General features: G+C 43.7%; 1 protein-coding gene across 2 annotated transcripts; it reads left to right on the top strand.

The window, feature by feature from the left end:
* The first annotated feature begins 10,865 nt into the window (after window positions 1–10,865).
* Window positions 10,866–148,429, top strand: TXNRD2 (thioredoxin reductase 2). 2 transcript variants are annotated; one of them, XM_044275570.1, is made up of 18 exons: window positions 10,866–11,112; window positions 14,449–14,517; window positions 28,920–28,976; window positions 29,311–29,455; window positions 33,328–33,402; window positions 35,000–35,078; window positions 40,137–40,199; window positions 43,113–43,183; window positions 59,200–59,219; window positions 75,027–75,118; window positions 75,225–75,399; window positions 101,495–101,631; window positions 106,535–106,630; window positions 114,238–114,330; window positions 120,149–120,220; window positions 120,520–120,617; window positions 142,994–143,404; window positions 148,018–148,429. In XM_044275570.1, exons 1-17 carry the CDS (start codon window positions 11,040–11,042, stop codon window positions 143,115–143,117), a joined length of 1,539 nt encoding a protein of 512 aa, XP_044131505.1. In that variant the 5' UTR covers window positions 10,866–11,039; the 3' UTR covers window positions 143,118–143,404; window positions 148,018–148,429. The 2 variants fall into 2 exon arrangements, with proteins under 2 accessions (XP_044131505.1, XP_044131506.1); XM_044275571.1 differs by lacking the exon at window positions 10,866–11,112 and adding an exon at window positions 12,576–12,636.
* Window positions 148,430–243,793: the final 95,364 nt, after the last annotated feature.

The raw sequence follows: 243,793 nt of genomic DNA, 5'->3' as shown, positions 1-243,793 counted from the left end.
ACTCGCTCAGGGTATACCAAATGGTTCCACTCGTGCCACACCAGTTCACCCAGAGGGGTTAGCATCGGAATCCACAAAAATGTGCCTTTCTCCGAACCTTCTACAGTAGCTGACCCGGAGGGTCGATTTCTATTTCTCTCTGGTAAAATAGGCACTGTAGCGGTCACCATTTGCAATTTATACCCCCCTAATAAACGTACGGTATCTTGGCTTAAGAAAATAAGTGATATAGCTGTAGTTCAATCTGGCTTTTTGTTGGTTGGTGGTGATCTTAACCTAACTCTTAACCCTATTTTAGATGCCTCATCGGGGAAATCTGCTATTTCTTTTGGCGCACTGGGGAGACTGCAGGGCTATCTGCGAAATCTCAACCTGTGTGATGTCTGGAGGTCCTTGCATGCCGACTCTAGGGATTTCACATTCTACTCCAATCCTCACAGATCTTACCAGAGGTTAGACTATCTCTTTTTACAGGATAGGTATCTGCAGCAGGTGCCAAGGGTTGATATCCACAATATCACGGTCTCAGACCATGCCCCGCTTTTCTTAACCGTGTCTCTAGCTGGGGTTAACTCTAGGGAATGGTCTTGGCGATTTAACCCCACCCTCTTGAGCAGTCCCTCTCAAACTAGTGCTTTCTCAAAACTTATATCTGAATATTTTGACACCAATTCCTCATCTGAGGCTTCTCCGGCTTCAATCTGGGAGGCGCACAAGACTGTAATCCGGGGGGAACTTATCTCACTGGGCTCATTTGTTAAAAAGAAGCAAGCGGCTGACATTAACGCCCTTCTGTCCAAAATAGCGACCTTGGAATGCACTCATAAGAAATCCCTGGCCCTTAGAGATCATGACCAACTGGTGTCTCTTAGGAACGATCTGAAATCACTCCTTAATGCAAAAGCCGCTAACGCCTTCGTTAGACTGAGACACAAGCAATATGCTCATGGCGATAAAGGCAACAAAATAATGTCCGCCATGATCAAGAAAAGATTTGAGCAAGCCCATATTAAGTTTATGCACTCGACGGGCGGTACTGAGGTGTCTGCCACTGAGGATATCGCTAGAGTTTTCACCACATACTACCACTCCCTTTATAATATTCGGCAAGGTGAATCTTCAGCAGATTTGGCTGTTCGTATGGGTCAGATTTCGGACTTTTTGTCTTCCCTCAAGCTACCGACCCTGACTGATGATGATAGGGCTTTACTCACTTCGCCTATTACTCTAGAGGAGGTGAAAAAGGTCCTATCCTCTATTCCCACGGGTAAGAGCCCTGGCCCAGATGGGTTCCCGATTACATATTTCAAAAAGTTTTTCCCAGTCTTAGGCCCACAACTGGTCCTATATTTTAATGCCCTTCTCTCTGGTTCCCCTATGGCTACTCAGTCCTTGGAGGCTCATATTGTGGTGCTCCCTAAAGAGGGGAAGGACCCTTCCCTTCCTTCCAGCTATCGCCCCATCTCGCTGCTTAATGCAGACACTAAATTATGGGCTAAGATTCTGGCTCATAGAATTAACCCTCTCCTTCACAGATTAATTCACCCAGACCAAGCGGGTTTTGTAGGAGGGCGGGAGTGCAGGGACGGCACCGGCACCGTGAGGGTATTGCATGCCATCGAATACGCCCTTGCTAACAACACACAACTCACCCTTCTCAGCACTGATGCTGAGAAGGCGTTTGATCGAGTGGATTGGAAGTTTATGGAGTCTTCCTTGCTTAAATTTGGCTTTCCCGCCTCCTTTGTCCGTGCGGTGCTGTCCCTCTACTCCTCGCCTCGGGCGCGGGTCAGGATTAATGGAACCCTATCCTCCTCTTTCTCCATTTCTAATGGTACTAGACAGGGGTGCCCCCTCTCCCCATCTTTATTTATTTTGTGTTTGGAGACGTTGCTTCAGGCGATTAGGCAAAAGGGTGATATTGTGGGTTTAAAAGTGGGGACGTTGACCCATAAAGTTGCGGCATTCGCCGATGACATGCTACTTCTTCTGCCTAACCCGACTGAAGCGTTCCCTATAGTACTTAGCCTATTTGAGTCATTTGGACAAATCTCCAACTTCAAAATAAATCTTTCAAAATGCACGGCTCTGGGAATTGGTGTCCCCGACTCTATTATTTCGTTTCTGGCCCGTGTTTTTCCTTTCCAGTGGGCAACCTCACACATCTCTTATTTAGGAGTGAACATATCTGCCCGTATTGACCAGGCCTATTCTTTGAACTACTCCCCCTTACTCAATAACATTAAGGTCCAATTGAAGAATTTAGACATCCCCTTTGTTTCTTGGATGGGGCGTAAGAACATTGTTAAGACGTATATCTTACCCAAAGTATTATTCCTGCTCCAAACTCTGCCCATTTACCTCCCGGATTCCTTTTTTGTGTCCCTTCGTATGATTATATCCGGATTTGTTTGGAGGCAGGCTCGCCCGAGGCTATCACATGCCCAGCTGATTCTCCCTAAGCATAAAGGAGGTCTCGGCCTACCTGATGTAAAACTTTACTACCAAGCAATCCAACTACGCTCATTAATAGAATTGAAAAACCCCAACGTATCGAAACTGGCTTGCCAGATAGCCCGTCTCTCTCTCAAGCCACCCGAGTTGGCTAGGTTATGGTCCGGGGGGTCAAATGGGGCATCGGACTTGGAGTTGCCCACGTTATTTAAAGGTCAACTCTTCTCTCGGCGCATACTTACCTTTAAATTTAATTTCGCTACTGGCCCCTCCCCTATCATGCCTTTGCGCCTGCTGCCGTACTGTCTTGACCCGAGGTACTGTGATGATTTGGGTATATGGGATATCTTTGGAAATACTCCCTTGGGGGATATACTCACAGGGAATCGGATCCCCGCCTTGCCCGACTTGCAGACTTCTACGCAGTTCTTGAGATGGACCTTCTTGCATTACGCTCACTTCTCTTCCATATGTAAGAATTATTTGGGATCTGCCAATAAACACTTTACCCCCTCGTGGTACGATATACTTGTGGTCTCCCCCAGTCCGACGAAGAAATTAGTCTCCTTGCTCTACAATAAGTTATTACTGGAGGGCATTTCATCTAGAACCGCCCTTATTGAGCATTGGGAGAAAGAACTGGGGATTTCCCTATCGGATGAGGAGGTGTCCTTGGCCTTGAGGAATTCTCATGGATTCTCTAGGTGTATTCGAATCCAGGAGAATTCCTTCAAATTGTTAACTAAATGGTATCGCTCTCCTGACGTGATGCATAGAATAGATAGGAGTATTCCCCAGATCTGTTGGAGATGTCACAAGGCAATTGGCACACTATCCCACATTTGGTGGTCGTGTGAAGGCATTTCTCCTTTCTGGTCTGAGCTTGGTGGGCTTCTCCAACGGATCATTCCTTCGGTTGGCAGCCTATCTCCTTCTCTGGTTCTCCTCAATGTTCCTTCAACAGGTTCTTCCCTTCACAAGCGCTCTTTATTAGCCCATTTACTGGCTGCAGCCAAATTATTAGTCCCCTTGCATTGGCTATCCGACAGAGCCCCTTCCACTGCTGACTGGATACTTAAAGCTAACGAGATCTGTAGGTTCGAGGAATTATCCAGTTGGGAGACTCTCTCACATGATAAATTTTTGGAGACGTGGGGCCCCTGGATGGACTGGTGTGGGTCGAGACCCGGTTGAGGCCTCATTGGAGTTATCGCCTTCTATCGCCTTATATAAGCGGCTTCCTGTTTCTATGCTTATCTCCTATTTAAGAGCTAACATATCTTACCGGTATCTGCGCCTCCTGGTTAGTCAACAATGAACTTGCTTTTTCCATAGATTGTACTTAGTGCCTGCTGGCTTCCTGAGCCTTAACTAGTTGGTGTTGGTTGCCTCTCCTGGCACACGGCTTTTCAGTAGGCTTGTTATTCTGTACACTGATTAACTGACTCATTCCCATGAATGCGTTGTAATCTGTATGCTTCCTCGACTTTTGGGCTTGTTGCCCTTATGTTATTGTTATAGTAAAATAAAGATATGATAAAAAAAGAATGTGGCCTGGCATTATCTTGTTGAAAAATGCAGGGTCTTCCCTGAAAGAGATGACGTCTGGATGGGAGCATATGTTGTTCTAGAACCTGAATATATTTTTCTGCATTGATGGTGCCTTTCCAGACATGCCACACGCACTCATGCAACCCCATACCATCAGAAATGCAGGCTTCTGAACTGAGCGTTGAGCAGTTCAGGATCCAGGGGTCACATTGTGCCGCCCTATAGAAATGAATGGGTGCGCAATTCCGTTCCGCATAAATGCGGAACGGAATTGCGGATGTGTGAATGGAGCCTTAGGCCTCTTTCACACGGACGTCACGTTTTGGCTCAGGGTGTGTCCCGGGTGGATTGCGGCAAATCCGCGAGAGTAGGTTACGCAATTTCAGTCAGTTTTGACTGCGATTGCATTCCGTTGTTCAGTTTTTATCACGCGGGTGCAATGCGTTTTGCACACGCGTGATAAAAAACTGAATTTGGTACCCAGACCCGAACTTCTTCATTGAAGTTCAGATTTGGGTTATGAATCATGTGATGGACCATGTGATGAGCGCAGTCACCACAGGTCCTTTTCCTCACAGATAAAGACAGAAGAGAAGCCGGGCTGTGCGAACAAGTGGATTAAGGTGAGTTAAATTTTTTATTTTATTTTTTAACCCCTCCATCCCTATTTTACTAAGCATTCTGTATTAAGAATGCTATTATTTTCCCTTATAACTATGTTATAAGGGAAAATAATATAATGATCGGGTCCCCATCCCGATCATCTCCTAGCAACCATACGTGAAAATCGCACCGCATCCGCACTTGCTTGCGGATACTTGCGATTTTCACGCAGCCCCATTCACTTCTATGGGGCCTGCGTTGTGTGAAAAACGCACAAAATAGAGCATGCTGCGATTTTCACGCAACGCACAAGTGATGCGTGAAAATCACTGCTCATGATCACCGCTCAGCCCTAGAAATGAATGGGTCCGGATTCAGTGCGGGTGCAATGTGTTCACCTCACGCATTGCACCCGCGCGGAAATCTCACTCGTGTGAAAGAGGCCTTAATGTGCTTTGATACAGCACTTTGGGAACATCCAACTTCTTTTGCAATTACCCTTTGAGGCTTTCCCTCCTTATAGAGGGTGTCAATGATGGTTTTCTGCACAACTGTCAGGTCAGCAGTGTTTCCCAGTGATTGTGATTCCTACTGAACCTGGCAGACAATTTATGGACTAATTTGTGGAATGAAAGTACGGAACAGAACCCCATGGAAGCACTCCGTAGTGCTTCCGTAGCGTTCCATGCTTCCGTTCCGCATATCTGGATTTTCAGACCCATTGAAGTGAATGGGTCCGCATCCGTGATGCGAAATGCACACGGAACGGTGTCCATGTATTGCGGATCCGCATATGCGGTTCGCAATACGGAAACGGAACACATACATTCGTGTAAACACGCCTTAAGTTGCATTACTGAAATAAATAAACTTTTGCACAATATTCAAATGTTTCGAGTTTCACCTGTACATGTGCAGGGTCAGCACACAGGACACTTCCATGGGATATTACACAGGAGTAATGGTGGAAACCGCTGTGTCTATTACAACAACTTCACTGTATGTGTGTTTACATGGCTGCCTGTTTCCAGGTTATTTTTAAAATGTCTGCCTGTCTCTGATGGTGTTAATAAAGTTAACTGTAAAAAAAATATAAATAAATAATTACAACAAATACAGGGGAAACTGAGAAAAATGTTAGGACCAGTTCACACAGAGTTTTTTTGGCACTGATTTTAGAGTGTTTTTTACTTAAAATCAGCTCCAAAAAATGCCTCAAAACAGGCGCCCATTCATTTCAATGGAAAGCAGAGCTTGCTTTTCTTTCCATGTGGAAAAAAGAAGCAGCGTGCCCTATCTTGGGGAAAGATCTACTCTGAATCTCCCATTGAAATGAATAGAGAGAATAAAAAAAAACAGCTCCATGTTAGTCCATACGTTTTTTGTGTGATTTTTTTTTTTTTGTGTGCAGATCCACGCCAAAAACCTCAAGTTGAAAAAGCGGCTTTGTATTGAAGTCAACACCCATTGGGTAAAAAAACGACACTTTAAAAAAATGCATCAAAAGACATAAAAAAGGTGCATGGATTCCACACTGATTTTTAAGTGTGCTTTTCAAAATGAGGGTTTGTAGTGGCCCGTGGATGTGCTTCTACACCGACCCCGGCAGCAGGGTTACCAACTATCCAGAAATTTCTGGACAGTCCTTGAAAATAGGTGACTTATTTCCTATGTCCATGAAAAGAAATAAGATTATTTTGGTGGTAATTAGAGATAAGCAAATTTCCGGTTATGAAATTAGTTCGCGATTCGTTTACTGGTAAAAGGTGAAATGCGTTATGGATTCCATTACCACGGACGATAACGCAATTCCATGACAGAATGCATAATGGAATGCCACCATTAATTATGGCATAAAATGTAGTGGGAAGCGTTAAAAAAATTCCAAATAGGGTGGAATTGGAAAAAAAAACCCACAATTCCTCCACCGTTTTACGGTTTTGTTCCCACAGCGTTTTCTTTGCAGCAAATCTGACCGATGCCCTTCATCTGGGTCAGTACGATTACAACGATACCCAATATGTATAGGTTATTTATGTCTAAACAGTGTAAAAATACATTTAAACTTTGATTAAAAAAAATGTTTTTCTTTTTACATCACCATATTCTGAACCATAACTTTTTTGATACTTATGTCTACTAAGCTGTTTAGGGGCTCATTTTTTGTGGGACAATCCGTAGTTTTTTATGATACCATTTTGGAGTGTGCGTGACTTTTTGATCACATTTCATTACTTTTTTGGGGTAACAGAAGCAATGAAAAATGGCAAATCAGCAATTATGACCCTTTTTTCCGTTACACCATTCACCGTATTGGAAAGTTTTTTTTATATTTTAATAGTATGGGAGTTTTTGGTCGCGGTGATACCCATGATGTTTATAATTATTGTTAGTTCGGTATTTATTTTTTAATTATATGGAAAGGGGGGTGATTTAAACTATTTTTAAAGTTTTTTTTAATTTTTCGTGATGTTTTTGAAGCTCAAATATAAGCCTATAAATTATGTTTTATAATTTTTCATTTTGTTCTATCAGGAATTTTAAAAATGGGATTAAGGCTACATGCACACGACCGTTATGTGTTTTGCAGTCTGCAAATTGCGGATCCGCAAAACACGGATGGCGTCCGTGTGTGTTCCGCAATTTGTGGAACGGCATGGACAGCCATTAATATAACTGCCTATTCTTGTCTGCAAAACGGACAAGAATAGGACAGGTTATATTTTTTTTGCGGACCACGGAACTGAGCCATGGATGCGGACAGCACACGGAGTGCTGTCCGCATCTTTTGCGGCCCCATTGAAGTGAATAGGTCCGCATCCAAGCCTTAAAAACTGCGGCTTGGATGCGGACCAAAACAACGGTCGTGTGCATGAGGCACATATGGAACTATTCATTTCAATGGATCAGTAAAGAAAATGGGAGTCTGTATGCCTTCCGTTTCCGTATTTCCGTTTTTCTGTTCCGTTGAAAGATAGAACATGTCCTATTATTATCCACATAATGGACGAGGATAGTACTGTTCTATCAGGGGTCAGCTGTTCCGTTCCGCAAAAAACGAAATGCACACGGACGTCATCCGTATTTTTTGCAGATCCGTTTTTTGCGGACTGCAAAACACTAAAAAAGCCATAGGGTCGTGTGCAGGAGGCCTTACACTGAAAATTGCTTATTTCTTATCTTGCCCTGCCATCTGGTGGCCAAAATAATAATTGCATCATGAACACTAAGGCCCTTTCACACGGGCGTCATATTTTTGGCCCGGATAAGAGGCGGGTGCGTTGCGGGAACACCCCCGATTTTTCTGCGGGAGTGCAAAACATTGTATTGCGTTTTGCACTCGCGTGAAAAAAATCGCGCATGTTTGGTACCCAAACCCGAACTTCTTATCTTGCCCTGCCATCTGGTGGCCAAAATAATAATTGCATCATGAACACTAAGGCCCCTTTCACACGGGTGTCATATTTTTGGCCCAGATAAGAGGCGGGTGCGTTGCGGGATCACCTGTGATTTTTCTGCGGGAGTGCAAAACATTGTATTGCGTTTTGCACTCGCGTGAAAAAAATTGCGCATGTTTGGTACCCAAACCCGAACTTCTTCACAGAAGTTCGGGTTTGGGATCAGTGTTCTGTAGATTGTATTATTTTCCCTTATAACATGGTTATAAGGGAAAATAATAGCATTCTGAATACAGAATGTATAGTAAAATAGCGCTGGAGGGGTTAAAAAAAAATAAAAAATTAATTTAACTCACCTTAGTCCACTTGATGGCGAAGCCCGGCATCTCCTTGTGTCTCCTTTGTTGAATAGGACCTGTGGTGAGCATTAAATACAGGTAAAGGACCTTTGATGACATCACTCCGGTCATCACATGGTATGTCACATGATCACCATGGTAAAAGATCATGTGACGTACCATGTGATGACCGGAGTGACGTCATCAAAGGTCCTGTTTCTGTAATTAATGATCACCACAGGTCCTATTCAACAAAGGAGACACAAGGAGATGCCGGGCTTTGCGATTAAGTGGACTAAGGTGAGTTAAATTATTTATTTATTTTAACCCCTCCAGCGCTGTTTTACTATGCATTCTGTATTCAGAATGCTATTATTTTCCCTTATAACCATGTTATAAGGGAAAATAATAATGATCGGGTCTCCTTCCCGATCGTCTCCTAGCAACCGTGCGTGAAAATCGCACCGCATCCGCACTTGCTTGCGGATGCTATGCGATTTTCACGCACCCCATTCACTTCTATGGGGCCTGCGTTGCGTGAAAATCGCACAATATAGAGCATGCTGCGATTTTCACTCAACGCACGAGTGATGCGTGAAAATCACCGCTCATGTGCACAGCCCCATAGAAATGAATGGGTCCGGATTCAGTGCGGGTGCAATGCGTTCAACTCACACATCGCATCCGCACGGAATACTCGCCCGTGTGAAAGGGGCCTAACAGAGCAACTACCAATGCCCCCGATGGCCGAATAGGGCATCAGTAGGAAGCCTTGAAGTGCGCGAGCTTCTGGGTCTTTGCGCATTTAGATGCCGTGATCTCACTTGGCCTAGGCAAAGCTGCGAGATGGCCATGAAGCTATTGCAAGCGCTGGTGCCTTCTCAAACTGATCGGCGGGGGTCCTAGGTGTCAGACCACCACCTATCAGATACTTATGTTCTAACCAGAGGATAAGGTTATCAGTATATGTGTCGCAGAAAACCCCTTTAAAATAATATTTACTGAAATCAGTAAAAAAATGTCCATCTGCCTACTTTGATGCCAGTTCTTGTGCACAGAACCTGACATCAGTAGCAAAAAGTCATTTAACCCTTAAAGCACTCTTTTATGGCAACTTTGATGCCCATTTGTGCCGGTCATTTTTGTTGTCAATTAATTTTACTTCAGGACAGCTGCATACAACATATTTTATTATCAGGAAAAGTCATAATTTACGAACTAAAGCCTCATTCACACGTCCGTGCTCAAATCCGTGAGCAGGTGGTCAGTGATGCATCCGCGAAGCTGTCCGTGAAGGATCCGTGTTTGGTCCATGTGTCCGTTTTTTGCTGTCTGTGTTGCATCCGTGTTTCATTGACACTGAACAGCTGAAAAAGAATTTTCAAAGAATCTATTCTTAGGGTCCATTCACACATCCGTAAGTGTTTTTGCGGATCCACAAATTGCAGATCGGCAAAACACGGACACCGGCAATGTGCATTCCGCAATTTGCAGACCGCACATCACCGGCACTATAATAGAAAATGCCTAATCTTGTCTGCAATTGTGGGCAAAAATAGGACATGTTCTATTTTTTTGCGGAAATGGAAGCACGGATGTGGAAGTGCGGATCCGCAAGTGCGGACAGCACATTCCAGGCCCATTGAAAATGAATGGGTCTGCACCCGTTCCGCAAAATTGCGGAACGGATGCGGACCCATTTTGCGGACGTGTGAATGGACCCTTAATGATCTGTGAAACACGGATGCAACGCGGATGGCGTCCATGTTGCATCCTTGGTTTTCACGGACCCATAGACCAAAATGGGCGTGATGGATCCGTGAATACGGACAAAATAAGGCATGCATCCGTGCTAAAAAAACAGACCCACGGACCGTGGTATACACACATTAAGGGCTCGTTCACACTAACGTTTTTTACTTTCCGTATATGGGCAGTTTTTTGCGTTCCGTATACTGAACTATTCATTTCAGATGGTCCGTAAAAAAAAGGGAATGTACTCCGTATGCATTCTGTTTCCGTATTTTCGTTCCGCAACATTTTGAGTCAGGTCCTATTATTGTCCACAAATCATGTTCAGTGGCTCAATTCAAGTCAATGGGTACGTATAAAAAAACGGAATGCATATGGAACACATGTCCGTATAGCCTCATGCCATCCGTTTTTTGCAGATCCATGCTGTAGAAATGCTATGCCCAGCCCATTTTGCACATGTTTGCAATGATTACAAAGTTCCTGTTTTTTTTGCGGAAAAACTGAATGGAAACGCAACGGATCCAAAAAACGGATCAGTGAAAAACGGCCTGCAAAAACATACGGTCGTGTAAACAAGCCCTAAAATTAATAGGGAGGTGTGCTGTCCGTGAAGAACACGTACAGCACACATCCGTGAAACACTGACATGTAAATGAGGCTTAAAACACAGAAATTATGGTAAAAAGAATCCAACCAGTTTATTGCACCTATAATATCAAAAGTGGGAGACCTGCGGCGGACGGTCACATGACCTGCGGGGCGTGGCTAGACGTATGACTTGGCACATGACACCTGTCGTTACCGGCGCTGCAGAGCAGTAGTAACCCACTAACCCGTCCTAGTACTGTCACTACGTCCGGGCGGAAACACACGAGCATCAGCACATTTTATTTCTTTCTGAGCAGGCGCGCAAAGGGCAGACCTCGGGGTCCTCGCACGCATGGCGGCCCTGTGGAGGTGCTCGGCTAGGAGAAGTGGCCTGGTATCCCTCACGTGTAGTCGGGGCTTAGCAGGTATCTGGGGAACCGGAGTATTGAGGTGTTGTGCCAGCAGAAGTGTGAGCATGACGTCTGTAGTCACGTGACACATGACGTGACAGCCTGGCCGCTCAGTGTTCTGACATGGTGCAGCACATGGCTGGCGCCCCTGTATAAGACCCCTATAAATACCTATAACTGCCATGTAGCCCACTGTGGTGTCAGTGTAGCCGTACTGTGCGTTCACATGCCGGACCTGACTATGGCAAACCTGACACGTATTTAATATGAAGTGCTGCGGATCCGCGCTAGGCTATATCCCATTACATGTGGCTAATCGGCTTGCTTTTCTGTGCGGATTCCACGAGAATAAGGCTACTTCAACACTAGCGGCACGGTCCTCCGGCAGGCTGTGCCGACGGGTGAACAGCCTGTCAGATCCGTCCTGCCGCTAGTGACCATGTGCCCCCGGAATGCCGTTCCGTCCCCACTGACTATAATGGGGGCGTGGGCGGAGTTCTGGCACCGCGAGAGGCTGCCGGAATAAATGTCGGACATGTCGAAGTTTTATTCCGGCAGCCTCTCGCCGTGCGCTGCCATGCTTCGCCGGAACTCTGCCCCCATTATAGTCAGTGGGGATGGAGCGGCAGTCCGGGGGCACACGGTCACTAGCGGCAGGACGGATCCGGCAAGCTGTTTACCCAGGGGTGGGATTCAAATTTTTAACAACAGGTTCCCTACTCAGCGGTGGATACGCAGCGCGTCACGAGTCATGACACATATTTACATACACCATATATATGCAACACAGTCACGACATATTTACATACACCATATATACACTACACACAAATACACTATATATACACTACACACATACCACTCAACTTTTAAAAAGCCTTAGGCCCCCTCTTTGTTATTACTGTAATGGCCCCCTCTTTATTATTATTATAATGGCCCACTCTTTATTTTTAATGTAATGGCCCCCACTTTATTATTAATATAATGGCCCCCTCTTTATTGATAATATAATGGCCCCCACTTTAATAACAAAGAGGGGGCCATTACATTAATAACAAAGAGGGAGCCATTACATTAATAATAAAGAGGGGGCCATTATATTAATAATAAAGAGGGGGCCATTACATTAATAACAAAGAGGGGGCCATTACATTAATAACAAAGAGGGGGCCATTACATTAATAATAAAGAGGGGGCCATTATATTAATAATAAAGAGGGGGCCATTACATAGTGGAGTACCGCTTAAAAAAGCTGCTCTTACTCTGTGGGCAAAATAGATGTGTTTCCCTGTGTGTGGCCACCTTAAATATTGTCATCAACCCCATCCATAACTCTTGTTTGGCTAAAAGAATCTAAACATTGGGTCAGGATGAGGGGAAGGTGGAGTAGGCACCTGCTTAGGAGAAATAATTAATACTTACCTCTCTCTCCTTCACAGCTTGTGGCATCCTGGTACAGGCGGTCACCAATGCCTCGCTCACTGTGCCTTCCCGCGCCGCGTCATCTCGCGAGATCCGCCGCAGGAGGTCACAGTGAGGTACGTGACTAAGTCCTGCGTCGCACCTCAACTGAAGCCGCTCCCCCGGCCCCTCCTCACTTCGCCTGCCCAGCTGCCCTGCACAGTGCGTGTCACACAGGGCCTCTCCTCTCGGCTTCCGCTCCGCCCCCACCCCTATAGCTACGCCACTGGTGCAGGCGCAGCTGCAGGACCGGGTCGGGATCCCTGCTTCTCACCGGTCCTGCGAACCGCCTGTAATTTTAACAAACGGTTCGGCAGAACCGGAGAGAACCGGCTGGATCCCATGCCTGTGTTTACCCGACGGAACAGCATGCTGGAGGTCCGTGCAACTCATTGAGATGGCCGCATGAACGGGTCCGCACCCGTTCCGCAATTTCAATGGGGCCACAATGGATACGGACAGCACACTGTGTGCCGTCCGCATCCCTACTTCCGTTCTGCGGCCCCACAAAAAAAAAAGCATGTCCTAAGAATAGGCATTTCTATCACAGTGCCAGCCATGTGCGGAACATACACGGACTAGTATCCATGTTTTGCAGACTGCAAAACACTACGGTCTTGTGAATGCACCCTAAGTGGTGGATTTTTTCCCCCCTGGTGCAGACAAAATTGGAGGATGTATCAAATCCACAGTGTGTGCATGGTCTCTTAAGCCTCATGCACACGTCCGTGGAACATCGTCCTGGATTTCTTCTGAGTGCAGGAGCGCATGATATCACACGGTCCGTGTTTCCCATCCCAGAATGCCAGCCCCTTAGCGGGCATCTATCAGTAGATTTGTGCCTATGACACTGGCTGACCTGTTCCATGTGCACTTGGCAGCTGAAGACATCCGAGTTGGTCCCATGTTCATATGTGCCCACGTTGCTGAGAAAAATGCTGTTTTATTATATTCTAATGAGCCTCTAGGAGCAATGGGGCATTGCTGTTACACCTAGAGGCTCTGCTCTCTCTGCAACTACCACACCCTCTCCACTTTTAATTGACAGGTCCAGGCAGTGAAAATATTATCACCCCTGGCCCAGTCAATTAGAGGGCACTGCAGTTGCAGAAAGAGCAGAGCCTCTATGTGTAATGGAAACTCCCCCGTTGCTCCTAGAGGCTCATGTGCATATATTAAAACCTCATTTTTCTCAGCAATGCGGGCACATATGAACATGGGACCAACAAAGATGCCTTCAGCTGCCAAGTGCACATGTAACAGGTCAGCCAGTGTCATAGGTACAAATCTGCTGACAGATGCCCTCTAAGTTCTGTTCACACTGACAGACTTAGGACCCTTTCATACGAGCGAGATTTCCGCGCTGGTGCAATGCGTGAAGTGAACGCATTGCGCCCCCACACTGAATCTGGACCCATTCATTTCAATGGGTCTGTGTACATGAGCGTTGTTTTTTATGCATCAGTTCTGTGTTGTGTGAAAATCGCAGCATGTTCTATATTCTGCGTTTTTCAAGCAGCCCTGGCCCCATAGAAGTAAATAAAGCTGTGAAAAATGCATTGCATCCGCAATTTGGCGGAACGCACACGGTCAGCCCTGTGACAGAAATGCCTATTCTTGTCACAATTGCGGACAAGAATAGGACATGTTCTATCTTTTTTGCAGAGCTATGGAACGGAGGTGCGGATACGGGCAGTACATGGTGTGCAGTCCACATCTCTTGCGGCCCCATTGGAATGAATGGGTCTGCCTCCGTTATGGACAATTGCGGAACAGATGCTGACTCAATTATTCGGTCGTGTGGCCCTTATCATGTCTTCTAGCAAATAAATACGTAAATAATGATTCCAGTTTATGTGTAATTGACCATTTTTTTATTTTATTTGCAGCGATTCATTTTGATTATGACTTGATTGTGATTGGCGGAGGCTCTGGCGGTCTGGCATGTGCCAAAGAAGGTAGGAATTTATTAGGATAGACTGTAGGTATATTTGGAGAGTTAAAGCTCATGCACACAACCGTTGTTGTTTTGTGGTCCGCAAATTGTACATCCACAAAACACGGATACTTGCCCTGGAAGGGCCGTCCCCTAAAAGAACAGTACTATCCTTGTCCTTAATGCGGACAATAAAAGGACATGTTCTATTTTTTTGTGGAATGGCCATGCAGGCATACGGACACATACCGTATTTTTCGCCCCATAAGACGCACCTTTTCTCCCCCCAAAATGGGGGGAAAATGTCCCTGCGTCTTATGGGGCGAATGCTGCCAGTTTTACATCGCAAGCTGCGATGTACGAGCGAGCGGGGACTCTGGGAGGGACTGGCAGGAGGAGCTGGGGGCCGGCAATAGTGGCGGGGCGGTGCAGTCACTGAACTATAGCCCCGCCCAGGCGCTCCGGTATACTAATATAAAATGTCTTATTCAATTAATAGTTATTAAATATGCCCCTTCATTCCTAATAGTACCTTAAATCTTAACCGCTTCAGTACAATGCTAGCCGGGCAGGCGGCAGCGTAACTCCCTGATGTCACGTGCCTGCGCCGCCTACTTTATGAATGAAGCAGGCGGCGCAGGCAAGTGACGTCAGTGCATAGTTATTAATTATTCAATTAATAACTATTAATTGAATAAGACATCTTATATTTGCATACTGGAGCGGCGGGGGGGGGGGAATCTGTGGATGACATTTTTATGGGGGACATCTGTGGATGGCACAGTTATGGGCTGGGGGGATCTGTGGATGGCACTGTTATGGGCTGGGGGGTCTGTGGCACATATATAGCAGTGCCATCCACAGATCCCCCCCTCTAACAGTGCCATCCACAGATCCCCCCCCCCCCCTGTAACAGTGCAAGCCACAGATCTTCCCATAACAGTGTCCATCACAGATCCCCCCCATAACAGTGTCCGTCATCCACAGATCCCCCATAACAGTGTCAGTCATCCACAGATCCCCCATAACAGTGTCAGTCATCCACAGATCCCCCCATAACAGTGTCCGTCATCCACAGATCCCCCATAACAGTGTCAGTCATCCACAGATCCCCCATAACAGTGTCAGTCATCCACAGATCCCCCCATAACAGTGTCAGTCATCCACAGATCCCCCCATAAGTGTCAGTCATCCACAGATCCCCCCATAACAATTTTTTTTCTTATTTTCCTCCCCAAAAATCTAGGTGCCGGTGCGTCTTAAAGGGCGAAAAATACGGTAATGCACACAGGGTCATTTCCGTTTTTTTGCGGTTCCATTAAAGTTAATACTTCAGCATATGGGCTGCAAAAAGAACTGAACGGATACGGAAAAAAAATATGTTTGTGTGCATGAACCCTTAAAGGCATATCCTCAGGATAGGTCATCATTATCACATCAGCGGGAGGCCAATTTCCGACACCCCTGTTTCACTACGGAGTGCTTCCATGGTGTTTCTGTCAGTGCCTCCGCACCGCAAAAAATTGAACTTGTTCTATTTTTTTTGCGGTGCGAACGGATCACAGACCCATTTAAGTTGAATGGGTATTGATCCGTCCTAGCCGCACGGACGTTGCCCATGCAAATTGTGCTCCCCAATGCACAGAACGAACCCACAACGGCCATGTGCAAGAGCCCTTATGAAGTGGACAACCCCTTAAAAAATAAAAGGAACAGTACTCACCCTACTATTTCACTGACACTTTCGTTTCCAGTTCTGTTGTCAGCATCTGCTTCTTGGTCACTCATGACACACACATGACCACTTAACCAATAGTTCAGCCAAACTCCTCTCCTGACATGTCCTTTTTAGTGACTACTTGCTTTCCCTAGATCTGTGATGGCTAACCTCCGGCACTCCAGCTGTGATAAATCTACAACTCCCAAGATGTACACTTGCTTGGCTGTTCTCAGAACTCCATAGAAATGAATGGAGCATGCTCGGAGTTGTAGTTTCACCACAGCTGGAGTGCCGGAGGTTAGCCATCACTGCCCTATATTCTGAAGCATGTTTATATATAACTCTGTTGTGCTGATACTCTGTTATTTCTTCTAGAAGTTATGAATTACTAGTAGTTTATAATGAAGATTCAGATGGGTGTTACCAGTTGGGGTGTGTCCCTGCACAGTCTTAGGGTTTATGCACACGACCGTGCCGATTTTTGCGGTCAGCAAAATGCGGATCAGCAAAAAACGGATGCCGTCCGGGTGCCTTTCGCAATTTGCTGAACAGAACAGGAGGCCCATTATAGAAATGCCTATTCTTGTCCTCAAATGGACAAGAATAGGACATGCCTTTATAATTTTTGCGGGGCCACGGAACGGAGCAACGGATGCGAACAGCACACAGAGTGCTGTCCGCATCTTTTGAAATGAATGGTTCCGTATACGGAACGCAAAAAACGTTTGTGTGTATGAGCCCTTACACTGTGCAGGGACACCCCTTAACTAGTAACATGCAGTTGGACATTAATTGCAGACTGCTGCTAATGGCACATCATAGTGGTATATGAAAAAATGCTCCAGAAGTGTTATCACACGGGAAATGCATTTAGTGACTAAAATCAGGTCACATTACATTTTTTTCAGCAGAGTAAAAAATACTCTTATTTTTGAAGGGTATTTTTAGTCAAAGAAGAATATAAAATAAGATTCTGTGTGTTTTTTTGTTTTTTTGTCAGTGTAGTAATTTTGTCAAATTGTAATTTTTAATAACACTATTTTTGGTTACCCATAACTTACTGATTAACTTTGATTGGTCTAGTAATTGAAAAATAGCAGTTCTGACTTTTTTTTTTTTTTTTCTATTTTAATGGGCTTCTGTCACCGGTTTTCGTAGCATTAGAATAGGCTGACTTTAGACTTGTTTTCTGGTCAGCAGAATTGATCTAGGTCTCAGGCCTCCAGCACACAAACCTTTTTTATTCCGTTCCGTTTTATGCATTCCTTATACGGACCGTATACAGAACCATTCATTTCAATGAATTCGCAAAAAAAACGGAAGGTACTCCGTATGCCTTCCGGTTCCGTATTTCCGTTCCATTCAAACATAGAACATATCCTATTCTTGTCCACATTACGGACAAGGAAAGTACTGTTCTATTAGGGGCCAGCTGTTCCGTTCCGCAAAATACGGAATGCACACGGATGTCGTCTATATTTTTTGCGGATCCGTTTTTTACGGACCGCAAAACCCTACAGTCGTGTGGAGGAGGCCTTAGTCCCATTCCGAGATGTGGCCACATTTGGGTAGAAAATACGTTTTAACATTCACTACTCACAAAAAGTTAGGGATATTTGGCTTGTGGGTGAAATTTTAGGCTAAACCTAAAACACACTCTAAGGGTCCATTCACACGTCAGTATTTTTCTATATCCCGAATTTTGGTCCGTTTTTTGCGGATCCTTTGTTACTGAAAATGTTTCCGTATGTCATCTGCATGTCATCCATTTTTTACGGATCCATTGACTTTGTATTGTACCAGGAACCGTTTTTTGCGGATAATAATAGGACAAGTTTTATATTTTATCGGACATGGGGAACGGACAGCACACATTGGGCTGTCCGAATTTTTTCAGGACCCATTGAAAATGAATGGGTACGCAACTGGTCCGCATCCGTTCTGCAAAAAACGGAACGGATCCGGAAAGAGACAACGGACGTGTGAATAGACCCTAACCTTTACAGGTGAACTTAATGTGACCTTCTCTAAACTTTTGAATGCACATGTCCAACTGTTCAATGTTTCAGTACTTTTTGCACAACTTGCTGTTATTTAACAAGGAGCTTAACAGCAGAATTCACAGCAGGTGTTTGATCCATGAATCGCCCAATATATTTCCTGGTTGAATTAGAATTGGTATTTAAACAGTCCTGCTCATCATGCTGTTCACATTTTGACATCATGAGACCAAGACAACACCTAACAATTGATCAACAGTATCTCGCCATTGCGAGGCTCCAAGCAGGATGTTCTCAGACAGAAGTGGCCACTGAGTTTAGAGTGTCACTGTCACGGGTGAGGTATGGGAGGGAATACCACACCGACAACAGAAGGGAAGGGAAAAGCCACTAGGCCTCAACGCTAGGGAAAAGGGGAAGGGTCACCTCCTAAATAACCCTACTCCTTTCCCTGTCTCCTATCCGTATGGGCACACCCCGAAGGTAGGAATGCCCATACATCGGAACCTGAGACCCTAAGGATCCCTATAGATAAAGGCTGGGAATGAGGCCACCCACTCCTTCCCGGTTAAAGGAACCAACGTCTCCCTGAGGCCTAGTAGCAACAGACAAGGGGAGGGACAGCAAAACACAAGGAAGCAAGAGATGGACGAACACGGACTCCAGAGAAGACAACACACCAGCTCTTCCAAAACCCAAATCAAGCTATCAACCGCACAGCCAGAACAGTGAGGTCAGACTACATAGGGGAGGTGTGATGACTACTAAGCCACACCTGAAACAAGGGGTGTGGTCAAGAGCAACAACAACTGAAGCAAGTAACCAAAGAGGCTGTTAGATTCCTGCACGTGTAGCCAGTCTCTTTGATCTCCTGACATCTGTCACAGGAGGGACGTGACAGTCACAAAGTGTCATCAGTAGGTTGCAACAGAGATACAGAAAGACTGGAAGAGTCATAGAAAGGCATAGAAGTGGACATCCTTTGACCACATCCCACACTGATGACCACTTCATTGTAACCAGCACCCTGCGGAACCGGATGATGAATGCCACACAACTCCAGGCACATTTAACTAGGTCTAAGGTCAGTCTGTTTTAATTTAAGGGAGGTGAGAGGCACCCAAGTGTCACGTCAGACAATTCAAAACCGTTTACATCAGCGTGGTCTAATATCTAAATGACCTGAAAGGGTACCTGACCACACCACCAGGCACAGGCGTCATTATCTTGCATGGACCAGGGAGCATCTACGCTGGACAAGGGACCAGTCGGCCTCAGTGCAGTGACTTTTTTTTTTTTTACGTGTCTGCACTAAAAAACATGTGGAAAATTGAGATTCAGTGCTGATTCTGCCCCAAGACAGGACATGCTGCTTCTTTTTTTCCACGTGAAAAAATAAAAAAAAGCAAGTGCTGCTTCCCATTGAAATAAATGGGAGGCTGTTTTGGGGCGATTTTTGGAACTGATTTTGAGGCAGAAACACTCCAAAATCAGCGCCCTTACTGAACCACACAGAGACCCAGCAGACGTGAGACTTTATGAGAAGTTAGGGCCAGCCATAATGATGTTCAGGGGGCAGTGGGCATGGCAGCAACACAGAGAATGGAGCCTATAGGTGTAATGGCAACGCTCCCGTTGCTCTTTTCATCCACCAAAATTTGGCCACATATCGGGATGGGACCAAGGCCTAGGCTAGATCAATTCTGCTGACCAGCATACTGGTCTAAGTTTAGCCTGTTCTATTGCTATGAAACTGGTGACAGAAGCGCAGGGCCGGACTGGGGATAAAAACCAGCCCTGGAAAAAGTTGCATACCAGCCCCACAGCATTGCGTCCTTATTTACTTGTTTATAATAGGAGAAAGCATTCATTTTAAAACGCGTGTGTAAACGCGAATATGAACTTTGCCCCATGATAGCTCTTTTGTAGAACCCCCATTGTTCATATTATCACAGTGTTTTCCCAACCCGGATGCCTCTCAGCATGCTCAGACAGTGTTTGTTGGCCACCTATTTAATGATTGTTGCATGCAACATTTTACTTGACCAACTATTTTAGATATTCTACGGTAGTCCTGTTACAATCCCCCCCAATGAGCCTTTTGACCAAATAATACAAATATTTATAAAATCTCACCCATATGCTGCAAAAAAATAAAATAAATCTGCAATGTAAAATCTATAATAAAGATCAACTACAAATATAAACATATTTCACATGAAAACTTACAATTACTTGGCCCTTGGGGATCTCGCACACCACTTCATCACTTTGGCCGGGGGGCTCGGCGGAGCTGATGTTGTATTTTATGCTAATGAGAAAGATTTCATAATAAGGATTTGGAGAAGGGGCAGAGGAATAGCAGAGCAGGGAGAGGCTGGTGCTGCTACTAGGGGGTCATACCATGGGGGAGTAATAAAGCCCACCATAATGCCCCCCCAGTAGTAATAATTCTCCTTATAATGTGCAAAACATACCCCTTTGTAATGCCCCCAGTTGAACTAATGTTCCCATAATATGCCAATATAAAATACCCCTTCTCAGTGCCCCGTAGATGACCCCATAGTGCTCCTGCCTCCTTCCCCCCACCATAATATGTCCCAGTATAAAATGCCCCTATACAGAGCCCCCCATATAAAATACCCCTTCTTTTTAGCCTCAGTAGATGCCCCTATAGTGCCCCCAATCATGTGCCAGTAAGATGTGCCCCAATAGATGCCCGCCAATCATGTGCCAGTAAGATGTGCCCCCATAGATTCCCCCAATCATGTGCCAGTAAGATGTGCCCCCATAGATGCACCCCAATCATGTGCCAGTAATAAGAGCCCCCCACCATCATGTGCCAGCAGCCAGTAGCCCCCCCTTATGTGCCAATAATCCCCCTTATCATGTGCCAGTAGCCGCCCCTTATGTGCCAATAATCCCCCTTATCATGTGCCAGTAGCCGCCCCTTATCACGTGCCAGTAGCCGCCCCTTATCACGTGCCAGTAGCCGCCCCTTATCACGTGCCAGTAGCCGCCCCTTATCACGTGCCAGTAGCCGCCCCTTATCACGTGCCAGTAGCCGCCCCTTATCACGTGCCAGTAGCCGCCCCTTATCACGTGCCAGTAGCCGCCCCTTATCACGTGCCAGTAGCCGCCCCTTATCACGTGCCAGTAGCCGCCCCTACCACGTGCGATGACGCCATTGCACCGCCTGCATCGGCCTCTGATAGGCTACCGGCCTAGTCCTGGCAGCCTAACAGAAGAACTGGAGGAGACACACCTCTCCCTCCACTGCCGCAGCATATTAGACATTTGTATCGCTGTCCTGAGGACGGCGATACAGATGACTATGGAGATGAGCGGAAGCGCTCATCTGCTGCTGTGCCCTGCCGCTGGCCGCCCCCACTTGCCACCAGGGCCTCGGCCTTGCGGCACTCAGGCCTGCCGGCCCTGCAGAAATTTCCCGGTATACCGGCAGGCCAGTCCGGCCCTGCAGAAGCCCTTTAAATGACATAACTAGCTTTGCATTTTTAATATAGTACTGGAATAAAAGTTTGCAATCCATTAGTGACAAGCCAAATTCATGTAGTCTTTTTTTAAAAGTTTTACCGTTTTTGCATCAACGCATCCCAAGATCTTTTTCTTTCTTCAGAGCTATCATTTTAGGGTACATAACACTTTTTAATCGCTTTTTATTCCGTTTATCTGTAGCAAATAATTAAAAAAGTAGCACTTCTGACTTTTTACTTTGATGGCTTTCACTGAGCGTGATAAATTACATGATACTTGTATAGTGCAGGTCGTTATGGACGCGGTGATACCAAATATGTGGAGATTTTATTTTTGCTATTTTTTTTTTCCCATTAAAAAGGAGATTTTTGTGAAACTCACCTGTAAAATCTTTTTCTCGTCTTTTCCATTGGGGGACACAGACCATGGGTATAGCTTAGAGGTATTAGTAGGAGGGACACTATGCAAATGAAAGAGCTCCTCCTCCTCGGGCTATACCCCCAGACTCCACCAGGAGGAACTCAGGCGTTGCACAAGCAGTAGGAGAAGGAGCAAGAAAAAATCATGGAAACCATCGGACCAAGCCATAAGGTCCAACCAGAAACAGAAAAACTGAACTAAAGACCCCTCCTGCAACAGGAATAATGGGTGGGAGCTGTGTCCCCCAATGGAAAAGACGAGAAAAAGATTTTACAGGTGAGTTTCACAAAAATCTCCTTTTCTCGTGCTTTTTTCCATTGGGGGACACAGACCATGGGACGTCCAAAAGCAGTCCATGGGGTGGGAAAAAATATCAGCACCGCCAGGAGGAACGCCCCAACGGTCAAACAGGAACCACAGCCTGCAAAACCCTGCGGCCAAAGCCGCATCAGCCGAAGCCAGTGAATGCAACTGACAAAAATTTGCAAAGGTATGCAAGGACGACCAGGTGGCCGCCGTACACAGCTGAGACGCAGAGGCACGACTGCGTCTTGCCCAGGAAGCCCCCTCCGCCCCAATGGAGTGAGCGGCAATTCTAGCCGGGGGAACTCCACCACAAGCGTGACAAGCCGCGGAAATAGCCAAGCAGATCCAGAGCGCCAAGAACGGCGGACGGAAGCAGTAGCCGCGAGACACACCTTCAGGACCCGTACAACATCCAGGGAATGCAGAGTGCGTTCCCTGGGGTTAGCCGGAGAAGGACAAAAGGAAGGCAGGACAAGATCCTCATCAAGGCGGAAGGGAGAGACCACCCTGGGCAAAAAGAAGGGGACTGGACGGAGCACAACTTAATCCTGGAGGAAAACCATTAAGGCTCCTGACAGGAAAGAGCGGCCAGCTTCGACACCAGTCTGACCTAAAAGCTCGTGATGGGACGTGAACTCACAGCCACTGCATAATAGCCCAGAACTTTAATCACTACGCTATGTAGCTGTATCAGAAGCTATGGTCACAAGGAAGTCCAGATGAGAACAGTCAGAGAGACCCTCCTCAAAGGCTCGAAGGGAGCCGACTGCAGAGCGCGCAGAACCAAATTGAGATCCCAAGGAGACAAAGGGGGAACATACGGGGAACCGAATGCGCCACCCCCGAAGAAAGGTCACCACCGGACCCTTAAGAGCAAGGGACCTCTGACGGCCCGCGCCGAAACCTGACCTTACAGGGAACTAAGCGACAGTCCCTGCACAAGCCCCGACTGAAGAAAAGACAGTACCATCAAGATGGAAAACCGAAGGGGAGGGAACCCCGAACCCTCAAAAAAGGATAGGAAGGCCATCCAGGTACGATAGTAAATCCGGGAGGAAGAAGACTTCCCCGGACTGATCATGGTCCTAACCACTGAATCCGAGAACCCCATCTTTATCAGGATGGCGGTTTCAACAGTCACGCCGGTAAACGAAGAGACCGCAAATTCCGGTGGAAGAACGGGCCCTGAGACAGTAAGTCCTGTCCGTCGGGAAGAGGCCATGGGGCGTCCGCCAGCAACCGAGCCACGTCCGAAAAACCACGCGCGGCGAGGCCACTCTGGGGTGATGAGAACGGTCGGAGTCCCTTCCGCCTCGAACTGGCGTAGACCCTTTGGCAGGAGAGGAAAACAGAGGAGGCTGAAGTCCTGCCACGGAGACACCTGCGCATCCATCCGTACGCCTCCGGATCTCGGGCGCGAGCCAGGACCACTGGGATCTTGTTGTTGAACCCGGACGCCATTAAGTCCACATCCGGACGGTCCCATCTGTGGCAGATTTCTTCGAACCCTTCTGGATGCAGAGACCACTCGCTTGGATCCACCGTGTTGTGGCTTAGAAAGTCCGCTGTCCAGTTGTCCATTCCTGGAATGCAAACTGCTGACAACACCGGAACGTGAGTCTCCGCCCACGTCAGAATTCACTTCACCTCCTGCATCACCATCCGGCTGCGGGTCCCGTCCTGATGGTCGATATAGGCCACGGCCGCGGCATTGCCCGTTTGAACCCGCACTGGGAGGCCCGCAAGGAGAGAGGTCCAATAGGAGAGAGAGAGCGGAAAAAAATCGCCCTCAATTCCAGAAAGTTGATTGGAAGGCGAGACTCTGCCGCCGGCCAAATTCCTTGAACCGTGCGAGACTGGAAAACGCCCCCCCAACCCAGGATGCTGGCATCGGTGGCGGCGATCGTCCAGGAGAATGCGAGAAAGGAACTCCCCGACCTCAGGTTCTTTGGGAACAGCCACCAAGGGAGAACTGCCCGAACCCGCTGAAAGGTAAAGGATCTCCTGTTGCGCCAGGCGAGTGTGAAACTGGGCATATGGAAAGGCCTCGAAAGAGGCTACCATAAGACCCAGGACCTGCAAGTATTCCCGAATGGAGAGGCACGGGGAGCGCAGCAGATGCGACACTGCCCCCTGGACCTGGGAGGACCTGAAGGCTGGTAGAATACTTTGGCAGCCGAGGTGTCCAAAATCACCCTCCGGAAGGAGAGCCTCTGGGACGGGAAGAGGCAGGAGTTTGGGAAAGTTACCAGGCAGCCGAACCGTTCCAGGGTCTGAACAGTGATCCGGACGCTGTCCGTGGTCTGCGGTAGAGAGGGGGGCCTCTATCCGGATATCGTCCCGACAGGGCAGCAAAGGAATGCCCCTGGTACGAAGAAGCGCCATGAGCGGTCCAGGACCGTGGCAAGGACCCGCGGGGTGGTCGCCAACCCGAAGGAAGGGCGACAAACTGACAGTGTCGACCCATAATGGCGAAGCGCAGGAATCGATGGTGAGATTCCGCAATCGGGACATGTGATAGGCCTAGGAGCAGCAGGGCGGGCTGACTGGGCCCTCTAGTGCCGGGAAGGCTGGTGCAAAGGAAGGCCTCTTTGCGGGCGACCTGAGACCCCCGGCGGAGGAAGCAGGCGACGGCCTACCAGATGAGAAACGGCAAAAGGCATGCAGAGACGAACTCGTCCAGCTGATCCCCACAAGGCCTGGAAACCCCAAAGGGGAGATTAGCAAGGGAACGCTTGGTGGAGGCGTCAGCGTCCCACACCTTCAATCAGATCTCTTCGCGCTGAGTGACAGAGATGGCCAACCTGCGGGCAAAGAGGGAAACAATGTCCCTAGAAGCTTCGCAAAGAATGTTAGAAGCCTGAGACATCTGGAGAACCAACTCCAGTGTGTTAGTAGCCGCATCTCGTACCGCCAGTTCCTGGTGGTGGTGTTGTAACCACACCGAGAGAGCACTGGCTACCCCTGCTGAGTGAAAGGTAGGTCACAGGGACGCGCTGCCAGCGAAAAAAGGACCTGGAAGAGAGTCTATGCGTCTGTCTACAGCATCCTGGAAAGAGGAACTGACTAAGACAGGAAGGGCCACATAATTGGCTAATCCGGCCACCGGAGGATCCACCTTAGGGGGAGGAGACACCTCTCCTCGCCGTCAGCAGGGAAAGGAAAGTATATTCATGCGCTGGGTGGTCGAGAACCTTATTAAGACCACCCCAGGCCCTGGACATGACCGCGGAAAAATCCCTCATGGACCGGGAACATGGTAGTCTCCGACTGCCTGGACGGAAAAAGGGGGAACTCCTGACCAGTGGAAGGAGGAGAATCCCCTTGGAGAATAAAGGTGTCTCGGACAGTCACCACTAAGTCAGCCACCCTGGTGGAGAGCTTAGGCGAGGGGTCCCGCTCCATGACCTAATCAGAGCCGGAAATTCTCCTTCAGACTTGCGCTCCCTAAGGGAGGGGAGAGTCGCCCGAACGCGCCTCTAGACGAGGGGGGGGGGGGGGGGAGAGCCAGAGCCATCCGAGGAGGGATGCTGCTGCTCACGCTCCCTGTTAGTATTCGGGCGTCTTCTGTGGAAAACCACTTAGAGAGGTGGTTGGCGTCACAGGATTTGAAAATGCCCTATAGTCCAAAAAGGACGTGGCTCGTCCGAGCCGGATAATTCTCCTTCGGAGTACTCTCCCTAGGGAGGGGGAAGAGCAGTCCGCAAGCGCCACCGGCGAGGTGAGGGGGGTGGAGAGACAGAGACATCCGAGGTGGGATGCTGCCGCTCACGCTGCCTCTTCGTAGTCAGTCACCCACTGTGGGGACCACTGAGAGAGATGGAGTCGTTAGCGCCACAGGATTAAAGGACATGGTTGCCTTGGTGACTAAGACCAATTTAGCGGCCGCGCTGGACATGGCAGATGCCCAAGCGGGGACCGCAGGCCCTCAGGGACGTGGAGGAGGGGTGGAGGAGGGGGGTAAGGCAGGGATGCAGGTAATACTTATCTGCTCCTGCAGAACTTCTCCCTCGACTCCAGGACCAGCAGGGATGCACCTCATCAGGCTTCTGACTCCTTGTCCAGGAGTGCAGTGTTCTGGTGGAGGGTGGCAGCGGGAGACCCAGTAGCTGGTGGGATACCGGAGCTGCAGGTCGAGCCCGGATCCACTTGTCTTCTTTGGGGGGCAATGGAGGCAGCCAGGCAGCGTCCAAGGACGGCAGCGGGCATTCCACGGGGGACCAGGAAGGCGCCATGCCGACCTGTGTCCCCATCTAGAATAATATAAACAATTTTTGAAGGCTGAAAGGGGCTTTGAACTCAGAAAGCCTGGACATGGGGCAACAGCAGCAGTACCACTGAGCTACCAGCTTGCCTGGCACAAAACGGAGTAGAGTGATGAGGAGCTGCACGGCCATGAGCAAACAGAGTCTCCGGTGTAAGGAGAGTCAGAGCGACATGCCGAGGCTCCGCCTCCCCTAACGCGTCATTATGGCGCGAAAAAAGCGCGCGAAAATAAGCGCGCGCACGAAAAATAAGCGCGCGCGCGAAAATATGCGCGAAAATAAGCGCACCACGTGGAGGAGCGGCCTGCCGGCGGGCGCTGAGGGAGCGCAGCAGCCAAGGCCCGACGAGAGAAGCGCTGAAGCCCACAGTTTAAGGGGAAGAGATGCCAGTACTCCAGTGCCAAAATGAAGAAAGTGCCCCATCAGGATCCTTCTTCAAGCTCACCCAGGCAGCCACAGACAAATAGACACAGAGGGAGGGGGAGGGATTGTGCAACACTTATCTGCTCAGCATGCTCCCTCGATGTCCAGACCAGCAGGGATGCGCCTCTTCAGACTTCTGACTCCAATCCAGGAGAACAGTGCTCTGGAGGAGGGTAGGCAGCAGGCGTCCCAGCAGCTGGTGGGATGCCGGAGCTAACAGGTCGAGCCCGGATCCACTTATCTTCTTGGGGGGAAATGGAGGCAGCCAGGCAACGTCCCAAAGACGGCGGCGGGCACTCCACGGGAGACCAGGAAGGCGCCATGCCGACCTGTGTCCCCATCTAGAATAAAAATAACAAAAAGGAGTAGAATCAGAGAGTGTCAACCTCCTTCACCAGACACTAAGCAAAGACTGAGTTCCTCCTGGTGGAGTCTGGGGGTATAGCCCGAGGAGGAGGAGCTCTTTCATTTGCATAGTGTCCCTCCTACTAATACCTCTAAGCTATACCCATGGTCTGTGTCCCCCAATGGAAAAAAGCACGAGAAAGGCCTTTTTTTAACTTTTTTTTTAACTTTATTAACCATTTACTTGTCCACCAGCTCTCCTGTGAGAGCTGAGCCCCCATTCTCCACTGCATGAGAGACCTGTGCAGTGCTAGGCCATTGACTTTTTACTAGCCTAAGGCCCATTAGTTACTGCTGTAAAAAGGCATTTGGGTGGTCACTTATGGGATAACGGCAGGATGCCCTTTTTAGATTTTGGCCTGTGCCGGTTGAACAGCGGAAGGCAGTATTTACATGGTCAGGAAATATGTGGCTGAAGCTGCTATGGATTTGCAATGGATACTGTTTATGCAGATTTGTATTATCTGTAGCCTTAGGCCTCATGCACACCACTGTGGTTTGGGTCCACATCCGAGCCGCAATTTTTGCGGGACAGGGGGCAGACCCATTCACTTCAATGGGGCCACAAAAGATATGGACAGCACTCTGTGCTGTCTGTATCCGCATATCCATTCTGTAGTAGGGTTGCACTGGGTATCGAACTTTTGATACCCAATCAATAGTTTTACACCTGGATCGATCCGATACCGGGATTTGCTATTTTCCGATACTAGGCTGCGCTACTGCGCCACCTAGTATCTGTTAGAGAACATGGTGTGCGCCGTAGATTCTGCTTGTAAATCTGCAATATCCAGTATAGAAATGAAAGGCTTTGTCATAATATAAAGTTATGCAACCTTTAAAGGGAACCTGACTGAGGGCAGCATAAAATAGTGACAGAAATGCTGATTTCAGCGGTGTGTATTTTATGAGCTTAAAGTAAGTGGTTGCCGAGAACCAGCATCATAATCATTGCAGCCCAGGCCTTGAAGAGTCAAATCTACCTGAGAAGAGTCCTGGTTATTCATAATCTCCTGCTCTCCCCGACCCATCTGCTGATGATTGGCAGTTCTCTCCTAGAGAGAAAGGGAGAAAACTAGGTAGAAGACTGTCAGTCATCAGCAGGTGGGCAGGAGAGCAGGAATTCATGAATAACCAGGACTCTTCTCAGGTGGCCATGACTCTTTTCCAGGCCCAGTCTGCAATGATTGTGATGTTGGTTCTCGGCAACCACTTACATTTACCTTTTAATTGACAGAACGCTTAAATCTACTCGCCTGTCTCTACTTTGTTCTGCCGTTAGTATGGACAGGTTCCCTTTAATGTGTGCGTTTTTTTGTCAGTGAATAGAAACATTCAGAAGATTGCTTGTATTTTTGTTGCTCTGACGATCCATTATTTTTATTCTCAGCTGCCCAATGTGGAAGGAGAGTTGCAGTATTTGATTACGTAGACCCATCACCCCAAGGTATGGTCAGCTGGTAAATTGTCTTGTGGGAGTTGTAGTTTTACAACAGCTGGAGGGCTGCAGTTTGAGGATGCCTGCTCTAACGTGACATATTTTATTGTGGAATCCTTAACAAACTAGAACTATGACAGCCTGCGAGTAAAAATTGGGAAATCTGATGTTTTTTTTTTTTTTTTTTTACAGTGTTTTTGTACAGTTTTCATTGTATATTTCCTTGTGAGGTTTTTAGCAATATTTTCACATTCCTTTAATTGGGGAGGTTTATTTATGTTGATGGGATGTATGCTGATAAGATATTGATATGTAATTATTTTTTATTTTACCCTACCTCAAGGAACCAAATGGGGTATTGGAGGGACATGTGTGAATGTTGGCTGCATTCCGAAAAAGCTGATGCATCATGCAGCACTGTTAGGAGGTGCCTTGAAAGATGCCCCCCATTACGGCTGGCATATGCCGCATCCAGCACAACATGACTGGTAATATTTGTTTTATCTTAACACTGTAATGATCATCTTCAAACCTTATCATTTGCAATATGATTTAAAAGAAATAGTAAGTGTAACAGCTGCATAGTTCAAAAGCAGTGCAAATAATGGACTTTTACACCTGCTTTGCTGTTAAATAAACACATGTTCTGAATGTGCCCTTTTCAAAAGTGACCTCATTTCACCTTCCAGTTTGGAGCTTTGCCAGAATCTCTCATTGGTAAGAAACGTGGAAGCGTGAGGCACGCCTTGCAAACTCATTATAGGGATACCCCAATCTCACTGTCCAATTTCCCAATGATTGGAGTTATTCGTTTACAGGGACCGCGGGGTTTCATTTCAACATTGTATACCCACTTGTTAGATGTTAAGCTGAAGGGCACCCCAATACAAGCACTCAGTAAATGGAAGGATAGAATTCCAGATTTAACTAGCGAAGAGGAGGCAGACATTCTAGAATCCCCCACATTAGTGTCACCTGCCGGGAATAATAAGTTTATTCAAGTTAGCATAATACACCAGAGCTACTTGACCCCGCTGAGGCTAAACAGAATGGGCAGACTTACCCACTCTGAGTGTCATAGGTGCGCGGCTACAGATGCTGACTTTTGGCACCTTATATGGGAATGCTCTTATGTGCAAACGTTCTGGGAAAGGGCAGTTCAACTACTCAAGGATTTATTGGGATATGTAGTACTATTGCACCCGAAGATCTGTCTCTTTGGGATAATGGATGAGAATATATACTCACATCATACTAGGATATTCCTCAGGGAAGTATTGTTCTTGGCGCGGAAGGCGATCGCCATGAGGTGGATGGGTGATAGACCGCCCACCTTAACACAATGGAAACAGCTTGTCAACGCCATTATACCATATGAAAATATTGTATTCAAGAATAGAGGGTGTATATCTAAATTTCAAAAGGTATGGGGGACTTGGTGCACTTCCCCGAGTACTGCTTACTCCGCACATAGATTGTCTGAGGCCTTAAGGACAGAACAAGGCGAACAGCAGTGATTTTGTGGTGTAGAGGGGAACAGAATGTACTGAAATAAATAAGTTGGGATAAATATGCAATGGTCATATGTTTCTATTTGTTCTGGGGTGGAAGAACCTTTGGCTAAGTGTAAAGAGGCAAAGTAGCGATACAGCACAGAAGTTTATTGTCAACTGTTATTTTATTATTTAGTCTATTTTATTTAGTATTATAATGCACAAGTCATATGTACACCTCTACAAGATAACAATATTGTACAATTAATGCTGGATTTTGTACTGAGACTGTCATTATTGTTTGCTTTGTGTATTCTATAAAACGAATATAAAAAAAAAGAAACGTGGAAGTGAGATTAGAACATTGCTGTAGATGTGTGACATGAAATCCTGTGTAACAGCGCCCTCTTGTGGTATGAACTGTACAGGACACTATTGCTGCATGAAATTTAGACTTTGTAATTGTACGATATAGTATTGGGGAGATTTTTTATATGCCAGTCTTAAACCATGATATGGAGGTGTGGGGGGGGGGGGAGGGGGGGTTATCAAGCCATTTATTAGCAAATTTTGACGTGCTCCATATTTGTGTTAACATTTTCAAGCTTTTCACCAGTTTTCCGAAGTAGAAAGAATTGTGGGTCAGTGTTTATAGAACTTGGGTGGGATTGAGTGGGAAGGACAGGGACTGACAGATAGTAGGTGTAGATTTCAATTTGTGGAACAAGGATGGTACAAGATTTGCCAGATTTATTAAGGGGTATATGTCTCTTAATACAGTGCATTCGGAAAGTGTTCAGAACCTTTCACTTTTTCTACATTTTGTTATGTTGAAGCATAAAAACCAAAAATTTAGTTTTCCCTCATAAATCTGCACTGAATACTCCATAATAAGAAAGTGAAAACAGAATTTTAGAAATAGTTGTAAATTTATTAAAAAGGAAAAACTAAATTCGGTCTAGACAAGTATTCAGACTCTTCGCTATACACTTAAGGTTTGGCGTTGGGGACATCCCATTTCTCTTGATGATCTTTATTATTTCTACAGCTTGATTGGAGTACACCTGTGGTAAATTCAGTTGATTGGACATGATTAGGAACATGAAAGACACGCCCGTCTATATAAGGTCTCACAGCTGACAGTGCATATAAGAGCAAAAACCAAGCCATGAGGAGAAAAGAGCTGCCTGTAGAGCTCAGAGATAGGATTGTGTGGAGGCACAGATCTGGAGAAGGTTCCTAAAAAATATTTCTGCTGCGCTCAAACTTCCCAGTAGCACAGTGGCCTCCATGATTTTTAAATGGAAGAAGTTTGGAACAACCAGGACTCTTCCTAGAGCTGTCCATCCCTCTGAACTAAATAATCAGGAGTGACCAAGAACCCAATGGTCTCTCTGGCTTAGCTCCAAGGATCCTGTGTGCAGATGGAGAAACTTCCAGAAGGTCAACCCTCACTGCAGCACTCCACCAATCTGAGCTTTGTGGCAGAGTGGCCAGAAAGAAACTTCTCCTCAGTAAAAGACACATTAAAGTTTGCAAAAAAGCTGCTGGGACAGGGAGGCTGATCAGAGTTGAGGGAAAGCTGAATGGAGCAAAGTACAGACATATTCTTAATGAAAACCTGATGCACAGTGCTCTGGACCTCAGACTGAGCCAAAGGTTTACTTTCCAACAAGACAGTGACCCTAGGCACATGTCCAAGACAACACAGAAGTTGCTTAGGGACAGCTCTGTTATTGTTCTTGAGTGGCCCAGCCAGAGCCCTGACTTGAACCCAATTGAACATCTCTGCAGAGACCTGAAAATGGATGTTCACCGATGGTCCACATCCAAACTGACTTGAAATGTTCTGTAGAGAAGAATGGCATAATATCCCCAAATCCAGGTGTGCAAACCTTATGGCATCACCCTCAAGAAGACTGGAGGCTGTAATCGCTGCCACAGGTACTTCAACCAAATAGTGCAGACTGATGAGGAAAAAACGTGTTTATTAATCAGAAATACGCCTAAATTAGGCGTATTTCAGGTGCAGATGGCTGCGCAATTGCTAGCTGCGCTGCTATCTCCGACTTCTCCCTGATCACGCCAGATATAAAATTGTAGGCGTGGAAGGGCCGGAAGGCCCGCCTCATTCATCATTTTCTACGCCTTTTTTAGGTGTAGAAAATGGTCTAAATGTAAGACAGCTAGGAAGCTGTCATACATTTAGACTGGCGTTGGATGCGCCGAAGTTATGGAGAAGCCTGCACCAGCCAGCTATGGCCCTTTATTAAGATCGGCGTCTAAAACGCTAGTCTTAATAAATGTGCCCCTTGAACAAGGCTGCAACATAAAATTTGAAAAAAGTGGAGAGTATGAAGCTTTTCCAAATGCACTGTAAATTTCTTGCATTGCATGCTAGTATCCGTGAAATGCAAGTCTTAGGGCTCATGCCTATGAACGTAAGGGCTCTGTATCGGTATTGCGGTCCACAAATTGCAGGTCCGCATTTTACAGGCACTGGCCATGTGCACTCCGTGTTGTTGGTGCAGAGTCCACGATCCGTAAAAATAGGACATGCATAATCTTTTGTGGTGTAGAGGCATGGAGCCACAAAGCGCTTCTGTGGGCTTTCAGGTCCATACCTCCACACTGCAATAGATGTCCTATCTTTTGCTGTATCTTGTGGATTATGGACCTGTTCAAGTAAATGGCTCCGCATCCACAGCACGGAGTGCATACGGCTATTTGTGGTCCGCAGCACGGGAGCATGGAGTTTTAGTGCTATTATGGTGTGCACCAAACTTTGTGACTTTTTACCCCAGAACTAATAAATATCACTCTATATGTGCTAGTTTGAATAAGGTTTTTCTTTTATTTGAATCTAGGAGTAAAATGGCACAGTCTGTTCAAAATTATGTGAAATCACTGAATTGGGGCCACCGAGTACAGTTGCAGGACAAGTAAGTGACCCCTTCCTTTCTACAAATCTCTTTGAGGGATTTATTTATTTTTATTTTTGCAGTTCTGGAGTGAGTTGAGGACATCATCTGTATAATACCCTCATATGTGTTTCCCAACAATCATGAGTTATACTTTAGTAGCACATGTTAGTTACTTAAAGAAATATAAATGTACACAGTTTACCTTTACCATGTAGTAACTGGGATCCAAATGCCCTATTCAGCGTCTGAGCTGGTGCCACACTCACAAAGCCCTGCTGCAGCTGCTTCTTCTACAGCTAGCACAGCTTTTCTTATGTTTCCATGTTTTTTCCCCTCAGACGTCAAAATAGTCTGTTTGAAAGGAACCGTATGTATTCTATTTGTAGGGCTTTTAAAAATATATATATATTTTTTTCCAATATGGGCAGAATGGTGTTAAAATAACATTGCCCTAGTCCCGTCATCCTGTTAGGGTGCTATTCACATTTGTTGCCAAGCCACAGGTACCGCAGCCAGATTACTAATCGACAGGCTGTACCTGTAGTTGCAACTTGAAACTATGACAAGTACAGGTGCAGCCTGGCAGTTAGCGGTAAATCATGGCTCGGCCGCATATTTAATAGCACTCTTAGTTATTGTGTGTGTGTGTGTGTGTATATAAATATATATTAATAATAATAATAATAATATATAATAATTTTTCTTTATTTTTTGAAAAGGAAACCTTTTCACAAAACTCTGCTTCTGGTATATATTTTACAGCTTCAGCCCCAGTAACCCCTACTGAGCAGTGCCACCCCTGTTTTATTATAGCTGCTCTCCTCTCATTACTGCACTTTGGTCCCAGCATAGTCTCTGATGGAGGGGCATGTAACCATTGAATAAGGCTACATGCACACGAATGTATTTTGTTTCCCTGTTCGTTCCTTTTTTTTGCAGATTGGATGAGGACCATTCATTTCAATGGGTCTGCCAAAAATGCGGACAACATACCGTGTGCTATCCGCATCCGTATGTCCGTTCCTTAGCCCTGCAAGGAAATATAGAGCATTGTCCTATTCTTGTCAATTTTGCGGACAAGGATAGGCATTGTTACAATGGATCCACAAAAAAATGGATGCAATACGGTTGCCAAAAGGACGTCATCCGTATTTTTTGCGGATCAGTGTTTTGTGGACCGCAAAACAAATACAGTCGTATGAATGTAGCCCAACACTGCAGACTGCATTGGAGACTACCACATTTATAGGGCTGTCTTTCCTTACATTTAACTCTTGCAAAAATGTTTCCGAGTTAGGGAAACAGCATAGCTTGCTGTTCTATGCTGTTTCGTAGCTCCAATGCACCGCCATGTGAACTACCGATACAATGTGCGCTACGTTGTTTCCCAGCCGGCTGTTGGTCAGGCCGTTTCATCTTGCCTTAATAACATTGAGATTAGACAACCCCTTTAAATTGCTGAAAGCTGTGTGTCTGCCCTGATGTTATTGTTTCATCTTTGTTAGATTCTCTGTAAGTGGCTTTGTGCTTTGACTGGTAGGTAGTACTATGTTCTAGTTCTTTGTAGTATGTCACTTAAAATTTTTCATCTATTTGTACGCTTTTTTCTTAACAGGAAAGTGAACTACTTTAACTTGAGGGCCAGTCTTGTTGATGAGCACACTGTGCATGCAGTAGAAAACAATGGAAAGGAGGTTTGTTTCACTAAAAACAATTAACTTTACTCAGATTAATACTTAATACTAGTCTGCATAAAGCTCTGTATAGACCAGGGGTTCAAAATGCCTGTGATGCCATTTTGTGTGGCCCCTAAGCATCGGGCTGAAACTAGGAGGGAGTTCCGTTTTAAGCAACTTAAAGGTGTTGTGTGGGCAGCAGATATTGATTACCTATCTTCAGGATAGGTTATCAGATCGGTGGGGGGGCCCATCAGTTGTTTGAAGGGGATGCACTTCAATGTTTACTTGCATGGGAAAAGAAGCAGTAATTACTCTGCACAGCTTCTACAAGGGAGGCCGTGTGATGGTAAACATTCAAGAGGGCGCAGCACTCGCATGAGCTCAATGGCCTTATCACACAGCTGATGATCAGATCTGGATATTGATGACCTACCCTGAGGATAGGTAATCAATATCTTCAGCCAGAAGAAATCCCTTAAAATGTAAATGTATTTTTTATGTACAGGGAAAGTCATTAGAAGTATTTTTGTAATATACTTTGTTAGGTTATTGTGTTAACTTTTATTAACCCCTTCGTGACCTCTTTAAAGATTGCACCCGCCGTGCAGCAAATGTGTGTTATCAGCTTTATAAGCGGGAGCATTCCCCGGCTGAGATCGGGTAAGCTGTAGTACTCCGGTGATGGCTTGGAGCCTCAAGCAGGCTCCGATACCCATCACTGGAATATTCCAATACAGGCCAGTAGGTAGCAGCACTGTATTGGAATACAGTGAATGGTGTGTTAGGTGATGCATATATATCCATCACAGAATACAATTGGCAATCAGTGACTTAAAAAAAAAGTAAAAAAAAATATAAAAGTTTAAATCACTCACCTTGCACCAAAATAAAAATACATCACCAATAAAAAAAGAAACATCATGGACATCGCTGCGTGTGAAAATGCCCATACTATTACTGGAAACGGAAAAACTGTCAAAATGGCGGATTCGTCATTTTTAGTCACTTTACCTTCCCACAAAAATTTTATAAAAAGTGATCAAAAAGTCGCACACTTCAAAATGGTATCACTGAAAAGTACAGATCACCCCGTAAAAAAGGAGTCCTCATACAGCACAGATACAGTAACTACAAAAAAAGTTATAGGGGTCAGAATATGGCAATGAAAAGAAACCTTTTTTTTTTTTTTTTTCAGTTTAAAAACTCAAGAATAACTGTATGGTATTGTAATCGTAATAATGGTAACAGGTCAATTTTGGCGCATATAGAATGCCGTAAAATAGAAACCTTATGGGGCTGAATTGCGTATATTTTCCAATTCCACACCATTTAGAATTTTTTTCAAGCTCCCCATTACATCATATGCAATATTAAATCGTGCCCTGGGAAAGTACAACTTGTTCTGCAAAAAACAACCCTCGTAAGGGTAATGTATATATGGACCACTAGGGATGAGCGAATCGACTTTGGATGTTTCATTTGGAACCGAACCTGAGGTTAGGAAATGTTTTTTTGCAGTACAAATTAATTTATGAAGTTATTTTGTGAAGTCTAGTGAGACTTTGCGAAGCAATAACTTCGGCTCATCGGAGCCAATACATTCTAATACTGTACGGAGCTCTTGTTCCATCCGAAGTCGATTCGCTCATCCCTATGTACCACCTAATCAAGGTCGCCTGTGGGATTGACGCAGGTAGACAAGCAGAGATGCGTTTTGATCAAAATATATTGGTTGAGAGTCTCAGATTTTAGCATGTATATAATGTTTGCATCTCTTGTGTGCATTATTTTCTGTGATTTTGACACAGGACCCTCAAGCTAGAAACAATTATGCTCCCCTGTTATAGACAGTGCATGCAATTTCTTACCTTGTTGTGCTCTATATCACGCAAGGAGAGTTTTGAAAACTAGAAGACTGATCAAAAGAGCAGGAAGGGCTGAGAGTGGTGTGTCACTGGCCAGGTGTTGGTGAGTCATACAGTTGAAGTCATAATGTGCCATACACTTTAGCCGCATTCATTAAAACTATTTTTTTCACAATTCCTGACATTTAATCCTAGCACACATTCCCTCTCTTAGGTCAGTTAGGATCACTTCTATATTTCAAGAATGTCAAATTTCAGAATAATGCTGGAGACGATAAATTTATTATTTTACTCACTGACATATTCTGCAGCGCTTTACAGGCATTATCATCACTCATGTCTTGTCATGTCTTTGGAGTTATTAAAATTATTTAAGCTTTTATTTCTTTCATCACGTTCCCTGGGGCTCAGAAGTTTATATGCACCAAGTTGACTTTGCCCTATTGCTGCAGTAGCCTGGAACCTTACTAAGGCGCCAGGCTACTACAAGGAAGCAGTGGCTCCCCTGATCGTCGCAATTGACCATGGCATCTGAGGGGGTAAAAATCTGCAATCAGCATCATCGCCGATCGCTAACATTAGCCCAGGGTGTCTGCTGTGTGAAACAGCAGAACCTCGTCAGCTATTGACTGCACCTCTGTGGAGCGGGCACCATCTTTAACCTTTTCCTGACGCAGCGATTTTCCGCTTTTTTCGCTCCCTGCCTTTCCAGAGCCATAACTTTTTTATTTTTCCATTTGCATAGCCGTATGAGGACTGTGTATGTGTATATATATATATATATATATGTATGTATGTATGTATATATATATATATATATATATTTTTTTTTTTTTGTAGAGCAAATTGTACTTTCTAATGTAACCATTTAATATTGCATATGAAGCTGGTAAAAAAAAAAAATCAAAATGGGGTGGAATTGGAAAAAAAACCTCTAGGAGCAATGGTTTTTTTCCCCCTACTCCTAGAGGCTCAGTTCTCCCTCCTCTGGCCACGCCCTCATCATGTTAATGGACAGGGTCAGACACTGTTCACGTTGTCATGGCTGGTCCTGTCAATCAACATGATGAGGGTGCAGCCAGAGGAGGGAGAACTGAGCCTGTAGGAGTAGGGGCAATACCCCCATTGCTCCTAGAGGCTCATTTGCATAAAATAAAAATTCATTTTTAACAAAAATGGAGGCACATAGAAAGAAAGTACGAAGACTGGTAGCTTCAGTTGACATTAGCACAAGTCAGCATAGTAACATAGTACATAAGGCCGAAAAAAGACATTTGTCCATCCAGTTCGGCCTGTCATCCTGCAAGTTGATCCAGAGGAAGGCAAAAAAACCCTGTGAGGTAGAAGCCAATTTTCCTCACTTTAGGGGAATAAAAATTCCTTCCCAACTCCAATCAGGCAATCAGAATAACTCCCTGGATCAACGATCTCTCTCTAGTAGCTACGATCTCTCTAGTAGCCAGTTTAATAATGATGTTCCTGATTACAGAAGTCCTTTAAAAAGTGGGTTTGGAAATCTTCTTTAAAAATGTCAAAATTGCTTCTAAAATTCAAAGCCTTCTAATGTACTAAAAAATAAATAGACATTTAGAAAATGATGCCAACATAAAGTATACATATGAGGAATGTTAAAGAGGACCTTTCATCACAATAAAACATCTAAACTAAGTATGCTGACATGGAGAGCGGCGCCCAGGGATCTCCCTGCACTTACTATTATCCTTGGGCGCTGCTCCGTTCTCCCGGTATAGGCTCCGGTATCTTCAGATTTTCGGCTCAACTGGGAGGAGCCTGCTTTTGTTCTACTGGGCGTCTTCTTCTCCCAGACTGGAGTGCTGGCCAATCGCAGTGCTCAGCTCATAACCTGAGTTTTTTTTTTCTACAAGAGCAGGCTCTTCCCAGTTGAGCCGAAAATCTGAAGATACCGGAGCCTATACCGGGATAATAGTAAGTGCAGGGAGATCCCAGGGTGCCGCTCTCCATGTCTGTATACTTAGTTTAGATTTGTTATTGTAGTGAAAGGTCCTCTTTAATAACTATTTTATGAGGTATCACTATCCGTCTTAGAAGCAGATAAATTCAAATTTAGAAATTATTTTTTTTATTTTTTTTTAAATCTGTAAATTTGCGTTTGTTTTTATAAATAAAGGTAAAAAATATTGACTCAAATGTACACCTAACATGAAGTACAATATGTCACAAGAAGACAAGTTATTACCATATAAATTGAAATATATCAGATTAGCAAAATGTGGCTTGGTCCTTATGGTGAAAACTGGCTTGGTCTTGAAGGGGTTAAAGACCAGACATCTACTGTACATGTACAGCAGATGTCGGGTAAGGGGTTAAAGTGCGGACATCCTCTGTACATGTATGGCGGGTATCCTGAAGGGGTTAAAGACAGTGATACTGAATACTAACTGAGCCACTTCCAACGTGATGAAAGAAATAAAAGCTGAAATAATTCTGACGTTTCACATTCTTGAAATATAGTAGTGATCCTAACAGAGGGAATGTGTTCTAGGATTAAATGTCAGGAATTGTGAAGAACAGTATTTTTAGGAATGTATCCTAGGTGTATGGTAACTTATGACTGCAGCTGTCTAGTACACCTCCAGTGATTCTTCCACCTAGTCTATCAGCTATGGCGTAGCATGAGGAGGGTGCAGAGTTGATGGACTGACCAGTGAAGGGAAAATGTCCTGTAAACACAGTTGTAACCCAGCACAAGAAACAAGGTTAAATCACTACTTGCCGTAATTGGCTCCATATAGATACATACACATACATAAAGCAAAGCAGCACTGCGATGGAGATGGAGTGGTCAAGGTCTTGCTCCTGGAACATAATGAAATAATTAAAAGAATTTGCAGCATCCCCAGATGTATTAGGAAAATGCGGTTAATTTATCACCCATTCATGTAACCAGTGCAATGTTTCAGCTCACATACTGGGGGTTTGCCTGAGGAATATTGCACTGGTTACATGTATGGGTTAATATAGTAACCATTTTTTGAATGGCTGTGACTTCCTAAGAATATATGTCATCATTTATTTTTATTTTTTTATTTATGAAGCAGTAGCTATGTATCTTTGATGTTTCAGATTTTATAGCTTTACAATTTCTGGAATAGACACATTTGAATGTTAGGTGCCATGTACTGAACTATTTCTTTATGCTGTAGACCTTTGTCTTTTTATCTGACAGACAGTAGTGACTGCGAACAACATAGTCCTGGCAACAGGAGGAAGACCGAAATATCCTACACAGGTGAGAAAGCTTGCTGTGTTTCAAAGATATCTGAATGTGCATTGCAGTATTTCTATTTAGGTGCATGACTGTCTAATGTTCCCATTTTGTTGGCATATAGTAAGCTGTCTGGAAAACTGAGCCAGCAAATTAGTATGGAGTCATTACTTACTCCCGCTTCGCAATATTGATGATACTCATAGGCCTTAATATCAGATTGGTGGGAGACAGATTCCCGGCTCTCCTGCTAATCAGCTAGATGAAGGGGCTGCAGCGCTTCAGTGTTTACCTGCACTTTGTCTAGACTGCAGTGGTGGTGCAGGGTAGTGATGTCTTCATCTCCTTTAAGTGAATGGGACAGAGCTGCCATTTCCCTGCACTACCGCTACTAAGTAAAGTGCGATCAGGTAAACTGACTGCAGCATTCACACGAGCCCCTCTAAAGAGCTGAATATTGGGGTTCTGGGAGTCTTAACTCTTGTCTTATATTGATTGCCTATCCTGATGATAGGCCATCAGTATTCCGAAACTGAAATACCTCTTTATTGATATTGCCTTGAGAAAGACCCACTGGTTGAAACGTTGCTTATTTGGCGATTAAAGCTGTTATTCTTTAAACTGCAATTGAAGCTGGTTTCTTTCTAATCCTCTTTATTGATATACGTTGTGAGTATATTAGTATAAAGGTTCCAACCTCCACTTAGATTACTAAAATGTACAACAATCCTAAGAGTTAGAGATTTTTTTTAGCTGGTATTGTGGGAGCACCTATTGGGTGACAGTAATCCTCTTTCTGCCAAACCATTTTGGTGTCCTATTTGCTATCAACTGTGGCATCATAAAGGGTTACATTAACTAGGATAGAAGTTATTGAATATTTAATAGAATTTTATTAAACTTTCTTTTTAGTCCCACTAGAGGACTTTTACTATGTGATCACATGTGTAATACTGTAATACTTAGGTAGTACTAGTGCAGTGTATAATGCCTATTATTGTTATCTTGTTTTCTCCCGACAGGATGTAATAGAAAAACTCATGGGTGGATTGGCCATAGCCCTTATAGGGAAATTTACAGGTGGGCCGATGCCTAGGGGGCCACCCAAACCCTTCTCTCTGCCGCTGGCCAGGTACATAATGCTTTCTCAGAAGTAATTAAAGTTGTGAGAATCGGGTACTCGTGTACCTGGCCAGCGACCAACATGCCCTCCTGAGTTCAACTGCTATGGTCGTATCTCACCTACTAAGCCCCCTGCTCCATATCCTAGTCAAAGACAACTGGAGGAGGACAGAAAATGACATCCTGTTGATGGCCACCACACAGGGACAGCTTTTGGGGCAATATATTGGGCTGCACTGTGGTATATGGTTCTAGGAGGACAGTATTTTGTGCTATGGTATTGTTGACCCCACCTGCTTGTGCTTTGCGGCCTTCGGTCAATTTGCACCCGCCTACAACATGGGGCGACTTTTTTTGTTTTTTCTAGGGCCACTTTAAGTTCCAAGTCTGCCCCTGGGAATACTAAAAAGGCAGACCATGGGGCCTTCTCCCTCTGTCTAACTGCTAAGATGCTTTGGTAATTATTAGAAAAGAGCATTTATCCAGAAACAGCACCACACATGTCCATAGACTGTGTCTGGTAATGCAGCTGCTCCTTAGGGCTCATGTACACAAACTTATATTTTTTTCCATTTCCATGTCCTTTTTTTTTTTTCCCCCGCATAAAAAAAAAGGAATTCGCTCTTTATGCATTCTGTATAATCTGTATACCTTATGTCAGCAAGGCCATTCTGCAAAAAGAATAGAACATGTCCTATTGTTTGTATTACATGTTCTTTTATGGGCTGGATGTTCTATTCAGTTGTTTGCCATTGCCTGGCCCTGTCTTTTAATGTGAAATGAGCAGAGCTTGGCTGCAACAAGATCAATGGTGACGCCCTCATTGCACCAAAGCCCTAATTTGTATATTAACTCAGGAATGGAGCTTCAGATCAACAAAAGAATAGCATTTTTAAACAGGTGACCCACAGCTATGTGTCTATGCAAACAGCTATATAGGGAAGTCGCTGGTGCCAGATTCCCTTGAATACTATTTAGAAGCTCCAGATTGATTTTCATTTGCTTGTATATGTAGTAATCATAAACGTCCAGCTGAATTGATGAATAAATTATAATAGGATCATCAAATATGAAAAAATTCCAGGTGACTATCTGGAGGAACGGCACGACACCAGAGCGCAAGGAAGGCTTTGGACAGTGCATTGGTCCTTATCCTAATGGGCTTCTGATAATGACGACCGTGTCTGAGGCTAAGTGGGATGTGTCTGATTGGTCCGTTTGAACCCTTGCACCTATCAGTATTTGCGCTATCTGGTTCCGTATCCTCCATTTGTATCATGTTATAATATAAATGTATCACAATATATCATAAATATTTTTTACTAAGACGGTTCACCCATGACTGTTTAATCACCCCCTGATGAACCTGAAAATAGGGGAAATGGGTCTAATTAACCTGTGACACTAGCTGTATCCGTCTTATATACAGGTTGCCGGATTCTTTTTGGGTCATTGAGAGGAAGGTGTGCGTAGGGCAGTCAGTCCAGGTTCCAGGACAGGGAGTCTCCACCATCAGGGGACGTCCCTGGGCTGAGGTTCTATAGAGGGTGAACGCAGGGATAGGATAGACGCTCTAATACTCCCCATGCTGCCTTATGTACACCAACCTCTATAACCATATCAGTGGTAGGTAACTCTGTATAGGTATTTATCACTATATATATTTTGTTTCACAGATATTCACTGGTGAACCACATTTGTGGCATTATTTTATAATTAGAACCAAGTAAAAGTTATGTTTTAAGAGGGTCAATTTTGCTGGAATTTTTTTTATATGTAGTAATCATATAAACTGCCATATTGTTTATATAACAGATTCCTGGTGCATTGGAATATGGCATTACAAGTGATGATCTCTTTTGGCTGAAGAAATCACCTGGGAAAACGTATGTTAATACTTTTTCTTCTTATTATGGGAGATTTTTGTAATATGTTTGATCTGACTGACGGTATGTAAATGAAATGTATTGCCCAGGAGTTTAAGAATTGAACCCTTCTGTAGAAATGGTTATAAAATAAATAACCATTACTATTAAATCCTCCTTCACTCCAGCGCTCATGGTCCCCACCAGACTTTCCTGGAGCGATGATGCACTGTGTATTCATGTGACTGCTGCAGGCCTCAGTGTTCAGTGGCCATTTTGCATAAGTTACCCTTATTGTTAATCATAACGTCAAAAACATTCATGGTTGTCAGGAAATTATCGCAGGTGACTTGTTCAATATGCCTCACCTCGCTTGACATTTATTTTTCGAAAGGAAACTCGACAACTCTCAGGATCCACCTGCAATAAAAAACTGGTAAGTACGTACCTGACAGATCTTGAACCACCACTCCAGTTCTCCTGGCTGGGCTCAGTTTACCCAGCTCCTGCGCAACGTGATCCCTGCAATCAGTCACTGGCCTCAGCGGTGCACCTGACAAGGCCTATGATTGACTGCAGTGGTCACATGTTGTTGACGGGACATCAGAGTAGCGGCTCAGGATCTCTCAGGTAACTACTTGCCGTTTTTTTGTTGCAGGTGGTTTCTGAGGGTTGTCCGGTTTCCTCCTGAAACTGGACAACCTCTTTAAGGAAGGTTCGGTGATATCTTAACTTGTCACTATTCAGAATATTTATGTGTCTATGCAGTTAGTGATTATTAGGTTAGGTACAGGCAAGTATGATCAGATATTTTGGTACGTTATGTATATATGTTTGGTTATACACATATATAATTTATGTTTTTAAAAATATAGGTTAGATGATATCACATTTATCTATAGTCCATTTAACCTGCTAGTATGTGATGTGAAAGCTGACATGCAATATACTTTCCTGCCAATTAAATGTTCTGTCTAGGCTTGAACGAATCAACCTTTGGATCTTAGATCTGAAGTCAATTTGTTCAAATATTTTGATTTTAATGCTGTTTCCGTACAGCATGTAATTAAAATGTATTGGCTCCGTGGAGCCAAAGTTCATACCGGCCAAAGTTGCGTAAGACTTCGATAAATTACTGCAGTATTTATATCTGCGTATTTAAAACCAATTTAAAATAGCAATCCGAAGCTTTGGTACTGGCTGGTACCTCGGTACCAAAGCCCACTTCGGATTCCTATTTTAAATTGTTTTTAAATACGCAGATATAACTATAGTAGTAATTCACCAAAGTCTCACGCAACTTCTGGCGATACAAACTGTATGGAAACGGCATTCAAATTGAAGTATTTGAACAAATCGAATTCGGATCTATGAGCTGAAGGCCGATTCGCTGAAGCCTAGTTCTGTCCTCGGTGGGAGGCTGAGTTCACACTTCAGTTATTTGGTCAGTTATTTCCATCAGTGGTTGTGAGCCAAAACCAGTAGTGAAGCCTCCACACACGGTATAAAGGAAAAATGTGCTCCTGTTCTGTGTTTTTGACTGGTTGTGGATGACAATAACTAATGAAAATAACTGATCACATAACTGAAGTGTAAACGGCCTAACAGAGATCTCTGATCTCCCCTCTTTGCAGTGCATTGTCACATGCTAGCTTCATTACTAAGACTGGCTTTCAAGTATCACTTATATATTTGCATATGTTAATGTTTTATTTAGTTTAACACCTTATTTGCATACAGTTCTGCTAATTCCAGAGCATCCCTACCTCTTTTTCCTAATTACCAATGCAATAATATCCCTTTTTTGTTGAAGAGCAGTTTTCTATTAATTTTTAGTGTAACATGATGAGAAAATTTACAAAGTTGCGACCCCTTAGGACCCCTGGGAGTCAGATTGACGGGGTCTGACTCCCAGCACCACTGCCAATCAGCTGTTCTGCAGTAGCACCAGCGCCAGAACTTAATGGGGTTATTCAACCCCTATAATGTCCCTCCTGAAACTGGACGACCTCTTTAAGGAAGTTACGGTGATATCTTAACTTGTCACTATTCAGAATATTTGTCTCTATGCAGTTAGTGATTATTAGGTTAGGTACAGGCAAGTATGATCAGATGTTTTGGTACCACTGCTAAAAATGCCCAGGCACCACATACAGGTTATACTTGCTCCTGATCCCCGCACGGCTGCCGCTATATCTCCCCGTTACATGGATCAAACTAGCGGGTGACACTAGCCTCCCTAATGTCAGCCGCGATGCTTGGGTGATGCAGCGGCGACTGTGCTGGCATCATGAGTGACACGGGTGCCAGGGAGCAGGGCAAGTATGACCTGTATGTGGTGCCCTGGCATTTTGGGGGGCATTATAGGGGTTGGATAGTGGATAGAGCTGGCTACTGCAGCGCTTCTATGAAATCCTATTTATAAAATCCTGGAGAAGCTCTTTAAAGGGATTCTGTCACCTCGTTTTAGCTTATAGAGATGCAGACATGCACGGCTAGATTGCCGCTAGCATGTCCGCAATTTACTGGTCCTATAGGGCTGTGTTCTTTTATTGTGTTTAAAAAATGATTTGATAGATATGTAAATGAGCTTTGTAAGGAGCCCAAGGGGCTGTACTCACCTTCTTGGTGCACAGCCACGCCCCCTGTGAAGGAGCCCAGCACCGCCTGCGTCCTCTGAATCTCCTCCTAGCTCACAGTTAGATTGCTGTAATCTCGCGATGCGAGAGCTCGCGCATGCGCAGTGACGGTATAGTGTTCCTTCCCTGTGCTGGCATCAGCCTCAGGGTAGGAACTGCGCACGTGCTAGCTCGCGCATCGCGAGATTACCGCGATCTAACTGAACAAGGAGGAGATTCGGAGGACGCAAGCGGGGCTGCGCTCCTTCACAGGGGGCGTGGCTGGGCACCAAGAAGGTTCGTACAGCCCCTTGGGAACCTTACCAGGGTCATTTACATATCTACATATTTACATATCTATAAAATCATTTTTTGAACACAATAAAAGCACACTGTCCTATAGGACAGATATATTGCGGACATGCTAGCTGTGCATGTCCGCATCTCTATAACCTAAAACGAGGTGACAGAATCCCTTTAACACTAGAGACCTCATGAAATGGTGAACATTTTAAAAATACCGGTATATGTTGTTTCTCAATTAGTTTTTACACAGCAGCAATACCTGTCCCCTCCATACATAAATCAACCCTATAATTTATTTTCCTCCACAAGGGGGCAGCATGTGTCTATGTTAAGTTGCTATCCATTCACTGCCCAACCATGGTAATAAAATGATCTTGATGCTGGTTTATCATTGCCAGTTATGTATATGGTTGCACAGTACTTCTGGTGAGTTTGTTGGTGCTATCACATGCAATTAGGTTTTACGTAAAGCCAGCTTTCATATTGGCATAACTGTAGAAAAGTTCTTTAAAGGCATTTTATAGAGTTGAATAAATCTTACGTGGTGAAATCTCTTATAAATTGTTGTAAAATGTTTCTACCCATGTGTCTGTGGTGATAAGACAAATTATAGTAGTTGTTACAGAATATATTCTGCCTCTAAACATTTTTTTCCAATGTGATTAGTCTATCTAGATTTTTGGGAGTATCCGATACAGTCAGTACTGTGGAATTGCATGTGTCTCTCCATTACCTGTAGTCCTAAAGTCTGGTGTCAGAAGGAAAATTGACAAATGGTTTAAAGTACAATATGATTTAAGACATATAAAAAAAAAAATAGAATTATAGACATAAGTACTTAATAGGTCGGAAAGTTGCCCAATGTTGCAGAGCACTATTGATTGTATCTTTTATAATAATTTTAGGCAAAAAGGAAGTATTTTTTATTTTTTTAAAAGGCCTATTGGAGTTTTCGCTATATTTTTCGTATGTGTGTCAAGTGGAGTAGTTACGTTTATGCAGTACTTGATGCATAATGTGAATAGTTTGCAGGTATTTTATGGATGTGTGATTTATAGTTTTAGTTTTTTTGTTAGCTTTTCATAGCTCTGCCCTCATTACCAAGTTTCCATGTAATCAATCTATTCTGTACCTGTTGCATCTCAGTGGTAAATTGTTTACCATAGGACAGAAGCCTCTGGCTGTTCCCCTAGCTTTAAAATGCGACATTTGTCCTACAACCTCCACTTAGGTTTTCTATGTGTTTACAATGTGTCAACGTCCTCAGAAATTCTCCTGGCATGATTAATGTGAGGAAGCTGCTTAAAAAAACTATATCCTTCTAATACATATCTGTGAAAATGCTGCTTTTGTCCAGATACTGTTAATGCAAGTCGTAACAGTGTAATATAGGAGCCTAATGTTTACATGTTGCATTCCAGAGCCTTAGTCAAAATAAGCCTTGAGGGGCTACTGTAGCATTTCTGTACATTATCAGCCCCTATTTCAACAACTGGGAGCGAGGGCTGCTTGCATGGAGTTGGAAACTTGACTCATTGATCTGGGAAATAGATACGCGTGTGTGTTCCTGACCAATAGCTCTAATATTGCACTTCTCTGCATTCAGATTTCTCAAGAAATAAAACCAAATCCATTTATTTGAAACAGTAATAAATACATTCTGCATCCTGAAATGTAGAATATACAGTCTAAGTCATACTTCTGTGACAATGGAATCAGCAGTGGTCCTGATTAATTTTTGTACGAACTCCCTTTAGCCCACCTCTAGTTTTGCAGATAGTCAGCTAAACACACAAAGGCAGATTTCATGCATTTTTGTTTTTGAGACGTATGGTCCACACTATTGGTTCCAGAGCCCGGTTGCAGAAGGTCCCATGTGTCATTGAGTACAGAAATGTATCCTTCATAGACTGTGAGTCAGAGTGATTTACATGGGTTTATTGAAATATATTTATTCAGTAATATAACTGAAGATTCGGTTTTCATGACTTACTGTGGTCCAGGGGTAGACTTCAGGAGCCAGTTACACCTTGCCTAGGAACCAGCCTCATTTCTGTTCTAGCCAGTCACAAATTTCCTTTCTCGTGAATTGAACATTTCCCTAAAGACCGCTTCACCCACATGCATAAGTCTATGGTAATTAGGATTTTAAAGGACCAGAACAACATGTATATTAACGTGGTTCATAGGCACTAGGACCATGTGCAGCAAGTGTTCTCCACCGTTAATCAGCCATTGTTTTAAAACCATTGACAGTGGTGAGAATGAATAACTCTTATAATCTGGTGACAATGACACCTGTCAATAAATAGTATATGTTAGGCACCAGTCAGTTCTTAAAGGGAATGTAGTGTCAGAAAATCACCTATTGTTAATCACATTTTTATGTTTAACATTTTTAAATAATTTTTGATATTATTTTTTATTTTCCATGTCTATATCTAGACAACCATAAAACCCTGCAGTTTTCGCATTGGCCACTAAGCATAATATCAGCCGCCATTTCTTGGTCTGTACAGAACACTTTACTACAGTTACCTGCTTATGTCATTCTAATCCTGCCAGTAATTATATCACCTCTGTGTATAGATAAGACAGGATCCTCCATTCGCAGTAGGTGATGGTCAAATCTTATCTATTCTTTCCTTGTACAATGACCTCTGTACAGGTCACAGAGCATGCCTATAAGACTCTACCATAGAAGTCATTGTGGCCCCCTCCTATCCATTGTGTCTATGGAGCGTCGGGCTGAAGTAAGGCAATATTTTTTAGCTGCTGTTAAGAACAGCTCAGGCAAGATGGCCACCCCCATAATTATGTTCAGGAAATATAATTAAAAAAATCTGCAATCACAAATTTTTTATTTTTTTTTAAAGAATATGTGATACTATCTGGTTTTAACTGGCAGAAAAGATTTTTGGTGACACATTTCCTTTAAAGTTGATGTTTTGCAAGCAGGAAAACGGCCAAGCAATTTAAGTGATATTTACAAGAGCCAAATTGTGATGGCTTGACAACATTTTTGGTACATGGTACAAACAAATCCTTGATGCTGAAAATTAGCATAGAGGATTTTTTTGTGTCGAGTTACTCGATTGCCTCCCGTAATCGTTTCAGCCCTAGAATAGACAGGCTAGCCTACACTCCCCAGAGGAGCTATACAATTTACTGCTGGCTATGATAAAAGGTGTCAGAATGCACAACAGGAGAAGGTGACTCTTGTCTGAGGAATCACATTTTCTGTTCAGCTGGGTGCATGATCATTGAGATGGCATTAGGGGAACACTGCAAACCAGCAGAGGTGGTGTGATGCTTTAGGCAGTGTTCTGCTGGGATGTGGATGCTGCTTTGACATTCTTTAATGTTTCCACTCTGTAAAGATTCTTCAGGAGTGAATTGAGAAGCATGACAAATGTTCAAGGTGTTGGACCTCACCACCAAATTCTTCAGATTTCAGTCTGATCAAGCATCTGTGGGCTATACCGGAAAGACAAGTCTGATCTGTGGGGCCCACCTTGTAACTTAAAGGTCTTAATCGATCTGCTGCTCATGTCTTGGAATTAAATACTACAAGACACTTTTAGAGTTTAGGCCTCAATGGGTCAGAGCTGTTTTTGCAGCACGAGGAAAGAGGGAGGCTACACAGTAAACTAAAGAATTAAACATAATATAGTAAAATCTTCCACTATAGCAAGATTTTAATAAAACTAGACAATATAAAGTACTAAAGAAATGCATCTGTAGTTCTAAAGATTGTAAGCAGTTCAGCAGTTCTGTGCCTGCACAGCTCTTCCTCTTCTAGATATGTAAATCCAGGTCTGATCCATTGAGCCCTTCTGGGATACTAGATAAACCTAGCTATACAATAGCTGGGCAGTGGTAAGCTTTAGCTGTCTGAGTAAGCTTCACGTGTTGCACTCAGACAATTACCCCAGGCACATTCCTGTCACCTGTACCTCACAGGATCCGTAAGCCAAACGCTGGCCCCAACGGCTTCTCCATCCTCATTTACAGAGATATAATGCTTGTTTTCTTAAAAGGGAATTATATTATTAGCACTAACAAGGATTACATGTGACGTTGGACTCAAGCATTTGAACATTATTCTGATGCCTTCATAAGGTTGACTTTTCTCCTGTGGCGAGGCCACCCACATCTTGTGTCCCTGGTGGCTGATGCCTAACTAAACACTCCAGCATTTTTTTTTACAGATAATATGAAGGACGTTTTAAAGAGTGAAAGCTTTTCACAATATTCAAGCAAAAACTTTAACAGCTTGGGAGTGGTTGGTCTATGTTGTGCAAACATGTTGCTTAGAGTGATGCAGATATTTTGAGATTTTTGTAAATGGGCATTACTGTGAGAGTAGTCATTAAACTGATCGGTGGTGAACACGCTGCATAGCTCAGAATAAAAATGTAAACAATTTTTTTGTTAGAAACCTAGAAGAACATAGATTTTTTTTTTTTTTATGCATATTGCCTGAGATATATAATAGAATAAGCTTGTGTGGGAATCCATATTTTAATACTTTGTGTATTTGCATTGCTTTAACAGCTGCTAAAGTACTAGAAAACATTTAGAATAGTGGCTTAAGGCGGCCACACACATTAAGTAGCTGTCATCTGAACAGTCATTCAGCCGACAGCTATCTCTCCCGACTCCCTCATGATTCCCCAATACACATGTAATCTTGGATTGACCATGCGTGTAATGACCATGAGAGAGAGGAGAAAGACCGTTACTAGACATTTCTGCCTATGCCTTTTCTCAAAACAAATCACATAGGGTAGGTAACCGACATTAAAACTTAACATTTAATGTATAGATTGCTAATAATATGAGCCCAGGATTGAAAGTATCAATAGATTACAAAAGATTCAGCCTTCCCACACAAGATGTAACCTACAGTCAACCAGGTATACATGGGAAAATGCCGACTGTGACAAAAATATCGCAATATACGATATGCCACAAGAATGCAACTAGAGCGCAACGGGGTATATTAGAATAGAAAAGAGGTATTAGAGAGACAAGGTACTGGGTCTATGACCCTATATCTCCCTCCATAAATAACCTCAAACCCCTCTCACTCAATGTCCCTATCTTTCCCTGCTCCAGACAGGACAGTGATTGCCCAGCTTCATCAAGGTATATCCGGAAAGGGAAAGGAGGAAAATATAAACAGCTGTAACAAAGATGTCCAGATGCGTTTCCTTGGCTTGCGCCAAATCATCAGGGACCAATATACCAAGTGATGTTACAAGGTTGAAATCAATGATGCTATGATCAATATAAAGCGGTTATCAATCGCTTAGCAAGACTACTTAGCTGTCCAATGAGTTCCAAAGTGTAGGTCAGCCGTAGAACCTCAGTACAGGTCCTGCGTATGGCAGTCCATGAAATGGCCATCCTCGTGTAATATCACTTGGAATATTGGTCCCCTGATAATTTGGCGCAAGCCAAGGAAACGCATTGGGACATCTTTGTGAATTTGTTCTGTTAAGTTTGGTCGCCGATGAAATCATAGGGCTTAGACAGTTGTGTGATACTATACTGTTGCTTTTCTCCTCGGAAAACAAAAGGATTGGGCAAAATTTTTTTTTAAAAAAAATCAGTTTTCTCATTTCTTCTCTCCCCCAACATCATCTGATGTGGGAGAGTTGGGAGGTCCCAATATAGAGTTGTGTTCAAAATAATAGCAGTCAGACATCACTGACCTGATCAATCACCGTTTTTGGTAGAAATTATATTTCTACATGGCAAATAATTTACTAGCAGGTGTTGTAGAGTAATAGAATCCAACAGACCCAACAGTCATGACATGCATGCTGCTGATTCTGTGTAATTAAATCACTGATTGAAAGGGGCATGTTCAAAATAAGCAGTGTGGAGTTCAATTAGTGAGGTCATTCATTCTTTGAAAAACAGGTGGCAATTATTGCCCTTATTTAAGGAAGGAAGGCAGCAAATGTTGTACATGCTGGTTACAGTGCATTTCTCTCTAAAATTCTGAGGAAATTGGATTGTTCCAGACATTGTTCAGAAGAACAGCATACCTTGATTAAAAAGTTGATTGGAGAGAGGAAAACATATCAAGAAGTGCAGAAAATGATAGGCTGCTCAGCTAAAATGATTGCAAATGCTTTAAAATAGCAGCCAAAACCTGAAAGACGTGGAAGAAAGCGAAAAACTACCATTCGAATGGATAGAAGAATAGCCAAAATGGCAAGGAATCCGCAAACAATCAGCTCCAGGAAGATCAAAGAAGGTCTAAAGTTACCTGTGAGTACTGTTACAATTAGAAGACACCTACTGTATTTTTCGCCCTATAAGACGCACCGGCCCATAAGACGCACCTAGGTTTTTGAAGAGGAAAATAAGAAAAAAAAATATTTTGAACCAATAGGTGTGCTTTTGGTGGGTTTTGAACTAATTGTGGTCTGTGGATGGCGCACTGTTATGGGGGATCTGTGGGTGACGCACTGTTATGGGGATCTGTGGGTGACGCACTGTTATGGGGGATCTGTGGGTGACGCACTGTTATGGGGGATCTGTGGGTGACGCACTGTTATGGGGGATCTGTGGGTGACGTACTGTTATGGGGGATCTGTGGGTGACGCACTGTTATGGGGGATCTGTGGGTGACGCACTGTTATGGGGCATCTGTGGGTGACGCACTGTTATGGGGGATCTGTGGGTGACGCACTGTTATGGGGGATCTGTGGGTGACGCACTGTTATGGGGGATCTGTGGGTGACGCACTGTTATGGGGGATCTGTGGGTGGCTCTTATTGGGGTCTCTGGATAGCACTGTTATGGGGATCTGTGTATGACACATATATAGCATCTTATGCTATGTGTCATCCACAGATGCCCTCCATAACAGTGTCCCTGTAGTGAATGACCCTCAATACAAGGGGTGGGGGACGGCATCTGCTTTTATAATGACAGCGGGGCCCATGCAGTGACTATTCTACTACACGGGCCCCGCTCACTGTATAATCGTATCTGTATTCTGTAATAGTTAATTATGTATATACCAGTAATCGCATAATCAGCGCTACTTACAACTACAAGCGCTCGGTAGGTAGCAGAGAGGAGGCAGCGGCGTGAGTCACTACGTCATGCGCCCACGCCGCCTGCTTCATTCATAAAGTGGGCGGCGCAGGCGCGTGACCTAGTGAGTGACGCGCCGCCCGCCCGTCCTCCCGGCCTGCCTCCTCCCTCCTCTCTGCTACCTACCGAGCGCTTGTAGTTGTAAGTAGCGCTGATTATGCGATTACCGGTATAAACACAATTAACTATTACAGAATACAGTACAATTATACAGTTGGCGGGGCCCATGTAGTAGAATACAGTCACTGCACGGGCCCCGTTGTCATTATAAATGCAGATGCCGGCCCCCAGCCCCTCCTCCCTCACAGCTGATACACCCGCCGCGCGGCATCACGGCGGGTGTATCATTGAAAATATGGCAAAATTAGCAGCATTCGCCCTATAAGACGCACTGCTATTTTCCCCCCACAAAATATGGTATGTGAAGCCAAGCTATCTGCAAGAAGCCCCCGCAAAGTCCCACTGTTGAAAAAAAAACATGTGCTGAAGAGTTTACAATTTGCCAAAGAGCACATTGACTGGCCTAAAAAGAAATGGCGCAACATTTTGTGGACTGATGAAAGTAAGATTGTTCTTTTTGGGTCTAGTGGCCGGAGACAGTTTGTCAGATGACCCCCAAACACTGAATTCAAGCCACAGTACACTGTGAGGACAGTGAAGCATGGTGGTGCAAGCATCGTGATATGGGGATGTTTCTCATACTATGGGCCTATTTATTGCGTACCAGGGATCATGGATCAGTTTAAATACATCAGAATACTTTGAAGAGGTCATGCTGCCTTATGCTGAAGAGGAAATGCCCTTGAAATGGGTGTTCCAACAAGACAACGACCCCAAACACACCAGTAAACGTGCAAAACATCATGGTTCCAGACCAACAATATTGACGTTAGAGTGGTCAGCCCAATCCCCGTATCTTAATCCAATAGAAAACTTGTAGGGTGACATCAAAAATGCAGTTTCTGAGACAAAACCAAGAAATAGAGAAGAACTGTGGAATGTAGCCCAATCATCCTGGGCTGGAATACCTGTTCACAGGTGCCAGAAGTTGGTTGACTCCATGCAACACAGATGTACAGCAGTTCTCAGAAACACTGGTTATACAACTAAATATTATTTAAGTGATTCAAAGGAAAGCAAAATCTTCAAACATTTTTCATATAAATACAAAAAAACACTACCATTTACTCTTAAAATACCCACGAGTTATATATCAGATGCATATTACACCTCCTTTGTTTCCATCTACCACTTTACACTATCTCACATTTCGTTCATCAAAAGGACTATTCATAAAAAATCTTATCCTACAATGTTCTGCCAGGGGAACATAACGTGGTTCTTACTGACCTATCCTGTATGAATAGGTGGACCCAACTTTACAACTCACTCCAATAGTGGTGTGTGAATTGTCACAAAGTGAGTCAACCCAATCCACCAAGCACGGTTTCAAATCAAATTCTACATTCAGACCCTGAGGTTGAATCGTGACTAACTGCTATATCCACCTCGCTTCCCGCCGGTCTATCTTCGCTACAGTGTCTCCCCCTGCCAGTTTCCCTTCACCAATTCTATTCCCATAAAGGTCATTCCTCTTGTTTTTTTTGATGGCCATTTTTGAAATGTAACGAGACCCTTTTTTATATTTCTTATATGCTCTTGCACCCGGGTTTTCAACTTTCTCGTTGTGCGACCTATATACTGGAGGCCACACGGGCCCTCCAGAATGTAGACCACCCCTGAGCTCTCACATGTCATTTCCCCTACAACTTTAAAATCCTTATCTTTTTTTATTTGAATGTACTATGGACAACACCTGTCTCTCTCTTTTGTCATTTCTCCTATTCTTACATCGAAGGCAAAATCCACACCATGAGAATGTTTTCTGTCCTTTCTTCCCACTATCCACAGGAATGGCACTGGGTACTAGGTGATTGCGGAGGTTAGGGGCTTTTCTAAAAATCACATCAGGGCAATCTGGGATTTCATTGCCCAAGACCAGATCATTCCTAAGCACCGCCCAGCTTTTTGTATCTATGTACCCGTTCACATCTGTATCCTTAAAATATGTTTTCGTTTTAAAGCGTCCTCCCTCTACATATATAACTAAATCTAAAAAATTCACCGCCTCATTACTAATACTACTTGTGAATTTTAAGTTCCAGTCATTTTCCCAATCAGTTCCTCCAGACCTTCTTTTTCCCCTTCCCAGACCAGCAGACAGTCATCGATGTATCTTCGTAATTCATCAATTTGCCAGACTGTGTGACCTTAGACAACGAGAAAGCTGAAAACTCGGGTGCAAGTGCATATAAGAAATATAAAAAAGGGTCTCGAAACACATGGGGTCTCGTTACATTTCAAAAATGCCCATCAAAAAACCCCAAGAGGAACGACCTTTATGGGAATAGAATTGGTGAAGGGAAACTGGCAGGGGGGGAGACACTGTAGTGAAGATAGACCGACAGGAAGCGAGGTGGATATAGGAGTTAGTCACGATTCAACCGCAGGGTCTGAATGTAGAATTTGATTTGAAACCGTGCTTGGTGGATTAGGTTGACTCACTTTGCGACAATTCATACTCAACTATTAGAGTGAGTTGTAAAGTTTGGTACACCTATTCGTACAGGATAGGTCCGTAAGGACCACGTTATGTTCCCCTGGCAGTACATTGTAGGATAAGATTTTTATGAATGGACCTTTTCATGAATGAAATGTGAGATAGTGTAAAGTGGTAGATGTAAAGAAAGGAGGTGCAATATGCATCTGATATATAACACGTGGGTGTTTTAAGAGTACGGGTCCATTCACACGTCCGCAATTTTGTTCCGCATTTTGCAGAACGGAATTGCGGACCCATTCATTTCTATGGGGCCGCACGATGTGCAGCCTGGATCCGGAATTGCGGAATTTCCGTTCCCGAAAAAAAATAGAAAATGTCCTGTTCTTGTCCGCAATTGCGGACAAGATTAGGCATTTTCTATTAAGTGCTGGCGATGTGCGGTCTGCAAAATGCGGAACGCACATTGTCTGTGTCCGTGTTTTGTGGATCTGCAAAAAACACACACGGACGTATTGAATGGACCCTTAATGGTTAAGTCTAATTGTTACTCAGACGGATCCGTCCTGACTTTGCATTGAAAGTCAATGGGGGACGGATCCGTTTGAAATTGCACAATGTTGTGTCAACGTCAAACGGATCCGTCCCCATTGACTTACATTGTAAGTCTGGACGGATCCGTTTGGCTCCGCACGGTTAGGCGGACACCAAAACGCTGCAAACGGTGTTTGGGTGTCCGCCTCCTGAGCGGAATGGAGGCGGAACGGAGCCAAACTGATGCATTCTGAGCGGATCCTTATCCACTCAGAATGCATTGGGGCTGTACGGATCCGTTCGGGGCCGCTTGTGAGAACCTTCAAACGGAACTCACAAGCGGAACCCCGAACGCAAGTGTGAAAGTAGCCTAAGCTGTGATTTTTTAATTATTGTGTGAAGTTTTACTTGCACATGTGAGTATAATAAAAGTGAATGACGGTTCTTCACTATTGGACCGACTTTAAAACCTCCTAGGTACTACAGGAGAAGAGAGGAGGAATTTAAGATCTACAGACTGGTTTGATGTGCCTGCATTCCACCTGCGCTTGTGAGTAGATCAGCTTAAAGTGCGGGTGAATGGTATTCACAGTGCTTCACTATTGGTGCGCTCACAGGAGCTGTTGTGGAACGAGTAAATCTGGTGAATCTTGTGCTTTGCCTGTATACATTCAAACATTTTTCAGTTTTTATATAGTGAATGTTTGAGTTTGTAAAGAAGAATACAAACACTGCTATTTTTTTTTGAACAGTCTAATATTCACTTTTCTTTATTTTTTTTTGAGGAACAACACAAATTTTATATCTTTTTCTTCATGTTTTGATTTGGAATAGAATGTGTAGTGTTCCCAATACATTTGTGTGTATGGAAAGCTATTACAAGGATTTTGAGCTTTATTCACTTTTTTAAACATACTGCCGTTATTTTGAACACAACTGTACATTCGATTGTCAGATGAACCCACCGCTCTCATAATCACTAGTGCTGAACTTAGAGAATATACTGTTGTCATGGGACTACAATAAAGGCTGTATTACACTGGCCGATGGTCGGCAAGATAATTGCTAACCAGCATTCATAGGAGCGCTCATTAGCGATGATCTCGAAGTGTAATACTGCCACCGCTATTGGAATTTTTAAGCAGGTTTTAAAATCATTGTTTTCCAGCGGCAGGTCGTGTGTGCAATCACAGTCTGCTGCCGGCAAACAAGGATTGATTATGGGGGCGAGTGATGGCATTAGCTACTGCTCCTCACCATACCGTGGGGGAGATCGCTGCATGTACTACCAATGGTCTTCTCCACTAATGAGAAGGGGATTGCCGGGAAGCAACGCTTACTTCCCGACAATCGCCTGCAAAATATTTTACTGTAATACAGCCCTTAGAGCTGCCTTTAGAGTTGTGACCATTGTGTGCTTTACATGGCAAATTTGCTTCAGAATACGTTGTGATTGAGGCTTTTAATTCAGCTCCCAAGATACAGTCGTTCCACCTTAGAAATCATCCCATACATTAAGCCAATTAGAGTAATATGCCTTACAAAGGAAATGCACCAAACAGGTCAACGAACATCACTGTAGCCACCCTGGATATAAAGTTTGGGCCTACCCAATTAACGATGCAGCATACTTGTATGTCTTGTGGTACTGATGCTGTTTTGCTATTATCTGTAAAGAAAATGGGGATTCCGGAGTGGGGGACCCCTCTCTTGTTGACATCCATATGCCATAACAGGTCGCATGAACAGTGTGTGTTGTCCGAACAAAATTCACTTAAAGTGGTTGTGCCACCTTTAAATGTTATTTTAATATAATTTGTCATGAAAAACGAGTTACTTTTGTAATTTACTTTCTTTTAAAAAAAGTGATCAATTTTTGAGCTATTCTCTATACTTCATTATATTTGTGCCCCCTGGTGTTTAATCTGTATAGTATTGTGCACATCCACCTGCTGAGGTGGTCGCACGTGCTCCGTTCAATCCTTCAACTGCCACCAGCCATATCTACTGTTAGAGAGCTGCAATAGAAAAGACATGTTCCCTTAGAAAGGATATGTCCACTTAGAAATGACATACCCCCAGAGGTGCCAGCCTGAAGAGAATGTAGGAGACCAATTGGAGCAATGAATGGGTGAGTGGAGAAATTAGAAGTTGTATTAAATGCTTTTTTAGCATCAGCTAAGTGATATAATGGCCTTTATTTGATAAGTAAAAGACAAAAAAAGATGAAGGCTAAGCTCTCCTGACCCTTTCATACACATGCATTCTTCGCTTGGTTGAGCATGCAGGTATCCTGAACAGGGAGAGGGAAGAAAGCGTTTACCAGACTCCTCTGGCAGCAGGTTTTCCTGAAAACAAAAGGGTGGGGCAATTAAAATCCAACAGTCTGATCTACATCTCCTCTGACATCAATGGTCAGGGGTGATTTGGGAGGCGTCCATATATTTTAGATGATGGGCCCATCCTGCTGATACGTCTAATATGCATGGCCAGTTTTAGGCTGCAACATCTTTTCTTCAAAGAGTAACATGGAAAAATGTTTGTGATATTTTGACTACTCGGTGAAGAAATTATATATGAAATATTTTAAATGCCTGAACATAAAATTCATGAGTAAAATATTTTGTGTACACTTCCGTGCAGTCATCTATGGGAAATGCTGATTGTCAGGTATTTACTACTTTTATTGCAGCATTAAGTGAGAGCTGATTCCTGCAGGTAAGGCTTCTCTATTCAGTATCATGCATTCAGATTTTATGAGCTTGGAAGGCGTTCTGTTTACTGTTTTCTGTAATAGACAGGCAGATTATGCCTCTAATCTTGTAATCGTACATTAATTAGGATGTTATTGAGGTGTGGCATACAATAAAAAAAACATTTTCTGTTTACTTTCTTTACAGATTGGTGGTTGGAGCCAGCTGTATCCTTTACCATGTGGGAGGCTTATTCCTGCTTATGACATATTTTATGGATGATAAAACAATCGTGGTGGGTGGTTTGCAGATAATACTGAAATTATATAAATATTTGCATCCCCAAATTGAAACTGCAGCAGCCGTATATATGAAAACTGTCTTGATATGGTAATTGGTGCAAAGCAGTCTTGAAATTGGTTCACCTACTCAGATATCACAGACCAGGACAGACATTGTAGCTCTCTAACTAGGACTTGAGTAAGGCTTATTTGTTGGGGAAATATTTTATTGTATGAGTGATACTGTTAGGAAGTTCAGCTGGGGTTTATGAACACTGGCAAAAATCAAGGAACATAGCTGTGACGAATACCACACCTCGTGCCCTCTTGACGTCACCTACATCGAGCTCGCGAGACCCAGCATGGTCACTTGTTACCAAAGTGTGACGTTACGCCCTCCAGAGGAGCAGGTAAGGTCAGCTTGGTACAGTTTACACAGACGGCTCCTGTCCACGCGGGCACAGAGAGGCAACAAGCTGAGAGAGCCTTTTCACTGCTGCCGTGAAACAGTGCCTTCTCAGCCCGAGAAATCTGCCACCAGCTTCTTGTTTGATATAAGCCTGGTTTGCTAACGGTATTATATACAGTGAGAAACCAACCCGAGGTAGCTTATAACTAGGCCAAAACACGGACGTGGGGATTTGTGATCGAGATACAAGACAGCATAAGATTAATTTATATATTTAATCGCCTAAAGGGCACACTAGATGACACAATATACACAAAGAATATATACAGTGGTCTGAGGTTACAGATACAGGTGATATAGGTACAACAGGGTTAAGCAGAGCAAAAGTCAGTTACCGGGTAGATTAAAGTTTCTTTGGGTTATGAGGTGGAATAGCCCTTGGCTGCAGTCACGGGGGGGGGGGGGGGGTGGCAGTGATGTCAGCTAGTTCCTGGTCTCTCCAAACACATTGGCACATTGTGACCCGCTTCAGAAAAGACACCGCCCGCTGTCTTGCATGGGCTTATGATCTGTAGCTGGCTGCTCCCCTCCCTGCCTCTGGGAAGGGTCCACCCCTCCTTCTTTGGTGCTGGGAGCAAATGACCCATAAAACCCCTTAGGGCTCATAGCCCCCGACCAGAATGTCGCAGGAAGATGGTTCCAGGCCAAATTGATCCGCCTGGCTTCCGGCTACAACTAGAGTCCAAGCATGGTACCGTTATTTGGTTTCTGTTGGGAGTTATGTACAGTACAGACCAAAAGTTTGGACACGCCTTCTCATTCAAAGAGTTTTCTTTATTTTCATGACTATGAAAATTGTAGATTCACACTGAAGGCATCAAAACTATGAATTAACACATGTGGAATTATATACATAACAAGAATTGTGAAACAACGGAAAATATGTCATATTCTAGGTTCTTCAAAGTCGCCACCTTTTGCTTTGATTACTGCTTTGCACACTCTTGGCATTCTCTTGATGAGCTTCAAGAGGTAGTCACCTGAAATGGTTTTCACTTCACAGGTGTGCCCTGTCAGGTTTAATAAGTGGGATTTCTTGCCTTATAAATAGGGTTGGGACCATCAGTTGCGTTGTGGAGAAGTCAGCTGCATACACAGCTGATAGTCCTACTGAATAGACTGTTAGAATTTGTATTATGGCAAGAAAAAAGCAGATAAGTAAAGAAAAAACTGTGGCCATCATTACTTTAAGAAATGAAGGTCAGTCAGTCCGAAAAATTGGGAAAACTTTGAAAGTGTCCCCAAGTGCAGTCACAAAAACCATCAAGCGCTACAAAGAAACTGGCTCACATGCGGACTGCCCCAGGAAAGGAAGACCAAGAGTCACCTCTGCTGCGGAAGATAAGTTTATCCGAGTCACCAGCCTCAGAAATCGCAGGTTAACAGCAGCTCAGATTAGAGACCAGGTCAATGCCACACAGAGTTCTAGCAGCAGACACATCTCTAGAACAACTGTTAAGAGGAGACTGTGTGAATTAGGTCTTCATGGTAGAATATCTGCTAGGAAACCACTGATAAGGACAGGCAACAAGCAGAAGAGACTTGTTTGGGCTAAAGAACACAAGGAATGGACATTAGCCCAGTGGAAATCTGTGCTTTGGTCTGATGAGTCCAAATTTGAGATCTTTGGTTCCAACCACCGTGCCTTTGTGCGACGCAGAAAAGGTGAACGGATGCACTCTACATGCCTGGTTCCCACCGTGAAGCATGGAGGAGGAGGTGTGATGGTGTGGGGGTGCTTTGCTGGTGACACTGTTGGGGATTTATTCAAAATTGAAGGCATACTAAACCAGCATGGCTACCACAGCATCTTGCAGCGGCATGCTATTCCATCTGGTTTGCGTTTAGTTGGACCATCATTTATTTTTCAACAGGACAATGACCCCAAACACCTCCAGGCTGTGTAAGGGCTATTTGACCATGAAGGAGAGTGATGGGGTGCTGCGCCAGATGACCTGGCCTCCACAGTCACCGGACCTGAAGGCAAAAGGGCCAACAAGTGCTAAGCATCTCTGGGAACTCCTTCAAGACTGTTGGAAGACCATTTCAGGTGACTACCTCTTGAAGCAAGAGAATGCCAAGAGTGTGCAAAGCAGTAATCAAAGCAAAAGGTGGCTACTTTAAAGAACCTAGAATATAACATATTTTCAGTTGTTTCACACTTTTTTGTTATGTATATAATTCCACATGTGTTAATTCATAGTTTTGAGGCCTTCAGTGTGAATCTACAATTTTCATAGTCATGAAAATAAAGAAAACTCTTTGAATGAGAAGGTGTGTCCAAACTTTTGGTCTGTACTGTATACCTCCCCTCCCGGGCATCCTAGCATCAAGCCTGGACCACAGTGGATGTTCGCCTTTGCCCCAGGATCGCAAAAAGATAACCGAATTATTCCTGGGACGGACGATTCATAATTCCTTATGGAATGTAGGTGCCAACATGTCTGGGAGGTATCCTTGATCCTGGGCAAGGGCTGAGACCTCCTGCTGTAGGGTTTTCCTGCAGGATTAGCTTGCCTCCAACCTGGCTGGTTGAGGTGCGACTTTATCTACCTGGGGTCTCCTTGAACCCTGGACCCCTGGGGCTTCTTACCTTGCTAGCTGACATCAGATGGTTGGGGGGTGAGAACATATTTTGCATGCACACTGACTGTACATGCCAAAAGGTGAATTGAAATGACAATCAGGGCTGCCAATAAATGATCATCCATATTCCTCACAATGGCATTCGAACAAGTGCACCTGCAGTAAATAATGTTTGAAATGCATGGAAATAAGTTATTTTGAACTAGTTTACTCAGCCTCCCGAAATATGTTGGCGCTATGTAAGAAAGAGAAATAAAGTTTTACACTAGCATTTTTTTGTCAGACTGAATCCCAGCCAGGTAGCAGCCGGATCTCTGCTGGACCCCTTTATAGCAGGGCTGTGTAGTCAGAGTCAGGGCTAGTTTTGGGTTGAGTCATAATCTGTAGAAATGTACTCCGACTCCAGTTTAGAAAAAAACTTTTATTAAGGGGAACCTGTCACCGGGATTTTGTGTATAGAGCTGAGGACATGGGTTGCTAGATGGCCACTAGCACATCTGAAATACCCAGTCCCCAAAGCTCTGTGTGCTTTTTTTGTGTAAAAAAAACGATTTGATACAAATGCAAATTAACATAAAAAAGAGTAATATCTTACTTGTGTGACCAGAGAAGTCATATTTTCAAGCTCTTACTCATCTCAGGTTAATTTGCATATGTATCAAATCGTTTTTTATACACAATAAAAGCAAACAGAGCTATAGGGGCTGGGTATTGCGGATGTGCTAGCGGCCATCTAGCAACCCATGTCCTCAGCTCTATACCCAAAATCCAGGTGACAGGTTCCCTTTAAAGGGATTCTGTCACCTCGTTTTAGGCTATAGAGATGAGAACATGCACGGCTAGATCGCCGCTAGCATGTCCGCAATATACCTGTCCCATAGTGCTGTGTCCTTTTATTGTGTTTAAAAAATGATTTTATAGATATGTAAATGACCCTGGTAAGGATCCCAGGGGGCTGTACTAACCTTCTTGGAGTCCAGCCACGCTCCCCTGTGAAGGAGCCCAGCACCGCCAGTGTCCTCCGAATCTCCTCCTTGTTCACAGTTAGATAGCCGTAATCTAACTGTGAGCAAGGAGGAGATTCGGAGGACGCAGTCGGTGCTGGCCTCCTTTACAGGGGGGTGTGGCTGGGCTCCAAGAAGGTTAGTACAGCCCCTTGGGCTCCTTACCAGAGTAGTTTACATATCTATAAAATCATTTTTTAAACACAATAAAAGGACACCGCTTCATGGGACAGGTATATTGCGGACATGCTAGCGGCGATCTAGTCGTGCATGTCCGCAGCTCTATAAGCTAATACGAGGTGACAGAATCCCTTTAATATTGTATAATTAATTTAACTTTATAGGATGCTTAGAAATGTTAATCATAAGTATATATTTTATGTTCTATCAATATAAAGTCCTTTTTTTTAATAAAAATCTGTGATAAGCAGCAAGGGAGTTCTAGTGGTGATAGATAATCAGCAGTGATGGCCAGGTCGCAGTTTTCGCCGACGAACACATGCGATCTGCCATCTTCACTCCCAAGTCCGGCTATGCAGAGGTAAGTCCTCGGAACTGCCTGCTCCCGATGACTGCATGTGTTTCAGAGCGGCGCAGGCACAGGTAAGGACTTACCTCTGTATCGCCGGACTTGGGAGTGAAGATGGCAGATCGCATGTGTTCGTCGGCGAACTGGCCATCACTGATAATCAGTTCTCACCTCTCCTGTCTTCTCCCCTGTCCCTTATCTGTCCCTTATACTAAGTATCTTCATGCTGCTCCAATGCCCTTAGCTATGCCTAAAACTGTGTTGTGCATTCTCAGTAGTAAGTTCCTCCTCTATTATTAAGTGCATAACAAAGTTTTCCAGTTTTGCATAGTTATTTACAGGAATTTTAAGTTATTTGTTCAGAAATTGTATTTCAATTAATCTGTTTTATTTTCTATCTAAGTAGCCTGATTACTTATATAATGGTGAGAAAAAGTCTGATGTTACCATTAGAGTTGCGCGAAGCGAGCTTCGGATGCTTAACCCCATAGGGACCCATGACGTATCGGTACGGCATGGATCCCGAGTCCTTAAGGACCCATGACGTACCGGTACGTCATGTATAGTTCCAACGGGCGATGATCGGAACACGGTGCCTGCTCAAATCATTGAAGTGCAAGAGCAAGCAATCAAAAATGCGTTTGCCCATCAAAATAGTACCAATCTAACCGTCACCTCATCCTGCAAAAATTGAGCCTGAGACAATCGCCCAAAAAATAAAAAAACTATGGCTCAGAATATGGAGACACTAAAACATCATTTTTTTTTTGTTTTAAAAAAGCTGTTATTGTATAAAACTTGCATTAATAAAAAAAAAAAAAGTATACATATTTGGTATCGCCGCGTCCGTATCGACCGGCTCTATAACAATATCACATGACCTAACCCCTCAGATAAACACTGTAAAAAATGTAAAATAAAAACTGTGCTAAATAAACCATTTTTTGTCACCTTACATCACAAAAAGTGTAATAGCAAGCGATCAAAAAGTCACACGCACCCCAAAATAGTGCCAATAAAACATCTTCGTCATCTCATCCCGCAAAAATTTACCCAAGTTAATCGCCCAAAAACTGAAAAAATTATGGCTCTCAGACTATGGAAACACTAAAACATGATTTTTTTTTGCTTCAAAGAAGAAATCATTGTGTACAACTTACATAAATAAATAAAAGTATACATATTAGGTATCGCCGCATCCGTGACAACCTGGTCTATAAAAATATCACATGATCTAACCTGTCAGATGAATGTTGTAAATAACAAAAATAAAAACTGTGCCAAAACACTTATTTCTTGTTATCTTGCCTCACAAAAAGTGTAATATAGAGCAACCAAAAATCATATGTACCCTAAACTAGTACCAACAATACTGCCACCCTATCCCGTAGTTTCTAAAATGGGGCCATTTTTTGGGAGTTTCTACTCATGGGGTGCGTCAGGGGGGCTTCAAATGGGGCATGGTGTAAAAAAAACAGTCCAGCAAAATCTGCCTTCCAAAAACCGTATGGCATTCCTTTCCCTCTACGCCCTACTGTGTGCCCGTACAGCTGTTTACGACCACCTATGGGGTGTTTCTGTAAACTACAGAATCAGGTCCATAAATATTGAGTTTTGTTTCTGTTAACCCTTGCTTTGTTACTGGGGAAAATGGATTAAAATGGAAAATTTTCCCAAAATTTATAACTCTTGTGGAACATCTAAAGGTTTAACGACGTTTGTAAAATCTGTTTTGAATACCTTGAGGGGTGTAGTTTCTTAGATGGGGTCACTTTTATGGAGTTTCTACTCTTGGGGTGCATCATGGGGGCTTCAAATGGGACATGGTGTAAAAAAAAAAACAGTCCAGCAAAATCTGCCTTCCAAAGACTGTATGGCATTCCCTTCCTTCTGCGCCCTATCGTGTGCCCGTACAGCAATTTACGACCACGTATGGGGTGTTTCTGTTAACCCTTGCTTTGTAACTGGAAAAAAATTATCAAAATGGAAAATCTGCCAAAAAAGTGAAATTTTTAAATTGTATCTCTATATTCCATTAATTCTTGTGGAACACCTAAAGGGTAACAAAGTTTTTAAAATCAGTTTTGAATACCTTGAGGGGTGTAGTTTCTAGAATGGGGTCATTTTTGGGTGGTTTTTATTATTTAAGCCTCGCAAAGTGACTTCAGACCTGAACTGGTCCCTAAAAATTGGGTGTTTGAAAATTTCAAGATTTGCTTCTAAACTTCTAAGCCTTGTAACATCCCCAAAAAATAAAATATAATTCCCAAAATGATCCAAACATGAAGTAGACATATGGGGAATGTAAAGTAATAACTATTTTTGCAGGTATTACTATGTATTATAGAAGTAGAGAAATTGAAACGTGGAAATTTGCAATTTTTTACACATTTTTGGTAAAGCGTTTTAAAGTTATCAGCACTTAAAGTGACAGTGGTCAGATTTGCAAAACATGGCCTGGTCCTTAAGGTGAAATAGGGCTAAGTCCTAAGGGGTTAAAGGGGTTGTCCGAGTTATTTTTTTGTCCTTTGTATGTTTCTAATGTAAGGGGTTTTCAATGCACTTCAACTACAGTGGCTGCTTTCTCAGATCTCACTGAGGATCACATGACCTGTGATGTCAGCTCTTTGCCTGCTCTGATGATGATTCATGCACAAGGAGCAGATCTGTGTCTATACATCACTGTGCTGGCCCCCCTGCATTGGCTGAGCTGCTGCTCTATGCCCTGTGTCTTCCTACCACTGGATTCTTCAGGAAAGATTAACCCCTTAAGCAGCACACACTCATGGCTAGAGGCTTTCATGAGTAGCTGTAGGCAGTGAAGAGACACAGAATCCTCATCCTGCAGACACAGAGCTGACAGACTGGAGGAGTTCTGCATAGCATTGCACAAGTACAGGTAGGGTGGAGATCCTGTGTGTATCAGCAGTGTCATTGTACAGCTGGAACTTCTAGTCCTACACATACAACATGCTTGTGGTCCTGGTCAAGACAATCTCCTGAACTCCAAACTGAATGCCAGAATGGGAAGAAAGGTGATTTAAGCAATTTTGAGCGTGGCATGGTTGTTGGTGCCAGACGGGCCGGTCTGAGTATTTCACAATCTGCTCAGTTACTGGAATTTTCACGCACAACCATTTCTAGGGTTTACAAAGAATGGTGTGAAAAGGGAAAAACATCCAGTATGCGGCAGTCCTGTGGGCGAAAATGCCTTGTTGATGCTAGAGGTCAGAGGAGAATGGGCCGACTGGTTCAAGCTGATAGAAGAGCAACGTTGACTGAAATAACCACTCGTTACAACCGAGGTATGCAGCAAAGCATTTGTGAAGCCACAACACGCACAACCTTGAGGCGGATGGGCTACAACAGCAGAAGACCCCACCGGGTACCACTCATCTCCACTACAAATAGGAAAAAGGGGCTACAATTTGCACGAGCTCACCAAAATTGGACTGTTGAAGACTGGAAAAATGTTGCCTGGTCTGATGAGTCTCGATTTTCTGTTGAGACATTCAAATGGTAGAGTCCGAATTTGGCGTAAACAGAATGAGAACATGTATCCATGATGCCTTATTACCACTGTGCAGGCTGGTTGCAGTGGTGTAATGGTGTGGGGGATGTTTTCTGGGCACACTTTGGGCCCCTTAGTGCCAATTGGCCATCGTTTAAATGCCACGGGCTACCTGAGCATTGTTTCTGACCATGTCTATCCCTTCATGACCACCATGTACCCATCCTCTGATGGCTACTTCCAGCAGGATAATGCACCATGTCACAAAGCTCGAGTCATTTCAAATTGGTTTCTTGAACATGACAATGAGTTAACTGTACTAAAATGGCCACCATGGTCACCAGATCTCAACCCAATAGAGCATCTTTGGGATGTGGTGGAATGGGAGCTTCGTGCCCTGGATGTGCATCCCTCAAATCTCCATCAACTGCAAGATACTATCCTATCAATATGGGCCAACCCTTCTAAAGAATGCTATCAGCACCTTGTTGAATCAATGCCACGTAGAATTAAGGCAGTTCTGAAGGCAAAAGGGGGTCCAACACCGTATCAGCATGGTGTTCCTAATAATTCTTTAGGTGAGTGTATTGCTGACCATCAGATTTACAGTGCTATATTTTTTTTTATAACTCGGACAACCCCTTTAATCCGAAGTCACTTTGTTCAAAACTTCTGAATAATATTGTATGGAGATTTCTCTGTACAGTATTAGAATGTATGGGCTCCGATGAGCCGAAGTAAGTTATTCACGAAGTTGCGAGACTTCGTTAAATAACTTCGGTGGTTGACTAGTACTTCGGAACCAAAGCTGAGGTCAGTTTCAAGTTTTAAAGTGGTTTTCCACTTTAAAAATCAACTACGAAGTTATTCAACAAAGTCACACAAGACTTTGTGAATAACTTCGGCTCATCGAAGCCCATACATTCTAATACAGTATGGAGACGCATCTCTGTACAGTATTATTCCGAAGTTTTGAATGAAGCGCCTTCAGCTTAAGTATCCGAAGCTCGCTTCTCTCAACTCTAGTTACCATTTTACGATGAGATTTCTTTTTTTTTTTTTTTTTTTTTTACTAATAATTGGCCACTTATGAAGGAGTCGGAAATAGAGGAAAAAATAGAGGAGTCGGAACTTTGGCTTACCAATTCCACAGCCCTGCTTTATAGTCAATGGGAAGGTGGCATTGTGTTAACATCCTGCAATGCTGGATCTAGAGAGCTCCGGCAGGCTTCTTCTTCTCTGTCGGAACAGCCTGCCGGAGAGCTGGCAGCGAGTGTGAAAGAAGCCTAAGGGTAATTTCACACTAGCGTTTTTGCTGGATCTGGCAGGGCCCAGCAAAAATGCTTCCGTTACTGATAATACAACCGTCTGCATCCATTATGAACGGATCTGGTTGTATTATAAGACGGATCCATCATTAACTCTATTGAAAGTCAATGGGGGACGGATTCGTTTTCTATTGTGGCAGAGAAAATCCGTCATGATCAGTTTCCCGGGAAGAAAAGCAAAATACAACATGTTGCGGTTTGCTCTCCGGTATGGGAACGCAACTAAACTGAACGGAATGCATTTTGGAGCACTCCGTTCTGTTCAGTTTTGTCCTCATTGACAATGAATAGGGACAAAACGGAAGCGTTTTTTTTTCCGATATTGAGCCCCTATACAGAAAACTTAAATGCTAGTGTGAAAGTAGCCTAACAGAGGTTTTATCTCTCATTTTAATCTTGCCTGTGATGACAATGAGATGAATCTCAAAGGCACTATCTCCCTGGAACCATATACAGGTGAAACTCGAAAAATTTGAATATCGGGCAGAGTTAATTTATTTCAGTAATGCAACTTAAAAGGTGACACTAACATATGAATTGTATGGTAGCCGTCATGACACATAACAGAATTTAGTGTTAGGACCCGTCTTACAGAGATCGCCTTGACGTGCGCAGACGGGCTCAAATAATTTTGTACAAAATGATTTGCCAAGCATCTCTAATTTATAAGTATAGCACTAGCAATTATTATGCATTTTTGTACTTTATTTGGTTTGCAGAGAGCTGTTGCATTGCATGTTTTGTTTTACAGTGTTGTTCTCAGCCATACCAACGTGCCCCTGCGCATTGGGATGTGCTGACTGACCCCCTTTTTCATTGCAGTAACATATGAGATAGACTCATTACATGCAAAGCGAGATATTTCAAGCCTTTATTTGTTATAATTTGGATGATTATGGCTTACAGCTTATGAAACCCCAAAGTCACAATCTCAGGTACCCTTTGCTTAGGGGGTATGAATTAAATAGCTGACTAGAGTGTGACACTTTGAGCCTAGGATAGTGAACCTTTTCACAAAATTCTAATTTTAAGCTGCATTAAAGCAATTCCTTTTCATTTGCATTACTGAAATAAATGGACTTTTGCACAATATTCAAATTTTTCGAGTTTCACCTGTATATACGTAAAATGTTGGAAAACAGTGGGTCATTTTCTGGCACTAGATTCGCACTAGGTTTCCTCATTTATTTTTAGGGTTTGACCATACGCAAACAAATCCAGAAAATCCACAACAAGTCCAAGCCAAAATCTGCATGTCAAACGTGAATTTGTTTTGCTGCAGATTTAATCCACTGCATTGCAAAGGATGAGATCTGTCGAAATTCACAGCATAAATGGACAAATCTTATTTGTTTTGCTGCTACTGTAAACTCTGTGGATAGCGGTGGTACCCTTAATCCACCATGACCTACCTGTACGTAATTCAGGTTAAGCGGTGGTACCCTTAATCTACCATGACCTACCTGTACGTCATTCAGGTTAAGCGGTGGTACCCTTAATCCACCATGACCTACCTGTACGTCATTCAGGTTAAGCGGTGCTATGGAGCGTGCTCATGCACTGAGCCAACTCCATACACAGCAGGTGGCTACTGTATAATACAGATTACTCAAATCCCAGTCACTTAACCCCTTAGATGATACAGTCAATAGTGACCACAGCATCTGTGGGGTTAGACAGAGGTAGCTCCTCTGCCTTCCGATCGGAACTCTGCAATGACATACAATGACAGCCTAGGGCCTAGTGAAGGCTCCCAGCGCTGTCATACTGAGCTGCCTGCAAAGCAGCCCGTCAGAATCCCGTAGACTGCAATAGAATACCGGCAAGCAGTCAGAAGATCTCAATTTCAAGTTTCCTAAGGGGACTAAAAATGACAGTTAAAAAAATGTAAAAAAACTAATATTAAAAATGAAATAAAAATATATATATAGCACTGAAAATCTGATGGGCAGCAATATATAACTAAGCTAAGCAGGTTTTATGCACAAAAAAAAAATATATATATATATATATATTTCCTCATTTCCCTCGTTCTTTTCTGGCCCTTTGTTTACATGCAATAAAAACTATCTCTGCCCCTCCCCCTGTTCTGTTAAGGGAGTGGATACAAGTGCTGCCCTCCCTGAGTGACATGTCTGGCTGCTGGGATAATTAGCAGCATGTTGTATGTGTAGGACTAAAAGTCCCAGCTGTATAATGACATTGCTAAGGGAGTGGATACAAGAGCTGCCCTGCGTGCTGGGAGAATCAACAGCAACTTGTAAGTGTAGAACTACAAGTCCCACCTGTATAATTACACTGCTAATACACACAGGATCTTCCCCCTACCTTCTTGTGAAATGCTCTCTCTAGTCTGTGAGCTCCTGTGCCCAGAATTGTCACTGCCTGCAGCCACCCAGTCTGTGCAGCTGAAGGGGTTAAGAATCCTAGGAGAGAGCAGACAGCCCGGCAGTGAAGGGGGCGTGGCCAGCACAGTGACGTCTCCTTTACAGGCTTGTAAACAAACTTTATCAGAGCAGGGAGGGAAGCTGACCTCACAGGTCATGTGACACTCTGTAAAATCTCATAAACCAGGCACTGCAGATAAAGTGAGTTAATTGTAAAGTTGTTATATTTGCCTAGTTAGGAACATAGAACAAAAAAAAAAATCCGGACAACCCCTTTAACAAATTTAGATATACAAATAAAATAAACTATGAAAAATAACATAAGAGGCATCACCACCTTAAAGATGTAACGGGGGGGATCTATTTGCTGGTTTTTGGTCACATTGCTCACAAAAAATGTTGTAAGTGATCAAAAATTCATGTGTACCACAAAATGGTACCAATGAAGACTACAGCTAACTTAGCAAAAAATTTGACGTAATACAGCTTTGTAGATGCTAAAATAATAAAGTTATGGCTGTCAGAATATAGCAATGCAAAGAAAAACTATAGATTTTGTCTCACCCTAATCGTACTGACCCGCAAAACAAGGCTTTAAAGTTATTTGTAAGCGCACTGTGAACTCCATAAACACAAAACCTAAAAAAAAAAAATGTTGGAATGAAGTTTTTTTTATTTTCTGTCTCACCCCACAAAGAATTTTTTCCCCCTTTTCCAATTCAAGCTATGGCAAAAAAAATAAAAATTGTCCCACAAAAAGTGAGATCTCACATGGCAATATTCTCCTGGAATGTGGGGAGGAAAAAATGAAATTTTGAAATACCCATGTCCTTAAGGGGGTAAAACTAGACACCCTTTCACACAGAAACATTTGTAAAAAAGGGAAGAAGAAAGTTTCATACATGAAAAGAGTGTTATGGACACATGGATTTCCCAGATTTCTTGGTTTGACTACATTTTTTAACTTTTGCAATAATTTTAACTATAATGTTTTCACTGCCTGGCCCTATCAAAATGGAGAATGGGGCAGTTGCAGAGAGAGCAGAGCCTCTAGGTGTAACTGCCACGCCCCCATTGCTCCTAGAGGCTTGTTTGCATATATTAAAACGTAATTTTTCTCAGTGCACATGTAACAGGTCAGCCAGTTTCATAGGTACAAATCTGCTGACAGGATGCCCTTTAATCCCTCCCTCCCAGCGCCGTAATAGTACAGCACTGGCCGTGTCTTTAAAGATGGTGCCCACTCCTGAGTGCTGTGGGCGCCATAGCTGTGGGTGGCTGCCTGTTTCTTAAAGCAGACACCTGCGGCTCATGTCCTCTACCGGCAGTAATGCCGATCGTGGACATTTAACCCCTCAGTTGCCGTGGTTAATCCTGACCATGGCATCTGAGCGTGCTTTCGGTGATGCTCCAGCTCCCCCGTGTGGCGATCGGAGGAGCCGGAGCTTGTGTGCAGCAGCCCCTGTCTTTGTTAATTACAGGAGGCTGCTGCATAGTATTTTCTATGGAGCCCTTTCCTCCATAGGAAAGTAGTAAAATCATAATAGACTCCAATGCAAGTGCATTGGAGTCTATGATAATAGCAATCAGATGATTGATTGTTATAGTTCCCTATGGGAACTATAAAAAAGTGCAAAAAAATAAAAACGTTAAAATTCAAATCACCCCCCTTTTCCCCAAATAAAAATAAAAACTAAAAAAAAAAAAAAAATACACATCATCGGTGTCGCAAGGTGCAAAAGTGCCCATAGTATAAAAATATATTCCCCATACGGCAAACTGCAAAATGGTCGCTTCATTTTCTACAAAAAATTAAATAAAAAGTGATCAAAAAGTCATACACGCCCCAGAATGGTAGCAATGAACAGTTCAGATCGCCCCGCAAAAGTTGAGCCTTCATACAGCTCTGTACACATAATTACAAAAAAGTTATAGGGGTCAAAATACGGCAACAAAAAAATAAAACAGATTTTTTTCCCACTTTTTAATTTTTTTATCACTCTCAAAACGCAGGAAAAACTAAACATATAAGGTATCGCCAGATTCGTACTGACCTGTAGAATAAAAGTAACTGGTCAGTTATATCGCACATCAAATGTCGTCAATTTTAATTTTTTTTTTCTAGTTTCACCCCATTTGAAATTTTTTTCCCGCTTCCCACTACATCATATGCAATATTAACTGGTGGCGTTGGAAAGTACAACTTGTCCCGCAAAAACAAGCCCTCATATGGCTATGTGAGCAGACAAAAAAGTTATGGCTCTGGGAAGGCAGGGAGCGCAAAACAAAAACGAAAAAAAAACAACAAAAATGTCCAGGGTGAAAGGGTTAAAAAGATTTTCTGGTTTTATGTGGTGCTACCTTTTAACTATTGTGACACAGTGAGAGGTTGTGTCTGGGAAAACAGGTATTTACCTCCCAGCATGTGCTGCTGGACTGATTTACAGCCAGGCAAATACCGGTCAGGCTGTCCTTAAAGCGAACCTTTCACCAGGATTTCACATAATAAACTATTACCAGTACCTTATAGATATCTTCATTGTGTTTCAATGCATTCTTGTGCCGCTTTCTTGGGATGGATATTCATGAAAAAAATGAGTTATAAAGTCCTCGTCTCCAGCTCCTGAAGTCACGCTCCTGAAGTCAAGGGGGTAGCCCTTCCCTCACTCCGGGCTGTACCTCCCCTGCCCTAACCCCGCCTCTAAGTAGTGTAACTGACACCCGGCTCAGTCGCCGGGACTGCTCTTGTACAGGCGGCGCATGCGCCGTCAGACTCGTGCGCGATCCTGTAACTGAATCACACATGCACCGTCCCCGATGCCTGCCTGTCTTCTCTTCCTCACGCGCGATTCAGTTACAGGATCGCATTCGAGTCCGACGGCGCATGCGCCGCCTGTACAAGAGCAGTCCCGGCGACTGAGCCGGGTGTCAGTTACACTACTTAGAGGCGGGGTTAGGGCAGGGGAGGTACAGCCCGGAGTGAGGGAAGGGCTACCCCCTTGACTTCAGGAGCGTGACTTCAGGAGCTGGAGACGAGGACTTTATAACTCATTTTTTTCATGAATATCCATCCCAAGAAAGCGGCACAAGAATGCATTGAAACACAATGAAGATATCTATAAGGTACTGGTAATAGTTTATTATGTGAAATCCTGGTGAAAGGTTAGCTTTAAATAGGCAACTGGGCTCAGAAGCCGTGTCTCTGTGTTGGGATCTGGGAGTCTTGCATCTGGATGAAGGCTTGCTACCTGTTTGGCGTGAAAACAGGTTGGTGCTGCAATGCTCAAGGACTCTGAGGCAGAATGGCCGCCTGGTGTGAATTACCACCAACACCGCAAGGTGGCACTTTGGAGAGATAGTGGGGGTTGGTGAGCAGCCTTTTTTCAGTTGTATTGGTGTCTAGTAAAGGTATTAAAGGGGTTCGCCACTGTTGATCAATGTTTTTATAAAGTAACTATTTGTCGCTAATATAGGGGTTGTTGATATTCTGATAGAGGGTCATGTGACCAGGTGAACCACCCCCATTCAAATACCCTACACCTTCTGCAGTTGCAGAGTTGGGAGTTTAGCGTAGGTGCCGTGTGTTTAAATGGAGGAGGCTGAGTAATGTCTGGTCATGTGACCCTCCATCAGCGGCCATCTTATGGACAGGAACTCTGTGAACAACACAGTAGATTTGCACAACAAGGGGACTTACGTGAAATGGCACAGAATATCAAAACAGGCTGAATTAATATGTGCCATATAGTCATCTTACATATACATTGATCAGCAGTAGCCAACAAGTGACCAACCCGTTTAATGCAAGGGTGGGTATTATATGCAGCCAGTAAATTAATGTGATAATGGGTAAGACGTGCAATATATGGTTTGTAGTTTAGAAGTATATAGCGTGACTGTCATTAAAAATATATTCTTTATCCATAACCTATCTGTCAGATGTTTCATTGGAGTGTGCAGGGTTCTTGACGGGCATTGGACTGGAGACCAGTGCAATGGTGAGAAGCATTCCCCTGAGAGGGTTTGATCAGGTATGAACCTGCTCTAATATGTTATATTCTACCAATTAATCTTTTTGTGTAAATAGTCAGTCTTGGAAATCTATAATATCTGGATTCAAACATTTATGTTCTACAGCAAATGGCTACTCTAGTGACAGATTATATGGAATCATATGGGACAAGGTTCTTGAGGAAATGTGTTCCATCTAGAGTTACAAAGCTGGAGAATGGGAAGCTTCAGGTAACTTGGAAAAACACTGATTCTGGTCAAGAAGAATTGGACACATTTGACACTGTTCTGTGGGCTGTAGGTAAGATGCTGTGCAGGTGACTGTTTTGAGCAGGTTTTCTTTCAGTTTTAGGCCTCTTGTACACCACTGTATGATTTTTTCAGTATTTTGCAGTCCACAAAAAATGGATCCGCAAAAAATATGGGTGATGTCCGTGTGCATTCTGTTTTTTGCACAACAGCTGGCCCCTGATAGAACAGTACTATCCTTGTTTGTTATGCGGACAATAGTAGGACATGTTCTATCTTTGAACGGAAATATGGAAACAGAAGACATACGAAGTACTGTCAGTTTTATTTTTTTGCGGATCCATTGAAATGAATGGTTCTGTATATGGTCCGTATACGGAACGCAGAAACGGAACGTAAACGGGAAAAAAAAGGCCTTATAATGAGCCACAGGCAAAGAATGACCCGTCCACTGCCCTAGATGGACTGCAGCAAGTATACACCCTTCCCTACACTAATAGTGATCAGCCCTTGCCAGCGGCCACTTTTTATGCCCTCACCTTTAAGAATTTATACGGAAGTCTTCTTTTAAAATACCTAGTATTATAAACCTATTTGAAACAAGAAAAATATGTCATTTGGGTCAATAGATGACTGGTTTACAAGGCGGCCTTGGCAACAAATATTTCACCTAAACAGCATCCAGATCATAAAACATAACTTTTACTCTACTTGTTAAAAATATCAAAAGTCATACAGATTGTGCTATATGGCCAATTATGCAAGGCATACAGTATAGAGCCCACATTAAAATAAAGTGCATAGTGAATTGCCATCTATCCATATATACACCCAAATTCAGTAAGGGCTTATGCACACAGCCATAGTTTTGGTCCACATCTGATACGATCTTTTTGGGACCGCAAAAGATGTGGACACCGTGTTCTGTCCACATCCATAAGTGGGTTCCGTGGCCCCTCAAAAAATAGAACATGTCCTATTCTTGTCCGTTTTGTGTACAAGGATAGGACATGTCTGCAGGAGTAAACAAAAAAAAAATGGCGGCATGCACTCGGCGGGTATCTGTGTTTTGCAGATCCATGGTTTGCTCACTGCAAAACACAGCAGTGTGCATGAGCCCTCAGTGTAAGGCTAGGACTACACGACGACATTTGTTGCGCGACTGTCACAGTAAAGTCTATGGTGTCGCACTGCGACTGCAACAAGATGGATTTCTGTGCAGGATGGCACCATAGACTAGCATTATAAAATATGTTGCTAAACATAAATGTCGCTCGACACATGTTGCAGTGTAGACAGCATCACGTAATGTTACAGTAATGACTTACCCCCCATCCCCTCAGGACACTTAACAGGACATCAGTTTCACATTGTGCACTGAGAAATAATTGCCATACTGCTGACTGACTTACTGGCCAAAGAGTTATGGAGATAGCAGCCCCTTGGTGCTGCATTGTCGAAAAATGTAGTAACCAGAAATAAAAGGGAGTAGAAAGCCTGAGCAATGTTTGAAATGGGGATGAGCAAACTTTGTGTTTCAAGTTCGGTGTACAAGGTTCGGATTCAGGTTATCGAAGAATTCCATTATGGATTCCGCTACCACGGACCATATAACTTGAAACTTGAAAACACAAAGTTCGCTCAACACTAGTTGGGAAGACATATACTGTAAATATCAAGTGATGGCTGTTTTTTTTCATTTTTTTAGTCTATTCGAATTGACAGTCTTCAGATAGAGTCTCAACAACTGTTACAGAAAAACATTTATTAGGTTTGCGTTTGTGCTCCAAGTTGTGTCACTGCCTGGAAAGAAACACAAAAAAATAGGCCCAATTGTTTATTAAATCAACATTAAAACTAGGCAATAGAAGCCCTGTGATACCACAATCAGACTAAGGCTGAATGCACACTGCTGTGAGCGGTCCGTGGAACCACAGGCTGGATCCCTGCTGCTGCTGCAATACAGTAATACACTGGTATAGATCATACCAGTGTATTACTGTATTGCGGCGGCAGCAGGGAGCGCACGGCGTCATAGCAACCAATGACGGCGTGCGCTCCTGCTCTCAGCAGGGATCCAGCCCGTGTTACCACAGACTGCTCAAGGCCGTGTGCATTCGGCCTAAGAATGAAATCCTGACATTGCAAGGGGTCACTTCATGGATGTTCAGTGATATCCTGCTTAAATATCACCCATATTATGTAATTCAGACCCACAAAAAAATATACATGGCAAATGCTATGTATCCCCTCCAAAAAAATGACCCTTGTGTGTTTGACTGCATGCTCCTGTTCTTATATTGACATGTGCAGCTGGTACCCAGGTGCCACTAGGATCCAAGACGAGGAAGATGGGGGGTACCTGATAAAAAATAAATAAATCCCTAATTAGTAACCCTCGGGTAGTCTGCGAGGGGCTACAGTCCTGCTGCCTCCTGCCAACCCTATGGCAACATATTCCGCATCTGCCACTGTTGATATTTTGGGACAGTCTTAGATACGCCCTCGCTGAAGGGTCTGGGGTGTCAGCTCAACCATTTAAGGAGACAATTTGCAGATGTGTGTTTTCTGAAGATAGTAGTCTCTAATACATCATCTGCCCTTTTTAAAATTTGCACATCCAAAAAGGTTTTTGTTTTTTCTTCACCTTTCTACATAAAGTTCTTAAAAGCCTCTCTGATCCCATTCGAGACCAGAAAGACATTGCCTAATGTATATACCTTGTCCAGAATGGATTATCCAACTATAGACTATACAACTGTAAAAAAAGGCCATACACATTAGTCTAAAGTTGATCAAAACAGATGATTTCAACCAAAATGAATGTTTGCGAGATGAAATTTACCAATGAATGATCGCTTTAGCTGACTGATGACAGCCCATCCTCTGAACAGTAGTTCCCTGAAAGATCTTTCACCCATCACCAGGTTTCATTGAACATGTATGGTGGTTTGAACAACTGTGGCAACCAGTTTAGACTAAAATGTATATTACCATGTCTACGAAATTATCATTCACCAGATGATTGTTCAGCTGGTGTTCAGACATGAACCAACTTCTATCTAAGGGCTCATTCAGATGACTTTATGTGTTTGCGGTCTGCAAAACACAGATACTGGCCGTGTGTGTTCTGCATTTTGCAGAACGCACATGTCCAGCCCTTTGATAGAAATGCCTATTCTTGTCCGCAATTGCAGACAAGAATAGGACATGCTCTATCTTTTTTACGTGTGCATCTTTTGCGGCCCAATTAAAATGAATGGGTCCACATCTGTTACTCAAAATTGCGGAACGGATGCAGACACCCCCCCCCCCCCCCCCCTAAACTCTGCCCTTTTAAGATTAGATGCACAGTGTTAAATCTGATAAATTTTGGTATTAGGTCTGATTCATTGTGTCTTTCTTCCAAGCACACCCAAGCCAGGTGTCTGCAATAAAGCCTTGAAATCTTTAGCAGTACTAGGATTTCCTTGCCGGAGATGTGTCTCTTAATGGCCTACTTAAAAAAAAAAAAAAAAAAAAAAAAAAAGAGGAAATTAATGCAGTTTTCTGAGATTTTTTTTTTTTTTTTTTACTGATGACCTATCCTCTGGATAGGTCATCCGTATCTGATCAGCTGTTTTGAGAAGGCTGCCTTCTCACAGCTAAGGGCTCTTTCACACTTGCGTTCTTTTCTTCCGGCATAGAGTTCCGTCGTCGGTGCTCTATGCCGGAAGAATCCTGATCAGGATTATCCTAATGCATTCTGAATGGAGAGAAATCCGTTCAGGATGCATCAGGATGTCTTCAGTTCAGGACCGGAAAGTTTTTTGGCCGGAGAAAATACCGCAGCATGCTGCGCTTTTTGCTCCGGCCAAAAATCCTGAAAACTTGCCGCAAGGCTGGATCCGGAATTAATGCCCATTGAAAGGCATTAATCCGGATCCGGCCTTAAGCTAAACGTCGTTTCGGCGCATTACCGGATCCGACGTTTAGCTTTTTCTGAATGGTTACCATGGCTGCCGGGACGCTAAAGTCCTGGCAGCCATGGTAAAGTGTAGTGGGGAGCAGTATACTTACCATCCGTGCGGCTCCCGGGGCGCTTCAGAGTGACGTCAGGGCGCCCCAAGCGCATGGATCACGTGATCGCATGGCACGTCATCCATGCACATGGGGCGCTCTGACGTCATTCTGGAGCGCCCCGGGAGCCGCATGGACGGTAAGTATACTGCTCCCCCGCTCCCCACTACTACTATGGCAACCAGGACTTTAATAGCGTCCTGGCTGCCATAGTAACACTGAACGCATTTTGAAGACGGATCAGGTCTTCAAATGCTTTCAGTTCACTTGCGTTTTTCCGGATCCGGCGTGTAATTCCGGCAAGTGGAGTACACGACGGATCCGGACAACGCAAGTGTGAAAGAGCCCTTACCAAGCCGTACATTGTATAGCCGCGGTGCTTAGTATTGCAGTGTCTTCACTTGAATGGGGCTGAGCGCTGAGCTGCTCCTAGGCCACGTGATCGATGAATGTGTTGTCACTCAGCCTAGGAAAAGCAGACAAAAGGCTGCAGTGCTCTCTCAAACAGCTGACCCCCTGGGATCCCCGCCAATCAGATACTGATAAGTCATCAGTAAAAAATATATATCGGAAAACCTCTTTAAAAAGACCTGTTGCCACAAAATGCAGTGTACTCTGCAGGCAGCATGTTATAGAGCAGGAGGAGCTGAGCAGTTTGATACAGTTTTGAGGAAAAATGTAGGCAAAGCTTGTAATTTATATATTTGAATGAGTTGTCTGTGTTAAATAAAAACTCAGCCCTTTTAAATGGTCTAAAACAGGGGTACTCAAGTACTTTTTGTAAAGGTCCACATACCTGAGTCTGCTGTAGAATGAAAGTCCGAGCTGCAAAACAAAAAATATATAAGGAGGGACAACACCATTGGCGTGTTGCACTGCATACATTTTTTTATTTTTATTTTTTACAATAAGCCACACCTCAATAATGATGCCCCTTTAATGCCCCTCAGACAGTATGATATCCCTTCAGTGCTCCACAGAGTATGATGCCCCTAAGTGCAACCTTACAGCAGGGTGATCTCTTGGTGCCCTAACACATTATGATGCTCCTTCGTGCCCCTGACACATTGTGATGCCTCCTTTGTTCCTCCACACAGAGTATGAATACCCTAAGTGCCCCCTCACAGTAGGATGATCCCTTAGCTGCCCCTCACACAGAATGAACACAGAATATAAAAATATTTTTCCTGTATGTGCACCATCATGGAAAAAAATAACATGATTTGCCATTTTCTGGTCACCTTGTCCTCCCCAAAATATAGAGTAAGGCCTCATGCACACTACTGTATGTATTTTGCGGTCCGCAAAAAATATGGATGAAGTCTGTGTGCATTCCGTATTTTTACAGAACAGCAGGCCCCTGCTAGAACAGTACTATCCTTGTCCATAATACGGACAATAATAGGACATGTTCTATTTTTTTTACAGAACGGAAAGACTGACATACTGAAACGGAATGCACACAGAGTATTTTTTATTTTTTTGCGGACCAATTGAAATGAATGGTTCTGTATACGGTCCGCAAAATAAACGGACACGGAAAGAATATACGTTTGTGTGCATAATGCCGAACAGTGATTAAAAAGCCTCACATACTCCAAAAATTGTGTCAATAAAAACAACAGTTTGTCGCACAAAAACAAGCTCTCTGTAGGCAGAAATCTCAAAAAGTTATTGCTCTCCGAAAATGGTGATGCAAAGACATTTTTAAAAAAAATTTTTTTTTTTTTTTTTTACAGTAGTAAAACAAAAAAAATATGCAAATTTGGTATCGTATTTACTTGTATTGGTTCCATTGAAAAATACAACCTATAGCGCAAAAAAGAAGTCCTTGTGTGGATATGTACGGAAGAGTTAAAAAGTTCTGGCTATTGGAATGTGGGGAGCAAAAAAATGAAAATGGGCCCGGTCCTTAAGGGCTTAAGAAAGCTGCAGTTCCCAACAATTATACTGAATGTCCAGATTTGTTTGTGGTTTTCTCCATGAAAATGTATCTTGAATATATAGAATGATATTTATTCTGATTGATTGCCTTGTTCATGTCCAATGTCATATAACTGTATAAACTATTACACATTAATACACATTATTACATTAAACTTTAAAATGCACAAACAGCTTGTAATATACATACATGGAGAAAAAACAAACAAATCCACTTTGAATTATGTCTGCGGAAAGACATTTCAATACATTGGCGAGGTTAGAGCTGCTGGCCCAGAAGTTCTGACTGTCTGGCTGCCTCAGTCCCCTGACCGTGTCACACAGAGGAAAAAAAAGTAAAGCTAGTTAAAATATCTCATTTTGACATGCACACCAAAATACCTTTGTCTAGTTTTTACATCAGAATAAATGGAAGACTTTGACTTGATTTTGTATTGAAAGTTGCTTTTGACTTGTAGAAGGTAGGACATACTTAAGGCCCATTTACACTGCTGGATTGCGCACACGATTGTTGGGAAGGAACCGTTCCTTCCTGGGAAGTGCTTTCTGGTCAATGATGGAGACCACCGCATTTAAATGCAGAAATCTCCTCCACAGTATGGATAGTAGTGATTGCTAATGCCATCGCCCCATACAGTATAATTGTTTGCTGTTTGCTGGCAGCAGATTGTGCCTTCTAAACCATGATATAGGTGACAGCGCAAGCGATCATATTACCCAATGAACAGGCGTTTAGAAATACATTTATACCATGCAGAACCACCCTGCGATTGATTCCTGTGCGTTCTATTATCTTAATTTGTAGACAAGGCCCTCAGTGAGACAACCAGTTTGTAGAATGAAGGAGTTACAGGACAAGGCCACAGGTATAAGGTGCCACAGTGTCAGGTACTGCAGTGGAGGAACAATGTTGAGTCATTGAAGGTCCTTTTATTAGGATAAGCTATATCCTGGACTGTAAAATCCAGGAAAACTCCTCTAATAAGGTTTTTATCATATATGCTCATGTATTTGTGTACCTCATGAACATCTTCCCTAGGCTAGTTTTTTAATTTTGAAATTGGATTCTCCTGTCCCATTTCATCATGTAACAAACCACTCTGGTTCATTGCATCCTGTATGTTCCTGTTGCTATATCCCACCAAACACATGATGCACTTTCTCTATCACTGTACCACCCTTAATGCCCAGCTAGTTACTTAAGCACTCCCCTATCACTGCCCTCGTTGCTGCTTTGACATGCCCATGGACAGGAAATACGAAAGAGCTGAATGGACATGGTCATGTGACTACAGCCGAGAATGCTAGTAAGGAGCAATAAAGGTAAAAATAAATACATTTCAAAATTACAGCTACTTTTTAAATTATTTTAAAATATTTTAAAGCCAACCGGAAACTAAGGCTGTTTATAGAGATACTGTATTTTTTGCCCATAAGACGCCCCTAGTTTTTAGAGGACAACAAGAAAAAAATATTTTTCATTAGACCTTAGGTCAGACCAGTAATCAGACCTCAGATCACAGCTCCAATTAGATCCCCAATGTTAACAAGACCTCAGATCAGACCTCAGCTCACACCCAAAAGTGAATGACCCCCAATCAGACCTCAGATATGAGCCCCAATATAAATAAGACCCCATTCAGACCTCAGATCAGATCCCTAGTCTCAAATCAGCCCCCCATGCCTCATTTGATCAGCCCCCAGTCTCATATTAGCCCCATGCCTCTTTTAGCTATCCCCACTGCCTCTTTATCAGCCCCCATTGCCTTTTTATAAGCCCCCATTGCCTCTTTATAAGCCCCCATTGCCTCTTTATCAGCCCCATATTGCCTCAGATGAAAAACGTTTAAAAAAAATCACTTACCTCTCCTGCTACTAGATGCCGCTGCTCCTCAGTGCCCGCGCACTGGCTCCCTCCTGCTGTCAGCTGTGCTGTGAACTGGCGCGCACAGCGTGAGGTCACAGAGGGCCCTTACGCTGTGCGCAGCCTTCACAGTCGACAGCCGAAGTCCAGGAAGCGGTGAGTACAGAGCCTTTACCGCTTCCATAATGGAAGCGTTTATTAGTATTCGCCCCATAAGACACAGGGGCATTTTCCTCCCACTTTGGGGGTAAAAAAAATGCGTCTTAGGCTACATGCACATGTTTTTTGCAGTCTGCAAATAGCGTATCTGTGTTCCTGTTTTTTTTTACATCCGTTCCGTTTGTCCGCACATTTTGTAGGTTGTGTTTCCGTGTGTCTTCATTTTTTTTTTTTGTGTGTTCCGCTGTAATTCTTGAAATTTTATATATACAGGTTTCCCAGCAACCATCCGCAAAAAAAAAACGGATGCGGATGACATACGGATGGCTTTCGTTGGTCATCCGCATTTTTTGCGGACTCATTGACTTTTATGGGTCTGCAAACCGTTTTTTTGCGGACAAGAATAGGACATGCCATAGTTTTTGTTGCAGACGTGAAACACGGACAGCGGACGCGGACAAGAAATGGATGAGTCAACCACAGAGGTTTTTTTTGTTTTTGCGTTTTCATTTTTCTTCCCCATCTTCCTTGAGCCATAACTTTTTTTATTTATCTGTTCACATAGCTGTATGAGGACGTATTTCTTGCAGGACAAGTTGTACTTTCTAGTGCCACTATTTAATATGGCATACAATGTAGTGGGAAGCAGGAAAAAAAATTCCAAATGGGGTAGAATTGGGAAAAAAATTCAATTACTCCACTATTTTATGGGTTTTCCTCCCACAGCATTCCGTTTGCGGCAAAACTGACCTGTGGGCTTCATTCTCTGGGTCAGTGTGATTACAACAATAACACATATGTATTGGTTTTTTATGTCTAAATAGTGTAAAAAATAAGTTTAAACTTTAAAAACAATTATTATTATATATTATTTTTTTTTACATCACCATATTCTGACCACCAAAACTTTTTTTATAGGTACATCTACTGAGCTGTGTGTGACAATCTGTAGTTTTTATTGGTACCATTTTGGAGTGTCTGTGACTTTTTATCACATTTTATTACATTTTTATGGGTAAGAGAAGCAATGAAAAAAGTTTGACCCTTTTTTCCATTATGCCGTATTGGTAAAATATTTTTATATTTTAATAGTACGGGCGTTTTCGGTCACAGTGATGCCCATGATGTTTATATTTGTATTTTTTTTTATTCTATGGAAAGGGGGGTGATTTCAACTTGTTTATATATTTTTAACAGTTTTTTAAACTTTTTTAATGATTTTTAAGCTTGTATTTGAGTCTACAAAATCTAATTTTTTTTTTATTCTCAACAATCATGGGTCTTTTAGACCCATAATTTGAGCAGAATTGCTAATTTCTTATGTAAGAATTGCAGCTTCAATACCCTGGGTCTCCTCAGAGAGACCCAACGCATTAAAATGAATTACCTCTGTGGCCAGTGAGGCTACCAGTAAGATGCTCACGTTTCTGGGTTTTTCACAATTTTAGATGCCATGATCACGGCATCTAAAGGCTTTAACCACTTCCAACCCCCCTAGCTGAAACACCCTTAATCACCAGGCCACTTTTTACACTTCTGCACTACACTGCTTTCACCGTTTATTGCTCGGTCATGCAACTTACCACCCAAATGAATTTTACCTCCTTTTCTTCTCACTAATAGAGCTTTCATTTGGTGGTATTTCATTGCTGCTGACATTTTTACTTTTTTTGTTATTAATCGAAATTTAATGATTTTTTTGCAAAAAAAATGACATTTTTCACTTTCAGTTGTAAAATTTTGCAAAAAAAACGACATCCATGTATAAATTTTTCACTAAATTTATTGTTCTACATGTCTTTGATAAAAAAAAAAAATGTTTGGGTAAAAAAAAACAAAAAAAAAAAACGGTTTGGATAAAAGTTATAGCGTTTACAAACTATGGTACAAAAATGTGAATTTCCGCTTTTTGAAGCAGCTCTGACTTTCTGAGCACCTGTTATGTTTCCTGAGGTTCTACAATGCCCAGACAGTGCAAACACCCCACAAATGACCCCATTTCGGAAAGTCGACACCCTAAGGTATTCACTGATTGGCATAGTGAGTTCATAGAACTTTTTATTTTTTGTCACAAGTTAGCGGAAAATTATGATTTTTTTTTTTCTTACAAAGTCTTATATTCCACTAACTTGTGACAAAAAATAAAAACTTCCATGAACTCACTATGCCCATCAAAAAATACCTTGGGGTGTCTTCTTTCCAAAATGGGGTCACTTGTGTGGTAGTTATACTGCCCTGGCACTTTAGGGGCCCAGATGCGTGAGAAGTAGTTTGAAATCAAAATCTGTAAAAAATGACCGGTGAAATCCGAAAGGTGCTCTTTGGAATGTGTGCCCCTTTGCCCACCTAGGCTGCAAAAAAGTGTCACACATGTGGTATCGACGTACTCAGGAGAAGTTGGGGAATGGGTTTTGGGGTGTCATTTTACATATACCCATGCTGGGTGAGAGAAATATCTTGGCAAAAGACAACTTTTCCAATTTTTTTATACAAAGTTGTCATTTGACCAAGATATTTATCTCACCCAGCATGGGTATATGTAAAATGACACCCCAAAACACATTGCCCAACTTCTCCTGAGTACGGCAATACCAGATGTGTGACACTTTTTTGCAGCCTAGGTGGGCAAAGGGGCCCACATTCCAAAGAGCACCTTTAGGATTTCACCGGCCATTTTTTACAGATTTTGATTTCAAACTACTTCGCACACATTAGGGCCCCTAAATTGCCAGGGCAGTATAACTACCCCACAAGTGACACCATTTTGGAAAGAAGACACCCCAAGGTATTCCATGAGGGGCATGGCGAGTTCCTAGTATTTTTTATTTTTTGTCACAAGTTAGTTGAATATGAGACTTTGTAAGAAAAAAAAAAAATCATCATTTTCCGCTAACTTGTGACAAAAAATAAAAAATTCTAGGAACTCGCCATGCGCCTCACGGAATACCTTGGGGTGTCTTCTTGCCAAAATGGGGTCACTTGTGGGGTAAGCAGTCCAGCAATAATACCCTGTTAAATTATAAGATAAGTAAATTTAATGGGAAACATAGACATAAACAAAACTCTACATAGTCAATTCAGGGGGAGGGGCCAGGATACAGTCAGATATACTGGGCAAGTGGTGGGGAAATTTATCCCTACCACTACTACCCTGATCTGGTCCTCTGCCCAGGGACGTCTCCTGGTGGTGGGGACTCCCTGTCCTCGTTCCTAGTCTCAACCTCCTGTCTGTCCCTGGTGAGGTGACGGGTGGAGAGAGGCAAGTGTCAGAGTGGCACCCCAATGGATGACTAGCACATAAATCAAAAAAGGACTTAAAGGTGTCCACTGTATATATCCCTCGTGACAGTTCGCCAGGAGGTACAGGGTCCACCTAGAGGATAAAATACACAGACAGACACACGCACATATAAACACAAAAAAGCAATAATTAGATAATAACCTACACAGTGGGATCATCAGGGGGTGATGCGGGGTAGGTATAGTATAGACGGGATGCCCGTAACGATAAATAGAGCAAGCCCTGTCCAATAAATGATGTGACAATAATTGCGTTTAAGAATTTTATAAAACGTCAACAGGCCCAAAGTTAATAAATCAATGCCTAATAGCAGAGTACCTACGGTCACTGGGCGGCGTAATTGATGATGAAGTCAGCCGAACAGATGCAAAAATTGCAATTTTCTACAGAGAATAAGGGCAAAGATAAGAACATATACCCAAAAAGAAATACACACATGGCGCTAAGTAAATAAGTGAGTGAGTAATAAGTACCTGAGATTAAAGGGAGCACTGAGTCACAAAAAGATAAATCTGTGAGAGTGCACATGAGGGGACATCATGGGTAATACCCCGAGCATACATAGATATAACTGTAATAGACACAAAGGGTAAACATATCGCTCCTAATGTTCATGCCCCTTACCCATAACAAGTGAAAGCAGGAATTGAATATAAATACCTGACATATACTCCAAGCACAGGACGATACCGTAGCGTGTAGCTCCTAAGATATATAGCTACCTGCCAGATGGTGCCTGGAATGTACACAGGGCTAAGATTTAAACTGAGCCATAACAGAATATATTATAAAGGAAAGGAGGAAGGGTACTCACATAGTGCCGCCATCAGTGTGAACAAATGGGTCTGAGGCAATCCTAATAAATCCCCCCACCCTATAAATACCCTACAGCCCTAGTCCAAACAAGGGGGGGACCAATCACCAGTGAAGATAGTCCAGGGAGCGGCTATAAGGTAAATGCTGTTATGTGTGCGCTCCACAGTGGAACGCACGCCAGCATGCATAACACAGGCCGGAAGCCGGGCGGATATCCGGTATGTGAAGCGCCGCCAGCCAGTTACTATGTGGCTGGCATAAGGCGTGCGTTCCAGGGTGGAACGCAAGCCGAAGGAACGCCTCTAAGCTGAAACCGGACTTGGTGTCAGGTACATGGGGCGCTTCAGCCACATCCCTTTTATGGCAAGAATAATATTGACCCCACATATATGGCCCTAAACAAGTCAGAAGATGGTCTATAATATTTAATTCATGATAGAGCTAACCTGAGCCAGAATATGAAATAACGGACATGGCAATGATGATGGACTATGGTAAATCAGGAGGGGGAAGATAAAGTGCAAATGATGCTAAACATAAAGTAATGAAAAAAAAATATATATATATATATATATATATATATCCTCAGATATAAAACTAGGCCACCCTTGATGATAACAAGGATGCCCATATTAAGATGTGCGAAGATGGAGGGCCACATCATGTATATATTACCTTCGGGTCCTTCACGCACCCTGGCTAGATAACAAGGAATCTATAATATTTATACTGAGGGCCACAAGTGCAAAAGGGACAGCTCCAGGGCAGGGAGGAAAAGAACCCCACAACGGGGCCAGGACAACAATAATACAGGAAGGATCCTCGCTGAAAACAGTGAAAAATAGAGTAGAAAAATAGGAGGTCCGTATTCATAGAAAACATGAAAAAGTAAGGCGTTTATTGAGTCCACGAGGTGATTGGGAGCGGAACCTGTCTATCCACTCACTCTCCTTCTGTAGAATACGCCTGTCCAGGTCGCCACCTCTTGGGGAGGGGGACACGAGTTCAAGTACAGTGAACCGGAGAACAGAAGGATCCCCCCCATGGCAATCATTGACATGAGTAGCCAAAGGTGTCGGCTCCTTCTTGATGACATCATTGATATGTTCAAGGATTCTTCTCCTGAACTCCTGTATGGTCTTTCCCACGTAATCCACTTGTGGGGTAGTTATACTGCCCTGGCATTCTAGGGGCCCTAATGTGTGGTAAGTAGTTTGAAATCAAAATGTGTAAAAAATGACCTGTGAAATCCTAAAGGTGCTCTTTGGAATGTGTGCCCCTTTGCCCACCTAGGCGGCAAAAAAGCTTCACACATGTGGTATCGCCGTACTCAGGAGAAGTTGGGGAATGTGTTTTGGGGTGTTATTTTACATATACCCATGCTGGGTGAGAGAAATATCTTGGCAAAAGACAACTTTTAGGAGGGCATTTTTAGACATTTGTATCCCAGACTTCTTCTCACGCTTTCGGGCCCCTAAAATGCCAGGGCAGTATAAATACCCCACATGTGACCCCATTTTGGAAAGAAGACACCCCAAGGTATTCAATGAGGGGCATGGCGAGTTCATCGAATTATTTTTTTTTTGGCATAAGTTAGCGGAAATTGATTTTTTTTTTTGTATTTTCTCACAAAGTCTCCCTTTCCGCTAACTTGGGACAAAAATTTCAATCTTTCATGGACTCAATATGCCCCTCACTGAATACCTTGGGGTGTCTTCTTTTTGAAATGGGGTCACATGTGGGGTATTTATACTGCCCTGGCATTTTAGGGGCCCTAAAGCGTGAGAAGAAGTCTGGAATATAAATGTCTAAAAAATTTGTATTTGGATTCCGTGAGGGGTATGGTGAGTTCATGTGAGATTTAATTTTTGAACACAAATTAGTGGAATATGAGACTTTGTAAGAAAAATAAAATAAAAATAAAATATCTATTTCCGCTAACTTGTGCCAAAAAAAATGTCTAAATGAAGCCTTAGAGGGGGGTGATCAATGACAGGGGGGTGATCAATGACAGGGGGTGATCAGGGAGTCTATATGGGTGATCACCCCCCTGTCATTGATCACCCCCCTGTAAGGCTCCATTCAGACGTCCGTATGTGTTTTGCGGATCCGATCCATGTATCCGTGGATCCGTGAAAATCATACGGACGTCTGAATGGAGCCTTACAGGGGGGTGATCAGGGAATCTATATGGGTGATCACCTCCCTGTCATTGATCACCCCCCCTGTAAGGCTCCATTCAGACGTCCGTATGTGTTTTGCGGATCCTATCCGTGGATCCGTAAAAATCATACGGACGTCTGAATGGAGCCTTACAGGGGGGTGATCAATGACAGGGGGGTGATCAGGGAATCTATATGGGTGATCACCTGCCTGTCATTGATCACCCCACTGTAAGGCTCCATTCAGACGTCCGTATGTGTTTTGCGGATCCGATCCATGTATCCGTGGATCAGTAAAAATCATACGGACGTCTGAATGGAGCCTTACAGGGGGGTGATCAATGACAGGGGTGATCAATGACAGGGGGGTGATCAGGGAGTCTATATAGGGTGATCAGGGGTTCATAAGGGGTTAATAAGTGACAGGGGGGAGGTGTAGTGTAGTGTAGTGGTGTTTTGAGGTACTTTACTGAGCTACCTGTGTCCTCTGGTGGTCGATCCAAGCAAAAGGGACCACCAGAGGACCAGGTAGCAGGTATATTAGACGCTGTTATCAATACAGTGTCTAATATACCTGTTAGGGGTTAAAAAAATCGCATCTCCAGCCTGCCAGCGAACAATCGCAGCTGGCAGGCTGGAGATCCTGTCTCTTACATTCCGATCGTTCACAGGAAATCACGGCTCTCGCGAGATGACGCGTATATGCGTCACTCTGCGCAGCGCTGCCGCCTCCGGACCGCGGATCTGCGTTAGGTGGTCCGGAGGCGGTTAATGACCGCCATTGTCAATTTTGCCGATGGCGGTCATTAGCTGCGGGTCTCCGCTGTTTGAAACAGCGGAGACCCGCTGACCATGACGCCCGATGCATGCGTGCGCCATGTTTGCACTTCTTTTCTGGTACTTGAAAATTACTTTTAACCCCTTCGCTACCAGCGCCCTACATGTACAGCGCTTATAGCAAAGGGATTAAAAGTAATTTTCAAGTAACAGAAAATATGCACACAAATAATTGTTAAAGAGAATCTGTCACCACAAAACGCAATGCAATCTGCAGGCAGCATGTTATAGAGCTGGAGAAGCTGAGAAGATTTATATATATTTTTTGGGGGGGAAAAGATTCAGTAAAACCTGTTTTATACATTTTTATGTTTGCTTTTTCCACTTCCTGTGAAGAGCTATCGGTACAGGAGGAGGAGTTATCAGTGACTGACAGCTATCTCTGTATGGACACTTATACACACAATGCTATCAAGCACTGATAACACCAACTCTCAGAACCGATAGCTGTTCACAGTAGGCTCGTGTTCAAACATATGCCAAAGTAAAAAAGTATAAATAATTCTAAACGTTAGTTTTTTCCACCTGATATTAAATGGCATCTTTCAGCAGATTTGTACCTGTAAGACCTGTTACATGTGCGCTTGGCAGCTGAAGGCATCTGTGTTGGTCCCATGTTCATAAGTGCCCACATTGCTGAGAAAAGTGATGTTTTAATATATGCAATAGGGGCATTGCCGTTGCAGAGAGAGCTGAGCCCATCGCTCCTAGAGGCTCATTAGCATATATTAAAACATAATTTTTCTCGACAATGCGGGCACATATGAACATGCGACCAACACAGATGCCTTTAGCTGCCATGTGCACATGTAACAGATCAGCCAGTGTTATAGGTACAAATCTGCTGACAGATGCCCTTTAAGAGGTCAGTATGCACTGGGTCAAGTGAAGTTTAGAACTGGGGAAGTATCCTACAGATTTGCTTAAAAGGGGTTAGCCCACAAATGTAAAACTTTTGAAATTATTTTACTCTGAGGACTTTCCTTTCTGTGGGTGGGCAACAGCTCATTAAGCACCTCCCAGTATGCATTGCAATTGGCTATTATTAACAACTTCCTCCACTTCATAGAAAATAGTCCCTTATGTATAGTCCCAGAAATGCATAGGTTATGTAATGCCTTCCATAATTTACACCTCCACTTTCTAGAGAGGTTAGCTATACATTTCTAGGGTGAATTAGAAGGATAAACAGCAGGGGGTCCTACCAGAGGGAAAAAAGTATATGTAAAAAACAGTATTTTGATTGCAATAATACTTAATTTGAAATGCCCCATTCTTGCATATTAATACCTTTGGTGAGATCAAGCCTTTAAGTTGGCTTTACCAGTGGTGGTATTTATAGCATATTGATAGGATGTGCCCTAAATGTCTGATGTGGGGGTTCAACTTCTGGGAACCTGAGAGAGCTAACTTTGCCAATTCAGTATCTTCCTTACACTACAATAAAGAATGACTGGACCTCCCACCGGTTGAACCCTAGTCATATGCTGGATGTTATTTAACCCTTTAAGGCCCAGCGGTTGTTTTTTTGCGTTTTTGTTTTGCGCTCCCTGCCTTCCCAGAGCCATAACTTTATTTGTCTGTTCACATAGCCATTTTTTTTTTTTGCGGGACAAGTTGTACTTTCCAACGCCATCATTTAATATTGCATATGATGTAGTGGAAAGTGGGAAAAAAATTCCAAATGAGGTGAAATTGCAAAAACAAAAAGCAATTCCACCACAGTTTTACAGTTTTTTTTATTTACAACATTCGATGTATGATAAAACTGACCGGTTAGTTTTATTCTACACGTCAGTATGAATCCGGAGATACCTTATATGTATAGTTTTTCTTGCGTTTTAATAGTGATAAAAAATACAAAAGTGGGAAAAAATCTGTTTTATTTTTTTGTCGCCATATTTTGACCCCTATAACTTTTTTGTAAATATGTGTACGGAGCTGTGTGGTGATGGATCATGTGATGAGCACAGTGATGTCACCACAGGTCCTTTGACAGGTCCTGAAGAAAGAACAGGATACCGGCAGCTACGCGATCAATTGGAGGAGGTGGGTACATTTTATTTTATTTTTTTAACCCTCAATTGACCTTCTACTAAGCATTCTGTATTAACCTTCTCCCGACCGACTAACGCAGGGATGCGTCCTGCGGGCGGTCGGGTTGTTCCTCATTGACTCGCCGGCGCGTCATCCCGCGAGAGCCAGATTGCAAGTTAATCTACAGCCTGCCACAGCGATCATTCACTGGCAGGCTGTAGATGCGATTCTGTTAACAGCGTCTAATATACCTGCTACCTGGTCCTCTGGTGGTCCCTTTTGCTTGGATCGACCACCAGAGGACACAGGTAGCTCTGTACGTTGCACCAATCCCCACAATACACTACACCCCCCCCCCCCCCCCGTCACTTATTAACCCCATATAGACTCCCTGATCACCCCCCTGTCATTGATCACCCCCCTGTAAGGCTCCAGTCAGACGTCCGTATGTGTTTTGCGGATCCGCAAAACACTGACACCGGCAATGTGCTTTCCGCATTTTGCCAGAACTATATAGAAATTGCCTTTTCCTGTCCGCAATTGCGGACAAGAATAGGACATGTTCTATAGGCTCTACAAAAAAACGCAGTGTTCGCCCGATCAGGCCTGATCTTGTGCGCACGTTTGCGTTCAGTCCACCCCACCGCAGTGACAGACTTTTTTTTTTCTGATCACTGTAAAAACACCGTAAAATTGCTGCGGCGCTATAAAGATCACTTTTGAGGGGCATGGCGAGTTCATAGAAGATTTATATATTTTTTTTGCACAAGTTAGCTGGCTGTAAAAAGTGTCACACGTGTGGTATCGCCGTACTCAGGAGAAGTAGGGCAATGTGTTTTGGGGTGTATTTTTACATATACCCATGCTGGGTGAGAGAAATATCTCTGTAAAATGACAACTTTGTATAAAAAAATGGGAAAAGTTGTCTTTTACAGAGATATTTATCTCACCCATATTTATGCAATAAACCGTATAAGTAGTGTAGTGCAGAATTGTAAAAAGTGGTCTGGCCATTAAGGGGGTTTAAGCTAGGGGAGCTGAGGTGGTTAAAGAATGCTATTATTTTCCCTTATAACCATGTTATAAGGGAAAATAATACAGTGAATAGACTTTCACTTTCATCCTAGCAACCATGCGTGAAAATCGCACCGCATCCACACTTGCTTGCAGATGCTTGCGATTTTCACGCAGCCCCATTCACTTCTATGGGGCCTGCGTTGCGTGAAAAATGCACAATATAGAGCATGCTGCGATTTTCACTCAATGCACAAGTGATGCGTGAAAATCACCGCTCATGTGCACAGCCCCATAGAAATGAATGGGTCCGGATTCAGTGCGGGTGCAATGCGTTCACCTCACGCATTGCACCCGTGCGGAAATCTCGCCCATGTGAAAGGGGCCTAAGGGTGAATAGGACAAGGGTTCCAGCCCCTAAGGGGGCTAATAGTAAGTAAAAAAAGACAAAAAACACTAAGGCTACTTTCACACTTGCGGCAGTGTGATCAGGCAAGGAGTTCCGTTGTCAGAACTGCCTGCTGGATCCACCGATCTGGATGTGACTGAAAGCATTTGTGAGACGCATCCGGATGCGGATCCATCTCACAAATGCATTGCAAGAACGAATCCGTCTCTCCGCTTGTCACGCGGAAGGACGGATCTGGCATTCCAGTATTTTAAATGATGGATCCGGCACCAATACATTCCTATGGGGAAAAATGCCGTATCCGGCATTCCGGCAAGTCTTCAGTTTTTTTCACCGGAGATAAAACCGTAGCATGGTACGGTTTTATCTTTTGCCTGATCAGTCAAAATGACTGAACTGAAGACATCCTGATGCATCCTGAACGGATTAAACGCCATTCAGAATGCATGGGGATATGCCTGATCAGTTATTTTCCGGTATAGAGCCCCTGTGACGGAACTCTATGCCGGAAAAGAAAAACGCTAGTGTGAAAGTACCCTAAAATATTAAGTTTAAATCCCCCCTTTCCCAATTTTACATATAAAATATCTAAACAATAAATAAATAAACATATTACATAGCGCTGCATCTGAAAAGTCCAAACTATTAAATTATTTAAAAATATCTCCTATGCGGTGAGCGCCGTAACAGAAATAAATAAATAAAAACCATGCGATTCGCCATTTTCTAGTAACCTTGTCACCCCCAAAAATAGGATAGGACTGTTCTATTATGGGCCGAACGTTTCATAAAATGCGAAATGCACGCAGCTTTTTTGGGTGTTTTTTCTTTCTTCGTGGTATTAAGTATCGCAATACTTTTTTATGGTGACGAAAGCGAATCAAAATTTTGGTATCGAAACAACCGTTCGATCGGCGTAGCGTTGTCACACTAAAAAATTTTTGATTCGGTTTCGATTTGGCGACTAGAAATTTTATTTGGCTCCTAAATTTTTCAGTTCAAGAGCCAATGGCTACTAGGTATTTTTTTTTAGTCTTGAGCACTGCCCAGAGGATTGATGACTGGCCTGATTTTGTACAGGCGGTCATAGGCAGGATCACCTTGGGGGGGACATGCTGCATTATCTGGATAATGCAGGCATTTCCGAATGGCCTCAAAACGGGAGCGTGTCATGGCCGTACTGTAAAGTGGGGTCTGGTAGAGGACGTCCCTACTCCAGTACAGCCTGACACAGTTTTTTTTTTTTGGACTAGGCCCATGTGCAGCACGAGGCCCCAAAACGTCCTCATCTCGGCTGCACTTACCGGAGTCCAGCCACTGGCCCTAGCCAAAAAGGTGCCCAGGTGTTGAGCAATGAACTGTTGGGCGTACAAGTTCGTTTGCTCCACCATCAGATTCACAAAGTTGTCACTGGAAAAAAAGACTAAAATAGTCATATTCAGTGAAGCCCACTGTGGGACTCTGGATTCCTGGTTGGCCAACAAAATAAGGAATCGCAGGCTCAAAATCCTCTGGGGTACACCATGCAAGTTCACCGGTAGGGGGCTCAGGTGGACTTATCTGGTGGGCCGGAAAACTAGTACGAGCACCAGAGCTGCTCGTACTAGTGTGGGCCACAGGGTCCCTGGCATGGCGGTCCTCTTGCTCCGCCTGGCAGCGCCTCAGCCGCCTTGAGGGGCTCATCATCATCGCTAGATGATTAGGAGGACGTGGATAACGAGAGGAAAGTGGGGTCATCCTCGTCCTCACTGGGGCTCTAGGAGTCGAAGCAAGCTGGGTGTATGCCTCCTCAGCCGAGAACATCCAGCGGGCCATAGGGGAGTGTGTGTGTGTGCGTGCCTGTGTGGAAAACTTTATTTAGTGTGTGTGGGGGCACGGGTGTTCATGGACTTTGTCCTAAACCTAACAGAAAAAAAAAAAAGGCAAAAAAACTGCTGATCAGCGGTGGGGTGAGCGATGTGCTAACAGTGGCCGGACGCTAAGAGTGCCGGCCAAATTTAGCGTACGTAAAAAAGGGGGGCAAGCTGCAGCACCCCTGGGGGTCTAGGGTCACACAGCTGTGCCGTGGACCCCAGACACCCGATCAGGGTGATGCAACAGTGAAACATTTTTTTTCCGACGCTCCTCGCTCCCGAACACAGAATGGAGGAGGAGAGGAGAGCTGGGGGGAGTTAATGTCACCATCACCTCTCAGGATCGCAGGATGGTGATTGGTGGTGTATTATCACACCACCGATCACCATCCTATTCCGGATTATCGGGTCACCCGAATAACCCGGAAACGCAGCAAACCGCAGGTTAATTGACCTGCGGTTTGCTGCAATCGCTGATACGGGGGGGGGGGGGAGTTCACAGGACCTCCCCTTCGGCATTGTGACAGAGTTCCTGCTGAATGATTTTAGCAGGCACTCCGTTCCGCTTGCCGCGCGGCGGTATATACACATGACGTACCGGTACGTCATGTGTCCCCAACAGGTTAAACACGTTCATGTACAGAACTGGGCATGAAAGGGTTATGGAAAAGTAGTCTGTTGTATGCATCTTTATAAAATTCCAGTGGAAAACACGTATACTGGCATTGTTACATACACATTCAGGACACTGAACATTACATATGCATGGTTTTCCGTCCTGACCCAGACGGTGCTGAAGAAGCCATTTATTTATATTTATTCAGGATTTGGCTGTTTATGGCAGCTCTAACGTTATAAATGGTTTACTAATTTAAAGCATCTGTGTGGATTTATTTTCATGTGATATTGCTGAGATTTGAATATTAGTTCCATATTTCTATCTCCGGATGGTGATTTTGTGAAATGAGTAGACCCCTTCCACACCCTGCAGCACTGAAGGGGTTTGGGGGGGGGGGGGGGGGGGGGGAGCTATATATTAAACTTGTCTGAAACAGCCAAGTGGTTTTCTGACATCATCTCCATGAATTTACAGAGACCGGACCTCTAGATCTTGGGGAAAAATTGATTTACAGGAGGTGAAAAAACCTCCAGACTCGAGTCGGGAGTCAGGGGATTAAGGTTGCATGTGAAAATGTTTGAGCATTTTAAAACCTTAACATCTTGACTAACGGCTTTGGGGTCTCATTTACCAAATGTTAACAAATCTGATACAAAATCTGATTGCCAAATGTAATCCTAGTTGAGGAACATGAGCCAGAATGGCTGGTTGCCAGTTAAAGTCTAGCAGTGGTGTAATGTTTTAATTGCACTTTGATATGTCCAGGAGAATGGGCTAAGAAGGCAAGAGAACAATTTAAGAATACGTTTCATGTGGCTTTTTTGTGATTAATGCAGACTGATCACAGGTGGAGACAGTAAATCGGAAAACTCAAAGTGCTGTGGCATAGATAACCTCAGCTGTTGTTTTTGTCAGAGCAAACTGGGCTTGGTGGTTTTTGCACTGATTGGAGTTCATCGCTGCCTTTGCGTGCTAAGCCAACTTTTGGCTTCATGCAAGCAGGAAGAGAGGAAAGCAGGGAGACCCCATTAACTATCCATTTGCAGAACATCCAGACCTAAACTCTCAATACACAAAGAGCTACAACGGTAGGAAGTTGTTTCACATCCGAGCCAAGATAAGGTCCTGGAGGTTTATTATTTTTGCTGCTTGATAGCATCAGCCTGGCGAACAACGGCCAGAGAGGGAACAGCAGATCTCCATCCCTAGGGGATGACAGGAGGAAAGACAGACAGATAACCAAGTGCCGACAACTTGAGTCAGAGCTCCCAGAGGAAGTGTTGGTTTCAGCAGTTGAAATGTATATGCAGAAGTCCAAATCTAGGCATGCCGAGGTGGCATTGTTATGTTCAGTGAGAAGGAGGAAGGTGTGAGGGTCCCTGCGTTCCTAACAGATGTAGGAAATTATGGAATCATTTTTGTTATTGATGTATTTTGGTCAGCTTTGACAAGCCATGTTTTTCCACTTGTTTGCTCCAAATTCGTCTGGCCTGCACATCAAAAGATATGTATTTCTGCCAAGTAAATATTCCTTTTTTTTATGCCTTGTGTTTGAGTGAAGATCCGGCATATATAAGCATTCAGGTGAAGATTTGTCTACTTCTCATTTTGGTGGGAAGACGAAAGCTCAAGTGAAAAAACTGAAACGATTATGCTTTTTAATGATTTTGCCAACAAGATTACCTTGTTTTTGTTCATTTCTTATCCTCTGGGCATATCCGTGGGGTTTCCAACCCTGCATTTTTGGCAGGACACCACACACTTCATTGTAGTTCACAAATAAACAGGCTCTTTCTTGATAATTGAATTAATCCACTTTAAATACCTTACCTCCTTGATTACACATCACAGAAGCTCAATGCTTTCACCATTGTTGTTAACAAGAATCATCCATACAATGGTGTACATGCTTGGACAATATTGCATGCCAATATGGCAGTATCATTATTATCTTTTGTATCTATGGATGTGAAACATTTAGAAATTCCAGGTTCAGGGTCTTATAGCGCTTTCACCCTTCTGCTCTATTAGCTCAATTTATGTAAGAGTAAAAGAAAGCAGGCACCACAATATCAATTAAAGAAAAGGGTGCTGTCCATGTGTAAAAACACCACAACCAAGTATAATAATAAAGGGCACATGGAAAAATGGCGCACACCAAAAGGTCAAATGTATTGATATTCAAAACATGATCACAAACAAAGAAAAAACCTTTAAAAACAATTACACAGGAAGTATGCAGAATGAATAATTGGTAAGCCCGTACCTCCCACCTTCAATACAATGGACCCCTAATAAGCTAATATATTATAGTGAGACCCAATATCTAGTACCTGAATCAGGCAAAATCTATTTATGAAAAATTACTAGTGACCAGTGCATTTAAAGTGCTGATGATTCCTAGAAGTGCAACAACAATGTCAAATATTGTAAACCTGAAAACAGATGCAAAAGTTAGTGCTATATGAAATAATATACAAATTCCGACTTGGTCATTCCAATAGATACTGGTCTGACCAATTGGTTAAAGTGAAAGGAACAGAGCGCTGCCTGCGGCTTCATCAGGGGTGAAATTTCAGTTTAGACGTTTTCTTGAAAATTTGAAAACTTACTTTTATACAATTCTAAGCCTTCTAACATCCCAAAAAAATAAAATGACATTTAGAAAATGATGCCAACATAGAGTAGACACATAATTAATAACTATAGTGTGAGGTATTACTATCATTCTTAAAACAGAGAAATTCTAATTTAGAAAATTGATAATTTTACAACATTTTCAGTAAATTTTGAATATTTATTTTTTATAAATAAAGGTAAAGCATACCAAGCCAAATTTACAGCTAACATGAGATACAATGGGAGAGCTCTATAAAGACAGGCTTACCCACAAGCGCCTCTTAATATATTAGGCACATCTCTGCCCTGCCGTGCACCAGATGCTGAAGTGTAAGCCAGCTACAGGCTGGCCTAGACTTCAGCTATACCTTCCACCACCGAAACACATCGGGAAAAGTGGAGAGAGGCTTAAAAAGTCGCAAATTATGGCATAAAGAAAGAGCATAGTTAATGTCCCTCAATGTATCTCAGAATCGTTTAGATAAGTAAAAGAATTCCAAAGTTATTAGCACTTTATGTAAAGTAGCGTGTCAGATTTTTAAAAACAGGCCTGGTCAGGAAGGTGAAAACTGGCTTGGGGTTAATATTATGAAGCCCTGTAATAAATAAATAGAAAAACTGCTGGCTTTGTTTTTTTTAGGTTTTTTTTTTTTTTTTTTAGCAACAAATGCATTTTTGGTATGTAGATTTGTCCGTTTTTGGTGTGGACTTTCACCTAAAATCCACACAAAAACATGTGCAATCCACCTCCAATTGATTTCATTGGGAAAACTGCATGTAAATTTACACAGCGTGATTAAAGGGAACCTGTCATCAACTTTATGCTGAACGTACTGAGGACAGTATAAAGTAGTGACAGAAATGCTGATTTCAGCGGTGTCTCACACATCAGCTAAAAGTAAGTGGTTGCCGAGAATCGGCATCATAATCATTGCAGCCCAGGCCTTGAAAAGAGTCAAATCTCGCGAGATAGAGTGTGAACTCCCGCGATCTTTTGAAGTTACTCCCGCAAGATTTAAACTTGCTTGGCTCGAGGAGAGCAACGAGCACGCCGGCAAATACTCGGAGCTCCGTAGCAAGCGATCGGGAGATTTCTGGACTATACGGTAAGCTGAATACCGATAAAGATCTTATACGTATTGGCAAAAAGGACATTTAAAGAGTGACTTTAGATACAGTGTTACCCGAATTCATCGGATAATATACGATTATATTGCGATTCTATGATAAGTGCGCTGTGAACACCTGAAGTGACATTTCACTTTTCTACCCTTGGACAGAGTTATAGAAGAAACTTGTATATGTAGAAGCGGTGGCATGTCAAGTGTGGGTTGTTCAAGTTTAACCATTTTAAACTTTCATATACTATATGCCATTGTATGCTATCCTGATTGTTTTATTGTTTTAGATATTTCATGGGGATATGTATAGGGATTGTATAATACATTTTTCTGCATACTTCAATCTGAAACCAAGTGCCTGAGTGCTCGCTCATTCTTTCTACTTCATTAAGAGTCAAATCTACCTGAGAAGAGTCCTGGTTATTCATAATCTCCTGCACTCTCACCCATCTGCTGATGATTGGCAGTTCTCTCCTAGATTGAAAGGGAGAAAACTAGGTAGAAGACAGTCATCAGCAGGTGGGCAGGGAGAGCAGGAATTCATGAATAACGATGACTCTTTTCAAGGCCTGGGTTGCAATGATTATGATGCTGGTTCTCGGCAACCACTTACTTTTAGCTGATGTGTGACACACCGCTGAAATCAGCATTTCTGTCACTACTTTATACTGCCCTCAGTACGGTTGACATAAAATTTATGACAGGTTCCCTTTAAAGCACTGTTTTCCTTTGTTTATCCGAGGCTCCAATCCTGAGTTATACTTTTTCCTTATATGCAAATTAGGCCTTTGGTGCAATGAGGGCACCACCTTTGCTTTTATTGCACCCACACTCCACTCCTTTCTGTGGCCAGCCTCTTCCTTGCAGCTTGGCCACTGCCTGGCCCTGTCAATCAAAGCAGTTTGGGAGGGGCTGGCTAAAGAAAGGAGCGGAGCTTGGGTGCACCAAGAGCAAGGATGACACCCTTGTTACACCAAATGCCTAATTTGCATATAAGTATCATAACTTGTAAATGAAACCTCAGTTCAACAAAAGAAAAAGAGCTTTTTAATCAGGTGAACCACAGTTATGTGTTTGGATGGGGAAGGTTGCGGGTGACAGACTTCTTTTAAACACCACAATGCGGGGGGGAAAAAAATTAGATGTTCATTCTTGATGTGGAGTCTACGCCAAATCAATATCCAAAGTTTCTGTTGAAATGTGTTGGGTCAAAAAACTGTCAAATTTGAAAGCAGATTCCACTCCATTTGTTTTTCACCACAGAAATAATCTCTGTGACCTTACTCCTTACGTTTTTGGAAAAATTCTAGCAACTTCTATTTCTGTTCTTTAGGTCGTGCCCCTGATACTAAGTCTCTGAATTTAGACAAGGTTGGTGTCATTGTTGAACCAGAGACTGGGAAAATCATTGTGAATGATTCAGAAGCCACATCAGTCCCCAACATATTTGCTATTGGTGACATCACTGAGGTATTGTATAATTTATTGATTAAAATAATAGTTTGTCTCTTTTGGTGATGTTGTTCTTTAGGATACTTGAGAGATATAACTTTAAAGGGGTTTCTCAAGTCAATTGGAGCAGTTCTGCAGTAACCAGGCACTTTCACTGCAGAGTATTTTCGTTACTGTGCTGAAGCCAGTAAAAAACGCTATATGCTTATATGCATTGGATCACTATTAGTACCTCCAAGACATTTTATTGTCATGTTTTATATACAATGCATTCGGAAAATCTTCAGACCTTTTTACATTTTTATCGAAAAAGAAAAACTCAAGTATTGTGTTGACATATAAATACTTGGTTGAAGCACCTTTGGCAGTGCTTACAGCCTCCAGTGTTTTTCGGAATGATGCCACCAGGTTTGCAAACCCGGATTTGGGGATTTTCTACCATTCTTCTCTGGCAATCCTCTCTTCTGTTGGTGGACAGCCATTTTCAGGTCTCTCCAGAGATGTTCTGTTGAGTTTAAGTCAGGTCCTGGTTGGGCTACTCAGGGACATTTACAGAGTAAGCCATTCCCATGCTGTCTTGGCTGTGTGCTTAGGGTCATTGTCTTGTTGGAGGGTAAACCTTTGGCCCAGACTAGGGTCCAGAGCACTCTGGATCAGGTTTTTATTAAGAATATCTTAGTACTTTACTCTAGGGCTGCAGCTAACGATTATTTGAATAATCGATTAGTTGCCGATTAATTTCTACGATTAATCGGGAAAAACGACAAAATTACAAAACAGAGAGGTTTATATGATCTTACTTGAAAAATTATGTTCAAAGGCCATATTAAAACAAATTGTGGACGACACTATTATGGGGGCTCTGTGGACGACGCTGTTATGGAGAGGGGGATCTGTGGGTGGCGCTGTTATGGACAGGGGGATCTGTGGGTGGCGCTGTTATGAAGAGGGGGATCTGTGGGTGGCGCTGTTATGGAGAGGGGGATCTGTGGATGACGCTGTTATGGAGAGGGGGATCTGTGGATGACGCTGTTATGGAGAGGGGGATCTGTGGGTGGCGCTGTTATGGAGAGGGGGATCTGTGGACAACGCTGTTATAGAGAGGGGGATCTGTGGACAACGCTGTTATGGAGAGGGGGATCTGTGGGTGGCGCAGTTATGGAGAGGGGGATCTGTGGGTGGCGCAGTTATGGAGAGGGGGAGCTGTGGGTGGCGCAGTTATGGAGAGGGGGATCTGTGGGTGGCGCAGTTATGGAGAGGGGGATCTGTGGGTGGCGCAGTTATGGAGAGGGGGATCTGTGGGTGGCGCAGTTATGGAGAGGGGGAGCTGTGGGTGGCGCAGTTATGGAGAGGGGGATCTGTGGGTGGCGCAGTTATGGAGAGGGGGATCTGTGGGTGGCGCTGTTATGGAGGGGGGGGATATGTGCACTGTTATGGGCATAACAGTGCACAGATCCCTTTCCCCATAACAGTGCACAGACCCCCCCCTCCCCATAGCAGTGCCATACACAGACCCCCCCCCCTCCCCATAGCAGTGCCATACACAGACCCCCCTCCCCATAGCAGAGCCATACACAGACCCCCCTTCCCATAGCAGTACCATACACAGACCCACCTCCCCATAGCAGTGCCATAGACAGATCCTCCCCCCTCCCCATAACAGCCCCGGCCCCGATGCTTAGTCGGACTAATCACTGCATGTTTATTTTACCTTTTACAATGACGCTCCAGTAGCAGACAGAGCGGAGAGGCGGCGTAACGTCACTCACTCACGTGACGCACCTGCTCCGCCCACTTTATGAATGAAGGAGGCGGAGCAGGCGTGTCACATGAGTAAGTGACGTTACGCCGCCGTCCGCTCTGCTTGGCTGTTACAGGAGCGTCATTGTAAAAGGTAAAATAAAGATGCAGTGACCGCCCGCCCGCATAGCAACGAATCGGCGATTATTCGATAACTGGATTCGTCGACAACGAATCCAGTTATCGATTATAATCGATTACATCGATTAATCGTTGCAGCCCTACTTTACTCCATTCAGCTTTCCCTCAAACCTTACCATCTCCCTGACCCAGCCGCTGAAAAATACCCCAACAGCATGATGCCACCACCATCCTTCACTGTAGGGATGGTATTGGGCAGGTGATGAGCAGTGCCTGGTTTCCTACCAACATGATGCTTAGAATTGAGGACAAAAAGTTCATCTTCTCGGTCTGAGAGTCCTTTAGGTGCTTTTTTCCAAACTCTATGCAGGCTTCCATGTGTTTTTTTTTTTTTTTTTTTTTTTTTTTTTTACTGAGTAGAGGCTTCATTGTGACCACTCTGCCATGAAGCCCAGATTGGTGAGCTGCTGCAGTGATGGTTGACTTTGTGGAATTTTTTCCCATCTGCACACAGGATCTTTGATGCTTAGCCAGAGTGACTATTGAATTATTGGCCACTTCTCTTACCAAAGCAATTCTCCCCCAAGTACTTAGTTTGGTGGGAAGGCCAGCTCTAGGAAGAGTCATGGTTCTTCCAAATTAATTCTTAAATTGAATTGTTGAGGCCACTGTGCTCATGAGAATTTTTTTCTACCCTTCTCCTCATCTGTGCCCCCGCACAGTGCTGTCTCTGAGCTCTACAGGTAGTTCTTTCCTCCTCATAGTTTGGTTTTTGCTCTCTCTGATATTCATTGTCAGCGTTGACTCTTTATGTAGACGGGGGTATTTCCAAAACTTGTCCAATCAACTGAATTTACCACAAGTGGACTTAATCAAGCTGTACAAACATATCAAATATGATCAAGAGAAATCGGAAGCCCCTAGAGCTTAATTTCAAGTGTCATAGCAAAGGACCTGAATACTTATGTCCATGCTGTTTTCACTTTCTTATAATGGATTATCATTATGGAGTGAAGATTGACGGAGGAATCTTAGCACAGGTCCGCAATATAACATAATGTGAAAAAAATTGAAAGGGTCTGAAGACTTTTCAAATGCATGCTAACCATAGATAGAAGATAGACATTTCCATTGAGTTTGAGTAAAGGCCCCTTTATACTACTCAATGGAATAGACGTTTGTCAGGAATGAAGCGTGCTATTTTTTGCTGATGGCAAACAATTATTTAGGTGTCCGCACCAACGATTTTATTACTCAGTAAACAAGCATTTCGGTTGTTCATCAAGTAATTGGTGCGACCTTTACACCGGTAGATTATCTCTAACGAGCATTCGTATTCGGGCAGTGTATTCGGGGCCTTTACATAGATATTCTGGAGAATTTATTATCAGAATTGCTTCCTATAGCTACAGGAGTGATCTGATAATATGCAAGGCTGCTGAGGGAATTCATATTCCCTACAGCCCTAGAACAATGCCAGGTCTTACCTGGTGGTGTTAACTATTACCTGTCTTTACCTGGCCCCTTTACACTGCCCGAGCATCGGGCAAATCATCGCTAACAAGCGTTCATAGAACCGCTCGTAAGCAATGATCTGCCGGTGTAAAGGTGCCGCTGAATACCCGATGTATGTACGAATTGCCGGGTAATAGGATCGTTTGTGCGGTCACCTAAATCATTGTTTGTGGGCAGCAGATTGTGCTATCTAAACTGTACCCTGTTGCCGACAAACATTGATTCTGTTTGGGGACGAGCGATGGCATTGGTGTCTAAGCACTAAGACCCCCGTTGTTCACTAGAACCAGGAGAGGGAATCCCACGCATATCATACTCCTTCTCCTCACTGCAGAAGATGGGCTCAATAGAAGTCTGTGAGTCCGTCTGGATTCCATCCTCTGCAGCGAGGAGAGAGTGTGATATGGTGTGCTTCTCTCTTCTCATTCTAGTGATCGGTGGAGGTATCAGCACTCAAACCCCACCAATCATAACTTTTGTCTCGATGACCAAGTTTTACCAGAACTCAGTGACCCTTTAAATCTTTGATTAATATGATTTTAGGAGTCCATTGGGTGGACCTACTCAATAAATGACATACTGGCCTTAGGAGTGTCCATTGTACTCCAAGATGCCCTCTTACACATTAGTGTATTGTCAGCCAGACAGTTTAATGTGTGTGGGGAGCTCCCGACACTCCCCCCACAGCTGATGTTGGAGGAGAGATGAATCGGATGAAGTGAATATTTTCGCCCAATTCTCTTGTTCTCCCAGAAGATAAGCCCCCAACCAGAAGTGTCTGCCAGTGGTGTTCTCCTCTCTCCCCATTGGCAGTAGATATACACTTGGCTGAGCTGAACATGTCTACATATGGGGTCGGGAGAGAAGGCTGTCGTATAGCTGACAGCTATTAAAGTATATATATCATTCTCCTCAAGTGTTCTATGCCATGTCGCATGTAGATTATACAGCATTTTCCTAGTGACAGGTTCCTTATAAATAAGTGATACTTTGACTTCCTCAGGATATAATATATATTCCCTCAGGATGTGTTCTAGTCAATAGTGAAGAAAATCAATGCCAATCAGCACAATAGCCCCTCATTCATATTGTCAGGGGGAGCCCATTGATACAGATTGAGATGCCATTGTTTTGTACTGGAGTGCAGTATCTGCAAGGATGTTTGCATAACTATTAGCCCTGGACTAACGCATTCATCTTGTATCTGCCTTTTTACTCTCTACAATGCTTGAATGCCAGGGTACAACTTATGTTTCCTGCTGTAGTGATGGCTGCCAGCCGTGTCCTATCCAAGTGGCGGCGAGGAGTTGTAGTAGTCACAGCAGAATAACTGAACCCTATGCAGTGTACATCTTACTAGTATAGATGTATAAATGTATTTAATTTATATTATGTGTTTTTTCTTCATCTTTCGGCACTTTTTGGGTGCACCTTAGAGGGCAGTCAACTATATTATCTAGCATGGTAATCAGATCTGACATAATTACTGTACATGGTGCTAGAACATGGATTTTCTATTTTGCAGGGTCGCCCGGAGCTGACGCCAACAGCCATTGCTGCTGGAAAGCTTTTGGCGCGTCGCTTGTTCAGGCATTCCAGTGAACTAATGGATTATGACAGTGTAAGTAGATTCATGATTTTGTATCAGTTTTTATTCCTTTTTTGTACCTCCAGCTCACCTTAAGCCCTACACAGGGAGTGCAGAATTATTAGGCAAGTTGTATTTTTGAGGATTAATTTTATTATTGAACAACAACCATGTTCTCAATGAACCCAAAAAACTCATTAATATCAAAGCTGAATATTTTTGGAAGTAGGTTTTAGTTTGTTTTTAGTTTTAGCTATTTTAGGGGGATATCTGTGTGTGCAGGTGACTATTACTGTACATAATTATTAGGCAACTTAACAAAAAACAAATATATACCCATTTCAATTATTTATTTTTACCAGTGAAACCAATATAACATCTCAACATTCACAAATATACATTTCTGACATTCAAAAACAAAACAAAAACAAATCAGTGACCAATATAGCCACCTTTCTTTGCAAGGACACTCAAAAGCCTGCCATCCATGGATTCTGTCAGTGTTTTGATCTGTTCACCATCAACATTGCGTGCAGCAGCAACCACAGCCTCCCAGACACTGTTCAGAGAGGTGTACTGTTTTCCCTCCTTGTAAATCTCACATTTGATGATGGACCACAGTTTCTCAATGGGGTTCAGATCAGGTGAACAAGGAGGCCATGTCATTAGATTTTCTTCTTTTATACCCTTTCTTGCCAGCCACGTTGTGGAGTACTTGGACGCGTGTGATGGAGCATTGTCCTGCATGAAAATCATGTTTTTCTTACCTTGCAGACTTCTTCCTGTACCACTGCTTGAAGAAGGTGTCTTCCAGAAACTGGCAGTAGGACTGGGAGTTGAGCTTGACTCCATCCTCAATCCAAAAAGGCCCCACAAGCTCATCTTTGATGATACCAGCCCAAACCAGTACTCCACCTCCACCTTGCTGGCGTCTGAGTCGGACTGGAGCTCTCTGCCCTTTACCAATCCATCCATCTGGCCCATCAAGACTCACTCTCATTTCATCAGTCCATAAAACCTTAGAAAAATCAGTCTTGAGATATTTCTTGGCCCAGTCTTGACGTTTCAGCTTGTGTGTCTTGTTCAGTGGTGGTCGTCTTTCAGCCTTTCTTACCTTGGCCATGTCTCTGAGTATTGCACACCTTGTGCTTTTGGGCACTCCAGTGATGTTGCAGCTCTGAAATATGGCCAAACTGGTGGCAAGTGGCATCTTGGCAGCTGCACGCTTGACTTTTCTCAGTTCATGGGCAGTTATTTTGCGCCTTGGTTTTTCCACACGCTTCTTGCGACCCTGTTGACTATTTTGAATGAAACGCTTGATTGTTCGATGATCACGCTTCAGAAGCTTTGCAATTTCAAGAGTGCTGCATCCCTCTGCAAGATATCTCACTATTTTTGACTTTTCTGAGCCTGTCAAGTCCTTCTTTTTTTTTTAAATCAGATCATTTTTTATTGAACATTTTACAGTGTAACTACACGTTTCATCACAGTACGTACAAGGATGACATAGAGACATATTGTCCACATGGCTAATAACAAACAGGACACCAGACTATGTGTAGTAATCAAGTTTCAATCCAACCCCCCCCCCCACCCCTCCCATCCCACCCCACCCTAACCTGCAAAATACAAAAGGCACATTGTTAAACAGTTCTATTCAGACGCCGAAACGACAGCCATGGCTCCCACAATTTTTCAAATTTCGCTGGGCATCCACGCTTCTGGTATACCATCCGTTCAAAACTCAGCATCACGTCAACCGCACTTAAAAATTTGCCTAGAATTGGCGGTGCTGTCTGTATCCAATGTAGGGCAATTAATTTTCTAGCAACATACAACACTCTACCTATAGCTACTTTATGCACCTGACCGGTGGCCAATTCAGAGACATACCCCAACACACACACCTTCGGGTCAGAGGGTATTCGAACTTTGTAAACGTCCTGTGTTGTCTGACGTACCATCTCCCGGTACCTCCCCAACCTCTCGCACGTCCACATCATATGCATCAAATCTGCAGACACTACAGAGCATCTTGGACACTCATCCGTGGGTCTAAACCCTATACGGAACAAAAAAACCGGTGTTTTGTAGACTCTATGGACAATAAACAGCTGCGAGAGTTTACGCCCTTCACTCAAGGAAGAGAGAGGTATCGCCTCTAGTATGTCAGACCACTGGTCGTCAGTTAATCCGCCAACATCTTTCTCCCATTTACTTTTAGCCGCAAGCGGGTGTGACAATAGAAACTTATCAAGCAGCATCTTGTATATACAGGAAATCATACCTCTCCTCGCCCCCCTGGACAGAATCTGGTGCAATGCAGCATCTCTCCCCGCCACCACAGTTGCACCTTTAAATGTGGAGTTGTATGCATGTCTCACCTGAAGGTACTTATAAAAGTGAGTTCTAGGCAGTTCATACTTCTCCTGAAATCTGGCAAATGACATGAACTTCTTTTCCTCTAAAAGATGTCCCAGCCTCAGAATACCCTTCCTTTTCCATGCCCCAAACTCAGACAGGGAGAGGAATTCCGGCAGCACGGGATTATCCCACAGTGGAGTGTATTCCGTATTGCCGAAAACCCCCCTCAGGAGCTTGACCTTACTCCACACGGACTGCATCAAGTGTCCCAAATCACCCAACGGACCATTCCTCCCAGCCCCCCCAGTCTCAAGGAGTAGCAGTAAGTCACTAGAGGACAAGCAATGCTGAAACAACTGACACGACATCTCACTCAACTCCAATTCCATCCACCCCTTAAAATGTTGGCACTGTGCCGCCAGGAAGTACACCCAGGGGTTTGGCACTGCAAGGCCCCCTTCCGTTTTAGGATATTGCAACGTTTCCAGCTTAATTCTCGGTTGCCCCTTCCGCCATATGAGCTCCCTGAAAATAGCATTGATTGGGACAAATTTGGACTTTGAAAGCCAGACCGGGGAGTTATGTAGAACATAGAGTAGCTGGGGCATCAACACCATTTTAATGAGATTAGCTCTTCCCGCCACTGACAGAAATAATTTACACCATGCCTTAGTTTTGTTACAAAATTTAATAACCAGCGGGTCAAAATTAAGGCGCCCAAAATCTCGGATTCTCGGGGATATATGGATACCCAAGTACTTAAAGGTCGCTACACATGGAATACTTCTGTCTCGCACTGTCTGTGATTGCACCTGCCCGTCAAGCAGCATAATCGCCGACTTACTCCAGTTGATAGACAGACCCGACAGGTCCCTGAAGCAATCAATGATTTTCATAGCCGCTTCCAACGATGGACCAGTATCCCCCAGAAAGAGCAAAGTGTCGTCTGCATACATCGCCACTTTATTATTAACTGTCCCATATTTGAACCCCCGAATGTCCGTTGATTTCCGAATCGCTGCGGCTAATGGCTCAATCGCAACTGCAAATAGCAGAGGCGACAACGGGCACCCCTGTCTAGTACCCCGGCCCAGGCAGAACTTGGGGGACACCCCTCCATTCGCCCTGACACACGCTTTGGGTTTAGAGTATAGCACCCGGACCCAGGAAATATACTCATCTCCAAATCCCATATACGCCATAACTCTCCACAGGAATCGCCACTCAATGCTGTCAAAGGCCTTGGCCGCATCTAAAGAAAGGATGGCTCTATCTCCAACATTATCAGCTGGAAGTTGAATACTGGCAAACACTCTTCTAATATTAATTGACGTTGACTTCTGAGGCATAAAGCCAGTCTGGTCAGAATGTATGATAGACAAAATCACTTTAGACAGACGCATGGCCAAGACCTTTGCAAGCAACTTAACATCAGCGGAGAGCAACGATATCGGTCTATATGAGTCAGGGAGAGAGTGATCCTTGTCCGGCTTAGGAATGACTACTATTACCGCCTCCTGCATGGTCTGAGGCAACTCCCCCCTCTCCTTGGAATAATTGAATACCTTCAGAAGTTCCGGGAGCAGCACTTCCGCAAAGGACTTATATACTTCCGCCGGAAGCCCATCCAAACCCGGAGCCTTGTCATTAGCCATAGCAGCTAATGCCGCCCTCAATTCTTCCAACTCAATCGGCTCCTCTAATCGCATCCTGTCTTCCCTGGAAAGCTTAGGGAGACTTAATGTAGCTAAAAAGGCGTCAATATCCTCATCCGAGCATGTCACCCTAGAAGTATACAGAGAGGAATAAAAATCGTTCAGTATATTCAAAATGGTATCCGTATCACGCCTGAGGACGCCACCAGCATCCAACAGGCCAGATATACATTGTGACCCTTGCTGCGCTTTTGCGATAACCGAGAGCATATGGCCTACACTCTCACCTTCAGTAAAAAATTGCTGCTTGTAAAACAGCCGTTTCCTCTCTGCTACCTCCAAAAGGTGACACCTCAACTCCTCCTGCCTAGCCTTCAAGGCATTGCTTGTCATGATAGAAGGATCTAACACAAAAGCTTCCTCCGCTATCTTCACATTATCCTGTTTCTGCCGATCAAGCTCTCTAGATTTAGATTTAATCCGACTGATTGATTTAATAAAGGATCCTCTGAGGAAAGCCTTCATGGCATCCCAGACGACTGACGGAGACGCAGTCCCTTCATTTATACCAAAATATTCCCTAAGGGATTGAAGCATAGCAGACGGCTCACCCATCAGTTTTAACCAAAAGGCATTCAATCGCCAGCATCTAACCCCCGGCCTGGCTGTCACAGAGATGTCAAGCTCGATGCTAAATAAGGAGTGGTCAGATAGGGCCCTAGAAAGATACTCTGAGTTCTGTACATACGGGAACATATGAGCATTTACCAGACCCAGATCTATACGCGACAGGGAGCCATAAGTCGAGGAGCAACACGAGTATTTCCTGTCCAGGGGGTGGGTCTCTCTCCATACATCCATCAGACCTAGTTCCCTCAGTATTCTTGCCAACAAGGTTTCACCCGTATTTCTATCACTAGGTGTGATCTGGCATCTATCAAGCGAGCTATCAAGTACACTATTAAAATCTCCCACTATCAACATTGGCAGTTCAGAAAATTCTGCCACAAACTCCATAAGTTTCCTTAAAGGCACCGAGGAAAACGGTGGGGGTATATAGATTGTCGCTAACACCATTCTTATCCCTTGGACCACACAATGCATTCCTATAAACCTTCCCTCTTCATCCACACATTCCCTGAGACATTCAAATATGATATTCTTATGAACTAGGATACTAACCCCCCTGGAATGCGAGGAGAAGACGGAATGCACAGAATAACCCAGCCACGGCTTTTGCATGACATGCATAGATTGTTTGGTCACATGCGTTTCTTGCAAGCATATTATTGCCGGCTGATATCTAGATAGGTACCGGAACAGACCGTGTCTCTTTGTAGCATCCGCCATTCCCCTCACATTCCAGCTAAGTATTCTCGTAACAGGTCCCATAAGAATGTATACAGATATAAAAGTACATTTGAGAGCTACACCTTTCCAACCTCCAACAGCTGCAGGAAAAAACATCGTTAATCATCAGATTACAGACTCCCATCTCTTCCCTATTTTCCCCCCTGACAGAACATACAAGGACTGTACGTTTCAGCATTCTAGAATTGCCAACAATAGCACCTTTGACAGTATTAACCCCCGCTAATCCCTTCCCCCCTCCCTCCCCCCACCCAACCATCCCTCCCCAGACAATAAACATATGCAGCATAAGTAGATTCAGTAATGAACTCGGGGCCAACATTGTGAACCTGGCCCAACAGCGCCTGAAGCAGCACAGCATCCAGCACGATACCGTACACAGGCACATTAGGAAGGTGGGGAGCAACCTCGGGCGTATGCTCTACCCACAAGATGTCTCCAGCAACCGGCTAAAGACAAACGAAAATGACCACAACGGTGGGTGGACAGTCCCAGGGACTTCAAAACTTCAACCAGGAGCAGGAATGTCCAACAGTCTCAGGTGTCTGTTGAAGGGATCCGAAGGCGACGCTCATTTTGATCCAGCCACTTGACCGCAGCATCCGAGTCCTCAAAGAACACCGCGGATCCAAACGCCACCACCCTGAGCCTGGCCGGGAACATCATGGAGTACTGTACTTGCAAATCTCTCAGCCTCCGTTTAATCTCCACAAAGCGAGCTCTCTTTTTCTGTACATCCGATGAATAGTCAGGGAACAGAGACACCTGAACTCCATTGATTTTTAAATCAGGATGAGACCTTGCAGCCCTCAGTATAGTGTCTCTGTCTCGATAGTGCAGGATCTTAGCCAGTATTGGGCGCGGCGGACGTCCTGGCGGTAAAGGCCTGGTGGGGACCCTATGCGCTCGTTCAACAGCGTAAAGTGCAGAGAGTCCTCTATCACTGAATTTTTCCGCGAACCATTTCTCAATAAATTCAGTGGCCTCTGGGCCCTCAGACTTCTCAGGGATGCCCACCAGCCTTATATTATTGCGGCGAGAGCGGTTTTCGAGGTCGTCGGTTTTAGCGTAGAGCGCCGCTATATCCTTTGACGCAGCCCGGCTCTCCCTTTGTAGGGTAACAGCCCCATCTTCCAGATCCGAGACCCTCCTCTCCACTTCTGAGGTGCGTTCAGCCACCTTATGCAGGTCATGACGGATAATGGACATGTCCGCTTTTAGACTTCCAATATTAATATTCATATTCTGGAGGGTGGCGTTGCAGCTAGCAATAGCTGCCATCACATCTTTCAAAGTAGGCTCAGGAGCATTGATTACTGGCAGACACTTTTCAGTGCTGCACAGGCTAGCACTCGCCCCCTCCCCATGCTGCACTGGGGATTGCTGACCATCTTTACAGGGGCCATCCTGCTCCCCTGAGCCTTCCTCCACTTGTGACAGGGTGCCCTCTCCTTCTCCCCACACATGGCTGGGGAACTGGTGTGACTTGTGAGCGAAGCGCTCCAGCCGCGCTGCCGCTCCCTGACTCACCGCCGCCCCCAGGTCAGGCCACTCTTCCTCCTCGGCGCCATCTTGGGATCGTGCCTCTCTGTCCTGTCGGCTCGGCGTTTTGCCTCTCTTTGCAGGCATGATGGAATCTCTCCACACCGGACCGCTTCCTGGGTATGTCCTCCGCTCCTCTGGATGTTTGACAGGTATTTCGCCACCGTTATAGCAATTGTAGACAGGATGCTTGCCGGAGCTAGTGCGGCGTGCGTCCTACTCCATGCGCCGCTAGGCTCCGCCCCCCTCAAGTCCTTCTTTTAACCCATTTTGCCAAAGGAAAGGAAGTTGCCTAATAATTATGCACACCTGATATAGGGTGTTGATGTCATTAGACCACACCCCTTCTCATTACAGAGATGCACATCACCTAATATGCTTAATTGGTAGTAGGCTTTCGAGCCTATACAGCTTGGAGTAAGACAACATGCATAAAGAGGATGATGTGGTCAAAATACTAATTTGCCTAATAATTCTGCACGTAGTGTATACTGCACATATTATTATTGAATAATTGTATACCTCTAGCCCCCTATGTGCAATTACATAGAAATGTATTTAGATATACATGACTTTTCATCCATGCATTTTGCTTACCATTTACAAATGTAGGAGTGATTTTTATTGGACTGTGGGTCTTCATATTCACTAGAGTTTATGTATTGCATCTGAGTAACATTAAATATTTTCTTCAAATTCTTAATTCAGGTTCCCACCACTGTGTTCACACCTCTGGAATATGGGTGCGTAGGTCTGTCTGAAGAAAAAGCCATAGAAATACATGGAGAGGATGCTATTGAGGTTAATATTTGTGTTTTCTGTGTACTGTATTTGATAAGTTCTAGTGTACTGTATTTGATAAGTTCCTCCCATGAACATTTCACTGGTTGTTTTACATGGGTTGTTGAGATATTATGTGTTTGGCTCAAGTCAGAGGCGGACTGGCCATAGACCCTACAGGGAAATTTTCAGTTGGGCCGATGCCCAGGGGGGCCACCCAAGCCTTCCTCATGGCTGCCAGTATGCCAGCCAGGTACATTCTCTCAGCATTAATTAATGTAGGAAGATCATACACTTATGCAACTGGCCAGCGGCCGGCAGTGCCCTCCTGCATTCAACTGTATTGCTGTCCTCCGGACAATGATACATTTTCATACTGTGGTGTGGGCGGCAGTAATTCATATATATTTTTTCCATTCTCTTTATTGGAAATTTCAATAACAAAAAGCGCATAATTCCAATTCTTGTAACATTGACAGTTTCCATATATCGTGAATTCTATAGGCTGTAATGTAGTGCACTATATAAAAATATATCTAAATATCTCCTCTCAACATAGACCTAGTATATTACTATGCACCTAGCTTCGGTCAAACTAAATACATTACATAGATATCTATCCTATCTCCCATTCCATTATTTTTTTGTTTTATAGATGTAATAAGATGAAATATCAGGCCAGTCAATTATATACCCTTCAGATTTTTCAGACATCTGTACATTATCACTGGGTATGCTGTTAACCTTCCTGAAATTTGCAGCAGATGCAGGGGCGGACTCGCCATAGGCCTTACAAGGAAATTTACCAGTGGGCTGATGCTCAGGAGGTCGACCGTGCTCTCCACACAGTCACCGGCTGGGTACATAATGATCTGATGCTTTCAGCCTCTCTGCATTAAATTTGTTGAAATTCTGCACCCTTTTCCATATTTCATAAGGTATTCTCCTTTTTTTTTACAAAATCCTTTGTGTTGTCCACATGGAGGGTCATGTGACCAGGCAAACCACCTCTATTTGATGCCTCCTCCATTCAAATACACTGCACCTGCCATCTGCACTTATTCTTTTGGTAGTTTAGTGCAGGTGAAGTGTATGAATGGAGGAGACATCACATGGAGGTGATTTGTCTGGTCACAAGACTCTCCATCAGCGGCCATACCTTATGAAATATAGAATTTGTTGCAGAAGTACTATATAGTCATCTCACAAACACCAGAAAGTGGCCAACCCATTTAATTAATGCTAAGAGCATCAGGTTCTCATGCACTTGGCCGGCGCACACAGGTACCCTCCTGCAATCAAATGTATTGCCATCCTCAGGGCGGTGATACAGTTGTATACTGAGGCAGGCGTTGCAGTATTTTGTTCTGCACTGTGTAATTTGGTGCGGCTGGGGGTATTTTGTGCTGCACTATGGTATTGCTGGCCCTGTCTACTTCTGTTGGTCCTGCCTTTTGTCAGTTTTTACCTGCCTACAACATGGGGCCACTTTTCGTTTTTAGTTTTTTTTTCAGGGCCGCTTTAAGTTCCCAGTCTGCCACTGAGCAGATGTGAATAACGTTGCATAATGCTGAAGTCTAAGTTTGCAGTGATATATATGCTGCCAGTGTGGCCATTATCATTTTCCGACATATGTTATGAACCATCCATTAATCCATATGCAAGGTTACATATGACAAAAATGTCATCTATCCTGCCCCTTCTCCAGCTCCATTTGTATGATTGACACCTGGATACAGTCTGTGACAGAGCTACAGCTGCAGGGCCTGTGTGACATTTTTTTCAACAACCATAATGAGACTATCCAGAACTGCACTGAACCTCAGGCAAAATGCAGAGGGCAGAGCAGAAAATGGTGAGTCAAAGGTTGGTGCAGAATTATGCTGCCTGTGGCTGCAGTGCACTCTCAGCTTCCCACAGGTTCATTCTTGAAGATTCTTATATTTTCAATGAACCAGAAATTGCCTGATCACTTTGGAGTTGCCTTCAAAGTACAAAGAACATCTAATGTGGTTTTCATGTTCAAAATATCAGGTTAAGTGAGTGATGAAATACTTTCTTACCTGCTCCATGTAGACAGTGCATCTCTCAAATAGTGATTATCAGTTATAATTTTAGGAATGCATTCGTTAAACATCAATCTGTGGAAAGGCTAAGAACCTTATAAAAAAACACATTATTTTACTGCCTTCAGTCACTTTATTCCACTTCTACCCATGAGGATGTACACATACAATGCATTCGGAAAGTCTTCAGACCCTTTCACTTTTTTTAACATTTTATATTGTGGCCTTGTGCTAAAATAAAAAAAAAACTGAATGTTCGAAAACTTTGCTAATTTATTGGGAAAAAACCAAGACTGAAATCTTGCTTTGACATAAGTATTCAGACCCTTTAGTTAGTTCTTAGTTGAAGCACCTTTGTCAGTGATTACAGCTAGAGATGAGCAAATCGACTTTGGATGAAACATCGATTCACATAAAACTTGTACTGTAAAAAACCATTTCCCGAACTCTGGTTCGCTTCCATGGTTTTTTAAAGTAAAAATGAATTTCAGAAGTTATTGCGCGAAGTCTCGCAGGACTTCGCAAAGCAATAACTTCCTCTCATCGAAGCCAATACATTCTAAAACTGTACAGTATTAGAACAAAGTTGTATGCAAATCGACTTTGGATGTTTCATCCAAATTCGTTTTGCTCATCACTAATTACAGCCTCCAGTCTTCTTGGGTATGATGCCACAGGGTGTGAACACCTGGTTTGGGGGATTTTCTGCCATTATTCTCTGCAAATTATTATTATTATTCATTTGAAAGCATCATTGATGCCATGGCGAAGTACAGATGTAGCAGGGTTAACAAACAAACTCTTAACATTTCTTAACTCACCGCGTTATCTTGAAACAAAAGCCATTGAAAAGCAATTGAAGGTGTTTGCTTAACACATTTAGTTTAGATAACACGTCTCATAAAGCATGTGTGTTAACTCTACTACATCTGTACATGTGAGTGGGGGTGGTATACACACATAATATAAAACACCACAAGTACAATGTGCATTATTAACAGACTGGTGCAGAGGGGTAGAGGACCCTGTCTGCGAGAGTTTACAATCTACAAGGGGAAACACCCAGTAAGTATTGAAGGTGTCCTGTTTATAAGAGGTGAGTGCAGACTTGAAGTTGAGAACGACTTGTTTGTGTGTGATGAAGTGTTCCTTGGAGTGATTTTTCTTCCAGTGTCGTTCTGCAACTCTGGAAGCTTGTCTCAGTTTTTTGTCTGGTGATTGTGCCAGGGTTGCTGATTGATTTGATGAGTTCTGGTGTGTGGGAAGATGGCAACTGAGTTGAGAGCCAAAGTAATTTTGTAACTGTGTTATTATGGTGGATTTACATGGGCCAAACAGCAGCCGATTATTGCAATCTCTCGTCCTCATGCAGCTGCATTTTCTTGCCTACAGGAATGACAGATTCACCTGATGAACAAGCGTTTTGGGTTAATTGCGTGTTCGCCTGCATCTTTAGATGGGCAGATTGTCGGGAATGAACGTCCACAGAAAACCCACCATTATCATCATTAAAGGGGTTCTCCGGGAAATCGGAAAATTAAAATACTTAAATATTATTTTATTATAAATATGTTCCCAAATACCTTTCATTAGTTATAACGGCTCATTTTGTCTAGGGAGCAATCATTAGAAGAAATAAAATGGCCGCTTTCCTATTAGTACACACAAAACTTGTCCTAATCACACAGCAGGACACGTTACTTCACAACACTGAGCTAAAGAGCTGCCTCATCCTCCTCTCTGCTCTGCTTGTCAGGGATTATAATCCTGAATGCAACTGAATCTATGTAGGAATGGAGTTCATGAGAAGACATGAAATGCAGAGATGACAGATAGGACATACTCTGGTAATGGAGACTGCATACAAGAGCTGCTGCTCATTACTACAGCCCCACCTCCTCTCTGTACTTCATGTCTTCTCATTAGCTCCATTCCCCAGAGACTGATCAGAAGATCATAACCTCTGATAAGCAGAGCAGAGAGGAGGAGGAGGCAGCTCTTATAAAAAAGTAATATGTAACTACTTTTATCTTCTTAATTCCCGTAGAACCCCTTTAAGGGAAGATAATGCAGACAGTGGTGAGAGAGTGTGCTGTGGAGTGTGCGAATAGAGATGTTTGAGGTTCCTACAAGAGTGTGCTAGTTTTTGGACTGGAGGTGAAGTTGAAGAAAGAATGGTTGAGAACGCAAGAAGATTGTGGTCAGAGGAGAGGAGAGTCTGAGATATTATATAGGGAGCAGAGGCAGGTGAAAACGAGGTCTAGTGTGTGCATCTCTGTGGGTGACTGTGGAGGACCATTGAGTGAGGCCGAAGGAGGAAGTAAGGAGTTTGGGTCAGTTGAGCTGCATGTGTCAGAAGGGATGCTGAAATTCCCCATGATGATGGTGGGGAAGTTTTGAGAGGAATTGTTGAAGCAAGGTATTATTGGTTAAGAAAGGCGGTAGCAGGACCTGATGGACAGTAGAGGATGGCAACTTGGAGGTTGGAGGGAAAGTAGATCATCTCAAGCTCTTTCAGGTTGGAAGGGGACCATCAGTGGACATCCATTTTCAGGTCTCTCCAGAGATGTTTCATTGGGTTCGAGTCAAGGCTCTGGCTGGGCCACTCAAGGATAACCACAGAGATGTCCCTAAGCCATTACTGTGTTGTCTTGGCTGTGTGCTTAGGGTCATTGTCTTGTTGCAAGTTGAACCTTTCGCACAGTCTGAGGTCCAGAACACTCTGGATCCGGGTTTCATTAAGAATATCTCTGCACTTTGCTCAATTTAGCTTCCACTGAACCCTGACCAGTCTCCCTATTCCAGATGCTGAAAAACACTCCCACACCATGGTGCTGCTACCACCATGCTTCACTGTAAAGATGGTATTGGATAAGTGATCCATGAGCAGTGCCTGGTTTCCTCTAGACATGACGCTTAGAACTGAAACAAAAAAGTTCAGTCTAGTTTTCATCAGACCAGAGAATCTTATTTCTCACTGTTCTTTAGGTGTTTTTTTTTGAAAACTCCAGATGGGCTTTCATGTGTCTTTTTTACTGAGGAAAGGTTTCTTTCTGGCCACTCTGCCATGGTACCCAGATTGGTGAAGTGCTGCAGTGATGGTTGACCTTCTGGAGATTTTCCATCTGCATACAGGATCCTTGGAGCTTAGCCAGAGTGACTATTGGGTTCTTGGTAATCTCTCTTACCCAGGCACTTCTTCCCCAGTTTAGTGTGGTGGGGCGGCCAGTTCTAGGAAGATTCCTGATTGTTCTAAATTTCATCCATTTAAGAATTATGGAGGCCACAGTGCTCTTGAGAACTTTCACAATCCTATCTCTGAGCTCTACAGGGAGTTCCTTCTTGCTTATGGCTTGGTTTTTGTTCTGATATGCATTATCAACAGACCATCGGATGCGAAATGAATGGGTCCTGCTTCCGCATATGGCGTCCCTTCGTGTGCATGAGCCCTTAGCCAGTAAATTGCCTCCATGTATTATTGCATGACCTGATAATGTTTCTAACTTGCCCCTGTATTCTAAAAATGGTCTAGCCAAATTGCAGGAATCATTGTATCATATATTGTGCCCGATATGTAAATTACCATAAAGAAGTCATCTGGGTGGCATCCAGATCGGGAACAGCCATTGTTTCAACCTCCTCATCTACATTCCTGGCTTGATACATATCTCCCCACCTTGATATTTGCACATTTTTCTGGAAGGTTATTCTTCATAAGGCCACAAGTTTGATAGAACAAAATTTTGAGTTGCTGCCATATATTTGTATTTTAGGTCTTCCATGCATTTTACAAACCTTTGGAGTTTACACTTCCTGGAAGAGATGCATCTCAATGTTATATTAAGGTAAGAACATCCTAAGTTCTAATCAAGTTGTAAGATATGTCTAATGGTTTTATCCTCAAGGGAGGCCATTATTTACAAGTCACATGGATTTGGAAATCTGTGACAGAAAAACAGCTTAATACTTATATAAACACGTTATGAAATTTATTGGCAAACAGTGATGCTCTACAAAGACCAAAATACCTTTGGTGTTAAAGGTTAATGGCAAGAAATGTGAATACCAGTGAGTTTATTTTTTAAAACTATAGCTATTGTTTGAAAATGTGATTGATGACATCTGTTTTATCCATTTATTGTAGATGATTTGTCTTAAGGGGTCACAGCAAAGAATTGTGGGTCTTCACTTCATTGGGCCAAATGCTGGAGAAGTCATCCAAGGATTTGCCCTCGGAATAAAGTATGTATGTTTGATAAATGGAAAGCTTCAATGAGTTGTGGTATGTTGAGAGTGAGTGGTCATAATTCACAAAAATGAATATGAAACACGCAAAGCAAGAAAAATTCTCCTGAAGAAAGGCTCATTTTAAATTAAATAAAGAAAAGGTATTGGGGGAAATTTAACTAATGCCAGCCTTGATACATTTTGCTGTGGCATGAGATGCACAAAATTTAATAAAAGCCTCCCGTTAAAGGGGTTTTCCAGGCTTTTAATATTGATTATCTATTCTCAGGATAGGTCATCAATATCAGTTTGGCGAAGGTCTGACTCCCAGCTCCCCCACTGATCAGCTGTATGAAGAGAAGGCTGTCTCCTGTCACTCTTCCTGCCTGCCATAGACATAGCAGCAAACAGAAGAGAGACAGGAGATAGCATGGCGTGTGCCTTTTCTTCATACAGCTGAGCAGCAGGGGTGCCGGGTGTCGGCACCCTGATCTGATATTGATGACCTATCCTGAGGATAGGTCATTAATATTAAAAGCATGGAAAACCCCTTTAATTTTGGTGCATCTCAGCACATCTGTGCACCAAAATCTGAAATGTACACCACCTAATAACTTGTAGCTTGCGCCAGAAAACCGTTGTAAGCTCTATCTTGTATCCGTTGTAAGATCTTAAATCTAGTGGGCCTTGCAGGCCATGACCCTCCTATTCTGCCAACTTTTTATCAAAAACAGAAACTTTCTCAAAAACATTTTTACATCAGAAAACTGGCATAGAGCATTTCATATATCACCCCTTTGTATCAAACTACATAAATCAATTGTTTTTAGTTTGCTTCTACATAGTTTTTGATAATTATGAAAACATACCACAGCCTTGTCCTACATTATCTCTAGGTTGAAGTGCTGAAGATTGATTACTTCAAGTATGTCTTTCTTCTTGTGAAGCTTCACAAATTCACTCAAAGCTTGTTCATATGTGTCATTTTAGAAACATGTTTACCATTCCCTGCAAAAAAAAAAAAAAAAAAAGAAATAGCTTTTTAGAAGTTTTGTTTTAAATGATCTTGATTCATTATAACAGCCATGGCTTTTAGTAACGAGTTTTTAACCCATAAGAGTATGGCCACATGTAGCAGAAAATCTGCATCATATCTGTCCATAATAGGCAGTGGCAAAATCCACACACAAAAAAACAACTAATTGTGCAGATATAGGTGAGGAAATGCTGCGGATTTGCCACCGATTTCACCCTCTGCATTGCAAAGGGAGAAATCTGAGGAATATATCTGTAACATAAATCACCTTCCTGTGGAATTAAAATCCAAACCACGTGTCAGGTTATATGTGGTTTCTGGTGTGGATACTCTCTGCAGTATGTGCATCGGAAATCGGGGACAGACACAAATAAATACTTGGCTATAGAACTTTCTTAATTTTTTCTATTGTACAGCTAACAGCTACAGTTTATAAAAACTCTTTGGTGTGAACATTATCAAAAGTACTAATCCATAAGTCCTTTTTATTTGTCATGGTATAGTTGGAATCAGGGATTTTATAGTTTTGTACATTTGTGTTATAATTAGCGAAGAGCGAATCGACTTCCGATTGCTTTGCGAATTCACGCGAGACTTCGGGTAATAACGTCCTAAATTAATTTGTACTGTAAAAAAAACATTTCCTGAACTCTGGTTCGGTTCCAAGGTACCACTTAGAACCAAACCTGAGTTCGGGAGATGTTTTTTTACGGTACAAATTAATTTATGAAGTTATTACTCGAAGTTTTGGGAGAATTCGCAAAGCAATAACTTCGGCTCATCGGAGCCAATACATTTTAATACTGTACGGAGCTCCTGCTCCTGCTCCGTACAGTATTGGAACAAAGTTTTATGGGAATTGACTTCAGATGTTTCATCCGAAGTCGATCCCTAGTTATGTGTACTTGCTGTATGTTCACAAATGTTTGTTTTAATTAGATCAAATTATTCAGACATCATGGCAGACTCTGTTCACGCTAGTGTCATGGCTTCTGTTCATAATGGAGCCAAGATAGCTATAATAGATCGATTTTTCAATGGATTCTAAAAAATCCTGACTAATCCCTTTAAAGGGGTTGTCCAGGTTCAGAGCTGAACCCGGACATACCCTTATTTTCACCCCGGCAGCCCTCCTGAGCCTGGCATCGGAGCATCTCATGCTCCGATGCGCTCCCGTGCCCTGCGCTAGATTGCGCAGGGCACAGGCTCTTGTGTTTACAATAACACACTGCCGGGCGGTAACTTCCGCCCAGCAGTGTGTTCGGTGACGTCACCGGCTCTGAGGGGCGGGCTTTAGCTCTGCCCTAGCCGTTTTACTGGCTAGGGCAGAGCCAAATCCCGCCCATCAGTGCCGGTGACGTCACCGGGGTTCCTGTCAGCCCCATAGAGAGCCCCGGTACGTCACCGGAAACTCAGAAAAATGCCTTTGCCCTGCGCGATTTAGCGCAGGGCAAAGGAGAGCATCGGAGCATGAACTGCTCCGATGCTCATGTCAGGGGGGCTGCCGGGGTGAAAATGGAGGGATGTCCAGGTTCAGCTCTGAACCTGGACAACCCCTTTAAGTTATAATCGACCCGTCAGGTTGCCATCGAGGTTGTTTTTTTATTTTTTATTTATGGCAAGAATAGCACTGCAGACTTTTTGGCGTCAAAGAGCAACCGAACCCTGACAGAATAGGAGAATGCCAATGTAAACAGAGCCTTAGTATAAGTGTAACTTGCAAACTAGTTCATTTGCAGATCTAATATCTATCGGAATACCAGGAGCATTAAAAAAGAGAAGGTGAACACATATTCTGTAGATATGTTTTTAATGTGGCTTTCAATAACTTGATTTAAAGAGACATGCATAAAAAGCTCTATACTTGTATATAATGTAAAACATTACTATCTTGCCTTCCTTAAAGGGGTGGTTCGCTTTATTTATATTGATGACCTATTCTCAGTATAGGTCATCAATATCAGATTAGTGGGGGTCCGACTCTTGGCACCCCTGCCGAACAGCTGTTTGAAGAGAAGGCAACACTGGTACAAGGACTGTCTTCTCTTCATAGTTTACCTGCTTGCCTTTGCAACCGCAGAGGTGAGTAGGTTTAATTACATCTCAGCCGTCCCCATTCACATCAATGGGACGACTCCTTCTTATTCAAGTGAACAGGAAGGAGCCGTCCCATAGAAATGAATAGGATGACTAAAATTTAATTACACCTGCTCTAGCTGCGGTTGTGATGGCGAGCAGGTAAACAATGCAGAGAAGGCAGCACTCGTACCAGCTTTTCCTGCTGATCTGATATTGATTACCTATCCTGAGCATCACACGAGAACCCATTCACTTCTGTGGGTTCACAAAAAACACAGACAGCACACAGATATCATCCGCGTGCTGTCCACATCCGTGTGGCTGTATGGTTTTGTGGACAAGTATAGAAATTTTGTAGTGAAGGCAGTGAGAAAGATGCGACATGCACATGTCCGGTATCCACATTTTGCTGGTTTGTGAACCACATAAAACACGAGGTCTTAAAAATGTGATCATGGTTAAAACCTGTTTTAAATAATACAGTATGTCATTTTATGGTGGTACCTTTCCTAAAGAAACTATTCTAGAGTATTGCTGCTCACTGCTTGTAATGCGAAGCATATGTGCAAAAATCAACTTATAAACAAAACTGTAAACCAGAGATTTTCCACTTTATAGTAAAGTTTCTAACATTCAAAAAGGCATCATTCACATCTTTAGTAAATTCAGCAGACTACCAGGGTTACTGCATCTAGCATAGCTGGGCACCAGAGAATCCCCTTTTGCTATAATGGGATCCGGTGGGGATCTTACATAAATGCCAGCTTTGATGGAGAAATACTGCTGCATGCAGCAGTATTTCTTGCTCGTATACTTGGGGGGCACAGGACTGTGGGTATAGCTGCTGCTGCCACTAGGAGGCGACACTAGGCTGAAAAGTGATAACTCCTCCCCTGCCGGCTATACCCCCTCCAGCCTGGAGAAAGCATATCAGGTTTTTAGCTTAGTGTCGTAGGAGGCAACCTCTCTGTCTTCCCGGGGAGCAAGACTGGTGTCTGTTTCCCTCACCGCTTGACCTCCCCACAGAAGAAAAGGTGGACCAGGACAGCCTCTTTCCCCTGCTTCCCGCCAGCCAAAGGGTCACCTGGTTCTGTGAAGATCCTCCTGCCATACCAGTCTCCTGCCACTTCAGGTGCCAGCTTCTGAAGAGGTGACCCTGCTGGTCCGTTAAGGGAGGGTGAAGAGAAGAGGATGAAGATGGGGTGAGTAATTGGGAATAGGTGAGTATTTTACCTCCCCCCCTCCCTCCTTCTCTCGTCGGGTCTCACTGTTTTCAGGGTCCATGGGGGTGTCTCCCCACCTCTTCTTATTCTAGTTCCAGCACAGATGTCCCCTAAGTGGGTGGGCCGAACATCTGGTGCTCTGTCCTCAGAGCACCACGGGGAGCTCTTACAGAGGATCCCACGCTCCTCCGGGGCCACCGCTGTGCTGGCCGGCCACCGCACCACTTTAGGCCCAGTCTTCTCTCGGGCCTACCTGCGTTTCGGGTCGCGCCCTCTCTGGGCTCACTATCGGGTTCCCCCGTATCCACAGCCGTTTTCAACAAGCGGGCGGCTGCCTGCTCCGCTCCGGGTCCCTTTTCCCCCCCAGCCGACCGAAAGTGTATCACGGTTGGACGCGGGTAGCTAATTTAGGCCACAGCTTCCCAGGAAACGTAGGCCGCAAGTCGCCGCCTACCGCTATGATGAGGGGGCGGGGCTGTGCTTCCTACCAAGGCTCTGTGGGAGGACCCTTTGCTTCCCCGCGCTGTTCAGGCTGCATCAAGCTCTACTGGGATCACTAGACCTGCATTCACCTGCAAACTGGTAGGACGGTTACCCCCCTCTCCAGCTTTGAGACCACTATTGGTTTGGGTTAGCAGCCATGTCAGAACCCACCAGCGACCCTCGCATACCACCAGCCACCACTTATTATGCATGCACTAAATGCAAAATTAAGTTCCCTCGCGGTAAGTCAGATTCATCCTCCCTCCCATAGAAAGTTCTGTCCGATGGGGAGATTGGGGAATCTGACTCTGATATGGATCTAGAACAGTCTTCTAAGATTGCTTCCCTGGTGGACAGCCTAGTTACTGCTGTCCGTGACACCTTCCAGGTGCAGGATGACTCCCCGTCCATAAGCCATCAAGGGGTGTCCTTTCTCCACTCAAAACAATCCCCTAAAGCCTTTCCCTTACATGACGAATTTTCGGTGGTCATTGCAAAGGCGTGGGACCGCCCAGATTGTCTATTTACCACATCCAAGCGACTTGATCTACTGTATCCCTTTCCGGTGGATAGTGTCTCTTAAGTGGTCCTCTCCGCCTCCGGTCGCATGTCTCACCAAACTCACTGCCATTCCCGTGGCTGACCGCTCATCCCTCTAGGATCCGGTAGATCGCCGTATGGAATCTTTTGGTAAGTTGGCGTTTGCAGCAAGTGGCTCAGCACTTCGACCTATTTTTGCTTCCGCCTGGGTGGCTTAGGCAGTCTCAGAATGGGCACTCCGGTTAAATCAAGACTTGGCAGCAGACTTCCCTCTGGCGGAGCTCCAGGCGGGGAAATATCTCTGTGAGGCATCCTTGGACGCGTGTGCACTTCTTGCCCGCTCATCAGCTCTCGCGGTAGTCTTACGGCGCAAACTGTAGCTTAAGGTCTGGGCAGCGGTTTCGTCCTCAAAGCGTTCCCTGCCAGGCCTCCCTTTTTCCGGCTCCCGTTTATTCGGGTCCCGTTTGGATGAAATTATCTCCGAGGCCACAGGTGGTAAAAGTACCCACCACCCACAGGGCAGATCTAAGCTCACGTTTCGCGCTAAGTCCTCAAATGCCCGGATTCACTCCTTTCCCCGCTTCTCGGGTACTCGTTCGGCGGCAGGAGCCCCTCCCAAGTCCTCCAAGCAAGACCAGCGAAAAAAGCCATTCTTTCGGCCTCACCCAGCCTAGCGCCGATGAGCCCAGCCCACTCATCCCTTGGCCAATTAACAGCTTTCTGCATGAAGGGGCGCCCCCACCCATGAGGTGGGGGGGGTGTCTCCTCCCTTTTCGGGACATTTGGCGGGACCATATTTCAGACGCGTGGAAGCTCGAAATTTTAACCTCCGGTTACAAGATCGAGTTTCCTTCTCCTCCCCTAGACTGTTTCTTTCTGTCCCAGCCCCCCAGAGATCTGGATCGTGCTTTGGCTTTTTTTTTCATGCAATTCCGTCTTTCCTCGATCGCGGCGTGATCTCCCCGGTTCTCCGGGAGGAACACTTCTTTCAGAATGGAGTCCCTTTGCTCCGTCGTTGCTTCACTGGAGCGGGGAGAATTCCTCTCCTCAATAGACATCCAGGACGCGTACCTAACAGTCCCGATTGCTCCGGTACATCGCGGTAGGTCCCCACCATTACCAGTTCGTCGTCCTTCCCTTTGACTTGGCAACCGTGGCCCCGAATCTTCACAAAAGTGCTCGCTGTCCTACTTCGTGACAGGGGTATCACCCTGATTCTATATCTGGACGACATCCTGGTCAAGGCACCGACCTTCAGTCAGAACGAGGTCAGTCTACGTATCACTCTAAACACCCTGACTCGCTTTGGCTGGTTGGTAAACTTCCAGAAGTCTTCCCTACGCCCAACCAGGCGGATCACCTTTCTTGGGATGATCCTCGACGCGGACGCAGCGTTACCTCTGGACAAGCCGCTAGCCCTTCCTCCGGCGCAGTTTCCCATCGATCCGATTTTGCATGCGGGTCTTGGGTGCAATGGTCGCTTCCTTCGAGGCAGTCCCGTTTGCACAGTTTCACACTCGTCGCCTATAACGAGCAATTTTATCGTCTTAGGACAAGTCACCGGAGTCCTTGGACCGTCACATCGTCCTTTCCCCAAGGGTGCGTTCGGCTCTCAGTCTCAACCTTGGAGGTGGGGAAGTCCTTTCTTCCGATCTCATGGACTGTCATTACCACCAATGCCAGTCTTCAGGGTTGGGGCGGAGTCTTCCCGCCCCAGACAGTCCAAAGCGTATGGTCTCAGTCAGAGTCCAAACTGCCCATCAACATCCTGGAGCCATTCATCTTTCGCTTCTCCATTGGACCCCTCTCCTGAGGGGCCAGCCGATTTGGATCCAGTCGGACAATGCCTCGGCAGTGGCGTACATCAACCACCAAGGAGGAACCCGCAGTCAAGAGGTGATGGAGGAGTCGGCCAAAATCCTGCAGTGGGCGGAGACTCATTTACCAGCGTTATCGGTGGTCTACATTCCAGGGGTGGAGAATTGGATGGTGGATTTCCTCAGTCGGACAACTGTGGACCTGGGAGAGTGGTCGGTGCACCCGGAAGTGTTCAACTCCATTTGTCTCCATTGGGGCCGACCAGAGGTGGACTTGATGACGTCCAGACTCAACAACAAACTTCCCGCCATCTTCTCTCGAACAAGAGATCCTCGAGCGTGCGCCGTAGACACACTGGTGGTACCATGGGACGGGTTCTCTCTACTGTACGTATTCCCTCCTGCCCAGAGTCCTGCGCAGAATCAGATTGGAGGGCATCCAGATGATTCTCATTGCTCCGGATTGGCCCCGTCGCGCGTGGTACACCGATATCATGCTCCTTCGAGGAGACACGCCGTGGCCTCATCCACTCAGAGTCAATCTTCTCTCTCAGGGTCCTGTCTTCCACCAGGGTTTAGAGTTGCTATGTTTGACGGAGTGGCTATTAAAACCGCCATTCTGAGGCAGCGAGGTTTCCCTGACCGGGTCATCCACACCATGATTAAGGCCAGGAAACCAGCGTCTGGAACTGGGTCTTGTGCTTAGTTCTTTAAAGGGCCAAGTGTCGGCGCTGTCAGTTTTTTTCCAGTGTTCTTTAGCCGGCCAGGCCCTGGTTAAGACCTTTCTACAAGAGGTGGCTCACACTGTCCTGACGTATCGGGCCCCCCCCCCCCCCCTTTACCCTTTTGGGATTTGAACCTGGTCCTAGGTTCCCTCCAGTCTGTTCCTTTTGAGCCTCTAGACGCTATTTCCCTTCTTTCCTGAAAGGTTGCCTTCCTGGTAGCAATCACCTCCATTAGGCGCGTGTCGAAATTGGCAGCGCCCTCTTGTAAGGAGCCCTTTCTTGTTCTCCACCAAGATAAGGCGGTGCTCCGCCCGGTACCTTCCTTTCAGCCGAAGGTGGTCTCTGCCTTCCATATCAACTAATACATTGTTCTCCCTTCGTTCTGCCCCTCTCCCTTACATCCTCGGGAGCGAGCTCTCCATCAGCTGGACGTGGTTCGGGCTCTGAGGATTTACCTGTCCATTTCTAGTTCGTTCCACCGTACAGACTTTCTATTTGTTGTTCCTGAAGGTCCCCCAAAGGCTTGCCGGCCTCTAAGGTGACAATTACCAAGTGGATTCGTTTGGCGATTGCTGAAGCATACCGCTCCCGGGGCAAGGTACCGCCCCTCGGTGCCACGGCCCACTCGATCAGGGAGATGGGCGCTTCTTGGGCTCGGTTCCACCATGCTTCCGCTTCACAGTTGTGTAAGGCAGCGACTTCCTTGCACATGTTCACCAAGTTTTAACAGGTGCATACAGGTGAAACTCGAAAAATTAGAATATAGTGCAAAGTTCACTTATTTCAGAAATGCGACTTAGGGTCCATTCACACATCCGCAAAAGGGTCCGCACCCGTTACACTGCCCCGAATTTCTGGTCCGCAGCTCCGCAAAAAATAGAACATGTCCTATTCTTGTCCGCAGCTGCGGACAAGAATAGGCATTTCTATAGCGGGTGCCAGCCAGGTGTGTTGCGGATCCGCAATATGTGGGTCCGCAACACACCACGGACGTGTGAATGGACCCTTTAAATGTGAAACTAATATATGAGATAGACTCATTACATGCACACCCCAAAGTCACAATTTTGAGGTACCCTTTGTTTAGGGGATATGGATTAATTAGCTGACTAGAGTGTGAGACTTTAAGCCTAGGATATTGAACCTTTTCACAAAATTCTAATTTTAAACTGCATTAATGCAATTCCTTTTAATTTGCATTACTGAAATAAATTGACTTTTGCACGATATTCAGATTTACCAAACAGAGAAATGAACTTAGCCTGAACTGCATTGTTCGGTCACATGTAAAATCTAAATTATCCTTTACCCACAGATGTTTACTTGTTTACCTTGTTGCCAATGGATAGCATATGAAAATCATCTATAGAATACAAGATGGAGTTTATCACATGATTTGCCCATTTTTTTCCTTGGTTTGTTCTTGCTGTGTTCACTTCTGCATAGTAACTGAATGTGGCCAGTGCATATACAGGAAATTCTGCTAAATTGTATCTGCTTAGGGTTGAGTGAATTTGGCAAAAAAATAAGCCTATTGACTATTTTCCATTTGATTCTCAATTTTCTTATTTTTGTTAACTAAATTGAAAGAAATACAAAGACAAAATATAATAAATTATTTTCTTTATAGAAATAACTTTTAAACATATACCGTATTACTCAGTAATTGCATGTAACTTTGCAGCTTTTAACCTCTGCAAATATATTTTTTTTTAGCAGAAATACGATTGGAAAAATGTCTATCAAACAAAACAATGTCTCTTATAAGGGAACCTGTCACATTCAACATGGTTTTCAATCTGCAGGCAGCATGTTATAGAGCAGCAGAAGCATAATTTTGTGGGTGATTATTTTAAATAACTTGCATTTTATTTCAATTCCTGCTTATCCAGGACTTAGGAGTCTTAATGATTGACAGCTATCTCTATATGCACCCTCATGGGGAGACTTTCAATCACTGAGTAAGAATGCCCTCTGGGCTCCTAAGCTCTGGATGTGCAGGGATTTAAATAAAATGCAAGTTAGGGCTCATGCACACGAGCTTGTGTGCCTGTGCTGCCGACTGGTATTTGCTGGACGCATTTATTTGAATGGGTCCGCAATCCACAAGAGACAGTTCGCACTGCAGTAAAATAGGACATGTTCTAATTTTTTTGCAGTGCGGAGGCACAGACATAAATCCCATGGAAATGTTCATAGCTTTTCCGTGGGCTTCTGATCCAAGCCTTCGCTTGGATCCAATGTATTGTGGACCAATGTGTGTTTATGGTCCACAATACGGGTATGGGGCACACACGAGCACTTATGCAGAATTATTACTCTCAAATGTACTTCTGCTCTAACATGCTGCCTGTAGATTGAACACCATGTTCAATGTCAATTAAATAATAGGAAATTGTACCTACCTAGTAGCACAAAATACCATATATGGCAGGAGTAAGGTTAGTTTTAAATCTCTGTCTGCCCTCTCCGAGAATGCCGGGAATCGGACGGACATAAACAGTTTGCCACTTGGACTGATCCTGAATTACATCTAGTACTATACTCCAGAGCTGTACTCTTTATTCTGCTGGTGGAGTTACTGTGTAAATACATTACACCACTTATCTCGTACTGATATTTAATTACATCCTGTATTATACTCCAGAGCTGTTAGTGCTCCAGATAGATGCAGAGCAATGTTCTGAGGGATCAGTGGTGTAATAATCTGCAGCATATGTCCTTATGTATCTGTCAGGAGGTAGGGAGGACTGAGTGATGTTCTGCAGATCTCTGTATAGGGCACACCAGTGCATTATGGACACTACAATCCTCAGCAGTAGTTTACACCCTGCACCTGATGTAGAGGATAATACTAGCCGCTCCCGATACATAATGATATAATCCACAGCCGGTGGTGAGTGCTGCGTGTAGCGCCATCCTCAGTTCGCTGTCACTAGAATAGAACATCTTTGTGCAGCAGAAATTAGATGTACTTGGGGGTGGGGGCGGGAGCACTACAGAGAGTGACAAATGCTAGAGGGCGCTGTGCCTGCCCTGGGGAAGTCATCAGATAACACGGGGCAGGACTCAGTGTGGCGAGTAACACTCCAGCCGCTGCGGACTGACTCCAGCAGACCTGTGCGCAGAAAATCAGCAGAATTTGCAGCAACAATGTATGAGGTTGTACCAGAGCCACACTCTGCACCCCCAGGAGAGGTGGCATCTAGGCAAAAGACGGTGTGGTGGGCCAGGCAAGTGACGTGGCGGGGTGGGCCAGGAGGCAGTGCGACAGTGCCATTCTTAAAATCGATTTTTCAGTAAAAAAAAAACACTAAAATAGTCAGAGGCCTCAAAGATGATGTAATCAAATTAAGTTGATTAATCATGCAGCCCTATATCTGCTCATGTTTTTGACATGTTTAGCTACTGTTCAGCCCCTGCTCAGAAGCCCATGCAACATTGAGAAGTGGTCAAGTGACCACCCCTCATCCAGCCTCCTGTGGAGCCAGAGATCACTGCTGTCCATTGTTTATATGTCCCTTCCATGGGGAGCAGAGGACCTTTACGTGAATAGCTGAGGTAGGGGATAAGCAAACTTTTATGTGAACAAAGCATAGTGGTTTATGGAATATTAGGATATTTGAAAACCAAAATTGAATGATTTAAGATCAAAAATCATAAATGTCCTTATACATATATCTACGTATATTATTCCAGTAAGTGACTGGCACTCCTGTGGCTAATCCCTTCCCGATGTGTATATTTGATCTTGTGCTGGATTTTATCAAAGGGAACTCTCCTCAGTGGTGCTCTATGCAGTATAGATATATCATTATATAAATAAATAATAGATACATAATTCCATGTGTAAAAGACAAAGTACATACCAGTACAAAACGGCCGTCACCTACTGTCCACGTCTCTCTGTACCTGCTTTATGAAATAACAGAAAGATTTTAACTCTCAGGTGAGTGCCCTACGAACGTTGTCTTTTACACATGGAGCCATCTACGTATATAGCCAGCATATACTGCGAACTGCAAAGTTATGATACTAATAAAATTACCCACAAAGCTCCTCTGGATTAAAAAGAAGTAAATTATAGGATGTTCTGTAAAGGATCATCCTTACCAGTGGTCCCCAACCTGTAGTTCCCTAGCTCTTACAACACTTCAATTCCCAACATGCTCTGATAATCTGCAGCTGCCACGGAATGCTGGAAGTTGCAGTTTGGCAACAGCCAGAGAGCCATAGGTTTGAGAAATCTGGCTTCTCGAGAGCCAAACCGAAGAAGAAAAGATTAGGTATAAGACAGTGTTTTTTTTTATACTTATACTCTCTCCAAATACAACACCAATTCCAAAAAAGTCAGGACGCTGTGCAAAATGTAAGTAAAATCAGAATGCAATAATTTGCAAAGACAAGTGAGACATTTTGATGACATTTTTTCATGAAAAGAAATAACTCATTTAAAACTTTAGCAATACATCTCAAAGTTGGGACAGAGGCAACAAAAGGCTGGAAAATAAGTGATACTAATAAAAAAACTGCTGGAGGAGCAATTTGCAACTGAGTGACCTAACTGGGCATAAAAAGAGCATGTTAGACAGGCGGTGTCTTAGAACCAAAAATAGGCAAAGGTAGATTAAAAAAAATATTCCTCAGTGTAAAATAACAAGGGTTTTGATTAGCCCATCCTCTGTAGTACATATTATCATCAAAAGATCCAGAGAATCTGGAGAACTCCATGTGCACAAGGGACAAGGCTAACTTGCAATATTGAAAGCTTGTGATCTATGGCAGCATTGCATTAAAAACAGCCATGATTCTCTAGTGGAAATCACAGCATGGGCTGAGGAACATTTCCAGAAGTCATTGTCTGTCAAAACGATCGAGAAACGCGGCCATGTTCTCTGGGCCAAATAGTTATGCCATACAATTGGCTATTTAATTTGGTATTTATAATCTCAGGGTGATTTAAAACAAAAAAGTAAAATATTTTTGTAGGAGGATAACGTTCCTTATTTGTATATGTTACAAGGGGTGTACATACACCACAATATGGACACAAGTATTGGGACACACCTCTTAATCGCTGATTTCAGGGGTATATTCACTTCCATTGCCACAGGTGTATAAAATCCAACACCTAGCCATGCAGTCTGCCTATATGGACATTTGTGAAAGAATGGGTCATTCTAAAAAGCTCACCTGTAGCAAGTCAGTATGCAAAATTTCTTCTCTACTAGATTTACCACCATCAACTGTGAGTGGTATTATTGGAAAGTGGAAGTGTTTAGGAACCACAGAAACTCATCCTTGAAGTGGCAGACCAAATAAAGTTACAGAGTCACTGAGTGCTGAGGCACATAGTGCATAATCACCAATACTCTGAAGAACTCCAAACCTCCTCTAGTATTAACATCAGCCCAAAACCTGTGTGCCAGGAGCTTTATGACATGAGTTTCCATGGCTGAGCAGCTGTAGGCAAGCCTTACATCACCAAGCAGAATGCCATGTGTCAGATGGAGTGGTGTAAAACACATTGCCACTGGATTCTGGAGCAGTAGAAATATGTTCTGTGGGGTGATGAATCACATTTCTGTATCTGGCAGTCTGATGGCCGAGTCTGGGTTTGTAGAAGGCCAGGAAAATGTTACCTGCCGACTGCATTATGCCAACTGTAGAGTAGGGATAACGCTATGAGGTTGTTTTTCGGGAGTTGGCCTAGGCCAGTAATGACTAACCTTCGGCACTCCAGCTGTGGTGAAACTACAACTCCCAGCATGCTCCATTCAATTCTATAGAGCTCTGAGAACAGCCAAGCAAGTATGCATCTTGGGAGTTGTACTTTTACCACAGCTGGAGTGCCGGAGGTTAGCCATCACTGGCCTAGGCCCTTTAGTTCCAGTGAAAGGAAATCTTCATGCTTCAGCATAAAAATACTTTTTGGACAGTTGCTTCCAACTTTGTGGGAACAGTTTGGGGAAAACCCTTTTCTGTTCCATCATGATTGTGCCCCAGTGCACAAAGCAATGTCCATAATCATGTTAGGTGAGTTTTGTGTGAAAGAATTTGATTGGCACACACAGAGCCCTGACCACAACCCCATCAAACACCTTTGGGTTGAAGTAGAACAGAGATTGAGAGCAAGACCTTCTAGTCGAACATCAGTGTCTGACCTAAAAAATAATCTACTGGACGAATGGCCAAAAGTTCCCACAGACATACTCCACAATCTAGTAGAAAGCCTTCCAGAACGAGTGGTAGCTATTTCAGTTGCAAATGAAGGAACAACTCCATGTTAATGCCTATGGATTTGGAATGGGATGTCACAAAAGCTTTTGTCCATATAGTGTATTATCTATACTGCATATGCATTTAACCACTTGCGGACATCCCATAGACTATATAGGCCTGAGCTTTTGACATTTTGACATTCCTAAACGTTGTTGCAGTTAGAAGCTGCGCAAAGATACTACAGCTGCAGGAGTAAGGAGCCTGTTTTTTGTTGTTTTTTTTTTTTTATAGAAGTATGTGCTCTGCTGTTCCCTGTTATTCCTCCTTGAAATGTATGAATAAATTGACAACTTGGTATTACAAGTTGAGGAAGGGTATGTCAGTGCACTCTTAGGCCTCTTGCACACGACTGAATGCTCTCCGAGATATACGGTCCGTGAGCGGGCCATATGTCCCTGAGCGGCATTGATCGTGCGCACGGGAGCGCACAGCATCATATATTACAATGATGATGTGCACGTTAGGCTGTCCGCGGTGCTATTGTCCCGCACCGATATGATCTTATGAGTGCGGGACAATAGCCCTGCAGTTGGCCCGAAGTCCACAGCATCATTGTAATCTATGATCCTGTGTGCTCCCGTGCGCACAAACAATGCCGATCCGGAACATATACGGTCCGTGAGCGGGCCATATCTCGGAGGGCATACAGTCGTGTGCAAGCGGCATACAGCTGCACGGTGCGGCCATGCTGTAGTTGGGACATGGCCAAATACTGCACGGCCATACAAGCCGCACAGGATCCAATTAACTAATTGTTTATTCAGTGTTCATTAGTAATGGCTACAGGATAACCCACAGAACCACCCAGCCATTAACAATATGAACACTGAATAAACTGTTCAGTTCATGCAGCCACATCCAAGCTGTAGCATCCGACATTTATACTTTCCTATCAACATTGACACCCCTTTGATAAGGGTAATCCTTACACACAGTTTTCAATCTATTGAAACATTTCTAAGATTAATAACAGAGGAATTAGACGGGTTCTAAGGAAAGTATTTACTAAACAGACATATGCGGAGAGGTCATAAGTCCTGATTAAACAATGTAGCAGAAGTTGGTACAAAGTCCTATTGCCATAGTTTTTTACTCTATTGTGTGCAGGCTCTTTTGTATATATTTTATAGTGGAATCGTACATTAGAAGAAAAACTTTGCTTTTCACATTGGTTAGAAAGAGAAAATGCACACAGCTAAGCTTCTCATCCTTTCAATTCTCAAAAGAGAAATTACAGGTAAATCTAGCATTCATCTAGGTAAATTATGTCTTCCTTTACTTTTTTACACATCTTGCTGTAACTTGTCATTTGTTTTCACACACACATAACACTTCATTTTTTTAGACAGCCTGGAAATTAGATTACTGCTGTTTTAGCTGCAGCTCCTGATCGATTGCTCAGTTTGTGTCAGTCTATAGCTGGAGGCTGGCAGGAGAGAAGCAGTTTGACACAGTGTTTGGAGCATCTGATCAAAGACAGGCCTTTGAAAACTTCAAGGCCAGACAGGCTGACACAATCCTCATTGCTTCCCCTACGTACATTCTGTTGCTGTTCTACCACTAATTGCATATGCAGATCAAATATCAATATGGTGCTCTTATTGAGGGGAAGCAATGGAGATGAAACTTCAGTATGTTAAGTGACAATTTTATGTTTAAGAAATGTACAGATATTGACTAACCTAGGCTCTGTATTGGTTAACGAACCAATCGCCTCGCTCCCCATTATCTGTAGAAGACATGGCGTTACTCAAAAATTCTGTTTTCTGCCCTAGTCTTGAATATAAATATTCAGGCCAAGACAGAATGGCTTGCCCCAAGGCACCCAGGGCACGTAAATCATGAGACCCCCAGCTATGTCTAGGTCTTCACCATCTGCAAAGAGCTTTGGAATTCCTCTTAGAAACCTTGAATAGATAAAACTGACAATCCTGAAGGATTTAAAAATTAACTAAATGCTTTTTTGTAATACGTACATTAAAGAGGTTGACCCCATTAAGACTACTTATCCTATGACCACTAGGGCCCCTCCAATCATGAGAACGGGGGTCCAGGCTCCCCTTTTGAAAGGGGCAGCAGACACTCATGCATTACCACCGCTCTATTTAACGCTATGGGACTGCTGGAGATAGCCGAGTACAAGCACTCTGTTATCGACAGCAGCCCCATGCTCATGATCGGAAGCGGTCTGGCAGTCAGACCCCTGCCGATCAGATACTTTATCCCTATCCTGTGGATAGGAAATAAGTTGTCTCAGGGTAGGACCACATGGCGTGGTAACTTGGGGCTTGTGATGTGGCAGTGCTGCTTTCAAAGCACCAAGCAGCCGTTCATGCTGCTGAGGGCTCTAATGTAATGAAGGCCGCACTGTTTAGTCTGAATTGTTAATGGCAGCGTGGCACCTTAAGTACCTCACTGCCATTAACAATACAGACCGACTAAACAGTGTGGTCTTCATTAGCTTAATTAGAGCTGCACGGTCATATTCTCAATTGGACAACCCCTTTAAATGTAATAGCGTGCACTCATCAGCACATATGTACTCTGTGTCTCTACTTCTTTCTAGCCAGGATTCATTATTACAACACACACTTCCACTAGTCTGTTATGTCTATCACTTCACAACAGCATCTAAGGCCCCATTCACACAGCGTGCGACAGTCGTACCCGTGTTGCAGAAACATAAGGTCTGTGCATCCCCGCCACAAAAGATAGAACATTTCCTATCTTTCTAATACAGAAAAAAGATCCAGTAGTGTATTGGGGATGTACAAGACTACTCACATCAATAGGCTAATAAGTCAAAAAAATCCCCTTTATTCCACTATTAATAAAATGTAACTTTTATAATTTTTATCTAAAATGAACTTCAGAGGGTAACTATCATGTTTTCATCAACAAAATCAATTTTAGCCTATATTACTGCAGCATTATGCATAAAGCAATCTTTAGTTTCTTCACATACCACTGTTTTCCTTGAGTTTTTCCCTTAGTTATGGCTTTTTAAACATTTACAATATAAGGGACCTTCTCAGGATGGCTCCTCTGCCAGTTCTGAGGCTAAAACTGCTTTCCCTCACTTCCCATACACACTTGCTGTAGCTAGCAGCTCCCTGCCAGCCAATCAGATTGGATTACAGAGAGACACGCCTCCTCACTCTGAAGCCTAATGCAGGCATGTAGTGTGAAGGACCGCCCCCCTGTCTTCTGTTTACATTAAGTTGGGAGACAGACAAGCGATAGTAAAGGTCTTTTAAGGGAGCAGTGGAAAGGGACAGAGGACATTAATGAAAACTGTTATTATAAGGCAATTACAGATCTTTTGACAATCATTGACAGACTAACTCAGGTATACATACCTAGCTCTAATAAACTAGCAAATAAAAAAAAGTCTAACAGTTACACTATAACCCTTATGTTTTTCCCAATGATTAAAACTGCTGGTAGTCAAGAGCTGTTTTCAAATGATTCTTACCTTACTTATTATTGAGCAATGTGTCCTCTATGTATTTGTAAAAAGCAAAGGCGTTTGTTTATTTTTATATATATTTATTTATTTATTTGTAATGTCTCCAGATATAGGGCTGAAAGCAAAGTGTGTAGGGTGTGCATAGGAGGAGAGTGATATTCTTATTAGTAGCCTTGTTATATGCTTGATACTTCTGTTTTTCTCTTTTCCACTACTGGTCAATAGCAGTCATTCAGCATCATTAATGTAACCATTTAAATTGCTATTTTTTACCTTATTTGTATTGTAACCTTTTCCACTGCTATTTTGTATCCTGTATCAAGGCTATTATCTAAGCTAGCACTCCCTTAGTTTAGAGGATGATAGCGAGAGCAGCCGCCCTCATGTAATACTACGTTCTCCCTACTCTCCTACTTTATCCTTCATTTATTCATTGGTTATTATAGTCTCACCCATTCTCACATAGCTAAACATATTGCTTTAATTTCTATCCCTAGTTGATAATAGCTTACAGTTATAGCGTGACAGCAAGCCACGTGTCTAACTGTTCCTTCATTCCGATTGTCAGCTCTTAAAACAGTCAGTATTTAAGACCCCCTGACATGTTTGTCAAGAGTAGTGCATGCTCGCTATTGTCCACTTTAAACTAAGAGAGTGCTAGTCTCGATACATGATTATAGCAGTGGAAAAGGTTACTTTAAAGGTAATGTACACCTTTGGGGGCATTTTCCAATTGTTCTTTTTTAAAATATATGGAACCCCTTCTCTGTACAGAGCTGAGATGCTCTAATAGAGGAATCTGAATTTTCTCTCTGCTCCGTCAGCCAGCTAATCTGATTGGCTAATTTCTGCTCTCTGACATTATAAACATTTGTTATAGCTCAGTTCTTATCTAACTGATAAGAATGTGGTTTAAATAAGTGTTTATGATCTCTTAGTAGTTTAGAGGTAAGGTTTATTAGATGACTGGCACTAAGTGAAAGTACCAGTCACACAGTTAGAAAAACAGTTAACCCTTTGTGACAGATCGGCTGTATTTTTAATAAAGGTCAATTGAAAAATATCATATGTAGCCAAAAAGGAGTAAAATACAATCATAAATAAAAATAGCCTACAAAGGTGTACATAGCCTTTAATGGTCATGGACGTCTGCTGCTGAACAACAATATAAATAAGGTACAAAATAGGAATTCAAATGGTTACATTAATGATATTGAATGACTGCTTTTGACCAGCAGTGGAAAAGAGAAAAACAGAAGTATCAAGCTATTAATAGGAATATCACTCTCCTATGCACACCCTACACACTTTGCTTTCAGCCCTCTATCTGGGGACAGTACAAATGAATCAGTAAAGCAAAATAAAAGCAAATAAGCGCCTTTGCTTTTTACAAATAGAAGACACATTGCTAAATTAATTCCTAATTAATAAGTAAGAATAATTTTAAAACAGCTTCTGACTGCATAAGGGTTAAACTTCATTTTACATAAAAATAATAAGTTACATGTCATTAATAGTGTGAAGAAAGGTAACATTCACATGCTACATCAGATTTTTTGCAAGGACAAGTTGTATTTTATTTTAAATGGTGCTATTTAATTCATCATATCATTTATTAAAAACAATGAAAACTAAAACTTTTTCATGGCATTCATAAAAATTACATACTGCCTTTATTGTACAGGTTAGTACATTTACAGTGACACCAAATTTGTATAGTTTTTCTTTATGCTGTATTACATTTTGGAATGACTTTTTTTTTTTTTTTTTTTTTTTTTTTTGAAAGTTCACTGCGTGATAAATTCTTATGGGGTCATTTATTATCCAGAAATACTCCCCTATATTATTATTTTCTGGCACAGATTGGGGCACAAAGGTTATTTGCACCGCAATCTGCAACTTTCCCCCTCTCACGCCAGGTCTAAGAAAATGGACGGAGAAGGGGACAGGCCGTTAGACCCGTCTCATTCATAGTTTTTTACGCCTGTTTTAGGCGTAGATTAGAAAATGGTCTAAATGTAAGTCAGCAATGACGTTGGCTTACATTTAGTCTTGCGCTGAATGTGCCTAACTTATATGTGCATCTTGATAACTTTAGCAGAACCACCGCCGGATATAGGGGCTATTGAGACCAGCGCCTAAATCGTCAGTCTTAATAAATGACCCCCTTAGTATATTTTAGTAAATCGTACACAGTGATACCAGTTGTTATTTTTTTTATTTAGTTCTATACTAGCAGAAGGGCCTGGCTTGCACGGGTATATTTAATCTATTTCATTTAATGTTTGTGGGTGTCGTTAAGATATCAACAATATCCCCCATAACGGTGACCTCTACAGCACCCGCCCCTTTAACACTTTAACAGTGAACTCCACAGTCCCCACCCCTTAACACTGACCCTCCCACCCCCCACAGTGCCCCGCCACTTTAAAATGGGACCTCCACAGCAGCCCATCCCCTTAACTTTGACCTTCACAGTAGCCCGCCCCTTTAACAGTGAGTTTCACAGCACCCCACTCGCTTGACAATAACCTCCTCAGGGGTCCGCCCCCTTAACAGTGACCTCCACAGTACCCTGCTGCCTTAACAGTGACCTCCACAGCAGTTGCCCCTTTAATAGTGGGCCCCTGCCCCCTTAACAGTGACCTCCACACTGTCTGCCCCTTTAACAGTGACCTCCCAGTCCACAGCGCCCTGCCCCTTTAATGCTAGGGTTACATGACGACATATGTTGCGTGACATTTTGTCTCAACAATTTTTATAATGATAGTCTATGGTGTCGCATTGCTACATGTGACATACTGCGACACGACATTTGCAAAAAATCCATCCAAGATGGATTTTTCTGCGACTGTCGCGTCACAGTTGCAGCATGTCACATGTCGCAGTGCAACACCATAGACTATCATTATAAAAATTGTCACACGGCACATGTAGCAGTGTAGTTGAGTCCTATGTGTCCTTGCGACTTATTGTTGTCATGTAGCCCTAGCCTAAAGCTGACCTACAGCAGTGAAGAAAAGATGGCTGGGTTGGTATAGAAACCTGGAGTAAAACTGTGTGTATATGGAGACTAAGGGCCTGTGAGCTTCTATTGGCTGATTAGGGACATTTTACCATGTGTATGGCAGTTGGGATATGAAGAGAACGACTTGCAGGCTTGTATTGGCTAATGCAGGTTATTTTGGGGGAATATCTCAGGAACGGTACGTCCTAGAGAGCTTTGACCCCTACAAGATTTCTTTCCAGGTGGCAAGCAATGTGTATACCAAGTTTCGTTGAAATCGATGGTTGCTGAGTGATCGCGGAACATACACACACACACACACACACACACACATATACGTCCTTTATATATATAGATGTAAAATTGGGAAAGGGGGTGATTTTTTTTGTCTTCCTTTTGTTTAGTTCCTAGGAGACTTGAAGATGCAATTGTTCAATTGCTTATACCACAGAATGCAATACTGTTGCACTGTATGGTGCTTGTGACATCTTAGGCTACTTTCACACTAGCGTTTTTCTTTTCCGGCATAGAGTTCCATCACAGGGGCTCTATACCGGAAAAGAACTGATCAGGCATATCCCCATGCATTCTGAATGGAGAGTAATCTGTTCAGGCTGCATCAGGATGTCTTCAGTTCAGTCATTTTGACTGATCAGGCAAAAGAGAAAACCGTAGCGGAAAAAACTGAAGACTTGCCTGAATGCCGGATCCGGCATTTTTTTCCATAGGAATGTATTCGTGCTGGATCCGGCATGCGCAGACCTTTAAAAATGAGAAACAAATTAATACCGGATCCGTTTTGCCTGATGACACCGGAAAAACGGATCCGGTATTGCAATGCATTTTTCTGCCTGATCAGGATCCTGATCAGTCTGAAAAAGGCCTGATCAGTCAGAGAAAATGACATGTGTTTGCATACAGTTTGCCTGATCAGGCAGGCAGTTTAGGCAACGGAACTGCCTGCCGGAATCAAACAACGCAAGTGTGAAAGTACCCTTACTTGATAAGATCACAGTTGCAGGCTTGGAGCCTTTACAAGACCCCAGGCTGCCATGACAACCAGTTAGCACCCCGTGATTTCACTGCTGGGAGGGGGGCAGCATTAGCGATGGACCACAGCATCAAAGGGGTGCAGTGACTGGTATCTGATCCCTGTCAAGGCAGGCAAGTGTCAGCTGTATAACACAGCAGGCACCCACTGCGTATGGAGCACGTTCATTTGCTGAGCCTGGTCCATACTCCCTGCCTGCCATTATCATGTACATTAAATTTCAGGAAGGGATTAAATTTAACTGCAGTGCCACCACAGGTGAAATGAGGCATAACATGGTAGCCATTCATCTCAATGTGCTGTCTGTGTTATAGAGGAGAGGACAGGTCCTCCAGGGCAAGAGACATCCTTTGTAACCACTTTGACCAAGAGATGAGGATCTTGAACAGAAAATTTAGCTTCCCCTCTATTACCTCAGAATCCCCCATTAGGGTACATGTAGAAGAGTTTTGTAAGCTGAACAACCTCCCAAAGTTGAATGGATTTCACATCAAGACTGGAACGTGTTCTTACAAGGTGATATGCATTATTACAAATCTGGCAAGATATCTTAGCTGGTTTACATAGCCACTTATAGTCCTCTATCCACGCCGTCCTACTTTGTGAAAGTTCATTTCTATTAATGTATTCTTCTTGCAGTGATAATACACAATTATTGAGTAATTTCTTTTGTCTGCAGGTGTGGAGCCACCTATCCTCAGCTGATGAGTACAGTGGGCATACATCCTACATGTGCTGAGGAAGTGACCAAACTGCACATTACAAAACGTTCAGGACTGGACCCCACAGTCACTGGTTGCTGAGGTTAATTACCATCTCTGGAAAGGAACCATCTGTCTGCATGGAAGCTGGAGAACTATCAGCATGTTTCTTGCATATACATGTTACATTTCCCTGGGATAGATACATTGTAAGAAGCCTCTGCCAGCAGTAATTTATATGTATTATATTCACCACAGAAAACATTCCTGATGTCAGATACTGTATCAGGTGCCAAGGAGTTAATAAGACCGAAATCTTCTGTGATATAGTCGAATACTCCTAACATCCAGGAGGTGGAACTGCAGACCAGAAGATGCTGGAGTCACAGGTACGTAGTGTAATTGCTGCCTGCTGCAGAACAGGACATGACTTCTTCTATATTTAGAGTTCATTCATTATAAAAGGGCAAGTATGAGTGAGAATAAATATCCTCTTTACATTTTCTCACATACAACATAAATCATCTAGCACCACTTTGTTAATGCCGGTCATCCGCCCGATTGCATTCGTTTATCTTATTTAAAGGCTATGCACACCCTTGGAGGCAATTTTTGTTTATGCTTGCATTTTACTCATTTTTGGCTAAAAATCATATTTTCAATTGGCCTTTATTATAAATATTGAGCCGTTCTGTCACAAAGGGTTAACAGTTTTTCTAACTGTGTGATTGGTACTTTCACTTTCACTTTGTGACGGTCATCTAAACTGCTAAGAGGTCATAAACATTTATTTAAAGGGGTTGTCCGGGTTCAGAGCTGAACCCGAACATCCCTCCATTTTCACCCCGGCAGCCCCCCTGACATGAGCATCGGAGCAGTTCATGCTCCGATGCTTTCCTTTGCCCTGCGCTAAATTGCGCAGGACAAAGGCATTTTTGGGAGATCCGGTGACGTATCGGGTCTCTCCATGGGGCTGCCAGGAACCTCGCTGATGTCACCGGCACTGATGGGCAGGATTTAGGTCTGCCCTAGCCAGTAAAACGGCTAGGGCAGAGCTGAAGCCCGCCCCTCAGAGCCGGTGACGCCACCAAACACACTGCCGGGCGGAAGTTTCTGCCCGGAAGCGTGTTATTGAAAACAAAAGAGCCCGTGCCCTGCGCGATTTAGCGCAGGGCAAGGGAGCTCATCGGAGCAGCAGATGCTCCGATGCTAGCCTCAGGGGGGCTGTCTGGGTGAAAATAAGGGTATGTCCGGGTTCAGCTATGAACCCAGACAACCCCTTTAAGCCACATTCTTATTAGTAAGATAAGAACTGATCTATAATGAGTTTTTATAATGCCATACATCAGCTATAAGAAGTCCATCAGCTCCCCAAATGACGGAAAAGACAGAAAATCCAGAGGCTGATATTAGAGCATCTCAGCTCTGTACAGAAAATAGGATTTGATATTTTTAATAAAGACCAATTTAAAAGATGATTTGATTTTTTAGCGCAAAATAAGAACTATGCAATAATAGTGATAAAAAATTTGCCCCCAAATGTGTACATAGCCTTTATTGACACTCATTTAAGCTTTTTTGTTTTTGAAAATTTCAACTTGGAAATCTACTTCACGTTATCCTGAACTGTCAGCGTGCGTTCACCTAATAGGTACCAGAATTCAGTGAATGGCATGACCTTGCAATATCCTGGCTAAATCCACTAACAGAATACAGGCTGCAATAAATGGTGCCAGTATCCCACTGACAGCAGCTTCATGGCAGCCACAAGGAACTTAGAAATCCCTTCATTATAGCAGTGTATTGATGATTTCTAATATAATGGGAAAGATTTATCAAAACCAAAGGAAATGTGGAGTAATTTACCCATGTCAGACTATAAGGTCACAGCTGTTTTTCCATAAGACATTTTGAAAATAAAAGAAGCAATGTGATTTTGCTGAATCCCTGTCATTGTCATTTGGGCGGCACTTCCCCTCTTTAGGGAGCTGCAACGAATGTGCACAGTACCTGTATCATGATTTATTTTTTAATTTGAGACTATTTTTTTCCGTACATATTAGGTCATTTCTGGCTCAACTGATTTGCTTATATCACATTGGTATCAACACCCATGCATACAGCTTGGCATCATAGGTGGATTTAAAGAGTGGAATGATGTAATTCTGATTTAATACTTAATAATTCATTTACAAGGAACAAGCACATTAACTTTCCATGATCTTTTGGCATCCAAGTGGGAGGCAGCACAATGTTCTCCACCAATCCGGTGTTGGTTTACCTGTGTGTTGGACATAGTACATGTTACTAGCCATATTAAATTCTGCCTTTCTATAGATTAATGTCACATTTTGCAGCTCGCTCAGAAGTCTGCATCATTTCAAATACTGTACAGGAGGAAACAGATTGAGAACAAAAATACTTTTGGACTTCTGCCTGTAATTTGCGGCTATGCTCCCAAATATTCTTGAAAGCCACATCACGCTCCTAGCCACCATCAAAGGCTTAGGGTCTGCTTGAGTACAATAAAAAATAACAGAGGACATCCTGAGGAAACCGTGTCCTAATATCACTAGCCTGGCATGTCTTCCCCACAAGGAGATCTGAAAAATTACGTCTGACATTGAATGTGCCATTAGCCAAGGAGCATGTATAGGGATTTCTCAAGGCTCTGGATATCTGAGCTGATGATCTGTGTGCGTGATTTCCAGGTGGGATTTGGGAGTCCCTGGTCTTACTGTAATGAAAACAAAAGCCCGTACTTTTCACTCACGCCAGGAGCTATTTAAAGTGAGCTGCTTGCTGCTGATTGTCCAGCGGCGCACATAACAGTTTTACAGACAGATTTTTTTTTTTTAGACGGGTATTTAGTTTATTTGCTTGCACATCATTTCCCTACAATATAAGAAACTATTTTCTCCACTGATAATTTATTTAGACTATACAGTATATCGGATGTAGGTTATACAATTTCATAAATGTATTCATGACATAGTGAGAACTGTTGCAATGCAGACTGATTTATTTTAAATAAGATGCACTAAATGTTGCCCTGTTCAGATCAGTGGTGAAGGCCCCATTAGGGTCCACCATCATGGATTTCATTGTTCTTGACTGGAAAAATAGCACTTCACACCAGAATATACTATAAAAATTAGCAAAACGAATAGTGTTACTGCTGGTGTGCTAAGTATATAGGTTTTATCAAGTAGCTCCCAACACATTTTTATTTCCAATCCTTTTTTCTGCTTCGACAAAACAATTCGCACCCCTAACCCTCTTGTCTGGGGTTGAAATGCTTTTCAAAAGTTAAAAGGTAAAAAGGTTTGTTGCAAATAATCCATAACATCATGTTGAGGTGCAACATTTTTTTTTTCCTTCATTATTTTTTATTTATTTTTACGGGGATACAAAAAAGAGCAGATCTGACATTGCTTCCATCCATTCAGCTTGCAACATCATACTAAATATGTAATTTTAAATGTTTTATTTGATGTTTTTATTCTTCTATATTTTGTAAATCTTTTTTTATTTTTATTTTGTCCACCTTTAGTTGGAGCTGGTGCTATTGACCATGGCAGCTAAGGGGTTGTCCACTTTTTCCTATTGATGACCTATCCTCAGGTTAGGTCATCAATATCAGATTGGCGGGATTCTGACATCCCTGCCAATCTGCTCTGTTTACCTGCTTGCTGCAGGAATTGCAGTGGTGAGCAGGTGTAATTGAAAGAATGGTGTCCCCATTCACTTCTATGGGATGGCTTTGCCTGATCAAGTGAATAACTACAGAGCCGCCCCATAGAAGTAAATGGGGACGCCACACTTGTAATTTCACCTGCTCACCACTGCAATTCCTGAAGTGAACAGGTAAAGCGGACAACCCCTTTAATTGGCCGCATAAGGGAAAAAACCTGCAATTATGGTTATTGCAGTGGGGTGATAGCTGTTGCTTACAGCCGGCTCCTGCTCGTACAGTTCTCACATGGCGTGACATATTATTGCAGACAAGAAGGATTTAATTATTTTTTATTTTTTTTGGGTGGGTGCACACAGGTTTTCGCTAGTGTTTTTCTGTACTTCTGCATTTTTTGTGGGGGGGTTTTTGCACCTGAGATTTTTCGTGTTTTTTTTGCAGTGAAAACACCAGCTGCAGATGTTAGTTGGCAGTCTATGCAAAACATGAAATGAAACCAAGGCCACACACGTGTTTTTTGTTTTTGTCTTTTCTTTTTTGCTGCTGCCATTTTTGCTAATAAGGTGGTGTTTTTTGTTGCAGCATGCAGTTCTTGGTGTTTTTCTAGGCATTTTGACAACTACTCTAGGGGAAAAATGCTATTAAAAAATCGCTAGTTGTCAAACACACTGCTTGCCAAAAAAAACACACCACAGAATGGCAATGGTGCAAGAAAGGCTACTAAAAAACTATATGTGAAAGCAACCTAAAAGAAATGTTTCTTCACAATGGAAAAATGGGAAGATAAATTGTAAATCTTGGATGAGATTAGTAGTACCTTATTTCCCACACCACAAGATGCACTGGACCATAAGACACACCTACTGTAGGTTTTAGAGGAGAAAAATAAAAAAATTATATTTTCCATCAGACATCTAATCAGACCCCCAGTCTTCATCAAACCTGCAAATCAGACCCCAAATCTTCATCAGACCTCAGATCAGATCCCAAATTTTAATTAGACTTCATATTAGACTTCCAATCTTCATCAGACCTCAGATCAGATCCCCAGTCTTCATAAGACTTCAGATCAGAACCCATAACTTATCTCTCTTGCTCCGAACGGTGCGGTCCATCCAGCTGGCTCTTTCTGTAGTGCTGTACTGTGACCTTATGTCGCACAGCATCGTGTCATAGTGTGTGTCTTTACAATGTGGGACTCAATTGTGACCCACTATAAACAATAGTTTTGTGCAGTAACATCAGGAAATCTTATGGTGTGAGAACGAAGGTCTTGGTTTCACTGACATTATTTCTTTTCCTTTTTAGTGACATCATGTAGCTGCACATACACAATGAAGATATTTAAAGTAGAAATATTTTTTTGTGACTGAACAGTTCCGAAGAATGCTGTGCAACAACTGTGGCATTAGACATGGACGTTCTTACAATACCAAAGAATTCGAAGTGCACACTTAAATATCTATATCTGTATATTTATGGGTAAATAATGATGCTGTGCATGCTGATGTGATTCTGCTCTATGCAGGCAATGCTGTGATGTCTTCTTTCAGAGATGGTCAAATTATCAAATCTTCTCAAACAGAAACAGATTATGATACTAGAGAATGACGGTTTGTGTATAAACTCACTCGCTGAGATGCACTGGCCTGAGGATCTGCTGGTTTCTTTGTTTTATCTGTTTAATGATTAATAAAAAATATATGCTATTGTCCCAGTATTAAGTGAATTAATTTACCAAGCCTTGTTAAAGCTGGCTGATGACTCTCAAGGTGGCATTAAATCTTCCTCAAACACTGGGCCTGCACTGCAGATTTTCAAACTTTTCCAGTGTATAGAGGTGCATCCAGTCCAGTATGCACATTCTGATTTACATCTAGTCTTCTAATCCGTTGTGGCTGGATGAGGTTTTGTATGAACAGCCTTATTGGTTACACATAACGTCTTTGAAGTGTGTTTTGTAGTAGATCATCTTCAGACCACCAGAAGCAAATTTACATAATTAAAAACAAAAAATCAACATTTTTGAATATTTCTACTGTGAGCAATGACACTGTAAGGCCTCATGCACACGACCGTTCAGTTTTTTGCAGTCTGCAAAAAACGGAAGCCGCCCGTGTTTCCTTCCGCAATTTACGGAACGGGCGCCGGCAATGTAAATGCTTTTTCTTGTCCGCAAAGCGCGGACAAGAATAGGACCTGTTATATTTTTTTTACGGGGCTGCGGAACGAAGCCACGGATTCGGACAGCACACAGAGTGCTGTCCACATCTTTTGCGGCCCCATTGAAGTGAATGGGTCCGCATCCGGGCCGCCAAAACGGCGGCTCGGATGTGGACCCAAACAACGGCCGTATGCATGAGGCCTAAGACTTTATCTTATTTAGGGTCCATTCACACGTCCGTGTTTGTTTTGTGGATCCGTGGCACTTAATAGAAAATGCCCATTCTTGTCTGCAATTACGGACAAAAATAGAACATGTTCTATTTTTTTTGGGAATGGAATTGCGTACCCGGAAGTTCGGATCCCGTAGAAATGAATGGGTCCACAATTCTGTTCTGCAAAATGCAGAACAAAATTGTGGACGTTTGAATGAACCCTTTTATGTCTGTATAAACTATTTGTTCTCAATGTATACAGTATGTACTAGTTGTGTTCAAGTTAAAGAGTTTCTGGAATAGTGTCCTAATTAGATCCTAGGTGTGGAAACAGTGTTCTCATTATCTCCGACCTGACTGAACAAGTTCCTTTATTTTAGCAATAACTGGTAGCAATTATTAAGCATGTAACAGGAAACATTTTGACAAGATTTGGAGTCAGTGTGTGTTTTTTTTTCCTTTTTATTCCCTAAAGCCTGGCCTTACTACTTATCAATCTCTATTTTTGGATGCTAGAAACTTTCAACAGCTGCATTCTACAGTATTTTCCAAGTATCACCAGTATTGCTGTTTTCACCGTATGAGGCAACACTGTCCAAATACATAGGAGCTGAATAGGATATGGGCGCCTTATCATTAGTTGCTAGTAGTGTTGAGCGAAGCATTCAAGCGGTATTCGGTCCGAAGTTTATGAAAACTTTGATTCGCACTTGTTACAAAGTCAATGTTAGAAGCCTGGGAATGTGAGATCACCCATAATGCCGTACAGCCAGCCAATCCGCAGATAGCCATCCCCTGTGTTGTCACAGCCCTATGAAACCCTCATCCTGCACACCTTCACCATTGTCCTCTGAGCTGAGCATAGGAAGAGATGTGGCAAGACTCATGTGCTAGAGATAGTGTTGCTAAAAATGATTAATAGAAGAAAATTGGAGAGGGAGAGTACAGGGAGACTTTTTCTGAGTCAGTTTTATTTATTTTTGTATTCTTACATTTATTTATTCAGCCGTATGTGTAATTCAGGGTGGACAGCTCTTAATGAGGACTATCCTCATCTTTTGCTGGCTTTATTCTTCTAAATCATCCTTCAACGTTTCCATGTCCTAGAAAAGTCAGCAAAATGCAGAGAATGGAGGAGCTGGATGTTCCTGATGACATATTCTCATCGTTATTAGATAATGTGGAAAAGGTGGAAAAGCAGATGGCAGAAGAGCTCCTACACAGGCCAGTCATATTATTATGTCCTCTTCCTACTTTTGATGTCAAAGATTTATCAGTTTCATCCAGAAGAAAATCCGGAAGTAACACATGCAGATTCTTATGCAGATTTGGTGGTTGCAGAAACGCACAGGAATCCACACAGATATTTGTGTGGAATTTCCTGGAAGTCTACCTGCACCCATGTGTATAAGGCAGCCTAAATGTTGTTCCCATTCAGCAAAATCTATAGCCAAAAGACCTGTTTAGATGCCCTTAAAACTATTTGTTGAGTATAAAGGTAGTAAACACTTATTTTCACTAACTTCCAGTTAGTCTGCTTGGCCAATGAGAAGATACACAAGGGCTTACATGTTGACATTCTCCTCCTGAAAGTGCTCATTCACATTAGATGTAAGCTGACCAAACCCTCCTATGCAGGGGTCCCATCCCTCTCCTGATTGCAGATGTCAGCGGAAGAAGGATCAGGCATGGTGATTTTCAACACACTTGATATTTTGTTCTTGTGGAAGCTGCTGTTAAAAGTATATGGTAGTGACTTATTTTCCTCTTCTCATTGATGACACATGCACAGTTGACGGATCATTGGAAAATGATCATAGAGCTGAAGTAATTTCGTTCAAAACGTACTTTTAATGCTGTACAGAGGACCAGGGCCAATTCTAGGTTTTCTGCTGGCTGAGGCAAAAATTGAAATGGCGCCCCCACAACTGTACTACTAAAGTCCTATTTCAATTGACATTACATTACTACCAAACATACCCGAGAACAAAGCACTACATACTGATTACATCCAGTCATGTCTCCTGTGATTTAGACTTTCTCTTTTCTCATCTTCTCCACTGGGAGCAGACTGCCATGACGAGTTCTTTTAGCTGCATCTCATCTCTGCAGTTTGCCACAGAGACGTATTAGATTCTTCACTATTCAATAATTATCCTCCTCCTGGTGCCCCAACATTGTCATTCTGCTGCTACCACCAATACTGTGCCCACTGAACTATACCTCAAAAATAGTACCGTACAGATAGTTCCCCACGTAGTAATAGTCCTCCCCAAAGTCCCACAAATGGCAATAATTCTCTTTCAAAGTGCCCTCATTAATAATGTTCATATTGTGCCCAATAATAATGTCCCCACAGTACCCCAGTAGTAATAATGCCACCCTAGTGCTTTCAGTATTTATAATGCCCCCCTGCATTTATAACACTCCTGTAGTACCCTCTGTATTATAATTCCCCCTGTAATGCCAGTATGTACTGTATAATGTCCCTAGTAGTGCCATTTTATATAGTGCTCCCCCCTGTGGTGTCAGTGTGTATATATATATATATATATATAATGCTCCCCTTGTCCCGTGTAGTGCCAGAATACATGATGCTCATCTGTCTCCCCTGTAGTGCCAGTATATGTAATGCTCCCCAATGTAGTGGTAGTATATATAATGCTTCCCCATATCCTCTGTAATGCGAGTATATGTAATGCTCCTCTGTCTCCCTGTTAGTTCCAGTATATATATATAATGCTACCCTGTCCTCCAGGCCTCACAGGAGCTATGCCTTTGGCCTTGCCCAAGCCCCAGTCTCATCCTGCCATAAACCCCTAGTGCCTGCCTACCATTCTGTGTGCTGCCCATGGAGAGAGCAGCAGCTAGCATACAAGGAGGTGGCATTTAGCCTGAGCAATGCATGCCATCCGTATAGAGATCGGTCCAGTTCAGATTACAGAGGAGGAGGCAGCACTCTGGCAGCACACAGTGAGAAGACACGCAGCATGGCAGCAGCTACACAACACTAACTATTACTGCAGCTAACCTGTCATTGGATGAGCGAGTCAGCGCTGTGGTCTGTGAGGGAGGGCAGAGAGGTAGAAATAGTGTTTTTTAACTGATACACTGATGCCACCCCTCTAAGACAGTATGGGCCCACGGCCTGAGGTGAGATTCTAATCTTGCTTCATGACAGAAGCGGTTCTGACCTAGACCCATCCCCGTACAACATTAAAATGTATGGGCTCCGGCGATTTTAAATTATTTATCACCAAAGTCTCGCAAGAAATAGCTTTGGCATTCTAATTTTAAACTTGAAAAACAATTTTAAACAAGAAACAAGTCGGCTTCGGTACCAAGTTTTAAAATGGTTTTCAAGTTCAAAAATTAAATCCAGACGTTATTTCCCTCGCCAGAGCCCATACATTTGAATGCTGTACGGAGATTTGTCTATCTGTGATCTACGATCTATGATCTGATACTCGACTCGCTCAACACTAGTCATCATTATTGCATCAGCAGGGTTCCAAGTCCCAGCATCCCCACCAATCGGCTGTTTCAGGGATCTGCTGCTCTCACCGGAGCTCTGGTGATCGAATCGGGCTTCCAGCAGCTTTCCAAGGACAGCTCCGTACATCGTATAGTGACAGTGCTTGGTATTGTAGCTCATTCCCATTGACTTGAATGGGACTGATCTGCAACTATGCCATGTGACCTATGTACAGTGATGTCTCTGGCTTAGAAAGAGGCTGCGGCACTCATGGCCTCTTCTAACAGCTGATCGGCATGGGTCCTGGGTGTTACCCCCCCTCCCCCCCAGGGATCCGATACTGACGACCTATCCTGAGTATAAGTCATAAGTATCTTTTCCTGGATAACCCCTTTAAATTGACTTTAATGGCACTACACTAACAGACTACAGATTGGCATGGTATTATGGTATTAGAAAGCAGGAAGTACTCAACCCCATTTGCAGTGATGCGTTTATACAGGGGGAGCAGATCCTGCACTTCTGGTCCACTGCTAATGCAATCCCCAGCAAAAATGCATACAATGGAGGATGCCAGCAGCAGACCACAGGTACCACAATGGATATCCTACACAGGATAGCAAATGTGTGGATGTAATAAACAGTAAAATTAATATAACAAAAACAGGTGCACACTGCGGTCTTACTAACCCTCGTACTGGTGTAAAATTGAGAGATTAGCCAACATATCCTGCTTGGAGGACATGTCTGAGCCCGAGCACCGCGCCAAGGTTTCCTAAGTAGCTCAGGATTTTTGGGAGGTGTATAAACTCCTAGTCTGAATGCGCCTTTATTTCCATCCACAGGCAGCATTCTTGTGCACATGTGAGGCCCGGGCTATATCAGCCAGTCTTGGGTGGTGCTCAGAGCTCTCTCCCTCCTCCCACTGTATGCATGGTCTTATGCTGGAGGTTACTGGGAGATTGACTGTGAGTCGGACCTTGCGCTCCTGTAATTTGCCCACTGGCTCCTGGTATTGCCCATACGGCCCAGGTAGGTTTAGCGTTAGGTCCCGAGCTACTTGAGAAACCTTGGCGCGGTGCTCGGGCTCAGACATGTCCTCCAAGCAGGATATGTTGGCTAATCTCTCAATTTTACACCAGTACGAGGGTTAGTAAGACCGCAGTGTGCACCTGTTTTTGTTATATTAACTACACTAACAGACCCAGACCATGGATAAAAATGTGGATGTTTCTGCATAAAAGCGGATCCATTTTTTTTTTTAACCTCAGACATCCACTTTGGCCACAATTGCACCCACTCGTTCAACTTTACTTGGGCATATCGTGAGGATTTCCTGTTGCCGTTTGACAAGGGATGTATGTGTTTGAAACATACTGTTAAAGGCTGATACAGAGCATGTCAATGGACGGCTTTTCATCACATTTTATTTCCATTTTCTTCACACACTTTGCCTAATGGTAGATTTCCTACTTGACCTCCTGTGGACAGTCAATGGATGAATTTCAGCGTTACTCCTCACATGTTGACCAGACAATACCCATTAAATCCATTGACAAATGTGCAGCAGCTCCTTGGAAAACAACAACAGGTTCACATTGTCTGTCAGTCGGCAGCTATTTTTTAAAGGCTTCTCCCCACATTGTGTGTCCTTATAGCTGTGAAGAGGCTGTCCCTTCAGAGATCTCAGTTTGTTCCATTCATGTCATGCTGCCAGGCTTGATAGATGACCATTTGTTCTTTTTTAATTAACTAAACGATAAGTAAGAGCACCGCTTTTTGTCACCAGTCCAATTGCTATTTCAGCCATTTTAAATCCAGAAGTTGACAGTAGGCAGACTATTTTTTTCATTTATTTGAAAAATTTCAAGTAATTTTATATGTATTTCACCTTTTACTCACAGATATCAGCAGGTCTGATAGTTCTTTGAAAGTAGTGAAACCTTTGGTTTATTACTCCAGTTTCCAGAGGATATCTTCAATGGCAGCATTTCTTAACCCCTTAAGGACACGGCCCTATTTCACCTTCTGGACTTGGCCATTTTTTGCAAATCTGACCAGTGTCACTTTAAGTGCTGATAACTTTAAAACGCTTTGACTTATTCAGGCCATTCTGAGATTGTTTTTTCGTCACATATTGTACTTCATGACACTAGTAAAATGAAGTAAAAAAAAATAATCTTTTTTATTTATAAAAAAATACAAAATGTACCAAAAATTTGTAAAAAAAATTTGCTAATTTCAAGTCTCAATTTCTCTACTTCTATAATACATAGTAATACCTTCAAAAATAGTTATTACTTTACATTCCCCATATGTCTACTTCATGTTTGGATCATTTTGGGAATGATATTTTATTTTTTGGGGATGTTACAAGGCTTAGAAGTTTAGAAGCAAATCTTGAATTTGTTCAGAAATTTAAAAAAAAAACAATTTTTGCGAGGCTTACATAATAGAAACCACTCAAAATGACCCCATTCTAGAAACACCCCTCAAGGTATTCAAAACTGATTTTAGAAACTTTAACCCTTTAGGTGTTCCACAATAATTAATGGAAAATAGAGATACAATTTCAAAATTTCACTTTTTTGGCAGATTTTCAATTTTAATATTTTTTTTAACTTTTACAAAGCAAGGGTTAACAGCCAAACCAAACTCAATATTTATGGCCCTGATTCTGTAGTTTATATTAACACCCCATATGTGGTCGTAAACTACTGTACGGGCACACGGCAGGGCGCAGAAGGAAAGGAATGCCATACGGTTTTTGGAAGGCAGAATTTGCTGGACTGTTTTTTTTTTTTTTACACCATGTCCCATTTGAAGCCCCCCTGATGCAACCCTAGAGTAGAAACTCCATAAAAGTGACCCCATCTAAGAAACTACACCCCTCAAGGTATTCAAAACAGATTTTACAAACGTCGTTAACCCTTTAGGTGTTCCACAAGAGTTATTGGCAAATGGAGATTAAATTTCAGAATTTCAATTTTTGGGAAAATTTTCCATTTTAATCCATTTTTCCCAGTAACAAAGCAAGGGTTAACAGCCCAAAAAAACTCAATAGTTATGGCCCTGATTCTGTAGTTTACAGAAACACCCCATATGTGGTCGTAAACAGCTGTACGGGCACACGGCAGGGCGCAGAAGGAAAGGAATGCCATACAGTTTTTGGAAGGCAGATTTTGCTGGACTGTTTTTTTTTGACACCATGTCCCATTTGAAGCCCCCCTGATGCAACCCTAGAGTAAAAACTCCAAAAAAGTGGCCCCATTTTAGAAACTACGGGATAGGGTGGCAGTATTGTTGCTACTAGTTTAGGGTACATATGATTTTTTTGTTGCTCTATATTATACTTTTTGTGAGGCAAGATAACAAGAAATAGCTGTTTTGGCACTGTTTTTATTTTTGTTATTTACAACATTCATCTGACAGGTTAGATCATGGGATATTTTTATAGACCAGGTTGTCACGGATGCGGCGATACCTAATATGTATACTTTTATTTATGTAAGTTTTACACAATTATTTCATTTTTCAAGCAAAATAAATCATGTTTTAGTGTTCCCATAGTCTGAGAGCCATAATTTTTTCAGTTTTTGGGCGATTACCTTGGGTAGGGTATGATTTTTGCGGGATGAGATGACAGTTTTATTGGCACTATTTTAGGGTGCGTGTGACTTTTTGATCGCTTGCTATTACACTTTTTGTGATGTAAGGTGACAAAAAATGGTTTATTTAGCACAGTTTTTATTTTAAATTTTTTGTGGTGTTCATCTGAGGAGTTAGGTCATATGAAATTTTTTAGAGCCGGTCGATACGGACGCGGTGATACCTAATATGTGTACGTTTTTTTATTTATGTAAGTTTTACACAATAACAGCTTTTTTTAAAACCAAAAAAATGATGTTTTAGTGTCTCCACATTCTGAGCCATAGTTTTTTTTATTTTTGGGGCGATTGTCTCAGGTAGGGGCTCTTTTTTGCGGGATGAGGTGACGGGTAGATTGATAGTATTTTGGTGGGCAAACGCCTTTTTGATCGCTTGCTGTTGTACTTTTTGTGATGTAAGGTGACGAAAAAATGGTTTATTTAGCACAGTTTTTATTTTTTACGGTGTTTATCTGAGGGGTTAGGTCATGTGATATGTTTATAGAGCCGGTCGATCCGGACGCGGCGATAGCTAATATGTATACTTTTTTTCCCCCCCTATTTTTTACCAATTTTTTTTAACTTTATTTGGGGAAAATTACATTTTTGTTTATCTTTACTTGAAACGTAAAAATTTTTTGGGGGAAAACTTTTTTCAACTTTTTTTCACTTTATTTTTTTGTCCCACTTTGGGACATGAACTTTTGGGGGTATATTCCTTTACAATGCATTTCAATACTTCGGTATTGGAATGCATTGGCTGTATAAGTAATACTGTGTATTACTCATACAGCTTGCGGGGCCTGTGAGATCCAGGGGGCTGGATCTCACTGGCTCTTCACCAGAAGGTCACCGCAGATGCCTCAGGAAGGCATCGCGCTGCCTTCCATGCCATCGGGTTCCCCCCACAGCCCCATGGGGACCCGATGGCACCACCGCCGCACCAGGTAAAAGCTGCAAACCGCAAGTCTGAATTGACCTGCGGTTTGCGGCGATCGCTGACACGGGGGGGGGGGGGGGGTTGTGACGGGCCCCCCCCCCCCCCCCGCGCATTTAGCCGAGGTGCCTGCTCAATGATTTGAGAAGGCACCGTGTTCCGATCGGAACAACACATGACGACATGACGTACCGGTACGTCATGGGTCCCTAACGGTTTAAAAGGGTTCCAGTGCTCTATGACTAGTACAGATCATGCTTAGTTCACATCAATAATTTTTACCTCTACTCAGACCGTTTAGTGCATACAGACGACTCCATTATGTAGTTAGTGGTGCTGGTCCGAGGTCCCTTTAATTACTTCAGATGACAAAATATAATGTTGGCTGGATTTAATTAGTACTGTCTAGTAATTACTTACATAGTTACATAGTTTATAAGGCTGAAAGAAATGATACAGGTCCATCAAGTCCAACCTATATGAACAGCTGTGAAGGATCTGAGCTTTACGGTTTACAGTTGCCCTGGTTTTCGCTCCAGTATCTGTACAATACCACCAATTCTACTCTTTACTAGCACTTCTCTATTGTTAAATGCGAGGACACATTGGGGGTGGTTCTACAATAATTATACAGCACCAACATTTTCTGCCATTAATTTATTACTTTAAGCGAACTTGTCAGGAAATTCATGCTTCTGCAGGCTCTTAAATGCAGGCATTATAAAATGCTTGAACTTGTTCTGCTCACCAGACCACATATAAGCAATTGCCAGCAATCCTTAGATATAAGGGAATGGTGCGCTGTTGATTCTGGATCAGTAGCGGATAAGTATCCACATAACAAGTCTGGTACTTCATTCCATTAAAAATTCTAAAATGTATTCCACCATTAATATCTGAAACAGCAAATAGGTGACAAAAAACAGCCTACATGTTTCAGACAATTAAGTACACGTTCCTAGTAATGGCTTAAATGCTGGGAGCAGAGTTCCCGAGCGTGCTTGTGGTGAGCTAATTTTGTTTTGTTCATAGTTTACCCGTTTGTAGCACCTTTTGTTAGACTGGTGCACTTCTGCCATTTGAACAGCCCCATAGACTTCAATGGTCCTCAAAAAAAAAAGCTGTGTGATGGCGTTTTGTGTGAATTTACCATAAGGGGGTTGCCCTGCAGACATTTCTCCCCATGACCAGATCTCTTAGGGTGTCTTCAGACACAGCAGACTTTCTTGCACAAAAATTGACAAATCAGTTCCATTCATTTAACTAGGGTTGTTTTGGTGGTAAGCACCCATCAGTCTAAGAAAATTTTCTGCAATATCTGCTGCATGTGAAGGCACCCTTACAATGTTTTCTGTGACCGGTTCCCTTTTACATATAATAAATGAACAAATACACAATTTGAATGTACACCCAGAAGAGCTGCGGCACATGCACAGTCACCATCTGCGCTGGTCATGTAGCAGCAGCAGGGCTTCTGGGCTACTCAGAGCAATTGCGCAGGTGCCAGATTGACAGGGTCACGGCCCTGTCAATCAAAGGCTAGTGGGGAGTCTCATGAGCAGAATGGGTCAAGCCCCTCTGCTCAATCAGGCTGATTTATAAATGAATTTGATTTGTAGAAATCAATGTACTCCTCTCTAGTCCAGAAATATCCTATTGTTCAGGCCATAACTGATCATTTGTGGCTGGATTTAAAATTATATGTTCTCAGACTGCTGCATGAACACAATATTAGAGTACAAGCCGTCTTTAAAGGGACTACCATGTACATTTTTCAGTCTACAGCCTATGGCCCCTTTCAGATGAGCGAGCTCCACGCATCGGACTTGCAGCGTGAGTATGCAGCAGCTCCTGTCCTGACCTCCCAGCACTGCCAGGGTCGCATAGCATTATATTGATTTATGATGCTATGTAACCCTTACAGTACTGGAATGTAAGTGTCCGTATAATGCTATACGACCCCGTCAGTGCTGGGAGGTCAGGACAGGAGCTGCTGCATACTCGCTGTGAGTCCGGAGCGTGGAAATCGCTTGTCTGAAAGGGGCCTAAATCTGTATAATCCATGTGACTTTCTTGAGTTTCTCAAGGCACCTTTACACAAGCCCTATCGTGTAAATTATTGTTAAAATCAAGCGAAACTGCACGTGTAAACGGGAATCGTTCACTGCACGCACAATTACAGACGATTACACAGTGGTTGTGTTTAAGCATGCCACTCAAATTTCGTTTTGTGCAAATGCAACTGTCTGCTTTACAAATGATAGAATATGCAATCGAAATCACGGTTTGTAAACTATAGTCTTTGTGTCTATAAGGCCATTGTTGAAACGTTCACTAGGCCAAGAAACAACTTGTTCATCGCTTAATCGTACCGATCATTGCCTCGTGTAAAGTTACCTTCAGTCAGACCATTCACTCTGACCAGAGAGGGATGGGGATGAATAACTCAGAGAATCACCTATTACACTGATAGGTGAAATGCTCTTCTGTGGACATCTTTATCTAGGCCTAAAAAGAGAACAATCATACTGTTATACCAATTCTACTAATCTACTACTATACTAGCAGATAACATCTTCCTATCACAGCAGCAGTAATCTGACAATAGGTTTATCTCTCTGGGCTGACAGCTATAGAAAGACAACATTTTGTATTTAACTTTCAGTGGCATATTTATTTATTTTACTCTTATAGTAATGCGGAATTAAAAAAGGAACTGCCAAACATGCTTTAAAAATGATAGAATATTGAGGTTTTTTTTTACATTCCTGTACCTAATAAAACTGTCCCTTTAGAGGTCAGCATGAAGTCGCATGTGGCCTTGTACAATTTGATCAAAATGCATTCTGATAAAAAAAAAATTATAATCCTGAAGAACCCCTTTACCTAATTTACAGTTTGTTTCTGGACTTAAAAGTGGCTGTTCACTCATCGCCACTATGCAACCGGAAGGAGTTTTGAGGAAGGAATGGGGAAAAAGGGCAGTGTCAACATGTGAAAAACTGATAAAGTCATAAGCATATGGTAATAGTTGCTGCCAAACAAGAATCTACAAAATAACATGTAAAGATGTATGGACAACATGATGCTTGGATATTAGTATTCAAGATTTGAATTAAATTATAGAGATTAATCTGTATGATTTAAACCTTGTTAAATTCAGTAATATGGTATCATTCATAAATACCAACATGAGCCTCTTTGCAAAAGTAAACATTACAGAACAAAATTGACTCATTGTATCATAAGGCATCAATCAACTGATTTATTCTGATTTGTGTATTAAACTCCCTGAGGAATTGTGGATTGAAAAGAGTCTTCCAAATTCTGTTCTCATACCTGTTCTGAGCCAGTTAATAAGGGAGAAATAAGAAACAAAATAGAAATTTGTTCAACCTCTCCCACCAGTATATGTCAATCTTTGGCAAAGAAGCTGCAATCATTTCTGTTTCTGCATGCCAATACAGGAAGATTTGTAAGTATATTTAATTTACAGTTTGGCAATATCACATATCTTGTGGTTGTTTCTAGTACACAGTGAGAGTGTAAGTTTGGACACACCTTCTCATTCAAAGAGTTTTCTTTATTTTCATGACTATGAAAATTGTAGATTCACACTGAAGGCATCAAAACTATGAATTAACACGTGTGGAATTATATACATAACAAAAAGTGTGAAACAACTGAAAATATGTCATATTCTAGGTTCTTCAAAGTACCCACCTTTTGCTTCGATTTAATGCTTTGCACACTCTTGGCATTCTCTTGATGAGCTTCAAGAGGTAGTCACCTGAAATGGTCTTCCAACAGTCTTGAAGGAGTTCCCAAAGATGCTTAGCACTTGTTGGCCCTTTTGCCTTCACTCTGCAGTCAAGCTCACCCCAAACCATCTCAATTGGGTTCAGGTCCGGTGACGGTGAAGGCCAGGTCATCTGGCGCAGCACCCCATCACTCTCCTTCATGGTCAGATAGCCCTTACACATCCTGGAGGTGTGTTTGGGGTCATTGTCCTGTTGAAAAAGAAATGATGGTCCAACTAAACGCAAACCGGATGGAATAGCATGCCGCTGCAAGATGCTGTGGTAGCCATGCTGGTTCAGTATGCCTTCAATTTTGAATAAATCCCCAACAGTGTCACCAGCAAAGCACCCCCACATCATCACACCTCCTCCTCCATGCTTCACGGTGGGAACCAGGCATGTAGAGTCCATCCGTTCACCTTTTCTGCGTCGCACAAAGACACAGTGGTTGGAACCAAAGATCTCAAATTTGGACTCATCAGACCAAAGCACAGATTTCCACTGGTCTAATGTCCATTCCTTGTGTTCTTTAGCCCAAACAAGTCTCTTCTGCTTGTTGCCTGTCCTTAGCAGTGGTTTCCTAGCAGATATTCTACCATGAAGGCCTGATTCACACAGTCTCCTCTTAACAGTTGTTCTAGAGATGTGTCTGCTGCTAGAACTCTGTGTGGCATTGACCTGGTCTCTAATCTGAGCTGCTGTTAACCTGCGATTTCTGAGGCTGGCGACTCGGATAAACTTATCCTCCACAGCAGAGGTGACTCTTGGTCTTCCTTTCCTGGGGCGGTCCGCATATGAGCCAGTTTCTTTGTAGCGCTTGATGGTTTTTGTGACTGCACTTGGGGACACTTTAAAAGTTTTCCCAATTTTTTGGACTGACTGACCTTCATTTCTTAAAGCCACACGTTTTTCTTTACTTAGCTGCTTTTTTCTTGCCATACTACAAATTCTCACAGTCTATTTAGTAGGACTATCAGCTGTGTATCCACCTGACTTCTCCACAACGCAACTGATGGTCCCAACCCCATTTATAAGGCAAGAAATCCCACTTATTAAACCTGACAGGGCACACCTGCAAAGTGAAAACCATTTCAGGTGACTACCTCTTGAAGCTCATCAAGAGAATGGCAAGAGTTTTCAAAGCAGTAACCAAAGCAAAAGGTGGCTACTTTGAAGAACCTAGAATATGACATATTTTCAGTTGTTTAAACTTTTTTGTTATGTATATAATTCCACATGTGTTAATTCATAGTTTTGATGCCTTCAGTGTGAATCTACAATTTTCATAGTCATGAAAATAAAGAAAACTCTTTGAATAAGAAGGTGTTTCCAAACTTTTGGTCTGTACTGTATATATATTATATATATTTACAGTGCATTCAGAAAGTCTTCATACCCTTTCATTTAAGTTGCGGCCTTGTGCTAAATAAATAAAAAATCAAGGGGGTCATTTATTAAAATGCCGGTCTAAATAACCCAGAGGCTCTAGATCCTCAGAAGTTATGAAGAGGCGCCGGCCTCTACATAACTTTGGCACATTCACCGCCGGTCTAAATCTACGGCAGCTTCCTTGCTGGCTAAAATTTAGACAATTTTCTGTGCCTAAAACAGGCATAGAAAATGAGCCCGCCAGCCCACATCACGCCCTCTTTTTTAGACCTGGAGTGAGAGGGGAAAAGTCGCAGATTGTGGTGCAAATAACCTTTGCACACAAAAAATGTCTGCCCCACTAAAAGTTCCCAAGAGCTCAGGGGCCTCCATAATTCTGAAATGGAAGACATTTGGAACAGCCTGGAGGCCAAACTACCAAACTAAGTAATCAGGGGGAAAAGGGCCTTGGTAAGAGAGGTGACTAAGAAACCAAGTCTCTCTGGCTGAGCTCCAAAGATCCTGTGTGCCAATGGGAGAAACTTCTAGGTCAACCATCACTGCAGCACTCCACTAATTTGGGCTTTATGGCAGATAGACCTTTCCCCAGTAAGGAACACATTAAAGTTGGCAAAAAAGCACTATGAAAAAACGTCATAGTGTGAGAAACAAGATTCTGTGGTAAGAAAAAAATAAGATTGAACTTAAATTCTAAAATTGTGTCTGGAGGAAACTCATCACTTACCCAATACCATCCCTACGGTGAAACATGGTGGTGGCAACATCATGCTGTTCTCAGCGGCTGGGACAGAGAGACTGGTCAGAGTTTACAGAAAGCTGAATTTAGCAAAGTACAGAGATATTATTAATGAAAACCTGATCCACCTGCAACAGGACAATGACCCTAAGCACACAACTAAGACAACACAGTAGTGGCTTGCAGACAACTCTCCAAATGTCCTTGAATCGCCCAACCAGAGCCCTGACTTGAACCTATGGAACATTCCTGGAGAGATCTAAAAATGGCTGTTCACTGACAGTCCACATCCAACCTGACAGAGCTTGAAAGGATCTGCAGAGAAGAATGGCACAAAATCCAGGTGTGCGAACCTTGTGGCATCATACCCAAGAAGACTGGAGGCTGTAATCACTGCCAACAGTGCTTCAACTAAGTCCTGAATAAAAGCGCTGAATACTTATGTGAAAACAATATTTTTCATGAACTTTTCAATAAATTAGCAAAGATTTTGAACATTCTGTCTTCACTTTGTCATTATGGGTGCAGAATGATGGGGGAAAATCTGAACTTTTTTATTTTAGCACAAGGCTGCAACTAGAGATGAGCTAATTGAAGCTGACGAAGTGGAATTCGATCTAAATCTCAGGAAAAATTTCGCACCGAAGCCGAATTTCCTCACGCTTCGTGGTAACAAATCAATTTTTTTCCTAAAATGGCTGCTGCACGTGTGAGGACATGGAGCAAGGAAGGCGGGATCACCCATAATGCTATGCATGCAGCCAATCAGCAGCCAGCCAGCCCTGTGATGTCACAGCCCTATAAATAGCCTCAGCCATCTTGGATTCTGCCATTTTCCAGTGTACTTAGTGCAGGGAGAGACGTCAGCAGGCAGTAGGTACAGTGCTAGAAAAAACTTCATTGTGCCAAAAAAACAATTTACAAATGCAGGAAAAGATTATTCAAGGAGTAGGGAAAGGATAGGGAGGAATCATTCCATAGCATTTATGTTGAACAGGGTTCAGTAGGGGAGGTTACAGCCTGGGTAATAGGAACAATCCTATTACACCTTGCTGCACTGACTGGGGACCCAAATTGCCATTATACAGCTCTGTAATAACAGCAAACCATTCTTGTTATTGGGGTGTTACAGCCATTAACAGGGTTTATTACAAGGAAATATTTCTACAGCTTATTTGCCCTTCTGCGGTGCAGTGATATGTTTTAAAGCATTTTTTGGCTTGTATTAGTGGGAAAAAAGGGCTTATTAGCAGTTCTGTGGTGAATTGCGAAAATGACAGCACTTTTTGTTGCGTATTAGTGGCAAAAGAAAAACATATTTGCTGTTCAGCAGTGTAGTTATGTTCTAAAGCCTTTTGTGGCGTGTATTAGTGGCAAAAGAAAAATACATTTGCCGTTCAGTGGTGGTTATATGTTATAAAGACCTTTTTAGTCGTGTAATAGTGGGGAAAAAATATATATATATTTGCTGTTCAGCAGTGTAGTTATATGTTCAAAAGCCTTTTGTAGCCTGTATTAGTGGAAAAAAATAAAATATATTTGCCGTTCAGCGGTGCAGTTATATGTTCTAAAGCATTTTGTATCCTGTATTAGTGGCAAAAGTTTAATATATTTGCCGTTCAGCAGTGCAGTTATATGTCCTAAAGCCTTTAGTAGCATGTATTAGTGGCAAAAGTAAAATATATTTGCCTTTCAGCGCTGCAGTTATATGTTCTAAAGCCATTAGTGGCAAAAGTAAAATATATTTTCAATTAAGCGGTGCAGTTATATGTTCTAAAGCTTTATGTGGCGTGTATTAGTGTCAAAAGAAAAATATATTTGCCGTTCAGCGGTGCAGTTATATGTTCTAAAGCCCTTTTTGTCGTGTAATAGTGGCAAAATAAAAATATATTTGCTGTTCAGCGGTGCAGTTATATGTTCTAAAGCCCTTTTTGTCGTGTAATAGTGGCAAAATAAAAATATATTTGCCGTTCAGTGGTGCAGTTGTATGTTCTAAAGCCTTTTGTGGTGAGTATAAGTGGAAAAAAATAAATAAAAATTTGCAGTTCAGAGGTGCAACTATATGTTTTAAAGCCCCCCCTGTCAGCGATCTGTCTGCTAGCACCCCCAACCACCAAGCCCCCCTGTCGGCGATCTGTCTGCTTAGCCCCCCCCCCACGTCAGCAGTCTGTTTACTATCCAAACTCCCCCCTCCCATCACCACTTGTGTCAGTCGACAGGCTCAGTAAAGGACGTGAAGGGATGTCAGCGGCGCTGCGACGGCAGGGCGGAGCTTGATGGATGTCCCCTATGTGACTCATCCGCACAGGTCAGAACACGATGACCACACGAAGACACGGTCACCAGAAGAAATTGAACAGCATTTGGTGTCTCGGTCAGCCACCCAGCGAAAGTGGGGTGCACCTGACCTAGGTGAGCTGCTGACAGCAGGGAGGAAAGGGGGTGCTGGGGCTCTAAGCTTTGGGGGGGTGTCTTCTGAGCTAACGGATGCCCCCCTATGGCAGTAGCATCCGCATAACCTGCATATATGGCTAAAAAATGATTGCTTGGGGGTGATACTATTTTCTACCGCATCGGGTGACACCAGCCCTAGCAACGCCACTGTCTCCACCCCAGACCCGGCAGCTGGTGACAGCAAAACCCGCCCGGGATGTACCCCTACAGACCCAGCCCCGGTGGTCTTCTGGCAGTGTCAGGAGCCTGGACACATAAGGGCCAACTGTCCCCATCGGGGTGAACCCATGGATACCAACTATGGCTAACGCCACTCATTTTATGCCAGGAAGCTGTGTGCCACAGGTACTTCCGAGACTATAGACAGCCACCTGTGCCAGGTGGAAATGGGGGACACTCTGGTGGTGGCACTGCTGGATTCAGGGAGCATGGTGTCCCTGGTAAGAGCTGCCCTGGTGCAGCCTGCCGAGTATACTGGCCAAAAAGTCGGCGTGGTGTGCATTCATGGAGACTTAAAAGACTATCCAACCGCCCTTGTCTCTCTGTCAACGGTGGTCGGCAGGTGGACTCATGAGGTGGCCGTCGCCACAAAATTACAGTATGAACTAATAATTGGGAGCGACTTCCAGTTTTCCCGTCACTGGTCTGAGGCGAGAGTCACCAATACACATGAGACAGGGATAACCCTAGCAGAGTGGCCCAGCTCAGGGGGACCAGAACCCTGGGAACCTGAGACCGAATGGCCAGCGGTAAGGGTAACTGCCACTTTGGTGGTAGAGGGGGAGACAACCCCGCTAAGTATGATGGTGGAGGACTTGCCGCCGGGGCCGGAGTTGGCAGACTGAAAGGGATTTTCATAATCTTACTTTTGATACATCACAGATTAGACATATATTATACAAGCCTCCTCTTGTGAAATGCAGTACCTCACATTAACATATCTTACACCCTCTTCCAGTCCTGGACACAATAGCAGCCTTCCTGACCAAAAGGCTATTTAACATCTCACCTCACATACATTGACAGGAACCTGTGATTTCCTATTTAACTTGTTAGCATGGAGAGAAAAACCTGTTCAATGTAAAATAACCCTTTCATTGTATTGTATATAGCAGATGTCAGCATTGTTTAGCAAAGTTTCAACTGTATATTGACAAACACATGTTTCCCAGGCCTGCGGAGTTCTAGGAGGATGGGTGCAATTGGATCTGGAAGGAGACAATGTTCCCACCCCCAAGAAACACTATAACTATGTGCTGGAAAATAAAGATTTCAGATATTGACAACCTATGTTGAGTCAGGGCTGTCTTATCTCTCTGATCAGAAGCAAAGGGGATATTCGTTGCACAGGGAAATATTCACGGGTGTGGAGGTCTGAAGCCTCATAATATAACCATCATAAACCTGCCTAGGAAAATAGCTAACACAGACCTCAACCTCTCCGGAGATAATTTTGGTACAGCCCAGCACCAGGACCCGACTCTATCTTGAGCCTGAGAAAATGTGGTAGTAGTTGAGTGTGAGCAGCAACAACCGGGGGCCGAGTCTATGTTCCCCCGTTTTGTGGTTCAACAGGAGATGCTGTATATTAGTGTGAATAAAAAAGAGCTTATTATCCGTTATGTGGTGAAGTGAGAAAATTACAGACTTTTTTGGGGTATTTAGATTTTCTTTTTATTTCTTTATTTGATCTAACAGTATGTCAGACAGAGAAGTTCCAGGCCTTGCACAGGGGAGTGGCAGAGGCCTAAATGTTCCTGGCGCAGGCAGAGGTCACAGCAGAGTAAGGGGCCGTGGCAGCAAGGGTCATTTCAAAAGGCCTAAGCTCCCAGTGTCAGCTAGCAGTCGTGTCTTGACCAGCAACCCAGTGGTTCTTGAATGGTTGACTCGATCTTTGACTTCGTTGCACTTGGGAGCCGGGTGACGAAGGGGCTTCATCATCATCAGGAGAACTTGACCGTGAGGCAGCAGCAGAACCAGCAAGTTGCTAGCGTGACCGGGAGTCAGCAGTGGGGGGTCGGGAGCCAAATGTGCCTGGGGTAGACCACCTGCTTCGCAGGAGCCTACCTGCCCGGGAAGTAGCGGTTCATGGGTTCACGGAGGCAGCGGCAGTAGCAATGAGTCAGTGCATAGTGTTGGGGGTAAAATTACCTACTCGGCAGTGTGGCAGTTTTTTCTTAAGCCGCGGGAGGAGGTGAACATGGCCATATGTAGAATCTGTGGGCAGAAGTTGAAGCATGGCCAGGGTGTCAATGTTGGCACCATGGCCCTGCGTCACCTTAAAGTGCCCTGGGAGAACCATGGTTCCGATGTGGTGGTCCAGCCTGCGCAGCACCAGCTGCATCACCTAGTGGTACGCAGCTGATATCAGGCAGTCAAGGCTCCACCACCTCAGCCAAAGGGAGCTGTCTGTCCTTCCCGTAATCAGCTGGTCCTGATGCTCTTCCTCGTCCTCCTACTCCTCGTCAGTCCTTCTGTCAGCAATCGACCACTCATCCAACGGCACAGAAGCTGAACATGCTCCTGGCCAAGTTGCTGGTGTTGCAGTCCCTCCCTTTCCAAGTGGTGGACTCTGCACCTTTCAGAGAACTGATGGCTTGTGCCAAACCGAGGTGGAGAGTCCCAAGCCGTCATTTCTTAGCAAAAAAGGCAGTACCAGCCTTGCACACACATGAAGAACAGAAGGTGGGCCAGTCCTTGAGCCTGTCAGTGTCTGCCAAAGTGCATGGCAGCGCCGACATGTGGTTCCTGCACAGTCACACCAGCAACTTGGCCAGGTGATGCCGCTTCTGTCTCCACGTTCGCACACCATTGGTCCTGCGACAATGTCCGCCTCTGCCTCCTCATCCTCCACAGTGTCCTCAGCCTCCACTGCAGGGACAATTCACAGTGCCCCTCCAGCATACCACATGTGCAGGGCACGGCGGTGTCACGTTGTTCTGCATCTCGTTTGCCAGGGGAGGAACTGCTCTGTGTCCTTCATCAAGAAATCGAATCCTGTCTTTCTCCACGACAACTCAAAATCGGAACCATGGTGACCGACAAAGGGCAGAATATGGTGTCGGCGCTGTGTCAAGAAGGGCTGTGTCATGCGCCCTGCATGGCACATGTGTTCAATCTGGTTGTCAAGCGGTTCCTGAAGTCTTCCACCCATCTGCAAGACATCCTAAAAATGGTCAGGAAACTTTGCATGCATAGGAGTACGCCCCTGTGTAACTTCAATATCAGCCAGTGGCAGCTCATGCATGACACCTTCCGTTTGCTCAGGCCCTTTGAGGATGCCATGTTATTTGTCAGTCGCCTGGACTACGGGATAAATTACATCATTCCACTGCTTCATGTCCTGGAACAGATGGTGGTAACAATGGCTGGTCAGGGGGCGTGGTGCCTAGATCTACTGGGCACATGAGCCCTGTGGGGGCTGAACTGGAGGAGGAGGGGGACATTGGAGCACAGGCAATGTGTAGCGAAATGGGTAGTTTTTCTACTCAGGTGACAGGAGAGGAGGAGCAGGAGCAGCTAGAGGAGCTACAGGGCCATGAGGAAGACGAGACAGAGGACCCAGACACACCATGGCAGTATGCAGTGGAGATGGAGTCAGGGAGTCACTTGCACAAATGGCCCGATGCATGCTCACTTGCTTGCGTAGTGACAGCCGAATTGTCACCGTTTGGCAGAGGGATGACTTCTGGCTCGCCACCTTGTTGGACCCTCGCTACCGGTCCAAAATGGGGACCTTTTTTTACACCCGCTGAGAGGGAGGACAAACTAAACTAATATAGAGAGTTTGTCCTGGAAAAGCTGTCCTGCCCGGCCAGTAGTGTGGCATCAGAGCGGGTGTTTAGTGAGGCAGGGGCCATAGTTACCCCAAGAAGAACTCGCCTGTCCACCTATAACATGGAGAGACTGACTTTTGTCGAGATGAATCAGGCGTGGATCAGCCAGTATTTCCACCCACCAATGCCTGATGCATCAGACTAGATCATCCATTTTACCACACCAACACTTTGACAAAAGAGACCGGTTTCTTCTGGCTACCTGCCTCAGCTACTATTCTGATGCTGCCATCCGCCTGATGCCAAGTGCTCCTTCTTACACCCACCATTGTCAGCGGGTCCTGTTATTGCCACCCACCTCCCCACTCTGTTACCAGGTCACTCTGTGGCCTCCTGATGCTGCTGCAACCTCCACACTATGTCACCTTGCCACTCTGTGGTCTCCTCATGCTGCTGCCACCTCCACACGGTCATTGTGCCACTCTGTGGTCTCCTCGTGCTGCTTCTACCTCACCACTATGTCATAGGGCCACTCTGTGGACTTCTCATGCTGTTCCCACCCTCCCCATTACTGGGCCACTATTTTGCCTTTCAGCCTGGCTGACATCATCATTTATTTGACCCTTCTTCTGATCTGTCAGAAGGAAGGAAAAATGAGACGCACAATGGATCTTGTCTGTGTAGCAGCTGTAAGGCCTGTATGGTCCCATCAGAATTGGCTTGTGATTTTGTGGCCAAAAGCAGAAGTAGGTACAAAACACAGAAGACATGCAAATATTCCATTCACATGTCATCTCTGTTTTGGATCCACTCCAGTTTTTTTTGGGCATTAGCAATTCTGATGGATTTCTGACCAAATGCTGTAAAAGGAGTGCTCTTCTTCTTGGCGCTACCATCGACCTGTAAGGCTGAGTTTATATTTGAGTTATTTGGTCAGGTTTGGCCCTGTGACTGCCCAAATAAGTGAAGTGTGCAGTGATTCTAAGACGACACCTGTCATCTGCATGTCATACTGACTCACAGTGTTATTTCACTACCAGAGCAGACTCCCTATGCGTGTTAATGTAAGGCACAGTGTTCTACACCACTATAATGGCCCTCTGCAGCCATGAAGTAGCCATTTTTTAACGTGATTCGCTGCAAATAAATTCGGATCAAACCAAATTTTTTCTGAGAATTCGGCGAACCAGCTGAATCGAATTTTAGAAAACTTTGCTCATCTCTAGCTGCAACATAACAAAATGTGAAAAAGTGCACGATATACCGTATATACAAGCATGCAAACTGTGTAAGAGGCTGCTTATTAATTGACAAATATTTCCATTGTTTGCTCAGTTGATTTAGTAATTTCCATAGACTTTTATTGAGAACGATGTGTACAGTCGCAGCCACCTCTCCATTGAATGAAATGGGAACACAGTCCATCAAAATTGAAAAACTGGGATGGTACAGGACACGAGTTCTAATAAATGAGTGACTCAGAGGTGAGTCCTTCACCTATCACACATCAATATGTAAGCTGAAAATACTCTTTTATAAATTTATAGTAGGTGGAACATTATTCCTTATAATACACACCCCAGCACCTTAATTATGAATGACATAAACCATTTTAAAATTAGGCTCTGCAGTAGCTGAATTTTTTAATCTCTGAGAGTGACAAGTCACTAATGTTACCACCAATACACTTTCCCATTGCCAATCACAATGTTCCTGATGCCAACTACAATGCTCCCCAGGTTGACAGTGACAACACCACCTCTGGTTCTGTCACAGAACTTCCTGCCTTCCAGAAGTGTTTAGTAACTGAATGCTTCTGCTGGGAGAAGAAGGATCGAGTTATAATATGAATAACAAATGTAACATTATAGCGAGAAATAAATACCGTAAGTTCTGCTTATTCTCAGTCATGCAATGGTGAAATAAGGAGGTTGTCACCTTAGAAACTAATGTTCAAAAGTAAGTGATGACATTTTGTTAGGATATGGCATCACTTATCAGTGGTAGCTTGCCAGAACCCTCATCGGCCTTAAAGGGAATGGAATGGTCATCAGAAAATGACCACTGTTTAAATCAAGTTTTTATGTCCAATTTTTGATTTTTAGGAGACTGGACAAGGTTTACACAATTAAATGAAATTTTTTGAGGATCCCGCACAACAACTTTACGCGTCACTGATTCTTTGCTGATTTCTCTAGTGCATTAGTGTTTTCAGCCACCCAAGGTGCAGGGAACTACAAATGGTCTTCTTCACTAGAAGAGGTTCATGTTGACATTCCCTAGACAACAAGTGGCTTGGAGCATCTTTATGCAGCAACAATGTTGAAAAGACCTCTGTTTCTTCATTATCCAGGTTGGTGGGGTCCCATGTGGTGGATCCCCACTGATCATACTCTTATGGCATGCTGTAGCAGTAAGCCATAAGAATCGAAGATTACATTACCCCTTTACCTCACGTATAATGCTGTCTTGACACCTTTTTCTGGGAAGTCTTTATCACCTACTGACTCCAATTAGGATAATGGAATCAACACCTTTGACCCAATGCTGGGTCTAATTACCAGATGTGGATTCAGTTACATATTTATTCCCAGAATTTTTGTACAGTCACTCAGAATTGAGAAAGCTCGTTGGAAGAACGAGTGAAACGTTTTCAAGAAATCTACAGTACGTCCAGTTGCCTTGATTTATTCTTTACAGATATATTACCCCTTTGATATTTCAGATTCCCTGCCACTGCTGGGCAAGAGCAATCCATAGAATACAATGGCTGTTTGTTATGTTAGTTGAATTATCACCTGGAAAAAAAATATGATTAACAACCCTCATATATTATAAGCACTAGATATAAGACCTCATTCATGAGGCAGAGCCATGTGAAAGAGGTTGCAGGACAGCACACATGCCACAGAGGTGTTGTATCCTTACAAGCAATGTGGCAAGGTGTTGTCTGAGAAAGCATGCTACAGTTTTTTCTCAGTGATTTAGACATATTCTGTCATATAAAAAAAATCCATGGAAAGTCAGAGTTGTATTGAGTTATGGTCCCACAGAACCCTAGCATGTCAGAAGATGTACGGTGCTGTCATTTGAAGCTACATTTTGTAGATATCTGTTGTATCACACATTGTTTGATAACACTGAACCATGAATTCACATAATGTATGCATCTGTCTTAAACTTCGAAGCAACTTGTCTGTCTCCACCTATGACCTATTTTTCCGATCTTGCCCACTAGGGTGTGGGCATATGCGTTAAGCTCATAATTAAAATGAATATCCTATAATAAATTATTGTGCAGATATGAGGCTGATAATATCTGAATAGCTATGGAAGACCTTGCCAAATTGTGATGTATTTTTCTAAAGTTAACATCTCGCCACAGTGTATGTATTTCAGAAGCTGGTGACTCTGCCTTTATCAGATTTCTGGCACACAGTCATAAGTTCTCAGGCCAAAAGCAAGTTTTAATTGTTACATGTGATTAAACTTGCCAAAGTGGAGAATTTACAGCTTACACAGAGAATTCATAAAAATCCTTAACACCTTGTCCATTAGGCTTGGTCTTAATGCAGCAGCAGATAAAATCAAAGAACATTATGGATTGTACTTATCATTTCAATCACCTGTCAAAATGAAATGTGATCTATTTATTTAGAGTCAGTCTGTCTGCGTAAATTACATTGCAATTATCAAGTTTCTAGAAGCAATTTTCTGCCTTTTGACTAATCTTGACTAATCTTGCGCAGGAGCAAACTAAGACTAGTAAGAACTCAAATGCACTTGTACGATTAAAGTATACTGGCAAATTCCAGACCTAGAAAGTTGTAAAGAATATGCATTAATCCTATAACAGATGCATGTCTGAATTTAACATGTATATTACTCAGAAACATTTCATTTAACCCTGAGAACAATTTCAACTACTACCAGGAGTGAGTTAAGGAGTAGTGTAGGTCTGGACTACCTTGAACCCACAAGAGAAGATGACGTTTATGGCCTAGCTGGTAGGCATTACCACTATTACTGTGTTTGAGTTTTGCCTTGCCACCTTGTGTCTGCCTATTTCTTCTATTTTGTTCTCCTGCTGCAAACAGGGTTGATGACAAACACATAGTTACACTGGTTCCTAGGAAACAGGGATTTATGGCTTCCAGTTTTGAGGAGAACAAGCACAGTGTCTGTGTGGCCAATGAAAAGCCCGCCGTTGTTGCAAGGGCAACGTTGTAGTGCCAAATGCAGCACCGTGCTGCCGACCATGGGAGGAGCATGGAACAGTTAATTAAAGGAGGAGGGAACAAGGTCACAGAGTGCGATGACTGCGTGCACATTCACTAAGACCTGCTGCAAGTGCTGCAGATCTGATTCTGTCCCTCCAATAGGTGCAAGAGTCATGGACTGTGAGCAATGGACAAAAAGGACATCTGTCATGGGAACTGTCTGCAAGACCTATCCTCCAGAAACTGCCAGAGGGAGTGGATTGGTGCGGCACAGCTTCTTCCAGAGCCATATTGTGTGAAAAAAATATTATTTGGAACCAGGTACTTGTTCTACAAGTTATTGTTGTGTTGTTCCTGTTACTGTGCAACCAAAGTTTAATTCTTTGGTGGCCCTTAAAGGGAGCCTTTCAGCTCCAGTATTCTGTTCCCTCTGAGGGTAGTTTACTACAGTGACAAACTGAATGATTTCAGAGGTCTGTCACTCCAGTGAAAATATTAACCCCTTCCTGACCAGCGCCATAATAGTATGGCGCTGGCCTGGTCTTTAAAGGTGGCGCCCGCTCCTGAGCGCTGTGGGCGCCATAGCCGCGAGTGGCTGCCTGCTTCTTATAGCAGTCACCCGCGCCTCATGTCCGCAACCGGGAGTAATGCTGATCGCGGACATTTAACCCCTCAGATGCCGTGGTCAGTCCTGCTTCCAGTTATTCTCCGGCTCCCCCATGCGGCGATCTGAGGAGCCAGAGTGTGTGTGCAGCAGCCCCTGTCTTTGTGAATGACAGGAGGCTGCTTCATAGTATTTCCTATGGAGCCCTTGCCTGTCATAGGGCTCCATAGGAAAGTAGTTAAATCATCATAGATTCCAATGCAAGTGCATTGGAGTCTATGATAATAGCAATCTATGGGAACTATAAAAAAAGTGTAAAAATACATTTTCAAATCACCACCCTTTTCCCAAAATAAAACAAAAAAAAATAAAAACATTTAAACAAATACATAGCTATTCATATTGCGCATGCGCCGGTTGGCTGTCTTTAGTTGGTTGGCGCATGTGCAATATAAAAAAGCTGTTCCTCTGCCCATAATGGGCAGAGCAGTGCGCAGGTGCATGCCAGTTCCTAGCCTGACTTCTTCTCTTTCCGCTTGTGACATCCGCCAGCTGGAGGCAGAGGAGGAGGTAATAATTGGACAGGAGGGCGGGCCAGAGGGCTGAAAGAGGTGTGGTTTTCTGGGCACATCGCCCAGTAACGCCGCCCCTGGGCACATTCAGAATCTAATTTGCATATGTTTAAAAAGTTTTTTTTTTTCAATATCTGGACGAGGGACACAGAAAACAAAGGTAACATTGTAATGAGGGTCAAAGAATCTATAACCTGATCTGAGCGGTCTAAAACGCTCAGATTAGGTGAAAGACTCACTTTAGTCGCACATGTACGGCATTTGGTCATTATGGTGCTATGGCTAGTTTCACACTAGTGGCAAGGGACTGCCGGTAGTGCACACGTGCCCCCGGACTACCACTCCAGCCCCATTGACTATAATGGGAGCAGGGCAGAGTCCCGGCGGCAGCGTGGCAGCGCATGCCGAGAGACGGCCGGATTAAAAGTATGACTACGACACGTTTTAGAGAACTGACATGTGAAAATGCACAGGACGCTCTAACACAGACAGGGATGATTCTGATGAAGTGCTTGCTACGCACACTGCTCCCACAAACTCCTGCCTACAGACGATGATTGTCATTTTTTTCTTCTTATTGTGCAATGTAAAACTGTCAGTTGCACCCCCCATGAGTAGCATCAGGCAGGACGGGATGTGGCACAGTAGGACAGGCTGTGTATCCTGCAAGTGTAACCTGTCTTGGGCACAATTCATGGGCCCTGTTGCTGGGACCCATTATCATGTCAGGCCTGAGCCCACTTATGGGTCCCTGAAATCGCCCTCTTTTATTATGGCTATATTGACCAATAAAACACAGCAAGTTTACAATTAATATTAGATACTTTTCATACTGTGATATCCTCTGATTGCAGGAAATATTTGTATTGCATTCTGTCACTGGAATAACCATGTCATTTAAGGTATCATATCAGGCTATTGCTTCTTATGCAATGAGCTTGGTGCCTTCACATCTGTGACTACTGGTATAATAATTCTAGAAATACTGGTATATCATGGGCAAACGTGGCTTAGACTCCAGCTGTGAAATGAGTGTGTGACCATTTTTATTTGGGTACAGTTGGCAGCCAGGAGACCTCAACCACTTTTTTTCTTAGGTTATTTTATTAGCTTGTCTGAAACCAGCCACATAAAATTGTGGCCAATGAACATTTTATTTTCTTTAATTAGGCTGGAAATTAATCTTTATTACAACAGACACAAAGAAAACTCCAGGGGCATTGAGTTACATTGTGTTCACATGTCACACTAAGCTCTTCGCAAATCCTCATCTGACATCAATGTCTACATTGTTTTCATGGCTCACATTTAGCAATTGAATAATTCAGTGGATACATCTATTGTACAGGTTTCCATTCTGCAGTTCATGATATTGAGTTTAATGTATAAAGTAGTTTTATGACATAGTATAATTTTATCTTGTTTCATTGACCGGTCTATGGCTACAATGATATTATATGCCCAGTGACTGAAAACCGGCCAGAGCACTAGCTATTGTAGTTTACAAAGGATTATCACATTTTAGATAGTCAGAAAAGAAGTTTAAAGAGCTAAAGCGATTATCATGAAATGCAGAAAATAGTAGAACAATACAAGATACTGAGCCCTACAAGTAGACATTGTAAAGCTGGATTTCCACGGGCCGATTGAGTGGCTGATTGTCTGGAAGGAAGCGTTCCTTCTTGATAGTGGGCTGCTCATTCAGTTACATGCAGCAATCTCCTTCACTGTATGAGGACGAGGGATCACTATTGCGATCCCTCGTCTTCATACAGATTCATGGTTTCGGAGCAGCAGATCGCTGTTTAGACAGCACGATCTGCTGCCCAGATGCCATGATTGGTGGTGCCTGCATGAACGACAGGATCACCTGATAAGCGAGCGTTTTGCTTGTTCATCAGGTAATTGTAGCACATTTACATGGCCAGATTGTCAGGAATGATGGTTCACTGGAAATGTTAGTAGTAGCTGTTGCTCGAAAGCTCATCCAGTTGACGTTATGATAACTTCTATGAGGAGAGGGGAATAAGCTGCTGCCAAACATCTACTGTGAGAACAAAGGACCAGGACCATGTTGAAATCTATCATAGCCTTTCACCTGACATCTTCTATCAGGGAACAGTGGACCGATCCCATTCATATCAGCATGTTTAGCTGAGTATTAGTATCTTGTAACAAATGTTTTGTATCACTTCAAACCTTCATAAAAAATGAGTCTTGAATGCAAATATCCTATAATTCTGTGTCTACAGAATCGATACAGATCTATGTTATGGTTTAAACACCATACAAACCTTGTGTAGACTGGTCCTGCAAGCATACTTTCATCTGTTCTTTATTTCTTGGTAGCCTTTTAAATATACATTATTAAATGGTTTTTCCCACCTAGACATCTATGGGATTTCCATAGGATATGCTATAGATGTCCAACGGGTACAGGTCCCATATATGGGACTCCCTCTTATCTCATGAATGGGGCCACGGAAGGAGAGCAAGCGTGCATGATCACTTTCTCCATTCACTACTATGGGACTTCCCATAGCAGTGAATGAAAGGTGGTAGCACATGCGCCATTCACTGCTATCGGACTTCCAAAATTAGTCAAGTGCACTTGCCCAGGTATTTCGGAAGTCCCAAAGCAGTGAATAGAGAGGAGGCCACAAATGAGCTGTGTGCTCTTCACTCATGTCGGGCCCACTTCTTGAGATACAAGTGGTTCCCTGAGGTGGCATTGTATTCCATCAATATGCCATAAATTGCCAAATGGGATAACCTCTTTAAGAAAAAGGGGAAGACAGAAGGGAGTATGAATGCAAGATTAGATGACAGTGGGCTTGTTTTTTGCAGTTTGTAACCAAGTGAAAACCTTTGTCTGCATAGAAGCATCAAATAGGATATTTTCAATAAAGACACTTAGCAAAGTTGCTTTATTTCTCATTTTAGATGGTTGTAAACATGTACATACCCTTTAATATTCCTTTTCCTAAACTGTAATTGAAGGGAGAATTCACTCTGCAATTGTAATGACCGGTGTCACGCACAGGGAGGAAAACAGGGAAAGCCCTGCCTAAGGGAGAGGGAAAGGTGGTGACCCCTAACTCACCTTGCGGCTGGCACCTGACTGCCCTGACGTCCCTAGACGGGTTCCTCACCCGTGCGGCGATCACGTGCCTAAACCCTGGCTTTCCCTGAAATGAGCCCTAGATAGTGAACGGGCCGGTGGGATCGCTAGTCCTCACCGCTGCACTAAGAGGGAAACACCAGGGAGAGGACAGACAAACACAGACAAACACAAACACCCAGGTGGACGACAACAACTGTCCACAAAGGTCCAACAGGGATCCGGAGGGTAGCGTTCTGAATCAACAGTCAGAGAACGCAGCAACACAGCTCCAGTGGGTCAGGATAGATGTCCAGGCAGGAAGCTCTATCTCTGGCAACCAGAGAAGTGTGAGAGAGGAATATAAGGAGGTTTGGGAGTGCTGGACAAGGAACAGCTGAGGAGAAGGAGCTACGGATCCCTGAGTGAGCCAAAAGGGTTTGCAAAGCAAACCCAGAAAGCTACCATAAGGAAAACAGCCCTATCTTAAATAGAGCGTGCAGCCAACCGCTGCGACTTCCTGACCCCGGGTATAACGGAGTCAGGCGTGGTTCTCGATACCCTCGTGACAGCAATATTTTTCTACTGTGTTAGGGCTCATGCACATGAACATGCCGTGTTTTGCGGCCTGCAAATTGCGGATCAGTAAAACACGGATGCCTATTATAGAAATGCCACAAAATGGACAAGAATAGGACATGATCTATAATTTTTGCAGGACCATGAAACAGAGGAACGGATGTGGACAGCACACGGAGTGCTGTCCGCATCTTTTGTTGCCCCATCGAAGTGAATGGGTCTGCATCCGAGCCGCAAAAAATGCGGCTCGGATGCGGAACCAAAAATGTTTGTGTGAATGCGCCCTTAGATCCATATAATTTGCTATTTGGGATGTGAGTTTAGAACACTGGTATTTCAACATTAAAATAAGTTTATGTATAGTATACCGTATGTGCACTATTTTTATTTATTTTTTACAAAATGTTTTATTACAGTAATGCTATTGCTTTCTCTTACCATAATTTTGGCAAATATAAACTGAATGTATGAATTTGGCCACATGAGGTCTTATTAGTTAGCCTTGTTAGTTGGAAAGTAACTAGAGCTCTATCTTCATATTTGTTGTAATTATTGTAATAAATAACTATTCTGACTGTATTAAAGTTCATATAAACACAAAATATGTTACTGTATTAAGTGTGTCCCTTTCCAGATCTAAGTAGAATAATTGATGAGAAGCAAGAGTAAACCCAATTCTAATAGACTATAGAGAAAGAAAATAACAGATTGCTTGCATTAACGAAAATGGATTCCTTTAAACTTTGGCTGAGGGGAAATGTGTACTTATGCCATCTATCTTTACCTCTCTGTATGATTACCTCCTCATCAGTCAAACCTTGTATTCATCTAACGGGTGCCTACACATGTAATACAATGCCTACAGTACATTTGTCTCCTCACTGATCTAATAATATTTCATTAATAGGTGAAAATTAATAGGGGAACAAAGCTTAGTAAAGAGATCATACCCACCTATGAACAGTGATGGCCACAAACTGGGGTTTCACAAATTCTGGGACATTTTAGTGATTATATAATGCAGGGGTGGCCAACTTTACATACACAAAGAGCCCCAACCCCCCCCCCCCCCCCCAAAAAAAAAAAAAGTATGACTACCAGGAGCCACAGGCTATACATTTACACACAATCATCGTATTTTTCGCCCTACAAGATGCACCTAGGTTTTAACAAAGAAAAATAAGATTAAAAAAATATATTTTTCATCTGATCTGAGGTCTGCTAAAAATACTTTTTCTTATTGTTCATTAGCAGAGAAAAATAATAATAATATATTTTTCATCAGACCTCAGATCAGACTCCTAAATCAAATCCCCAATCCTTATCTGACCTACAATAAGATCCCCGAACCTCATCAGACTTCCAAATCAAACCCCCAAAATCAGACCCTCAATGCTTGGATCAGACAACACAAATCAGATTCCTAGTGTCAGACCCTCAGTGCTCAGATCTCTTCCACATGCTCAGACCCCCCCCCCCTTCATGCTCTGATCTCCCCCTTCTCAGATCTGACCCCCCCATGCTCAGACCTGACCAACCCATGCTCAAACAAGACCCCCATGCTCAAATCTGAACCCTCATGCTCAGATCAGACCCCCATTGCTTAGATATGGAACCCTCCATGCTCAGATCAGACCCCCCATTTCCCAGATCAGGACACCCCTCCCCCCATGCTCAGATAAGACGCACTGGGCTCCTGCTCGGTCGGGCACCTGCTACTCTGGAGGTCTGTCATGCTCTCCACTGTGACCTGATGAGCACAATGTCAGGTCATAGTGCGTGTCATAGTGCGTGTCTCCACGTACTACGTTCTTACACTGTGTGCATCAGGACGTAGTGGAGAGTGAGCTGGAGCTGCAAAGTAGTAACAGTGCCTGATCAGGAAAAGAGATCTGAGCATGGGGTGGAGAGTGCTTCCTGGCTTCACAGCTAGAGCCTCACTTGAAGAAGCAAAGAGCCGCATGTGGCTCAAGAGCCACAGGTTGGCCACCCCTGATATAATGCATAAATTAGAACTAGTAGCAATCACAAGAAATTAATGTAAAATTATCCAAAGAGCACCATGCACATAATCTACCATATAATTTTATAATAAAAGACAAGGTACACAAATGCCATATGTTACAGACAACGGTTGTGGAACCACTGTGCCAATTAACTGGTTTGACTTTGCGCTATTCCTGAGGGCATTGTCCTAGCAGTCCCCTGGTTTCCACTCTTTAACCCCTGCATAGGGATGTGGTCTTTGCTGCAGGGGAGTCACCAGGTTGCTACCTCTTGGAGTAGTTCCGGTGTGGTTGATAGCTGACCTACAAGAGTCAGATACATCAGTCCGGAGCACTGAAGGATCGGGCAAACTTGTAGTCAATAACAGGACGAGGTTGGGGCAGGCAGAGAAAACACGTGAAACAGGTCCAACGGCAGAGCTGGCAGCAGAGGATCACAATGGTAAACAGGCACAGGTCAGATCAGGCAGCAGTGAATAATGCAGCAAACAGGCGGTAAATGGGCAGAGAACAGAGAACAAACACCATAGCAAGGAACTAGCACACTAGGAACCTAATTGCACAGGCAAGGAAATGCGGCACAAGGCTGGGGCAATATCTGGTACTGCTTAACACAAGCAGGTGTTATTTTTTTCCCCAATGAGTCCACACTCAGAGAGAAGTCAACTCAGTTTGCAAACATTATCACTCCTTAGGACAGCACAAGTACCATACTTCAGTGTTACAAACAGGCCTGGAGGCCACACAGGTTAAAACAGGAATAATGAAAGTTCATCTCCAGCCAGAGAATCACAGCATTTACAGTACCTTGCAAAAGTATTCACCCCCTTGACATTTTTCGTATTTTGTTACATTACAGCCTTAAGTTCAATGTTTTGTTAATCTGAATTTTATGTGATGGATCAGAACACAATAGTTTAAGTTGGTGAAGTGAAATGAGAAAAATATATAAAGATTTAAATAAAACAATTGTTTAGAAATAGAAAACAGAAAATTGGCATGTGCGTATGTATTCACCCCCTTTGTTAGGAAGCCCATAAAAAGGTCTCCTGCAACCAATTACCTTCAGAAGTCACATAATTACAAACCGGATTCCCAAAAAGTTGGGACACTATACAAATCGTGAATAAAAACTGAATGCAATGATGTGGAGGTGCCAACTTCTAATATTTTATTCAGAATAGAACATAAATCACGGAACAAAAGTTTAAACTGAGAAAATGTACCATTTTAAGGGAAAAATATGTTGAATCAGTATTTCATGGTGTCAACAAATCCCCAAAAAGTTGGGACAAGGCCATTTTCACCACTGTGTGGCATCTCCCCTTCTTCTTACAACACTGAACAGACGTCTGGGGACCGAGGAGACCAGTTTCTCAAGTTTAGAAATAGGAATGCTCTCCCATTCTTGTCTAATACAGGCCTCTAACTGTTCAATCGTCTTGGGCCTTCTTTGTTGCACCTTCCTCTTTATGATGCGCCAAATGTTCTCTATAGGTGAAAGATCTGGACTGCAGACTGGCCATTTCAGTACCCGTATCCTTCTCCTACGCAGCCATGATGTTGTGATTGATGCAGAATGTGGTCTGGCATTATCTTGTTGAAAAATGCAGGGTCTTCCCTGAAAGAGATGACGTCTGGATGGGAGCATATGTTGTTCTAGAACCTGAATATATTTTTCTGCATTGATGGTGCCTTTCCAGACATGCAAGCTGCCCATGCCACATGCACTCATGCAACCCCATACCATCAGAGATGCAGGCTTCTGAACTGAGCGTTGATAACAACTTGGGTTGTCCTTGTCCTCTTTGGTCCGGATGACATGGCGTCCCAGATTTCCAAAAAGAACTTTGAATCGTGACTCGTCTGACCACAGAACAGTCTTCCATTTTGCCACACTCCATTTTAAATGATCCCTGGCCCAGTGAAAATGCCTGAGCTTGTGGATCTTGCTTAGAAATGGCTTCTTCTTTGCACTGTAGAGTTTCAGCTGGCAACGGCGGATGGCACGGTGGATTGTGTTCACTGACAATGGTTTCTGGAAGTATTCCTGAGCCCATTCTGTGATTTCCTTTACAGTAGCATTCCTGTTTGTGGTGCAGTGTCGTTTAAGGGCCCGGAGATCACGGGCATCCAGTATGGTTTTACGGCCTTGACCCTTACGCACAGAGATTGTTCCAGATTCTCTGAATCTTCGGATGATGTTATGCACAGTAGATGATGATAGATGCAAAGTCTTTGCAATTTTTCACTGGGTAACACCTTTCTGATATTGCTCCACTATCTTTCTGCGCAACATTGTGGGAATTGGTGATCCTCTACCCATCTTGGCTTCTGAGAGACACTGCCACTCTGAGAAGCTCTTTTTATACCCAATCATGTTGCCAGTTGACCTAATTAGTGTTAATTGGTCTTCCAGCTCTTCGTTATGCTCAAATTTACTTTTTCCATCCTTATTGCTACTTGTCCCAACTTTTGGGGGATTTGTTGACACCGTGAAAATTTGAATCAATGTATTTTTCCTTTAAAATGATACATTTACTCGGATTAAACGTTTGATCTGTCATCTACGTTCTATTACAAATAATATATTGACATTTGCCATCTCCACATCATTGCATTCAGTTTTTATTCACAATTTGTTTAGTGTCCCAACTTTTTGGGAATCCGGTTTGTAGTAAAATGATGTCCACCTGTGTGCAATCTAAGTGTCACATGATCTGTCATTACATATACACACCTTTTTTGAAAGGCCCCATAGGCTGCAACACCTAAGCAAGAGAATATCTGATACCTAAGCGCAGAGAATATCTGATATCTTCTGTGGTCATTTTAGTGTTCTTTAGCATCTGTACCCCTAGAACAAAGTGTATAATGGGTGCTATATAATTGTCATACTGTGGATATTGATAACACACCTTGGGATGATTGTCCTGCCACATATATCAACATATTATACTTTACATGTAGTCTCTGCTCTCCCATATGCACCGCTGTGGCTATTGTCGTTACTGATAATCGCTGATTGGTCCCTGTTTGATCAACATTTCTTTGTTGCGAGTGACGGCTGCCGTGTGGAGCGGAGAAGGTGGGTGGGGCTGTCGTGCGTTGCAGACACTCCCCCGCTCTCCTATTTCCTGGCAGCAGTCACGCCTTTGTATGGGGAGGGATGTTCCCCATTTAAACAGCTGATGTCGGCGGCCGTATTCACGGCCACCCTAGCGCCGATGCCGCCGCCTGAATACACGGGGCGGACGGTTCTTTGACTCTTTGCTCCTGATGAGCTGTATATTAGCGAAACGAGTTGAGCATGTAGGAAGAGTTGATATATAGACAGTATACTTATATTTAGCAGGGTAGATACCAGTCATATGCTAGAAAGAATATACAAAGTTACACGTTTTGAGGAGGGGTGATAGACGAGAGATTTGCTCCCTGAGAGGCACTTAAATGCTATGCCCATAGGGTTGTAATTGTGCCCCCTTATAAATCCTCAAACAATCCATGTTAATTCCAGGTTGTGAGACACCAAAATACGAAAAAAGTCAAGGGGGTGAATACTTTTGCAAGGCACTGTATATGTTCAAGGTTTTCAATGTCAGTAGTAATGACTTTTCCTTTGCTGGCTCCAGTCTTCTTTAACACTTCCCTGCTGCAGGAAGAACTTTCTCTATGTTAACTCCAGACCTCTATTTCCTGTGGTCTTCTGGACTACTTCCACCCAGTACAATGAACTGACAGTGGCAATCTCCCAAATGGCGGGAGATGACATTAGCATTACCCAGTGGAGCATCCCAGTCAGAAATGCCATACATTCTCACCACTGTTGAAGTCAACATGGACATCTCCAGTTGGAAAATAACATAACACCTGAAACATAACAACATCTACACTGAACGCAGTAAATAAAACTGAAGTCTAGCGCTCATGCAAACAGTTTAAGAAAGCTTCAACTTGGACCAGTTCACTTAAAGTTGCTTCTTGTAAGCTTCAACTTTCCATGCTATGACATATCAAGGGGCTAGCCTGGCCGATGTACCTGGTCCCAAGGCAAGGCTTCATTGTGAAGTGCTCTTCACTCTACCCTCTGCTCTGAATGGTGGCTATAGTGGTCTCCTGTTGAATAGTACAGCTGTCATTCAGAGCATAGGGAAGGTGCTCTGAAGCAGCTAAAGTGGAGCACACTTTATAGTGAAGATCCGCATCCTGGACATTTGAGCATAATTTGACAGAATAAAAATTCATATTCTCCCAGCTTCTGAGAAAAGCCTCAGAAAATGTATTTTTGTCCTGCTGTCAACAGCCCCTTTTCTAGTGTTGTTAATAGTTTAGGATAGTCAAAACTACTCACAGACTCAGCTTTTGGAACCTGTATTCAGTACAGAACCTACATCTGGATCTTGCATAAGCCTCTTTTATTTGCATCTGCCATTGCTTATAGTGTAGATATTTCCACAGCTGCCCAGAAGTGTAACATATTCAGTAATGCAAATATATGGTAATTAAAGAGACTGATTAGTCATATGCTGCATATTGAGAGGTACCAGAAAATAGTGACTAGTGGGGTATTGAAAACCATGGCAATAGAAGTCGGATCAGTGATGTATGTTTGTTTCATTGTTTTTACATAACTCTGGGGTTTCTAAATAACTTTAATCACCCAGTCAACCTCTGGTTGTAATACTTTGAATCTTTAGTTTGATGCTTGATAAATAAAGGTGAGGCTTCTCTCCAAAGCTGAACAAATATCAGACATTGTCTTGTCAGCTGAGAGCAGTGTGGGATTTATTTCCACATTCAAAGACTAGTTTTTACATCAGCCATGCTACATGTCTTCATCTCAGTTCTGTCTGCAGCACTGTAATGTTTACCTTCCCGAAAAAAATAAAATAAATGTCCTGCAAAAGTTTTTGTCATCAAAGCATCTCTTTAAAATGACCTATCTAGTTTAAACTTGGACTTGTGTTTTCTCATGCTCATATCAGAAGGCTGAGCAGCCAAGTGCGAACAGTCATTCTACTCCTCCAGATCCCCGTGCTTTTCTTTTTATTATGAGACGGTTGTGACCTTGACCACCATATGATAACAGAGGAAGTGATATTATGTGCCCTAAATTACATGTAATTACATTTTGTTTTGTGTCAAGCTGTAATTCATAAAATGAGTGTTTTATCTGTAAGTAGTTTTTTCTTCGCATATTTATTCTATTAGCCTGTATATAAGCTTTACATAAGAGTTTATGGTTCATCTTAAAAAAAACGTGGCATGACTCCTCTTCAGACTCCTTGTTGTCTCAGATGGAGCCTCCCCTAGGAATTCATCCAGCATTGCGACTTCCTCATCTTTCTGCTCCTCAATTGCTTTATCAATAACACAACGCAATGCACGTTCCAGAAAGAAGGTGTAAGGTACGATGTCACTGATGGCGCCCTGACTGCGACTGACCAGTTTGGTGATCTTATCAAATGGCTTCAGAAGTCTGCATTGGTCGCGCATGAGCAGCCACTGGCGCGGTGAAAAAAAACAATCTCCCCAGAACCTGTCCTGCTGCAGAGTTTGTACAGGTAGTCGTTACTGCACGTTTCTGCTGGAGCAGCCTATCAAGCATATACAAGGTGGAGTTCCATCGCGTCGGGCAGTCACAAATCAGATGTCTGACGGGCAGGTGGTTTCGCTGCTGAATGTCAACATTCAGCGGCGAAACCTTACATGCCATGGTCGTGTAAGATCTTCTAAAATAGCCAGAGATTTTCCTGGCCTGCCGCAAGACGTCTTGGACCCCGGGGTATTTGGCAACGAATCACTGCATGAGTAAGTTCCGGACGTGTGCCATGCACGGCATGTGTGTCATTTTGCCCTGTTTCAGTGCGCTCAGCAGATTGGCACCGTTGTCGCACACCACTTTACCAACTGTCAAATTGAGCGGGGTTAGCCACTGATCGGCCTGTGACCGCAAAGCTGAAAGGAGTGCAGGAACGGTGTGGCTCTTGGCTTCCAGGCACAACAGACGCAGCACTGCATGGCAACGTCTCACCTGGCACGTCGAATAGGTTCTGGGGAGCTTGAGGGGCGCAGCAGAAGAGACGGTAACAGCGGAAAAGGGGGAGTCAGCCGAGGAGGAGAGGGAAGATGGAGTAGTAGTAGGAGAAGAAGATGCAGGCCTGCATGCAATCCGTGGCTGTAACACCAAATATACACAGGGCCATGGGTTGCATGCTTGACAGCTGTCAAAAGGTTCACCCAGTGGGCAGTAAAAGTTATGTACCTTCCCTGCACGTGTTTGCTAGACCACATGTCTGTGGTCAGATGTATATTGGCACAGACACTGTGTGCCAGAGATACATTCACTTGCCGCTAAACGTGGCCATATAGCTCTGGGATGCCCTTCTGGGAGAAATATTTCCTTCTGGGGACCTTCCATTGCGGTGTTCCTATGGCCAAAAATGTTCACAGCACGATCCACAGCACGGGCTGCTTTTGCTTTGTGCTTCCATTGAGCCCCTGGTGTCAGGTGGTAATGCCATCAGCAGCGTGTCTACCAGCGTATGCTTGTACTCGCGTATCTTCCGATCACGCTCCAGTGATGGAATTAAGGATGGCACATGGTCCTTGTAGCGGGGATCCAGCAGGGTGGCCACCCAGTAACCAGCACTGGTTAGAATGTGGGGAACTCAGCGGTCGTTGCGCAGCACGCACTGCAGCATGTAGTCGCTCATGTGTGCCAGGCTGCCCAGAGGCAGCAACAAGCTGTCCTCTGTGGGAGGTGTATCGTCTGTGTCCTCTGTATCTCCCCAGCCATGCTCCAGTGATGCCCATGAGCTGCTTTGGGTGCCACACTGCTGTGAACACGGTTCCGCCTCATCCTCCTGAACTGTGCCGTGGCTGGACAATTGTGTACTTGGCCTCTGTTGGTGCAGGAACCCACCCTCCGAGCCACTTGTGAATGACTTGCCTGATAACCGTGGAAATGATCCCTCTTCCTCCTCCTCTTCCTACTGTGCCACATCCTCTTCCATCATTGCCCGAATAGTTTTTTCAAGCAGAAATAGAAGTAACACTGAGGACTGCATCATCGGCACTGGCCATGTTGGTGGAGTACTCGAAACAGCGCAACAAGGCACACAAGTCCCGCATGGAGGCCCACTCGTTGGTGAAGTGGTGCTGTTCCGCACAGCGATTCACGCGTGTGTGCTGCAGCTGAAACTCTACTATCGCCTGCTGCTGCTCCAGCATATGCAAGGTGGAGTTCCACTTTGTGGGCATGTCACATATGAGGCGGTGAGCGGGAAGTTACGCTGCAGCGCAGACAGGCGAGCAGCAGCAGGGTGAGAACGCCGAAAGCGCGCACCACACTTTCTGCAGCAGCACTTTTTCAGGATCCTCTGCACGACCAAATTCAGCATATGCACCAGGGAAGGGATGTGCATCAAACCGGCTAGGCCCAGAGCTGCTACGAGATTTTGCCTATTATCGAACACAGCCAGGCCGGGCTTGAGGCTCAGTGGCACCAACCACTCATCGGTCTGTTGTTCCATGCCCGTCCACAGCTCCAGCGCGGTGTGGGGTTTTTCCCACAAACAGATGAGTTTCAAAACAGCCTGCTATCGCCTCCCCCTGGCTGTGCTGAAGTTGGTGGTGACGGTGTTATGCTGACCAAATGAGGAGGCGGAAAAGGAGGAAGCGGAGGCAACAGGAGGCAAAGAGAAGCGTCCTTCAATCCTCGGTGGTGGAAGGACATGTGCCAAACTGCTATCCGTCTCAGGCTCAGCCGCCACTGCATTTATTCAGTGTGCAGTTAGGGAGATATAACGTCCCTGCCCATGCTTACTGGTCCATGTATCGGTGGTTATGTGGACCTCAGCACAGATGAGGTTGCGCAGTGCATGCCTAATTTTGGCAGCCACTTGGTTGTGCAGGGTGGGGATGGCTCGCCTGGAAAAGTAGTGGCGGCTAGGAACCACGTACTGTGGGACAGCCACTGCCATAATTTTTTTTAAAATATCCGTCTCCACCAGACAGAATGACAGCATTTCAAAGGCCAGGAAATTTGAAATGCTGGCATTCAGGGCCAGGGATCCCGGGTGGGTAGGGGGGTACTTCCTCTTTCTCCCCATTGTTTGGGACATGCACCTAACTAACAGACAGATTAACTATTATATTTGTGTGTCAGGGTACAAAGTACAATGTTGCATTGTGCCCACAAAAAAAATCGCTGTAGGTCACCCACAGAATTAACAGCCAGATTTTTTATTAGCATTTTGTGTCAGGGGTGCAAAGATGGTGTAATGCACCCACAATAAAATCGCACTGTCCCTCAATTCAGCTGCCTGCTTTCTGTCCCTTCACTACTGAGAGCTGATGGGCGGTGCTACATGTGATCCAGCTTATATAGAGGCTGGGTCACGTGATGCACTGGCCAATCACAGCCATGCCATTAGTAGGTTAAGCTTTATTAAATACCCGAACACCGAACTCTAACTTTTCCGGCAAAGTTCGGGTTCGGGTCCAGGTACCAAAAATCGTACAGTTCAGGATTGCTCAACATAAATTATTATATCAACATCTACATCATCGGTTGCAAGAATGTATGATGTTTTGGTCACCTTGACTTCTCAAAAAAAAAAAAATCATACTCAGCTACAGTACTTCACATGCAGTTTAGTTCAGTGTGGAAAAATGCTTTCAAATATTGAAGTGTTAAGTTTATTTTTATCAATTAAAAAATTCAAAGTGAATGAACAAAAGACAAATCTAAATCAAATCAATACTTGCTGTGACCACCCTTTGCCTATAATATAGCATCAGTTCTTCTAGGTACGCTAGTCCGAACATCTTGAAGAACTGACCACAAATCTCGTGTCTCATCATGTAATCCCAGACAGACTCGATGATGTTGAGATCAGGGCTCTGTGGGGGCCATCACTTTCAGGACTCCTTGATCCTTGTTCCAGGACTTCTTGTTCTCTGAAGATAGTTCTTAATGATAGCTGTAGGTTTGTATGAATGTCATTTGTAGTAGAAAGAATTGCTGCACACAGCTAGTTCAATTTGCCATTGATCAGTGAAATGTATTACTCACAATGATTTCATGTTGCATACATGATCCAGTGGATGCCCATATATCTCAGAGTCACATTGCTTGAGTAGCTGTGGTCCAGCGCACCTGCCCACCGTCACTGCCAGATCATATACCGCTGAAGAAGGCCGAAATAGGCCGAAAAGTACGGTACTCATGCAATGTGACTCTGAGATATATGGGCATTCACTGGATCATGTCTGAAACATGAAATAATTGTGAATAATACATTTCACTGATCAATGGCAAATTGAACTAGCTGTGTGCAGCAATGTTTTCTACTACAGATTACGACTAACAAGTATTTTGCTAGCACCAGCGACAGCGGTGTGCAGTACTTCATTCTGTGAATACTGTATGCATGTCATTGTCCTGCTGAAGAATACATTTGAATCCCTGTCTTTACTGGGCTGGACAGTAAAGGGTTTTGTCACTTCAGCAAGTGGCATTTATCATGTAGAGAAAGTTAATACAATGCACTTACCAATATATAATTTATAGTCAATATTGCTTCCTTTGCTGGCTGGATTCATTTTTCCACCACATTATACACTGCTCGTTTCCATGCCTATGACCATGCTGCAATCCATCAGTGGTGGCCATACTTGCATACTATAGGAAAAAGCGCCGGCTAGGACTGTGGGAGCACACATAGGCTGGTGCTTTGTTTCTATAGCGCACAAGCACGACCACCTGCAGGGGGGCCGTAACCATGGAAATGAGCTGTGTATAATGTGATTGAAAAACGAATCCAGACAGAAAAGGAGGCAATACAGACAATCACAATACATTAGTTAGTGGCTTGTATTAACTTTCTCTACATATATTTAATCTATCAGAGGTTTTAAGATGGGCATTTACTCCTCAGACTCATCTCCATTGTGGTTCTCTACAAGCAGATATTGAGCAGATATCGCTCATTGGGATCTTGTAAGGTAATTCTGCCTTTTTGGTCAAGGGTCTGTAACCGTACCTAAAGACGGTTAACTAACTTTGTACTTGTAGGGGTTTGTTTTGCTGGGTGGATATAAAGGAACATCTTTGTGATCCAGGGACTAGAAAATTGCTTTCCATGACCATCGCAGCAGCACATAAAGCCATTGTACAAAATGGATAGACCCACAATCCCCACCACAGCTATTGTTCTTAGGCAAGATCACATATTGTTCCTTAAGATGGTTTGGATTGAACTGTTCATAAAGAACTTAAGGTTAAACGTGTTTTTTTTTTTTTTTTTTATTATATGGGAAAGTTTCATAGCCATTCTCCCAGACCACATTCAGAATAAAGTCAAAGATCACTTCAAATATACTACCTGGTACCTGGAACATGAAATACAGGGTGATCCACTGATTTGATTAACTTTTCACGTTATATGGCTGTCACGGCTGTGACTGATCCAGACAGGTCTGGGAGGAGAAGGTCGCAGCGACTTGCTACTCGCGATAGCTTGTGAGTTTGCTCCGTGGTTCAGGGTATGTCATCCGGGTTTTGCCTTGTGAACCTTTTTGTCCTGACTGGGAGTTTGTAGGCATCCTTCTCAGGTGAGTCCTGTCTGCCACTCCCAGCTACTATATTAGTTTCAGTTTCACTTGCAGTCATTGCCAGATATAGTCTTTACTTCCAGTGCTATTCTGACCTTTGGAGGAGATCGTTTGACGGTATTGCTGTGGAGCTCTGGTCGGGCGTGGACTGTCGTTGTTGGGATCACCTTCTCTGCTCGTGACTGGATAAGTCTATGTTATAGATTGTTTGTTTGTTTGTTGCTGTCTTCCCCTGTTGTTCTCCTAGACGTGAGTGATGGTGACTAGTGCTCCCATCTGCCTTTCCCCAGTCTAGTCTTGTTAGGGTGACTGAGGGTTTAGGCATCCTGCTCGCCGCACGGGTTCACACCCTGTCTAGGGTATCAGGACAGACAGGTGCCAGCTTAGGGTTAGTCAGGGGTGACCATTCTATTTCCCATCCGTAGATAAGGGTCCCCCTTCCCCTCCGTCTGGTGCGACACGACTGCTGCTGGGATAGCGGTCGTGACAGTATATCTGGCCTTTTAAAAAAAAAAAAAAAGTGACATTTCTTTTTTTTTTTTTGCTTGCTGTTTTGCTTTGTATTTTTCTGTTCCACTATGGATCCGGTTACGGTTTTGGCGAAACAATTCCAGGGGTTATCCCTTGAAGTGGCAGGATTAAAAGCAACTGTGCTGCAGCAGCAGCAGCAGCAATCCTTGGGTTCCACCGTTGCTACGGGAAACCAGGGTACTCCTGAGCCAAAAGTGGCTTTACCTGATAGGTTCTCAGGAGGAAGAGACCAATTTGTAACCTTCAGAGAAGCTTGTAAATTGTTCTTCAGGTTACGCCCTAGGTCCTCCGGCGGTGAGGAACAACGGGTGGGCATTGTAATTTCGCTCTTGCAAGGAGATCCGCAGGCTTAGGCTTTCTCCCTACCATCAGACTCTCCGGCCTTACGATCAGTGGAGGAGTTTTTTGAAGCCCTGGGTCTCGTATATGATGACCCGGACAGGGTCTCACTGGCTGAGTCTAAGCTACGTAGACTTCGGCAAGAGAACCGGTCTGCTGAACTATATTGTTCCGAATTCCGTAGGTGGGCTACTGATACATTATGGAACGACTCGGCCCTTAGGAGTCAGTTCTGCCAGGGGTTGTCTGAAAAATTAAAAGACGCGCTGGCGGTATACGAGGTCCCTGGGTCTCTTGAAGCTGCTATGTCTCTGTCCATAAGAATCGACAGACGACTCAGGGAGAGACTATTAAATTCTACAGAGGCCTCTATAGGGCAGGGATCAGTTTGTTATGATCCAGTCAAACCAATGCAAATAAGGGGCGCCACTAGACGGGTGAATCCTCCTAAGGTCCGCCGTAGGTCAGAGGTTTGTTTTCGTTGTGGGGGGAGGGGTCATTTTGTAAAGGTATGTCCCTCAGAACCCAAGAGACCACAAACAAAGGAGCCGCCGGAAAAACTAGAGTCCCCAGATTGTGCGGAGGATAACAGTCTGGGCGTATTTGTTTCCTCCATACGCATGTCTCAGTTTTTGTTGTCCGCTACCGTTGAGGCGGGCAATAAGACTGACATCTGTTCCGTCTTTTTGGACAGTGGGGCAGGGGTCAACTTGGTGGATTCACGGTTTGCTCAGGCTCTGGGTTTTACTCCGGAACCGGTACGCAGAACTATTCCTGTTTTTGCCATCGACTCCTCCCCTCTTACTCAGAGAGAGTTAACTCAGATCATCCATAATATCCATCTGCAGGTAGGGGACCTCCATAAAGAAATTATCTCTTGTTATGTCCTGGACGGTCTCCCGGCTCCTATGGTATTGGGGCTTCCCTGGCTGGTGACCCACAATCCAGTGGTGGATTGGCAGGCCGGGGAGATTGTGGAGTGAACATTGTAAGGACAACTGCTTGAGTAGTAGGTTCTCCACACTCTCTGTAACATCTCTACTTGCCTTTCTGTCAGATTTTATGGATGTGTTTTCTGAGAAGGGTTGTCAGGGGTTACCACCTCATCGTCCATATGATTGCCCGATTAATCTTGTACCTGGGGCAAAACTACCTAAAACCCGGTTATACAATCTTTCCGGCCCGGAGAGGAAGGCTATGAAAGATTATATTTCGGAGAGTTTGGCTAAGGGACACATCAGACCCTCTTCTTCACCCGTGGCTGCAGGTTTCTTTTTTGTTAAAAAGAAAGATGGGGGGCCTGCGTCCTTGCCTGGATTTCCGGGAATTAAACCGGATAACTATCCGAGATCCCTATCCTCTTCCCCTCATTCCCGACCTCTTTAATCAGGTTGCTGGTGCTAAATGGTTCTCTAAAATGGATCTCAGAGGAGCCTATAACCTGGTTCGCATCAAAGAGGGGGATGAGTGGAAGACGGCTTTTAATACTCCAGAAGGGCATTATGAAAATCTGGTCATGCCATTTGGTCTTACTAATGCGCCTGCGGTGTTCCAACATTTTGTCAACGATATTTTTAGTCACCTTATCGGGAGATTTGTTGTGATATATCTTGATGACATCCTGGTCTATTCTCCGGATTTGGAGACACATAAGATCCATGTGAGACAAGTGCTGCAGATATTAAGGGCCAACAAATTGTTTGCTAAATTAGAGAAATGTGTGTTCGCCGTAAAAGAACTGCAATTTCTGGGGTATGTGTTGTCAGATTCAGGTTTCCGCATGGATCCAGAGAAAGTCCGGGCGATTATGGACTGGGATCTGCCTGAGAACCTGAAGGCATTGCAACGTTTCCTGGGGTTTGCCAATTTTTATAGAAAGTTTATAAAGAACTATTCCTTGGTGGTCAAACCACTGACTGACATGACCCGAAAGGGATCCGATTTTTCCAAATGGTCACATGCAGCCAAAACTGCCTTTACATCTCTGAAGGAGAGATTCACCTCGGCCCCTATTCTCGTACAGCCAGATGTCTCGCTTCCTTTTATTGTAGAGGTTGATGCATCAGAGGTGGGGGTGGGAGCGGTACTTTCTCAGGGCCCATCCCCTGGTGAATGGCGTCCGTGTGCTTTCTTTTCGAAGAAATTGTCTACTGCAGAAAGGAACTATGATATTGGCAACAGGGAACTTTTGGCTATTAAGTTGGCCTTTGAGGAGTGGCATCATTTTTTGGAGGGGGCGGTTCATCCCGTCACAGTGATTACTGATCACAAAAACTTATTATATCTGGAGTCTGCTAAACGTCTCAACCCTAGACAGGCTCGGTGGTCGTTATTTTTTACTAGGTTTAATTTTGTAATAACCTATCGCCCGGGGGCAAAAAATACTAAGGCGGATGCATTGTCTCGAAGTTTTCCTGGAGGGGGTGATGTTGATGTACCAGAGCCTATTTTGCAAAAGGGGGTGGTGGTCTCTGCATTACACTCAGGTTTAGAGGGGAGGGTGTTGGAAGCTCAGGGGGACGCCCCGGCCTCCTGCCCCTCGGGTAAACTGTTTGTGCCAGAAAATTTACGCCTGGAGATACTAAAAGAACACCATAACTCCACACTGGCAGGACACCCAGGTAGTAAGGCAACCTCTGAATTAGTGTCTCGTCGGTTCTGGTGGCCTAAGTGGCGCCAGGAGGTGTTTCATTTTGTGTCTGCATGTGCTACCTGTGCTCGTTCTAAGGTAGATCATACTCGTCCAGCAGGGCGTCTTTTACCTCTGGCCATCCCCAACAGGCCTTGGACGCACCTATCAATGGATTTCATTACGGATCTACCAGTATCAGCTGGGAAGACTGTTATTCTTGTAGTTGTTGACAGATTCAGTAAAATGGTGCACTTTATTGCTCTTACCGCATTGCCTAATGCTAATACACTGGCTCAGGTTTTTATTGACCACATCGTGAAGCTTCACGGGGTCCCTTCCGATATTGTTTCGGATCGTGGTACCCAATTTGTTTCTAAATTTTGGAAAGCTTTTTGTTCTCGTTTAGGGGTTCATCTGTCGTTTTCTTCATCTTTCCATCCACAGTCCAACGGTCAGACTGAACGTACCAATCAAAACCTAGAGACATATTTGAGATGCTTTGTTTCCGAAAATCAGGAGGAATGGTCATCTTATTTACCGTTAGCCGAGTTTGCCATTAATAATCGTCGTCAAGAATCCACAGATAAGTCACCATTTTTTGGTGCGTATGGTTTCCATCCTCAGTTTTGTACGTTTAGTGAGGGGGGGCCGTCTGGGATTCCCGAGGAGGAACGATTTGCGTCTTCACTTTCATCAGTGTGGCAGAGTGTGCAAGAAAGTTTGAAGAGAATTGGTGGTAGATACAAACGTGCGGCTGATAAGAGGCGCTCTGAAGGTCCAGACCTTGGGGTGAATGACTTGGTGTGGTTGTCTACCAGAAATATCAAGTTGAAGGTTCCCTCGTGGAAATTAGGTCCGAGATTTATTGGTCCTTATAGGGTAATTAAGATCATTAACCCGGTGGCTTTTCGCCTGGAGCTACCTCAGACTCTAAGGATCCATAATGTCTTCCACAGATCTCTGCTTAAGAGATATGTAGAACCTCCTGAACCATTGCCACTACCACCTCCACCGGTGGTTGTTGATGGCAGTCTTGAGTTTCAGGTAGAAAAGATTGTTGATTCACGATATGTTTGCCGCTCTCTTCAGTACCTGGTGCACTGGAGAGGTTATGGTCCCGAAGAGAGAATGTGGGTGCCAGCATCAGAGATAAAGGCGGACAGACTTATTCGGGCTTTTCATAGGTCCCATCCGGAGAGGCCGGGTCTTGAGGGTCCGGTGGCCCCTCGTAGAAAGGGGGGTACTGTCACGACTGTGACTGATCCAGACAGGTCTGGGAGGAGAAGGTCGCAGCGACTTGCTACTCGCGATAGCTTGTGAGTTTGCTCCGTGGTTCAGGGTATGTCATCCGGGTTTTGCCTTGTGAACCTTTTTGTCCTGACTGGGAGTTTGTAGGCATCCTGCTCAGGTGAGTCCTGTCTGCCACTCCCAGCTACTATATTAGTTTCAGTTTCACTTGCAGTCATTGCCAAATATAGTCTTTACTTCCAGTGCTATTCTGACCTTTGGAGGAGATCGTTTGACGGTATTGCTGTGGAGCTCTGGTCGGGCGTGGACTGTCGTTGTTGGGATCACCTTCTCTGCTCGTGACTGGATAAGTCTATGTTATAGATTGTTTGTTTGTTTGTTTGTTTGTTGCTGTCTTCCCCTGTTGTTCTCCTAGACGTGAGTGATGGTGACTAGTGCTCCCATCTGCCTTTCCCCAGTCTAGTCTTGTTAGGGTGACTGAGGGTTTAGGCATCCTGCTCGCCGCACGGGTTCACACCCTGTCTAGGGTATCAGGACAGACAGGTGCCAGCTTAGGGTTAGTCAGGGGTGACCATTCTATTTCCCATCCGTAGATAAGGGTCCCCCTTCCCCTCCGTCTGGTGCGACACGACTGCTGCTGGGATAGCGGTCGTGACAATGGCTTATTGAAGGAGCAGCCTTGGACTCACAGACTTTTCCTTCCTTCCCTTTTCCCAGTTTTTTGTTGTTGTTGTAACATTACTTATTCTCCGTATTAATATGAACAATAGGGACAGTGTTGCCTGACGTGTTGGACTACTACTCCCGACGGTTGTTAAAGCCTCCAGTTACCCGTGCCATCTTCTTTAAGTTTCATGACCTTCTGTTGTCTTTACCCACTTGAACCTTTAAAGGGGTTTTCTGAGATTTTTATACTGATGACCTATCCTCAGGACAAACAAAAGTGTTTGTAGAGCAGCACCCACGGACATAAATGGCCACACCGGTAATGCAACAGCCGAGCCACGGCCGCAGATCCTCAGCAGTCGACCGTATAGCAAATGAAGAGAGCAGCATCTCCAGTGAATCCTTTATTGGACGGACTTTACAGAAAGTGTGCCATAAAATCAAGCAGCAATGTTTCTGCTGTATCCCAGCCTTTGTCATTTTATGGCACACTTTCTGTAAAGTCCATCCAATAAAGGATTCACTGGAGACGCTCCCGCTACCTCTCCATTTGCTATCCTCAGGACAGGTCATCATTATCTGATCAGTAGGGGTATAAGACCCGGGACCCCCAGTGATCAGCTGTGAGTGTCACGACCTTCTCTGCGCTTACCAAGCACAGCGCTGTACCTTGTATAGTGGCTGTGCTTAGTATCAAACTCAGCCCCATTGAAGTGAAAGGTGCTGAGCTGCGATACCACAGCTGGTCGGCGGGTGTCAGACCCCCACTGATCAGACATTGATCAGTGGGTCTATCCTGAGGATAGTTCATCAGTGTAAAAATCTGGGAAAAACCCCTTAACATCTGCCTTTTCAAAGACAGCATACTTTATTTTGGCTAGTGGGTCAGAGCATGGGACAGAACCTACATATTAGATTATGTTGCCCTTTTTGACGGTTTAATTTGGAACAAATAGTTGATATATTGAATAAATACATAAAATGCATAAAATAAGTAATAAAGAATACATATGAAGCCAGTCAGTTGTCCCCTTATGGTATTGCATGATGGATAAATATCTGCTTGTATTTCTCAGCATTGAGAACACCATTAATCCTTACTAAAACTTCAACTCCATTTGCTAAAATGCAGCCCCAAACTTGCAAGGAACCTCCACCATGCTTCACTGTTGCCTGCAGACACTCATTAATGCAGCACTCTACAGCCCTTTGGTGAACATATTGCCTTTTGTTACAGATAAATAATTAAAATAATGATTGTAGTCCAGAGCACCTGCTACTATTTTTATGCACCTCAGTTCCTGTTTTGGTCACTTGGTGTTGTTACCACATCGAAGGTATGGCTTTGTGGCTGCAATTCTCACATGAAGATCAGTTCTGGCAAGACTTCTCCAAACAGTAGATGGGTGTACCTGGGTCCGACTGGTTTCTGCCAGTTCTGAGCTAATGACATTGCTGGACATCTTCCATTAAAGGGAAGTAAGCATGATGTGTCTTTTATCTGATGCATATGTTTTCCTTGACCAACCACTGAGTCTATGGTCCTCAACTTTGCCTGTTTCTTTGCGCTTCTTTAAAAGAGCTTGAGTGGCACATCTTGAAATCCCAGTCTGCTTTCAAATCTTTGCCTAGGAGAGAACTTTCTGATGCAGCATAACTATCTTGTGTCCTGTTGCCATGGTGTATGACCTGTAACACGAAGCTGTCTTCCACAACCTCATCTTTGTAGCAGAGTTTGGCTGTTCTTCACCCAGTTTTACACCTCCTACACAGCTGTTTCTGTCTAATAAATTGGCATAGCAGCTTAGGGAAAGTGTTTTAGGGATTGCTAGGAGGTTAGCCCTTTGTTCCCTAGCATTTGGGGCCTAGTCAGTTGTTTTGTTTTGCCTTGTCGTGTTTTGTTTCCTTCCCTTATCTTACCTGCCGTGACACTTATGTTCAGCAGTGCAAGACAAATAAATTCTTTAAAAATCATACAATGTGATTTCCTGAATAGTTTTTTGTATTCTGTCTCTCTGAGTGGGAATGCACCTACAATGTGAATTTCAGACCCCTCCATGATTTCTAAGTGGGAGAACTTGGAAAAATCACAGGGTATTCAAATATTTATCTCACTGTATATAAATGGGACATACAAAAAATACGGTGAAAAACTGTTCCATGTAAAATGCGCTCAAAAGACAAGGGGACACTGCCTCTGATTGGAGAGGAAAAAGTTCAGTCTTCGGAAGCGTCAAAGCTTCTTTACTGTAAGAACTGTGAAGCTGTGGAATAGACTTCCTCAGGACATGGTCATATCAGGAACAGTGGACAGTTTTAAAAAGGGTTTAGATGAATTCTTAAAAGTAAACATTAATGCTTATGAAAATGTGTAGAAACCTGAGTCTCAATTCCTTCTAGGATTCGAATCCCCACCTATCCCTATCCCTTGGTTGAACTTGAGGGACTTATGTCTTTTTTCAACCATATTAACTATGTAACTATGAGGGCTTTTTTTTTTTTACTTCTGTGCACCGGAGCTAGTGCAGAACAGCTGATCAGGCGGCTTTGGGTGTACTCATGGCATATCCTGAGAATAGACCATAAATATAAAGAATCCGTGAATATGTCATTTTTACAGTTTCTTTCATACATTACATGGAATATTAAATGGTTCTGTTAAAAAGTACAACTAAGGGCTCATGCCCACGAACATAAGAGCTCCCTGCCGTGCTGCAGACCGCAAATTGCGGTCCACAATGTACAGGCAACGACCATGGGGCAGCCGAATGCGGATCGCGGACCCATTCACTTGAATGGGGTCCTCAATCCACATCCAACGGATACTTTTTTGCGGTGCGGAGGCACTGCCAGAAACTCTGCAGTGCTTCCGTGGGGTTCCGATCCGTGCTTCCGCATCTCCGGGTTTGCGGACCCATTAAAGTGAATGGGTCCACACCAGTGATGCAGAGTGCACACGGCTGGAGCCCCGTGTATTGCAGACCCGCCGTATGCAGGCCGCAATACGGCAGGGCAACAGCCATATGCATGAGCCCTAATTCTGTAAAAAAAAAGCCCTCATACAGCTACATTGATAGAACAAAAAAAGTTATGGCTCTTTGAAGGCAGGGTTGAACAAACTAGAACATTGCCAATAAAGTTAAAAGGATAAGTGCATTCCACCTGGGATAAAACTAAAATTTCAAATTGTATCTCATAGTTGAATTGTTCTCTTGCGTCTCCTTTTAATTCTGTTGTTAACCCATTGTCCTTATGTAATACTGTACATGGTTATATAAGTCTGTCAGACAAGAAACTTCTTTTTGCAGTGGCTCCCCTTTCTGGCTAATAGATGGGACTCTATGGTACCCTTCCATTAAAGAACAAAAAAAAACACAATGGTCACTGAAATAATTTAGAACTGACAAAATTTATAATAAATAAATCAGACATTGCTTTTTATTTGAGGTTCAACAAAATAATAAAAAATAAAAAATGAATGAAACAGGCCTGTAGAAAAATGATTGTACCTTCGATGCTAGGGAGGCTCGTCCCTGTCCCCGCCTGCCATTGGCTGCCCCTTCCCCCAACACCGGATGTTTTCATTTGTGTGCAGGGAGAAGCAGCAGCGACGGTGCGGGGAGTGGGGTAAGCATATTACCTGTGAGGGGCCCGGCACATGGGGGGGGGGGGGGCGTTCAGAAATCGGATAACCCCGTTAATATTTTGTTGTACAACCTGTAACTCTCAATGAGACTTTTGCACCTGTCCACAGGTGTTTTTGGCCCACTCCATGTGAGAAAACTGCTACAGTTGCCTTAGGTTTGAAGAGTGCCTTCTCCAGACTGTATGTTTCAGCATCTTCCACAATTGTTCAATAGGCTTTAGATGAGGACTCATAGAAGGTCACTTCAAAATAGTTCAATGCTTTGCCCTTAGCCATTCTTGGATGTCTGTAGCTGTGTGTTTTGGGACCCATGACCTCTGACTGAAACCAAGCTTTCTTACACTGGGGAACACATTTCTTTCCAGAACGCCTTGATAGTCTTAGGATTTCATTGTACCCTGCACCGATTCAAGACACCCTGTGCCAGATGCAGCAAAACAGCCCCAAAACATAACCAAGCCTCCACATGTTTCACAGTAGGTTCATTTTGGCATCTGTGAACATAAAGCTACATGTCACTTGCCAAAAATATCCAGTTTTGTCTCATCTGTCCAAAGGACATTCTTCCAGAAACCTTGGGGCTTATGATTTGTTTTCAACCGTGGTTTCCTCCTCAGTCGTCTTCCTTTAAAGGGATTCTGTCACCAAGTTTTGTGCTAAAGAGCTGCGGACATGCACGGCTAGATCGCCGCTAGCATGTCCGCAATATATCTGTCTATAGGGCTGTGTGGTTTTAATTTCTTTAAAAAAGGATTTTATAGATATGTAAATTAGTCTTGTATGTGTCCAAGGGGCTGTACTAACCTTCCTGGAGCCCAGCCGTGCCCAGCCACGCCCGCCTGTAAAGGAGCCCAGCACCGCCTATGTCCTCCGAATTTCCTCCTTTCATCAACTATAGCTTGCCGTAATCTCGTGATGCCTGAGCTCGCGCATGGGCAGTGCCGGTATAGTGTTCCTTCTCTGTGCTGGCATCAGCCTCAGGGAAAGAACTGCGCATGCAATCTATAGTTGATGAAAGGAGGAGATTCGGAGGACATAGGCGGTGCTGGGCTCCTTTACAGGCGGGCGTGGCTGGGCACGGCTGGGCTCCAGGAAGGTTAGTACAGCCCCTTGGACACATACACATACAAGACTAATTTACATATCTATAAAATCCTTTTTTAAAGAAATTAAAACCACACAGCCCTATAGGACAGATATATTGCGGCGATCTAGCCGTGCATGTCCGCAGCTCTATAGCACAAAACCTGGTGACAGAATCCCTTTAAGGCCAGTTTGGCTAAGACAATGGCAGATGGTGCGCTCTGACACTGATGTACCTTGACCTTGGAGTTCACCTCTAATCTCTTTGGAAGTTATTCTGGGATCTTCGGTTAGCTTTCATATTATCCATCTGGTCAACTTATAATTTTTTTTCCTGCAGCCATGTCCAGGGAAGTTGGCTACAGTCCCGTAGATCTTGTAATATGTGCAACTGTAGTAACAGGAACATCAAGCTTTTTGGAGATGGTCTTCTAGCCTTTACCTTTAACATGTTTGGCTATAATTTTCTTTCTACTTGGCTTTCTTTGGTCCATGTTCAGTGGTACACACCATGATACCAAACAGCACCGTGACTACTTTTCACCCTTTAAATAGGCAGATGACTGCTTCCAAGTTTTAGGACAGCTGTGATGCTAATTACAGGACACACCTTAGTTTAACATATCCCTATGGTCAAATTATTTTTAATCTATTCTAGGGGTACCATCATTTCTGTCTAGGTCAGTTCCATTAGTTTTTTTAGTATTATTCTGTTAAACCACAATTCAACAGCAATGTCTGATTTTTATTAGCTGCTTTTCAGTAATTTATTTATTATTATTGTTTATTTCCGTGACCATTGTGGGTTTTTACTTTCTTTAACAGAAGGGTACCACAAATTTTGTCCACATGTATGTAGGTAGAATATACGTGTATCGGAAAAGCATTGGCAGCAAATACGGCTCCTTTCTCTCTGAAGGAACTTGACATAACTTTATATGTGCAGTAAAGTATATAGAGTATAAAGAGATATGTGACTGTAGTCTAAGAATGTCTATAGATAGGTAGATAGATGGATAGCCAGATAGAATTGTAACCACCCATAAAGCAGCCTGTAATGTTAGATATTGAACATTCATTTTAAGAGACATCCTTAATGGTAAAGTTCCTCATCTCCCTTCAGTTTGCAAGAGATGACCATAAGGTTATAACCATGCTTACAACCACTTAAAAGCCCATTAGAACAACCATGTGGGTGCAATGGATACCACATTACTTAGCTAATGCTCAAGTTTCTGCAGATTTGTAATAACAATTCACCCAGAAATTCTCTCCTATGTTCTGGTATGCTGCCAAGCACCTGTGAATCAATGTGTAGCAAATATTCTTGCTGTTTAATTTAACTTTGCACAGAAGGACTGTATTAGTCCTGATCTCAGGACCTAATCCCAAACTTCTAAAGAGGTTTAAAGCACTCTAGTTTCACCTAATCCTGAAACCGAAGCTGGAGTATTGGAAGAAAAAAACCTCTGTAACTTCATTGGAATGGGCAAATAGGCATTCACTATCAGTCGAATATTAAAAGGACAAAGTACTGTATGTCTTTTGGCTTTGAGCATTAGAACCTTTGATGACCAGACTTGGGGGGGAAGGGGGTGGATGGGGTAGCTGGCATAGAAGATGAGGTTACATTCAAACATCAAGGATTTATGATTTTTAAAATGTGTTCCTCAGTTGAACAGGTTTCTGAGTGACAACTATTAATATATCTCCCTGTGCGGACATATTACACATAAGGCTCAAAAATCATCCCACTCCTTCACAGTTAGTGAAATACAAACAGGATATGTATATATTGCAGCATGACTCATCTCACCCAGGACACGATGCTCTTCCCTTTATTCCTACTTCTTTTCCAATTGACTTGCCATGAAATAAACACCCAACCACTAATGATGCAATGCATCCTATATATACTATATAGAATATTTATATCGCAGGAGGTACTTGAATTCCTGTAAACTATATAATGAAAGAGTGTAGCAATAAATAATCCCTATGGGTCCGGCCACAGATCCACAGTGGTTTTACATGTGGAAAATCTGGAATGTTTAAAGCAGTAGAAAAGATTTTAACAAATTCTCACGCTGTGGACATGTTCCACAACCAAATCTACACATAATATGTGGTGCAGATGTTAAATTCATATCATGTCAATTTATGTTGGAGATTTCTGCCATGGGTTTAAAGTTTTCCACTGTGGTTTTTGCACTGTGGAAAACCTTGAGTGGACCTGCCATCTGTTTCAAAATCACTTTTTGTGATTTTGTACACATGGTGGTTGAGTGACCCTAGCTTTTTTTATTTGTTTGACTACCAAAATAATTATTTTTTTTACTTGACACTTAGGACTTTTTATTAGAATGCTTTTTTAGAGATTGTTTTGTTTAATTAGGAGGAAAACCGCTAAGTATTATTAAAAAATGAATTATTGCAATGGGTTCACTATTTTGTGACGATCATTTTCATATGTAGCATGTATAGGTTTAAGCGAACAGGGCGACTATGGTGACGGTTTCTGTTGGCAACTGCATTATTTTATTTTTTATACTTCTATTAAAAAAAAATTTGGGCACATAATATTTCCCCCAGGAGGTCATTAGAAGACCTCTGGAGGACACTGACTTTTTTTTCACTGTTTCCACTGTAACTGGGGAATCCACAGAAGCCCCAGTTACAGGGGAAAACAGCCCCCTGTGGGGGCATTACACACAGACAGAGCTGATCATGGTCCCCTTAGACCATGCAGCTCTGCTCATGCCCCTGCCCCAGACAACCCTGCTGTATCACAGAGCCGAGACCCGACCTGCTCCTGCTAGAGAGCAGGAGCAGGAGCTTTATTCCTAACGGGGCATGTGCAGATAGGATGTATATACCCAGTGGGCAGTCGGGAAGGGGTTAATCGTGTATTTGATTTTGGCACACATGTGACGGTTTGGTTTGTAACTAGTGTTGAGCGAGCATGCTCGGCCGTAATGCTGTTCGGCTAGAGCATCACTATGCTCAGCACATGGCGGTACTCGGCAGAGTACAGCATGTGCTCGAGCGTCATGCTTGAGTCTCCTCCCCGCACGTTTCGCTGCTGCTATGCAGCCAATAAACATGCAGGTAAGTACTGCCCTCACTGTAATACCAGTAGCCATGTTGGCTACTGGCATTACAGTGTTTGGCTGGCTGGGACACGTCATCAGGTGTTATATAGCACCCGATGACGCATGTTCAGCTCATTTGTAGTCAGGGAGAGCTGCAGTTCGAAAGGTTCAGAGAGTGTAGGGAGTATGATCGCAATCAATTCAGTAGAAAAAAGTTTCAAAGACCCAAAAGTCCTTTTAACTCCTTAGGACTGGGCTCATTTTCACCTTAAGGACCAGGCCATTTTTTGCAAATCTGACCAGTGTCACTTTATGTGGTGATAACTTTAAAACGCTTTGACTTATCCAGGCCATTCCGAGATAGTTTTTTCATCACATATTGTACTTCATGACAAAATTTTACTTTTATTTATAAAAAAAAAATACAAAATTTACAAAAAATTTGGAAAAATTAACAAATTTACAAGTTTCTATTTCTCTACTTCTATAATACATAGTAATGCCTACAAAAAATAGTCATTACTTTACATTCCCCATATGTCTCCATGTTTGAAGCATTTTGGGAATGACATTTTATTTTTTGGGGATGTTTAGAAGCAAATCTTGAAATTTTTCCGAAATTTAAAAAAAAACACTTTTGAAGGACCAGTTCAGGTCTGAAGTCACTATGGGAGGCTTACATAATAGAAACCACCCCAAAATGACCCCATTCTAGAAAACTACACCCCTCAAGGTATTCAAAACGAATTTTACAAACTTTGTTAACTCTTTAGGTGTTCCACAAGAATTAATGGAAAATAGAGATACAATTTCAAAATTTTATTTTTTGGGCAGATTTTCCATTTTAATATTTTTTTTTTCCAGTTACAAAGCAAGGGTTAACAGCCAAACAAATCTCAATATTTATGGCTCTGATTCTGTAGTTTACAGAAACACCCCATATGTGGTCATAAACCGCTGTACGGGCACACGGCAGGGCGCAGAAGGAAAGGAATGCCATACGATTTTGCTGGACTGGTTTTTTGACACTATGTCCCATTTGAAGCCCCCCTGATGCACCTCTAGAGTAGAAACTCCAAAAAACGGATCCCATTTTAGAAACTACACCCCCCTCAAGGTATTCAAAACTGATTTTAAAAACTTTGTTAACCCTTTAGGTGTTCCACAAGAATTAATGGAAAATAGAGATACAATTTTAAAAAAATTGGCAGATTTTCCATTTTAATATTTTTTTCCAGTTACAAAGCAAGGGTTAACAGCCCAAAAAAATCTATATTTATGGCTCTGATTCTGTAGTTTACAGAAACACTCCATATGTGGTCGTAAACTGCTGTACGGGCACACGGCAAAGCGCAGAAGGAAAGGAAGGCCATATGGTTTTTAGGCAGATTTTTCTGGACTGTTTTTTGGACACCATGTCCCATTTGAATCCCTACTGATGCAACCCTAGAGTAGAAACTCCAAAAAAGTGACCCCATTTTAGAACCTACTGGATAGGGTGGCAGTTTTGTTGGTACTAGTTTAGGGTACATTTTGGTTGCTCTATATTATACTTTTTGTAACAAGAAATAGCTGTTTTGGCACCGTTTCTATTTTTTGTTATTTACAACATTCATCTGACAGGTTAGATCATGTGGTATTTTTATAGACCAGGTTGTTACGGACACGGCGATACCTAATATGTAGACTTTTTTATTTATGTAAGTTTAACACAAAAATCATGTTTTAGTGTTTCCATAGTCTGAGAGCTATAGTTTTTTCAGTTTTTGAGCGATTATCTTGGTTAAGGCATGATTTTTGCGGGATGAGGTGACGGTTTGATTGGCACTATTTTGGGGTCCGTATGACTTTTTGATTGCTTGCTATTACACTTTTTGTGATGTAAGGTGACAAAAAATTGCTTTTTTTACACCGTTTTTATTTTTATGTGTTTTACGTTATTCACCTGAGGGGTTAGGTCATGTGATATTTTTATAGAGCAAGTTATTACGGATGCGGCGATACCTAATATGTATACTTTTTTTTATTTATGTAAGTTTTACACAATGATTTCATTTTTGAAACAAAAAAATCATGTTTTAGTGTTTCCACAGTTTGAGAGCCATAGTTTTTTCCGTTTTTGGGCGATTATCTTGGGTAGGGTATGATTTTTGCGGGATGAGATGACGGTTTGATTGGCACTATTTTAGGGTGCATATGACTTTTTGATCTCTTGCTATTACACTTTTTGTGATGTAAGGTGACCAAAAAATTGTTTATTTAGCACAGTTTTTATTTTTTACGGTGTTCATCTGAGCGGTTAGGTCATGTGATATTTTTATAGAGCTGGTCGATATGGATGCGGCGATACCTAATATGTATACTTTATTTTTAATTTTTTATTAGTCTTACACAAGTACAGCTTTTTTTAAACCAAAAAATGATGTTTTAGTGTCTCTATATTCTGAGCCATAGTTTTGTTATTTTTTGGGCGATTGTCTCAGGTAGGGGCTCATTTTTTGCGAGATGAGGTGACGGTTAGAGTGGTACTATTTTGGTGGGAATATGCCTTTTTAATCACTTGCTGTTGTACTTTTTGTGATGTAAGGTGACCAAAAAATGGTTTATTTAGCACAGTTTATATTTTTTTACAGTATTCATCTAAGAGGTCAGGTCATGTGATATGTTTATAAAGTTGGTCGATATGGACGCAGTGATACCTAATATGTCTTTCCCCCCCCCCCCCTAATTTTTTACCAATTTACCAAAATTACGTTTTTGTTTATTTTTACTTGAAAAGCTTTATTACTCATACAGCTTCCAGCCTGTGAGATCCAGGGGGCTGGATCTCACAGGCTCGTCACCGGAAGGCAGCGCCGATGCCTAAGGAAGGCATCACGCTGCATCCATGCCATCGGATCCCCCCTACAGCCGCATGGGGACCCGATGGCACCGCCGCTGCAACCTACAGTAAAAGCCGCAAACCGCAGGTCTGAATTGGACCCCACCGTGTCACGAACTATGGATCCGATGCACCCAGGACTGCACCCAGACCAAAGGCGGAAGCATCCGTGTGGACCACAAACTTCCGAGTGAAATCTGGGGCCTGAAGCACAGGAGCACTGGCTAGTGCATCCTTCAGGGCCTGGAAGCCTTGCTCGCATTCCGGCGTCCATGACACCATCCTGGGCAGCTTCTTCTTGGTCAAGTCTGTCAGAGGCTTGGCCAGGGCGCTATAGTTCGGGATGAACCTCCTATAGTACCCGGCCGTTCCCAAGAAAGACATGGCCTGCTTCTTGGTGAGAGGTGTTGGCCATCTCGTAATGGCTTTCACCTTCTCTATTTCAGGCCTCAGTGTACCTCCTCCTACTCTGTGGCCTAAGTAAGTGACCTCATTCATGCCCAGCTGGCACTTGCTAGGCTTAACAGTTATTCCAGCCGCAGCAAGTTTGTCCAGTACTTGCGACAGGTGCACCATATGCTCCTTCCACGTGGGGCTATACACGGCAATGTCGTCTAAATAGGCGACAGCACATTCTTCTAGTCCTTCCAGCAAGTCATTCACAAGCCTTTGAAAGGTGGCTGGCGCATTCTTCATCCCAAACGGCATTACAGTAAATTCGTATAAGCCCAAAGGGGTGATGAAGGCCGACTTCTCCTGAGCCTCCGAGGTCAGGGGAATCTGCCAATACCCCCTGCTCAGGTCCATGATTGTCAGGTAGCTGGCTCCTGCCAACTTATCTAACAGTTCATCAATCCTGGGCATGGGGTAAGCATCCGAGGTTGTGATGGCATTCAGTTTCCGATAATCCACACAGAACCTGGTTGTCTGATCTTTCTTCGGGACCAGAACCACCGGTGAGGCCCAAGCGCTGTGGGATTTCTGAATGACCCCGAGCTGCTTCATTTCCTCGATCTCCCTCCTGAGGTCTGCCTGGACCTCCATTGAGACACGATAGGCGGACTGCTTTGTGGGAGCATGTGTACCTGTGTCCACATGATGAACTGCAAGGTGAGTTCTCCCGGGTTTCCCTGTAAAAGTGTCACGGTGAGCCGTCAACACTTCTAAGAGCTGAGATCTCTGCTGGGACGAGAGTTGAGGGTTGAGGGTTAAGTCCACCTCCAACTCTCGAGTGTCAGCTAGCAGATCTAGTAGGGGGTCGGCCTCCTCCCTTTCGGGCAGGCTGCAAACCGGCATAACATGTGGCGTTCTCTCGTGATGCTCCTTGAGCATGTTGACGTGAAACGTCTTCTGTCTCCTACCTCCCTCTCCAAGGCCCACCACATAATTTACCTTACTCAGACATTTGACAATGGGGTACGGCCCTTCCCATGCAGCTTGCAGTTTGTTTTGCCGCATTGGCAGCAGGACATAGACCTTCTGCCCCTCCTGGTAGATTCTCTCTCGGGCAGTGCGGTTATACCACTGCTTCTGTTTGCTTTGGGCCTGCACCATATTCTCCTGTACCAGACCTACCAGCGACTCCATTTTGTCTCGGAACCTGAGGACATAGTCTACTACAGAGACTTCAGTTCCGGCAACCTTGCCCAAGACTCTCTGATTAGGTCTAGGGGACCTCTTACTCGTCGACCATACAGGAGTTCGAAGGGCGAAAACCCGGTTGACTCCTGGGGAACCTCTCTGTAGGCAAATAGCAGGTGAGGTAGATATTGTTCCCAGTACTTCCCTTGCGCCTCTACAAACGTCTTCAGCATCTGCTTCAACGTCCCGTTGAAGCGCTCACAGAGGCCGTTTGTTTGTGGGTGGTAAAGGCTGGCTATGATATGGTTCACCTGTATTTTCCTACAGAGCCCCTGCATTAGTTCAGACATGAACTGAGGTCCTTGGTCGCTGAGAAGCTCAGCTGGGAACCCCACTCTCGTGAAGATCCCCAGTAGGGCGTCTGCAACCTTGTCCGCCCTAATGGAGGATAACGCCACTGCTTCCGGGTAGCGCGTCGCGTAATCTACCAGGGTTAATATGAACCGTTTACCCGAACTGCTGGGGATGGCCAGTGGACCAATGATGTCCACGGCCACCCTCCTGAAGGGTTCATCAATTATCGGTAAGGGATTCAATGGAGCTCGGTGACGGTCTCCTGTTTTGCCAACTCGCTGACAGGTGTCGCAGGACCTGCAGTACTTGGCGACATCTGCCCCGAGGCCAGGCCAGAAAAAATTCTGCATCACCCGGGACTTTGTTTTGGTTATTCCCAGGTGACCAGCTAAGGGATCTCATGAGCCACTTGCAGTAATTTTTCCCTGAACTGCACAGGTACAATGAGCTGCCTTTTGAGTGGCCCCACCCTACTGTCACTGTGGGAGATGTCCTCCTTATACAGTTTCCCATTGTCCCAACACACTCGGTATTTGTCTCCCTCAGTGGGAGGGCTAGCAGCTAACCCTCTTAGCTGCTCCAAGGTAGGGTCATCTCGCAGGGCCTGCTCAAAGGCGGCACTACAAGTCCCAGCCAGCTGTCCTGTGGCGAACAGGGACAGTGGCTGAGGCTCTGGCGCGGTTAAGTCCATGGGGTCCGAACCGGTGGAAGGGGACGCTTCCACTTGCTCTTCCCCAAATGGAGCGTTCCGCTGCGGCTTTTGCAGCCCTGCGAGTGACGGGCAACACAGGCACAATAATGTCATCACATTTAACATTTGCACAACTTGAATCAGTTAAACACATGTCCGCTACCTGTGTACATACACCCGCCATCCCCACTACATCTCCTGTCATAGGAGAACTGCTCCCACACACCCCACCTCCCACCTCCCAAGGTCCATCCCCAAGGTTATCTGATGTTACGCAAACATCCTTGCACAGTACCTCGGTATGTCCAGGGACCTCCATAGGGACGGGTGAGTCCTGTGTGCTTCCAGGGGGCACGTAGCACGAGACCAATCGTCCTAGGTCAGTGCCTAATAAAACATTTGTGGGGATCTCCGCAGAGACTCCCACCTCCCTTACTCCACTCCCAGCCCCCCAATCAAGGAAAACACGTGCTAGGGGAACATTAGGGCTCACCCCCCCAACTCCCGTGATGGTGAGGCTTTTGCCGGGAATAAGGTCTGCGCCATCCACTAGTTCAGGCCGAACTAGTGTGACTTCGGCTCCTGTATCGCGGAAGCCTGTGGTGCACCGGTTGCCCACAGTAACCAACTGTAGGTTGTCTGCGGTGTGTCTTGCAGCTCCATTGTGCAGGCCTGTGAAAGGGTCGCTGGACAGGAATCGACAAAGCTGGCCGGGAGGAAGAAGCAGATGAAGAGGTTCCTCCCAGATGGGACAGAGTGTCTTTGAATGCCCGAGTGCTGGGCATGGCAACATATTCATCGGCTAGCTCGGCCGCCTCTCGCGCACTCTTCGGCTTGTGCTCACATACATATTTTTGCACATCTGTGGGGCAATTGGAGACAAACTGTTCTCGGACCATCAGATCCGCCAGGGACTGCTTGGTGTCCTCTGTGAGGGGATCAGACCACTGTTGGAAGGTGGTCTGCAACTTGCCCAGATGGTCCATAAAAGTATCTCCGGGCCCTCTCCGCAGGGACCGGAACCGTAAACGGTAAGTCTCTGGAGTCAGCTGGTACTTGACCAGAATAGCCTTTTTGATGACCGCATAACTGGTACGCTCTCCTAATGGTAGTCCGACCAGGGCCTCCATAGCTTTGCCCTTCAGTGCGGACATTAGATGTCCCGCCCACTGTGGCTCTGGTACCTGGTACTGCTGGCATGAGGTTTCAAAAGCATGCAGGAAAAGATCAATGTCACAGTTCTCAGACTCCATCACAGGCAGTTTTGGCTTGACCATCAGGGATAGGCCTGTGGATGTGGCATGCCGGTCGGACCCCTGAAGCTGTACTCGGGCCAGGTCCAGTTCATGCCTGCGGACAGCTTCCTGTTCTGCAGCCTCGCGCTCGGCCTTGCGCTCTGCAGCCTCGAGCTCAGCCTTGCGCTCTGCAGCCTCGAGCTCAGCCTTGCGCTCTGCAGCCTCGAGCTCAGCTTTGCGCTCTGCAGCCTCGAGCTCAGCTTTGCGCTCTGCAGCCTCAAGCTCAGCCTTGCGCTCTGCCCGACGTGCCTCCAGCAGCTGAAAATATAAGTCCGGGTTACTGAGCATTAGTTGGTCCAGACCATTTTGGGATGGCATAGAGACAGAGTTATGTCCAGCTAGAGGACTGCAAGCCCCAGCAGGCTGTCCTCCTCCCAGTTCATCATCCTCATTCTGGAAGGGGTCACCTGGCTCAGGGGCCCCAGAGTCTCCTCCATTCTCTGAATCCTGCAGGGATGACTCTTGACTCCTCCGTGCACATAACTCCTGGATGAGGACAGTCTTATTTTTCCCATATACTTGGATGCCTTTGTGCTCACACAGAGCTGTGATATCAGCCACGCTCAGGACGTCATAATTCACGGATTCGGACATTATTGCCAAATAAAAGATAGGACAGAAAACAAGAGAGAGGGGAGGGTACTGTCGTGAATTATTATTCTATCAAAACTAATGCACTGTGCTTCGTCTTCCAGAATTTTTCAATCCTTTAGTACAGAGTTATGGACATAACTTCATGCACTAATATTCTAAGCATACAGAATCCCGTAAGCTGCCACCAGAAAATGTCACGAACTATGGATCCGATCGCTCCGGATCCCACAGCTGTGACGTAGTGGTCTGTGACGGAGTCTGCGCACACACAGAGACCTCACGTGACCGGGGTATTACCATTCGGCTAACACCCCCCACTACACTTCGGTAACTGCCACCACGTGGGTTCCCGGTCCACGAGCCGACTATCCGGGTCATTCACTATCACACAGATCAGTGGATGAACCGGATATCACTTACTGACCAACCGCAGTCAATCACCCCCAGCTACAATTCCTAAATGCAATTTAACTAACTACCTGGTAACGTCTCTTCAAAGGCAAGGTACGTTGTTCAGCAGCTTAGAATATGGAAGACTTGGCTATTTAGATTTTATAATCTTTAATAAGCGGTAAAAAGCAGTGCATACAAGTCTAATGAAAATGACTATAAATCTACAGAATAATAACAATATAAATAATCACGACAGTTCAAATGAAAGGGAAAAAGATGAAAGAATACTTAATTTCTCTGGAGGGTTTCAGATGGTCGTTCATATGTCCTTTTTCAATCCTTGCAAACCCCTTTTCAGTATGTATCAGGGGAGACCCTCAAAGTTCTTCTGATACAGGGATATGCCGTCAATGTCCATTTAAGTGTCTGGTGATGTTCCATGGGTCTCTCTGCTCTGTCCTTGTGCACAGATTTTTATGAACTCTCCCATGGGCAGGAGACTTACTCCTGTCAGCCAATGGCAGCAGAGTGACTGTGAAGCCTAGGGATTGGCCACCAAGTGTTTTATGACCCCATCAAAGTTCAGTTCCTACAATGAGGATTATACTTAAGCCCGTATCGCCACACACGGTAATGCTGGGACTTGTAGTTCTTCTACCACCCATAGGTCAGCTACGGAATCACATCCTCTAGTCATATTTGATACCCAATTAACCACAATACTCTGTAGAGCCAGGATCTGGTGTCAGAAAGGGCATAAGTTGATTCATAAATGAAATATGAAAGTGGACTGGTTTTATGCCCAGAGCTAATTAAGGGCTATTAGCTCTCCTCAAACCAGACCTGGAAATTAATGGCGTCACGCTCCAGCCAGGCTTGACAGCGAGCTGATCTTATCTTATAGGACAGGATGAGCTGGGCCTGGTATAATCTTTATGACCTTTTATAGCTGGCCTTACAGAGTAGTGGTAATAAAAGTGTCCATCTATATCATAGGTGACCCAGGCTTCAGGAAGATGAGTTTTCACAGTTTTTTTACATATGCCAGAAGCATATAAGATGGCTACCCAGAGGAATTATGTATGTATGGCGGCACACCCGGACATTGACCCAAGGTGCATGCTCAATGATTTGAGCAGGCACCTTGTTCCGATCATCGCCCGCCGGGGCGGCGGTGATCAGAAATACACATGACGTACCGGTACGTCTTGTGTCCTTAAGTACCAGGACATCATGCCGTACCGGTACATCATGTGTCCGCAAGAGGTTAAGGACTATTGTGTGTGGTGGCAGGCTGGCAGTACTTTATAGCTACAGTACATATTTTTTTCCATCATTTTCAATACTTTTTATAAAGAGGGTGTCTGCAGTTACTAGAGACATCTGTCCAATACCTTCTGTGTGTCAGGGGAAGAGATTGGAGAAATATAACTGAAAATGAATATATTTTTTCCATCATTTTCAATACTTTTCATATAGAGGGTGTCTGCAGTGACTAGAGACATCTGTCCAATACCTTCTGTGTGTCAGGGCCAGAGATTGGAGAAATATAACTGAAAAATACTGTATATTTTCCATCATTTTCAATAATTTTTCTATAGAGGGTGTCTGCAGTGACTAGTGTGTCAGGGTCAGAGATTGGAGAAATATAACTGAAATCTAATTTCCTTTTTCCATACTTTTAAGAATAGTAGTTTGCAGCCTGTGCCACACCAAAATGAGCAACCTCACCACCACCAGCATAATCCGCCACATGTCATCCAAGCACCGTAACAAGTGGGATGAAATCCTGGATCCACAAACTGTGTCTGCGAGTCACACCACTGCCTCATCTTCCCCTATGGTACGTGCCTGTCCAAGGCACGGGCTAGCTAGCATGCCTCCTTCCCCGCACCTGGACCTTCGCAAGCACCATTAGCGACCACATCCACTTCCCTGTCCCAGCGCAGCGTCTAAATGTCATTACCCCAGGCATTTGAACGCAAGCGCAAATACGGAGCCACCCCCCAACAGGTTATACCACTAAATGCTCACCTTTCAAAATTACTGGCCCTGGAAATGTTGCCATTTAGTCTTGTGGACACTAAGGCCTTCCGCAGCCTGATGTCAGCGGCCGTCCCACGGTACTCTGTCCCCAGCCGTCACTATTTTTTTTTAGGTGTGCCATGCCCGCCTTACACCAACATGTGTCCCGAAACGTCACACGTGCCCTGACCAACGCAGTTACTGGGAAGGTCCACTTAACCATGGACAAGTGCACTTGGCCAGTGATGCTACATTTCCCTGACGGCACACTGGGTAAACATTGTGGAGGCCAGGAGCGAGTCGTACCCTGGGATGGCACAGGTGCTACCAACGCTGAGGATTGCGGCCCTATTCCATCAGGGTTTCTGCCAGCACCTACGTTAGTAGCTGCAAACCCCACTTCTCCTCCTCCGCCTCCTCCTCCACTTCCACCTCCGAATTATCCGTGTGCAGCACCAGTCAGTCATCAGCCGGTAGCTGGAAGCAGTGTAGCACTGCAGTGGGGAAGCGTCAACAGGCCGTGCTGAAACTGATATGCTTAGGGGACAAACAGCACACCGCCGCAGAGCTGTTGCAGGGGATAAGAGACCAGACTGAGCTATGGCTCTCGCCACTCAACCTAAAACCAGGCATGGTTGTGTGTGAAAATGGCCGTAACTTGGTGGCGGCTTTGGAGCTCGGCAAGCTCACACACATACCATGCCTAGCCCACGTCTTAAACTTAGTGGTTCAGCGGTTTCTCAAAACCTACCCCAATTTGCCTAAGCTACTGGTGAAGGTGCGCCGCTTGTGTGGACATTTCTGCAAGTCATCGACAGCTTCAGCCAGTCTGTCAACGCTGCAGCAGCACTTAAAATTGCCAGCTCACCGGCTGTTGTGCCACGTGAGCACACGCTGGAACTCCACATTCCACATGTTGTCCAGGCTTTGTGAGCAGCAGAGGGCAGTAGTGGAATACCAGCGGCAACATGGTTGTCGCCTTTCCAGTCAGCTTCCGCTAATCAGAAGCGAGGAGTGGGCATGGATGTCTGACCTCTGTGAGGTTTTAAGAAACTTTGAGGAATCAACACAGATGGTGAGCAGCGATAATGCTATTATCAGCGTCACCATTCCATTTCTGTGTCTACTCAAATGCTCGCTGCTCACAATTAAGGATGACGCTTTGCATGTGGAAGAGGTGGAAATGGGGCAAGAAGACACTCTCCGTCCGTTTTCTCAAGCGCGAATTGGACGATGAAGAGGAGGAGAAAGAGGAGTAGGAGATGGTTGCCTCCGCTACAGAGGGTAGTACCCATGGAAGTTTTATTCCATCTGTTCAGTGTGGGTGGGCAGAAGAGGAGGAAGAGGATGAGGAGATTGAGAGTTATCCTCCTGATGATGACAGTGAAGTCTTGCCTATTGGTACTCTGGCACACATAGCTGACTTTATGTTAGGCTGCCTTTCCTGCGACCCGCACGTTATATGCATTTTAGACAACACGGATTACTGGGTGTTCACCCTTCTTGACCCCCACTACAAAGAGAACTTCTCATCTCTCTTTCCTCAGGTGGAGAGGATGAGCAAAACGGTGCAATACCAGAAGGTCCTTGTTGAAAAATTACTCAAAAAATTTCCATCTGACAACGCTGGCGGCAGAGTCCGTAGTTCCTTGGCCAACCAAGGAGGGGAGACAAGCGGAACACACAGCAGTTCCAATAGAGGCAGGGCAACACTCTCCAGGGTCTGGGACCGTTTCACCCGCCAGCACCCTTACCCTGATGCGTGGCCTAGTGTAACAAGGAGGGAAACGTTTTGGAAGATGGTGAAGGAGTATGTAGCAGAACGTGTCAGCGATTCTTCAGTGCCTTACAACTACTGGGTGTCCAAGCTGGACATGTGGCACGAACTGACGCTCTATGCCTTGGAGGTGCTGGCTTGCCCTGCTGCCAGCGTTTTGTCTGAGCGGGTATTTAGTACTGCTGGTGGCATTATAACAGATAAGCATATCTGCCTGTCAACTAAAAATGTAGACAAGTTGACTCTTATAAAAATGAACAAGGCGTGGATTGCCCCAGACTTCTAGACTCCACCAGAGGAAAGCGGCTGAACATAAAGGCACTTTAAATGTGTTTAATATACTGAATACACTGTATTCACGTGCACCCCTTCCACCACAAAAAAGGGTATATGGCTAAATCATCCTTTTCTCATCCTCCTCCTCCTCTTCCATCATATCAACATGCTTATTTTTCACATATAATGCCCTTGCATATAATTTTTTACAGGGTCTGCTCAACTGCAGGCCCTCGATATAATGTTTTACAGGGTCATCTCAACTGCAGGCCTTCGCATATAATGTTTTACAGGGTCTGGTCACCTGCAGGCCCTCACCTAAAATCTTTTACAGGGTCAGCTCAACTGCAGGCCCTCGCATATAATGTTTTACAGGGTCACCTCAACTGCAGGCCCTCACCTACAATCTTTTACAGGGTCAGCTCAACTGCAGGCCCTCGCATATAATGTTTTACAGGGTCATCTCACTTGCAGGCCTTCACCTACAATCTTTTACAGGGTTAGTTCACCTTCTGATGACGACAGCGAAGTCTTGCCTGTTGGTACTCTGGCACACATGGCTGACTTCATGTTAGGCTGCCTTTCCAATGACCCGCACGTTATATGCATTTTAGACAACACGGATTACTGGTTGTTCACCCTTCTGGACCCCAGCTACAAAGAGAACTTCTCATCTCTCATTCCTCTGGTGGAGAGGACAAGCAAAACGGTGTTATACCAGAAAGTCCTTGTTGAAAAATGTCTCCAAAGTTGATAGGGCAGACATCCGAAGGGATCATCGCCGTCACAGGGACATGCGATCGCCTAGAAGTTATCTAAAGTCAACAAAGCTACAGCAGGCCCTCACCTACAAGTCTAGTCTCAGTAGCCAAGAGTCTGGTCAACATAATCCTCATCATGATGGCACACTTGGTGAACATTGTGGAGACCAGGAGCAAAATGGCTGCTGGCACCAGACTTGCCCTCCAATAGATCATCGTTAACACAAAGTGTACTCATTCCAATAACAGGGCCGCTTAGGAGTGCTGTATCGTTATTTATCATCACTACCTCCCCGAGTCGGTAATTGCCGCAGGCCTGCTGCCTTCCTTGGATGCTTGTGCTTTAAGAACTTGACCCACCCTCTCTGGGTGGTTCACAATTAGGAAAATAAAGGGGCAAGGCAACAACAGTCAATCAGATTTCAGCCATTGACCTCCCTTGGATGTGGTAGCCCTTTCTCAGGCTCCCTCTCCTTCATCGAACCCTGATTGCCCGTTACCCATGATCACCATGGTAGGCGCAGAAAAGAACATCGAAAGTTGATAGGGCAGACATCCGAATGGATCGTCGCCGTCACGGGGACTTGCAATCGCCCAGAGGTTATCTAGAGTAACAAATGCAGCAGCAGGCTCTCACCACTAATGTTTTAGATAGTCAGATCATAAGGCCCTTGCTCCAAATGTTTTTGAGGGTCACCAGAAGGCAATCAATCATCATTTTTCAAGGGTGTGTATGATGCCCTCCTTTATGTGTAACAAAAGGTATTTTGGAATGCCGCTTCCTTGTAATTTTTGGCAGCTCTTTCACTTTAGGCTTTATGAGTGTAGGAGTCCCACTACCTGAACTATTGTACCACAATGTGAATGAGGCCCTCCATTATGTGATATACAGGTTGTATTGGAGTACCTCTTTCTTGTAATTTTTGGCAGCACTTGCACTTTATATACAAGTAAATATACAGGAAAGAATGTTTGTTAACAATTTTTCCTTTAAATTCATTTTTATTCGGTTTGGTGCGTATTATTGTCAGTCTGTAAAAGTGGCGTACTACTCAGACAACATGGTTCCCAGCAGCGACCTGGGAGTCGAAGATGCATCGAGACATCGTCCCCATGCTGTTCCTGAACCATTTTGGTGGTGTTTCCATACATTTCTGACATTTTCCTATGAACCAGGCACCCTCCCCTCTTCAGAGCAGGTTGCCTGGTTTAATGCTCGGGTTCTCCCCTTGACTTCCATTATACTTGGGTGCTCGATAGACCTTTGTGACCTTTGTATTGATTTATATCCTTTACTATTTTTGTATGCACTAAGGGGGTCATTTATTAAGACCGGCATTTTAGACACTGGTCTTAATAACCCGTATAGCTGGTGGTGGATTTGCCAAAGCCATGAAGAAGCACAGGCCTCTACATAACTTTGACACATCCAGTCCCAGTGTAAAGGTAAGCCAGCTTCCTTTCTGGCTTACATCTAGACCATTTTATACGCCTAGAACAGGTATAGAAAATGATGAATAAAACGGGCCAGCCCATCCCCTTCTCCGCCCATACCATGCCCCCTTTATAGACCTGGCGGGGAAAAGTCATAGATGGCGGCACAAATAACCTTTGAGCTGCAATCTGAAATACGTCTAATATGGGTGTATTTTGGGATAGTAAATGACCCCCTAATTCCTTTCTCTCCTATACACTGCTTTTGAAGCCTACGCCATATATCCCATATAAAAATAGAAATAAAATAAATATTTTTAAAAAATCCTTGAAAATATAACGTAAGCTAGGAAATGTTCTAACAGGATCTCAAACAATATTTTTATTTGGACAATGGTTATAATTCAAAAACTGCAATGCATAAATATCAATCTTACCTGGATATGTGTCCTTTCATGCAAGAATCATGTTTCACGATGAAGCACATTGACACTCATTGACAAAAAAAATAACACACCAAGAAGGAGTTGTTGGAATCAAATAAAACTTTATACATATGAATGTAATGATGATATATTTAAGTGTAAGGTTAACATTTATTGGGCAAAAGTGCACAGTTGAAAAGAGGCCCTGAAAGCCTGTTGTGCCGCCTCTAGCCTGGATAGAAGATGAGATATGGTTGGGCATGGAGGCATACAGGTTTCGTATGATATCCTGCAGCATATTTGCCCACAGATGTTGCAGCTGGACCTGTAAATCCTGGACACTGGTAGACTTCCTGTTGCTTGCATGTTAACAGGCAGTAAATGTGCGCCATGACACCAAATTTCCTTCTGATAAGCGCCTGAAAATGGTGTGGGCAGAGCCAGTGTGTAACGAAGGGGACACCTATGTCTGGATGGTGGACAATGAAACTGCTTGACAGTGGTCTCTACTAGTGGTCTGTCAGGGCCATCGGGAGCCTGTTTGCAGTGTGTGTGTGCCCTCACGTAACCACTGCTTCAAACATCTCCAAACAGTTAGGTCAAAATGGCCTACATGGCAGGCTATTCATGAAATGACCATCCTGCTTCTCACAGTCCAATGATGTGCCCCTCTCAAAGTCTGTCAATATGGCAAAATGTCTTTGAATGTGTCATAGAGGCATGTCAACGATCTATCACCAAAAGGTACACTGCCCAAAGTAGCATCTGAGAGGCCTTTTATAGGGCAGTGGGGGAAGCACTTTTACTCCCTCTTGTGGCAAGATCCAGTAATTAATCAGACCATACCTGTAATCATTTACATATCTGCTGAGACATAACTGCATGATGAGTTTTGCAGCAGTCCGACTTTTCTATCTGGGTGCGTTATTTTATTTATTTTGTCCACGAGTGTATAAGGGATAATGTACTTATTTTACTCCCCCCTATAAAGGCATAATAAATGTAATAATGTATAAAGGTATAAATTACATGTTATAATGAATCTTTTCCCATAAAAATATACATTCATCTGCTCAGCTCCTCCTGCTCTATAATATGCTACCTACAGATTGCAATGCATTTTGTGGTGACAGGTCCTCTTTAACGCTCGTTAACACACATAATTTAACTTTATTTTTTGCTTTTGGGGGGTTAAAAAGCAATTGAAAGGTGTTATAAAAATGTATAATAACATATGAAAATATGTACATACCTAGCATTTTAGTTTGTGGAAAAGATTGTTCCAGCTCACCAGTAAGGTGAGCTGGAACAATCTTTTCCATATCTATAAAGTGCTTTTCCGTGCTCCGCCTCTGGTGTCCCGAAGAAATGTCATTTACCTCTAGCTCTATCAAGCTATATTAGTGATTACAGACTTCCACCAGTTTTACATGGACATACCTTTTACTATGGCTTTCTGCACTCGACCTGACCGGCAATCCAAAGCGGATTCAGTTTTCTCTGGTGAAGATTTAGGAGGCTCCGGTGACAGACATCAAAAGTGGAATGAACACCTTAGAGCGCCTATTGAACCAAGAAACCCGCGTATGGTGGGATTGTATTACTTTAACCAAATACAAAGAAAAGAATAAGATTCCCTGTGGTTTGAGAATCAAAAAAGTTCCCACCACCGTCTTTTCAGATGATTTTGTATGTAGATGGAACAACACATTGACTGAGTGCTCCATGGAGCTCATGAAACTGATAATAGAGTTTGAAAATGACAAATTGAATTCATTACAACGGGAAATCCAATCCACAAAAGATATACTGGAAAAATTTAATATCAATCCAGACTACATAAGAATGGAAGAAGACATGAAATTATCCATTTCAAAACTCGAGGACACTATCATGCAATATAAACATTCAAAATATTTACGGGATGTGTATGATTATAACCATGATCAAGTTTATGAGTGGGGGAGGCGGGATAATGCTTATTCCACACCGAAATCTATTTTGAAAAACCGTAAGAAAAAACAAATATCCAAACGTGTGTCTAGAGTTAGCTTTTCTTCAGACATAGAGGGGTCTGATTTTTCATATGTTGCAGGCGAGTTGGATTCCCGGACTGAAGTCTCCGCCCAACCTTTTTCACAGGATGAAACGGGCAATTCTGCCTCTTATTACAAAAAATCTAAAATAGAGAAAAATAAAAAAGATGTTGATACTGTCTCAAAAAACGTAGAACAAGGGGCGGACGGAGACACCAGTCAGCGGCATCCAAGAACAACTCGACTGCAAATGAAACAAAAATAGAATCAGACCAGCTAAGTGTTATAAATTTGTCCAGTGTTGTCTTGAGTGATGAACAGAGATGCGTGCTTTCATTGGGTTTGAACTTCGCACCCACTAATCACTTTGATATGTTTTCCACCTTACTTGACATTAACAAGTTTGTACGCAATATTACACTCAGACGACATTTTCATGATATTCCATCTTCCCTGGAGTCCCCACACAATGAGACACCTGACTATGAACATAATTCCTTTAAAAATTTACTATTTAAGGAACAGATGTCCCTTTGTTGTTTAGTGGGCCTCCAAGAGGAACAAGGAATCAGGGAGCTTCCCAGACCTCCTGGAAGATTTCATACTAAAAATGCTACATTCTACCCTGTTATTTCCCGCACGGGTAGTATGGATATCTTCCAGGAGGTCTTGGAGAAAGAACTCAGGAGCATAGAAGCAAATGGTAAAAAACTGAATAATTCTAAAAATTTCAATGCATCCCAGGTTCGAGCACTCCAGGAATTACAAGAATGTGATTCCATAATCATCAAAATGGCGGACAAGGGGGGGGCGGTGGTCGTAATGGACAAAGAGATATATGGCAAGCAATTACGGGATATGCTGGCAGATACATCCACGTACAATAGACTAGCAAAGGACCCGTTACAGGAATACATGGATAGTTACCTGTCTTTGATATTGAAAGGAAAGGATATGGGTATTTTCAGTGACGGTGAATATAGATTTTTGTACGTGAATGCTCCGGTCACACCCATCATTCATGCTCTGCCTAAAGTCCATAAAGGCGTCCACCCCCCCCCCCCCCCCCCTTCGTCCTATAGTCTCTGGCATAGGCTCGCTGACAGAGCGCCTGGGTAGCTGGCTGGATCATCTTCTCCAGCCCCTAGTCAGACGTATACCTGGATTTTTGAAAGACACAGTGTCATGGAACCATGAACCAGACGTACAACAAGAGATAAGTGGAAAATAAGAAGGTTTTATTGAAGAGCAAGCCGTAAGCAAAGTCCAAACGGATGGCTAAACCGAAGCAGGGTCTTGCGGAGACAGAGGTCAGGAACCAGAAGGGTAGTCAGACGAAGCCAGGATCAGGAACCAACGGGGTAGTCAGACGAAGCCGGGATCAGGAACCAACGGGGTAGTCAGACGAGGCCAGGATCAGGAACCAGAAGCAGCAGCAGTCTTGGAAGCATGTGAACACAGGAGGACCAAGCAAGGAACTGAAGCCACAGACCTCCTATATATATGAGCTAGGCATCCAGCTCCTCCCAGTGGGAAGGAGGAGCCGCAGGGTGGGAGGCTACAAGAAAACCCAGAAACCAAGATGGCCGCCAGCACATGTCAAACGAAGGGAACAGCAAGGAGGTAAGACCATGACAGTACCTCCCCCTCAAGGGCCCCTCCTCCGCGGAGTAAGGAACGGTTTCTGAGGGAAGCGTGCGTGGAAGGCTCGGAGCAAGACAGGAGCATGGACATCTGCGGAGGGAACCCAGGAACGCTCCTCTGGACCATAACCACGCCAATGGACCAAAAACTGCACCCGGCCGCGGACCAGGCGTGAGTCCAGGATATTGCTCACCTCATACTCCTCACGATTGCCCACTTGGACCGGACGAGGCCGAGGAATCGAGGAAGTGAAACGATTACACACCAGTGGCTTCAACAGGGAGACATGAAACACGTTGGAGATCCGCATGCCAGGAGGAAGCGCAAGGGCATAGGCTACCGGGTTTACCCTGCGAAGCACTCGGAAGGGACCAACAAAGCGAGGCGCCAGCTTGGGAGTGGGCACTCGAAGGTTGAGGTTGCGGGTGGACAACCATACGCGGTCTCCGACCTGGTAGGAAGGAGCGGGCGCTCGTCTGCGATCAGCCTGGAGTTTCTGGCGCTGCGCAGAGACCTCAAGGGACCTCTGGATCTGTACCCAAGAAGCACGTAGGACGGAAAGGTGATCCTCCACAGCCGGAATATCCTGGGGAGAGAATACCTCCGGTAACACGGCAGGTTGGAACCCATAATTGGCCATGAAGGGAGACGTCCCAGAGGAAGAGTTCACCGCCGTGTTCCTGGCAAACTCAGCCCAAGGCAGGAGGTCAACCCAATTGTCTTGGTGATCGGAGACATAGCAACGAAGGAATTGCTCCAAGGCCTGATTGGATCGTTCTGCGGCCCCATTGGACTGAGGGTGGTAGGCCGAGGAGAAAGAGAGATGGATCCCCAACTGGGAGCAAAAGGCGCGCCAGAACCTGGACACAAACTGACTCCCCCGATCCGACACAATCTCCTTGGGCAAACCGTGCAACCAGAAGACCTCCCTGGCAAAAATCGAGGCCAACTCTTGTGCAGAGGGTAACTTCTTGAGAGGAACACAGTGGCACATTTTGGAAAACCGATCCACTATCATGAGAATGACCGTATGGCCTCGGGATGCAGGGAGGTCCACAATGAAATCCATCCCCAGGTGTGACCATGGACGCTCCCCGGTGGCTATGGGTTGCAAAAGGCCCAACGGAAGGTGCCGAGGGGACTTACTCTGGGCACAAACGGAGCATGCCGCTACATATGCGGCGATGTCGGAACGTAGGGAAGGCCACCAGAACAGACGTGAAACAGCCCAGGACAGCTGATTCTTTCCAGGATGCCCCGCGGCCTTGGAGTTATGGTAGGTTCGCAACAACCGAGTGCGCAACTCCTCAGGCACAAAACACCTGCCGTTGGGTCTCCCAGAGGGAGCACCAGATTGAGCCGCCAAAATCTGCTCACCCAGGGGAGAGGTCAGGCTGGTGCGAATGGCGGCCAGGATCTGATTCGGAGGTATGACCGAAGTCGGAATCGACTCCTCCCCGGACAGCTCGGAGTACTGCCGTGATAAGGCATCCGCTCTGATGTTCTTGGAACCGGGTAGGTAGGAGACCACGTAATTAAAACGTGACAAGAACAGAGCCCATCTGGCCTGACGTGGTGTCAATCTCTTGGCCTCAGAGAGGTAGGTCAGATTCTTGTGGTCCGTCAGGATGAGAACCGGAACCACCGAGCCCTCGAGCAAGTGCCTCCATTCTTTAAGGGCCTGCACGATGGCCAATAACTCCCTGTCACCAATCTGATAGTTGCACTCCGCGGAAGACAGTTTCCGGGAGTAAAACCCACAAGGAAGCAGAGGACCCTCCGGTGTTCTACGCTGAGACAGGAGGGCGCCTACTCCCGTCTCAGACGCGTCCACCTCAAGGACAAACGGCAACCCAGGGTTGGGATGCGACAGAATCGGAGCCGACACAAAGGCGGACTTTAGAGCCTCAAAAGCTCGGATGGCCTCGGGCGGCCAGACCTGGGGATTGCTGCCCTTCCTGGTCAGATCCGTGAGAGGCTTGGCTAGCATGGAAAAGTCCCTGATGAACTTCCGATAATAATTGGCGAAGCCCAAAAAGCGCTGCAGGGCACGAAGACCACTGGGCTGGGGCCACTGTAAGACAGCCGAAACCTTCTCAGGATCCATGGAGAACCCCTCAGCGGAAATGATGTAACCTAAGAAGGTTACCTGGGATCGGTGAAATTCGCATTTCTCAAGCTTACCGAACAGCTTGTTCTCTCGTAACCGTTGCAACACTCGTCTGACATCCAGAACGTGGGCCTCCATGGATTCAGAATATACCAAGATGTCATCCAAATAGACCACCACACACTGCTGCAACAGGTCACGGAAAACATCGTTGATGAATTCCTGGAAGACTGCGGGCGCATTGCAGAACCCAAAGGGCATAACCAAGGATTCATAATGACCGGTCCTGGTGTTAAACGCGGTCTTCCACTCATCGCCCGCCTTGATCCTTACCAGGTTATATGCCGCCCTCAGGTCGAGTTTGGTAAAGACCGTGGCCCCTTTGAGGCGATCGAACAGCTCGGAAATCAAGGGTATCGGGTAAGCGTTCTTTATCGTGATGCGATTGAGACCCCTGTAATCGATGCAAGGCCTCAATTCACCGCCCTTCTTTTTCACAAAGAAAAATCCAGCCCCTGCCGGGGACGAGGATTTGCGAATGTGTCCGCATGAAAGCGCCTCCCTCACGTACTCCTCCATGGCCTCATTCTCCGCTACCGACAGTGGATAGACTTTGCCACGAGGAGGAACGGCACCAGATTGTAACTCTATGGCACAATCGTATGGGCGGTGCGGAGGTAGGGCAACCGCACGCACCTTATCGAATACATCCCGGTACTCCTCGTATTCAGGAGGCAACAGAGAGTCCGAGGAAGTACTCAGCAACTTGACAGGCCCATGGATGCAACTAGCCCCACACTGCGGTGACCACGAGAGGATCTCGGCCGATTTCCAATCGAAAGTCGGATTATGCTTCTGGAGCCAGGGGTACCCCAAGACCACCGAGTAGTGTGGAGACGAAATAACCTGGAGACAGACCGACTCTCTGTGAACGGCACCAATGGCCATCCCCACTGGAAGGGTCTCCTGAGTCACGTGTGGCGGCAGAAGGGGTCTGCCGTCTATCGCCTCAAGAGCCAGTGGGGAACCTCGAGGCTGCAGAGGAATGGAATTGGCGGCAGCGAACACACTATCAATGAACAAACCACCAGCACCAGAGTCCACCAACGCCTGGGTCGTCACCGAGCCCCCGACCCAGGAGAGGACAACAGTAATCAGTGGTTTGTCAACACGGGAAACCGGGGACGAGGAGACTCCACCCAAGATCTGCCCCCGACAGGATCTCAGGTGCGAGCGTTTTCCCGGACGTTTCTCGCGTCTCCGGAGTACCCTCTCCCCCTCGGACAGGCGAGCAAACCCCAGCTGCATGGGTTCACCCCCAGACAAGTCATCCCCAGGAGGCGTGGGAGGAGAGGGAGGCACGGGTGGGACAGCAAACGTAGGCGCCAATCTGTTAGAAGGCCTCCGCAGGCTCTCCTTAAAGGAAGGTCTCTCCCTGAGTCTGGTGTCAATCAAAATCAGGAAAGAAATAAGAGAATCGAGCTCCACTGGTAGGTCCTTAGCTGCAACCTCATCCTTCAAGGCATCCGAGAGACCATGAGAGAAAGCAGCGACCAGAGCCTCATTATTCCAGCCCACCTCTGCTGCCAGGGTACGAAACTCAATGGCGTATTCAGCTACGGATCGTGAACCCTGTCTGATGGACATAAGGAGCTTCGCAGCAGAGGTAGCACGAGCCGGCACATCGAATACCTTCCGAAGAGAAGCAACAAAACCGGAAAACTCGGCAACCACCGGATTGTTGTTCTCCCATAAAGGGCTGGCCCAGGCCAAGGCCTTGTCCGAGAGCAGCGAGATCAAGAAGCCCACCTTTGATCTCTCAGTAGGAAAGGCATGTGGCAGCAACTCGAAGTAAATGCCCACCTGGTTAAGGAAACCTCGGCACTGAGTTGGCTCTCCCCCAAAGTGCTGTGGAAGGGGGGCAGAACCGGTCATACCCCGAAACACCACAGGCACAGCAACAGGTGTCAGGGTAGACTCTGGCGCAACAACCGGAGCGGCAGTAGGAGCGGGCCCAGGAGCGACAACCGACCCATCGGCAACGGAAGCTAAATGAGCCGTGCGTTCAAGCAGGGTTTGCAACGCCACAGCGAACCGACCCAACAGGTGATCCTGCTGATCAAGTCTGGCAACCAGCGAAGGTAGCAAGGATGGCCCTGTACCGTCAGAATTCATGGCTTGGTCCTAATGTCATGGAACCATGAACCAGACGTACAACAAGAGATAAGTGGAAAATAAGAAGGTTTTATTGAAGAGCAAGCCGTAAGCAAAGTCCAAACGGATGGCTAAACCGAAGCAGGGTCTTGCGGAGACAGAGGTCAGGAACCAGAAGGGTAGTCAGACGAAGCCAGGATCAGGAACCAACGGGGTAGTCAGACGAAGCCGGGATCAGGAACCAACGGGGTAGTCAGACGAGGCCAGGATCAGGAACCAGAAGCAGCAGCAGTCTTGGAAGCATGTGAACACAGGAGGACCAAGCAAGGAACTGAAGCCACAGACCTCCTATATATATGAGCTAGGCATCCAGCTCCTCCCAGTGGGAAGGAGGAGCCGCAGGGTGGGAGGCTACAAGAAAACCCAGAAACCAAGATGGCCGCCAGCACATGTCAAACGAAGGGAACAGCAAGGAGGTAAGACCATGACACACAGGGGATGTCTTGCGAGCCATGTATGAATTCAAATGGGAACATAATTATACTTGGATTACAGCGGACGTAGTTTCCCTCTATCCGTCCATTCCACACGGGGTTGCTCTGATGGCAATGGAATACCACCTCCATCGATATACCGGACTCAGTTCCGGTTATATCGATTTTGTGTGTGAGATTACAGCTTATCTATTAACACACAATTATTTTGTGTTTGATGGGGTGCACTATCTTCAGACCCACGGAGTGTCAATGGGAGCTCGATTCTCTCCATCTTTGGCAAATTTGACAATGTCATTTTGGGAGGAAAAATATATTTACAATCTGGATAACCCTTTTATGTCTGGTTTGGTCTGGTACGGCAGGTACATCGATGACATACTTATGGTATGGGCCGCCGGTGTATCTGCCGTACCGGACTTCCAGACATATCTGAATAACAATAACTATAATTTGAGGCTCACGTGTATTACACATGAGTCCCGGATTAATTTCCTCGATTTGAACTCCGCGGGGTCCCTGGTGAGGTGGTGCAGACCATCACTTATAGGAAAGAGGTGTCAGGAAATTCCATACTGAATGCCAAGAGTCATCATCCATTACATACCGTCAGAGCAATCCCCGTAGGTGAATTTACTCGTGCTGTTAGAAATTGTAGTGGAATGGACGGATTAGAGGACGAACTTGACAGGGTGAAAAAAAGATTGAAGGAGAGAAACTATCCAGACTGGATGATTAATAGAGGAAGAGAGATAGCACTGCAAAAGGAGAGAAAAGATATGCTGTTTGGGAAACCAAAACATAAGTTAAATAAAACTCCTGCTGACAGTGTGGAGACACGGGTAAACGGTTGTCGGGACAATATTCCCACTCTTTCCTTGACATACAGTACTGAATTTAATACAATCAGTTCTACAATAAAAAAATGCTTACCTATTTTGTTTGACGAAATTTTATATCAAGCACTTAAATCAGGTTGCAGAATTGTCTCTAGAAAGGCCCCTACCCTGTCCTGTTCGCTGTCCCCGTCTCTCTACACTGCCAGCAGCAGTGGAACCAATATAAAGCCAAGTTGGCTTATTTATAAGGGATTTACAAGATGTGGTAATAATCGCTGCAAAACTTGCGACCATGTGCTCCCTACGAGATCATTTGATAATGCGGATCATTCATACAGTTTTCCGATACGTACGTACATCAATTGTAACACGGAGGGTGTTATTTATGTTATTCGATGCACCCATTGTGATCTGATGTATGTGGGAAGCACAGCTCGCAAGTTTAAAAGTCGAATACTGGAACATCTCAATTATATCAGCAACCCTAATATCTTGAATATTTCAAATATAGCAAGGCACTTTATACAGGTACATGCTCGCCAGGTGTTATTCTTTCAGGCTTATGCAATTGAGCGAGTATTGGCTCCGAAAAGGGGCGGTGACCATCGGAAGAAGATTCTTCTTCGTGAGGCCTACTGGATCTTTAGACTGGGCACTAGGGTCCCAGTGGGTCTCAATCTCAAGAAAGAACTTATATACATTTATCAGTAAAATTCTGGGTATACCCAGTGGGTTGTCATTATTGCGTACTGCTTATTGTATATCACCTTTAATATTTTATGTTCATCTAATCAATATCTTGGTGGATATGCTTCTGATGCACATCATATCATTCTTAATGTAATGGGACAGTTTATTAAGATCCTGGCACTAGTATACGATTTGTGGAAACATTTATTTCCTGGACTTGCATGCTTCTCTGTTCATCTACGTACTAGAACGCTGGCCAGATAGGGTGGCTTCTTTCATTTACCCCGATTGTGTATGGTAAACTTTAATAGTATGCACTCATGACTCTTTTGTCAACTAGCCCTTTTCATCTGACATATGTACCCAATCTGTACTATTCGCAAGTGTTAGCCTGTTATTAGGACGGTGGAGCCATTGTAGTTTTATTCCTACCCTGTTACTTATTATCAAAAGGTTAGACCAATTCAATCTGGGGTTGCTGGTACCGGATAATTAATCAGTTTTATGCCGAAAGGCAGTAAGCCATATTATTTGTTACTACATTTTTTGTATTTAGTTTTTATACATATTATACTTTTTGATTGGTGAAGTGTTCACACTGTGCGGTTTTCTTGCGGAATGAATACACGGGACAACCCGGGGTTAACAGGCCGGGGGAAGTCCACACGGTGTGTTAGTAATTACCAATTGATCAAGGCAAAAAATTAAAAAAGGTGTGTCTGAGTGTGTAGCAAGTAATGTTGCTTGAAAGCGGTTCGCCCCTATTGGGGGAGGGTTGCCTTCAATCCCTTTATATTGAGGGGCCACACTCAGCTATTTGTTACGACTAAGGGTACTCACCCGAAACGCGTCATCCTGCCGTGTACCTGATGGTTATGTCTGTCTACTGTTTATAAAATAATGAAGAGCTGAAAGAGGACTTAATCTGTCTCCGGGATCCTTCCTTAACTCTTTATTGCCATTTTAGTTTGTGTCTTTTTAAAGGGAACCTGTCACCGGGATTTTGGGTATAGAGCTGAGGACATGGGTTGCTAGATGGCTGCTAGCACATCTGCAATACCCAGTCCCTATAGCTCTGTGTGCTTTCATTGTGTAAAAAAAAACGATTTGGCACAGCATTTTTTCTGGCCTTTTTCTACCTAGGCTTCTCTAAAGAACTTAAAAAAACAACTGGAAAAATGACTGTACAAAATAACACAAGTGATAAAATGGCATTTAAAAATGCTCATATTTGTTTTAAAACGCAACAAGCTGCAAGGTATTAAATGCCTGCTGCCGGGTCCCCCACTGATTACAGCAGGTTGGTGTTGGTCCTAACAGTAAGACTAACAATAAGAAACAAATAAGTAACAATACGAGAAGAACTATAAATCAAGAACGGATTAAGAACATCTGATACAATGTAAAATATTATACCACACGTTGACATGTCGGTGTACAGATGTAGTCCTTGGATTTACAAAGCTTCACCCAGGACTTAAACGTGACCAGTAAGATATGATATACTGAGTACCATAGACAGCGTCCTTTGAAACCCTTTATTGAGAAGTGAACACTATTGAAAAATGGCATTTGGAAAGGAGCATAGAGACTGTCACACATGAAGCAGGAGAACGATGGGTGTATGTTGTATTAATGTACAACAACTGCATTGCATTTGTGGTCGTGTGCAGCGATACAGAATGGGTCATTTTTCTTGAATATTTTCACAATTATATTGCGAGCAGACTAGTCAGTAATACATCTGAAAGCTGGTTTCACTTTTGACAATGTCAGCCTTTAAGGGAAAGTTTAGATGGATCTCCCACTTAATAGTCTGGATACAGTGAAAATGCAGACACAGAACTTATGGTAACAGTTTTCCTATGGGACTACGCTTTTTTTCTGTATTCTGCATACAGTACAACTCTCTATACTTTGCTAAATTTGTAAATGTAATAATTGATGGTAGAAAATGTTAATACGTGGCAGCATTAAGTGTTTTAACATCTTTCACCTACAGATTTAAAAAAATGCAATACAGAAATTTTCCTAAAGAATGGGTTCACAGGCTACTGCTGCCGCATGCGGCTGAAACCCACCCTCTAAAGGCGGCCAATAGACACATCATTTTAGAAGAATACCTTGGTTTTACCCACAAAATAGTTCGGATACTAGCCACCGCTGGCATTGTGCCATGTGTATGACTCTGTACAACCTCCAAGTTGTAATATGGCAACTATTGAACACTGATAAGCATGCTATGTGTGTCTTTATAAAGTCTGTGATCACATGGCTCTGGGGTAGGTTACAAATAGAAAGTTTTGAGCAATCATTGAGAAATGACAAAACATATCAATAGGCAGCTGAGACCTAGGCTAGTGCTGAATACAGTATAACGATGGTCACTTGTTTCAGGCAAAAATTGACTATCATGGGACCTGGCTGGGATCCAGCCTTTTTCCAACATGAGTGTTGGGATTCAGCTGGACAAAAACCCAATGCTTGTACCGTATTTTGTATGGCCGAATCTCTGCAGTCATGACCGAAACCATCTTGATCCCATTATGGTCAATAGGCTCTGCTTGGAAAAGGCTGTATCTGGCTATGCCGGATAAGATGAACATCAACAGGCTGTTCCTCTGCTCGAACAGCTTGACAGTTTTACCTCTAGTGTGAAACTAGCCTGAACTATAGCCTTCCAACACTTTGTATTCACTGATAAAGTATATAATAATAATAATGGTGATTATGGTGTTCAATTGATATACAGTCGGGTCCATAAATATTGGGACATTGACACAATTCTAAAATTTTTGGCTCTATACACCACCACAATGGATTTCACAGTTCAACTGATTTGGATATAAATACCCTCAAATTAAAGATGACAGTTGTCATGGCCTATGCTGTGTTTTGTGACACTTTCCTTCACTTGGTTGCCCGTGTGGTGTTGTGTGCATGTGGTGGCAGTGTCTCATGTATCCCCAGGGCATGATTGCCACGCATGCCGTTGCCCGCGGCAACAGGTGAAGTATGGGTTTATGTGTGTACTTCCCCTTTAAGTGGCCGTCTTCCCTTGCCTTGTGTTGGAAGGGTTAATTCCCTTCTGTGTGTGTGAACACTGGGTGTGGCTACTTGGGCCTATAAAGCCTCAGTGTATATCACTAGTCTTCAGGGTTGGCTCATACGGATAGGAGACAGGGTCAGAATTAGGGATGTGTAGGAGGTGACCTGCTCCCTGATTCCTGTCCTGGACTGGCATTGACCATCCGCCTTCTGATACCGCACGGCTGAGGGTTTTCCCCATCCTCAGCCGTGACAACAGTCTGCAGTTAAAGCACATCTTGTTCGTTTCATTTCAAATCCATTGTGGTGGTGTATAGAGCCAAAAATGTTAGAATTGTGTCGATGTCCAATATTTATGGACCTGACTGTATATGGTAAGAGCACAAAAAGAGGGGATAACCTTTAGTTTAACCGCACCATTAATGTCATAATATCAGTGATGAAAGTACATACAATAATTGCCAGGAATTGCACCAGAGCACAATGGTCCACGTGTCAGTTGTTGGACTGCAAGGACACCTACTGTAAGTCTGGGTTAACTATTACAGCAAACATTTGCTACTACCTGTCATTGAGACTAAAAAGGTCCACAGTGCACTAAATGTAGTGCTATGTTCAGGCACCATAACTTGCACAGTTGGCATGTGCAGCATTGCTTTCAAAATCCTCAGTATGCTACAACACAGTTGTACACAGTTGTAATGTCTCCTGTTTCATCAGGAGATGTAGGGAAATACATAGTGCAAAATTAACACCAGCCACATCTGATGGTGTGTGTTGGCATGCATGGTGCTAGTGCAACTATAAGGCCACCGATGGAATAATTATTTGAAGGAGAGGCCCCATTTCTAGGAAGAGCCAAGCCTACATGCAGGGGTAGACTGGCTATAGACCCTACAGGAAAATTTCCTGCCGGGCCGATACACAGGGGGCCGCCCCTCCTCACAGCTGCAGGCTTGGTACATAATGATCTGATCTTCTCAGCATTGGTACTTAAGGACTTGGCTGGCAGTCATAGGCCCCCTTCTGAATTCAACCATGTTGCCATCTTCTGCACAGTGATACAGTTGAATACTGTGGTGGGGTCAGCAGTATTTTGTGCTGCTCTGTGGTATTTCATCCTGTTGGGATGGCATTTTGTGCTACATCAAGATATTGCTGGCCCCGCTTACTTTTGTTGCCCTGCCTTCTGTCAATTAGGACCTGCCTACAACATGGGTCCACTTTTAAGTTTTTTTTCCAGGGCCACTTTAAGTTCCCAGTACATCCCTGCCTACACGACAGCCAATCCTAGGAGGAGAGGTGTGGCAAGCACAGAATACCCCTCCTCCAACAGGATAGCCTACTACCACTATGTAGTGGTTGCCCTGGACCATGGTGTGAGAACACCTACATTTTAGCAGGGAGCTGTAAGCAGTGAGCATAATACAAAGCCACGGGGATCGTTAGATGTCACATAGCACGACATGCAAGGTCAGGATGTTCTGATCAACTAAGCACAAGGAGCATTGATTGTTACTGAAACTAATGACCTAGTATGGCATTGTGTACAAAAGTCACATGCAGAATTTTATGTGACCACCATTACACTATACATATGTTGGGGTTCATGGCAGTGACCGTTCAATAATGGTCATTACTTATGAAACTCTACATATCAGATTTTTTTTTTTTTAAATCTGACCTCCGTATGCTTTGGTTTGAAATATATAGAGGTACATTAGAGGTCTTATGTAACTCTATGGTAGCCCTTCTATGGATCTCTAGAAAGCAGAGTGGTACTATAACTATGTACATGCATCGTGCATGTGTCATGTGTATTACTCTGTACAACCTCCAAGTTGTACACAGCACCTAATGAACACTATTAAGCATACTCTGTGTCTCCCTCTACAGGCTGTGACTATATATCTCTGGTGGAGGTTACAAACAGACATTTTTGAGTCACAGAGAATCATCGAGAAATGACAAAACAATACATTTTTTCATCCCTGGAAAAATTCTAACTGTACCCTTAGTAATAGCAAGGCCTTACTTTTCCTGACGCATTGTTCCTATATTAGACACAAATCTCTTATAAATAGGCATCTAAGACCTATGGTAATGGTGAATATACGTGTAATGATGGTCACTTGTTTGGACTAAAATCTCTAGTTATATACCACTCCAAAGACTTGAACTGTACAATATTTTCAGCAAGATCTTTCTTTTAAAATGTACAACAGATTGCAAGACTTTATTATCTTATTAGCTTCATCTAGTCGCCATGAATTGTACAGACTGAAATGTCAGTATTTTACATTATTCCCAGCACACAATGTTGGAAACTTTATATATAAAATGTAAACATTTTCTAATAAATATGTATTGAAGCAAAAAAGTAAGCTGAGCACTTGACTAACAGTTACAAAAACATGGGAACTGTGCAGAATAAGAAAGCCAGTCATTGTTATCATGATACGTCTTGTTTTTCCAGTTAAGTAAACCGATTTCCCCCCATTTTTATGTTTAGGGTGTTGCTTCCTCCTATGTTTATCTTAGAGTAGATTTTTATTGTCCGTGTTTTCAGCTGGCAAATACACTTCCTAACACCAGTTCCATGTATTGCAGTGGAGTGATATGCCATGATTCTAAGTGCAGCTAATGGAATTCATTCATCCCCTCCGCTCAAGCAAGTGGCAGCTCCAGCCTCTGTCGGCTATATTCCCTTTTTTTAATGGATTCAACTCGTTAAGTTTCAGTTCAGTGATTATGAAACAATTTGGGAGATTCTATCCTGATCCACCATTTGTACTTTTAATGCTGTATGGCTGAAAATGAAAAGCTGCAAGAAAAAAAAGACACAAATTCTTTACAATATCATAGACTGAAAGAATGTGTAAAACAAATTAATGGCACGCACAAGATATTTGTGGATAAGTATCACAGAGCCAAATATAATAACATTTTAGTCTTTCCAGGCCTATACTGTTTCATGACTCCATTTAAAGCAATGCAAGGCACAACTTTGATCTCTGAACTGTTCTCAGCTGACGTAGGATCTTTTGTAAGTTCATGTTACTTTGCCTTTGCCAAGAAATCTATTATAGTAAGTAACTGAGCAAAGGCAATAGGGAATACATCTGCCTCTTACAAAAACGCAAGTTAAAAAGAGTTATCTATTGTAAATAATCCATTTATAAAATCTACATTAATAAACCACCATAGCAGAGACGATTCTATACTAATCAAATATGCTCTGAGGTGTCCTACGACTCAGCTTTTCATTTTTTGTTTTGTTTTTGTTTAACAAATATTTGCTCTTTCTCTCCCTCCCCTCCTTTTAAACTCTTTAAAGCGGTGCACTTATATGTTCTAAAGTCCTTTTTGTCGTGTATTAGTGGCAAAAAAATTATAATTATTTGCCGTTCAGCGGTGCAGTTATATGTTCTAAAGCCCTTTTTGGCCTGTATTAGTGGCAAAAACATATATATTATTTGCCATTCAGCGGTGCAGTTATATGTTCTAAAGCCTTTTGTGGAGTGTATAAGTGGAAAAAAATAAGGGCCTATTTACATTTCAGCGGTGCAGTTATATGTTATAAAGCCCTTTTTGGCATCTATTAGTGGCAAAAAAATATAAATTATTTGCCGTTCAGGGGTGCAGTTATATGTTCTAAAGACTTTTGTGGCGGGTATAAGTGGAAAAAGTAAGGGCCTATTTGCCATTTGGGGGTACATAACTGTGTTATAAAAAACTTTTTTGCGTGTATTAGTGACCCAAAAAAAAGTATTTGCCGTTGTGTGGTGAAGTGAGAAAATGACAGCCCTTTTTGGCTTCTATTAGTGGCAAAAAAAATAAATTCCGTTCAGCGGTGCAGTTATATGTTCTAAAGCCCTTTTTGGCGTGTATTAGTGGCAAAAATATATATATTATTTGCCGTTCAGCAGGGCAGTTATATGTTTTAAAAACCCTTTTTGGCGTGTATTAGGCTACATGCACACGACCGTTTTTTGTTTCAGTGTCCGATCCGTTTTTTTTTGCGGATAGGATGCGGACCCATTCATTTCAATGGGTCCGCAAAAAACACGGACAGCACACTGTGTGCTGTCCGCATCAGTATGTCCGTTCCGTTGCTCCGCTAAAAAAATAGTGCATGTCCTATTTTTTTCTAGTTTGCGGACAAGGATAGGCATTATTACTATGGATCCGCCAAAAAAACGGATGCCATACGTAACATCATCCGTTTCTTTTGCGGATCCGCAATTTGCGGACCGCAAAACACATACGGTCGTGTGCATGTAGCCTTAGTGGCAAAAAAATATATATTATTTGCTGTTCAGCAGTGCAGTTATATGTTCTAAAGCCTTTTGTGGCGGGTATAAGTAGAAAAAGATAAGGGCCTATTTGCCGTTCAGCAATGCAGTTAGATGTTCTAAAGCCCTTTTTGGTGTGTATTAGTGGAATAAGTGGAAAAAACATAAGGGCCTATTTGCCGTTCAGAGGTGCAGTTATATGTTCTAAAGCCCTTTTTGGCGTGTATTAGTGACATAAAAATATATATTATTTACCGTTCAGCAGTGCAGTTATATGTTCTAAAGCCTTTTATGGCATGTATAAAAGGAAAAAGATAAAGGCCTATTTGCTGTTTATCAATGAAGTTATTTGTTCTAAAGTCCTTTTTAGCGTGTATTAGTGGCAAAAAAAAAATATTCTTTGCTGTTCAGCGGTGCAGTTATATGTTCTAAAGCCCTTTTTGGCGTGTATTAGTGGCAAAAATATATATATTATTTGCCATTCAGCAGGGCAGTTATATGTTTTAAAACCCTTTTTGGCGTGTATTAGTGGCAAAAAAATATATATTATTTGCTGTTCAGCGGTGCAGTTTTTCTAAAGCCCTTTTTGGCGGGTATAAGTGGAAAAAAGTAAGGGCCTATTTGCCATTTGGGGGTACAGTTATGTTTTCTGAATAACTTTTTTGCATGTATTAGTGGCCCAAAAAAGGTTTTTGCCGTTGTGTGGTGAAGTGAGAAAATGACAGTGCAGTTATATGTTCTAAAGCCTTTTGTGGCGTGTATAAAAGGAAAAAGATAAAAGGCCTATTTACTGTTTATCAATGCAGTTATATGTTCTAAAGCCCTTTTTGGCGTGTATTAGTGGCAAAAAAATATATATTATTTGCCGTTCAGTGGTGCAGTTGCTGGTGCTGCAGTCCCTCCAAATGATGGACTCTGCACCTTTCAGAGAACTGATGGCTAGTGCTGAGCCGAGGTGGAGATTCCCAAGCTTCATTTACTGTATTTGCCAAAAAGGCAGTAGCAGCCCTGCCCACATATGTAGAACAGAAGGTGGGCCAGTCCTTGAGCCTGTCGGTGTCTGCCAAAGTGCACGGCAGCGCCGACGTGTGGAGCTGTAACTACGGTCAGGGATAATAGATGTCCTTTACGGCCACTGGGTAAATGTGGTTCCTGCACAGCCACACCAGCAACTTGGCCAGGTGACGCAGCTTCTGCCTGAACATTCTCATGCCATTGGTCCTGCAACAATTTCCACCTCTGCCTCCTCATCCTCCACCGTGTCCTCAGCCTCCACTGCAGAGACAATTCACAGTGCCCATACAACAAGAACAGAACTGATACAGCAGGATCTGCATTTGTACATAGAATAAGCTAGGCCAGTCATGATGCTTCAGTTATAATGTGCACAGTGCTCCAGAGATCATGTAAAATGCATCTCAGCTCATAAATGTTTTTTTTTCTCTTTTTGTACTCAGTATAACTGATTTACATGGCTTTAATAAATACATTGCTTATCTTAACATTTTCTGTATACTGTATATGTGGGAGCCACTGTAAACCCATGTTAATATATAGAGATAAGATGCTTAGCAGTTGGCATATATTTATTACCTCACACCAAAGCCTGCTGGATTTAAATGTCAAGTGTGACCAGGCAATAGTTTAAATTTCAGCCTACTAAGGTTTTAGAAAGATTATAATGGCTGGTATTTTATGAAGTAGTTCACAGTTTAAGTGTTCACTAAATCCTGCAATGTATCTATTATACCAAAGTACAAACAATACTTCTATGGTGTTAAAATACACACTGAGCGGTGTCAATCATGGATTCAGAAATCATTCGCTTGTGGCTGGGAATGTATAGAGAATTTGGACACTTATTATATACTGCATGTCCTGCTTCTTATATAGTGCCAACATATTCCCCAGCGTTGTACAGAGATTTGCCGCTTTCATGTTAGGAGGATAAAAAAAAAAATGTATAATAGCTCAACTCACCGACTCCACATCCTGGGAGCGTTTTATCCTATCACATCCTGTGAGCGTTTTTATGGAATATAGTTTTCAAATTTTTTAGCCAGTCGTATGCCAACACGTCAAGCAGAAAAACATTGGGGGTGGTCTCACTTCAGCAAATAACATTTATCATGTAGAGAAAGTTAATACAAGGTACTTAATAACATATTGTGATTGTTAGTTTTCCCATCACATTATACACTGCTGGTTTCCATGGTTAAAACCACCCTGTAATCCAGCAGCAGTAGTCGTGCTTGTACACTACAGGAAAAAGTGGGGCTTCCGCCTTTTCCTATACAGTGGGATGCGAAAGCTTGGGCAACCTTGTTAATCGTCATGATTTTCCTGTATAAATCGTTGTTTGTCACGATAAAAAATGTCAGTTAAATATATCATATAGGAGACACACACAGTGATATTTGAGAAGTGAAATGAAGTTGATTGGATTTACAGAAAGTGTGCTATAATTGTTTAAACAAAATTAGGCAGGTGCATAAATTTGGGCACTGTTGTCATTTTATTGATTCCAAAACCTTTAGAACTAATTATTGGAACTCAAATTGGCTTGGTAAGCTCAGCGACCCCTAACCTACATACACAGGTAAATCCAATTATGAGAAAGAGTATTTAAGGGGGTCAATTGTAAGTTTCCCTCCTCTTTTAATTTTCTCTGAAGAGTAGCAACATGGGGGTCTCAAACAACTCTCAAATGACCTGAAGACAAAGATTGTTCACCATCATGGTTTAGAGGCAGGATACAGAAAGCTGTAGAGATTTCAGCCGTCTGTTTCCACAGTTAGGAACATATTGAGGAAATGGAAGACCACAGGCTCAGTTCAAGTTAAGGCTCGAAGTGGCAGACCAAGAAAAATCTCAGATAGACAGAAGCGACGAATGGTGAGAACAGTCAGAGTCAACCCACAGACCAGCACCAAAGACCTACAACATCATCTTGCTGCAGATGGAGTCACTGTGCATCGTTCAACCATTCGGCGCACTTTACACAAGGAGATGCTGTATGCGAGAGTGATGCAGAGGAAGACTTTTCTCCACCCACAGCACAAAAAGTGCTGCTTGAGGTGGGCTAAAGCACATTTGGACAATCCAGCTTTATTTTGGAATAAGGTGCTGTGGACTGATGAAACTAAAATGGAGTTATTTGGCCATAACAAGGGGCATTATGCATGGAGGAAAAAGAACACAGCATTCCAAGAAAAACACCTGCTACCTACAGTAAAATATGGTGGTGGTTCCATCATGCTGTGGGGCTGTGTGGCCAGTGCAGGGACTGGGAATCTTGTCAAAGTTGAGCAGATTCTGGAGACTAATGTCCAGGAATCAGTGACAAAGCTGAAGCTGCGCCGGGGCTGGATCTTTCAACAAGACAACGTCCCTAAACACTGCTCAAAATCCACTAAGGCATTTATGCAGAGGAACAAGTACAACGTTCTGGAATGGCCATCTCAGTCCCCAGACCTGAATATAATTGAAAATCTGTGGTGTGACTTAAAGAGAGCTGTCCATGCTCGGAAGCCATCAAACCTGAATGAACTAAAGATATTTTGTAAAGAGGAATGGTCCAAAATACCTTCAACCAGAATCCAGACTCTCATTGGAACCTACAGGAAGCGTTTAGAGGCTGTAATTTCTGCAAAAGGAGGATCTACTAAATATTGATTTAATTTCTTTTTTGTGGTGCCCAAATGTATGCACCTGCCTAATTTTGTTTAAACAATTATAGCACACTTTCTGTAAATCCAATAAACTTCATTTCACTTCTCAAATATCACTGTGTGTGTCTCCTATATGATATATTTAACTGACATTTTTTATCGCAACAACGATTTATATAGGAAAATCATGACGATTAACAAGGTTGCCCAAACTTTCGCATACCACTGTAGTGCATAAGCACGGCCATGGCTGCTGGATTGCAGGGTGGTTATAACCATGGAAACCAGCAGTGTATAATGCGATGGAAAAATGAATAAAGCCAACAAAGGAAGCAATATGGACAATCACAAGTGCCTTGTATTAACTTTCTTTACGCAATAAATGCCGTTTGCTGAAGTGAGACAACCCCTTTAAGGAGGAAGGAGAGGGGAGGGGAAAGTGTCAGAAAACAGCCCAGGTAGACGTATCTGTTGGCATGATGGCTGCAGTGATGAAGGCTCTTTGCTGTATCAGAGTGAGCCATCTTTTATAAGGGTGGCAAAGGGTGGTATGTCCATAACAGTTCTGAGTTAAGTAGGGAAGAACCGCCTAGGGGTTCTGATCATATTTGGTACCTATACTGTGGGTGTGAAGACGGGACAATCTTTAATTCTCCAAAATTCTATTGGATAATTTGCTCCTCAGTTCCAACATATTAAAAGCCTCACGAGGTCACATTTCAGCTTTATTTTTCAATGGTGCACAGTAATTTAGTGAGACTCCATATAATTTTACAATATCACACATCATAGAAAACCAAGTAACCTATAAGTATAATTTTCGAGTATGGAAGGAAACCAGAATACAAGGAGTTAACCCACACAATCATGCAGAGAACATACAAACTGCATGCAGATGTCTTTGGTGGGATTCCTTCTCTAGACACCAGGGCTGCAATACTGCTGCAAAATACAGCGAGCTACCCTGCTGCACATATTATTAGAATCGTACTGTATCTTAAATCAACTGATATCAAAGGGGCTATATGCAAATTACAAGAATTGAGATGAAGTGCATTTGTGACATACTATTATGAGCATATGGTAAGTCTTGCAGGTACAGCAGTTGCGCCAACACAATCAGGAGCAGAAATGGGTCTTGAATCTATTGCCGCACTTCTGCGCTAACGGAGCAGATTTCTGCTTTTTAACCCCATAGATACCATGATCAATACAAAATGCAGTGTATATATAGGAGAACTAAAATGGGAAGCACAAACTGGGTCCATTGAAAGAAAACAGGAACATTCATTATTGTTAGAGCATACTTAACAATACCATAATGACTATTCTGTTGCCCAACTTAATGTACCAGCTTAGTCTACTTTCACATTAGCGGCAGCCTTCTCTGGCAGGCTGTTTCAGCGGGTGAACAGCCTGCCGGAGAAGGGTTCCGCTGATGTGAAAGTAGCCATATACGGTCCATCAATATTAAAGTCTAGGAGAACCCCTTAGGGTGGGTTCACACTAGCATTAGGGATTCCATTATGGCTTTCCGTTCTAACATGGCTATAACGGAAAATAACGGAATCCATAAGACAGAAGGATCTCCAGATATGAAGGAAAGTAAAAAAAATCTAAGTCAAGTTTGCCATGCAAATGATAGGGAAAAAACGGACACGGACACGCGGACGCGGATGACAATCTTGTGTGCCTCCGCATTTTTTCACGGTCCCATTGACTTGAATGGGTCCTTGAAAAAAATAGGACAGCTTATATTTTTTTGATGGACTGAAACCACGGATCACGGACGCGGATGACAAATGGTGCATTAGCCGAGTTTTCAACGGACCCATTGAAAGTCAATGGGTCCGGAGAAAATCACGAAAAATGGAACAACGGACACGGAATGAAACTACGGTCGTGTGCATGAGGCCTTAAGGATATGATTATATGCTGTTTTTATTTATTGCTTTGCTGTATTTAGTTAACGAAGTTCTAGAATTGCTTACATGGAATACAATGATAGTGGTTTAGATGTGCTTTTCAGTGCCTCAGTGTTTCCTATTGAAGTCAGTTAAAGGGGAAAAAAAGGACAAAGCAAATCAGTGGATAACTAGATGTTACACAGTGAATTCTAAAAGCAGGTTTTTTAAGGTGTGTTTTTATTTTTGGTATATACTTCAATGCAAAACTGTATTTTTGGAGTCGATCCTGTTCATTAACATATAATTAATGTGTGAGCTACAAAAATTCTGTTCCCTAAAAAGAGAAATGCTGTGAATCACGTGATCCACCCTGCCAGGTGAACGCCGTAAAAACAGCCATTTTCTGGTCACCTTGCCTCACAAACAGTGTAACACCAAGCGATCAAAAAGGCATATTTAGCCCAAAATGGTACCAATGAAACCGTCATGTCATCCCGCATAAATTTAGATCCTACCTAAGACAATCGGCAAAAAAATAAAAAATATGGCTCTCAGAAAATGGCAACACAAAAACAAGATTTTATTCTGTTCAAAAATGCCTTTCACAAAGTTCAGTTTTCAATAATTTGAGGGGTGTAGTTTCTAAGATGGGTTAATTTATGGGGGGTTCCATTACGTAAGCCCCTCAAAATCACTTTATAACTGAATTGGTGCTCATAAAAATGGTTTTGGAAATTTGTTTAAAACTTCTAAATTCTAAGCCTTCTAATGTCCTAAAAAAATAAAATAGCATTTAAAAAATGATGCCAACTTAAAGTAGACATATGGGAATGGTAAGTAATAAATATTTGATAAGTTATCACTTTCTGTTTTTAAAACAGAGAAATTGAAATTTAGAAAATTTAGAATTTTTCAAAATGTTTGGTAAATTTGGGATTTTTTCATAAATAAAGGTGAAATATATTGACTCAAATTTAGGACTGTCATGAAGTACAATGTGTCATGAGAAAACAACCAGAATATCTTGGATAATTAAAAGCGTTCCAAAGTTATTACCACATAAAGTGACACATGTCAGATTTGCGAAACTTGGCCTGGGATTTAAGGTGAAAAGTGGCTCGGTACTGAAAGGGTTAAAGAATCTCCTCTTATTTTCCTTTCTAAATTTTGTTCCTTGGACCGTTTCTTCCACCTTGTTTTACAAATATCCTATTATTATTTGTATTTATTGTTGTCTTTTTCTTCAATAAAGATATATAAAATAAATTTTCTTGTGAAACAATTTACACTTTGGTCTCAATATTTGGTTTGAATATTATAAAATTCATAGGTAAAATATATTATGGAAAATATTTTAATTAAGTTGTTAGAAATTTTGTTGCCCATATCCCTGTAGGCTTTTATGATCTCATAAGATCCACTTATAAAGGTAATTATTTCCTTAGGAAAGATACATTATTTTTATATGTACATTCTAACATTTACGTTGGCACTTGGTTATCTAAACTGGCACCAATGTAACTCTTCGAGGACACCAATAACTGCCTGGCTCCTTATAATTGCAGTTAATTACCACTTTCTTGTTACCTATAATCAAGTCCAGTAAAGGAGCAAGTTGCAGAATGGCTGACAATGTCTATTACTGGACTACTTCCTGGAAAATTATATATCAGCACAAACTCATAACTGTTTATTATGAGAATGTTTTGTTCTCCGATAATAGGGCACGTTATTATTGCATATATATATATATACTGCAATTTGTTGGCATTCAAATAAGTTGTTTTACTATTCATCAAGTCATCATAATACCTTCTGAACACAGCATGTAACGACTCATGCATGTGGCTGAGCTGCGTTCATGGAGCCTGTGTGTCATGGCCTCTGTAAATAATGGTGCAGTGCCGATTGTACAGAGATATTCTTTCCTAGAACTAATGCTTCAAAGGATTAATACCTCTGCACATACCAAGTTAAAAAAAAATCTGTAGGATTTGTACAGAATCTGGTAAGAAAAAAATCTATGTATTTGTATGAAATTGGAGGTACAGCAGAGGTTTTATGAAATTGTATGGCATCCCTATTATGGTCCATTACAAAACAAAGATATAATATAGAAATGTGCATGAGCGATAGACTGAGATATTTTTAGTTTTGCTATATGAATTCTGCGTGAAGG

The sequence above is a fragment of the Bufo gargarizans genome, chromosome 1 (genome assembly GCF_014858855.1).
Source record: "Bufo gargarizans isolate SCDJY-AF-19 chromosome 1, ASM1485885v1, whole genome shotgun sequence".
Taxonomy (NCBI): domain Eukaryota; kingdom Metazoa; phylum Chordata; class Amphibia; order Anura; family Bufonidae; genus Bufo; species Bufo gargarizans.
The sequence above is the reverse complement of the archived record's forward strand: the minus strand, read 5'-3'. Positions and strand labels throughout refer to the sequence as shown.

Excerpts from the sequence above, each read along its gene's own strand:
- TXNRD2 (XM_044275570.1), top strand. The coding sequence starts at position 11,040 with ATGGCGGCCCTGTGGAGGTGCTCGGCTAGGAGAAGTGGCCTGGTATCC. Across the intron at positions 28,977-29,310 it reads CGTAGACCCATCACCCCAAG|GAACCAAATGGGGTATTGGA; the intron begins GTATGGTCAGCT and ends CCCTACCTCAAG. Across the intron at positions 106,631-114,237 it reads AACTAATGGATTATGACAGT|GTTCCCACCACTGTGTTCAC; the intron begins GTAAGTAGATTC and ends TTCTTAATTCAG.